This window comes from Colletotrichum navitas (assembly GCF_030913465.1).
Source record: "Colletotrichum navitas strain CBS 125086 chromosome Unknown LY79scaffold_40, whole genome shotgun sequence".
NCBI classification, from domain to species: domain Eukaryota; kingdom Fungi; phylum Ascomycota; class Sordariomycetes; order Glomerellales; family Glomerellaceae; genus Colletotrichum; species Colletotrichum navitas.
Genome location: NW_026850586.1, coordinates 1 through 259,009, shown reverse-complemented (window position 1 = coordinate 259,009; position 259,009 = coordinate 1). Strand labels below are relative to the sequence as shown.

Genomic DNA, 259,009 nt, shown 5'->3' with positions numbered 1-259,009 from the left:
GTGATGAGTGTCTGCCGATTCAGTCGATTACCGGTATCCCTTTGTGAGTCCGAGTACCTTATGCAAGCTAAGGTTGTGCGGCTCCTGCTTGAGTTTTCCATCATCCCGCATAAGCTTCCAACATGGCTTGATCGTGAGTCAAGTGTCAGTGGCTTTGTCTCACTGCTCCTCCTCCCCCTCGTCCTCGTCCGCAGCAGCCACGACGCAGGGAGAAGGCCTCACCGCTAGCAGGAGCCAGAACACAATGAGACGGCGATATGCCGCTAAGTCCAAGCTCGACGGTGGCGGCTGGCGACGAACCCAGCCTGCAACAAATAGTCGGTGTATGTATTTCTGCGCTGTGATGATGCATCCTCCCGACCCTTAACGAGCGTTGAGCTCCCTTTTCGTGAAATCTACCCTCCCAAAATCGCCAAATACTTGTTGACCCAGTGTTGAAAACATGGTCTTTCCAGTGTGTGCCCGTGCAAACCAAACGCCGTGTATAGAAGATTAAATGGAACATAATACCGCCACAGCCACGCCTCGCCTACTTCTTCAATCCCACCAAGCTGAGGAATTCGTTGCGAGTCTTCTCCTTCTTTTCGAAAGCACCCAGCACGCAGCTGGTGATTGTGCTCGCCGTCGTCTTTTGCACACCGCGCATGACCATGCATAGATGGCTGGACTCCATGACGACAGCCACACCCTGCGGCTTGAGGATCTCCATGATGGCGTAGGCCACCTCCTTGGTCAGCCGCTCCTGGATCTGGAATCGTCTGCTAAACATCTCAGCGATACGCGGCAGCTTGGAGAGGCCAATGACCTGATTCTTCGGGATATAGGCAATGTGCATCTGTACATATCTGTTAGTCGTCGCTTGGGCACAGTGATAACGGTGCAATCAACGCACCTTGCCGGTGAAGGGCACGAGGTGGTGCTCGCACATGCTGTAAATCTCAATGTCCTTGACAACAACCATCTCGTTGTGGCCCTCCTGGAAGATGGCGTTGTTGACAATGTCCTTCACATTCTGCTGGTAGCCGCGGGTCAGGAAGAGCATGGCCTTGGCATAGCGTCTCGGGGTGTCAAGAACGCCCGGGCGGTCGGGGTCTTCGCCGACGCATTCAAGAATCGTGCGGACAGCGCCTTGGAGTTTTTCGAGACGAATGGCGGCTTGCTCGGGGGATTCTTCGAGTCGCTCGCGGGTTCCGAGACCTTTAAGAAGGTGCGCAAGTTAGTCAATTGGCTGCGCGAGGTTGGGAATGGCGTCGAGTCCAACTAACTTGGGCGGCTCAGGCCATCAAAGTCAATCACAGGGCTCGGCGATCTGGTCACTGTCCCTTCATTCTTGGTCTTGGACTTCTTCTTAGACGGTTTGGCGGTGGTTGTGTCGCGAGGGTCGCGCGCCGGCTGGCTCAGACTCGCACGGCGCATCTTCTTGGAGACATGGCCGTTGACTTTGGCATCATCGTCGCCGCCTCTGCGCTTCTTGGAATCCCGCTTACTGGACTGGCTTCCAGTGTCGGCATCGCTTAGGTCACTTGAATTGCTGTAACCATTGTGATGGTGTCTGCGGTGTTTGTGGCCCTTTCGTTCTGCAACCTCGGATCGAGTCATTTTGTCGTCGTCGTCGGTTTCTGTGATGCCGGTGACCAAGATCGGTTGTGTATGAGGGAGGAAGGGAGGGAGGGGGATCACTCCGCGAGAACGAGCCCGAGTCCCAAATTCCCCCAAAGATGACCCGCCGAACTCAATATTTCGGGAGGGACATCGGAGCAAAAAATTCGGTTACGGCCGGCCTTATCTTATCGCACTGTCTCCCCAGTACTCCGTACCGTACCTAGGTAGGTAGGTACCTCCCTAGGTGTGTAGGTGCGTAGGACAGCTAAGGTACCCACTTTCCTGGGGTGTTTCGACTCAAGGGTCCAAGGCTTACGGCGCCCTCTCAAACGCTCTCTCATTGTGTACCTGTGCTTAGATACGTACCTCAGTACTCCGTATCCGTTCTTGCCTCCATTTGAGAAGCATTGGTCAGGTGATCCTGTCAGTGGTACTCCGTACTCAAGGCAGCTTAGTCATTCACACTTTCTCCGGCAGCCCGTCGATCGCGGCGCGACTTCACCACTTTCCCCGTTGCTTCTTGCGCTACTGGCCAACGTGAATATCCATTTCCATTGACCACCTCCACGTCCACCGCTGGACTAGCGCCTGCTTCGACGAGCTCCCCTTTTCGAATTCCGAAACAAACTCCCGATCGTCTTTCTCATTCACCCGACGAATCCGACGAACTCGGTCGCCCGCTCAGCGACTTTTGTTGCTCTGCGACCTGGTTGGCTGCCAGCTATTACCATTGCCAGTCCACCACCATGGCTTCTCCTCCGTACTCGTACTCTCCGACGGCGCTCTCACCGCCATATCCTTCATCCGCGCAGCTTCCCTTGTCGAACAAGAAACGCGCTTCAGATGGCGCCCCCCCGGGATCTGCTAAGCGTCGGAAAGCCTCGACGCTTTCCGTCACATCAGCCTCCGCGCACCCACTTCGCCAGACCTCCTTCCCTCCGGAAGCCGGTTCGCCTTTTCCACGTTCACCCTCGGCAGATAATGCGAGCGTCGTCAGTGGCAGCCAAGCCAGTGCACCTCCTAAGAAGAAGCGCGGAAGGAAGCCCAAGAACCAGACAAATGTGGAGACGAGAGAGCAGACGCCCTCGCTTGTCGGCGGGCGGGCGCCTACAACGGTCAGCGGCACGGGCGCCGGAGCTGAGGGTCAGGAGGACGGTGCCAACGACGATGATGACGACAACGACATGCGCATGGCGCTGGTGGATTCTACGGTCCGGACGCAGGAGCAGAAGCAAGAGGAGATAAGACTCCGTGCTATGCTCGTTGAGTCCTTCGACCCCGAACAATACGATCGCTATGAACTCTGGCGTGCAGCCAAATTGACAGAGTCCGTTGTCAAGAGGGTAAGTCCCGTCCCGCAGGCCGATGTCCCGCAGTCGCATCGCGCATTATGCTGACGAGCCCACAGGTTGTCAATGCGACCGTCTCGCAGTCAGTGCCTCCAAACGTTGCTCTCGCCGTCAAGTCGGTATCCAAGCTCTTCATTGGAGAGCTTATCGAAAGAGCTCGAGACGTGCAGGGCGAGTGGATCAAGGCTACAGGCGAAAAGCAGTCCGAGGCACCCACGCCTCCGCCGAAGGACGAGGCCAGCCAGACCCAAGCTGCCAAGGAGGACAGGAGAGGCCCTTTGCGGCCGGACCATCTACGTGAGGCGTGGCGACGGTACAAGATGTCGGGAGACGGAGGCTGGGTGGGCATTCAGGGCCTGTGGCACGAACAGCAGCAGAGCGGAGTGGAGAGATTTCCCGTCCGGACCGGTGGGCGGCGGGTTTTTCGGTGATACCAGTGTGGCATGAATCATTGGCTTATTACCAGATGGAGGCCAGCGGAAATTGCGAGGTGGCTTGGAGGCATTTATGATACCCATCCTAACCTAGGAGTTAGGTTTACAGCGGACTGCGTTGGCCGTCAAATCGAACTGTCCGTCTACAAGCTCCCGACATAGGCTCGGAAGCCTAATTGATTTTAACATGATGCAGGTGACAAACCTAGCCCGAGGCTATGAGAATTGCAAAGCAATGCTTCAAAGGGGTCTGCGTATCGAAACCCTTGAACCCTTTAGGGCACTTGTCCACTCCAATGCCGGGCTTCATCGATATTCTCCTCCACAATCGCCCATCGCTTCAAACATGTCCAGTCTCCTGCTCTTTTTCAACACCTCCTCAATCGCCTGTCGGTCTTCTTCTTGCAGCGTCCATCCTAGACTAGCCAAGTTCTCGTCTGTATGCTCGCTGATGCCCATGCGAGCCCCGACGATGACCGCTCCGACGTACGGGAAGTCCAAGACCCAACGCGTCGCCACATTGGAGACGCTGACGCCGTGTTTTGCCGCCACATCCTTCAGCACCCGCAACAGATCCTGGAACAGTTCCCAGCCTCCCCAGCTCCGTATCATGGCATAGTATTTACGCTGACTTGGCGTGATTGCTGCGTCGTAAAGATCAGGTTGCCCCTTTCCGAGCCACTTTTCGGCAAGAAATCCACCGCACTGTAAAAATTCCGATCAGCAGGCCAACATCAACCAGGGGGGGGTCTCGCTTCGGCGTACCAGTGTTCCATAGGTCAGGAGTTTGATATCATGCTTCTCGCATGTCTTGCCCATCTTTACCATTGGCCGAGAATCGATCAGGGAAAACTAGAACGTGGTTAATGAGCAACCCGGTCACCGTTCATGTCTAAGACGCTCTGTCATACCTGCACCTGGTTTGTGCGAACTTTGATACCATGAGCAATAGCCGCTTCAAGGTGCTCGGTATCAAAGTTGCAGAGCCCCAGGTTGGTGACCCTTGGGTCTTCTTCCAAGAAGCGCAACGCTTCGAGATACTGAGGATCATTATACTTTGCAATGTGAGCTTCTGAACTATTTACTGACAAGAAGCTCTTGGCGGGGGCTACTCACGAACTGCCAGTGAAACTGCAGCAAATCAATCTTGTCACTTTGCAGCCTCCGGCATCGTTCTGTGATATTAGCTTCCACAGCGGCTCGTGTCACTTTCATCGGATTGAAGACACAATATTTGGTCGCCGCAAATGTCGCATTCTTGAAAGGGTATGACGATCGAAATCGGCCCTATGTAGTCTAGTCAGCGGAGGTGAGTATTTAGCAGGCGACAAGACGTACAAAAATGACTTCTGCGTCTCCGTAATGATCTGCCATGTCGAATGCCGACATGCCTACTTCAAGATATTTGGAAAACTGAGCGATGATCTTGGATGACGGCGCGGAGCCCCAAGAAGGACTGGACATTTGCCAAAGCCCTGTGAATACTCTTGGAAGCCTACGTCCATTCATCTCGAAAGTCTCCCTGGCTTCAACAGGACCTGCTCCAGGACCATCGGGACACAGAGGTCCGAGACCTGCTGTAACATCGAACGTTGGGAGAGGAAGTCCCAGTAGCATCGACGTTGAGAAGAGCGCTCGTCCATACGGGTATTCCAGAGATTTCTCATCGGTGATGGTCCTGCAGTCCACAAGGTTTTCGTGTAGACTAGTAACAAGAGTGCGCTCATCATCCAAGAGATACGTCCTCGAAGACGCCAGTAACGTCTTCTCGAACGCCGTCATGATTTGCACAATGTCACCATCGATTGCAGCCAATGCGTTGAGCATATCCTCTTTAGTTATTTCCGGATCAAGCAAAAGTTTGACTCCTTGAGTGACCACTTCATTCATCAACTGAATGCTCTGAGAACACAGCCCACAGCCCAGCATGCATCGGATCGTCGCTTGCGTCTTTTGCAGCCATGTAATGTCGGTGTTCGCAGGCCGCTGCGCGTTGGCCGCTGGAACGGCCACATCTTGAATGTAATTTCTCGTCTCTGCCTCGAAGGTGGAGGTGATATCCGGGTGAGCGGCTAAGAGCGATCGCATTATCACCCGCAAGTTTTCGGCGGGGAGATTCGTGATGATGGTGTCCGTCATCATGTTGACGTGTGCCGTCTTGGCGCTCTGAGCTTCTGAGCGTGCTGACATTTTGGCGAAAATGATATGCGATCTGAAACCAGGCCGAATAGCCAGCGGAAATATCGTGAAATACAATAACTGAGTTAACGACTTGCTGTACTGCATGTTTCGTTGGCCTATTAATCATCTACTGCTAGAATGCAAGATCAGTTCATGAGTGATGACACCCTGTCGCTGACCCTTGGCGGGCATCGGCATTCATCGGTTGAACCGGCGTTCAAAGCTTTGATTTACCAAGTCTACCCCAGTTGTCTTTGACCCTGTTCCCCCACCAATAATGATAACAGATGAAAAACGAAAAGGTGGAACGAGATAGGCAATTCCGCAAAGGATACGACCCCTGAAGCCCTGTCGTTTTTCTGGACATGTCACTTTGAAGGCCGGGCTTCTCACTAGCTATCCGATTTCCCGACAGCACTATGGAGCGACACAGTAGTAAACCATCTCCGAATCGTAAACCTGCGTAAGTTCTTGTAGGCTTTAACACAAGAGATATGGCGCAAGCTAATAGATTGACTATGGCGTCCCAGTGCCAAGGCTTGCCTTCAGTGTAGGAGTGTCAAGCTGAAGTGTGTTACTTCTGGAAGTGAAACGGTCTGTGAGCGCTGCGCTCGCAAATCGCTGAATTGCATATTTCAAGATCATCGCAGAGGGAGAAGACCTGGAACGCAGTGCGTGGGAGATCGAAAGAATTCCCTTGCGACCCGAAGAACGTGGAGACTGACAAGCATTAAAGTTTCCCACGGCGCAGCAAAGCATCTTCATCAACCCCGATTAGTTTGCCTCCGGTGGTCCAGCCAAGGCAAAATGAAGAAAGACAAAGCAGAGAGACTCAAGCACCAGCAATACAACGTAGTCCTGACTGGAGTAGCGGAAGCCTACAGCCGGCCGGGTTGTTCAATCGTGAAGCAACTCTTGGAAGCTTTTCTCTCGGAAGGATATTGAATGCGTCAGACTCGAGTCGTCCAGAGGTTCCATCCAATGAATCTCGTACTTCTCATGATGATCCTATTCGGCTCGGTTTCGTTAACCTCTCGATCGCTATGTCTTTGTTTGAGAAGTAAACATCCTCTGACTCCTCACCGCCATCTGGCCCCCTCTTCGATCTTCTCTTGACTGACTCTCACGATAGCTTCATGACGAGCCTCAACCCTTACATAAGTCAACTGGACCCGCAGCTACATACCTTTGACCGAGTCCGGCAACAGTCTTCATTCTTGCTTACAGCAATTCTAGCTGCAGCCGCCAAAGCTTTCAACCCAGCCCTCCACCAGAAGCTTCGTGACCACGCGGAAGATATCCTGAGCGACAGCTTTCGTACGGGTATCAAGTCAGTCGAAACTGCCCAAGCGGTTATGATTATGACATATTGGAAAGAGTCCGAGGACACACGCGCCTGGATGTTCCTGGGTTACGTGATAAGGATGGGCATGGAGCTGGGTTGGGATCGACTAACGTCTTATTCCCCTCAACGTTCAGGCTCCGGGACGGATCTTCAAAACCGTCAAACAAGAAATATTGAAAGAACGTGGTTCGTTCTATTCGTTTACGATCGAAGGTAAGATGAACCAGAATGATCTCGAAAAAAAAAAGCTTGCAGTTTCTGACATGTTTCAGTATGAGTTTACAAACAGGAAAACCCTGGATGATCGAGCGAAGCGAGCTCATCGAGTCTATCGGGGCGTGGTGCAGAGACGCCATGGCCACGCCTGGTGATCGACTGCTTGGTGCATTGGTTACATTGCGTCTTTTGAGCTCTGAGGTCTTCAAGCTGTTGGGCCCAAGGTCGAGTAGATTACGTGCAAGACAACTGCATAGCCTCGAATCCCTACTTGCTATCATCAAAGGCAGGGTCGAAGAATGGGAGTCGAGGTGGCTTCAATTAGCAGATAAAGGTACACAGCACCGACTTTGGTCTATAACTAGCCAGCTGATCTCCTCTCACAAAACAGACACTTGCCATCCCTTCCTGATTCAGTTTTATGGCACTCACCTGCGGCTCCAACTGTTCTCGTTGCCCCTACAAGATATGTTAGCACAATCGGAGCATGATGTGTCTTATCATATGGAATCCTTCTGGGTTAGCTATTCTAGTGCCTTGGAGATGCTTCATTTGATATGCCGTCATTCATCGTGGTTGTATTTTGCTCAGGACTCTATCCACGTGATGACTGCCTATGGTGCTGCATTTCTGACCAAGGTGAGATATATGCCTTGGTCTCGGTCGAATGGTGCAACTTCTTTGCTAACAAGCGATAAACAGCTCTTGCTGTCTACTTCAGACCCAATATCTCGCCAAATTGAAGTCGACGTTCACAGCGCAATCTCAGGCGCAGCGCTAGTGTTCTCCCAGCAGGCTGCGCCGTCAGGCTCAAGCTGCGCGCTGCAGTCCAGGTTTCTCAACAACATGCTGGCTAGAATATCCAAGCACATCGACAAGGAGGCGGTGAACAAAGAAAGCAATCCTTCCGAACCTCAGAGCCGGCCTGGAGCAAACAGGCATGAGTTCTTGACGGGCGATGCCGCAGCAGCTCCAGGCCACATTTACAGCTATATGGAAGGAGGGCAGACTTTGGGTTTTGCAGAGGATGAGACATGGGCTGGTATCATGGCTGAAGCCGGCTTCAATGCCCAAGACGGAGTGTTCTTCGCTTGAGTATCATCAGGAGTTATATACAAGATTTTGGGGCCATTCTGCACTACTATCTATGTATTGGCAGAGCTCAGAGGTACTGCTGTTGTCTCTGAATGGCGAAAAGTCCTAATCCCCTCTCGGATTATCTTCAGTTGAGAAGGGCAACAAGGATCCGGACAAGCGATCAACGCATCGGTCGACATCCAGTCATTTCTGGAAGTGACCCGTTGCTTTGCGGGCAGAAGTGGCAACACAGATGCTACCCAGATCATCAGTGTATTATCACAAATGAAGCTCAAAATGTTGAATTACACAAACTGTAAATACTGATACCTTGGCCTGGCGGTAGGTAGAGCATCTCGCCCTGAAGGGTAAAATAGTCACCTTCTTTGGCCCCGCACATGATCCTTTGTCCAGGCGGGCAAACAACTTCAACCCGAAGGCCGTACAGCTGGAAAGCGTCATCCAGAGTTGAATCGGATGTCATGACTGATTGTATCGAAGGACTTGATATATCGGTGGGCAGTCGTTCTCGAGACAGAGAAGGCACCATTGACGTGCAATGACACTTTGTGTCGGTTAACAAACTGTTTTATCCCCGCATGGGTGGGCGTAGCCAAGCTTATCGGTCGGGGTTCAAAGCCGGAGCTTGACCCCGGTACCGGCGTTCTAACTGCCGATCATGGCACCTTCGATGCACGCCGATTGGCTGCGGAGTTGCGCAGATTTGCACTCATATCTGAAGACCCTGAATGGCAGCTCCGGACGCGTTATCAAAACAACTCCAGTGGCTATCACTAAGAGCCCTCATTAACATCTGTCACCCACATTTGTTAGCTATGGGGCGTCACCAGGCAATGCATTCGACATCTTGAGCGAACAACGTGCACATCCAGCTCCGTACAGTATCTTAGGCACTTGCATCCACGTTGAGCCATCAAAATGGAGGGGAAGGAGAAAGACGAGACCATACTTGGAGCGTCCCCGGAGATGGATTCAGGATCCGCCCAAGACACTCCTGGTCACGGCGAGAATGGGGGTATTAAACGCGACTTGGAATCTCGGCACATCAACATGATTGCAATCGCAGGAATGATTGTAAGTTCTCGTTCCCCACAAGGAGGAGGCTTTGTGTACACAAACCGAGAATCGTTCTGACACCTACTTAAGGGAACTGGCCTGTTCCTGAGCTCGGGCTCGACTATTGTCACTGCCGGCCCTGGTGGTGCTTTGTTGGCTTACATCGTGATGGGACTCGTCACTGCTGGTGTATCTTACACCACGGGCGAGATCACCTCTTTCATGCCATCGACAGGCGGATTTATACGTCATGCAACCAAGTTCGTTGAGCCAGCGCTCGGCGCTGCCACTGGATGGAACTTTTGTCAGTTACCAGGTGCGAATCCGCTATGAGGAAACTGTTAACATTGAGCCAGGGTACACAATGTCCATTTCCGTTCCTGCTGAAATCAGCGCAGCTGCAACGCTGATCCAGTTTTGGAACACGTCCGTCAACCCAGGCGTTTGGATCACTGTGTTCTTGGTGTTTATCATTACGATTAACTTCTGTGGCGTTCGACTCTACGGTGAGGTACGAGCTATCTACTTATCCCGATTCCCCTCCCCAGCCGTTGGTGGCACAGTTGCGGCATTGATGGCATGACTGGAAAGCTTACAACCCGAGCAGAGCGAGGTCGTGTTTGCGTCCCTCAAAATTATGACGATCATTGGCCTTATCATTGGCGGCCTTGTCATCGACCTGGGCGGAGGACCAAACGGCGAGCGCATAGGATTCCGCTACTGGCAGGACCCCGGCGCTTTTAACAGCTACCTCGTTCCAGGCTCAGCTGGCAATTTTTTGGCTTTCTGGAAGGTCCTGCTCTCGGCCGCGTTCAGCTACGGCAATATACAAGTTGTTGCCATCTCCGGATCCGAGACGCAAGAGCCTAGGAAGATTATTCCTGCGGCAACCAGGAAAACGTTCTTCCGGGTGTTCTTCTTTTACGTTCTCAGCATTCTCATCGTTGGAATGATTGTGTAAGTCTTGCTTCATTCTCGTGCTTCGCAAGGTCATAACTGAGGTGGTTGCATCCAGGCCATCAAACGACCCCTCCCTGAGCATCTCAACGGGCACAGCACAGCAGTCGCCATTTGTCATTGCCTTCACACGTTCCGGGGTTTCGGTTCTACCTTCAATTATCAACGCAGTTGTATGCACTTCTGCCATCAGCAGTGGATCGGCTTGCGTTTTCATTGCTTCTCGGACTCTCTATGGTCTGAGCTGCGATGGTCACGCTTCCAAGATCTTCCAGCGCTGCAACAGGTTTGGAACGCCTCATTACGCCGTGGGGCTGACTTGTCTCTTGATGCCGCTTGTCTACCTCAATGTGGCCAACAACACTTCCGTGGTTTTTGGCTGGTTCCTCAATATCACGACTGTTGCTGGCCTCATTGGTTGGATCGTCATTGAGGTGACATATCTTCGGTTCTATGCTGGACTTAAATCACAGGGGTATTCTCGAAATGGTAAGCTTTTCATTGCGCTGAACTTTTTGTGAGAAAATCGCAGTTAGCCTAACTGTAGTATTTGCAGATCTCCCCTACCGCAGCCCGGGGCAACCCTATGTATCGTGGATCACCCTAGTCATGGTGTGCCTTATTGTGTTTTTCTCAGGTGAGTCCACTGCCATCGACTTCGAGGCGTTCTGTCGTTATGGGAACTAACACTATGAATAAGGGTTCGACGTATTTACCGCAGGAAATTTCACTGCATCCGGGTTTCTTACCTGCTATCTCAATATTTTCATCTTTGCCGGTGCGTATATTAGTCCACAGCCCAAAGACTATGAGCTGATATGGAGTTCAATACTCAGCTCTCTATGTTTTCTTCAAGCTACGCCTGAAATCACGCATCGTCGCCGTGAATGAAATGGACTTTGAAACAGAATTCACATCCATCAGGCAAGAGAAAGCACAGAAGGAAGTGTACGGGCCTCCGAAGAAGGGCTTGAAGCAGTTGCTTCACAAGATCATCCACACTGTATAATCTTTTAATTGGAGCATAGACGCATTCCTGGAGTCAGAAAAGGTTGACAAAGGGCATATTCCATCCAAGGGGGCATAGGCCCGCCACCTAAGTCTCATATATTCGGCAACAGTCGTTGTTCGTGATGCGAATCAAGTGTTAGTCCCTGAAGTTGTTACCTGGATAATATTTTCTGTCATGTCAAAATGTTTGCTGGAATGACGCCGGGAATCGAAATCTTCTTGGTACTAATTCACCTAATACAGAATTGGTGATTGAAACGTACTGGTTGATGAGGACAGCGACACATCATGAGTTTCACCTCCGCCCGGTCACACGGCTAGGTCCCTTCAATTCAGATTATTTTTGAAATTGAATTCTCTTTATCTTGCGTATACGATTAAAGGTGTCGTACTGGAGTTGGAGTCCCCTGGTCCCACGGCTAGTTGCTGCGGCTCAATCATGTCTTAGGAGGTTGGTTCCTAAGATACGTTTAGAAGGCGGTCTCTCTCGAGGTAGCATAGCGCTGCATAGGTACACAACTATAATCTAACACAGTTTAACAACATAGAGAGACTAAGCGCAGTGGACACTCGGTTTCGAGAAAACTCTCTATGCAGCTCTCGGTATAGGCCAATCGGCGTCCATTGTTAGCGGCGCCGACAGGTTCCCGTTCGGTAATCAACACACCCTCGGCATCTAAAAGGTGGTTCTGCTGAAGGCAAGACACCGGGCAACTTTCCGAACCAATCATACATACACTTGCGTTCGGCAACGGCCAACCTCTAAAGATGGTATAACAGACCAGAAAACTACCACTGGTGTAACGATAAGCGTCTAGAGTATTGGTACAGACAGCATGGCGTTTGGATCAATTTGACCATGTTGGTCCACCGGTTTGGCTTCTCTGACATGGATGAAGCTCGCAATGTTCTTCTATGAGACCCTGAGACGAAATCCAGTTGTAATTTGATATAGCAGAAACAGACATGATGCTCAAGGAGTGGAAGACGAGGGACACATTTCCATTTTTGGCTTTTTTCCGATGCGAAAGGGTGGACTAAGCGTGAGCCCCCTTGGCTGGCACGATTCACACGAACACTTTGACAAGCCGTGCGTCCGGCGCTGCACATCCGATTCAATTACTTTCGTCTGGCGTTCATGTCCGGTAGAATCGGCCGAAGGTCGCATCAGAAGAATCCTATCCTTTCACGTTTCCGACGTGCTTGCGGGTCTGGACGTACCTTGTTTCACCTGTATTCTGAGACTCGCTCAAGATGTGTTTCCCCCTCCTCGCTGATCAGAGCTTCAGATTTCGAGGACCTCCAGTGCTGGATGGCATTTGCTCACATGCTGATACATGCTGGCGGTTTCGGCTACATTCGACATTCAAATCGTGCCTTCACACCCACTGGGCTGCGGGAGAGTATGAAGAACAGTTCATACCAGATTGCACACCACCAAGCAACCAGGCAGTGACTGCGTTTCTTGGCTTCTCCCCCCCCTCCTTAAACTATCGGAGCAAGAACTATCGAATATAACCTTTGGCTTGCAGGGACAGACCTTCAGACTCACTTGGTGGCTTGGAGGTAATTTGTGTCCTTCGCATCAACTCGACAAGCTGCACAGGACGATTGGCGTGCAAGGCGAGCTTTCAATGTCTTGCACACCAAACTCTCGTCGGTGCTGCACGGAAAAGTAGCCATTAAAATGCCACCAAGGTTGTCTATTCATGTACTTAACCATTCGACGGGACACAATTCAATTCACGTACGCGCTGTATTTTCTCGAAGACCTGCCAAATCGTTCGATGGAACCCTTGAGGACCCTTCGTACATGCGGAAGACAGACGGCCGAGGGCGCTCAAGCTCGCACCCAAAGGTGGTTTTGCGCCTAGAGACCCACGTTCATACGGGGTGCTTTGTTCATTCCGAGAAACAATCCAGGATGCCCATGATTATCGTTTATCAGAAGCATGGGAAAAGATCCTTGGCGAAGGAAACGAAGCTCACTAACCGAGGGGCGGCTTTGTCGGCTGTGAGCGCCGTGGGGGATCGCCAGATCCGCCAGCGTGGGAGGAGAGTTGAGCAGGGATCCGTCCGCGCGTTTCACGTTTCACTTCGGCGAGCGACGTCGTGTCATGGTGTGCTGGGCGTGCTGGGGTAGCCGATTTGGGCTCGAGAGCGTTTAACTAGCTGAAGTGGCGGTTCCATTTCTTTTTAAGAAACTCTCCGGTTGGTCGCGGTTTTGATTGTCGCCCAGGTTGTTGGAGGTGGCTTTGCTGCCGAGAAGAGCGTTTCCGACACCCGACCTAACCTCTAAACAGCGAATCTCGAGGCATACTCCAACATGTTGATACTGCTGCCCGGGCCCGCGTACCTTCCTGAGTAATATATGGGCTTCATGTAGGCCTGGTGTTACGCGCGACCTTGAACAGGGTGTACCATTTCTACCTTGAGATCAACAAAGGTTCATCAAGTGGAATATGGGCCACGCTCATTCGTGCGATGCGAGTGGCCCAACAAACTTGCCTCACATCCCCTTTTGCATCAGATCTAGTGGCCTATCGGGCAAGGAACTCTCCCTGATCCATGCATTGACGTCAAGTACGAAGACAGCAGTCAATGCGACTGCGGACGGGAGGCTTAGTCCGAAGGGGAGCAGGGAACAACGCGTCGAGTCGAGTCTTCTTCCCCGGGCCTCTCACCCCTCCTCTATCTCGACTTGCGCAGAGGAAAGAGGGGTGGGCTGGATCGGCTACGAGGGTGAACCATGGGCAATATGTGAGCTCAGTTACGCTTTTGGGAAGGTCATGGGCTGAGGCTCTGTCTGTCTGAGCAAAGGTTGTTTGCCCCTCCTGGCATCGAGTGACTGCCCTTTGCTCAAACCCCACATGAGAATAAGGTTTTAAAGGCGGCGCAGTACTGCAGGTGTCTGAACATGTCTGTGTGAGTCTATAAGCCTCAGAGATCCCTCCTCCCCTTTCCTCCCGATCTTGCTGGACATACACGAGACAATATACACCGTACGACTGTTTCCTCCCATCGATTTGACAAAAACAACACACACATATACATTCTACGACGGTCGACAAGATGAAGTTCACCACCGAGCTCACAGTCCTCGCCCTGGCCATGGGCGTCTTCGCCGAGCCCCCCACCAAGGTCGTCGCCGAGCGTGACCTGGCCACCATCCAAAACGTCATCACGCAAGTCGGCAACTCCCTCAAGGAACTCAACACGGCCGTCGAAGGCTTCAACGGCGACCTCACCGGTCTCGCCACTGCCGCGGGAGGCTTCACCAACGTCCTCAGCCAGGGCACACAGCAGGTCCAGGGCACGAGCGAGATCACGCTCAACGAGGCGCTCCAGCTTCAGCAGTTCGTCTCGGGCCTCCAGAGCGACGGCAACGCCCTCACCAAGAACCTCGAGAAGAAGAAGCCCGAGTTCGAGAAGGCCAACCTCTGCGGCATCATCTCCTCGCAAGTCGGCACTGTCGGCGACAACGCGAAGAAGCTCATCGATGCGGTTGTTTCCAAGGTTCCCCAAAGCGTTCAGTCCGTCGCCAGTCAGCTTGCCGGTGGCTTCTCCTCGACACTGTCCTCAACCCAGCAGAGCTTCGGCGAAGGGAACTGCACCAACGCCAACATGGCCGGCAACAGCACGGGACCCGGCGGCGCAAAGCCTTCCAAGCCCGCCACTGCGGGCTCTGGTGCCGTCTACGCCAGCCTTGGCTCCATCGCCGCCGCAGCGTTCGCTGTCATGCTGTTGTAAAACGTTTTAAGGAAGAATTGGGTCGAGGAGTTTTGTGGTTCAAGCAGAGATGAGAGCTTTTGGGTAGTGGGTGCGCTCGGGAGATATTAAAAAAACACTTTTTTCACTTTATCTATGATGGTCTATTCACCCCCTTCTATGTTAGCACGCCAGGTGGATAAGAATACGCTGTATCATACGGGCTTACGTAGAGAATGCGAAAGATGCTTTATTAGCCATTGAGGGTATGAAGTGATTGCAGGCCGCCATAACAACGAGTCTAGCCTTCCGCTGGCAACGCTTCGAGCTCCGTTTAAGCGCTCTTCACTTCAACTCTGGAAGACAAAAGGTCCTGGGCCGAAGCCCCGACTCGTCTCTTGACGCGGTACGGAAGACGGAGGTGGAAGAGGGCAAGTCGTGCATGGCGACGCCGTGGCGTGCTGCTGCAGCACCACCGCCCTGGCTCGGTGCGTTCCCTTGGACAGACGTGGTCCCGCCAGTATTACCGTCCTTCTTTACAAGCCACCTCATCCTCGCCCAAGGCAAGAAATTGTAATATCCGCCGCACGCAAAGACGCCGCACCAGAGGATAAACTCGGTGGCGTATATGACGATGCCCAAGATGTCCGTCTTGGCCTGGAAGAAAATGGACGCAAGGGAGAAGACGTCACCGGCGGCATCGATGGCGACGAAGACGAAAGAGATGCCGCGCACGGTACGGTGAAGGTAGATGTCCCAGTAATGCCGCAGCACACCAGCGGCCAGCAGCGCGGCTGAGAGCACAGCCATGAGGATCATGGGCCACTCGACGCCGCGGTCCTTGATGATGCGCAGGCCGATGACGAGGGCAACCTGTATGCCGGCCATGACGGCTGCAATCGGCGCCACGACAGCGAGGGAGCGGAGGACGGACCAGGCCTGGAGGGAGGTTAATCGCTTTGCATAGGGGCGGAACGTTTGAAGCCGGCATGACACACCCGCTGATAGTAATAGCATTGAATCCAGGTCGCGAGACTGAGGAACGTCAGGATCTGGGGCTGGACCCGCAGCGCAACGTTAAATCCCTCAACGATGTTGTAGACACCGAGCGGCACGCCGGCCCAGGCCCAAAGCATCATCATGGAAGGCTGCAGCCCGGTCGCGTTGTGGCGACGGTAGTTGACGATGATTTGAGGAATGAGCTGCCGACACCGGTCAGTGACCTGAGCAGTCCTGTCTGAACCGATGACCCAACTTGAATTGACCAGCAGACCTGCGATGCATAAGTTTGGCTTCAAACGGTGCGAATGGCCGGGTTCACGTACTGCACCGAGAGTGCCCAGGGCGTTTGCGGCGGCCGGCACGTCCATGCTGGGGCGATCAGCGCGTTGATGCAGCCCTAGCAAAGTAGTCGTGCACTTTATGTGTCTTATTTGCGCCGCAAAAAAGATTAAAATAAAAAAAAAGCAAGGTAGATAGATAGACCTTCTGATGAGAGTTGGATGATGAAATTTCTACACGCAACAGCTTTGTCCGTGAGACGCCAGAAAGATGAATACAAATGAAATCAAAGACAAAAAAGACTTCTCCCCTTCCAGAATCGAACTAGAGACCTTTCGATGACAATGTAACCATTACAGTCGAACGTGATGAACCAACTACACCAAGGGGAGGATCGGGGCTAAGCCCCGCTTGGTATGTCAAATCGTCCGTGATCAGTATCTAAGACTGATGGATCATGCGGCCCTCCCTCATTCACTTGCAAGTATCTTCATCTGCGGTTGCTTCTTCTTCACATTGACAGTATTTCGGAGAAATAATAAAACACTAAAGCTGCTTCTCAAAGTTTGTTGTTTTCCGAAATATTATGTCGCTATTTATCAAATGCATTTTTTCTTGAGACTGACAGACGAGTAAGATCAACACGAGAGAAATTGAAATCCTGCAAGGCTGTCATCCTGGTAATACATCGCCATTTTCATACACGCCAACTGATAGCAACGACCTCTTACTCGTCCCACTCGACCTTCATTGTCGTCGGAACGGGCCAGAACGAGCTCTGGTCGGCCGTCATGAACGCCCTCAGACCAAGCCAAGGCTCGTGGCTCTTGCCGACACCGTTCTGTGAGCCGACGGGAAGGCCAACCTGGCCCTTCCAGGCGCCAGCAGGCATGTTCTTGAGATTCCCCCGCTCGCCCTCGGCTCTCCTCAAGTTCTTCAGACCGACAATCTGCTTGAACAGGCTCGTCTGCGCGACACGGCTAATCTCCTTGCCAGCGCACCAGTGCGGCCCGAGGCCAAAGTGTACGTACGACTCGAGGGGCCGGTCGAGGCGCACCTCGCTGGGAGATTCGAAGATGGTCGGGTCGCGGCCTGCGGTCATGAAGTTGCAGATCACGCGCTGGCCCTTGGGGATCTTGACCTCGTACTTGGTGCCCTCGATGTCGTCGTTGACGACGGGCTTGCGCGAAGTAGGGTCGTTGGGGTCAAGCAGGCAGGGGGCATAGTCGGTGATGACCTGGTCGGTGACGGCCTCACGGTACACGGCGACGGCGGCGCGAAGTCTGCATCCCTCGAGCATGCTTGTGGCCTGTTAGTAAAATGCGTGCATGAGCCGGGTGAACGGGGCAAGGACTTACTACTTCATCAACTTCTCGTCTGCCTCAGGCGTGTTCTGGTGAGCCAGGTGGTACAAGTCGCCCAGGTACTGCTTGCCCTCGCCGAGGTAATAGTCGATGCACATGGCCGTAACCTGCGACTGGTTCGTGACGTTGGCGGTGATGACGGGCATGATGGTGCCCCAGATGACCTCGTCAATATCCTTGCCGTCGGCGATGAGCCGCTCAATGAGGTGGTTTCCAAACGTGGGAAGCGACGCCTCCCCCTCCCTGATCTTTGCGACAATGTCTGTGATTAAACCGGCCTTTGCGATGGTTTGCACAACGAGCGTCATGATCTTTCCGAGACCCTGCCCGAGCTCGCGCGCAATCGTGCGAAGCTTAAAGCTGTTGGCAATGTCTGCGTCGAGGAACACCGACTGGAAGAGGGTGGCCACGACCATGTACAGCTCTTGGTCGGTGTAGACGCCCCACGGTGAGTCCTCGTTCTTGATGGGCAAGCAGAAAAGGGCAGCGTTGAAGCGGGTGTTGGTCAGGTTGATCACGTCGCGGACGATGTCGACCTCATTGACACCCTTGCGTATAGCAAAGCTATGCTGCTCCAACAGCCTGGGTGTCATGTGGGTGTACCAATTCCAAACCTCCTGCTCCCACGGACCAGAGATCAGGGCTTTCCTGACCTGCGTACGGTTCAGTAAGTTAGCCTTGCCGTCTCCGGACAAACAGAAGTTCTTTGAATAGTCCTTTCCGGGCTGGGCGACCAGATGGCGGATGGCCTCTCCCCAAATGACCTTAAAGTCCGCTTGGTTGTAGAGGACATCGCTGATAGCCTTGTGGGACAAGATGGGGATTACGCTGGCCTTGGTTTCGGGCTCATCCCAGGAGTACAGATAGGCTCGGTCGATGCTCTCGAGGATCTTCCTGTTTTCCGAAGGTACTGTGAAAGGGTAGTGCGCGTAGATGCTGTTCGCCTTGAACGAGTTGGGGAAAGCGCGATAGACCAGCTTGTAGAAGACATGGCTCTGGTCGACGTTAGGGTCGTGGCTGGCCTGGTTGAATCTAATCATGTGTCAGTGTTTCCTTGGGGTAGCAGTGATTGCAAGGTTTTGAACCCACCCCCAATTAGTGAGATTCTTTGGAGTGTAGTCAATCGTGTAGAAGCGATCGCCACGGACTAGGGCAACGGCATCTGAGAGGATAGCCCGGGTCATGGTAAAGTTGCCACACAAACCACTACCCGGGGCCATGGCCGGCTTGGCCTTCTCGGAAACCAATCCCGGGTACAGCTCAACCTGGTCGGGAGTGCCGTAAAGGTATCTGAGCTTCTCGGCGACCTCAGGGTCCGGGTTGATGTCCTCGAACGTTGGGTGCGGAGTGAGGCCGGAGTGCTTCCGGAACTCATTGAGCGTGGCAACATTCCACTTCCGGGCGTTGATGATGCCTAGCAGTTCGATGGGCTTCATGATCTCCGGGATCCTATTGGCGCCGTAGGAGCCGGCCACATCCTCTACACTCTCCTTGAATATCCGGGCCAGGTCTTCTTCGCGGAAAGAGCCATCCTTGCCCCGGCTGAGATCGGCAAAACCACGCTCGACTGGGTCGTTGGGGATGCGCAAATCCCAATCCCGGATGGCGTGGCCAAATTCCTTCAGAGTGAAGTCTTCAACCTTCTTCTTAGGGTCTTCTGAATCTTTTAGTACCTTGGCGAACGTCTCCTGTGTCCACTTGTCGTCTCTGGGGGAGATGGAACAGTGCCATCTGTAGATGAGGTTGAATTCCACCGACACTTGATTGCCGGTACCCTCTGGAGTCTCTGCTTCGAGAAGACTCTTGCCCTCATTGGTGCGGGGGTCCAGAGCCCAGCTGGAGGCCGTTCGGTTCATGTTCAAGATGGTACGGACATAGTCGCGGAGGACGATACTGACATAGAGACCGCAGGTGATGAGACGGGCCGTTTGGAAGAGGTCATTGTCGTACTTGATCCAAGCCATCCGATGATCAAAGGGTCGCTTCTCGGCCAAATAGGTCTTGTACTCATCCGAGTTCTTGTCGACGTCGTCGTCCGGCTTCTTCGGCTCTGATGGGATGGCGTCGGATGGAGCGGGAACAGGGCCTTTCGGCCTGGTGAAGCGGTTGTTCTCGTTGATGCTATGCACGATTAGCCTGTTTCTCGCTAGCTGACCAAGCGCAAACGGTGGAATGTCCTACCTGGCTAACTGTGTCACGACATAGTTGTGGAAGCGGTTGAACATGATCAGAAGCACGCCAACACCAGGAGGAAAGCCGAGGACTCTCTTGGAGGAGAACGAGTCAGGCTTCAGTCTCCCGTCTAGTTTTGTCCTCATATCATCTTGTTCTTTCTGGTTGCGACCATAGAGGGGAGCAAGGTCCAGATACGATGAGGTCTGGTTGATGTTGCTTGACTGGCCATCCTAACCGCGTTCGGTAAGCAATTGACAGATTGAAACTACATGGAAGGACAGGAACACTCCTCACAGTCTGAAAGATGTCGTGGGTAATGATGGTGGCGAAGTAGAAGAGGACACTTGAGAGCTTGTTGGGGTGGGGCTTGAACTCATCGCCTCTGGCGAAGAGCATATCGAAGATGAGGCTGGGCTCCGGCTGGTTGGGAGTCTGGTAGGTGATGGCCGGCGTTGACCGGGCATACGCCGTACCTGCGGCGCCCATCTGCGGGCTGTGGATGTTGTTGTTGGAGCCATCCGCGGCACGGTACTTGTACTCATCGGCCAGCGTCGTCATAGGCGGGTGATCGATGCCGTTCCACAGTTGATTGATCAGGCCATACTCCAGCTTCTTACCCTTGACTGTGCCAGCGGGCAACTTGGCAAAGAGCTCGATTAGACGCTCCAAGAGCAAGTCGTTGTCGTTGATCTGTCCTTTGACAGCGGAGCCGAGGAATTCGGCTAGTGTGTCGAAATCCTCAAATCCGAGTTTCTTGACGTCTTGGAGAAGATTGGTCGGCTCAGGCTCCTGGGCAGCGCCGCCAGGAGTTGGTCCAGGGTAGGGAGGGATTGGGGAGATGGACTTTTGGAGAACATCACGGACTGCGGCCAGCTTCTCGGACAAGGCCGGCTGGTGCTTGGGGTACTGCTCCGGGGCTTGAGACATTCTGGTAAGTGTTCCAGTCGACTTCAAGCTATAAGAGAGAACGAAAGGCGGCGGGCGTTGCAGAGAAGGAAAAGGGCAGACCAGAGACTCGCAAATGATGGATGGGCAGCTTGTCCCCTTCATATATGCGAGTCCAGTCTCGGCCCGGCAGACCTAGCTGCAGGCAAGATTGTCCAAGACAGCTGGAACATGGAGATACTGTTGTTCCCTATGCCCCCAGCGATGACGAGACGCAGACGACGTAGTCACCATGCCAGTTGATGTTGAAGACCATTTGTGTGGGATAGTTCCATTTCCCACCCCCCCCCCCCCCTTACTGGCGCTGAGGTCAGCTACCCAGACCCCACAGCAGTAGCATGGGTAGTACTAAATAGGCAATAGCGCTAGCCGATGAACCAAGTGTATGCGGTCTTTCCAGTGGCGTTCTAGGCTTCCCGCTGCTACATAGTAGCCTTGTCATCCTTCCTGTAAGGCTCCGTTGCCGAGGTATCCCAATCGCGGGGCCGGCTTCCCCAAACGGAGAAGTCGACAGACTGAGATGATGAGGCGATGCGGTCGGTGACAAACCGGAGGACACGATTGGGCGAGATGCGAAGTGAGGAAGTAACCGCCATGCGTCGCCGAACCAATAATGGATGGCATGGCAGACTGATTCCCGGCATCGTGGGGGCCGCGAGGGCGGAGCTGAATGTACCATGCATGACTGCCTGCCTGCCTATCCGGATAAATAAAAGAAAAAAGGTCGCGGACACAGTCGAGTGGGTGAGAGGACGAGAGAGGTACGAATCGACTCGGGTCTGGCATGTCGTCCTTGTCTTACTCCCTCCCTTCGTCATGGAGAGAAAAGCATGGCCATGCGAGACGCTGAGCTGATTGGGAAGAATAAGAACGGCTGAACACTGCTAGTATTCAACGATGCTAGCGAGATGAGACGGGGGCCAATCATTGGAGACATGTTCCTTTCCGTACGGATTCCGCTCGCCCTTTGATCCGGTGCTAGGCACCCCCTGAACGGAGCGATGACTCTGGCTCTGTCTTGGTCCGGGATTTCGGTGAATGTTTGGCAGCCCCGAGGGGGCCAGCTAAGTCAAATTTTGCCGGAAGCCGAGTCAACATATGATTGGGTTCACCCCGAAGAAGGGTCATGACCAATGCCAATTCCATACGGCATAGCCTATCTCTTACCTTCCTTAGTCGGACTGAAGTATCACAAGGTGCACGTTTCGGCAGGAGCTGCCTCTCATACATTATCCCTGTTCTAAACATACGCCAGTCCCAGGCTCCTCGAATTTTCCACCGATATATCGGTAGCGGGGTCGTTTACAGGGGCACCGCCCGGAACTACTGGGCCGACTTCGACTGAGAGGTGTGTGTGTGTGTGTGTGCGTGAAAAGGCTGAGTGAGTTACCAGGTATTGCTGCCCGCCGTGCACCAAGAACGCTTCGGTGGGTTCTGATGCACGTGAGGAAGCAATGTCCGTAGCACTGCGCCTCTCTGGTGCGGTGCGTTGCAGTAGCTCTGCGCCAACATGTGGACAGCCCCTAGGCAGCAGATGAAGCTGCAGACGGCTATGTCCGTGATGATGCGATGGAGGCCAGCCAGCACAGTATCAAAAAGCTGGCTGGTCATCGTTAAGCAATTCTGCTTCGAGATGGACTCGGTGCCGCTCCCTTGGATTGCGGGGCTTCAGGCACGAGGACTTGTAGCGGCCCGGGCCACTGAGTTCTCGATTTCCGCCTGAGGCTTGGCGGCCGAACTTTGGATCAACTAGTATTAACAGCTGTCCCTTTGGAGCAACCTCTCCGCGCCCGCGCGGGTGGTGTTTTGCGTGCCACACGATATCCCTGTCAAGCATAGCGGCCGTCTCTGAGGCTTGGTCGAGTACGCAGCGAGAGTATGAACTCAACTGTGGTTGCAGTTGGAAGGCATTTCCGCTGCACTGCTTCGATAAGGTCTCTTCACCGGAACATCATTCAACCAGTTATTTCAGGGTTCTGCAAGCTATAGAGACGAGAATTATCGGTATCCCGCATGCTAGCTACGTCGTTTCCAAGACATGCGAGTACCTAGCGGCGGGCGTGGTCGCTAGTGTGTGGTGTGTAAGCTGGCCAGAGACCTGGGCCGTCCACTTGTGAAAACCGATGAGGGGCGTAGGGCTGAGAAGGCATCTCCACAGACAGAAGCTGCAGATAGGCAGGCAGCTGACCAAAGAGGAGGCGATGTCTGATCTCGCGCGATGCAGTCAGCGGGACTTGGCCGTGCGGGAGTAGTTCGGCGGAGCCCAGACGCAAAGAAAGATGACAGGAGAAGAGAGACAGAGAGAGAGAGAGGGCGAGAGAGAGCGGCAGCTACTACCTAATATAGCGCCTTTAGTGCTGATGAGGGCGGGTGGTGGGCTAGTTCGACTAGGTATTGTATGTTTCGTTGAACAGGTATTCGTTGGGCGTAGCGCCCAGCAGCGGTCGTCCCGGCGGCAGATGTCATCATATTCCACAAAGTCTGGACGAGATTCAGTTTCATTCCGAGCCTTTGGCCTCGTTGAGGACAGTGCTTCGCGCCGGCGTGGTAGTGTAATCATGCTGTCGTACCTCCATAGCGATGGTATATACACCTACTATGTATATGTATGGCCTATCAGAAATGTGGTCTGGCGAGTGAAGACGCGCCGTACCAAATCATTCTAAAGCACAAAAGAGGTAGGTCCTCTCTACTGAACTTGGGGGCTCAGGTGCCGTTTCGTATTTCGGGCAGCGTTGCCAAGGCGCTTGTCAGGGGCGAGGCATTGAAAGAGATTGTCACTGAGGCCGCAGGAACGAGATGAGACGCGTTGGTACGAAGGGATTTTTAGGTTTTTTCTCCCCCCCATTTCAAAAAGATCGCCCGAGAGAACTCACAGACGGAGAAGGCAGCCATTTTCTTCAATGCGTGAGACATTGGCGTTTTGGAGGGGGGAGGGGAGGGGAGGGGAAGGTGGCAGACCCGCTAGGCACCTTTTGGGCTTAGAACAGGGGTCCTCAGGGACCTGTCTAGGTAAAGGCAAAGGTAGGTAGACAGGTTCCTACCTAGACAGGTTCCTACCTAGACAGGTTTCTACCTAAACAGGTTCCTTCCTACCTGGGAGAAAATGAGCAGGTGGATAAAGTGTAAGCTGCACGAGGGGGAAGGAGGGAAGCAGAGGTGGTATGCCGGAGGAGGGGGCGAAGGAAAGAGGGAAAGAGGGAAGGAGGGAAAGAGGGAAAGAGACCAACATGGCACCTACCCTACCGACCTCAATGAAAGGGTCATCGAGGTAAGAGAAGAGAAGGCAAGGACGGAGATGCTTGCTTGCTTGCTTGCTTGCTTGCTTGCTTGCTTGCCTGCCTGCCTAGGTAGGTAGGGGTGTAGATACTTGGTTGGGTAGGTGCTTGATTGACCATGCACGTTCATTCCATCATTGCGCCCCTTTCATGCTGCTTTTCGCCTTTAAACCCGTGCACTTTCTTACTGACTGAATCGCAAACTGTAAACCTGTCGTCATTCTTCGTCTCATGTCAACTTGGGTCGACTTGAGTCGGTAACGGTGTCTGTCGAAACAAAGGCGAGCGCAGCGTATTCGTCTTCTTGAACTCGCAATTCCAAACACAAGCTGCGCCGCATCGTGTTATCGCTCTTCCATCCCTACCTGCTGTTCAGATATACATTACGTACCTACGCCAAGACGCCTACTACACACAGTGCTCCGTAGGCTCCTTCTCGCTTCACCTCCTCCGGGGAAGGGGGCCTTCCAAATTACCTACCCTCGTCCTTGTCCATCCACTTCAGGCCACACATCCTCTTCCTCGTATCTCCCACCCTTTACCTTTTCCTTGGAGCAACTGTTGTCACTTTCAGGGCTTAGCGCCCGTCTGTCGAATCCCACACACGCCCATAGTCGCCAATCCCAAACAGCTCTCGACTTGTCCTTCTGCCGTCTTGCTCCCGTTTGACCTTTTTATCTTCCCATCAATCCAGCCGCTTCCTATATTTCGTGTCATCCGTATCTCCCCACCCTTTTGTCGACCCTTCGCGGCGCGTTCCGTTGTTGGACATCGTTGCCTCCGACCTGTGTCTCTCCGGGTAGCCCCCGAACTTTGTCGCAACCTCCGCAAGTCGTGACACGACATCGGCCGACCTCACACGACGGCTCACTTCTCTTCCATAAGTCGCAGTATTAATCGACATAACCGCCGCTTCCTACGAACCTCGATCGACCCCCGCTACACTTTCAGGAAAGGAACCCCCACAACCCCCCTCTCCAGGACATGCCGACCTCGTCCTTGTCGCCCTCATGATCTCCCTCGCCGTCCGCTCCATTCGCGGAGCCGTCGCCCGTCTCTCCCCAGCCTCATACCACTACTCCTCGCTGTCCGATTCAAACGCCCATTCCGAGCCCGCCTCGCCTGGCGGATCCAGTCCCGTCGCGGCATCAAAGCCCTTCCTCGCGAGACTGACGGCTATCCTCTTCTTCCTGCTGCCATCCTTCGTCCAGCGCCGACTTCGACCCCACGACTTCAAGCACCGCCGTCTGTACCCAACATCCTGGCTGGATGGCCTGCGCGGTATCGCCTCTTTCATTGTTTTCTTCTGTCACTTTACAGAAGGTCATTTTGGCTGGTATACCGCGAGGTCATATGGCGACCCCGATGAAAACGACCACGTCGCTTCCTCCCCTCTGCAACTCCCTTTCCTACGCGTCATCTACAGCGGCCGCCCCATGGTGCATATCTTCTTCGTCATCTCGGGCTTCGTCCTTTCTCTCAAGTCGTTAAAGCTGGCAAGGAAGCATGACTACGATGGACTGCACCGTACCCTCTCGAGCAGTATCTTCCGCCGTGGCTTTCGCTTGTTCCTGCCTACTGCTGCTTCGACTTTTATCGTCTTGGTCACAATCCGCCTGGGATGGGTCGGAGAGCCACTCCCAACATTGTGGGACCAGTTGGTGGATTGGAAGAACGCTGTGTGGAGGATTACCTTCAGTTGGGAGTGGGATATGACCCAGTTTCTCCCCTATGACACCCATCTCTGGACCATCCCTATCGAGTTCTCTCACTCGCTGTTGCTTTTTGTTGTACTGACGGGTGTAAGCCGCATGAAGACGTACTTGCGCCTCGCGTCCGTTTTCGCCATCATGATTTACTGCCTCAAGTGTGGCCACTGGGCCGGTTTTGAGTTCTTGGGTGGCATGGCTCTCGCGGAAATTGGCCTTATCCAAGAAGCTCGCCGCGAGCGAGCCACGGCTGCTGCCGTTTACAACAAGGAGGCATCTGACATGGAGGAGGCCTCCGTCGCGTCGGACCCGCCCTCGAGCTCTATGGCGACACGCTTGTTCAAGACATTCCTCATCGGCAACCTCATCTTCGCCCTCTTCGTCGCTGGATGGCCAAACCAAAAGGCCGACACCACCCCGGGATTGGCACCTCTTTGGCGCAACACCATGGAACCCTTCTTCACCATGGGCGGCGACCTCGTCTCATTCCCCTGGTACGCCCTTGGCGCTGTACAAATTGTCGCCACGCTGCAGCAGATCAAGACGTTACAGGACATCTTTGTAACGCCACTTGCGCAGTACCTCGCCGATATTAGCTACGCTCTCTATCTCGTACACGGCCCCATGTTGAGCCTCTTATCGAATCGTTGGATGCCGATTGTGTGGGCTTTCGTCGGCGGCAGAGACGAGGCCGGCGTGCTGGGACGACTGATAGCCTGGATCATCGGAGCCTTATTGATGACGGTTCCAGTCGTTTGGGGCAGCGACGTATTCTGGCGAACGGTTGATGTCAAGAGCGTGGAGTTGGCGCGATGGATTGAGGATCGTTGTACGCGAGACGAGTAGGCGACCGTGGCATGACGGGTAATTTTATATGTGCCGCACGCTGCGGACTGGCGTTTGGGTGGGTCATTGGATAGCGGAATAGACAGGCATTGCCTCAATCGATTGGCACAAGTGTAGAGCCGTTCTTGTCATCCATCTTTACAAGGTGATGCGACTTGCGTCACCTCGATACGCTCCGTCATGGTGAATTTTGTTTCGTGACCAAGGGAATGTGCGCAAAGGTTGAGATGAAGTCTCGTCTGATGCGGCGTATCCGGAAGGCAGGTTGTACAGGCTCAGCGCCATCACGAGTGGGAGGGCGTAACGCTAAAAGGACGCGGTGGCGGGCCGAGTATAACAAGCCGGCCTCCGGTTTATTGGCTTGAAGACGGGACACGCTTGATGGGCGGGAAGCCAATGAAGGACGGACACACATGCCGGATTAATGTGAGAGACTGAGAGAGGGACGAAGATGCTGCTGTGTCACGCCCGCTGTCGTCATCACTCTACCAGCTAGCAACAAATACTCAAGAGTGCGGGAACTACGGATACCAACGGGAGCCAGAGCATTGACGTTCGGGGTCTGTGGGTCCCGGAGTATGGTGGGGACGGCCGGGGCAATCCATCGCATCCCGTCGAGGCATCACGGCGGCTGCGCCGAAAGCGTCGAGCAGCCATCACTGATTGGGAAGCAGGTCTTTGCGGTCAAACTGTATCCCACACAGCCTTGATTTGCAGCCCCCAAGAAGAGCGGCAGGGTACCACGCCGCAACTCCCCCAGATTTTGAGAGCTCGCTATCTCCAAACTCCGGAACGGAGCCTTGGGCACCCCGCTTGATGGTCTCGGCGCTAGTTATAAATCCCTCCCTCGCATGTCCGAAAACTCGACCGGATGGTATCGGCGATTAATTACTTTGCAAGACAACACACCAACCAATCGGTCCGGGCTCGAGCCCGATACGTGAGGACATGGCCTAACGCCAAGGGAAGTTCTCGCCTGAGAACATGGGCCTGTGCCTTGGATGTATACGGAAGCGGTTCGGAAATGACATGTAGGATTGTATACCGGTATTCTTCGCTTCACTTCTGGCTCAACCCTCAATATAACCAATTGTAAGCAGATGTAATATGGGCACAATCGCTGGCTCAAGATCTATTAGGAAATTGGCAAACGAACTCCTCTTGGATTTGACGCGTATATAGACCGGCGAACGTCTCTTCTCCAGATATGCAAAGAGTGACCACATATAATCATAACATTTGTGGCCTCGCCGCCCTCCAATCGTCCCTATAACGATTTATCATCGGGGACAGATCTTATTACAACCAATCATGGCGCCACAGCTAGGCTTCAAGACAACGGGCACGGAGCTCGTTGCCGAATATGCCGAACATATAAAGGGCAAGACCATTCTCATCACCGTTGTCTCCCCTGGCGGCCTCGGCGCCGTCTTTGCGGAGAAAACCGCTGCCGGCGCGCCCACCTTCCTCATTCTTGCCGGCCGTAACGGGGAAAAGGTCCAGCAGACGGTGGACACCATCAGGTCCAAGCACCCCGATGTCAAGGCCAAGACTCTCGAGCTCGATCTTTCGTCGTTCAGAAGCGTGCGTAAGGCTGCGGAGACGGTAAATGGGTGGGGGGACGTTCCCAGAATCGACGTCCTGGTGAACAACGCCGGAATCATGGCGACGCCATGGGGGAAGACGGAGGATGGGTTCGAGATGCAGTTCGGGACAAACCACCTAGGCCCGTTTCTGTTCGCTAATCTTCTCATCGGGAAGGTCATGGCTGCCGAGGCGCCAAGGATCGTCACGGTCAGTAGTGATGGGCATCGGCTGGGGCACATCCGGTGGACGGATTACAACTTGAACGTGGGGTCCCTGCGGTTCTTTCTTTGCCCTGCCTCCCGGCTGACATATCGGGGATGATTTTCAGGATGGTAAGCACTACAACGAGTGGCACGCATACGGACAGTCCAAGACGGCCAACTGCCTGATGGCGATGTCGCTCGCCGAGAAGCTAGGTCGCAAGGGCCTCTTGAGCTTCAGTCTTCACCCGGGCGTCATCTACACGAATCTGGCGAGCCATTTGGAAAGCTTTGACTCTCTGCGTAAGTGGATTCTTATCTTGCTTCTCGTTGTGGGGTCCCCGCATGTTACTGAAACCCGGCGAAGGCGCCCAGGACATCAGCATGGGAACCAAGTTCATGTGGTCCGACTACAACCCCAAAACGGAAGACCAAGGTGTCGCGACGCACGTCTTCACGGCCTTCGACCCGGACCTCAACGGTGATTTTCCAACGAAATATACATTGTTGATACGCACGAATGCTAATGGACCTATAGAATTCAACGGCCAATTCTTCAACGACTGCCGTGTTGCAGACCAGAGTAACGAGGAAATTTACCCTTGGGCGAACAACAGTACTGAAGCCGATCGGCTGTGAAAGCTGAGCGAGAAGCTTGTTGGGGAAGAGTTCAGCTATTAACAGGGCCTCTTTTTAACTCAATGGTTCGTTTCGCAATAGCCCGGTAAGACTATGGCCATGTTTAGCCGCCTTGCATAAGGTCCGAGGTCATCCGACCTACTTATCCTGCTCAACATCATATTTTATTGTATTATACCTCGGAAACAAATCCATATAGAATCCATATCAGTCATAACATTCTTTACGGTATCTGTGGAACAACATCCCCAGGTCCTGGAGGAACGGTGTAGTCAGCCGGGAGGCCATCAACCGGAGGCGCCTGAGAGAAACATGTTAGCACAGCTCTCCTTTGACACAAGTGATACCGAGCACACATTCTTACCTGAATCTTCTCAGCGAACTTTTGGATTGCCTCGTAGTTCTTGCACATGTGTCTTGTGTTGAAGTCGGGGAAGGGGCTAGGAGGGTCATTGGCCCAGACTTGGCCCATCACGCCTGTGTCGACGTTGCAGACCAGGACTTGACGGATCGTATCCAGACAGTGAGCTATTCAACGTCAGCCTCAGAATGCGTCTTTATACTGTAGACGACACTACTCACTGACGTGGAGACGGAGGATATGTTCTTCGTTCTTGAATGCATGTGTGCCCATCTCCTTATAGTAGTCGTAGTTGTAGTACAGAGATTTTCGCAACAGGTTCTTAATACATCATCAGTTGCAATCCTCCAAAAGTTAATAGGCCAAGACCTACAAGACAGTGTAGGTGGTGCATGCCCTCAACGTTGACGAAGAAGCCCGCGCCGTACTTCTCCGATCGCCTCACAAAGGACATATCGAGGCCGCTCTTCAGGCCGTCTTCGATGGAGATCACACCGGCACGGTCTGCAGCATCATCAATAAACTGTACACGGCCTCGTCCTTTACGCCAACTCACAATCGACACCCATCGACTCCCACGCGGCGTCAACCTCGGGCGAGGCTTCTTTGCGGAAGATTTCCTCTTGCAAGAAGGAGCCGTTGAAATGCTTCCAGTCATACTTGATGTCTACTTCCCTGAGCACCGGTGACCATTGCGCGGTGTGGGCGGCACAGGCGCTGTCCAGGTTCTCCGCACCAGGGGCAAAGTGAGCGCCGACGCGTGCTGAGATGATGTTGGAGACTGTCAACACTGCGGCGGCGGCGGCATATGTCCAAACTCGCCTGCGACGTTTGCTGTGCTCCCTCGCATGAGGAGCCGAGGGGAGCGACTCGAGGTCCTCCTCGGACTCGTCGACTCGCTCGGCCAGTGGTTTCGAGTAGGATTCTTCTTCTTTGGGGTGCATCATGATGTTGAAGGGTTGATGCTGTGTCTGTCAATGAGAACCGGAGAGGGAAACAGACGGGACGTTCAAAGCATCACCGACAGTGGCTTCTCTGGAGTGGAAACGCCGGCCGGGGAGGCTGGGCAGAACGATCGATGATCCAAGGGAACCTCGGCCGAGGGAGCAACGGGATACCCAACGACTGATGTCTGACCTGAGGAATGCCCACTAGTCAAGCCATCTGCAACTTGGGAACGATCAGTACACATGGAACCATGGCGTCCAGAAAGGCGAGCGGTGATATCGCCAGTTCGCCGTCGAAGTTGTCGGGCGCGGTTCCGCAAGCAACGGGAATGTACGCACGCCCAGTCGCATGCTTAGTTTTTTGGCATCCGAGTACGACATTTGCGACAGGATTGCCGCCCCTTGACCGATTGTCTGTCTTCTGTCGATCCCCACCGGCGCATGCGGCTGATGTGCAACGAAACACAACTTCGGAGCTTTGACGAGAAGAGCTCAATCGTGTGCACCATCTCACATGCCGCCAAGACTAGGGAAAAAACACGATAATACGAACAACCCGTCTTCGCTCAAAGAACCCACCAAAGAGATACATAGAGGGATCGACGTTGCTAGCGTGGCAGTTTGTCTTTCACTGTCTAGCCTGCGGATCTGGCGTCTGCGGGCACCAATCGTAAATGGTTCCCCAGGCTTTCCGCAAACCGAGGGAGGGTTCTGATGCGATGCCTAATGGTGGGTGGTAGATGGATAGTCTGGGGTAGCGAGATCTCGTATCTGTAGAACGCTGACAGGTCTCGTTGTTAGCACGCAAACCGGTGGCATTCTTTCGCCTTGTATTGAGTAAAATTATGGCGTAGATGGCTGCCGGGAAATGGCACCTCACATCGTGAGTCTGTGTTATCCCTCTGTTATAACGCAGATGAAGCTTTAGGTCAGTGGCATCCAATCCCAGACTGATCTCAACCCATATTAGAGAATTTACAACGGAAAACCCTACCCGATTCCACCTCGTCTATGTTCGGTTCCTTCTCACAAACAGCAAACTTCGTTGGACGCGCAAATTGTTCGGCCTTCAAGCCACAGCAACGGACGCGGCATGCCCTGAAATATCCACACAATTACTAGCCAAGGCACCACCGCCGCCGCCGCCTCCGTGACATCAGTTCAGAGCAGCCGGAAAGCCTTGCGGCCGGGATGAGCGGGAGACTTTTGGAGAAAGCCAAGCTTTCCTTTAGCGAAGACTCCCGCGTGGGAAAAAGGGCGGGCGATGTAGACTCGTCGATCCGCGTGAGCTGATTGGGGGAATGTGAAGAAACCAGAGACGCACCCAGGCTCTCACCACCACTGTCAGCCCCAGGATCCAACATCATCCGCTGGATCAGCAGGGATTCTTGGGACTGATGGTAACACTAGTGCAGCTCCCTCGCCCTGCAACCAATTCCGTGCCAGTAGGGCTGACCTCCGTCAACGGGGATTGGCTCGGTGGCATCTCCTGCGAGAGGGACTTCATATCGAGGCATTCTAAACCTGATCTCATGTTATTCCGTATTATTGGGCTCTCAGCGAGCGTTGACACCTTCCGAAATCTCCCCATGTCTGACATTTTTCTCAGACATTACTATGTACGGTCTCATCCCAGCGGCCAAAAGGCTGGGGGCCGTGTATCCTACCTTGTACAGCGGGGGCGTCAGTCACTCGCGTCTTGGGGGCTCGATCCGCATCGTACTTCCTGGGTATGTTCGTAGCACATGACCTGTCTCTGTGAATTAGTGGCAAGACACTTGTTGCACTTCAAACTTGGAAGAGAAGTCTCTAGTCCACTTCAAACCCCTCATGCTCAGAGATGGCCGTGGAAGCAACCGATGATAGCGCTCAGGCAAACGACCTGCTGCAACCTTTCGGGCCTCCCTTGCCCACGATGACACCCACATCTCTACATTATCTACACCATCAATCATGCATGCAAGAATACGAGGAAGGTGTACCAGCTGGACAAGTTAGTCAGTTGAAAACATGTGCGGCCTCTTTAGCGTACCATTGTCGAACGACTCCAAGACAGTGTAAAGCCATCCTTCTCATCCCGCGCTCGCCCAAAGACGGATTGGGATAGACATGTAGAGTCTTGCTGTCTCTATGGGAATTCCTCATCCCGTCATTTTGAAACTCTCCGGCTACGAGGCGACCCCGCTCGCAGAGTTCCCGTTTATGTCTCAAGGGCCCCCTTGCAACCGTTCCGCCTTAGTTCCAAGAGCTTTCATCGCCGAGGACAACAGCCATCTCAAAGATCACCAAGCCATCAGCATGATTCCACATGCAGCATCCAATCCCACACCGTTTGGCTTCAATGGTCTCTGGATGATGGGATGGGACCCTACTCTATCCGAAGATTCGGCCATCTCCGTCTGGCCCTTTTTCTCAACTTTTCCATAAGTAGACCTTGGATCCCCTTGCTTTCCTTCTTTCTTATCCCCATCATCCACATAAGAAACACGCAACGTCAACAATCACATCACACATCTCTTCTTAACAACCCAACTACTCTTTGACATCCTACCCCCACCAATCACGAAAATGAAGGTTTCTGCCATTCTCATGATCACCGCCGCCTCGGCCACTCTCGCTGCCCCCGTCGCCTCGGCCGCTCCCGTCGCCTCGGCCGCCCCCGGCACGGCATACAGCAGCTACAAAGACTACCCAACAACCTACGCAAGCTACGGCACCTACGACGCTACCAATCCCCCACCTTCGGCTTACGGCTCATACAGCCCCTACGGCAGCTACGGCGCATACCAGCGCGCCGCCGAGTGGTTCAAGAGCCTCTTTCAGTAATCCTTCTCGCTTGAAAGCGAAACAGGAAGACAATGCCAACGAACGCGATCACGAAGAGATTTTTTACTGGCCCCCGTGTACTCTCCTATCATCTTGCATAGGAGACTGTCCTGGGCGGAACAGATATGATGACGGCTGTCATGATAACAACCTACATAATATAATCCGATGTCTATACCAGACTTAATCAGATAATTGCTATTTCTGTACACATACATGCACGCGCGCGCTTCCTTTTGTTCCCGCAGTGAGGCAGTAGTCCGGCTGAATATGACAATCCATTTGTGTTTGTGTGCTCTGACAGCAATATGTCTGCTTTCTTTTAGTACAGCACTTCATGAATGCGGTAAGTGAATCCTTTCGAGGTAGTGAAACATGAGTAATACAATGACCCTTATCAACTCTTCCCTGGTGTTGAAGACAAGGAGCAAGAGCATCCGTTGCTGGAAAGAAGGCTGAAGATTTGTTGTTGTATTTAATGTCGGGCTGTTCCAGCACAGGACGAAGGGCGTCGAGGGTAGCTGATTCCATTACCTACACAGTCTCTCAGCCTCTTACACCTTCCGTCGCGGATACAGATCCGCCAACCGTATCCAGAATTTCAACTACAATCGGCCCATACTGTGAAGACCCGAGAGTTCCTCAGCGTACAGAATCCATAAGGAATGATTTTGAAGAGACGGTAGAAGTGGCATATGGCGCTGGAACTAGCAAATGGTTGTGATCAGACATCGATCATCCCTCGTCCATACCCTTCAGTGGGCGGGCGAGAGAAAATGGAGAAAAGGAATAGGATTAAGGCACGCCATTCTCTATAATCTGTATCAATTGCATTTATACGAAGTAGAAAGAAACACTGATCATGAAGTGAAAGAGCAAATCATATGCAATAAACCACTGAATGTTGATACACGTGGCTGATTTTCAAGGTCCTTCGGTTGCCCGGCTCGGAAATTTGAGTTCTGTCCAAATTGTCATATCAAATGTTAAGAGAAAGAAACAGTAGGCCCGTCTACTGTGGATGTTATTCTCCTATCGAGGAGGCCGAAGCGAAACTGGTGATTACGACTGGGGTAAGCGCTCGTCAAGTGCCGTATTCGATGCTTTGAAGCTCGAGAAAAGGCGATTCGGCCTCAAACTCGAGAGATATCACGGAAACTTTCAGATTCATTACTTCCGTCGAGATTCAAGCCTCTGCTATTCAAGCAATCCTCTCAGAGACGCCTATCCCTTACTATTCGAAAGTAAAAAGGACATCATTAATCGTAGGCCATACAACTAGGATGAGCACTGTACGAAGATTTCATTTAATACTAGCAATACGCGTTGAATATCGGTGTCCGTATGTAATGCTAAAAAGAAAATGAAATACAAAACTGAAAAAAAAAAAAAAAACCATAATTGGGTAGCAATATAGGCATGAGAAGAACGTGTCGTAACAAGCCTGGCACATAAGGGCTAAAGCTATAAGATGAGCGAGGGAAATGAATCGAATTAATGGATAGAGCCAGAGAGTGTTTATACTTTCAGTGAACTCAACCTTGAGTTCTATTTAGATATAAGCTTAAAAAGCCATATGACGCAAGGCAGAGACTAGTTCAGTATATATCAACCTCGAATACTGTCATCCGCCCAGAAAGAAACACTCATCTAATCACCGAGTGTCAGAACGACCGTGATTCGCCCTCAAGTGCTCGATTCACAAAATCAAGCATGGCTGCCTCGACCAAGCTTAGTGCCATAGGAAAAGTTGAATCTTAGTACAGACCCTGTATCCGCTACCTCATTCTCTGATACGATTGATGCGATGGCTAGCTGATCCACCCATCTTTCCCGAGCACTGATTCATGACCGATCCATGTTTTTCTGTTTAGTTTTGTTTGATGCTTTCTCCTTGCGAGTATAATCATGATTTCGAGCAAGGCCCAAGTTTTGATTATTTTGATGAGCGAGTGAAGTTCCCAAACATGCAACGGCATCACATTCACAAGCCACAAGATACCAAGCACCTCTGAACGGTCGACATGTTACAAGGTCGCAGATGAACTACGGTGTCACCTATAAGGTATGATGTGCTTATGTAGGAAGGGCATTGTGCCCATTGTTTCTCTCAAAAATGCAAAGACGACAGAGCTAGGCATGGACGTCGAGTCTCGGTGCACGCTAGCCATGTGTCCCGCACCCGGCAAACAGCCGAAGCCACAAACTCGCGAAAGGACAAAATAACCCCGAGAGGGCTAAACAATGCCTTGGTGCTTCTAAAGCTGGCTGCATAGAAAGCCGGCTTGCCGCCATCGGTGAGCATGTAATGCCATGCAAGGGGGCAGCAGGACGTGCGTGCACCTAGCTCGCCGCACGATAAAACACTAATATTCAGGTCCCACTTTATCCTGAATTGGTTATATAGGAATGTAAGCGTCTCCCAAGATGTTGGACAAAATAAAGAGGCTGGGGGATCCTCATCGCTGATCTGCAGGTTCTTCCCCAGCCTCCTCAATTTTCTTTGATGTGCTGTAGTGCTCATGGCCTATCGGCCGAAGCGTTCCGTCTGAAACGCCACGACGTCCATGCAGCTCGCGAGGTGCCCCACCTTCTGCCGGAGAATCTGGCGAGAGGGTTGTTGGACCGCGGCGGGCAGTGGTGACGACGCAGAGAGAAAGACGAAAGAAAAGAGCAAATGCAAAACAGCGGTCTCAATCGGGCTCGTACGGCTTGACACCAAGCATTGTACTGGTACTTATCTGGCCATGGGAATGTTTCTGGCTTAGGCCAGGTAAAGTCGCGATCTCAGATTGCTTGCGATTGTCATGGTGCCACGAATCTTCCATAAGCCACTGGATGACATGACAATGAACGCATGGTGTCCGGCAAATACACTCCCATGGTACAGGACGAGGTGTGTTTGCACCACTGATTCAGGTGATATCCGATGAGCCAATATTCTCGTCTGGTGCCTGAACACTCTGGACTGGTAGAAGTTCAAGACGATAACTGCGCCATCCCCAAACGCGGCACGCAAGTCTCATGGGCACATGTTGCTTTTGGTGATCCGCTTGCCTGCCCTTACGGATGGTACGTTGACCTGCAGAAGTCGAAACACGTCTTGGAAGACGGTAAAAAAAAAAAAGGAAGTATCGACAGGTGATGGGCGGTGGTGATTCGAAGACCAACCTCCTCTTCCCATCGAGGGCCAGTGTCTCTAGTTGCACCGCCTGGAACGCAGAGAAGTCAGAGGCTGGACCTGGAACAAGACCATACTACTCTGTACATATCTGCAGATTGGGGAAGCGCTCGAAGGCTTGCCTACTGCAGTTTACCAACAGAAAAGGGGGTTGGTGATTGCGAATTAGGGTCGAAGACGTGGCGTACCCGAGCATGTCTCCCTATTGTGCATGCATGAACGACGTTAGCGAGGAGTATAGCCGCCAAAGCATCCAATGGGCACTGGGAGGGAGGGTCTTGGTTGGCGACAGAGCCGGTGAATGGCCATGCTCAGCGTGCTGTGGTCTACCGGTAATGCAACAGACTCAGGCTGACGCTGGTTGATGTTTCGCAATAGAACATGTAAGGCAGCTGTGGTCAGCGGGCCTTGCATACCTACCAGCCACAGCACTGGGCAATAGGGAAGAGTCAGGAGAGACCGATTCGCCTCGAAGCATTCCAGTGGCGGCCGCATATCAGCGTTGACGTGGGCCCAAAGCAGTGATGCTCTATCGTCATGCATATCACGGCCGTGGTAGACGAGTGGCGATGAAGGCCGCGAGAAGCGGCCAAGAGAAGAAGAGAGCCCCAGGACCAAGCAAAAAATAGCGCCACATTGGTGGTGGTGAGGGGGACTGGGTGTCGGAAAAGGTATGATGTACCGGGCAAAGCGAGAAATGTAGCTGAAGGCTGGCGTCACGTCGACGATCCAGAGCCAATGAGCATTGTTGGTACTCAGCGGGTTGAAGTGCATTGGTGAGATACACACCCAACGTTGTTGTTGTTGGAGCCAGAAGACTGCCGGAGCAGACAACACGGAGGCCCGCAAGATGAGAGACCCGGGCCGCTTGGGGGGGAGGGGCGACAGGTCATGGACCATCCGGCCACCCGTGATGTTGATGGCGGTAATGAGCGACCAGGCGTGCCATTGTCGGGGAAGTGCGGGCAGCAGCCAGCAAGATGGAGAAGACATGGGACGAAGAGGGTGTAAACGGAGCTAAGTGCTGTGAGGTCACTTCTCAAGAGAAAAGCTGACGGGCGGGGGGGGGGGGGGGGGGGCGAGGTCACAATACGAACTTTCGTTGGTAGAGATAGGAATCTTAGGATAGGCGATAGCCTAGCCACCCCTGCATCAGATGGGCCGCAGGTGAGTTGATGGCGGTTAAGCTGCGATAGTGGGAGACAAATTATATGGGACAACCAATGATACCACTACCTATCGGAATGAGGAGCGTTTGGTGCATTGAGGCACAATGGGATTATATTATCCGTAAGCTTGCGGAAATGGTGCGCTGCGTGCGAGCGGGCGTTTGCCAGCCGGTATCTGATGAGTGAGAAGGGGTACCGTACAGTTAGTTGCAAGGCGATCTCTCGAAGTTCATGGCACCGATGCAGCAGGTGTCATTTCGGGTCGCAATTGGCCATCTGTACGCTACTACCTAGGTAGGTAGGCATCGAAGGGAAGCGGCATGGAAGGGAAGGTGAGCGGACTTTGTTCCTTCTGTCCAGGTTTTAATTGATGTCGCGCTTCGAGCAAGGAAGGTAGCTTGCTTCCCTTGGCCGAAACGGGAACACGACGTGACCTGCACGGATCCCGAAAGACCCACATAGATTCGACGCGTCTCATTGGTGATCTGTGTCGCGGTGGAAAGAAGGAAGGTGCAGTGACACCGCCTTCGCGCCGACGAATCAGATGCGGCAGGCGGCCCTGCGCATGAATGCGCTGTTCCACTCTTTTCCGACTGCTCTCTTGCCCACCCAGTCTACGGATACCTACCGACTAATACTGGCAGGTACTCTAGAAGAGGGAAGGAACGTAGAAGGTAAGCTGCATCTGAGTGGTGTGGTGTGGCGTGGTGTGGTGTGGTGTGTGTCTCTCCCATTTGCATTGGCCCATCTCATTCTTGACACAGCATGCATCCATCTATCTATTGGCGCTGTCACGGAACTGGCGCGTCTGTTTTACCGCGTCTTTCCTGCAGTTGCAGTCACAATCCGACCACTCCCCGCTGGCGAGCCCGCCTCTCTCTCTCTCTCTCCCCTCGTCCGAAGTCTGTGCGAGTCTTTCCCACTCGATTCAACACTATCCTTTATCCTTGCGACTGATTGCTCTCAAGGCACACAGCACAAGTGCCATCATCCAAGTTTAACTCATGCTGCCAGATCAATTTGAGCCCCCCCTGTCATCCCGTCCTCTGCCTTGCCTGGACTCCCTCCCTTCCTCCCCCTCTCCACCCTTGGCCCTGCCCCTGGCCCCTGGCAGAACATGTCTGGCTGAGTGGTGCATCTCCATACTAAGTACATGGTAGTGTACAGTCCTACAGGTACCACTATGCAGTAGTATCACCATCTCCACTCAAACCTCACCGTGTTTGCGTGGGTTCCGCGCCTCTTTTGCTTTCTTTTAGCTACAAATGTTCCGTATGGAGTACCCGTTCTCCCTTGGCTGCACTGCCGGTATCCCTCCCTTGCCCTCGCACCAATCCTTTTCGCGTTTTGTGCCTCTCTTCGTCCTACGTAGCTACCTACTGAACAGGCGCCTTGGAATACCGACTGCTTGCTTGCTTTTGCTTCTCTTCTCAGCCTGTATCCGTACCTTGACTAGGTAGTGTGCCTTGCTCCTCCAACTTAGTAGCGACTACTATGTAGGTAGCGAGCGTACTACCTAATTATTACTTCCCATCCTAGCTTCACGGCCCTCGCTCGCGTCAAACGGCCGGGCCAGCACCGCCAGCCCAAACCGAGACCACCACCCACTATTACTGGCCGCCCAGACCTGGCCCTACCTACCTACCTACCCTACCTTCCTTACCCTACACGCCCTTCTCACCCCCCCGTCGCCATCTCGTCCCCTCTCAATCCCCTCCTGGCTCCGTGCACACGCGTGCCCTCTCTTCGATCGCATCTCAGCGTCTCTACTTCGCGGCGCGGCGGCTGATCCCTGCTCCCTACCAATTCCCACCTCTCTCACCCTCTTTTCTTCCTCTATCCCCCCCACACGCCAGCTTTCCTCGACTCCGTTTCTGTCACTCTCTTCCTCTTGCATTCATCCCGGCGTCGCTGGATTCCTCTGCCTGGGCGAGAATAACAAACAAACAACAAATACGCTCTCTACTCCAACTTGGCCCACGTCTGGCTGGTATCCATTTGCTTTCGCTGCTTGCTGCGTCAGAACGGGACACTGCAAAGACTCGAACCCCCAGTCATCAACTTCCCCATTCTCCACGAATCGAGTCTGTCTGTCATCGATCAAAGAGGACCCTGGACTCTGGGCCGTAGCCCCTTCAACTCGCCTTCTCTGCCTGCCTGCGCTGCATCTATTCCCGACGACGCAACGCAACGCACCGCACCGCGCGACGCCGCGACATTCCACACCGACACCCACATCCACTCGGTTCGTCGCTCGCGCTCGCGCGCAAAACCGCATCCATCCGCACCATGGCCACCATTTCTCGTCAACCGTTTGCGCCTCTCGACGGAGCGAGACTGCAGAACCTGACGAGTATTAAGAATAGACAGAATGGTATGTTCCATCAGCTTACGACCAAGCACGTCCATTCCCTCTACGCTACCCAGACCTCCAACATTTCTCTTGTCGTGCCACCGCAAGTCTTGGTACTGCATGTGGACCTCTACCCACCATCAGTCGTCCTCTAAATCGAATGCGCCTTGGCCTCCAGCCCAAGCATCACCTGCAAATATCGCCCAAAAACACGGCCAGAACCTTGACTGACAACAATAATAGCCATATCTCCTGCGTCGGGTGGAAAGCGCAAAGCCACGGACATTGTAGACTCGGACGACTTCGAAAATGTTGACCCCGGCGTCTTCTCCAAGCGATCGAAAGGCTCCGACAGCTCTTACTCCCCTAAAGAGGCTCACAAGCCTTCCTCCTTCGTACTGACCAAGGCTACGCCCCTCGTCGAAAGCCCTGCCTCGACATCAACCCGACCTGCCCTGCCCCGCCCTCGTAGCTTGCTCCAGCCCAAGTCGCCCGCAGCTAGGATTAACACGGCTGTTGCCAGGTCGTCTCCGCTCTCGGCTCCCGCTGGCCGTTCGCCCACCCGTGGCAAGCGCTCCGGTATTCTCTCAAACCGTCGCCGAACCGCCGGTCCCTACACCCGTATCGACCCACCCATGTTCAATCTGTCATCCACCGCCTCTGCCCCGTTCAGCCTCGATGCGGCCCTCAAGGGCACAATTCCCAGCTATGCTGCCCGCTCATCCGTCGCCCCGGCCCCGCGGGCCGCTGCCAAGGATTTGCTGGAGCCCGACCTGAAGGCATCTTGGTTCTTTGACATACACGAGGACACGCCTGAGCAGGAGATGACCAATATGCTGCAGCATGGCACTTGCGTTCTCGACATCAGTTCTGATGAGGAGAGTGAACGCAAAGCCAGTCGAGATCGCGCGGAAGGCCGCGACAAGGAGAACGTGCCACCTGTCGATGATGTTAGCCAGACATCCGCGCGTCACTCTGTTCGTCGTGCCGACGAGGATGACATGATGTTTGAAAAGGAGAGGACAGCGCTGGGCGAGATGGATGCAAGCGCATTTTACGCCACCGGCTGCGACGAGTCGTCGGTCATCATCATCCCCGCCGATGAAGACGAGGACGAGGAGACGCCCTCTCAACCCGCGTTGCCTGTTAAAATCAACGTAGCTTCGGAGATGAAGGCGGGCCCGTCAGTAGTGCCTCTCGAAGAAAAGATCGTTGACGAGCTAATGGGCAAGTCGGCCGCTCCTGCACCCAAAGCGGCGCTGCTGGAGCCTATAGAAGGGACAGGCGAAACCTTTGAGCTGTGGGAAAGTGGAAGCGCAAAAGACGAAACGGAAGTTATCGTTACCGAGTGCTGATCTGATTTTCTGCTTTGCTTGGCCCGCTTAGCTTGAATTTTCTTCTTCGTTTCCAACTATTCACCATCTCTTAATTACGGGCTCACGATTCATGCGGCGTTGGAACTGTTACTCGGATTCTTCGGACGGACGGACAAAGGCGAAGCGATGGGAAACCTTGGGGACACCTTTTCGTGCAGGAATAACGGATTAAGGGTGCTGGTTTTTGTATAAACCGGGGTTTGGAGTATTGCTGTTGCTGTTTCAATTGTTGATATCCTCATCAATAGAGTCATTAGTGTCTCAATCGATTCTGTGGGCTATACTGTGAACTGTGCACTGCTTTAATCTGATATAATGGCGTCTACCGGCATGAGAGGTAGTTGAACACTGGCCAAGCCCGAACCCACATTCAACAATCCTTATCAACACGTATAGTTCTATCCTCAGCTGATTGCATGGCGTGGCCGAAAGGTACAATATGGCGTTGGCAGCTCAAGCTGGGCGACTCCCACGTGACTGTCGCCCACGCGGTCCTGCCCGTAGGAATTCCGGGCCCCACACGGCCCGCTCATACCACTGACCTTCCTTCCCCTTCACCACTCCAAGACCGCTCTCTACTCGACGACAGGTGCACCTTGCCAGCATCACACTTGCAATTCATTCAACTCGTTGGCCGGGCCGTAACACGACGCTGCACGCCCGTTGGAAAGGCATCACCACACTCGGCCTCGATGGCATCCATAAACGACCTCGCCACGGCGGCCATGGCCACCTCGGCCGCGACTGGCGGCGGACCGGCCGGAGAAGACGGGTCCTCCGCCGCGACGCCGCCCACCGGCGTCGTGCGTGGCGCATTAGTTGTGTTTGAGGGCTTGGACCGGAGCGGGAAGACGACACAGGTGAAGCTCCTCGAGCAGCGCTTCGTCGAGCTGGGGAAGAAGGTCAAGGTGATGCGTTTTCCCGGTGAGTTTTGTTCGCCATTCTTTGGCTTTTGCCGGGCCTGCTTCCGCGGGGATGAGGGATTGAGGTGGTTTGAGTTTATGTGTAATTAGGAAAGAGGGCCGCTCGGGCGTATTAGCTACCTACCCATGTGTTCGTCCCACGGGCATTATTACATCATGGTCCATTGCTCTGGATCTTTCTCAAACGCATTCTACTCTTAACCATGGCTAATCACCGATCCAGACAGAACAACAACCATTGGCCAGATGATTGACGCCTATCTCAAGAGCTCGGTCGAGATGGAAGATCACGTCATCCACCTGCTCTTCAGCGCCAATAGATGGGAAGCAGTGTAAGTCCAACCTTTGTCTCATCCACGGCACGCCGCAGCCCGCGTAAACGCCCGTCTCACACACCTACGCAGCAAGAATATCCAGGCCCTCTTGGCCTCCGGTACGACCGTCATCTGTGACAGGTACTACCACTCGGGCATCGTCTACTCGGCCGCCAAGCAGAACCCGCACCTGAGCCTGCACTGGGCGCGCCAGCCTGAGCTCGGTCTGCCGCGGCCCGACCTCGTGCTTTTCCTCGATCTCGAGGAGGCTGTCGCGAGGGAGCGCGGTGGCTGGGGTGGCGAGGTGTACGAGAAGGCTGAGTTTCAGCGCCGCGTGCGCGAGTTGTTTTGGGGCCTGAGCCTGGGACGGGTCGGGCCGGACGGCGGGCTCGGCGAGAAGGGGAGGGTCGACCGGGAATTCCGGCAGGAGGAGGAGGATTTGGTCGTCGTCGATGCGGGTGCAAGCGTAGAGGAGGTTGCGGAGGAGATCTGGAGAAAGGTTGGACCGAGGGTGGACAGGGTCGAGAAGGGAGAGGTTGGGGATACCGTTAGGGTTGTGTCGTGATCAGGCGATAAAGTCCGATTTCAAAAAGCATCAAGGGCTAGTCGAGTGGTGATGGTTGAGGCTTGGAGCGGCGGCCGGTGGACGCCGACGACCCCGCGTGTTCTCAAACTCATGAGCTGTTGGGCCACGAGGGAAAAGGCTGGCCAGCTGATGGAGCAGCCGTACGGATACGTTTGTTTCGCAGGTCTATGATTGACGACACAAAAGCATCTCTGAAATTTTCAGCCCTCCGAAGATAAAAGACTATTTACTGCTGCTGTTTCTATCATAGTCACGCCAGCGAACACTGAAGGGTGGCAGAAGTAACAAAAAGTCCATTGGGAATTCGTCGCCCCATACCATTGCTCAATAAGCCACGGAGACACAGCCTTGAGTAACAGCCAAACCTTCGCATATGGCTTGCGCCGCCCACCCAGAACGGACGCAGTGGACATCGTGCATGCAAGGTCGGCACCATGCTGTCAAGAACAGCGGGAGAAAAAGGCGGATGTTGGCGCGTACCATGGATACCAAAGTTCTGGAGACGTGCAGGACCAAACTCCGTTGCGTTGAGTGTATCGTCCCATGGCGCCGGTGGTTTTGGGGAAAGACAACCGGCGAGACGGTATGGTGTGGGGGATTCCTGGAGACATGTTGGCTCTTGATGCTGCGGTCAGAAGGGCTGTGGAGACTCCTCGAGTCCATCTTGAGGATGTCGTGGCCCTTGTATACCTGCAGCGGATGCGGCCATCAAGAATAGGAGGAGGCTCCGGGCCTTCAATTCTTCTTATACCTGCGAAGGCTCCATCTTCTGCCAGAAGTTTGCTTGCTTCACTGGGACATAAGGGCTGATATATTTGAACATGGATAGGTAACCGGTAATATAGTTGGGACTACCAACAACGATAATACTCAAGCAGCTGGTTGAATAAGAGGCGCAACCTTCTATCAACAACGTCTCATATAACTGGTGTTATGCTGAGCATACAAACCCTGGTCTGCAGGCCGACAAGACTGCAGCTCTTCAGTGCCACAAACAGTAGCTGACATTGGACGGCGGAGAAGTTCCCTACCGATGTCATGCACGCCTCACAAAGTAAGCCTGCATGACTGCTTAAGGCACATTCAAATAGGGACACCAAATTTCCAGCGAATACGGAAGAAAAAAAATTGACACCTAAGATATAGCGTGCAGGGAAGGAGCCGAGTATTCTAAAGCCATGAGACCCGGCCTACGTGACATACGGCGCCAAGATGGCAGGCAAGATCAACAGGCGACTTATAGTTGATAGGTCGAATGGTATGGAAGGGTGACTCCTGGCTTGCGTACAGCAACGTTGGTCGCATTGCTGGCACGGGATCGCAGCTTGGAGGGCCGATGAAGGTATAGTAATTGAGATTCATGACAAAAGAAATGATCCGGTGAGGTGACATGTGCAGCAAGTACAACAAAAGAGAAAGGAAAGACGCAGCCCGTCGCTTCCGTTTGCGGCCCATAACCTCGCAGTTCCCATAATCCGTCCTAACGCCCCAGATTCTCAATCCACAAACATAACTCCCACTGACCTATCAAACCGACTCCGGGCTATGAGTGACAATGATTGAAGGCAAAGAAGGCTTCAATGCTGTCCTGCGGGCCTCCGACCTCCCATCAAGGGTACCCGTTCCCACAGTCGATTGCGACCCATTCCGGCTCACGCCGGCGTCCACGGCGAGCTGTTCCCAGTCCTTGGCCCACGCCGTCCCGGGCGGTGGCGGACACGGCTTATTCTTGTTCGGCGCCGGCGCCATGGACTTCCCGTTCCCCGGGCACAGGCAGGCCGGTGCCGTCGCTGGCGTGACCTTGATGGCCGGCATCCGGACCGGCGTCGTCGCGAGTTCTGGCAGCGGCGGTAGCGGCTCGGGGATGGGTAACATGATACCGAGGCAGTCCGGGTGTGGGTAAGGAATGGCAGGGACGGGCGGGATGTCTTCGCGGCGGCGGGGGTAGCTGGCTTTACGGACGAGTTTGGCGCGCGCCGGTGCCGGGACGGTGTGCCTGTGGTTGGCGGGGAAGTAGTAGTAGGCCGGAGGGGTTGCCGGGCGGCTGTTGGGATGACTTGGGGGCTTGGATTCCTCTTCCTTGAGGTCTTTCTCAAAGGCGCTGACAAGGCACGTTATGGTGTTTCGGCGACGGAAGCAGGGTAGCTCGAACGGATGGGATCCGAGCTCCAGAATGAGGATGATTGCAAAAGTGGCGGAACTAAGAGGGGTCAGCCCGGGTTGCGGTAGTCTCAACACGGGAGATCAAACTTACATCCCGACAGCAGAGACCGTCACGTTCAACTCAGTGACCGGGCTCTGAGTCACGAAGCCGGGATAACGCGCCATCGCTATCGAAGAGAGGATCGCAGCTGGAATCCATAGAAGTAACCCGAGTCGTGCCACGATGACGGCCCAAGACACCAAAGGCGATTGAAGCGACTGCCTCTTGGCGACCTGATAGTTGCGGAACGAGACGAGAATGTGCAGTACCACATACAGAGGCGAGATCATGGACTGCAGAGAAACATTAGCGCGCATTCCAGTAAGCCATAACTGCCCCATGGGGATTGAATGCATACAGCAAACAAGATGAAACTTTGACTCAAACAATCCCGCTCGCCCCTCTTTGAAGGCCGAAATTGAAGAGCTGACAAACAAAGGCCTCCCCCGGATGCAAGGATCATGAGAAACATGGCCACAATGGCAAGGATAGAGAGAGGTTTCGGGGGGGACCTCGTGGAGACGTCGCTTCCCGACATTGACGACTCGGTCACCAGCGACTCGACGACACTGACAGTGTCATCACATTTGGATGGGGGAGCCATGGCGGAGAGGTGTGTTGAGTGTGTGTATTGAGAACATACACATTGATCGCTTGCCTTTTCGCCTCCTGGTTAAAATGCTCTCGACAGAGAAGCCTCATATAGCACTTTGGCCGAGACGGCAGGTAAAGTCACGATGGCTGTGAGCGCTTGTTCGTGTGGCGGGTGGGCTTGCAACATTCCAGTCCGACACACGTCTGGACGTAGAAGATTGGAGGCCGAGGCGCATTTTGGGGTGGTTGACGGGTGAACTTGGAACTCAGACAGTCGATCGGACCGCTGCATTCCTGACCATGGCTACCGAGATAGGACGTGAGCTGGCGGGGAGAGCAGTTGGTGGTTGGCAACAGTTCAGTGCAGTGAACCAATGACCCCGATAAAGAATTCCCATCAATGCGCTGCTCTACCTCAAGACGCTTGTCAATAACGGCATGCGGCTGGTGAGCCATTGCTTGAATGAAGGAATGGCCAAGTTCCTTGGTCCATTGGAACAGGGCGTGGTACCCGGGAGTAATTCTTTGGAGTTCTGTCTCAACACGCAGTCCGGATCTCAAGTTTAGAGAATGCAGTAGCCATCAAAAGAACAGGGAGTATTCGAAAACATGATATGATAGAATATGATAGATTGATAACTCTAAATCACTGTATATTGATGCCAATTTCTGGTAATGAAAGCCAGATTGCCTCGCTGACGGAAACGTCCTGGCCCAAGAAAACACCCACGCATCGCGGAAGGAAATGGTACAATTTGGTCCAGAATGAAATCATGTACCTCGAACTCGGAGTCAGACTACATCACTTCCCCCAGGCGAGCCTCACGGTCACCCGACCAGTCGTCCCTCTCGTAGAAGCGGAACACAAGGTCGTAATCCTCAAAGTCGTGGACAATACGGTCAATGCGACGGTATCCACGAACAGGATCAACTAGACGTTGAGTGGGACTCGCCGGAGAAATGTGGCCGCCCATGCCATAGGGGTTGGCGCTCTTGCCCCTAGCCTCGAAGAGAGTGACGCTAAAGCGGCCGGGCTTGAAGATGTCGACGACGTGCTCAATGATCTCAGCAGTGGTGCGACCACTTTGGCCCCCAGGAACATTGGTCTCGAAAGAGGCGAACGAGCAGTTGGGCTCGGGGGTCACGTGGACGGTGAAGTAGTGAGCGGTGTTTCTGCCATTCTCGCTGTTGGGGACATCCTCGTCATCCGCGATGGCGGGAATTACGCCGTTAGCGGAGAATCCGCATGGACTGAAGAGGTATGCGTCGACACGAGCACCAGGGTACTTGCTGGTAGGGTAGACACTCGATAGGCCACATGTCTCGGAGACGACAGTACCAATGGCATGGCCTTCTGTGGTCAGAGCCTCGGTCGTGGCACGGTCGTCTTCATTGAGACCCGAGCCGCAGGTGTTGTCGAAGACGTCGACATGCTCACCGCCCGACTTCTCGGGGACCTGTGACATGTCGCCCAAGCTCTGGTGGGCGTTGTCTCGAGCCGCCTGGGCTTGCGGCAAATGGGACTTGTCGGTTGCAACCGCACTCGCATGCGACAAGTAGAACTGCTTCGCATTCTCAGGGTCGAGATCGGTCATGAGAATCTCAAGAGTCTCGTCGCAGTGCTCCTCGATGCCGCTGCTGAAGCTGGCCACGCTACCCGTAGGGATCTTGCTGGCGGACCCCAGGACCGACTCCTTCTCATCGGGAGTTCGAGGGGGCGTCAACGTCTTGTTTGGCGTAGTGATGTAGAGGTACCAATGGTCACCGTTCATCTTGCCAACCATGTAGGCGCTGCCGCCCTCAAACAGATCATCCAAGTACTGGACCTCGGACCGCCAGCTGCGATGAGGGCCCTGCTGCCGATCTGGAAACAAGAAGTTCTTGCGACTGTAGAAGACGCGGTAAGGGGTCGCTGCAGCCTTTATATCGGTCGCGTCCTCGGCGTTGTGAAACGGAAACCCGGCGTGTTCGGCAGCAATGTGAAGCAGTCGTTGCAAACCCAGGAGCAGGGTGGTAGTTCCGCAAGTCTTGAGGATAAGCTTGTGAGGGAAGACAAACAAGCTGGACTCGGACAAGAGGTAGGCGTCGACAGATTCGGACTCGAGAACGGAGAGAATCTTGCAGTTGACCAGGTCGAGCATGGTGACCCAGGTATCGGCGGAAACGGTCTTCAGGCCGTTGGGCTGAGCGCCGGCGGGGAGCGAGTCCGGGCCAGGGGCGAACCAAACTTCGAGGAGCTTCTCGGGGCCTAAGGGCATGCTTATTAGCAGCTAAAGAAAGGGCGGGCGAGCTTGCAAAGCTGGTTTAACGAACCTTCAAAGGCATTCGTCGAGTCCAAGTCGGCGGCCACATCGTGATTGATGGTCAGCTGGGGAGTGGCCTCAGCCGGGGAGAGGGGATAGTCGTTGAGGATCAAGGGGGCGACCATGATTGACAGGATAGGCTTTCTGGGCGCGACCAGGGGGCTCAAAGGTAGCAGAGGTGGACGAAGATGGCTTGGATGGGTATTCGGGCTAGAAGTCCGCGGGACACTAGCTACCGCTCAAACGAACCTTGCGGTGTTCGTTTGAGAGAGTAGGCCCACAGGAAGGTGGACGTTCGTGGAGGCTGGCGGAGCCAGCAGCAAACGGGATTATGAGGGGTCTTTTAACGTCTCTCGAAAGGACGTTACGGAGGTCGGGCTTGGAGGGGAATGAAGATAACCCTGGGAACCGGAATTGTGTCTAGACTACTGGGCCTCGCTCTGGCAGACACCGATACCTGTGGTGGAGTATCGGACCTAGCAGACGAGGTTATCTGCGCGATCGAGAAGTGGGAGTTGGTGGGTGGCGTGAGGGAGGTAGACTCGAGGTCAGTATATCGAAGTGATTCTTGCTTAGCGTATAAGCAGGTGTTATCTGGGCCTGAAAAAGAAGACGGGTTAGCTGGGTGCGCCGACATCGTGAGGCAAATTCGCCTTGCCGTTGCTGCGGCGGTGGTTGAATAGAAGTGACGAAATGCGCGCGCGCAAGTCAAGGTGCTCGTCAAAGACAAAGCAAAAGCAAGAGAGGAGGGAGTGGATTCCTACTTTGCGGGCTTGGAGAGGAAGCGGAGGAGGTCGATTTGGTTCATAGACGGCCAGGAATGGACAGTGTTCGTGAAGTGAGAGGGTAGTAAGCTGGGCCACCAAGTAGTGGGAAGATCACCGTTGAAGAGTGGTGTAGGCTGGTGTTTTGATCACGAACATGAATCAGACTCAAGGTTTGAAAGGGAAGCCTGCGTGTCGCACAGCGGAGGATGAAACCAGGCTGAAAAGGGAGGGTGGAAAGATTCCAATTTTTGAAGCTCGAGGCAAGATTCTGTCGTTGTGGTTGTGGCTGTGGTTACGGTTGGTGAGGTTTGGTTTGGTTTGGTTTGGTTTGGACTGGACGGGGGGGAACGATGCTTGGTGGGTACCTATGGAGAAAAAAGAAAGAAAAAAAAAAAGTTGATTCTTTCTGTTAATCGAGCGATTGCCAGTAGCGGCGGTTATGGGATGACCAGCCCCCTCCCCGGCTCTCCACACCAAATTTCAGCCCAAACGATCTGGAGTCGCAAAGAAGGAAGGGCACATCATCCCAGATAGGGCGTCCGTCCGCCCGGTCCCCCTTCCAAGAGAAGGAAAATAGAAGCATGTTGTTTCCGCCCCATCTTTGCTGGGTTCTCGCCGAGTCTCTCTCTGGCACACAAGCGACTACCCGATACCAGCTTTGGGCCAAAAGCTTCATTTGTCTTTTCGGCCAAGAATACCATCTTTTCCCTTAGCCTTGCTGCCCGAAATCTGCTTGTGCGCAACTTCTCCCCGGCACAGTTGGGTTAGTATCCAGCCATTGCTCGGGAGCTAGGTTTCCGTACAGGCTGATTGGGCGCGGCCCGCCGCAGGGGGTATGTATGCGTCGCTGAAGAATGAAAACGAAACGTCATTTTTTCCACCGTGCCATGCCTGGAACCTACTGGAAAGGGAAAACACCTTGGTGTAAAACGAGGGGTAAACTGCGGTGCCATGTACTCTGTCAGCCAAACTCTGTAAGCGGTACTGTACTCTGTCAGCCGTCCGAATATAGACGTTCCGTCTGCAACTGTGAAATACAGGGGGGGTATGCTATGCTATGCCAACCACACTCGAGGAGCCACTGGGTCTTGATTGAAAACGCATATAGTGTGTACATCGTACAGTATACGTATGAGCTGTTTCTTGTTATTGCCAACTATTCATGGTGCCTGGTTGCATTCCCTGCTTGTAATGCGTCTCCGGCACGTCCTGCCTATACAGAGTACACGTGTAAAAAGCCGTACATGCGGTGAGAGGCAATGCGCTACTACATGTCAATCATGTGCCGTCGTGACAATGATTTGCGGGGCAGTTTGTGTCGACGAAGCCAGGGATTCCGCCCAATCTCGAGTCGCACTCACATGCCTCCTTTGCATCGAGCACTGGGCTGCACATCGGACGCTGTCGAGGACAGCAGAAAACCGGGGGGGGGTTGCCTACTAGTAGTGTCCTGAAGCAACATCTGATGCCGGCTACACTGGTTGTTTGCTGAACTGCTGCAACTACCCCGCACTTCATGACCTATTGACGCGGTTTCGTCTTTACTGTGTCGCTGATGGACTCCTCCCCTGGCGTTGATCGTTGATGCCTCGGGACCGAGCTCAGATGTAGCTGCATTTGGCGCGCCTGCTTAGCCATCGAGAAGGTCATGTTGGCGTACCGTCAACCGCACTCTTGAGCCGAGTCCCTTGCTGCCAAGTTTTTAGGGGTTTTTTTTTCTTTCTTTTTTTTTCCTATTCCCTTTTTTCTACTCTGCTCATGACTGGGCTGCGGTTTCAATAGTGGCCGTCAAGTTTGTCGTGATGTCGCTGAAAATGCGAGACAGCGAGCAGTCCTGGTATTTCTCGACCAACGTGTCGCCCCTGGCCTCACCCTCGGTTTTGGCCTGACCGATGTCATGCCCATGAACCTGTGTTCCCTGAGGGTACACCGGTCTCCTGCCGGACTCGACTAGCTCGCCAAACTGAGGGTCGATGGGAACGGTGCCGAGGAAAGGCACCCCAAACTCTTGAGCCATGACAGCGCCTCCGCCGGAGCTAAAGATGTTGGTGCATTCGGAACAGTGCGGACAGACGAAGCCGCTCATATTTTCGACAACCCCAAGCACCTTGAGCCCAGTCTTGACGCAAAAGTTGAGCTCCTTCTTAACATCGGCCGTCGCCACCGCCTGAGGTGTCGTAACAACTACCGCGCCGGCCACCTGGCCAGGGCGAGCATCGCGGAGAAGCGTCTCGGCCAGGGAGATGTGCTCGTCGCTTGTGCCCGGTGGCGTGTCGATGAGCAGGTAGTCAGTCTCGTCCCACAAGACGTCGGAGAGGAATTGCCTAACCATGGCCGTCTTCTTGGGTCCACGCCAGACAACGGCGTCGCCTCGCCTGGGTAGCAGGAAACCGAGACTCATTGCATGGAATGAGCCGATACCCTTTTCCTCGACGACATCGTGGACTGGCACAGGGAGCCAGCCTCCAGGGGCCTGTTTCACTTTCTCGGCCTCAATGGACAGCATGCGGGGAATGGAAGGGCCCGTCAAATCGACATCGAGAACGCCGACCGAATAACCGGCCAGTGATAGGGACAATGCAAGTTGAGTCGTCACTGACGACTTGCCAACGCCACCTTTGCCTGACAACACCTATACATGCAGTCGGTCAGCTCGGTGTCTCATGGCCATAGAAATGGGAAAGGGCGGGGTCATACCAGCACTATGTGCTTGACTTTGGAGAGCGACATGGCAAATGTGCTTCTTGCTACCCAGGAAGCTAAACCCTAGTCACTGATGCAAGCTTCTAGGCGAGAGCTGAAATGCTGGGACTGACACGTGCCCAGAACTGAGGGATCTTGAGGTTGAGATTGAAGAGCAAGTCGGGTCCGACTCATTTGAAATCGGCGCGGCGATGTGCTCCACTCAGTGCCAGCGCCTCCGGCGTCTTGAACCTTCGTGGTTGGTAAGCAGTGCAAGGCAAGAAAGAGAATGGAAGAGGTGGCCAGGTCGGGTTTGCTGTTGCTTGCTTTGCTTTGTGTATGGCGTAATAAGATGTGATTAACGATTTCGGAGATATTCTAGAAACATTCCAACCGCCATTTCGTTTACTCTTGCCTGGCTTTACCTTTGTACCCCTACATTTCTTTTTCTTCTTCCCCCCCTTCTCTTCTTCCTTTTTTATTTAATTTTTTTTATTTTGGCCCTCCCCAACTTGCCCCTCCATCGCATGCCGTCATCGGCGCTCGAGCTACCGGCCAGACCACCAGTTTCCTTATCACAAGCCTTATCGGGAAGCAAGCCCGGTCAAACCTCGGCTCTGAGCGCTATCTGGGAAAGTTTGGTCTGCAGCGCAAACTGTGACCGCCGAGGCGAATGTCAGACACGCATTGAGTTGAAGCTCACCGCAAACGAGCACCTCCTGGCGGTGCACGGACGCTCTCCGACTCGCCGCCCCGGAATCTGATGCTGATTCTGGCTGCCCCTACGACTTGAGACTCGCTTTGGACTGGGCGGAACAGTCTGATGTCTCATTTGCATTCCCCTGCCTGCTTTTGCTTTTCCATCGTATCTTTTACCCGCGAAGCTTGTTCGACTCTCGAATTCATTGCCCAATTTATCGTGTCCACCCGTCGAGACAACGCCAATCCTTTCGACATTGTCACCCTCTCCGTCGGATTGCCAGTCCCTAATCTTCAACTCTCGGGAACGTCTCTGCACCCAACCGCGAGCCGCGCATCGACAACCTGAGACGACAACATGGCCTTCTAGACCCTCCGTCCCAACGACCGACGCTTTTCTCGACTTGCGGAAATCCGCGGGCTCACTCGATTGGACCACATCAACAACATGGTTCTTAGTTTTCCACAATGGACGATCCATGGGGCTCTCCTTGGGCAACCACCGACACTACAACCGCGCCCTCTACCAGTCCCTCCAAAAACAGACTTGAACCTCCGCCTCCCGCTTTCCTTTCCACTCCCAACAGCTTGACCATACCGTCCAGCCAGTCAGCATGGCTTGAGGACGATCACTATGGCGACTGGGCCTCTCCCGATCCAGGACAAGCTACCAGCACATCACCATGGATTTGGGGGAACGAGGCTGCGCCGATCGAGGGGCTGACGCCGAGCTACGAATCCAAACGAAAAAGCAGTACCCCCAGATGGCCCCGGAGCCAGTCACCTTCGCCAGGACTTGGGCCTCGGATCACTCCCAACATCGTCTCTTCAGGCCAGCCTTCGCCTGATCCATGGGCCAACCATGTGTCAACGTACACAAGAGACGACCCTGAGCCTTTAGCACAACTGCCCCAGATCCCCGATGTGTTGCCGCCCGTGCTCGAATCATCGCAGGTGGGCTTGGGGTTGAACGACTCTGCCAACCCCTTCGAACAAGACTTTGTCACGCATGAACCAATCGCCACCCAGTTCGCTGATCCGATGCCCAACTCCACACACGAACATCTCAAGTTTAGCGACACTCCCCTCTCCGACTGTTTCCCTCCCACCACCAAGCATGGCGACGAAGCTGCCCCATCCTCTGCGTCGGCCTTATCTGAGGATGGCGCCGACAACGATGAAGCTTCAGATACCAGTCACGCGGACTCGCCCATGACATCTATCGAGGACAATGCCGCACCCAAAGCATCACAACGAAAAGCCTCTGGCAAGGTGCTGGAGCTCGTTGAAATGTACGATGGGATAGCAAAGCGGAGAGCAACCACCCCCGAGCGGATCATACCACGCCGCAGTGCTAGCCGAGAGCCCAAAACAGCCGCTAGCGACATTCCGGATCACGGTAGCGAAGCGGACAAGCAACCCGAGGCCGACAGGGAGGTACAACATCCCGGCTCAATATATGTGGATTCAAGAAACTTGCCTGAAGACAGAGACGAATCGATAGGACACATTGATGAGGTGCCCAAGTCGATACGGCCAGATCACGATCCTTTCGACATTGATTTGGGTAAACTTGATTTGCTCCTACCAGGCACACCGGAGGAAGTTTCTGGACCAAGTCAGGATGTATCAGATCGTATTGTTCGCGACAGCTTCACAACCATACCTGAGCGGAAGATGTGGTACCGGCTATCTCGCAATGAATCACTTCGCAAGCACAATGCGGGCGACGACGATAATTACGTGCGGATCAATTGGACCAACTCTACTTTGCGCCAAGAGACCTTGAAGACTGTCCGCCGGTGGATTGAGGAAGACTCGTTTGGAGGGCGAGCTTTCCGCGGCGGATCGGCGGGGAATACGGGCAGCAAAAACTTTGGCTGGGATGCCACAACGGCGGCATCCCCTGTTGATCTCGACAGAGTTTTTGGCCGCAAGCAAAAGCGGCAGCCCGCAGTTCCTCGGTCGACCTCAACGGGTGGTCTCCCCCCTTTATCAACTTTCCCCATGGTTCCTGGATCCACGGGAAACACCCCAATCTCAGCACAAGCAAATGGCAATTGGGAAGGTCTTGCAGCGTTTGGGTGGAGCTCGGGGGCCGGCGACACGAAACAAGCAACGGAGGCAAATGCACCAAGGCCTTCTGCTCCTAGCATACCGATTTCCCTCGCCTTCACTGGGTTTGATAACAAGCCCAAGTCTCACGCGTCGTTGCCGGCGTTTATCAAGCCGATCGCGCCGACACCTCCGACTTTGAAGGCGACGAGTCCTGCGGCCGAGGAAGCCGAGGAGGGCGAGGACGAATGGGGAGACATGGTGTCGCCAACCACGGCTGAAGCGACTGACTCCGCATCCCTCCCAAAGACTAGCTGGGATTCGTTCTCGACCAATCCGCTGCCCGAAGTCGCGAGCTTTACGACCAGTAACCCTGATTCTGGTGTACTCCGCACCGGGCTTTACGACGATGGTAATTTCCGGGACAAATCAGGAAGGGGGATTATTGGGAGTGCCATCAGCCCCACCCCCGCCCCCACACAGGCACAGCCACAGGCTGGGGTAGCAGATATACCCCGAAGCCACGACGGCTTTTCAGACTTGTCCAGGTCGGCGTCGACGGTGAAGCGACTGGCGAGCAAGAACCTGAGCGACCCGCGGATCGCTTCGAGTTTTGGTGAAACCGGTTTTTCTGCGGAAGGGTTGGTTGAGACCAGTCCCACGACGGGCCTCCATACGGGGTCGACTACTCAGCCACGGAATGCACACAGCACCGAGGGCTTTGATATTGTGCACCAGTTTGTGCGTAATTTGCCAGACCTGTCGTACATGCTGAGATGATGGTGGTAGTCGGTATAATGTCATGTTTGCATTTGCATTGGACGTATTTGGACATCGGAAGAGCGCTTTCTTTGATATCATCATTATCAGCCATGCATATAGGGCATTGATATTCCGGCGTTTAGAGAGAAATTAGAATCCCCAGGGTGCCACGGCAGGCGATGTTGCAAAGAGAACCTATGTAGCTGGTTCATGTACCGCTAATGTAAAAATAAGCACGTTGGATGTCATCATGTTCTCGTGACGACCGAGCTCCGTGTGTAACCCGTCGACGTGCAAAATGCGGAGGTTCCATGCCCCCTTTGTGGGCGGTGCCTACGTAGGACGGACGGCCTGGCTTGCATCGTGCCCATAGCCCGATTCGTGATGCCGACATCGATTGCCGCCTCAACCGCCATTGCCGACCTTAGTGCCGGGTGCGGGGGGGCCCGCTGGGTGAGAGGTTTTAGGACAGCGTGGTCCTGATTCTGGTGTCGAAACGAGCATCCACCGTCCTAGCATTGCGTGCGTTACACGACGAAGGGCCACGAGAGGTCCACTGCCAGGGTTCCGGAGAAAGCTTGATAGTGCATGATTCGCACAGCATTGCGGGCGTCTCGGTTTGCCATCACGTCTCGCGAGTCTTTTGTTTTTGTTTTATCGGATAACAATACGGGCTTGCACGAACGAGAAACGGGCCTGGAAGTACAAAAAGGCCCCGCCGCCCCGGTCATGACATGCCCTGGGTTGTTCGCTTGTTTCCGTTCAACGCCCCAAGTTTGGAGAACCTCCCACCTGTAACCCGTTCTTCGCACGAGCTCAACCTAATTTTTACCCCGCCGGCCTTGCTCGGGAGTAAACCTTGACCATGGCCGTTGTTGGGCTTCTGCTCTCGCCCTGGGCACCGGCCCTCTTGGTGGTGGGCGTCGTCGCATATTATCTCTACCCATACTTTGTCACACTCGGTCACCTCCGCGATATACCAGCTCCGTTCCCGGCACAGTTCACCAACCTGTGGCTGTTGTCCGTCGTCAGGCGCGGCAAAAGATACAAGACAGTTGATCAAGTCCACGAGAAGCTGGGCCCAGTCGTCCGGATCCAGCCCAACCACGTGAGCATCGCCGATGATGAAGCCATCCAGACCATATACGGTCATGGAAACGGCTTTTTGAAAGCGTGAGTCCACCCACGCCCGCTGATTGCCAACACGGCTAGCTTCCCACGGAATCCATTGGCCTTGCGTTTGGGTCAAGCGTATGACCAGCACCCGGACTGATCTCCTACACTAGCGACTTTTACGATGCCTTTGTCTCCATCCGCCGGGGCCTCTTCAACACTCGAGACCGCCACGAGCACACACGCAAGCGCAAGTTGGTCTCGCACACCTTCTCCGTCAAGTCGATCAGCCAATTCGAGCCGTACATGCACGGGAACCTGGCTCTCTTTGTCCAGAAATGGGACGAGCTCGTCAAGAACAACCCCGCCGGCGCCACCATCGATTGTCTGAAATGGTTCAACTACCTGGCATTCGACATCATTGGCGACCTCGCCTTCGGCGCACCCTTCGGCATGCTCAAGGTCGGCGCTGACATAGCCGAGGTCCGCGAGTCGCCAACAAGCCCGCCCATCTACGCGTCCGCCATCGAGATTCTGAACCGCAGAGGCGAGGTCTCGGCGACGTTGGGGATCCTGCCAGAACTGAAGCCCTGGGCAAAGTACCTCCCGGATCCCTTCTTCAGCCAGGGTTTGGAGGCTGTGCAGAACCTTGCCGGCATGGCTATCGCTCGCGTCAAGTCCAGGCTGGACAACCCTCCCGACATTGACCGTCTGGATCTGCTCGCGCGCCTGATGGAGGGACGCGACGACAAGGGAGAGCCACTCGGCAGAGAGGAACTGACGGCGGAGGCGTTGACCCAGTTGATCGCCGGCAGTGACACGACGTCCAACTCGTCGTGCGCGCTGCTGTACCACGTCGCGCGAACCCCCGGCGTGCTCGAGAAGCTGCAAAAGGAGCTCGACGGAGCCATCCCTGCCACCTGCGACGTCCCGACCTATGACATGGTCAAGGACCTGCCCTATCTCGCCATGACCATTAACGAGGCCCTCCGCTACCACTCCACCTCCGGCATCGGTCTCCCACGTGAGATCCCGCCCGAATCGCCCGGAGTGACGATCCGCGGACACTACTTCCCCCCGGCACGGTCCTCAGCGTTCCGTCGTACACAATGCACCACTCCAAGGAGATCTGGGGCCCCGATGCGCACGAGTTCCGTCCAGAGCGATGGGAGTCGGTGACGGCGAGGCAGAAGAACGCCTTTATTCCGTTCAGCACGGGGCCTAGGGCCTGCGTGGGCAGGAACGTGGCGGAGATGGAGATGAAGTTAATTGTGTCGACGTGGGCGAGAAGATACCGCGTCGAGCTGAGACAGGATTACATGGAAACGAGTGAGGGGTTCTTGAGGAAGCCCCTGGGGTTGAACATTAATATTAAGAGACGGTAAAATGAGCCACCTATGATATGATACGTGGCTACAGGACGATGCCTCGCGGCCTGTTGTGTATATATTACGGGAACTGGTCTCAAACCCCCCAGAAGGCTCCAGCGAAGCTCCTACTTTCAAGACTCTTTATCCCAATGTCCCATTTGTGTGAAGAATGTCCGAATGACGGAATACACCGCTGCCGTCCTTTCAGGCTTTCTACTTGATCGACGTGCATAGTCAGACTTTGAATCAATCTCCGAAGCTGGACCTCCACTTCTTGTATCCTTTCATCAATGAGCGGCGAGGAAAGCTCAGAATTTCCGAGCGCTGAACCCGAAATCCTTGGGTAGGTTGTGGGCACAGGTATTTTTCCTTGCCAGCAGCCCAGAGATGTCGACGTCTTTGCGTTGCAGTCGCTACCAAGCCTATGCCCTGGCCGATCATCACCCAAAGGCCTTATGCTACCCAGTAGGCTGCACTGTGGTCAATGGGCCGGAGCTAACGGTTTCAACTCTCGCAGTGCTGGTCGAGATAGACCTTGCAAATGCTCGCAGAACGGCAAGAGCAAGCGTCCGGATGAATAACGGGGGTATGCCTCCGTAGCGACAACCAGATACACGGTCATTGAAGGCGGCGCACGGATATCAGAACTCCCCCTGAAAGTCTCCATGTGCCCACTCGTTGGAGAACCAGGCCAGCGAATCCAACCCCATGGGTTCCATATTGAAATCGAGGCTGTCAAGGGCACCCTCAAACGCATTATTGACCTCGAGCGAGCCGATCGATGTAGGTTGTGGAGGCACAGGAGCCTGTTCAACCGGCTTCTCAGTCTCGGGAACCTGTATGTCTTCCCAGGCGCCGATGCCGAAGGGTCGGTTCGTGAGCTCATCCGCAGCAGGTGCACCGCTATCGGGATCTTCGACCAACTGCACTTGTTTTGCGCGGCTGAGGCGGACGCGTTTGGCCCCGTTGCCGTTCCTTTCGTCGTCGGGGGGCTCTTCGCTGAGCAGCCGGCTCGGCGTGGCCTGTATCGAGAGTCCGTGATCCATGAGCCTTTGTAGATCGGCTTGCTATTGAGTAGTTAGTAACCGGACAGCGCTGGCTACAGCTTGCGCCACTCACGATCGAGACTGCTGCCGTGCCAGAACAGCACCCCTTGGTCACATCAAGGCAAACAGAAGCCTTCTTGCGGAGTGTATCCGGCGTGAGTCCGTACTCGTCCGCGTTGAGATGGTAGATATAATACAGCATCCGGATGCACTGGTAAGCACAGACGGGCATGTCCAGATCTGCGACGGGATAGTGGTCCAGTTGCTTGATGGAGGCGAACATGTTGGACATCTCCATTGCGTGCTCAAAGCATTGTCGTTGGCATCTGGCGATGAAACCAGGCCCCAGCCGCTCCGAGGTGGACCGAGATAGCGAATCGCGGAGCCCAACCAGTCCTATCCTGAAGAGATCGCAATTGCACTGCCGCCACCAGACATGAATCATGATGAAGACACAAAGACGGGGCGAGTATGCCCTCAACCGTAGGCTGTTGTCTGACCAGCGAAAAGACACTGGCAATCGCTCGGCAAAGTCTGCAAGTTCCTTGGCGAACGCTTCTAGTTGTTCCTGGAGTCGCCCAAGGTCTTCGTGAGAGCAGTTGGAGGCTCTCCTGGCGAACTTGAGGATTCTGCCACGCAGCCAGAGGATGCGCACGTGCAGTGCCAAACTGCCAATGTCATCGTTCTCAGACTCATCCGGGCTAGGGATCAGTGGCCGTAAGGAAGGCGGGGCAAGGTCGAACTCGAAGTCTCTCTCGTTACAAGGGAGCGAAATGTGAATTGTCTCGGGGGTCCACAAGGTGAGGTCCCGGTAGCCCCCGGCCATGCCTTGGTCTATCATGAAAAGCGCCCACATAAGTCGACGCCTTGATTCCTGAGCCAAAAAGCAGAGGTCCGGGTTTTCGTAGTTGAGCCGGAGAGCCGTGGCGAATCGCGCCGCAGTAGCGGCCAGCATGAAGGCACTTGAGAAGCGACGGGTCAAAATACGGTATTTGATGATGAGTGCGAGAGTCTGGACTTTGATGGTTGAAGCGTTCTCTAGACTTTTGAGGATTAAAGATTCGGACTCTTGGACACATTTTTCTCCATAATCTCTTGTCCCTGGACCCAGGTCGGTGAGCACGCTAGTGATGCCGATAAGAGCAAGTAGTAGCGGACGGTCTAGGCCCCCCGCATGATGCCTTTGCATAAGGGAGGCTCGGTGGAGAAACGACAGCATTGGAATGTGATGGACATGGCGGAAGAAGTTGTCCAAAGCCCGGCTTATGAGAGACTCAAACTGGGGATCAGGGACAGGCCTAGGGAAGGTTAGTGAATGTCATGGTGGCGAGAGTGAGGATGTAAGTCAGCGTACAAGTCATGATTGAAGGTACTCGGTGTATTGGACGTAACGACGTCGGGCCCAGCGGCGTCGGAATCATGAACCGCTTCTTCCCGCGACAACGACCGACGGTTCGGTTGGTCACGGTGGGTGGCCGTAACCGAAGTCGATGAAGTTGGCGATCTTATGATCTGGTCGCCGTGGTCGCCGCGGCCGGGAGGGTTGATGCCCAGTCGCGTCCGCTTAGACGCCCGATAGACGCACTCGATCCCTTGGGCCCGACATCGATCGCAGGCCGGGGTGTGCCCGCTACAGCGAGCTTTCCGGGAATGGCAGCTCTGACATGCCTGGCGAACACGGCGTCTCGGCAGGGGAAATGTAGGGGCGGCAGCGAGGCCATTGGCATCAGAAGTAGAATCCTCATACGTGCATGAGAAGCCGAGGCGTTCGCAATTGCTGCAGACATCCCGTCGTCCATCGCAGCGAACCTTACGGGCTCGACAGGTGACACATGTTGTCGCCGAGGACCGCTTGGTCGGTTTCGGGGACACGGACAATGAGGCTCCCACGGCTGCGGCCGAGGCTGAGGCTGTCACAGTGGTAGCTATGGTGGCAGCGACGGCCAGGTCTGCGTTTATGTTTGTGTCTGAGGAAGAAGTGGTGGTGACGGCGGTGGCGGCGGCGGCTGTCGGCGGTCTGTCGGGTCGGAGATGGCGTCCAAGGTTGTCGTTGTTATTGTTGCCGACATTGCTGTTGCCGAACAAATTTGCCATTCTCCCAGATAGCTCAATAGGTGGGCGCCCTCGTTAAGTTATGCTCACCGGGACTCGGCGCGCGCACAATAGACCTAGAAACAGAGGGACGAGGCTCGGAGTCTAGGGCTCATGGATTGCCCATTCCGGAGAGGAATCGGCGTGGGCCTTTGTATGTGTGTTGGGAGGCAAGGCAACCACGTAATACTTGGTGGACTGGGAAGATTAGGTACCGGTATGCAGGACAAATCTGGGGAACAGTTGCACTGTGCAGCAGTTTACTTGGCGCAGAGAGACAGAGCGGCAGCAGAGGACGTGGGATACGTCGGGATGGATGTGCGGGAGGAGATGGGGAAGGGGGTGGAAGAGATTGGCTGTGGATGTTGCGCAGTGTCTGAACTGTGCTTGTGCGCTCGCATTTCTCGGCCGTCTTTTGCAGTTGACTACTTAGCCCCGCAACCTTTACTTACAAGCACGGTGCATCTTTACTGTGGCCAAGACTGCGTTGAATCAGTCATTCTCACAAGCTCCTACCTACCCAGCAGAGGGGCTTTGGGCCACCTTGAGAGGACAGCGGTCTTGCTTACAGGCGAGTTCAGCCCGACGTCCGCTGAGCATTAGTGGGGTGGAAGCCCCTGTTCGCGCTCAATGCAGGCAGTCCCGAGAAATGGAGAGGGTCCGTCCGTAGGAGAAGTACGATAATTACACTTTGGTATGTTCTGCACCATTAAATCCCGGTTGGCAATGGAGCAGACCTTATCCGTATAGAGATAGGATTCACTATTGACGACGGCAGACATCCATCGGCGACTATGTCAATAAGGACAGAACCCAAAAAGACCCGCGACGGAGGGGGATCTATTTATTTGAGACTTCTCCTCAAGGACACTTAGGATGACTTACATGCTGGGAAAACAGATAAAGGTATGTTTGCTGCCCAAGTGATGAAATCGTAATTCGCCAACCCAGAATATCTCACGAAGTTTGATGATAGAGAGAGACACACAACAACTTTATTCATGGAGGGAGATGGATTCCAATACGTTCGTTGTTTACCTCGGGATTTCATCCCCCGCCAGCATATTGCACGACGGCTATCGGTAGAGTCACCGAGCACCGGTACCGATAGCCGTCTTGGGGCTAATTTGCACATGTACCGGTAATTCCAACCATTCATCAACAACCCGTCGAAGCCGTAATCCCATTTCCACCAGTTGTTTGGACTTTTTGAGAAAGGAAGGTTGTAGGGACAAAGTGCGGTGTTGTATTGAGAGCCTTGGGATCTTCGTTTGCGTGATGATGATTTCTTTTCTTTTTCTTCTTTTTTTATAAATATATATATATATATATATATATATATATATATTCTAAGGAGAGCATACCCTGACAGCCGACATTCCATGGCAGACCCGGAGACTTCACCCTTGCATCTCAGTTAGGATGGATCTGGGAATTCACGAGACTTTCGATGGCGCTTTCAGATCCGGACTCTTGAGGTCGGCAGAACTCAACAGCTCCATGGCCATATCCATAAGGGCATCAAAATACACTGGATCCGACGTCGCCTTGATTGAGTCGTGATAAAATAATGGTGTCCGTGGTCTCGGGAGAAAAGATGGATTGGTTACAGGCTCCCAGATCTCTCGGTATACGTGACCAATCCAGGCGACTGCCAGACCGCAACAGTACCCAAACGCCGGCAGTATCTAAGGTGGGGAAAATGATGATGTTAGGATCCGGCTCCCCCACACCGACAAAACGGTGAACAAAGGCGGTCAAGGTGCATTTGACGGCAATACCTTACTGACCGAGCTTATGGACGCTCTTATCGGGAGTGAGGTACCCCACCACAACCCCGCGATAGAGAAATTTCCCATTGCGTTCAAAATCATTCGCCGCATCGCCTCCCCATTTGCCTCAAGCATTCGGTCAGAACCACGACAGGACTGCTCGTATAGTTCCCCTTCCTTCTTTCTTTCTTTGCGACGTGGGTTTTTATACGCGGAAATTCAAACAACATCTGCCACCATGTCAAATGATTCGGTGGCCGCCGCCCCTGCGGTCACAAGCCCAACGGCACCTGAAGAGCGCAAGCCCATCCACGCCCTCGTCCTCGATACCGGCCCATTGATCAAGAACGACCCTCCCGTCAGCACGCTTCTCGCTCAAGCCGACGAGCTTTATATGCTGCCATCCATCATCGAAGAAATCCGCGACGTCAACACCCGCACCCGAGTAGAGACGACCCTGATGCCTTTCGTCAAGATCCGCAGCCCCCGCCCTGACAGTATCAAGTTTGTTTCCAACTTTGCGCGCCGCTCCGGTGATCTCGAGGTTCTCAGCAGACCCGATATACACTTGCTTGCTCTGACCTACGAGCTCGAGCTCGAGAAAAATGAAGGCGACCAGAGGTTGAGGAAGGAGCCCGGCCAGCGTGTCGCCAACGCCAAGCCACTCGGCGGCGAGGCCTTGGAATCGAAACACGGGGTCAACGCCGAAGTCGAGGTTCAGAAAATGTCTTCTGTCGATAATACAACGGCTGCAGAGTCGGCCCAGCCATCAGCGGCCGTCTCTTCGGAACCGGGTGCGGAAACGATACAAACCGAAACCTTGGAGAATGAGACAGCGGAACCGTCATCCTCGGATGCAGAGGCGTCGGCGATCACCCAAGACATGAGCCAGCTTGAGGTGGACGACAAGACTGTCTCCGTGCCTGCGCTTTCGGATGTTGCCGATGCCAACGAGGCGCAGGGCGAAGGATCGGACTCCGAGGACGGCTGGATCACGCCGTCCAACGTCAAGAAGCACAAGGAGAAGGACAGCAAGCTGCTCCAACCGACAGCACCTGCGATCGACATCAAGGTTGGCATTCTTACTTCAGACTATGCTATGCAGAATGTCGCCCTGAGAATCGGGCTGAATCTTCTGTCGCCGTCCATGTCTCGCATCACTCAGCTCAAGACTTGGGTATTGCGATGCCACGGGTGCTTTCAGGTCTGCAAGAAGATGGACAAGCAGTTCTGCCCGAGCTGCGGACAGGCGACCCTGATTCGTACTTCATGCACGACGGAAGAAGACGGCACCTTCAAGATCCACCTGAAGCGTAACTTCCAGTGGAACAAAAGAGGCAACGTCTATAGTATCCCCAAGCCTGTGGCTGGCACGGCCAGCGGCAAGCTGGACAAGCATGCCGGGGGCAAGAACAATTGGGGTACGAATCTCATTTTTGCAGAGGACCAAAAGGAATATGAGAAGGCTGTGGGCGAAAAACAACGCGCCCGGCGGAGAGACCTCATGGACGAGGATTACCTCCCCAGCATTCTGACAGGCGATCGACAAAGCGCCAACGGGAGGGTCAAGCTAGGACCCGGTAGAAACATCAACGGGCGCAAGAGGAGATGAAGAGGCACAGCAGTGAGGTTGAAGCTGATGTTCATATGTTCTGCATGATACCACGATAGACCCGTTATAGAAGAAAAGGGTAAGCCCTCAGAGGACCAGGTGGACGGGAAAAGGGATGGTGGGAAGAAGTAAAAAATAAGGATGATTTATAGATGCGTCGCTCTGGTTTCAAAGTCACAGAGCATCTACCGCATCAAGGATCGAGTAATGAGACTCCAATTCCCCCCCATTGAATGCAAGCCTTCCCCCCAACGCCATTTTTGTGAACCTGACTTTTGTTTGTATCTACGAGTCTCGAGGAGCAATCCGCCATGACTTTGTTGTCCCCCCCCCCCCCGCGACTTTGTACCGCGCCAGACCCTAGCCGTTGGCTCGTCCCGCATAAGTCGTCGTGTTATCGGAGCATGGTTGTTGTGCTGGAGCGAAGGTATCTTGGCCGGGTATCTGGACTTTCTTTTGGGTTGAGTGCGTGCGCGGCCTACCAGTTTACTCAGACTCTGGAGTTTGAATCAGCATTACTCCATCCCACAAACAATCCGCGGAAACTCACTTTGCTGGGTAAGCAGAAGGTTGAAGCGACGCTTCAGCGTAACACGCTGGCGCGACCATTTGTCGTCGGGAGAGAAACGCGCAGGGTGAGCGGATTTGGTGACCTTGCCGTCGGCCACCTTCTTAAGGGTGTAGACACGGTTGCCCGCCTCGTCGAGAGTGTACATCAAATGCATCTTGAGAATCGGGGATTGATATCACGTAGGGGGCGTAGATTGTCGGCGGAAAAAAAAGGGTAGTCTACGTGATCTTTTCCTTGTAGTAAGTGCACCGCAAGAACTTTTTTTTTTTCTTGTTTGCAATCCAGCCAATCGAGGTGCACGTGACCTTCGGTGTGGAGCCAATAAGACGAAGGCTTCGGGTCTTCTTCGGTGTGAAGCACCACATCTGCGAACAGGGTATCTTACCTTAATAATCAGTGGCTTCAAGCTTGAAACAAGTTTGGCTTCTCTATGATATCTGAGTGGTTGCAGTACAATCGATCCGTTTTCTCTGGTTACTTATTCTTATTTGGTTTATCTTCTACATATGAATGAAATACGGCATATCTTTCTTCGCAGCCGCAAATGATACCAGCATTTTCTCACGCCTAAATGTTGCTCCAGGTTCCCTTCCCAAGGGCGACATGTATTGCGACTTGACGACTGCTGACATAGGCTAGGTAATTCCATGTCTCTGCTGACCAGAGACCTTGGCCCAGATTACACGACTGACGCTTGCTCGCCCACCCTCTCTCCAATTTGTTGTCACAACATGCTGAATCACTTAACCTTGGTGAACAACCGTGGGTTAATCTTGGTAATATTGACAGTAAAGCAAATTTAACCTTGATAACAAAACATTTCGCGATTTCCTAGGTTCCTTTCCAGTGAAATCCAAGACGCTGTGGGCTTACTACTGATGATGTCCCATTCTGTGTTCCTGAAAGGGCTTGATGCTATTTCCCTGGGGAAATGATGGTCCTATCTTCAGTTAACCAATGGCCAGTCTGACCCTCAACTATACATACCAAATTTAGGGTGAACAATGTAGTTCTCTTGGTACACGTCGACTGTGTTCATCCGAGAGTACTCCATGACCTTGTCAAAGTCAATGCACTGATGCGGCGCTGTTTGGTTGACAATGGGTCGAGCGTCAATATCAGTCCACATATGAGTGATGATGGAAATGTCGCCACGGCAGGTCGCACCCATTCGAAGGACCTCAAGACAATGTTCTACCGCACGGTAAATTATTCAGCGCGTATCCTCCGTTGTACAATATTCACTCCCGGAACTGGTGCTAGACTCACGGTTATGCTCTCGGTTAATCGCAAGTTCTTGTTCGGTCGCATTCGGGAAATAATACTCTGGAGACAGGGTCTGATAGAGTCGTTTCTGTGTTATGTCTGGTCAGCTATCCCAGACAGCATCCTCGGGTAAACGCCGCACTCACAATGCAGTGAAGCTCATGAAAGGTGCTCAGCATTCCAAGATAGCCGCCGTCAGGTAGCTTAACAGCTTCATGATCCCTACCCCAACGGCGCACCCAATCTTCCGAGACTCTGATATTATTATCTAAAATATGGTTTATGTCAGCTCTAACCAATTGAATCGCACCTCATAACTTACACTGCAACAAGTCTTTCCATGCTTGGTCTACTTCAGGTCTTGGTTCTCCGGTATATATGCCATGGGGTGGCCCTTGGATCGGGAAAACTTCGAGGTGTGTTTCTTCACCAATGGTGCTCGGCGGCGCTGCGTGCTTCAGTCAACCCAGGGAAATCCGAGGAAGAAAAAAGGAGTACAAATTCACTTACAGTCAATCAGGCTGAAAACACCAGTCGCTTGTTTGCTCCAGAACATAGAAACGAAAAAGATCATCGTGTAGACGGTTATCAGCGCAGTGTGGAGAGCCCAATACCCGAGCTTGCGCAATTGCAATGCGCGTTGCGCCTGCGCTGTTGCTAATCCAATCTCCACATTGTCAAGGCTGGAAGTGAAATTCTCATCAGAATAAACTGGCGAGTATTCTTTGGTATTCCTGTCCATTTGGATATCTCTTGAAAGCGGTCCTCTCGAAGGTAGGGAGTTGATGGAGCTGGGCTGGGGCGTCAAATGGGCACAATAATGTTCGAAAGTCTAAATGTTGAGGCATGGCAGTAATCTCTAGGTAGCTTTGTGTATCTAGACAAGATTCAGAAGATTTTGCCGGGACACAACATGGAAAATTTGTCACATATCACCTCTGAACGCTGATTTGGTTTTAGAACAGCCCAGACACGAAGGATTTGAGAGCTTATCGTAAACTGTCGGAACCCGCCACAAGATCAACAGTAGAAGTCATCTGGGCGATGGCTAGCGCAATAAATGACCACGAAGCCAAATCCTTCTCGCTGGAAAAGGAAGGTCTTGTGCATGCCTTGTTCTTATCTAGGTCGGCGTTCTGCGCCTACTTACATCTATCTAGCTGACGTGATCCAGGCTTCTACCAATAGCATTAAAAACCATGCATAACGATGTTTCTGATTCTCCGATAAAGATTTTGTATACCCAAAGTATGATTCTCCGCCAAAGAAGACCAGATATAGCCCTCGCTCTCCAAGTCAGGATGACCCATTCCTAGCACACCACAATGCGTGATACCCTGTCAACTCTGACGAATGTTCTGCTAGAATTGTTTGATCGAATCAAGTATTTCACGCCCTTCCCACCTATGACAAGGTTCAGCGGCCATTAGTGCTGTGGTAAGACTTGTCCAACGCTCGGCTTCCTGAATATCGTGATGTTATCACACCCAATGTTATCACACCCACTCATATCAACGGCAAGTATAACTGAGGTTATTTTCGTTTAGGTTGAAACTTTAGATCTTTTCTTTTTCTTTTTTTCTTATGTTCTCTTAGTGTCTCCTAGAGAACCAGAACGTGGACTATCAGCACAAACCCCGTCGGAACTAGATGAACTGTGCTTCCAGTTTTGAATCGTCACAGGCTTCTTGTCGCTTAACCTTGATATGCATCTTGAATCCTCCTAGATGCGGGGGCATCAAACTAAGGCCGAAGTGGAAGGTCAGTTTAGGATAATGTTGGGTCATCTTACCTACCCTACCATCCACATGTACTAATGAACACCAAATGATTCCTTCACGCCCCAAGTCACTCATTTGCTACCCCAAGAAATCTGCAAGTACAGGTTCAACTTCGAGTCAAATCTATTACATATCTTGAATTGCGTGGCAATCACGAATCGCCAAACCGCGGAGAGTATCTCAATATCACCTGCCTCATTGATTAGACCCTTAGATGTAGCAGCAAGCAGGGTTCGCGCTCCTTCAGATACTTTTCTAACCCTGAGATTCTTTAGCTACAGCGACAAAGTGGTGGCATATCCGCGTGGCTATACATTAGAAAAAGTCTTAAAAAGGACATCATAATCTTTCATAACTTTCGAGTTCAAACTTGTTAAATTTCAAATCAAATTATTTCCCTCCCACAGAAATCTCAACTTGACCCAACTTCGAAGCTGACCCAACTTCCTCCAACATGAAGATTACCATAATCGTCGCCGTCTTGACTGCCTGTGTCGTGTCGCTGCCCACCCTTCCTGGCCCAGGGCATGGTAAGACGTGCAGTCCAAGCTTTGAAAAATGATCATACTGATTTTCAATAGCCCAGACCAACGCCGACGAATCCTACCTGCCTATGAAGTCTCGCGCGGAGACAAGTGCCGATGAATCCTACGATCCGATGAAGAGAGCCGAGACAAGCGCCGACGAGTCATACCTCCCTATGAAAGCTCGCACCGACACGAGCGCAGGCCACATATGATACACGGGCCGTTGGAATACCCCTGTTATGTCTTCGGTTCATCCGAAGCATACCAGGCACTTCATAGTCAATGATCTACAATGCCTTGTATAGCTTAAGCCTATAACACTAAATGCAGCCCCACGTTAAGCCACTCAGTTGGGAGCCGGCAGCCCGAATGGATACCTTCTGAAACGAGTTTACACATCTTAAGCTGACAATGACTCGACAATGACTCCCTAACTGGCCTGCACGTACCTGACACCGGGTATCACCCGGAAGGATACAATATTCCCAGCCCAGACCAATCCCACAATTGAATTCTAACCCGCTATATTCCTTGATGGTACTTCAGGCTCATGCAGGGACTATTGTAAGCCTGTCCGATGACTCCTGTGAAACTACTCATACATGCAACGTTGATCATACACTGAACATAACCAGGTCCCTTTCAGCCCAGTTAATAACGTTTCCTTATCAGTTCTTAGTACAGATTTCATGCGTAGTTCTCTCTAGAGCCTCATCAAAACCAGTTTAAATAGTCTGTCTTCTGACTCTCTTACTGATTACACAGTATCAACAATTATCAGTCCTTACTATAACAACAACATTGCTTTTTGATCACGGCTTACATAACAATCATTGAATCCATAACAGCCCAGTCTTTCATCACTTTGATTCATCGCCATTATCTCCTTAATCAGCCAGAACAAGAAAAAAACAAAAAAAAACAAAATGCGCTGCGCTCTTCTGTTCTTCTTCTTGGCTCCGATTACCGTTCTTGCGCTCAGCATCAAGCCTCTTCTTGGCGGCGCGAGTAAACTCGGCGGCGCGAGCAAACTCGGCAGCGCGAGTAGACTCGGCAGGAGGCCTGCCACGCCTGCTGTTGCCAGGCCTCTGACTGGTCCGTTGTGCTGCGGCCAAGGTGTTGCAGACCCCACTGGAACCTGTAGTGGTCAGGGGTTGAACTCGTTTTGTGTAAGTTTCTATCCTACTAAGAAAAAGACAAAAGGAAGAAAGAAGAGCGGAAAACGAAACAGAATTCTAATAAATGTCTTTACAGTGCTCTGACCAGCGGAACGATCTTGGGACCGGGTGTGACAACGTGGCAAGATTTCCGATCGGACGCCAGGTCGTCTCCTTTGCGTCTAGCGATATTACTTGTGATGGGACTGGATTCATTGGGTGCGCATAATGATCACGACGGCCCAGGAGAACTGGGCAGGTGCGATACCGTTTGAATCTCTGCCATTGGACGCCAGGTCACAGGTCTCGTTGCCGGTAGCTCCTATAAGAGGATTGGTGGCCCTAGCGATGCTTTGATGGGACCGTTCGGAGCCGCGTAACTGTGTCGAACGCTGGCGTTAGGTGGTGTGTTAAGATTTATGTTATGATACCCGCTATTAGTCGAGGCGCTGTGCGTCACTAAAATATTGTATCTTACCTGCGTACGGCTGCATCTTGAGTGGCTTGACTCATAAGCTATTGTAGTAACTGTCACAATGCTCTCAAATTCGGTTTTGCTCATGCCGGAAGAATCATTACAGTATGTTGTATAGGTAAGTAGGATATTTTAAAAGAATGGAAGTAATTTTATAACTTAATATCTTATTTCCAAAACCTTACCTTCCATAAGGAATAGGATAGAAGTTCGTCGCTATAGTATGTAACACCGATTTCTTTATCTTATAACTAAGCCTAATGCCTTATGTTACGCAGCTCTCCTGTACCCTTATTTTATAAGTATTGACTAAAGCACCACGCAAGTCATTACAGCTTACCTATTTAAGGGCCTGAGTAGCGATTAGACCTGTTAAATCCGTACTGATGAAAGCAACCTTGGGGCTGTGGTCCTGGTGCTAGTTCGGTGTCACAGACAGTACCTCTAGGGCCTAGGGTCAGGCTCTATGCCTTATAAGGCAGTGTTGACATCAGTGCTGGCAAGAGTGTCAGCATTGGCGGATCTTTTGACCTAGCGGGTTTAGGCGGGAAGGTCTATCGGCAGGAGCGTCACTGTCAGAGTCCTGTTAAATTCGGGCTTATGTTGTTGCTTTGGGTAGCTATGTGTATAACGGAACTGTCTGCACATAAGAGTTTATTTGAAATCTGCTACTAAACTCTACGAATTAGCTGCTATGAAATTTGCCTAAGGAAACAATATATATATGCCTACAGGAATAGCTAACTCGTATACCTACTGATTGACTTGGGAACTTTTTTGAAGTAGTAAAACATTCTGATGTCCTTGTACCTATAGAATCTTCCAAAATATACACACTACAAGTATCAAACGTACCACTAAACCTAAATCAACTTTCACAGATAGGTACGATAATTTTACGTATTATTTAATTGTTATCACTCCATGATTATAAGGAACGTATAAAAGTCGCCGATTACAGTTGTTTTTCTGCCGTGCTAGGGACCCTCTATCTAGTTTCACTGTATGATTACTGTATGATTTTAACTTTACCAACCTTAACTTTATGTCTGTTACAGCCTGACTACAGGTAGATGCGAGCCAGCCGGCGTAACTATAATATAATGCAGAACAGGGGGTAAAGTTTTTGTGATTCAGTTGGTTGCCCTGACTTGCTACCCTATGCCTGAGTCAACGCGTCAATAAGCTGCGGCAATGACTTTATCAATTAATCCGCGACTCAACATCTGGATAGATCTTGTGCTAAGATTTTCAGGCAGCCACCTGTACAGCAATCCGCACCAGCCAGCTAGGGTAAGTAGGATACTGAAGTAAACCACATCCTCACAACGACAGCCATGGCCCAGAAGTAGACTGAATCTGGCAAGGCGCTACTGACACCTGTTCCACCATGCCCGGCCTAGGCATGGGATTTGCGCAGCGTCAGCTGAGCGGGCATCACCATGCAAATGTGATCAGGAACTATGTCCTTTCCCAATGAGCATTACTCGGGGGTGCTAGGTTCTGGTAAAGTTAAACACCACCTCCGCAGGGGAGGTTTTTTTTAGCGCAGCCAGCTTGACTAATACCCCCGGGTAGTAACGTCCGTCGGTCCGAGACCGGTAAGCTTTTAGAACTGTATAGTGTGACCGCCTTCGCCGTGACGAGATTATCAACAGGCACTATATTTGAAGTAATGGGCCCCTCCCGAACTCCCTACGCTGCCTGCGCTCTGTCAAAAGATTTTGGAACATCAAACTCGTCTATACCACGCGATATTTTTCCGAATAACAGTTACAACATGTCACTACAAGATAAGGTAATCCTTATTACAGGGGGGTCGAAGGGCATCGGCCGCTCCATTGCCATCAGCGTTGCAGCCCAAGGGGCAAAGGTCGTGATTAACTACAACAGCGATGTATCCGCCGCCAACGAAGTTGTCGAGATCATTGGCCACGACCGTGCAATTGCTGTGCGCGCTGATAACTCCAAGTTATCCGAACTGCAGAGACTTGTCGATCTTACAGTCGAGAAGTTTGGTCGGATTGACGTACTTATTCCTAATGCTGGCATTATGCGTATGCGCACTGTTGAGACCACAACGGAAGCCGACTTTGACGACTTGTTCAATACCAATGTTAAAGGTCCTTACTTTTTGATTCAGGTAGCACTACCCCTCTGTGATGGTGACCAAGTGCCAACTTATGACTTACAAATCTTTATAGAAAGCCCTTGCTCACATCCCTGAAGGCGGTCGGATTATCCTCCTCTCTTCGTCAGTCCTAATGACGAGTTACCTTCCCCCACCATATCTTCTGTATGCAACGACAAAGGGCAGCATCGATCAGATGGCTAAGTTTATAGCCAAGGATGTCGCTAGGAAAGGCATTACCGTGAACGCTGTTGCCCCTGGGCCTACTGGCACTGCTCTCTTTTACGAGGGTAGATCAGAAGAAATGGTTAAGGTTGCAAGTGAAAGTAGTCCTTTTAAAAGACTCGGAACACCGGAGGACATTGCATCTGTCATTGTATTCCTTGCAGGCAAGGACTCTAGCTGGATCACAGGCCAGACCATCCGCGTCAATGGTGGAACAGCCTGAAATTTAAATAGAGACTTTAAAGGTTGATATAGAATATAAAAGAGATGGTACTTCAAATAAGGCTACTACGTTCAATATTTTGTCTTTTACCATTTTTAGTTCACAAACCTGTAGATAGCTTAATACATTAAGAAACTAGGGTTTAAGAGGCATAAATTCTCTAAGTCTAGCTTGCTAGTTGTAGCTAGAAGTAGTAGTTCTTATACTTCTTCAAGGCTGCTAACTTATACGCACAAATTAGTAGAACTGCTGTCCCAACAGTCTCCTCTTTATATAATATTATATTCTAGTAGAGTAGTTAGATGTTACGTTTTGTAATTTAGCTATTGTATTGTTGTTAGGGCGTTGTCTAAGATATATTGTACTAAGATGTAGGTTTTTAGACGTTTCATTTCATGTTAGATATAAGCGCGTTAAGCGCTAGAACTAAATCGCTTTCGTTTAAATGTTATACCATATTGTCGTGAAGCTGGAATAGCTTCGTGTAGCTAGTATCAGTGGCGACCGCTACAGATGTGGCGTACCATCCGCACGGATCTCCCTGAATTAGTGTTTCTGCCAATTCTCCGGATCGTCCATAGATTCTTAATAAGATAATCAATTTATTCTCGAATGACTAGACGCTGCGGTCCATCACACATGTTTATTTATCCCTTTGAACACCAGGAGGCCTATTTTAGCGTCGCACGGGCCAGAAAAAAAAAACCGGCTACTCAGGATGCAAGTTATGTCAGTAGTGTGCTTATGTTATTGGCCGTCAGCCCTTGCTATTGTGGCCGCTAAGGCATAATAGGTAGCGCTCGTGTTCAAAGGGATAGGTAGAGGAAAATACCGGTAGAGCGAATGATAGGTTATGCGAAATTCTAGAAAAGTAACCCGTTCACTTATGTGACCGGTGCACAGGTGGACTACGTTACGTCGTCGTAAGTTATATAATTTAACTCGGTATTACAGACCGGCTAGGGTTGTTAGAGATTAGGTACAAGAGATTGTCAGCAATCAAAATTGGGTTTGTATTGGTTTCACCTGGGTCTTGGTGATCCGGTTAACCGTACGTATCGGTGGCAGTAAGTATGGTTTATCTTGAAAAGCTTCTTCAAGACCTTAAAGCTTATCTAGCTATGAAACGTCAAGGAACATGGCTCGACTCGTTAATTCAGAGATCCCGGACATGTGACATCAGTCGGTAGGGTATATAAAAGCCCAGAGTACGAATGCAATGATGGAGGCCACCATACCGTATTCCTCCATATCTTATGGTTGCATCTTTTGGGAAAAAGAAATCAGTTAAACTGCGTTAGTTGCCATGAGCTTCTCAGAGCACTTCTCTATCGCCAACATTCCATTTGGGATCGCAAGTACTTCCACTCGCCCAAAGAGTGTAGTCACAAGAGTTGAAGACTCAATAGTCTTTCTGTCGGATCTAGGCCTAGAAGCATCTGAAAATGTCAAGTCCGCATTGTGTCAGGTATCAGTATTACTTCTGACCACTAGTAACGCAGGGCTGTTATTAATATTGAGCCTCGCCTAGGCCACTCTCAATGACTTGGCAGCCATCGACAAGGCTGAGCTTCAGCAATTGCGCAAAAAAATACAGCAGCTCTTGTCTGACAACTCCACACTATCCCGGTACAGTGTATCTGTCGACGATGTCCAATTACACTTACCCATAAGCGTTCAGGAGTTTAGCTCTTTCGCGTGCTTTTTAGACCATATCAAAAACGTAAAGCCATCTATATTACCACTGGCAGAAAAATTTCCGATCTCTTACGTTGGCCGGTCATCATCCATTGTTTCTGGCGGGAGATTTGCCCGGCCATACGGGCTATATCATGACGGGGAAGAAATTATTTTTGGCCCCTCACGTGCAATGGATTATGAACTAGAAGTGGCTTGTATTATTGGCAAGCCGACACAACTCGGAACACACGTATCTGTATCCGACGCTACCGACCATATATTTGGCCTTGTTCTTATGATTGATTGGAGCGGTTTGTTTTATCTACGTCCTGGGAGGGATCTAGTACTAATAGAAATAAGCTCGCGATATTCAGAGCATAGAGATGGGGCTTCTAGGTCCAATGAACGGCAAGTCTTTCGGAACATCAATTAGTCCCTGGGGTGAGTCAGTCCTAAGATGGTAAGGCCTTGTTCATTGTATTATTGTTACTAATTACGAGGCTTGTATTAGTGGTCACGCTTGAAGCGCTTGAAGCATTTGCGACCCCGCTTTTACCAAAGACAAAACCGTCTCCGCCATATTTAAGCAAGGAAAAGTCTAGTTATGATGTCACGCTACAGGCCGAGGTATTGACAGAAGACGGACATACATTGGTTTGCAAATCGCAGCTTAGCTGGATGCACTGGACGTTCGGAGATATAATCTCCCAGCACACAGTTAACGGTTGTAATCTTAGGACTGGCGACGTCTTGTCAGCAGGGACGGTGTCGGGGACAGGGGATAACGAACATGGATGCTTGCTTGAGTTAACTAATGGCGGTAAAGTTGCGTGGGAAACGTCTACGGGTCAGAAGCGGATATATCTACAGGACAGTGACGGTGTGCGTATTAGTGGATACGCTGGGAATGGCGTTGGATTTGGTGATTGCTTGGGTTTTATTGATGCCCCTAAGCCGCTTTACCAAGACAAGGAAATTGTTGTCGTACAGTAATATAAGGCGTTAGTTGCTGCCATACAATTAACGGCGTCGTTTTTGTGTGCGACAATTGTTTAGGAAGCCAAAATCGAAGTGTATTGAAAACGCTTATGTACTTTACTCAAATACACATCTAACAGGTTTGTAATGGTTATAAGACTTTATTGGCTAATTAAAAGGCTGTCGTGAAGCTGGGACAGCTTCGTGTGGCTGGTTCCAGTCAGAGACGCCGCGAAGTGGCGCCTCCAACCGATAAGACTAACATTAGGAAGAGTATTTCTAGGCAATGTTTCTCTCGTACTTAGACTTAGCAAAATCAACTACTTCTCTTCATAAATATAAAGACGCTGCGGTTTGTTACAAAGGCAGGTATCAGTAACTTATTATATATATAATGTAGTTTATGAGTAAGCTATACAAGCAAGCAAGTAAATAGACAACGTGTTTCTAGGCGGTACGCCTGTAGATCAAGAGATAGATATTAGAAGTGCGCTAGCATTGACCAAGGTGGTATGCCAGAACTTAAGGCAGCAAAGTGTAGACTATGTCTTTTTGACTGCTTTAGATCATTTTGAATCTGACATTCGATGGTATTATACTTATTATTGATAGAAAAGCAAAGTACATTGGAATGCCACAGGCGATAAACAAATATATGATTACATCATTCTAAATTCTGATATATGACCACTTAAAAATCATCTTGCGTCATATCCCATGTAAATATTTTATCACTACAACAGGACCCGACTATTCATTAGCATTCATATTTTTGTTATAGTCCTTAATGCTTGTCTTGACCATATCCTCGGGGTCAAAGTGCCATAACTTGTGCGACCTATCTTTCACTTCCTCAAAACACGTCTCAGCTTTGACTCTTTTCTCGGGGATAGCCCAATCCTCCTGGTGGAAGAGGTCAACAACCCTGCGGCTACTATTGACCAACCACTGTGTTCTAGTACGTCTCTTCTCGTCAAAAACCTTGAATGCTGTTTCCAGTGCCTTGTGTTTGGTCGAGGCACCATTACTATTGACCGTTTTGACCACTTGTTCAAGGAGAGTACTCAGACACAGGGCGTCCTCGATGCCGCAGCTTGCCCCAGTACCGTGGTGGGGAGTGCTTGCGTGTGCAGCATCGCCAGCCAAAACAATTCTACCCTTGTTGTAATAAGGTGCAGGATAGTCCCAGGAATCGAACAGCGCCCACTTCATCATGTCGTCAGGCAGCAGAGCCACAAGGTCTTGGACGGTCTGGTTCCAGCCATCTAAAGCCTTTTCGACATCCTTGCGTGAGCCTGTACTCACCATGTGTTGCCAATCAGACCATTCGCTATCATCACTAAGAAAGGCCACAAAATTCATCTGTGTCTTGTTGGCGATAGGGTAATGAAGAATGTGGGCCTTAGGACCGATATGCATATGAAAATTACGCCCTTTCCAGTCGCCAAGAACTTTGTGACAGGCTTCGTAAGGTAAGAGACAGCGGTACGCAACTTTGTGCGCGAAATGCGGGTAGGAGGCAGGGTTTCCTTCTCCCAAGATCAACTCGCGGACGCGGGATTTAATCCCATCACAACCGACAACTGCACATTACACGAGGTCAGAGGATTACCACAAAGGGATGCAAACAAACATTACGTACCCGCATCAGCGTAAGCCTCTTCCCCATCGGTAAATTTGAGTACCAGCTTCGTTTCTGGTCCTGGTTCTTCAATATTGACAAGTCGTTTTCTCCAGGAGACCACATCAGGTGGCAGAAGCTTGACCAGAGACTCAAGCAGTACGTCTCTTCTAACACCCTCAAAGCCCCTCGGCCCAGCATCAAGTACACAGAGAGGTGTCTCATAGTAAGGATCGTCTGGCTTAGGCTGTTCATATCCGTCGACCCAACGCAGAAAATCATGACCGCCACAGTCACTGAGTGGCACAGAGCCACTGCTATAAAGGGCTTTGAGAACGGCCGGGTCGATCATACGCATACACCTTTGGCCAGCACCTGTGAAAGCCACACCAGCCCCAATCTCACGTGGGCCACCCGACTGCTCATATACGTGGACTTTGATGTTGCGCTTGTGAAGCCCAGCTGCAAGAATGAAGCCTACAATGCCTCCGCCAACGATAGCGACAGAAAAGGGGGACTGTTGGTCGTTAGGTCTCATTGTGACAGAGAATCCGGGTATAGTGTTGAATTAAAGACCAATAATGCAGTTTCCAACTTATAGCGTGAAGGAAGGATTCTTGACGTCAAATAGGACTTCAGAGGATTTTTATCTGTTGCTGTATTTGCGACCCTGCCATCGAATCGAAGCATTGGCAAATATCTGATTCGTAGTTTGTCATCGCAAAGATAGGAACCAGGGATTTACTAACAAAGATAGCACTGACCGGACACATTCATTACGCAATAGGTGCCTTGGGTGTGTCAGAAGTAACCTGACAAACATAAACACCGCTCATCCATGTCCGGCCACTGACAGGTGTAATCGATAAATGTAGTTGAAGATCGGGCAATACTTGTCCTTATACAAAACATGCCGGCGGTGATAGAACCACAAACTAACCGTAAGGCTTATCAATGCCCCTGCTAGTCGAAACTCTTTTGTGGATCTGCTTGACTAGCAGTAAGTCTCAGCCAGTCGTCGTTTTTGAAATACTCTCTAATCTTCAGTCTCAAGAACCTTAGCGGCCTTCCTGAGTCATGTGGATCCGGACACCTTCAACTCGCCCCAAAAATACCGAGGCCGACAAACCTTATCGGCATCTAACAAAACTCGCCTAAGAGAGACTTCAGCCTAATTGTTCCCCTTTTGGAGAAGCATGCTTGTCCCGAGCTCAAAGAAAATGTACCCTCAGTCTCAGACAATCTCGTTCAAGATCAAAACGCATTATCTACGGATGAATCCGTACAGCTATTTAATTACTATCCCTACTAGACCCTTATATGTGTAGAAAGCCTATCCTTTTATTATAGTTAGTAATCTAATAGTAAGGCTTCTAGTCATGGTATAGCTAAGGTTAATACTTAGTAACAGTAGTACAGGGTTACTATATCATAACTTATTAACAATCTAACTAGCTACTAATAATCAAGACTAGTTAAGTCAATACTATTATTACTGAGTATTAAGCTTAGCTATACTGTTAGTAGAAAACCTATTATCAAATTACTGACTTACCATATATTTCTTATAACTATATTAGCAGTTTAGAAAACCGTTTTTATAGCTACTAGCCACTATACTTATTATATAGGGACTACACAAGAATAGAGCATAGACATTTATTTTACCTTATAGTATAGGAATACAGCTCTACTGGAGCACCTCGCCAGCCTTTCCCATCGTATCAACCAATCTTTGCCGGATATGCTCCCCAACAATCGTTTCTCCTCCAGACCCATCCAGTGGCTTACACTCTAATTTCAAATTGCCGTTTAAGAAAAAGGCTACACTATGTCTCTCCTTGTCTGTATTTGTAAGCACTCGGTGGCGTGCACTGCGGTAATAACCCGCGGTATAGATTTGCATCATGTCACCCATATTAATGACAAACGCGCCCTCTTTGACCGGAACCGGCACCCATTCCTCGGTAGGCGGATACCAAACTTCAAGCCCCTTAGTTCCTGGTTCCTGCAGTAGCACCGAAACGCAGCCAAAATCAGTGTGGTCAGCTACGCCAAACTGATTCTCGGGGCGCTGTGGTTGAGCTGCATAATGAAGAAATCGCATAGGGATGGAAGGATCGACGGTAAGATTGTCAAAGACATCTTCTGGACAGTTCCATTCCTTAGGCAGTCCCTGTGCCAGGATCTTCAGTAAGATGCCGACAAGGTCAAGCATCTTGGCTTGGTATTCTAAGATGGGGATGCGGAACTGGTCATCTGGCAGAGATGTCGGCCAGAGATTCGGGCCTGTGGAGAATGTACCACAATCAGGATCATCTAGTGCCACCTCTCTGCCAACCATAAAAGTCTATTGCAGCATACATCATTAGCAAAGCCTCTAGATGTGTCTGTAGTTGATGCTCTCACCTCTTTGGTGTCTGGAAGGAGACCTTCATGGTGTGTCTGCATACCAGCGGGCTCATATCCTCTGAATGATTTGCCCAGAGACTTGCCAATCCACACCTCCATACGCTTTTCTTTGGGCAAGGAGAAGAACAGACGATCGACTTCAAGTGCCTTGGCTTGCATTTCAGGGGTGATACCGTGACCGACAAGATAGAAGAAGCCATATGTGCTACAAGCTTTGCTCATGTCGTCTACCACCCTCTGTTTCTCCGACGCCGAGGCGCTGTCCGAGAGCCATGCACTGATGTCGACCGTTGGGATCGTGCGAGTGGAGCTTGTGCCATCGGTTACCGCCATATTGAAAATACTCAACACCAATACAGTCTCGAGTCTTGAAAAAAAAAAAAAGTTGCCTGTTATGTAAAGTGAAAATCTTATTCTTCAATCGAATTACTCTTAAGTTTGACCTGGTCAAGCAGGGAATAATCTGTCTAGCCACAGGATGGAATGCACCTTTAAATATAGTTCTTTCAACCGGCCTGGCAACCAACTTTGGGCGCACACATTTTCAGTTACAAGCCAGCCTTGTGGCGAACTGAAAATTAGTGGCCGGTTCTATTCAAGGACTTGGCATAGAAAGAAATCGCCGGCTGCAGCAATCCACAAATCTCATCCTTCCTGATGGTTTTGTAAAAGGTTTTTCTTGAGACAGCGTAAAAGTAAAAACGGTAATCTCTAACCTCCATAGTTACTACCTTGCTTGGTGACAGGCCTGCTAATTCTGTGAATATACGGTGTAATACTAACAGTCCTGCGGATATTTTCTACAATAGGGCAAACACTCCACCACTTCCGTTTTGACAATCAATAAAGGCATGCCAGGCAGTCCGCCGGGCAGTTTTCCAAGTCATGTCATGTTCGAACTGATGAGATTGGCTAGCGTAGTATTTTAGTGGAAGACCATGCCAGCAACACATTCATGATCTTCCTGGGCATAGGGCAATCGCCCCACTGCTGGCGTTTTGACGATCAATACAAGGTATGGCAGGCAGTGCGCCGGGCAGTTTCCTAAGTCATGTCATGTTCGAAGCAATAAGGTTGGCTAACATACCATTAGAAGCCCAGGCCAGCCACACTCTATATCTGACTCAAGATCTTCCTATGGCCTAAGCACAGACCCTGTTAAACTTAATATTTAGTTGTGACCCGTGCTTAACAGTTTACGGCCTAGGGTTGTAGCGTTTAGGATGATTAGTAATAAAGGTTAACAAGAGAAATCAATTGCGTATCTGATCTAACAGAATCACATGTATCAAAGGTCGTATGTTCTAGGTCTAGTTGCGAATTCTAGGATGTATACTATTACAGAAACAAATAACCACGTTTCAGTTCAAGCCTACATGACGGCTAGAATTTGACACAAAATGCTCTCCGTAAGGCCTGGAGATACATCTCTCAGCGCTCGTCAGCTCAGATATCAGGTATGTATATTACCCCTGTAATTTAGTTAGATGCTTAAGTTTAGTCAAAGCGTACTACTATCAGCATTTTGCAGACTCAGGCACTCGACATACAGCATCAAGGTTGAAGATTACACCGAAGCGACCAAAGATGCAGTAGAGAGTTCCAAAGTGAATCTGGAATAGTCTAAAGATAGCCCTAAGCTAAATGCATTTAGATTACCGCTAACACATCAATCTTTCATGCCTTGATGCGAAGTTCCACCCAGTGCTAAAAATGCAGATGGCAGCATAAATTGACCCTGAGGCAAACGAAGCCATTCTGCAGTACATTTATAGTCTAGTTTGTTCCAGCGCCGAAACAGTGTCTAATGAATCTTTATGCATTTCTTAGTTTACTTGGGTAAAGAGGAAAAAAAAAAAAACCTAGTATTGTATTAGCCTAGTCTGCATAACACTGAGAGAATGTTATAAAATTATAGTAATGAAGGTCCCTTTCAAGAAGAACCTGTAGATAATAGGAAGTAAATAAAAGTGTTTTTTTTTTCCTATTCCCAAGGTCAATATGAATACAGTATAATGTAACACTGTTGAAACCCGTTGCCTCATGAATAAGCGGACGCTATCGGACAGTATAGGAAATAATGTTTGAGCTTTTCCACTCACTAAAAGTGTAATAGATCGCTGAAAGAAAACAAGCAGGGGACGGTTGTCGCCTATGATCGACCCGCGACTCGTGTTGTCCGTCTTATGGTGGACGAGGACATCGAGCAAGGTAGTCTTTCCGGAGCCGGAGGAGCCCATCATGACGCCTAGCAGGTCCGGCTTGCTAAAAGTCGCCGAATAAATTGACAAAAATGGAATGTCGTATGGGGAAAAGTGTTTGAATCGTTTTGGTGGACCCATAGAACTTTGATGACGATGGTTATGGTGCTAGAATTACCAATACATCGATGGTTCATTAACCGTGCACTCGAGACAGCACAGAGTTTGTGCCTTCCGCAAGTCCGGCTACGAATCAAGCATTTGGAGATCAACCGCCCAAGTACTGGGATTGACTAGTGGCTAGACTTCAGTTCATTGGTTCGTAGACTGAGATCTACCATGTCTTGTTACTGTACACAGAATTGACAGCCGGCAATGCAGGGTTGAGTGTGGTGTCAATCATGGATTCATGGTTGTCTTCTTGGCACATCTCTTAGTTGTTACATGTGGGCCAATAGCTTTCGTGTGTGGCATAGAATGCACACTGGGGAATCGAAGGTTAAATACCCTTTGGTATCACATAAATTGTTAATTGATTTCCTTTTCAACTCACCTCAACGCGCTGCCCTGCCCTCCTCTTACCACTTCCTCTCAACACTAGCCCAACTCTATGTGATTTCACCATCATGTTGACTTTCAACCAGCTTCTTGAAAATTCGCAAGGGCCCAGCATCTTGCTTTTTGGCCCCCTCGCCCTTGACTTTGACCGTACTGGTTTAGAGAGGCTCTCTAAGGTAGTTGTAGGGAACACGGAGTTCGACTGGGTGCTTGAGACTCTGGGGAGCCTTCCTGAGTACTGGGAAACTGTTACTGCTTCGGTTCCGAGTTTAAAAGACTCCGACCCGAAACGGAAAAAGCAGCTACATGATTTACTCGAAGCCTTCCAGGGTTCCCAAAGATGGCCCGATATGAGTTGTCCTTTACCGAACACTCTTGTTGTGCCTGAGTTGAGTTATCCTTTACCGAACACTCTTCTCATTCCGCTTGTCGTCGCTTATCAGATCACACAATACACGGCATTCATCAACCATAAGAACGATAGGACGGGAGGCGATGTTGCCAACACGGAGACGCTCGGCTTGTGTACGGGACTTCTGGGCGCTTTCGCCGCCTCCAGTGCCGGTGACAACAAAGATCTTTTGACTAAGTATGGCGCTGCTGCTATGCGTCTCGGTCTACTTGTCGGCATGGTGGTCGATGCTCAGAACTCATTGGAGCCGACTAGATCTCTCAGCGTGGCATGGAACTCGGCCGAGGGTGGTGAAGAGGCGAGGCGAATTCTGGCGTTGGATGAGTTCCAGGGTGTAAGTTGCAACATTGCCGGATGCCAATTCCATCAACCTATTGAATCGATAGCACAAATTTGGAAACCCTATCATTCGGAAATTTCTCTATTCAATACTTTGTTTGCTAATGAGCTAACTAATCCTTTCAGAACTACGTCTCAGTCCACTTTGATGAGACACGCGCTACCGTAACAACCCCGGCAACGAGTATTCGGGCACTGCAGCAGCGGCTGCGTGAGTCGTCGCTCATTGCATCTGAAATCGGCCTTCTTGGACCATTTCATTCCAATCGCAACCTCGACTATCTGGACGCTCTATTGGAATTCACCGATAGGCACCCGGAGTTTCACTTCGCCGATGCAAGGGACCTTGTCTTTCCCACCCGGTCAGATAAAGACGGGTCTGTCTTGACCAACAACAGCTTGCATAAACAAGCCCTCGAGTCCATTCTTATTCACCCACCACAATGGTGGAAATCATTTAGAGCTGCCCAGGCTGCCAGTCTACAGAATAATGTCAACTACGACAACCCCATCGTCGTTGAGTTTGGATTGGAGCGTTGTGTCCCACCCTCTCTTATGCGTTCGCTTCGTCCGCATGTCATCCACCTGGCCGATCACGATTCTATAATGTTCGAGAGAGCTCCTCGGGGTGTTTCCCACTCAGACATTGCCGTTGTTGGCATGGCATGCAAGGTGGCTGGTGCCGATGGTCTCGAAGAGTTCTGGGACCTCCTCTGCACCGGTGAACCACAGCATCAGGAGCTCACGGGTCAGCGCTTCAGCTTCCAGACACCGTTCCGCCCAGCCGACCCCAAGCGCAAATGGTTTGCGAATCTGATCTCCGGCGCAGATCAGTTTGACCACAAATTTTTCAAGAGAAGCCCCCGCGAGAGCGCAACCATGGACCCTCAGCAGCGCTGGATGTTGCAGATTGCCTACCAGGCCGTAGAGCAATCTGGCTACTTCAACGCCAACAACCCCGAGAGGTCAGTCGGCTGCTATATTGGTCTGCGAGGGAACGATTATTACGATAACGTTGCGTGTCATCCGCCGAACGCATTCGCAGCGACGGGAAATCTCCAGGCATTCGTGGCCGGTAAGATTAGCCATCAATTCGACTGGACAGGACCAGCCATGACGATTGATACGGCCTGTTCTTCTTCCCTTGTCGCTGTTCACCAGGCGTGCCGGGCCATTCTTAGCGGAGACTGCAACGCTGCCCTCGCGGGAGGGGCTCACGTCATGACGAGCCCTGTGTGGTTTCAGAACCTGGCCGGGGCTTCGTTCTTGAGCCCTACTGGTCAATGTAAGCCGTTCGATGCTGCGGCTGATGGCTATTGTAGAGGTGACGGTGTGGGCGCTCTCTTTTTGAAGCGACACTCTCAGGCTATTGCGGACGGTGACCAGATATTGGGTGTCATTCCTGCGACCGCGGTGCAACAAAACCTGAACTGCACGCCGATATTCGTCCCTAACGCGCCATCTCTTTCTGATTTATTCAGTACTGTCACGTCTCGGGCAGGAATCGCTCCAGCCCAGATATCAGTTGTCGAGGCTCATGGGACCGGAACGGCTGTAGGGGACCCCGCAGAATACGGTGGTATCCGGAAGGTTTTGGCCGGACCCAATCGCAGCGGCCCTCTGGTTCTCGGCTCCGTCAAAGGCTTGGTAGGGCATACCGAATGTGCTTCAGGTATTGTGTCAGCGATCAAAATTCTGCTTATGATCCAAAAGGGCATGATCCCCCCGCAAGCGAGCTTCAAGACCATTAATCCTGCCATTGGAGCGTCGCCACAAGATAATATCCGCATCGCAACGAGCTTGGAGCCATGGCAAGAGGATTTCCGGGCAGCCTTGATCAACAATTACGGCGCTTCGGGTTCCAATGCTTCCATGATCGTCACTCAGCCGACCGGGAAGAGAGCAATGAACCCACCTGCTGTTGCTGGCAGATATCCCTTCTGGCTTAGTGCTTCTGACGACGATGCTCTCGCTCGGTATGCGAAAGTTCTGAAAAATTTCTTGGACGGCAAAGCGGGCAAGACTGCAGCCTTGGCAAACATCTCCTTCAATGTCGCCCGTCAAAGCAACCGTCAGCTCCAGAGAGCACTTGTTTTCACCGCGAAATCAGTGGATGATATAAGGCACATCTTGACATCAGTTGCGTCAGGGACTGGTTCTGGAGTCTTGCCGGTGGATCGACCAGTTCCAAAGCCGGTTGTTCTCTGTTTTGGGGGGCAGATCTCATCCTATATCGGCCTCGACAAGAACGTGTATGACCGTGTAGCAGTGCTCCGGAAGCATATCAACGAGGTTGATGCCAAAGCGAGATCAATTGGTGCTGGATCCATCTTTCCGGCCATCTTCGCACGAACAGCCATCACGGATACAGTAACATTGCAGACGGCTCTATTCGCGTTCCAGTATGCCTGTGCAAAGAGCTGGATTGAGTCCGGTGTCAAACCCGTGGCAGTTGTAGGCCATAGCTTCGGAGAACTCACTGCGCTTTGTGTTTCGGGAGCGCTTTCTCTCGATGACACTGTCAAGATGATTGTCGGTCGTGCCACACTTATCAGAGATGCTTGGGGGCCCGAAAAGGGTGCCATGATGGCAATAGAGGCCGATTTGAGCGAAGTTCAATCACTCCTTGACCAATCGGCTCAGGCGTGCCCTGATGCAGGGCCAGCTACTATTGCCTGCTATAACGGACCAAGAAGCTTCACGGTCGCTGGATCTGCTACCGCAATCGACGCCGTCGCAGATACGGTCTCGAAGCGCGGCTCGTCATCGTGCCGGGTCAAGAGGCTTAACGTGACCAATGCATTCCACAGTGCATTGGTCGATCCTCTCATGAAACGGCTTGAGGAATTGGCTCAAGAATTGAAATTCCGCGAGCCTGTGTTGCCTCTTGAGAGAACCTCGACTCTTACACCCGCGACGAGGATGCAGCCCAGCTATGTTGCCGAGCATATGCGCTCGCCAGTATACTTCTGTCAGGCCATTGAGCGTATCCATAGGAAACACCCTTCGAGCATTTTCCTTGAAGTAGGATCCAACTCGACAATCACCTCTATGGCTAGCCGTGCGCTTGGAAACCCAGATGGATCCCATTTCCAGGGAATCAACATCACCAACTGCGACGACGGCTGGGACAAGCTCACTGATGCGACAGTAAATCTATGGAAGGCGGGCCTCGCTGCCCACCACTGGGGGCATCATGCCTTGAATACTTCGGAACACACACCGCTTCTGCTTCCTCCCTACCAGTTCGAGAAGTCATCACACTGGATGGAACTCAAATCGAGTGCGCCGGCAGTCGATGTAGTCCCCCAGGCTGCACCCGTACAAGCCCCGCAGCCTCAGCGTCTGATAACCTTTGCTGGCTACAAGGAAGAAGGCAGCGATCATCATGTTCGATTCCAGATCAATACTGCAATGGCAGAATACCAAAAATCTCTTGAAGGTCATCTGATCGCGCAGGCAGCTCCTATATGTCCGGCTACGATCCAGACAGGCTTCGTCCTTAACGCCTTGTCTGAGCTGAGGCCCGAGTTGTCGAGTCTAGTGCCGCAGACGCACGATGTGAAATTCCTATCGCCCATCTGTCGCGACCCAGGAAGGTCCCTGTGGATTGATGCTATCGAGACGAAAGCCATGATATGGGATTGGACGATCTATAGTACGGGAGCGAACGAATACGATAAGTTGTCCCATACTTCGGGACAGCTGGAATTCCGCTCTAGTCATGATCATTCCCTCATGGCGGAACTTTCGCGGTATGAACGCCTCTTTAGTCATCAGCGGTGCGTCGATATGTTGAACAGCAACAATGTCGACGACGTCCTAGGGACACGAACAATCTACATGCTATTCTCGGATATAGTCGAGTACGGCGAGGAGTACAGAGGAGTCACGAAGCTCGTTGGAAAGGGCACCGAGTCAGCGGCGCAAGTGGTGCGCAAGAATACGCAAAACGAGTCCTGGTACGATGCTCACCTCGCCGACACCTTCTGCCAGCTCGGCGGTATTTGGGCCAACTGCATGGCTGCCGACCGTACACCGGGAGAAGTCTTCATCGCAAACGGTATTGAGCAATGGATTCGCTCGCCAAAAGTTCTGAAAAAACCCCCGCCACAAGCTTTCAATGTCTTCGCCGCCAATGCCCGGACATCCGACAAGGCGACACTCACCGACGTCTTTATTTTTGATGCTGCAGACGGATCGTTGTGTGAGGTCATTCTCGGTATTGGGTACAGCAAGTGCCAAAAAACATCGTTGCAGAGGCTACTGTTGCGTCTAACCGCTGGAAAACCCGAAGATGAGCTTCATGCCAGCGCTCCAAGTTCGAGCGCCATTCCGTTGCCGAGCACGGATCGACAGCCATTCCAGCAGCAAGAGGCTGTCGCCCAGCGCCCAGAGGCTGTTGCCCAGCGCCCAGAGGCTGTTGCCCAGCGCCCAGAGGCTTTCACAAAGCAGCCCGAGCCAATAAATACCACGAAGCCAAAGCAACAGCCCAAGAACGATGTGGTACCCCGAGTCAAGGCTATTCTGGCTGAATTGTCCGGCATTGAAGTAGCTGACATCAAAGACGACAGCCAGCTTGCGGACCTCGGGATAGACTCACTCGTAGGCATGGAGATGGCACACGAGATTGAAGCTGCTTACAAAATTACTCTTCCTGAGAGTGAGCTCATCGACATTGTCGACCTACCTGGACTTATCGCATTGGTCCAAAGGACTCTAGGGGGCGACAGCAATTCAGTCGACACACCTACGTCTCTTGATTCAAGTCTGGATGGTAGTTGGGAAATTGGCGAATGGGAGGCGAAGAGCAGATCAGATGCTGATGTATCATCGCGACCAACCTCGCCTGACACAATTACAGCCGAAAGCAAGGGAACCAGTAGATTGAGTACTGATTCCAGCACAAACTCGCTTCTTTCATTCGACGACGTTATGCATGCTTTCCAAGAGACAAAAACTCTGACAGATGGCAGAATCGCCGAACAAGGTCAGAAGGCCTATGTTGACGAGGCGCTTCCCTTGCAGACGAAGTTGACGATTGCCCTCACCCTTGATACTTTTGAAAAGTTGAACCAACCACTCCGAAGTGTTCCGTCCGGTACAACGTTGGCATTTGTGCCGCACAAAGAAGGGCAAGGGCATTTGGTCAGGTATCTGTATCGCATGCTGGAGACCGAGACGCAGACAATCATTGTCAACAGCAATGACACTATCACCAGAACAGCAGTGCCTTTTGCACAATCCAGCTCCAGCGAGTCAATCTATCGAGAGCTTACGACACGTTTTCCAGATCAGAGCACCGCCAACAAGCTTACCAAATACGCCGGCGACCACCTCGCCGAGGTGTTGAGCGGTAAAACGGATGGCGTAAAGCTCATCTTTGGCTCTGCTGAGGGGCGCGAGCTCGTCTCAAGCTTTTATGCCGACTGGCCACTGAATCAAGCTCTATACAAACTCATGGACGACTTCTTCATTCAACTAGGCAAAAAGCTCGGAAGAAACCCAAGCAGCGGCCCGCTCAAGATCCTTGAAATGGGCGCTGGGACGGGGGGAACAACCAAGCGACTGGTGCCCCTGTTGGCCAGTCTAGGCGTGCCTATCGAGTACACCTTTACGGATCTCGCACCATCTTTTGTGGCCGCCGCGCGAAAGAAGTGGGGCAAAGAGTATCCGTTCATGAAGTTCCGGACACACGATATCGAAAAAGTTCCTGACCAAGACCTGCTTGGGACACAGCACATTGTAGTATCCAGTAACGCCGTACATGCTACACATGACTTGGTCGTATCTACCGGTAACATACGCAAGATCCTCCGCCCTGAAGGTCTTCTCCTAATGCTTGAAATGACGCGCACGCCGTATTGGGTTGACCTTGTATTTGGGCTATTTGAAGGGTGGTGGCTCTTCGAAGACGGCCGGTCACATGCACTCACGCATGAGACCAGGTGGCGCAAAGACTTGCAGTCAGCTGGGTATGGTCTTGTTGACTGGACTGAAGGTTCAACAAAGGAGAGTGAGATTGAGAAACTGGTGATTGCTATGGCAGATCCATCTTCGTTGAGGTACGAGACAAGCGCCCGCACGAGCTTTTTGCCGCCCATGAGAAGCGAGTCCACTGACTGTGCTGCTCGACAGGCTGTAGTGGACCGATTCATTACCAATCTAGTCGAGGGCTATGATCTGGCAGCGGCAGAGGATTCTGCGTTTCTGGAAAATTCGTCATCATCAACTCCAGGCACGACAGTTTTGATCACTGGCGCTACAGGAAGCCTTGGGTCACATCTTGTGGACATCTGTGCTTCGATCCCATCTACAACTCGGGTATTCTGCCTCAACAGGCGATCCAAGGATGAGAGCGACCCAGAAAAGCGTCAGAAACAAGTCATGGCCGAGAGGGGTATACCAATCAACGGACAAGCTGCAGCCAAGTTGGTGGTTCTCGAGGCAGACCTTTCCAAGCCGCTCCTTGGGCTGACAGGAAAAGACTATGCGCAACTTGTCAGCAGTACTACACACATTATCCACAACGCTTGGCCCATGTCTTTCAAGTGGCCCGTTCAACGCTTTGAGCCAAGTCTAAAGGGCCTGCTGAACTTGTTGATACTTTCACGACGTGCAACAAATTACCGTCGCCACCATCACGACCCTGCCTTCAAGATGACGTTCCAGTTCATTTCAAGTATTGCCGTAGTGGGCCATTACCCTCTCCGTACCGGAAAAGCGGCAATTCCAGAGGAGCGCATGTCATTGTCATCTGTACTACCCACCGGCTACGGCGATGCCAAGTACATCTGTGAGTGCTTGCTGGACGGAACGTTGCACAAAGACTCAGGTCGATTTCACGCTATGAGCGTGAGGCTGGGGCAGATTGCTGGAGCTAGCAAGAATGGTGTCTGGAGTCCGTCAGAGCATGTGCCTTTCTTGATCAAGTCGAGCCAGACACTTAAGGCACTGCCGGACTTTGGCGAGGGAAGTGTTATGAGCTGGACGCCGGTGGATATCGTGGCAAAATCGTGCGTCGACTTGCTTTTCCAACCCACGTCAGGGGAGAAAAAGAATGGGCAGACCTGCTATCCATTTTACAATATCGATAACCCGATTCGGCAGCCATGGAGAGAGGTGATGAGAGTCTTGGCTGAGGAACTTGTGCCGGGAGACATCTTGAGTGTTGTGCCGTTCGAAGACTGGATACGACGTGTCAGAGACTTCAGGCCACCGCCAAGCTGCGGTCGAGAAAAGCCTGGGCCTGATATGATGAACCCAGCGAGTTTGCTAGCTGATTTCTTCGAGAATGACTTTAGGCGTATGTCCTGTGGTGGCGTATTGCTTGGTACTACGCAGACAAGAGAGCATTCGAGAACGTTGGCCGGGTATGGCGCTGTGGATAAGGAGTATTTGAAATTGGTGTTAAGGAGTTGGCGTGAAAGGGGATTCCTTAAATAGTTTGTCTCTGTTATAGAGCAGGGCTGCTAAGAAGTTCCGAAACTGGCTGGTAAATCATTAGCTATAGTTAGTTATGTTGCTGTTGTATTGCATTGAGGGCTTGGAAATCTGGAAAATCAACGATTCAGTTAGATTGACAAATTTGGAGCGTGAGCTTGCGAATCCTATATTGTTAAAAAACTGGAAATGAAACTAGAGATCTTTTCTGTCTATTGATTTTCTACTATCAGCATTCGTAATTGGTGCATGTGACTTGAATAACTTTGTTCAAGCTTCGCGCTGACTTCTCATGAGTGTTTATATCAAAGAAAGCCCCTCTAGAGCCTCAGAGGGATTCTGCTAATACGTATATATAATGTTTTGAGTAATGGTGGCCCTTAGTCAGAATACGCTATCCTAGGAACAACTTTGTAGGCGTTCTCTGAGGTCAACTAACAGCCTTGAAGTTTGAGAAACCTATCGCTTCGCAATATACCTTCAAGATTAACTTTTTTGGCGTCGAACTATTACGAATTTTCTAGAAATGCAACCATACTTCTTTTCTCGGTATCAGTCATCTAAGCCACAGCATCACAGACCTAAAGTTCATCGTGGTTTAAGCTTACCGTTTTACCATTCCCAATGCCGCCAAAGTTTGACAACACTAACCCAAAGCCCACTCTGTTCTGATGGCGCTTTCCAAAGTCAACTCTAGCGTGACTCTCTGTGCAGTCAAAGGACTCCGTGTTTTGATTGCACACAATGGCCAATAAAGGGCCAAGCTTCGCATTAGTGAAGAATATATGGCTGTAATACTTTTCAGCTTCTCTGACTCTTGGCCCCTCAGTGTTTTTTTACCGTGTTATACAGTCCTGTGCACAGCCCAGGGGTGTTGGTCACGCAGAGGCTGTAATGAGTTAATGTTGTCGCAATTCTTTTACCGTTGGATATTAGATCAACCAAAATCGTGTTATTTTAGGCCCTTCTCGAAGTGTCCCAACACCAACGCATTAGGTTGATTGATATTCCCTAAGGAGCTCTTTGGTTATAGCCCCGGCTAATTCCTAAGGTGGAATCATCTCGATCAAGAAGCCGCTAGCAAGCTGAGACGCAGCATCCACGGACGTTTGGTTGAGACCTTGACGAACCAATGGGGAACTCGCTGGGGTCTTTTGTGCTGAGATCAGCTCTCGGAAGCACCGAGCCAGCCCCTTGTCGCGCCGCGTTAACCGCTACCATTTCAGGTAACTAACTTGGGCAAAGGTGCATCCACCCTCAAGACCTTAACATTCAGCCTTGATGATGACTGTTAGCTTTAAAGCGGCCAACAGGTAAAATCCCTTTCCCTATTGCCTCACAACTTCGCCCAATGTGGGCCTTTCAACAAACGTTAATGTTAAGATTATCATTACAGCCATGGCTGCAACTCAAGCATCCCATCCATGCAAGCGTGTTCTTAACCGGAAACAGCCCTTTGGATCCAAAGTTCGCAAGAAGGGTTGATCTAAAAAAAACCGACAATGCTCTCGTCGCTCCCAGTGTTGTTGCATTATAATGAATTCAATGTCAAGGAGCCAAATGCTAGGTCACAAGAGGTCCAGTGGAGTGCCGCATCACAGATCAACCAAACGACTAGGGATCGCTAAGTGGTAGTATTAGCCTCGTAAGTGCGTCTTACTGATATTGCAGTCTTGAGGAGGGCTTGCGACTTTACAGGTGTGCTTGTAAAAGGCACGCTAAGTCCTAAAATGGACACAGTGCATGTAGTCAATTTGATGCCTTCAAAACTTATCTTATCCGTAAGAGGACGGTCATTGTAGGAACCAAGTTAGCTAGGCTGTATCTAGGTCGTTGTGTTACAGTGGTTTCATTGTTCATTATGAATCATATCTTGTCAACGACTAGGAAGAGGATATCGTTGGTGGATTTCTACAATAGGGTTACTCTATGGTCTTGAAAAGCTAAGGACTATCGGTGATAGGCTATGACTCATGAGGGCCGCAGCTGCACAGCCATCAAGCCACTGCAATCAGTGAAGGATCTAATTTATAAGTATTGCAGGAGCATATTTTGACATAGCAGCTATAAAATAAGAAGAGAATCTGGCTAGCCATTGTTAGATAATTCTACATCTAAGCATAACAACATCGTCATATTTTAACGCAGACTCCAACCAAAGCAACTTATTATTCCGTTACTTAGCAACACCTACCACTTCAACTAGAACTACACCAGTCCGAAACCCCCCAAATGAGTTTCTTACCGAGCTCGGGAACCGTTTCTATGGAAACTGCTTCCCGTGGATTGACTGACACTCCCGAACCGGTTATGCCACCGTTCACGTCTGGACAATGTCTATTCTGTCCTAAATTCTCGCCAGATTTCACCAACAGTGTAATACACATGCAAAAGTCACATGGCCTGTTTGTTCCATCTCAGCAACATCTGGTAGTCGACCCTGAGACACTTTTCAAATATCTGCATCTGATTGTTTTTGGTTATCGAGAATGTTTGCAATGCGGAAGACAAAGAGCTACGGTGCAAGCTATACAACAGCATATGACTAGCAAGGGCCATTGCAAATTCGACATTTCAGAGCAGGACTCGGAGTTTACCGAGTTTTATGACTTCTCTGGGCCGAAAAACGACATAGAGAATGGGGGCAAGGGCAATGGCCAGGAGGAAATTCAAAAGGAGTCATCAGCAGGCTTAAATCGAAAGTCACTGCTGGTCGATGAAGACTCATTGCTTTTACCGTCAGGGAGAATTGCGTCAAAGAAATTCTCAGTAAAACCGGCCCCTCCCTTTTCTCGATTCCTTCGTCAATCTCGGGAACTGTCTTCACAACCTAGACATGCTCTGGTGAAACCTGACACCGACAAGGGGTCTAGCAAAGTGCAACTCAACCCTGGCATGCGCAACATACAACCTCTATTGAAGAGAGAAGAACGGAACCGGGCAGATGCGTCGTATCACAAGGCGAATATGCAAGCAAAGGACCGAAGGACGTTGATGCACTTGTCGCCTTCTCAACAGCGCTCAATGATAACGACACAACATAGGTGCGAGGAGAAAACGCAAATAAAAGAGGGAAGAAAGCAGACCAGACTTGATCAAAAGGGTAATAAGAATTTGTATGCATATTGGGCCACTGAAACGCCCGTTTACCAGTGTGGCTAGTCATAGCGATAAATTGCATTACAAAACTTGTATTATTGGTCTTTTCCTAAAGACTTTTCTGTATCTTTCCGATTAGAAAGGATGGGTGAACTTTACTAAGATTGTTTTCGTCAACTTATGTTTTTTGTTATTTAGCTTGGCAAGAGGTTTGAAGAGGACCAGGACACTACCTCTACACCACACTAACTTCAAGCAAACCCTACTGCTTATCTTGCCCAGTTTATCTTGCCCAGCCCAGACATTGGAGCAAAAAATATTACGAAGGGCATTATTTATTTTCCTCTATTAGATAACACGAAGTCTGGAGTGTTGGCCTCCGTGGATCTAGTGAAGCGGACAAGTACTTGCCTCCATGAACGCCTGTTCGCGACAGGGGGTTATAAAACCCACCAGTGAGGCCCCTAGGCAACATTCAGCTAATGTCAATTCTGGAATGTGAACGGCTCATACAGGAACACTACAGAGATTAGCTACTGAACCCCGCGTACAAAATGTATTACCTGTCAATTCAAGCAGGAGTTATGACTAAATTCCTAGGTCATGGAGAGGAGTAGCGGTTATTAATCTAAAAGGCACGTCTACTCTAATACACTTCACACCACCCTGCGTGTCTTGGATTTAACGAACAAATTATATGATAGGCCGGGAGTGGTGGAATTACTGCGCAAAAATTACCCATGGTTATATTATCAAAGCTGTGTTGCAATATGGTTTCTGACTGGTGGGAAAACTTTGTACAAACTAGCTCTAAAATGCAACTATCCCTATAGCCTAATAGCTAAGTCGAGATGCAGACTTACTTCTCCCGACAATGCAAAATATCCAGATACGTATTATATTGTTCCTACTTATAACTTTATAAAGAAACATATCCTATGGGTTCAGTCTCTGTCTCTTATATCATTCATCTTTTTGCAAAGGTTATGGTCAGTGAACCCCTCAAATCAAAACATTCTATCTTAGTTCGAGATGCGGGCTTCCAGCATTCTACTTGGTTTGGGCTTGGTGATAAGCGCTGTTGCGCAAAGTCGGATCAAAATCTGTTAGTCCATGTGCCACTTTCTATGAAATGTCCCACCTCTGACAACTTATCTCCTTAGTGCCTCTTGGCGACTCTATCACCGAGATCACATGCTGGCGAGCATTGGTTTGGGACATGTTAGTCAAGGAGAACCTTGCTAGCCAGGTAGATTTCGTTGGCACCATGAGTAATAACCCAGCCAATTGTCGGGCTCAGTCAGGGTCATTCGATCTCAACCACGAAGGCCACTCAGGATGGTTGTCTATCAATATTGCCAATCAGTATATCCAAGGATGGCTCAACACATTTAAACCGGACATCGTTCAGTTCATGCTTGGCACAAATGACGTTTCCAATGGTCGGGCAACGGGCGACATTATCGCATCTTACACAAAGATCGTCGGACTGATGAGACAGTCTAACCCCCGGATGAAAATTGTGGTCGATCAACTGATACCGCTGTCTTACAACATGAACGGAGTCAATGCTGTGAACGCGCAAATCCCTAATTGGGCCCGATCTCAAAACTCCACCAGCTCGCCCATTCTGCTCGCCGACTGCTCCACGGCTGCTGGCTATACACTTGCAATGAACAAACAGGATGGCGTGCACCCCAACCAGCAAGGGGATCAATTCATTGCGAATAAGGTTGGACCATTGCTGATCAAACACATCAAGGATCTCATTAAAGAACGAGGACTTTAGTATGGGTCCAAAGTTTGTCGAAAGTTTGAGGAGACCAATCAGCGCATGGATTCTAGTTTTCAAGTCTTGCAACCCATGCAATTCATTAACAAAACGTCTAAATTGTTCATCTAAGCTCAACATACAATGTAAGCTTTGATTTTCAAGTAGTTAGAGTAACTGCCTAGTAAGGCGTCAAGTTTGCAGTACCCCTGCGCATACCGTTTGGATGCCAGTATTTGTGCTCTTTATTTTTCAAGTACAGAGTCTCGCTTTAATAGACATGTCTGCATACGGAGTGTGGGTGATGAGAATGTGATAATTTGGGAATTTATCAAGCAAGCCACCTGCGCATCCACCACTGAGTATTAACTTATCTAGAATTACAAGACAACACAATGTCTGTTCCTATGACCAACTGCTACATCAAGAGAACTATGGCTACTTGCGCGGCACTTCGCAGAAGACTCTAAGTCCTAGATTAGGCATTGAAGAACGCTCTATGAGACACTGACTCAAGGGCAGTAAGCAGAATTGTCCGCTTTGCTAACTGCACCCTTGGCTTGTTCAATGCGCTACATATTTGGTGCATGGCCGCACGGGTCGCCCTCGCTCTCGCTCTCGCTCTCTCTTTCTCTCTTGCGCATTTCCAGCTCGGAGCCTGCCATTGTCTCCTGCACTACAGCTTCTATTAATACTCGAAACACAGGTTTTTTTTTGTTTTTTTTTATGACTGTCACGGACCACTTTTTCGGGTACGAAAAGTCATAGGGAAACGGCTTAGATGTCTACGTGTAAGACTTCCTGGCCCGAAAAGTAGACATACGTATCTTTGGGGTGGATTGGGGTACTTGGTGCCGAATTATCAGATATTCCGGCGGTGAAATCTCGCAAAGCTGCGCGGTGGCATGAGGGCATCGCGACATTAATCTCTCTGAGCCCTATGAGTTGGGCCAACCCAATTTAACCAGTAATATATCTGTTGGAACAAATGGCATCATTAATATCCTGCAGGGATATCTGGAACCAGAACAACTGGGACGCCGGTTACAGCCCCTATATATATCGCCCATCCGGCCAGAACCCCTCTTCTAGATTCCTTCTACTCTTCGGGCAATAGTAGATAATCAATCAAAGATCTATTGCTCCAACCAGCCGAAAGGCTTTGCCGTTATTGGCACCCACCTGTTATACCAACAATATCAAAGCCCCAATACACTTAGCCCTATGTTTAAAACCTCTGGCCTGCACTGTGTCTCAACGCGAAGGAAAGTTACTACAAGTAGAAATGCAAGAAGAGTCCACAGAGAGCACGGGTTACATTAGTCGCAGGGCAATCATTCTCTACTAAACATAGTATTGTAGATAGGATGTTTTTTTGTTTTTGTTTTTTTTTTGCGCATTGACACCTGGAGTTATGCTCGGGGACAGTCCAAAAAGGGAATTAGCCCGACATATGACTAGGGGAATATCGATAATGACCTTCAGAAGTTTGGTTACTGTGGGTCATTCACGCATCGGCGAGGTCGTACTACATATTGCTGACAAGCTTCTGACTGCTAATATCCTACCTAATTAGGAGTATTTCCCGTCAACCACTCCCCATCAAATCCACCCAGGGGTGAATAGCAATTTCGCGTTCCGCACATATAACTGGATTTGGCATGCTAGACAGCATGAGGCGCAAAAAAGGGATGACGCGAGCCAATGCAGGCAGTAGATGATTCACATCTGATGCCTTCAAGTAGAACTTAAACAGGCCCGCTCCTTCACTTTCAAGACATCCGTAAGCTCCCTTCTTCGGTTGTACAAACTTCGTTACTGTTCTATTGAGGAACCTTCCAATCTTTTGTTTGCATCGTGTCCATTCGCCCATCATGAATATCGGGTCTATGCTGTTCCTATGTTTTGCATTCACAGCAGATGCATTTGCTGTGCGGCGTAGTGCAAATGATTGGTCTGCGCCGAATGTCGCTGATCGTAAGGCTTGAATCCAATAATTACGAAGTCCGTGTCTAACAAGCACCAGGCCGCAGCCCGTGCCCCATGGTTAACGCTCTGGCCAACCATGGGTATCTCCCTCGCAATGGGTTGAATGTCTCTCTTGCAGACCTCATTACTGGTTTTACAGCTGCCGTGAATTTGGATCCCGCTGCAACCACCCTGGTTGGACAAAAAGCCCTTCTCACTTCTACTACTGGAAATAACGCGACATTCAACTTGGACGATCTCAACACCCACGGGAGTGAGTTTTCGTTTTTTCCATTACCAGCTCGAAACTGACGGCCGTATCACACTAGTTATCGAGCATGACGGGAGTTTAAGTCGCAACGACATCTATTTTGGCGACAACCACTCGTTCAACCTGACTATTTGGGAGTCTGTGGCGTCTGACTTTACTGATTCAACTATCTCGATTCCAACAGCCGCGAAAGCCAGAGTAGCACGTCTTCAAGCCGCTGCCGCTGCCAACCCGAAATTCAATCTTACAGCCGATGGTACTCAATTCAGCTTCATCGAGACTGCTCTCTATCTGTCTGTATTTGGCAACTTGGACGACGGCAATGCCAGGACAGAATGGGTTAGAGTGCTTTTTGGTATGTGTCCACGATCCCTGGTTAATCTATTAAGCTCACAACGTGTAGAGAAAGAACGTCTTCCCTTCGAAGAAGGTTTTTCTAGGTCGGCTTCACCAATTACTGCGGCGGGCATTCTTGGCTTGGTAAACAAGGTTGCGGCCGCAAGTATTTAGCATGTTTGGTCTATGGAGTTTATTCTTGTTTCTTCAAATAAAGGCAGTGTTAACGGACTTACATCAGTCTGGCTCTCGTATAAAGCACACCTTGAAATTATTAGAATGAAGCCTGCTGGACAAGACTTGACAGGATCTATACCCAAGTACAAGGATAATTTGTTTCTATAAGGGAAGTGTCTACCTAATATTGTTCAAGTCTGCAACTTTAACAAATCTTTATCTGCCATGAGTTTAGGGAGATCTTATGCAAGCTACTTCAGACAAATACAGAATCAAAGTTTACATCTAGAGTACAGCACATTGCTGGACAATGATTACGGGCGTAAATCATAGTATTGTAACATACTGTAGACTTATTTCAGAGCAATGCAGTCAAAACTATACACACAAAGCTAGTATTTATAAATTTTATTAATTTAATTTTTAACTTATTGTATTGGAGACAATTCTCAATTTTGTATAAAAAGACCTTCGGTAGCACATAAGTAAGGCATTTTTATAGCTTTCTTAGCTATGTGTAAATACTTTGCTAAAGAGGTTGTTTAAATTGCTTTCTATGCTCTACTTGCTTATGAAGTCACAAAGGAAACTTATGTGTCGTTCAAACGCATCTACAGGCAAGTTACGCGCCAGGAATAATACAGCTTTTGTACACACTCGCTGTAGGTAATTAGTTAAAGTTATGTCGTCCGAGAAAAGGTTTCATACAGGATATTGCCTAAGAAAGGCATGAGAGTAACCTAGAATGCACGGTCAGTCTAGAACGTTCACCCTCCATCCCCACGTCGCCCCACCATTTCTATTGTCAACATAGTAAGTCCCCAAAACGGTCTTAACCTTTCGCACGTGAGTATATGACCTCACGATTTCAAAAGATCATGTGCCCGTGCTGCACGAATAGTAATATCTGCAATTGCCTGGAATTTTGAGATCATCTACCGAAAGTACCTGTGGAATACCTCTAGTGTTTCCGCAACTGACGAGCCCGAGATCAACTCAAGCTTGCGAGGACTACGAAACACGTCAGGCTGACAACCTCGGCTGTATTTTGCGTTGCGGGCAGCTGGGTGCAGGCGATCGACATGAGCCTCAGAAGAAGTGAAACATTGTCACAGTCGAGACCGGAGCTCTGCATCCTGACCAAAGCGTAATGCTGTCGGCTGCGTCAACAATAGGAGGTGGCAAAGTTTGCCAATGCTTCTGAAATGTGTGACTTGCTGTCCGAGCTTATCTGACAGCGGGTTGAAACACGTGAAGGCGAGACTGCCGAGGGACATAATCAGATGAAACTATATATGAGGCGTGGAAATCTGTCGTTTCTGTTGATAAAGTGTTGTCCGACTGGCGACGTACGCATTGTTAAAAAGAAGAAGGAAAAAAAAAAGAAAACTTGCGCTTTTACCTAAAAATGTCTTTGACTATCACTGCGACTTCCGCCCCCTCACCTGTGAGGGTCGAAAGGCAAGATCCTATGAAATCGACCTGGAGACGAGGCGACAGACGTGACTGGAAATTTGGCAACTTCCTCATCGAGAAGCTCGGTCTATACCACGATGAGCTAGATCGGCCGGCACCCGTCCACGCCAAAGGAGATCCCGTTCCATATATGCCACATTGGCAACTTCATCGGTGGATTCTCCTGCACGCCACGATTCCTCTCCTCATTCACCAGGCAACAGTCTCCCTGACTGGGTACAAACTCCATCCGGTTGCTGCCTTTATATTCTACAGTACTGCCATCAAGTTAATCGCCATTCATCAAATCAACACCCTGAGAGCAGTCGGTCAGCGTTATGGCTACCTCGATGGCGACAAACACGAGCGTGATGGCGTACCAGACAATAGTGTCCAAACCGTCCTGCGTTCTCTTATCTCTACGGCGACATTCAGGGCGATGATGGCAGTTATCTTGGCATATCGAAGCAATGATGCCCCAAGCACAATCAACTGGAAGCTGCTACCGTTGGAGATTGGTTTATATGGGATCGTGCTGGACTTTTGGTTCTACTGGTACCATCGGCTGATGCACGAGGTTGATTTCCTGTGGAAATATCATCGGACTCATCATCTGACTAAGCACCCAAACCCTTTATTGACAATTTTTGCCGACAGCGAACAGGAGTTTTGGGATATTGCTGGGATACCATTCCTGACGTGGGCTACACTGAGACTTGTTGGGTTTCCAATGGGATTTTACGAGTGGTGGTTCTGTCAGGAATATATCATTTTTACAGAACTGACAGGACATAGCGGCCTTCGCATCTGGGCTACCACTCCTAGTCCATTCGCATTGCCCCTCAAGTGGTTCAAGAGCGAGCTTGTCCTGGAGGACCACGATCTACACCATCGAAAGGGGTGGAAAAGCAGCGGGAACTACGGGAAGCATACGAGGCTATGGGATCGTGTTTTCGGGACTTGTATGGACCGAATAGAATGCGCGGAAGGTGCGGCGGACTACAAAAATACCGCAGTGATGCCGCTACTTTGAGGTTATTCGCGTGGTGTTCTCAGCTACCATAATGTTTACAGCGAAATGCATTTTGGAATCACAGCTAGGTAGCAGAATCGGCTATCTACTGCCGATTTTTTGTGGATTTGAGCAGACCTGGATGTATTGATAAATGGATGTTCTATAAAATGAGATTCGTCCTACATATCGTTATCATCAGATCGTCGACAGTCGTGCCTCTTGATGTGTACATGAGTTAGTCGCCTCATAATGGTGACATAGATCTATCAAGCATGTAGTTGACCCTCATACTTGCAATAGAAAATAGTCAATGAGCAGCTAATAGTATTCACACTAGACACATTTTTCTGGTATATAATAAAATATCGCGTTATCTATAATTTATCCAGTATTATATTCCTCATCTCAGTCGTATCCCCCGGCCCTCGTAGAGAATCTGAAATCTTGAGAATTAGAGACTATACTGCAAAATTGGCTTGCTGAAGAGCTACTGAAGTAAATCTTTAGGGGGTTGATGTCTAATCCGTATGCGAAACTGTCCACCAAGAATTTAATGTAAAAACAAGCGATGACGGGAATAGTGAGTTTCAGTATGTTCTCGTCAGCATAAGTTCTAAACATTCTTTCTCACCAGTTTCATAAATCCTTAGATGTAGCGTCGATGTCGCCGGACGACGAGTGAGAGGTTATATTTGTTGGGATTTGAGGAACTCAAGACTCTAATTATATCTAGACAAACCATCACCTTGCCGATATATTCCTAGAATCAACTACATTCATACGCCCTGTGGCTCATCACACATGCGAAAGGTCAAAGCGAGAAGTGTCCACTACGTTAGGCGAAGACAGGCATCGCCGTGGATCATCTAGACATACACTGTTAGCAGGCTAAAAAATGCTTCATTGAACCATTAACCCTTTTGAATTTTGGAAGATGACTTTGAACTGAGGTGAGAGTCAGGGTTGACTTTCTATCAATAACCCTACGATTTGGGACTCGCCGCATCCTCGCAGGCTTTGTATTCTGGCGCCTGTCCACTGTCGCATGCAGCACCTAGTGCCCGTACCATGTTTCTTTCCAGTTTTCAACAATAGTTAATTTGGTTTCCAGTATATGGCAGTTGGATGGCACCAAATTGTACTGCGGCACTTGGAGACAAACTTTAGGGGCGAATGTCTACTCCGGTTTGTGATTGCTGTCCCTCCCTGAAACACTGGCCACTTGGGAATTGACCCAGACAAAGTTTGGCATGCCTACGAATTGAGGACTCGGATTGAGGACTCGGATTGAGGACTCGGATTGAGGACTCAAGCTGTCGCCATTAGTAACGATCAAGGACTTAATTACTGCTTCCAGAATTCATCCCTGTGTTCCTCGAAAACAAAATTTTACTCGTCGCCTGCGGGCCACTTAATTGGCCTCAAACACGTGATTTCCACCACCCTTGTATTAGCTTGTAGGCATTCTATTTTCGCTCTCTAGCCGACATTATCTCCGTAGGGTTCAACTACGCCCATCGTAAATCCGAGCCCGCAATCCACGCATGCTCAAACCGCCGAGCTTTCGACATATATATCTGGCGGTCACCTTTCCATGTCGCCGTCACTTAACATCTAACCACTTAGAAGGATTAATATAGCCAACAATCATGTCGTCCGAACCGGTCTCATGGTTGTCGCGGCTTGGGGAAGAGAGTGGCTTCGCCTCTATCATTGAGTCCTGTCGCGACACCAAAGTACTTTGTTTACAGCGTTTCGTCCGACTTTTTGCCTACGGGGCCTCTTTTCTCATTCTCGTTCACTTTCTCTCCAGTCTCAACTTCTCTGACGAGCGAATCGGCCTGTTCATGACACTCACGCTTCTCGGGGATGTCTTCATCAGCTTCTTGCTGACAGCAATCACCGACCAAGTCGGTAGGAGAAAGGTCCTTGGAGCTGGTGCGGTTTTGATGATGATGAGCGGTCTGGTCTTTTCATGGGCTGACAACTACTGGATTCTGGTTGCCGCTAGTATCTTTGGTGTCATAAGTCCAAGCGGCAACGAGATTGGCCCTTTTCGCGCAGTCGAAGAGTCGATCCTCGCGCAGCTCACGGTACGCGACAAGCGAAGTGACATCTTCGCTTGGTATACTCTATTTGGCTCCGCCGGCGCTGCCTTTGGTACACTTACATGCGGTTGGGCTGTACAATTCCTGGAGCACAACGAAGCCTGGACTCCTCGCGAAGCATACAGAGTCGTGTTCCTCATCTACGCCGGCCTTGGTGCGCTGAAGTTGATACTCATTCTCGGCCTCACATCTGGTGTCGAGGCAGCACCACTCAAGTCCGACAGTGCACTTGCACGAGCCAGCGGAGAGCACCAACCGTTGGTCGCTGATTCGGGCAGGAGAGAAAATCATCCTCGACAGTCGACAGAAGAAAGTCGTCCTTTCCCAAGCTTATCGGAGCGTATGCGGGCTTTGGTACCCTATATATCTCCGCTCTCTCGGTCTATTCTATTCCGATTACTCCTCCTGTTCTGCATCGACTCCTTCGCCTCTGGAATGGCCTCGCCCTCTTGGTTGACCTACTTCTTCACCACGGTCCATTCACTTCACCCAGGATCACTGGGCACACTATTCCTGGTAACAAATCTCCTCGCCACGATCTCCAATATCGCCGCTCTTCCCCTTGCCCGTCGTCTTGGTCCGCTCAAAACCATGGTGTTTACACATTTACCCTCGGCTATCTTCCTTATGATGATACCGTTGCCCTCGGCTAGCCCTCTAGGAACTTGGGTTGCCATGGCTTTTTTGGCTCTCCGAGCTTGTACACAGAGTATGGACCAGGCACCAAGACAAGCATTCCTCGCCGCTGCCGTCCTTCCAAGCGAGAGAACGGCCGTTTTGGGCGTAGTAAATACTGTTAAGACATTGGCACAGGCAGGCGGCATTGGGTCTGCAGGATTTCTCTCGGGAAGACATCTTTGGATTGTCATCCTTTCGGGAGCTGGAGTTATGAAGGCTGTCTACGATCTTTTGATGCTGGCAATGTTCTTAGGTCTTAGAGATAGGGAGGCAAGCACCACAAAGTCGCGTTCAAGGGACGAGGAAGATCTGTAAGGGACCGAGAAAAACGTTTCCAAAACTAAAGGAGGGCTTGATAGCTTTTGAAACCATGATTACTCGTGTCGGAGACGTGCTGTGACTAGTCCAGCCGTTTCACGCCATCTTTTCGCACAATAGCCTCTAGTCTAGGCAATTCAAACTTCCTGTAAGCAAGTTCATCCAATAGCCACTCCCCAAAGAGCAGTCTTGCCAGCCAGACCGATCCAGCCATACCTCCAGCCCAGAACCAATTTGTCGCACCACCAAGCCAGCCGCCCAGCCAACCCTCTCCTTTCAATGCCTCTGCAACAAGCTGCTGCGCAAAGTCTTCCGTTGAAACAGTGGCGTTGTTCTGAGAGAAAGTCAGGCGCTTGGAGTAAATATCTTTAGCCTGTGCGTAAAGGGAGTTTGACGGCAATTCGCGGTTCAGCTTCGCGATTTGGCTCTTGACGGTTCCGGTCATAGAGATCATGACGCGAACACCAAAGGGACGCAACTCTTGACGAAGGGTGCGGCTGTAGGAGTTCAGGGCTCCTTTGCTGGCCGTATACACCGAACCGAAGACATAAGGCGAGATTGCAGAAAGGCTACTAATCATGATGATAAGACCCCGAGTTGGGATCAACATGGGCACGAAGGCCTGGACCATGGCCATGACGCCAAAAACGTTTGTTTCAAACGTCTGTCGTACCTCGTCCATGTTGATGTCGGTAGCCGGAATTGTGTGGGTAACGCCACTATCGAATTGTCAGAGTTGTGCGTTCTACGTATCCGGTTTACCCGGTATACAGTGTGCGCTTCAGCATGATTGCACCTCTAGTCTAGGGTAGGCTTACGCATTGTTAACAAGGAAGTCAAGACGGCCTCCTGTTAGTTCCGCAACACTCTTCTTGCAGGTGGCTATGCTCTCGGAATTGGCCACATCTAGCGGTAGGGTCGACAACCCCAAGTCGCTCAAGTCTTGGAGGACTTCGGGTCGACGGGCCGTTGCGATGACATGAAGGCCTATGAGCGAGTTCTTGTGAGTATAATAGTGCTTCAACTTCAATGCTAATCGTCGAAGCAAGGGCGCTAAATGGAAGGTTGAAACGCTGACACCACCCACCTTTGGCGTGAAATTCCTTGGCCAGGGCATGGCCAATCCCTCCTGGGGTGCAGCTATGGAATCGCGTCAGCACTAGAGCCTCGGGGCGGCCAATGTTGTTGTGGGGGTCAGGGATGAGATTGAATGAGACAAGATTTTGCTTACCCAGTGATTAAAACTGTCTTGGCATTTGCTGGGATACCCATTTTGCCTATGATGCGACCGGTCGTTAATGTTAAAGATGAGGAAGAAACTTGCGAGTGAAGGGAGCGCGTTCTAGGTAAATAGACGTACAAGACCCTCGGACTGTTGTTTAGCAAGCATTCCCCGGCATTACGTCATCCTGATTGGTCTGGCATCACATGTAGACCGTGCATGCCTACAGATAGTTGCGGACTTCCACTAAATTGACATCCCCTAGACCTCGGTTAAGTCCTTAGTAATGCCACAAAGAAATTACAGGGAATAACTACCAAAGGGGCCTTGCTTTCACTGTAGCTTAGACTGATAAGAAGCTTAGAATGAATAGGTACTTCACTAGAAAGGAAAAGTGTGGTGGGACAAGTTAGATTGGCAGCTAACGATCCAATTAAGGGACGCTCTATCTAGACTCAAGAAAAGGGGATACTACTGTTATTACAGTAAAGGACGAATCCATATATTATATAATACAAGCAATCCTGACTGCAATATTATTACTTTATCCTTTTGGGGCTCTTTAAAATTGCTTAATCTTTTTTCTTTTCTTCATTTTGTCTTCAGGCTAAATCTAAGAATCGCTAGATCTGTCTGTTTGTGTGTGTTTTATTAGGATTTGAAGAGCTTAGTTAGAGGCTGGGGTAGTTGTTACCCCTACTTCTTCCTCCTTCAGACAAGTGGCCTACGCACTTCCTTAAGAGCTATTTCGGGGTTATTCCTAGGCAAATAGGAGATATATAAATCATTTCTTGGCCTTGTCAAGATTGACTGCTACGACTCCCTGGCAGTGAAGGTCAGGTCTGCTTTGCCTTTTACCGTGAGGAAGTCGCTGGTTTAGTCGACTTTGAGAGACCCTTGATCTATTGTTGGGTGCCTGGAACGACACCAAACCTTGATTCAAACTTGAGAGTAGGCAGTTAAAGCAAACTACAATCATCAAGAACCTGCAATAAAATCATGCGTTAAGGATCCTTTCACCGTGCGCAGCAAAGCCAAGGTCAAATGACCTGCTGTTGACAAGACAGTTGTCAACAGAAACCTAAAACAGAGGAGTAATCCAGTCTTCTTTGATCGGGTATGCGTCCTCGTTGATGTCCATCTCCTGCGAACTGGTGAACATTTCACGCCAGTCAGCCGTTGTCAAGGCATGAAATCTCTTGTGGCTACTGACCTGTAAACCTAGGGAGTCGGCGGAGTAATTCCAGCATCCTCTGATAACGAAGCAAGCCATCCTGGCTCTGGTGTTGCTTGCGTCCCTACGGGTATTTCTTAGGTTCAAATCGGAAGCAAGAATACAAATATCGGACGTAGGATTTCTAGTTGAAAATTTAAATAGTTCTTCGACTCCGCGTTCCATGAGTTAGTTGGAAACAGCCCTTAATGTCGCTACTAAAATATGCAATTCTTACTTGCTGCGGCTTATCATAGGGCTGATATTGCTTAGAGCCGGGCAGTCAGGCAACACAAGAGGCTCCAGTCTATCGTCGCGCTTCTCCAACGAAGAGACTGCGTCATAGTCACCCTTGACAAGCATTAAGTCGAATCCTGTCTTTGCAGGATTAGTCTCTTCCGCATTTACGTTAAATCGAAGTTCACCCGACCGTCGCTAGTCGTATCACCGTCAGACGGTAGAAGGTTAGCAGGGAATGGCCTATCCAAGTGTCTAGACCATCGCAAATTTGGTGTTAGTTCCACCTGTTTTGATCGAACCAGATATATGTAGGAGGGCATTGAGCCTTTCTGTATCTAAGGCGATAGCCTAGGCCATGGCACCTGCCAGTCCCATACTATTTGTATAGTCAATTTTGGCTTGTAATGTGGTCATATTTTGGTCTAGTTGGTCTAGTTGGCTGAATAGCTACAGTTGGTTCCCAAGATCCTTCACTTTCCTTAGCACGGACCACTCCACACCAGATGCCCGGCCCTCTATACCCTGGGTATCCTGGGGCCCATGGGTATCTCTGGCAGCCTTATTGGGTGGTGTTGATGGTGTTGTTGCCGCCGATGTTGCCTTTTAAACCAGCAGCCCGTTTATAAGGGGCTTTGCAAGGCCATAACCTATTTTCAGCCACTCCTGATATTGCTTGCAATCAACCCAGCTAGGCGAGCCTTTTGATAGTAGGAAATAAAGTTCCTCTTGCCTACGACAATAGAGTCGATCTACTGACCAAGATACCCCAGCTCTTTCCTATATTATACTACCTCAATAGGGCTAAAGATTGACAGGTCAAGTGGCTGGAGGACATGGGAGGTACGTGGAGGCAAGGATAATATATGGGCGTTGTTGGTATAAGTAGAACAGCCACATAAAATCTGTCGTCGTATAGCTCCTGAGGCCACCTAGGATAAGGAGTCTAGCCTGGCCAGGCTTAGAGGGCTTGATGTGGGGGATGAAGACCCTTTCTAACCATTCAACAGCAGTAGCATTAGTAGTCCATCCATTCTCTGTTGTAAAGAGCTCCAGAATACGCTTCCATCAGAGCTGCCCCTCCTTCTGTTCTCCGATCCGCTGCACAGATAGTTACCCGACCTCATTCCACGATTCTCCACTTAGAGGTAACGATCAGATCAGTTGCCGTCGTCAAGTTCGCTTCGCCTTTTGAACCGGCACCTGCAACGTAGCGTCGTTGGCCACAGCAGACCATCATTTTTGAAGACTGCAAAAGAACTTGAAGCACATGCACCTAGGGGAGTATTCCCTGACGAGAACTTCCTTGAGCTGTGACGGTATCGCCTGACCAACCCGTTGCGACGATCATCCCGAAGTGATCCCGACACGCCGAATTCAAAGACCGCGGGGAACTGTGGGGTTAGCGCCGGCTTACCGGTCGGAGAGGGTGAGGGAAAGCCGCCAGGTGCCGGCCTAGTGACCGGGGGCTGCTGACTGGCAGCGTCACGATGAGATGAACCACTCTGCGCGAGTCATGGGATTCCCGCATGACGCGCCTTGAACTTCTCCATCTGTCTCTGTCTTCCTTGTCATCCTTTTTTCCTTCATTGCGACGCAGAATGCCGTGCACGCTGCACGCGTCCAGCCCAGCCTACGGCACATCCACACGCACAAAATCTTCCCCTTGAGGATCACGGCTCCCCCCTTGCACTTTTACTTGCGGCCAATCAGACCTTGATACAAGACCAACCTAGGGAGTTGCCCGCGTTAGCCTAGCCTCTCAACCCCCACTAGGGCCCATGTTGGCAAGGTGGCATCGAGTTCTTGCACCTGCCCTTTTCCCATCCGACGTGGACGAATAGAGCCGGTTACAGAACAGTTCCCGGGTTGCTTGTTCATGGGGTCCCTAGAACGCGTTTTTCTTGGACAGAACCAAGATCATCTGCCAAATGGTTTACCCTCCCAGAAGAGCCCCCTTGCCCACGAATGCTAGCTAATACCTAATTGTGCAGGCCGCAGTATGTGGCAATGTGCCATCCGTTCTTTAGCCGCCACTCTTCGTTGCCTAAAGCCAAGGTGAGACAAGAAGACAACCAAGATGCCTGGCGCGGGTGTATAATTGTGTAGCCAGCTGCTGGGCTCCATTACACAACTGCCGCTAGCGTGGTGACGTTCAATGTAGTTAGTTACCAGCTTCCCGGTCGCTCTGCGGCGCGCTCTCGCACAAAGTCACTAATATATCTCGTTCGGTGTCTCTCGGGACAAAAAAGTATTGAAGAGGCGTCGAAACTCATTGGACGTCGCGAAGACCACCATCGTCCCTTAGCGAAATGGTGTAAGCCAGAACCAGGCGGGATCCGTACCTATCTCGACTCACGCGAAAGAGTCTAGACCTCGAGACCATCTGTGGTTCTCTTGCGGTTCTACCAAGGATCAAAGGGGGCTGTCAAGTGTCACTTCCCGCGTGGCGATCCAAGGGTCGAAAGACGTGACGAGAAGAGAATCCAACCTCCACCAACCAGAGCCGCGGACGGCACACTCGGCTCGCGCCACCGGTACCGAGAGCCCACCAGCACCGGCCCCCATGCCTGCTTTGCATGCTCGAGGCACCCTTGTTGTTCAAGAAGCCTGCCATCTCCTGCCGCGATTGGCAGATGCCCGAGATGAATCGAAGCCTCTCCCGATACATCCCCCAGAAGGCGTAGACGCCCCCAAGCCTCTAGATGCCTCCCTGGACAGGGTCGGACCGGACGCCTGGCGATGCCGGCAATCGATTGGCCACGCTTGCTGAGCCTTAATCTTTCCTATTCTACGCACCATGCGCTTTTTTGTTCTTCCTTCCTTTTTCTTACTATTCTTCGCGTCAGCCATGATTTCCTCCGCTGTGCTTTTGCGGCCGCCTCGCTTGCCATATTGGGCGTGCCGACTTCGACGTCTAGATTTGCCGGGCCACGAACACAGCGCAAGGGGTCCCGGAATATTGCGCCTCACCTCGCGTGGCCCCCAGCTGGCCCCCTCGCGACGGGGGCTGTAGGTTTTTTTTTTTCTTTCTTTTTTCCTCTTCTGATCTCATGAGAGCACGCCGCAGCTCGCCAGCCGCGTGCCGCGGTATTCTCGTGGGCTCGGACGGCGTCTTCCCTCCTCCAGAAGCGTTGCCATCTGACGTTTCGGACACCAGCTCCAGGTCTTGTGCGGCGCTAAGATGACAGGAGACGTTCAAGTAAGGGCAGGGGTTGTATGATTGAACCCAGGCTGCTATCCATCCCTCCACGAATGGTCGTCTTCTCTGCTGAAGATTGGACGCGGCTCCAAGACCTCGGCTGTCTCGACAATTTCGAGAAGGAGGTAAGGGAAGGAAAAACCTATTCCATATTCCCTTGCTCCCCTCCCCCCCCGGCCGGCGCCGGCGCATCTGCCTTTGGGCAAACATGCAGGCTTCGGACTCGACAAAGCAGGCCCTCTTGGCGATAACGCTAATGTGACCACCGCAAGCAAAGCCCCCTTGCTCAGCTGCGACCCCCGTTGTTTGCATCTGCAGTCCCTTCTCCTTTCACTCTCTTTCTGTATATATATGTGTGCGGTGTAGGTCCCGTGATGGATGATGGATCCTTCTTCTGCTCTCATGGCCTCTTCACCGCATCCTCGTGCGACCATCTCGACAGCCGCCAACATCGTGATCTTGTTGCACCAAGACATGCCATTCTTTCAACATTAGCAGCAAACATCCGTCATTCTTTATAAAGCCTCTGCATCACGTTCCTTTAGTGTCGTTTGGGATAACTCCTCACATCAAACTTTATTCACTCCTTGTGTCTCTTCGAACAGGCAGAACGACCGCAAAAACCACATTCCTTTGCTCTTAAAGCGTAGTATCATACCCCACGATCAGCAACCATGCATCCCAAGTCCCTCCTTTCCACCCTCCTCGTCCTTCTCCCGGCCGCCTCGGCCTGGGACTCCCCCAACTACTCGGGCTTCACCCGGCTCTGGCAGGACACCTTTGCCGGGGCCGCCGCCTCGGGCGTCAACGAGGCCAACTGGCAGATCGTTACCAACATCAACGTCAACAACGAGATTCAGCAATACACGACGTCGCGCAACAACCTGCAGATCTCGGGCGGCGAAACCGTCCAGATCATCCCCCAGAAGGACGCCAGCGGGCGCTGGACCTCGGGCCGCATCGAGTCCAAGTACACCTTCACCCCGGCCGCCGGCCGCGTCACCATCGCCGAGGGCCTGATCCGCTTCGGCGACACCCCCATCGCCAACAAGAAGGGCATCTGGCCCGCCTTCTGGATCCTGGGCGACGCCCTCCGCAATGGAGTTAGCTGGCCCCGCTGCGGCGAGCTTGACATCCTCGAGACCGTCAACGGCCAGCTGACAGGCTACGGCACCGTCCACTGCGACACCTACCCCAACGGAGCCTGCAACGAGCCCAACGGCATCGGCGGCACGACAGCCATCCCGGACCAGGGATGGCACACCTGGCGCATGCAATGGGACCGCCGCTCCAACAACTGGCAGACCGAGACCATCACCTGGTTCCGCGACGGGCAGCAGTTCCACCAGATCAGCGGCGCGAGGATCGGCAGCGAGGGTATCTGGAACTCGCTGGCCCACGCCCCCCTGTACTTTATCCTGAATGTCGCCGTTGGCGGTAACTGGGTAAGTTCTTTTAGGGGTTTTTTGTCCTCCCCTCTTTTCCTGCTTTTTGCGTGAAATCAGCTCTTTTTGCCGGAACGTATGCTGACGACCCGGATGTAGCCCGGCAACCCAGACGGCTCTACCGTCGGCGGATGGGGCAGCTTGATGGAGACCGCCTACGTCGCCGTCTACCAGTCTCAGTAGGCACCAGAGCCCTCCAGGTCTCTTTTTTCTTTTTTCAACCACCCCCGCTGGACCTCTGGATATTGTGTATACTTCTTCGGGATATTGTATGTTGCTGCTCATGCAGCCATGCCATTCGTTGTATATATATGTCTTGTGCATACTTAGATACAGACCCCCTCTGTCGATCGCGTAGTATATAAACAATTACACTCATTGAACTACCACAGAGCCTTGATCAATCTTGGCCGCATGAGTACTACACGTGCTTCGACGGGCACAGTGAATGAAAGCAATGAATGATGAATATATATATATATATATATATATATATATATATATTCGTTCGTCTTAAGTCATGACGCTCATCGTAAATGATATACATGGTAGATGGTGACATGCTACATGGCGACAGGCTCCCGACTTCCCTCGGGCGCTAGGCACCTAGTCGTAGAACACCAAGCATCTGACCTCGATGCTCTGCCGCCCCTTGGCGTCCGCGGGGGTGTTCGGGTCGACGAAGGCAGTGTGCGGCGTGTAGTCCGCGACCCCCGGCTTTCCTCCGGGGCGACCTTGACTCCGCGAGTCGAAGCACTTGATGAACATGGCCTCGTCGGGTGTCATGTCCTTGGCATAGTAGAACTTGTGCTTGTCGCTCGGCGCAACAGAAAAGGTTTCGCCTGGGAACATTGTCAGCAAGGGGGCCCTCGCACCCAGAACGCCCCATGTCGTACGGGTTGGGTTTCGAAACTCACCCTTTACTTGATAGCCCTCGGTGGACTGCGCCCGGCTCGGGTCGGGGAGAACCTCCTTGCCGCGGTCGTCCTCGTCCTCGTCCGCCCTCGTGGGGTACAGCAAATCGACGGCAATGAGATCCTTTGGCTCCGTTGTCCGCCAGTCAATCACGGCCAGCGGGAAGTCGCTCGCCGGGTGCCCGATGGGTCTCCACACGTTGATGATTTGGTAGCGCCCCTTCAAGAGCTCCTCGGCCTCGTCACCGGGGACGTGCCTCCGCACGCGCGCCTCGGCGGCGGCGGGTGTCTGGTCGACGTGCACCTGCTGAACCGGCTGCCTCGGGCTGTCCTTGACCCTCCGGCGGATGGTATGGTCGAAGATGACGACCTTCTTCACGCCGGGCAGCTTCGCGCGCAGCAGCGCTTCGACCTCGGGGTAGTACCCGTTCCGGACGGCGGCGTCGTCGGTGAATTCCTTCTCCTTGGCGGGGGCGTTGTGCACGACGAAGCCGGAGACGTCGGTACCAAAGTTCTCGCCGGCCTCGCGGATGTTGGCGACGGAGCGCCGGCGCTCCGTGCGGGTGAAGGAGGTGACGTCCGCGTCGACCTTGGCCCAGGGTTTGCTGCCCGCGCCTCCCAGTGTCGCAGGGTCCAGGTAGCGGAAGCTTCCGGTCGTCATTGTTGCGAGGAGTCTGCTGTGGGTGGTGGGGGAAACGCTGCTGTTTCCGATGCTGGGCTTGAGTGTTGATGCAAGGATTGGGATCCGTCGTAGGGTTGTGCTCATACTAGAGCGGATTCGCGTCTAATGCAAGGTTTGCGGTGGGATTTTCAGACTACAGGCGGGATGCGGAGGTGATATATCTAGGACGAGGAGGGGAAGCTTTAAGTCGAACTTGGTAGAACACGAATGGGAGCCGCCGGATGGCGATTTCATCATCACCAACGAGTTCGGATTAGTCAGTCATTATTTCTAAGCGTCCGAGACCCACTTCCGGGTCGGCAGCGATTGCGGGGCATGATTTCCAATCACCGATACTCCGCCCGGGGTATGAGTGAACACATTCCGATCCATCGCCGACTGTCCGTACGTATGTGGGTGGATATACCTTCTGTAGACCAAAACTGCATGGCTCTTTTCATCGCGTGGCTCGTCACTGTATATATGCCGTGGACCTTTCATCATCAAGCTAGTCACTGCCATACGCGACTCGCCTGGGTAGGGCGTGACCGTATTCACTTTAAAACCTAGGCGATTCCTGAAGCGTGAGCAGCGCAAATCTGACTTATCTTCGCTTGCCCGTTAATCTCCCGTTTATTTCAATATGTGCCATACCTGTTACCCACCCACGTAGTGAATTTAGGGATGAAAGAATGCAAAATAGTACCAAATACTGGTGGTTCGACAAGCATTTTGTGGTTAGCGATGAACCAAAAGAAAAAAGAAACCAGTCGGGGGAGGCTCTATGTTCCGAAACCGAGAATCGAACTCGGGGCTATGCCTAACCTCTCACAGGATGAGAGGGCATCATGTTGGCCACTACACCATATCGGAGTTTTAGCTGTGAATTTTCTACCCGTAAAGAAAATTCTGAATCCCGGAGTGGGGGCGGGAACCCCGGCTACATGCTTGCAAACAGCGACAACAGTGCATGTTCAGCGCCCCACTGCGTACAGATCGAAGAAGATTCCATGGTCAGAGGTCAATATTGTTGCTTCAAGGTCAAAGTGTCTCAAACGTGTGGTGTCACCTCTCAAAACTCAGTAAATGTTACCGCCAACGAAAACCGTCAGGCAGGAAATACAGGACCAGCAGCCAGATGTAGAAAGACTCAATGTGCGTAACGAATGCTCAGTCTCGTCTTCATTTGCACCCACCATACGAGTCTTTTCCAATCGATCCAACCCGCCGTCTCTAGATGTGGACGACTGCTTCGCCTACACCGACAATAATGTGATGGGATGTAGGGGCGACAGCTGTTAGCAGATATGTTATGATTGGTACTTGCGTGAATGCAGGCGATCTTGTCTTCAGCGCCGATGACGCGCCGATTAAGGAGTGCGTGCCTCTTGTGAGCCGTGAAATACGAAGAAAGCATCAACAGCCCATGAAAATATCATCAAACTCCTCGTGTGTAGCCAACTGGACGCTGTGTTTCGAACCGTGTCTTGGGTTGGCAATAGCATCATGGTCGGCATCTTTCAGGATCTAATATTGCCACCTAGAAAGCCAATTGTCAATAGGAAAGGGGAGTGTGCGAGCAGATAAGGGCGTGCTCGAGGTTGCTGAAACAATAGGAGACGGCTCATCTCAGCTTTAGTGACATTGTTCGCATCGCTGTATATAGAGAGCTTTCTCCTGATGGACATCAAAAGCTATACATATATATATATATCCATAACGAAATGGCGGATGCATTTTTCCTTCGGTTACCATTGATGTTGAAGTAGAAAGGTCTCCAGAATGAAGTTATAAAATGGTTGATCGAGTTTGGTATAAAGTCCGCCACCCAGAGGCGCGCTTAACGTGAGACTCCTAGTAATATGTGGCTCTGGTCCGTCGGAAAAAAGTCTCGAGCTTCCAGAGACAAGTGCAGACGCACCGCGGCTAACTATAGACCAAGCTAGATGTCTAGGTGAGTGGAGTCTAGACAGTCGTAACTTTGTCCCAGAAGAAAGCATACAGTAATTACTACAAGAGTTGCTAATCACCCCACCCTACTTATGAATAGGCCCCACATACTAACACCCATTACAACTGTCAGGTGCCTAGAACAGGGCCCTAGGGTGGCACCAGCAGTAGGGCTATAGACAGATAAACTACTATCTAAAGCATATAAAAGGGAAAAGTCCTACAAGGACTAAGGGTTTAGAGGAGGTAGATTAGAATAATTATTATAATTAACCTCTAACTACACTATTTATAGACTCTTTTACTTGGTGTAATCCAAGCCTCTAATATATTTCAATTTTTACTTAACCACCCTTAGGTATACCAAATATTAGAGCTATACTAAATAAGAAAGGTTAGGTAGATAGGTAGATAGGTAGATAATTAGTATACTTAAGTATTTAAATACTAAGCTAGCCTAGTATTAGTATAGACTAGAAGATACTATTAGTATTAGTGTAGGCCAATACTAGACTTAAGTATACCAATTTACAACCCTGTGTTACAACCCAACAAGTTATAGGCAATGTTGCCCCACTTGGCAAAGCGGCCAGTGGGCAGCAATAGCATTTATACAGAACTAACAGATAGGCGTAGACAAGATAACTCCCACAGACACAGAAGAACTATAGTACAAGTCACATAACAATAAGATTAGATAAGATCTATACATTAGAAATACAGAAGCTATATACTTAGTATATAGGCGCTATACAGAAAATATATAGGTGCTATAGTTTAGATATATAGCCTTATACGCTAATAGAAAGAATAAACTTATATATAAAATAAACTTAGATATACTTAAGAATAAACTCTTATAGCTCTTTAGTAATTAACTTCTTATAATATAATTTATTTAAATAACTTTTAGTATTTAACCTTAGTAATTTAATTAATAAAAGCTATATAAGCTACCTTTATAACTATTAACTACCTAACTAATTACTAAGTAATTAATAACTAGTAAGCCTATACTACTATTAACTAAGTATTAACCTTAGCTTATTCCTAGTAGAAACCTTACTATTAGATTACTAACTATAACACTTTAATTACTCTTATTAAGTAAGTTAACCTTAATATTACCTAATAGTAAAGACACTATATTAACCTCTAAGAATACACCCTTAGTAAGTACCCCTAAGTCCTAGTGTTCCTTAGACAAGAACTTAAGGACATTATAAAGATTAATAATAAATTTATTCTACCTAATCTAAGATTTAATAAAGATAGTAAGGCTATCCTTACTATAGATTAATACTTTATAATTTAAGAGATAATTAAAAGAAACACTAGATATAACTAATAACTTATTAAAGTTATTAATAGTAATATAGCTAAACTAGAGTGCTTAGAGAAAGCTATCCCTAAGGAACCCTAACTAAGATATAAGAACTTAAGGAGACTATTAAAACCCTCTAAGGCGCTACTAACATTATATAGACCCTAGTTAATAGTCAAGATAAGCTTAGACTTAATAATCTATAGCTATTTAATAGAACCCTAGGACACTTAAAGGGATTCCTTACTTAAGTCTAAGTGTACTACTAGTTCTATAACATTAGCTTTAGGGATAAACCTAAGAAAGTTATCTATACTACCTTATTCCTTAAAAAAAAGCATTAGCCTAGTTTAAACTTTACCTAATAAACTATATAATAAACAACTAGGTAGGCTTAAAGATAAAAACCTAAGAGATCTTCTATAAATACTCTAGGTTTAAGAAAGCACTACTATTACTCTTCTAAGACCCTAATAAGAAGCAATAAGCTAAACAAGAACTATTTAACTTAAGATAGACTAAGGCTACTTTACACTATATAGCTAAATTCTAAAGACTTACTACTAGACTTAATATTACTTAAGAATCCTTAATTTTTATGTTTTACTAAGGACTTAAGGAAGATATTAAAAATAAACTAGTTAAAATTATAAACCTCTCTAAAGATTTCCTATTATATATTAAGCTTACTATTAAAATTAACACTTAACTATATAAGTAATAACAGAAGAAAAAGAAACTAGATAACCTAATATAAATATAGTAAAAAGTATACCTAAGGCTAAAGCTACTAGGCTAATAAAATAAAACTCTAATAGATAATAAAGACCTTATAATAACTAGACAAGCACCTCTTAGGGACACTATACTAGACTAATAGATATAAGTATAGTATATAAGTAAGATTAATAACTACTATATAACCCTAAGACTATTAAATACTTTAACTATAAAAAGACTAGTTACTATACGTAAGACTATAAGTAACCTAAATAACTCTAATATAAAACCTACTAAAGTACACTAAGAAAGCTAATGTAGTTACTAAGGAAGTCCCTATTAATAATTAACCTAGACTACTTACTATAATAACACCTACACTATATATTAGGATAATAAAGAATAAGTAGAATAGTATCCTAAGGAGCTAAAATAAAAAATATATCTATAAGAAGAAGAAAACCTAATAAAGAAGAAAAAAACTAGAATATTATTATAGCCCTTATAATAGCATAAGATATAACTCTTAAGAAGCTATAAGACACACTTAATATACTTAAACTTAATATAATTAAAGAATACCTTAAGAAAAGAACAGTAGTAATAAAGAACACTTATTAATAAGTAGTACTTAATAAAACCTTACTAAAGAGGAACCTTAGGATTATTACTATAGCTAAGAAGTAATAACACTAAATAGTAACAAAAGTCTAAGAAACTATTAATAAAAGAACTAGAAATAGAACTATTATAGTAAGTATAAAGTATAGTAGTAAAAACACTTACTAAGTACTAAGTAAGTATAATAAACAAGTACTATAAAGCTTAAATAGTACCTTATAAAACCTATAATAACAAGAGAAGAATATTTAATAATAAGTTAAAGTAAAAAAAAGGAACTAAGGAAACTTCCTTTTACTAACTAGGGTATACCCTAACTCTATATAACCCTTTAGAGTTATAAAGTAGTAGAACCTTAACCCCTAGATCTAGAAGAAGTATAGAACTTACTAAGACTATATAAATAAAAGGATTCTAGAAATCTCTACTAGAACTATTACTATTACTAGAAAGCAACAAGCATCTAAGAATAAGCTTTAGAATAATATAACTATAACTTATCTTAAAACTAATCTAAGCCTAAGATATAGTACAAGAGAAACTTAAGTAACTATATATATAAGATATATTAAACTTTATTAAGAATAACTATATATATAAATCTAAGCCTAAGGGAACTACTAAAAGTAACTACTACTAGAACAAGATGTCCTAGGGACTATAAATAAAATAACTAAGCTAGTATATAATCTATTAAAGTTATAGCAGTAGAGAAAAAGAAGAAGACCTAGTTTTTACCCTTATAACTTACTATTTAAGAACTAACCCCTTAAGACACTATTAAAGTATAAAGAACTAGTTTTAATAAAGAAGAACCTACTAATAAACTCTCTTTAGACAAGTTTATATCCCTTAGTAAAATAAAGTAAAAAGCTACTAAGTAATAGTAGAAATTAGCTATAATAATCTTATAAATCCTAATCCCCTAAGATTAAGGACTAAAGATTAAGAATAGATGTATAGCTTACTATTATCTTATCCCTAATTAAAAGTACACTAGGCTATAATTTAGATAAACCCTTACTCTATAAACTTATAATAACCTTATAGCATAAGGAATAATAGCTTTAGCCTTATATTCTATAAAGTACTAAAGGATATAAATAAACAAGAACTCCTATTCTATAGACCTAAGATATAGATATTAAAGAGAACCTATTATCTATACAATAAAGAACCTATATTTAGAGACTATAAGCACTTAGACCTAAAATATCTACTATACTATAAGGTGTTCTAGGCTAACTATATTTATAATAAATATATAAGATATAGAGAAAAGAAAGAAGTGTATACCTTTTACCCTCGTAGGCCTTATAATAAACTAGTCACTAGATACTAACTTAATAAAGACCTCTACACTTAGAGGGTTAAGAAGTATAGATAATAAACTATTTACTTTAAGCTAAGCCTAAAGTACCCTATACTATATATATATAGTAAGACCTAACACTAGTTAGAATACCTATATAATAAATATAGACACTACTACATAAGAAAAGCTAAGGTATAGAGAACCTAGAAGGAAAAGGCTAGACTTTTCTAAGAATAGTTAAAAAACAAGATATATTACCTATAAAAAGACTATAGATAACAAAGGACAAGAAGTCCTTATACTTAACGCTAACGTTTAGTAATAATAACTATTTTATATTAGATATTAAAATTAAAGGGTAGATTATTTACGCTATAGTAGATAGTAAAGTATAAGTAAACCTAATATTACTAAGAATAGTAAATTAACTAGAAATTATATAGTAATCTAAGAATAAGCTATATAGCCTATAGACTATAAAAGGAGAGACAGTTATATATAATAGTAAAATAGTTAGTAAAGAAACTAAAGTTCTCTCTATAAACATTAAAAGCTACTATAAATAACTAACCTTTAATATTATAGCTATTAGCTAACTAGGCGTTATCCTTAGGATCCTATAGCTATAAAAGTATAACCTTAACATAGATTAGAGAACAGGCTAACTCTAGTAAAAAGACTTAGCTACAAGGCAGTATTATATACTATAACCCCTAAGTAAGTACAAGAAATAATAATACTATATATATATTAAAAGGATTAAGCCTATATAAGACTAGTAACTTATATCTACAGCAACTATTAGAAATATAATATAGAATAAAGAAGATTTAAAGAAAAACTATCTTAATATAGTACCTTATAAATATTAATAATACACTAAGCTATTTACTAAAGAACTAAAAACAGGCTTACCTAAGCATAGACTATAAGACTATAAGATCTAACTACTAAAAAAAAAACACCTAAGTTTAAGCTAATCTATATACTTAACTTTATAGAAAAAGAAGTACTTAATAAATAGCTAAATAAGAACTTAGTAAAAGGTTATATTAGACTATCTAAGTTACTAGTAGGATACCTAATCCTATTTATACTAAAGAAAAATAAAGAACTAAGACTCTATATTAACTACTATAGACTTAATAACATTACTAAGAAAAACAGCTACCTATTACTACTAATTAGTAAACTATAGAACCTCTTATATAGAGCTAACTAGTTTATAGTGCTAGACTTAAAAGGAGTATATAACCTTATTTATATAAAGAAAAAAGATAAATAAAAAATAGTATTCTATATAAGGCAAAGGCTATTTAAAACACTTATTATACTATTTAGACTTACTAATGTACCTACTATATTTTAAACTATAATTAACTATATTCTATAAGAAAAGCTAGATATTTTTATTATCTACTACTTAGATAACATCCTAATCTTCTTAAAGAACCTTAAAGAACATAAGGAATATATACACTAAGTACTTAATAAACTCTAGGAAGTAAAACTCCTAGTAAAACTAAAGAAAAGTAAATTCTACACCTAGAAGGTAGACTACCTTAGGTACACTATTACCCTAGGAGAAATACAAATATAAGATAAAAAAGTAGATATAGTTAAGAACTAGCCTACTCCTAAGAATATTAAAGATATCTAATCCTTTATAGGATTTATTAACTTCTACTAGAAGTTTATTAGAAACTTTAGAGACATCTTATAACTAATATAATAACTTACTAGAAAAAACACTAAGTTCTTATAGACTAAAGAATACTAATAATCTTTTAAGAAACTTAAGGAGCTTATTAGATCTAAACTAGTCCTTATAATACTTAACCTAGATAAGCTATTTAAAGTTAAGACTAACGCCTTAGACTTTACTATAAGTAGACAACTAGGACAATAAGATAAAAAAAAAAACTTTACCTATATATATTCTACTTAAAAATATTCTATAGACCTAAGCTAAACTACTAGATCTATAATAAGGAACTTATAGCTATTATTAAAGTATTCTAGAAATAGAGACTACACCTATTAAGAACTAAGCACTAAGTGTTAGTTTATATAGACTATAAGAACCTCTCTTACTTTACTACCTTAAAGGTTCTTAATAAATAATAAATATAATAGTTAAAATTCCTCTTAGAATATAACTTTAAAATTATCTACTATAAAAGAATAGAAAATAAAAGAGTAGACACTCTAAGCTATAGACTAGACTACAAAGTACTAGTACTAGAGAAAACACAAGTTATCCTTAAACATAATAACAACAGTAATATTATACTAGCCTAAAAACTTATTATAATTAGTAAATACACTAATACTAGTATAACTAGTAGAATAATAGCTAACTAGATCTATAAGATATATAGTACTAAGGTATATAGACACTAAGAAGTTATAAAGACATTTAAAAGGATTTAATAACACTATAATAAACAAGTTATATATAAAGAAGTAGCTTTAGTAATTAAGGACTATAAGATATATAAGAAAAGCAAGAATAGTCTTTATAAGCTATATAAGTAAATATAACTACTATTAATACTACTAGAGGTATAGTACTCTATCTCTTTAGACTTTATTATTAAACTCCTAAAGTTAAAAGAACTACTTATAAAAACCTACTACAATAGTATATTAGTTATTATTAATAGACTTATAAAGTACACCTACTTTATTCTATACCTAAAGTTAAGTACTATAGAGGACCTAGCGTATACCTTTTTAAAATACATTATTAGTAACTATAGATTACTAAAGGAAATTATATTAGACAAAGATAAGTTATTTATATCTAAGTTCTAGAAATCCCTAATTTTATAACTAAAAGCTAATTATAAGCTATTAACCTTATTTTATCTATAAACTAATAGCTAAACAGAAAGAATTAACTAGATACTTAAATAGTATCTATAATATTATATTAACTATAACTAAGATAATTAGGTACTACTACTACCTATAGCCTAATTTACCTATAATAGTACTATTAGAAAAAGCACTTTAAACTTACTATTCTACCTAAACTATAGATTTTAACTAACAGTATATAGAGAACTACAACAAGGACTATAGGCACTAAAGGCTATAGCTAACTTTAATAAGATTTAAGAACTCTAAGAATTAGCCTTAAGAGACCTAGAATTTATTAGACAACAAATAACAAAGTATACTAACTAGAAAAAGATTAAGGGACTAACCTTTAAAGAGGGAGATAGCGTGTATCTTATTTACTAAAACATTAAAACTAAGTAACTAAGTAATAAACTTAATTATAAAAAACTTAGACTTTTTAAAATCCTTAAGAAAATCTTACTAGTTAACTATAAACTTAACTTACTAGAAATAATAAAAATATACCTAGTCTTCTATATTACACTACTTAAACTAGTACTATAAGGATTAAACACTAATAACTATATTATTATAGAACTAAATAAACTAGAATATAAAGTTAAATATATTATTAATAAACACTATAAAGATAATAAAGAATAATACCTAGTAAAATAAAAAGGCTATAGATATAAAGATAACTTATAAGAACTAGTTAAAAACCTCTAGTACTCTTAATAGCTACTCTAGGACTTTTATAAGTACTAAAAGAATTAAGTACTAATAGACCTATACTAGTAAACTTATTACTAAGCCTATACAAGGACTAGTCTATATTATTCTTAATACCCTTAGCCTAAAGATTACTTACTACCTAACGCTTATAAGCATTAAGCGCTATTAAAGTATTTACCTCCTCTAACTCTTATATCCCCTATATAAATATCTTTATATAATATTCTTTTACTTTTTTATAAATAGTATAAATCCTTAATAAACAACTAGCTGCCTTAGCTACCTTAGATTAGATCTAAGTAAGCTACTAATAAAGCTTAAGGAGGGTATTACTTACTTTTTTCTTCTTTTTCTCTTATTCTTAACGCTAATTACTTAGCCTTTATACTATATATTATTAGCAGTAAACTAATAGGACAAAAAAGAACTTTACTTATAACTTAATACTACTACTATTCTATTATAAGGATACTTTAAGTTTTTATAACCTTAATAAACTTTAGCCCCTTTAGCTATTTAATAAATATAACTAGCATAAAAGCACTAAGTGTAAAGTATAATATTAAAAGAACTAAACTATTAGAAAACATAATTATACACTAAACAAAGTACTAATTTTAATCCTAATTTTTCTATATAACCTAATATAGTATTAGTATTATAAGTAAATTAGGAAGCAGAATTAATAACTCCTTAACCTAGGAGACATAACCTACTTATATAGGTCTTAAGAGTAAGACCTTTAAGAGAGAAGACCTAATATTACAACCTAATAAGTTATAAGTAATATTACCTTACTTAGTAGAGTAGCTAGTAAGTAGTAACAGCATTTATATAGAACTAACAGATAGGCATAGATAAAATAACTTCTATAAATATAAAAGAACTATAGTATAAGTTATATAATAATAAGATTAGATAAGATCTATATATTAAAAATACAGAAGCTATATACTTAGTATATAGGCACTATATAAAAAATATATAGGTACTATAGTTTAAATATACAGCCCTATACACTAACAGAAGAAATAAACTTATATATAGGATAAACTTAGATATACTTAAGAATAGACTCTTATAGCTCTTTAGTAATTAACTTCTTATAATATAATTTATTTAAATAACTTTTAGTATTTAACCTTAGTAATTTAATTAACAAGAGCTATATAAGCTACCTTTATAACTATTAACTACCTAACTAATCACTAAGTAATCAATAGACCAGCAAGCCTACACTACTATTAACCAAGTATTAACCCCAGCTTATTCCTAGCAGAAACCCTACTGTCAGATTACTGACTGTAACACCCTGTTTATAGCCAAGGCTAGGAATGAACCGGTGCCAGAGGAACCATTTAATTATGATACGCCCAAGTACAGCGTAACCAAGACTCCGCTGCAAAATTGCTGTTTGTCCCAGCTTGTCGACTACTTGATTGGTTTGTTGCAGCTGTGAAGTTCTGACCAACAGTCATATGGATATAAATGTTAGGCGCTGTGGAGACAAGAGACGACCGCATTGTTACACACTAAACCGGAATGTGGACTTGGCAGATGATATTACACTTCACGTTCGTTCATGGACCTTCTATCATAATGTTAGCCACCTAGAACGACCGGAAACCATGAAAGTCCACGAGTGATTTGCCCATGCCAACCATCCTGGATTTGTTTAGACCGGCAGCGTCCTCCCCTGGTTCATGTACGTATGACACAACCAAGAGCGTAAGCGCTTCGGCTAGTGGATAGATCAAATGGTCAAATGCGACGTGACCAACAAACGAGAGTGGGTGCGACCCGCCTCAGCCACCGACTTCTAATTGGATGATCTGCAAGCGCTCCTCGTGTGGTGAAAGAGGGGTAGTAGGCCTTGTCAGAAAAGGCGCCTTGCCGTTCCTTGACCAACCAGGGTATCGGCCTTGAATGGGTCATTTCGGTAGCCATCCTTGAGCCAGAGTGCGAGGCCCACGAGCGCCATGCGAAGAGCAGTTCAGCGGCTGCAATGAACGGCTCTATGCTATGATTTGGACCGATCTTCTATCCCAGCGTTGTGAGTAGCAGGCCACTGGCGCTTCCAGAGTTCCACGACGAATGAGATGACACGAGAAACGAGGTAGGAGCCACTTGAGTTTCTCGGCAGAACCAGGTCTGTTTCATTCGCACGTGGGAAAAACGCCGGCAGCCCACACCACATAGCTAAAACGCAGCCTCCAAGCGCTACGCTTAACGCGGTTGGGGCGGGATAGCAACCTGATGCACTGGATAGTAGGGGCAACCAAGTCCGCTGGGAAAAGTTGTTCAGTGTGTCATGGCATAGTTAGGCTGCGTCCTAGGTCCAGACCTGCTCACTACGCCTCTTGGCGAGTATTGTAATGAACGTATCGGACTGGTTGTGCTTAAGCGAGGGCATTTCATGTTCTGTCAGTTCTCCCTGCATGATTTGCAATATGGGTCCAGTAGAATGGCGGCGGTGTTCATCAGAACGGGCTCCCACTGCGCTTCGCACATTGTTGTGATGAACTGCGAGGGGCTGGGCTGCAAGTCACCAACTCAGTGCCTTGTGCTTTATCTGCCAAGCTTGGTTATGCATAACTTCAAGCCCCGTCGCGCGCCGGGTTTGTGTCGTCGTTAAGACGTACCGGATGACGGCCAAACCAACATCCGACTGTTGTTATTTTATCAACAAGCTGCACAGGTAGATCCAATTTCTCCCACAGCTCCTGCCAACATGCACATACCGAACCAACCAGCCGACGCAGAGTCATCCGACGACAGTGGGGAAATAGCGAAACTAGAGGCAAAACTTAATCGACTGAAGAAAAAGGGGCAACAGAAGAAGAAGGCCCGAGGCATATACGACTCACTCTTGAGGAGATACAGCAAACAAGAGAATCTACCATCACGTCCATGCGGGGATTTACGACCCCAGCGCTATTCCTCGTCACCTAACACCAGCCTCAAATCAATTCCCATCGCGGATTTCATTCGCCTCACCAAGTACCTTACTAAAACAGAGATTGAAGACATATCGGCCTCCGAGAAACAACTAAATGCAGCTGTCGAGTTTCTCAGCCGAGAGAAAGACTTCCCTAGTCACTGGTATAGTTGCTACACATCATGGAGGAATTCCAGCTCTAAGTATGCCGATGACTTCTTCCTCGGTATGTCCCTCGCCCTCTTGAGACATCTTTATTCTCACTCGCTTTGCTATAGAGGCCACTGAGGCCATCAAAGCTGCGCACAACATACAAGAACCCCCAAATGTTATCGAGTCTCGATCAAGGAAAAGACGGCGCATCGAACAAATGGAAACGAATCGACCGGTTGTACCAAGTTGCTCTCCAAGCCATGCCAACCGGGGCTCAGACACCTGGGAAGCCTCGTCGGACGACGATAATGGCACTAGACCAGCAAACTCAGGATCGATCGACACTTCTTTGCGACATAGTCCTAAACAGAACTGTCAGTCTCAGGCAGCTGCTAGCAATACTGCACCAACGTTTTCAACTGTACCGGCCACAACTCCTTCGCCCGTGAAGTACACCCTTGCCTATGTGTACAAGGCTGAGATGGCGAACTTTTTTACTTCACTATTTATCGAACGGTTGCAAGGCACACCGGCATGGGGTATTGATAGAACCACCAGTTGCATACGAGTACATGCATTGGAAGACGCTGTTGAGTTTGAAATTGATTGGGGACACCCTACGGCACCTTCAGCAAGGGACGTGTTTCAGCAAGAGGCCTGGGGAGAAGTGGCCATGAAGGAGGTTACCCAACTAACGATACGGGTACCGTTCAACAAGGGACAAGACGTCATCCAGAGGCTTTGTTATCCATCCATTGTTACTCAGTAGTAAACTTCACATCCATCTCGTACACCTCAACAACGGTTGTTGCGGGTACCGATGCGTGGCTATTTTCTTCGAGTTCCGCATCATATGTTTTGTCGCCAATTACGATCTTGCTCCGCCCTGGCATCCTTCGAGATTTCCAATATAATGTAACGTCTTTGTCGAAACTGACTTTGGCAATTACGATAAAGACGAAAACTCCTGTTTTGGCAACGTCCAACTTTTTAACGTCAGCTAGAAATCGAAGACGATTTTAAAGTTGATCTGTACGAACCGATGAAGCCATGGCAGCTGTTACGTGAGGGTTCACAAGCTTCTGTTCGTGCAAGAAAATAAATCGTAGTGTTATTCTGATTGGCGAAATATTGTGCTTTAGGTGTTCGTGCGGGGTTTTGGCCTAGGCTATTTAGTTGTCATTCTGAAAATCCATGTGAGAATGAAAATGACATCTGGTCTCCTCGGGCATCGCTAATGCTCGACTGTGACATGAAGAGGCTCATAAGTTGGGCATCAAATGTATCGCTTGGAAATGTTGTGCTTGGGTCAGACTGCACATTCGTGAGGTCAGGCATCAGAAGCAGAGGGTCTGGCGGGGTCGGCTCTAGCTACGGCAAAGGAAATAGTTTGTTCCGGTCCATCTGCCACTGGCAACAATCACTGCAAATTCGAGCCGTGTCGATGCTTAGGTATCTAGGAACATTGTGTTCCAAAGGATCCTATACGTAGTAACAGAATTCATCTCATGTTAGACTATTGAAAACGCTTCCATCTCGTCCTTTCTCACCTATCGAGCTAAGAAGGGCCTAGCTAGCAGAACGAAGCAGAACAGCAATCCCTTTGATTCCAAAATCAGACCAAAGTGTTGCCTCAGGTGATTTTTTAGGAAACCCCGCAGAATAAAATAAATTGGGCAAGGCATTAGGATCTTGCAACAACCCCTTTCTCAGAAGACTGGAGCTGACTTCGGATTACGCACTCGAGAATCCCGCATAGCCAATCAAAAACATATAGCTTCCAATAAGACATGGCACTCCACACCCACACTCAGAAGCCCCGCATGGTTGGCTTTATATTCTGCAATTGCCTCGCTCACTATTCGTGCATAGCCAATAGAAAGTGTTTCTGCTCCACGCTAGAAGTCTTAGCTTGGTCCGATATGCACCTGGGAGTCCTGTACATCAAATCAAATATCTCGCGCTCTCAAATCACAAACCATTGTATTCGATAAATATACAGCGTAGACACTCAGAAAACCAGCATGGCCAATCAGACGTATATAAGTCGTTGTGAACCTGCGTGGCTAATCAAATGGCTCTGATTCCACCCTCAGTAATCTTGCATAGCCAATAAAAAGTTCTCCTACTCTGTGCTGAGAAGAAGTTTAGGTCATCAGGAGCTCAGGAAAGAAGCAAGGCCGATTACGTAAGACGTGCTGGACGCTCGGGAAACGTACTCATCAAACTACCCAGCTTTCTAACAGACCACTCTTTTGTGGCTCCCAGCTCTCTGGGTCTTACACCAGAGCTATAGTTACACTTTAGGCTCGTGACAGCGGATTTACTACCCAAGGTCACCATCAATATCACAGCTAAACACACTGTAATCACAGACAGGAGTTTACTACTAGAGAGCAGGTCCTCGGTAAATCCGCATAGCCAATTAGTAAGCTTAGGCTTCCGACAAGGATTTAGGGCATATAAGCTAATACCTCAAGAAATCTGCATAGCCTATCAGATAGCACCGGCTTTCTGAGGTTTTCGTACACGGCACACGGCTCCACAGTATGTAATTCGGCTAAAAAGATAGCAGAGACGTAAGCCGGATAAGTTCTGTCGCTCGTCGGCCACCCAAATACATGGTGATAGAGCTGTGCCTTTGGAACTTTAATGACATGGGGGACGCTCAGCCACTAAGTTCGCCAAACCGAACCGGCCCGTTCTGGAGCCAGTATTGGTGGGGAATCGTTAGAACCCACCTTGGTGTATCTCCTGCACTGCGCAACTGGTTGTCAGATGCGGCCAAGGACCAACGAACAAGACGCATGGACAACGTGAACAGGGGCATCATGAATTGTATATCGATATGTCTGTGAAACAATCAAGTACCAGTTAAGGCTTGCGAAACCAAAGTCTCTATTGATACTTGCATTTACGGATTGCCCTTCTCAAGCTCAAGGTCATGACCAACAAAAGATATGCAGGTTCGACACGTCAGCTACGGGCGGCCAGAAGATCCCCAACCTGCTTCGTAGCAACGATACACTATTGCGAGAGGTTAGATTTAGATAAGAGAGCCGTATCCATTTATGTATAAAAGAACTGTTGGTTACAGTCAATAATCTCGGTCCTTGTTCTTCACGTGTGTCATTATTAGCTCCCATTCAGGAACTAATCGCAATCTTCATCATGAGCTCTTTCGTTTCACAGTACCCAGTCATTCGAGCCTTGTTGAAGAGGTACCGAGAGCACAACATCGAGTATGCAGCCGTTGCACCATTTCAGACGACATTCAGCGTCCTGTTCCCAGCTATTCAAGGCTATGCTGTCAACATGGAGCAATCTGTGGACCGAGACAGGTATAGAGTTGACCTTTTCGTACAAGGCCTTGACTTTAACAACGATACCCTCTATCCAATTTTGGTTGGAGAAGGGAAAGGTGGAGGCAAGTCTGCCAACGAAGTTGAAACTCAGGTCCTGCGGAGGGCCCGAGAAGCCATAGTTGGACACGGCCTACAGGGAATTTTCGCGTTCACTTGGTTGGGAGAAGATTTCCGAGTTTGGAACGTGTCCGCGGAAGACAGAGAACTTGAGCCCCTGGACAGCGATTATCCTCGCGGCAGTCGCCAAGCCTACATTCCGCTAGATTCCCCAGAGGGAGACTGCATAGTGTCTCTCACAGGTTTCATGAAAGAGAACCGGCCTCTACGCGCCGCAACCGTTGTCCCGAGCCAAAGCATCCCAGCGGACTTCTACTACCAGGCCAATCAACCTCCAGAGTCATCAACCCAAGACAACACGACTGTAGTCAATCCTTCGTTTTCAGAGTACTCACATATATCCAACGCCAATCCAGGGGATTCTCAAGGCCGAGCAATGGAAACGGATACTTCCTTTAGCGGTGTTCCTGAACCTGAGCCTGAGGCTGGTCCTTCTCAAAGGGCGCCGAGAAGTGAAAGGCGAACCAAGGAAGTAAAGATCCAGAAAAGGATGCGCGGTGGGTATAAGTTTGCTTGGAAGAATGGTGAAGTCGTGACCGAAAAGGATGAGTGGAAGGCAGAGGGTGACGTTTTGAAGTTAAAGGAGAAGTTTGACGGCTACTACATATGGGGAAAGAAGCCTTGAGCCAGCGACTTTGTGAATTTCTTAGCCCACCGGCTCAACTCCGGCAAAATTGGTCCTTTCAGGAGGCTGTTCAACACTCCTCTGTCATCAATCAGATATCTCTCTTTACTGCCAGCTTACTTTTATAAAACCGCCCGCCATTAACCTCTTTGAGTTTTATGCAAGTAGTAGATAAGAAGCAATACAAACATTATCTGTAGTTCTTATGTAATAAAATAGAAGAATTTTCCTTGTTAGTTATATTTCAAAATAATAGAATGAAGTGTGTAGACTATAGACTGTCAGTGCGCTAAATAGCACTGGCCACCACCCTTTATGGAGTGATCAGACAAGCTGATAGTGTCCCCCCCCTGTCCACCCGAGAGTCCTGTACACAATAACTGTGATAAACCTTAGCAGACAGTGGATTTAGTGATAATACAACTACCTATCTTAGAGGCAAAAGGGATAGTCTTGGCCTATCCTGACCTAGAGCGCAGCGTAGGAATTAGGGTAGGTTAATACTATTCCAACCCTCCCCAGCGGAGCCATTTTAGAACTAAAAAAGCTAAGAAAACTGGATTTGAACCTGCAGCCTTTAGGATATGAGGTTTATCGCTGTTATTGTGCACAGTACTCTTGGGTTGACAGGGGGGGGACACTATCAGCTTGTCTGTAGACTCCCCTTTATGCAAGGAGATGACTGCCTGGTGATAAGCGAGACTGGATTAGTCCTTTATCTTTAATACCGGATAACTATATATCCTAGCAACTGCTAGCTTCTAACTACGGACAACAGGGGAAGATCATCTGAGACAAAATTCCCTGCCTTAGCTCCGTGCATTTAAATGCAGGATCTCATCTCGCATTTTTCATTCAGTCCCTTTGCTCATTCAGTCATACATGCCCACAATGGCCACCCCTTGTGTTTCGCAACGGTGTGGCCTATGCGGCTTCAAGCTTCAAGACAATGATGATATTGTTGCCAGTAAGCTGTTCCGCCTTTTCTACAATCGATCAGCCCACTAATAACCGTTGTAGTAATGCACGATGGACAGCAGTCGAAGACGATGACTAACAAACCATCGATACTTGAAGAATTTGAATTCATCGAGTGCGTTGGGGCCTGCCCTCACCTTGGTGGACAGGCAACGGGCTGCCATATCGCATGCGCCAATCACGTACCCTCAGCATTACGCGTATCACTCCTCAGGGCGTTGGCGTACCAATACGAACCTTCACCGAGTGAACTGGCCGCGCGCATCAGATGGCTCCGTCTACAGTTTGCTACGTCACCGATCCTAAGGCGAGCGGAACCACACTTACCCCAAGAACTTCGTTATCATATTGCGAAGTACCTCCTGCAGGGCCCCTCTCTGCACCGCTACGCCATGGCATATGCTCAAACCCTGCCGAAGATGGAGAGCGGCAGCTCCCTCATTCGCGTCTCGGCCAGGATTTGGGCGCGTTTCATCGACTTTGAAGGCGTTCGATATTTTTCGTCCATGAGCAATTCGTGCGATAACCATCATACGGAGTTAGTTTTTACGCCTGACCCTTCCCGGCGCGTGGAATCTGTCTATGTCGCCGAGAATTATCTTGGTGTGGTGCAGGTGATTTTTTGCTGCTCTGATCAACCTCCAGTCGTGGAGCGATGCCAGGGCATTTGGTGGAGAGTCATTCGGCTTCACGATGACCTGATGCTTATCACTCAGACTGACGTAAGTAATTCTACTTTCTCACTAGGTGCATACTGACAAGTCACAGGGTGTTAAGCTACGTAGCCTTGCCTTAAGAAACGAGGAGTCGAATTTGCATTTAAATCACTTGTGGTGCATTCCTCCATCAGAGCCTGTCAGATTGGTTCAACTGGATCAAGGTCCACCAGCAGCTCAGATATCAATGCTGGAATGCAACAAACCACGTGTAACCGCGTATTCGGTATATTGGTACTGTCGTATCATGTTGATTCATGCACACGTGGCGGGAGAAAAGCTCGCATTCTACCAGGGCCATGATAAAGGAGTTTGGGTGTATTTTGCTCTTGAACAGGGGGAGAAGATATCACAAATCTGGATGTATAGCCAATTCAAACGAGGCTCAGTTTTGATCGTAAGTAACTGAAATAATGATCTAGGCTAACAGGAGAGGTTCATTAACCGCTTGACAGTTCAGAACGACACATAGCCGTGTTGCTTGTTTCGGTCCTCAACCCAAGTTACAACCACTACCCATACCGACCCTAATCGATGTTCCACGTCAAGATAGGGGAAGCCGCCTTTTTTGGGAGCACTCTCCATTAGGGGTACGCAACCTATTTTTTGAAACCTCTGTACCAGCACCTGCTTCGGAATCCCTAGCTCTCCCCAGACCCTCCTCTCAACATCCAAGGTCAACCTTCTTCGAGTCTTACTTCTACTCTACTGCAACTTTAGATGGTGTTAGAAGGATTGTGCCATGCCAGCGATATATACACGGCAAACTACGTATCATTGGGCTGCTTCTTCAGTTTCCTGGGGGCCGTCAGTCTTGCGTTGGCCAGGTTCGCCTTGACAGCTTGGGAAATCATCTCCAAGCGGATGGTAATCAAAGCATCTGGCTCGGCTTCTCCAAAGATGATCACAGGCCGTTCGTATCTGCCTTGGAACTTTCGGAACCAAAACAAAGTGAAGGCCTCTCTTGGCTCGAGGTACAACTTTGCGGCACGTTGGAATGGTGGTTTTCCTCGAGACAATGCCAAGTGTGTTATATGGGAAAGTCGAGTCCACCAACTAGACTTTGATTCAGGGAGTCGCGTTGATAGGGAGCTCGTTCATTAAACCAGAACCAAGATCTGAGAAACACAGTAGTGTGACTCTCAATAGCTGGGCGCCTTCCCCTATGTGCAATAACGTGCTGTGATCAAGCGGGAGGAGATGAACTGGGTGTGTGGCGCCCTACGCCGAGCGAACAAGAACGGCGCAAAAGCATAGAAGCTTAGTAACAAAGTGAAAGCCCGAATGACTATCAATCTGGACCTAAGTAACATGCGTTTGATGTCAGTCTCAAAAGACTTCTATCGTATTGAGAGTGGCAGTGGATGCAGTCCTGACGATTTCCAGTTCAACTGGCTCCTTTTTCCAGGTTGTGACCAGCATTTGGAATTAATACTCGCTGTAAGCTACTTCTGCCGAGCCCCTTGTATGACTTGTTTGTGGCAGCAGTGTTCCCAAGGAAAGCCGCACCATAATCCCTCCAGTAGTCCCCAGGTGCTCCCTTGGCTCCCGATTCCGAGCCCATGACATCCATCCGTCTCTATAGCCCGGGCTTCCGTGCCGTTCTCATAACACATCTTCGAAGACACAAAGTGGCTTTGATTTAGCTTTAAAAAACAATGGACTGCATACCTTATTGCAGTTTGACGATTTGTCTGCAGTGTTAGGGTTACAGTTTGTACTATTCATTGCCTTCATTTAGATATACGTTTAATGCTAGTAACTCAAATACCCCGCATATGCACCACCCCCGCTTTTGCACCACCTAGAAATCATGCATTTCTCCTCCTTTATCAACACTACTACCTTTTTTAAACTATTATAATAATTACTATATATAACTAAATAACGCTATTTTTTTAGGATATATTATTTATTATATTATAAAGTTATATACTAAAGAAGAGCTCTAATAGGCACTTTAGGATATAGATTCTACTTATTTTATTTACTAAGTAGCTTATAGATAAAGAATACTATACTATACTTTTTAATATTAGCTTTATAGTACCTTATTAAAAGATACTACCTATACTTATATATAGTAACTATCCTAAGCCTAGGAGAATTAGCTAGCTAGATAAGTGTAAACCTAGTATACCTTAGGTAATAAACCTACTTATTAATAACTAAAAGGCCTAGTAAAGTATATACTAGGTAATACTTATAATACTTATTAACTTTTAAGTAAAAAATAAATATAGTAATTTCTATAGTAAAACTTATTAATTAAGACTTATTAATTTAGAGTAATTAATACTTAGTAATAAAAGGCCTATTTTTCTAAGGTTATCTAGAGGTTTTTTTAGCTTTTAACTAGTATTTTTATTATTTAAGGAATCTATTTATTTAACTAATAAAATATAAATAAGACTAGTATTATAAAAAGTAAAAGATCTAATAGGCTAATACTAGGCTTTATAGTATTATAGTATATTTAAAAAAAGTAACTAGAATCCTAAGTATAAATATTTATTATTAAGTATATAGTTACTAATAAAAGGTCTTTATACTTACTAGTTATATATAAGGGTAAGTTAGTCTAGGCCTAGTAGTTCTTATTTAACTTATCTAGATATAAAGAATAAAACTTTATATATATAAATAATAGCTAAATAACTAAGAAGATTACTCTTAAGTAGCTAAAAAAGGTCTTTATTTTAAGTACTATACTTAGTAAGCTAAAAATAACTAGACTACTAGTTTTAAATAAGTATTATAGTTATATATTAATAAACTTTATATAAAAATACTTCTAAAACTAAATATATTTACTATATTTACTACTATACTTTTTTATTATTCTTTAGCTACTAAATATATTAGTCTTTAGCTTATTAAAGTATATTTATTAAAAAAAAATTAAATATCTAAATAACTAGGTTAATAATTTAATTATTACTAGTAAAAAAGTATTTTTAGCCTATTATATAAGGACTAAAGATATAGTTATAATAGTCTAAAATATTAAAAGTAACTAAAAGTTAACTAGACTATAGCTAATATATATATAGTAGCCTTTATTTAACTCTATAGTAACTAAGGCCTAGTAGACTAGCTAGACTAGTTAGCCTAGTAGCTAATAATAAAATAAAGCTATATTTATTATCTTATAGTTAACCCCTTATTAGTCTACTAAATTATAGTATTAACTATACTAGTTAAACTAGCTAGTAAAGAATAAGTTAAATATTTATACTATTTATTACTTATCTAAAAAAGTATAAAAGAGGTATAATAAGTAAGTATTTAGAAAGGTACTTCTAAAGTAAAAGGTCTACTAGCTAAAGGGCTAATTAAATAACCTATAGTAATATAAAAGGAAAAAGGTTACCTTATTACCTAATAGTACCTTTACTACTATATATAATATCTAGTAGGCGTAAAGTCTAGATATTGGCGATATAGATAGTCTAGATGAATCTAGTGCATCTGAATTACCTAGTGAGGCCAAAAGTTGCATATAGGTGGGCGGCAGAGGTGGTGAAATAAGTGGTGATAGTGGTGGTGATGGTGGTGGTGATGGTGGTGCAGATGTGGGGGTGGTGCATATACAGGGTATTTGAGTTATTATAGATAGTCTCAAAAATGATTCGCAACCTGGTCGTGAGTATGCCTGAGTCACTTTGCCGTCTCTTAGGCAGGGGTTTGATTATCTCCTACAGTCTTAATTAGTCAGTCACAGTGTTGCTTATAGTCTTATACGGTTGCATCTAGGGCATGCATGATGTTCAGAATAGTGCTACTGGAGGCGTTGTAGATGGGGGACTGTTAGCGGTAGGGGATACATCACCCATGTAGGGTCCACCTATTTAGTAATAATGGCGCATTGCACTCGTACCAATTGCGGAGTCTTCAGAAGCTTGTCCATGAGTTTCCCGAGCGCGAGCTTGGTTTCCTCCCCAGAGTCATGATCCTCGGCCACGAATGTTCATTTGTGGCGCGTGTCCCTGGCCCTGCCAAGCAATCCATTCTTTACACCAGGCAACAGAAGAGAACGACCGAGATCGAGATCGATCGGAGTACAAAGGTATTGGGAGCGCTGTAGCTCCTGCATGACTGGGCGGCCACGGAGTACTGGCCGGCAGTCAAGACGGAGAGATATTGGGGCTCCCATAGACACAGTCATGAGATGGGGTTAACCGCTGCTCTTGAGATGATCAAGCCCAACGTTCCAGATCTTGAAATAAAATGCATAACAATGTCTCATCAGCTAAGAAAATCTCCCTATACATACAATCGTCATTTACTGGTCGTTAAACCCCCTTCATCAGCTCATGGCACCACCGTGTCAAAAATACAAAAGAATGACCAACGTGGGGCTCGAACCCACAACCTCCAGATAACCACATCTCGGGAACGAGAAGGTAGAAGTCTGAAGCGCTACCATTGCGCCAGCCGGCCAGATTGGTGAGGGATCGAGGAGATCTCTCAGGTGGGGATGCCAGCGAGGGGCAGAAATGCACCTATGTTCGCCTGGCTGGGTACTGCGCCGGAAATGCACTTTATTCGGCTCACGAGGTGCCAATGCTGCAACCAGGAAAAACTCAAGTTGACAAGTGGGTGTTGGCTGGCGGGGTTTCCTGACGCAACGATTCGTTGCCGGGATCATCTTGTTTGTGCCGTTGAATGGCTGCAACCCATCCGATGATGATGTTTCCCCCCCCCTCATTGTTGGTCTTCATGCTGCTGCAGCAGATGCTGCAGATGCTGCAGTTCTGGCCAAGGCAGCCCCCAAACCCGGTGATCCATCTGACTTGGAACAAACAAGGAATAGACCATTCATTGGAGCCCGGACGATGGGGCTGAGCGGGTTCCGTTGTGGATGTCATGCAAGGAACCAAGAGGAAAAGGAATAGAAAAATTGCTCAGGAAAAATTCTCCTCTATGGAGCCCCCAGAAGGTTCCAAAAAGCAAGGCAAGGGGGAAGAGATACATCCGTGGGTACAAGCACGCCCCGGGGATCCATGCGGCGGACCCTCCGCCTTTCCGTCTTACACGGGAATAGCGACGTTGCAAACCGTTGTCGGCCAACGAGACTTGTTGCTCGCAGTGTATATCGTATACATAATCGGTATGCACTGTCTCGGGGGCTTGCCGGCATCGGCCAATGGCCTCCGAAGTTGGCGCGCCGAAGGTTGCACGCGTGGCTGGTCCAGCACGCCTCTTGGTCCTTTGCGTCTGTGAGGCTCTTCGAGGAAAACCATGCCCGCCTCCCGGGAGAACCTTCGGCAGAAACGCCCCATAGAATCACGTAACGGAAACCGTCTTCCCGTCCGTCCTCGAGTGCGCTCAGCGCCCCCCTCGTGAAGCGAGACGCTCAACACGCCGCCACACATCACACGCCCCCCCCCCCCGTCTCCCAGAACCGGAGGACTCCGATGCCGAGCCCAGAGTTCTCGACTTGCGCTTGCGAATCGTCATAATCTCCGACAGCTTGCGAGAACCATCCAAAACGGCTGGCTTCGGTTCAGAACAGAACTGGGACGACCGGCCCTCCCGACCACCCCCCGGTCCAAGTGGTTCGGCCGGGGCAATGACGTGCCAGATCCCTAACACGGCATCGGGTATGGCTTCGGCCAAACGTGACTCATGGGGATTGTTCTTACCTAAGTGATGTCCCCCGGGGTGTCATCCAAAGGCATACTGCGGCGGCTGGGCCGCGACGTAGGCCGGACCGAAGCGCCCAGCCATACACACACTAACGCAGTCCTGCAACCGTGACACTTTACCGTGCATCAATGGTGACAAGATTTCGGCGTCATCAGTTTCGAGAACGATGGCGCCATCTCCTAGAACATGGACCGTTGGCGATAACACTCGCCCCAACGAGGCGGTAAATACAGTTTTTCTCAATGGGCGCTTGCCATGGGTGACAATGCCCCCATTACGTATCACCATTCCTCTAGGTAGCATAATCGAGCCCGTCAAGCTAAGCTTCAATCTCGCCGAAGTCAGATCTTTCCCTGGACCCAAACCAATCTGTCTCACCTCCAAGATCTCGTCGCGGGCTCGTACGATTTACCTCGAGGATGCCCCGCCGCCGTCGATGCGGACGTTCTAGACTTTCCAACTCTCTCTCTCTCTCTCTCTCTCTCTCTCTCTCTCTCTCTCTCTCTCTCTCTCTCTCTCTCTCCTCCCCGCGTCGTTTGATCCCGCAGGCAGAGTCTCCAACTTGTCCAAGCATCACCCCTCTCGGTCCGGGGTTCTCGTCACGTAACAGTTAGCTAAGATGAACGAAATAGCCTCATCAGATCTCGGGAACCACCACAACTGCCCTGCCTAAACCCTTCGGGAAAATTCCCGTCCCAATAAGATCAAAATTAAGAAGCTAAAAAAAATCAAAAGAATCCTACGGCATGCTTGCTTACCGCCGAGCCGCAAGGTACGCCGGAGACGGCCCAAAAGTACCTGCCGCCACTTATTGCCGGCCATGGAGGCTCTTGACTCGGGATTTCACATGTCATCGTTCTGCGACGTTTCGGTTCGGGCGTTGTCGTCGTCTCCATCGCCAACCTCAGCTCAAGGCCCCATTTTGCAGCCGATGCGCCTCGATGCAGAAGGGAGAAGGGGACGTTCCGGCCATGCATGCAGCCCGACTTGCATGTTGCAGCGAGTTGTATGAGATGAGGTTCAAAGTCATGACAAAAAGCGGAGGTAATAGGACAAATAGATTCTTATTATTTTTTCTTTTATTTTTTGCATGTAATTGTGTCTGTCGTCCTTTGACAAGCTAGCTACTGCGAACGTAATGCGATGGGAAGTGACTGATATAGTCATCATCCGTTGAAACTCTTTTCCAGAGTCTCCCAGCGCCTCGCAATACAAATCACAACTCTCTCCCTCCCTTTGTTCTCACTCACGGCCGTTTCACTGAGGGATACCATGTTCCTCTCTTCACCATTCAAAAAGCACCCAGGAGAATACCAAACACAGTGTGTTGAGACGACTACGTCTCTCCCGCCACCTACGTAGAAACATATCCAACAAAACAGAATATAAAACAAGCGCCCGGTCCGTGGACCAGGGGGGTATAATGCGCGTGATTCCCAAAGAAAAATGCCTGTTCCCCGGCGTTGTAAAAAAAGAAAAGAAAAAAAAGCAAATCTAACTTTTGTTGGTTCCCTGTATTCGTACCGTTTCTCCTTTTCTTGCCAAATTACTGCAATTGTTCTGAATTACTAAGTCTTGCTGGGGACTTTTCGCTCTCCCCCTCTTGCTCTTTTTGTGGAAAATCAAATCACGGCGACGTGATGGACCCCTCTCTGCTGTGGGCGGTGCCGTTGTGCGTCTGACCGTCGAGGTGCTCGAGGCTGACATATTCGACGACGGGCGCGGAGGCGGCGACAGCGGCGGTAGCAGCGGGGTAGGCGGGCGGCGAGGGGGGCACGTCCTGGTAGACGGGGGGCGCCTCGTTGTCCCAACTGACGCCGAGGCCGGGGCACTCGGTGAGCATGACGTGGTAGTGCATGCGGAGGATGCGGCCGGTGCCGGTCTGGGTGGCGAGCTGGGGCTTGCCGACGGGCGCCCACTCCTTGGAGACGACCATCTCGATCATGAGGGCGTGGGAGACCTCCGTGCCGTCGAGGGACCTCATGTCGCAGGCGTAGCGGGAGGCGTGGCTGCTGCTGTGCTTGCTGGGGACGACGCCGTAGTCGAACTCGAAGTCGACGTGGCCGTCGCTGCTGTTGTAGTCGGACTTCCAGCCGTCGTGCATGTACTTCTCGCCGAGCACGCGGGTCTCGGTGCGGGGGACGCCCTTTTGCTGGTTCGTCTGGGTGCCGGCGGGCGCGTGCCTGTCGCAGGCGGGGGCGACGGTCTTGATGGTCTCCTCGAGCTTCCACGTCACCTTCTTGAGCTTCCAGAACTCCATCGTCTTGTTGGCGGCGTTGGCGGTCGTCAGGCCGTCGAGGCGGAACGAGACGTTGTGCGTGCCGGCCGGGTGGATGACCTGGCTGTAGTGGGCGCTGGCCTTGATGTTGGTCGGCGGGAAGACGCGCACCGAGTGGTGGGGGAACTCGGGCTGCGGCAGCGAGCGCTTGACGTCCAGGTTGTGCTCGAACCGCACGGGCGCCTGCGAGCCGGGCGTGCCCTTGACGAGCGTCGCCTCGGCCTTGAACTCGTAGGCGATGGAGGTGATGGGGGTGTCGATGGAGGCCGGGAGGTGGCCCTCGAGCAGGATGGAGAAGGGGAACTGGTGCACGCCCTTCCTCAGCGTCGTCGGGTGGGTGAGGAAGGTCCAGCGCTTCAGCTCGGTGTACTGGTTGGCGCACTCGGCGCAGTGGTTGGCAAAGGGGCGCTTGTGGTGAACGTGGATGTTGAGCTTGGCCTCCAAGGTCTCGACATGGAGCAGCTCGTCCTTGACGTCGAGCAGCATCTGGCCCGACACCAGGGCGCCGGAGGAACTCTCCGCGTCGCCGAAGAAGACGATGGGCGGGCTCTCGATCTTCCAGTCGAGCACGGCGTGGGGGTTCTCCTGCGCATCCTTGCTGGAGCGGCCGAAGGGCAGAGAGAGGCGGTGGTGGTGGTGGTGCTTCTTCTCCTTGACGTGCTCGACGGGCTCTGCTGCGAACATGCTGTGGTAGGGCACGTGCTCGCCGTCATCGGACGAGTAAGACGAGTGGCGGTCCAGGGGCAGTCTGCGCAACAGGCCCTGGTCTTGCACGTTGCCGTTGTTGCCGTGCTTGTTTTGGTGCTGGTTGTGTTTCTTCAGGTTCGCAATGGCAGAAACGCTAAAGTTCTCGGTCGAGCTGCGCAGGAAGTTTGCTACGCGGTGGGGCATGATTGGATGATGTGTGTGCTACGCTTCTTCTTCCCCGGATTTCGAGGGGGTTGCTGGATCGGTATTCTCGGCGGTGTGCTTGATCTCTTATTTCTGAGCCTTGGCTAAGATGGGTGACACCTTAGACAGGGGGGGGGGGAGACGGGGGGACAGAGAATTAGGGGCGGATGAACCGCAGACTATATGTCGGGCGGTATGACGTTCTTCTTCTCTAGGGCACAGGGGGGAGGGGCTCAGGGAGAAAAGGACAAAATTAGTCGGTTTGCCGGATCCCGAAGGATGGGCGAGTTTGCTGCGGGCACGCGCAGGGCCTGCCTGGACCGTACACAAAGGGCAATGCCGGCTGACAGGGCAAGGGGACGGGTATGTGCGGTGTGGGATGTGTAAGTGCAAGTGACGGGCTAACGTGTTGATGTCTTTCTTCCTCGGCTGATGACTGAAGGACTGGTTGGTGACGGGAGGATAGTGGATGCGTCTGATGGCAAGAGAGATAGACGACGATGCCTCGGGGGGCCTCTCTTCTCTTTGTACTTTTGACTGACGACACACGAACGGGAAGAGTGTGGGTAAGGGAAGAAGAGGAGGAGGGGGTGGCCCTGTGTGCGCGAGTGAGCTATTCTCGAACCCTTGCAAGGCGTCCGGTCCAGGTGATGTGGTGGTAGGGGCTACAAGGTCCAGTCCAGTCCAGCGTTACGTCCTTGTGCCTCGCCCGTTCGAGTTTCTTTGGCGTCGAGCGGCCAAGAACGAAGCTTGTTTTGAGGCTGGGTCGTGTTCGGATTGGTGGGCGGGATCCGTCTCCGCCGTGGGCGCTCGAGGGAGAAGAGAAGAGAAGAGATGCAGATGCAGAGACAGACAGGGTCAAAGCGACTGGAGCAAAAGATGCGGGGTGACAGACACTAGGCGCAACTTTTTGGGGGTTTCTTTGCGGGTGATGGTATTTTTCTTGTTGGCACCGGTAGCGTTCAGCCAAGGCCAGATGCGGTTTGGGCTTGGTGTGGTGTGAGCGTGAGCGTGAGAGAGTGTGTGTGTGTGCGTGTGTGTGGCGCGAGAGGATGGGGGCTTGAGCAAACGATGTTGTTATGAGCTCGACGGTTTCCGTTTGTCCTTTGTATAAGTCGTTCGTCAGACTAGACGGCAAGACGGCAGCCGTGCGCTTGACGGCGGGCTGTCGTACGTAGTGGGATATGCGGTGTATGAGTGGTGTATGTATGAGATGAGATGCGGCTTGGCTGTGGATGCGACTAGGGTTCTCCAGATATGGGAGAAAGCCCTTCTTCTTCTTGGGTATTGAGAATGACGAGTTTTCCGTGGGAGAGAAGACGATTAATGTAAGAGGCTCGTGAGAGTCTACACTAGGTGATGGGATCGTCAGGACAGGGAGGGAAATAACAAGTTCGGAGGATCTAGAGGGGATGAGAACGGTATGTGGTCACAGCTCGGTTTTGTATGAACGGCTTTCTGTTTCCCCCTTTCGAGCCAAAGACCATCGCGTTATTATGTCTTGCCAGCTCGTGATGCTCAAGCTTTTCATGGGGTAATTATGTGTCATGAGTTTCGAGGGTACCTGGCGACACAAGCTCCGCTCCGGTGTGTTTTTTCTGCTTTTTTGACACGGTCCAGCCAGACCAGGCCGCCAGCAGCCGTCGAAGCCCGTCCAGCCACTTCATCTCTCCCTACCATGGTCTGTCTCCATGCCACTGTGACTGTGACTGGCACGGCAGAGTGGAAGACCACCGGATGGCAGAGTACTGTGTACTTAGACGGCGTGTGTAGCGTGTATCCCGTACATTGTACGCACGTACGGATACTCCGTCCAGAGTGTACGCCCAGTACCACATACCGCCCCGCGGGACCCAGCAAAAGACCGGGAGGTGTATGTAAGGGAACGAACCACGAACCACACAAGCCGGAGGGACTTGGAACAAGACGCAAATGATGAAAGAATAGAAGAGAAAGAAAAGAAACGAAGAAAAAAAAATTGAAAAAGGAGCCTGGACCCTCTCCACCCGCGATGGGTCCCGCGTAAAGCCGAGCCACCATGCAAAGCTCCCCTGCCCAGTCCTACTCATCACCAGGCGTGGTTGTAAAGTACATATCCGTACCTGGGTACGAATGAACAGCTTACACTACCTCTGTGGTGTACCTACTGACAAGACTAGGTATTGTGCTTCGCGCGCCAGCGTCTGACGCTCCCCCCCTCGACTGGCCGAGAAGCACGGGTGCTGAGCCGATCTGGCCCTTTTGCTGGTGTATGTTGCAACTTTTGCCTATAGCATAGCACAGCGTGCAAGTTGCAGCTACAACGCTATGCGATTCGCCCCCCTTTCCCCCCCTTTGCCTTGGTCGGGTGCTCTCAACTCTCGCCTGAGCCATGAATGAATGACACCGCCTCGACGTCCTGGCCCTCTGGCAAGCCCACGTGTTACGTACTCTGGCCCCCCCGAAGGGGAAGAACACTGGTTTGAGGGGGCATGTTCGCGGCGGCGGTCAGGTAAAGCCCGATACGTATCTCATGGTACCGCTGGATCACTGCCTTGTAGGGTATACTATACCCACGGAGGAGCAAACGCTCGTTCCCGCTTCCGGAAAAGACAAACGCCCAGGTGCTTGTGGGAGCCATAGTGTGTGTGTGTGTGTGTGTACTTATTACTGTGCCTGACGGGGCTCCAGGGAACAACCAGCCTCTCTCTCCTCTCACTCACTCTGCCTCGCCGTTACGCCGCCATCGCGATGGAGGGGATATGCTTCGCGCACCCCAACATTAGTGCCCGGTTTTCCACAATTGCGCAACGCCAAGGAGGGGAGGGAACACACCGTCGCAATGGACGATGGGACAAAGGAAAAAAAAAAAAAAAAACCCTTCCTTCCCCCTTGCAAAACGGACGGGGACGCTGCCCAAAAGTCTGCGACTCTACTACGACGTGTAGCCGTCCTCGAGCCGCTGGAAACGCAAGACGCAAGCCACGTGTGACAGACGACTGGAAGGAAGCGCACGATACAACAATAGCGGGCGGGGGCTGGAAAGCTTCGCGCACACGCAATGTGCAGTCACAGCACTGTGGGCGGCGTGCGTTGCGCAACAAGGTGTCTGCGAGGTCCGCTTCCCCGGCAAGGAACGAACCCGTTCGACGTGTGTTCCGTCCGGGTTGTTTCTGGTACTATCCCAAGCAACAACACTTTAATTCATGAGCTGTAGCTACTGGCACGTGGTTTACACTACGGTGGCGAGATCCAGGGTCGAGGCAGATCCCAGCAACCTACCTCCCTAGGTTTACAATGGCCTTCCATCACTTTCTCAGACCAGCCGTCCCCTGCCCCCCATGACCCCAAAACTAATTGTAGACATGTACAGGTATAACGCGGCGGCGGCGGCTGGCTGTTGCTGTTGCTGTTAGGCGTCGTTGTGGATGACACCATTTCCCTCCCGGGAATAACGTAGGTCGGTATGCAAATCCCTCCCTCCAAAACCGCATTCTGGCACGCACAATGCCATGTGGTACGATGGTACGATTCTGCTGCCAACCGCACAGGGTGCCCGCGGGACATCGGCGCGGCGCGAGAGACTCCCCCTCCCCCTCCCAAAGCTTGTCCGAGCGGCAGCAGGACAAAGTCATCAGACTGCGAGACATGTATCCCAGCCTCCCCTATGCCCAGCAATATGATACTCGACGATGATGATGATGACGACGACAACGGACTCATGCGACGAACACGCGGAACGGCGCCAACACCAAGGGAAGAGAAGATGGGCCGAGTTTCGAGACTTGGCTTATGCGCTGGCGAACCGCCCTTCAGGCAGTGGTTCCTCCGGTCTCTCTCTCTCTCTCCCCTCTTCCTCGTCTCTATGAATGACTTGCGCGAACATGCTTGCGCCGGCCGCCCTGCCCCGGTGTCAGTCGCCGGCTCTCCTTCTCTCCCTCCCTCTGGCAAGCCAGCCAAGCGGGACTCCGACGCCAAGGCGCAGACAAGAGACGCCGAGGGCCACCGCCGACTCGTCGCATCTTCTCTTCGCGTCTCCGGCGATCAAGGGTTCCAGCATAGTGTGCATCCCGGGTCGTTGGGTAAAAAATAAAAAAATAAAAATAAAAACCTAAAAAACCTTGGTGTTGCAAACAAACCTTCCGAGAGGGAGGGGGGGGTTAGACGACAGATCCGAGGTCCCCAAATCTTGCCCCATCGTACCATACATAACATCTGCTCTGATCCGGGCCATACGGAAAACCGCCGCCAACTCCCCTCCCCTCGTCACCGCCAACGGCAACAGACAGACGCAGAACGCTGCTCAAGTCGCGCGTTTTCCCGCCCCGCCCCCTTTCGCACAGAGTTGCCGGCTTCCATGGTTTAATCTAATCTAGCGCTCGCTTGACCGACGGAGTGACTGACGCGCCGTTCTGCTCTGGTCTCTGTGCCGGCCCGGTTCTCAGCGAACTTGGGACGTGCCGTGTAGACCGAGCGAGACTGCAACGAACCCGCCGCCGCCATTCCCATCCCTCACCGTCAGAAATGTGCATTCTCACCCTCCGGGCCCCCGTACCGGGTTGCAAATCCCGGTCATCGGGGGGGGGGGGGGGGGCTTCTCTTCTGGCTGACGGTCCGCCGAGACGAAAAGCCATCGTCGTCTTGCACGACGGGCCCCGTCTGAAAAGACGGAAAGAAAGGGAAAAAAACTCCCAAACCCTCACCCCTGTCCCTGACACCTCTCCTCTCATCACCTCTTCCATCGATGGCGTGCGAACGTCGTCCTCCGCTGAAGCAACGTGCCCCCCCCCCCATCGGCCCACGAACAGCATCGTGAAAAGAAGAAAGAGAAGAGAAAAAAGAAAGAAAAAAAAAAAAACACAGAAAACGGGGGAAACCCCGGCTGCAGGACGGGAAACAAGGCGACGGGGGTTTCATGCGTTTCCGTCTCCGCTTCCAAGGCCCTACGGCCACTCGCAGCGTTCCTCTTACGTATGAAGAGGGTCACCGGCTTACTGAGTAATGGATTTTTTTTTCTCTCTTCTTCACTTTTCTATTTGACTTTTTTCTTTTCTTTCTCGATCCGACGACTTGCATCATTGAACGATCCTCCCGGCCACGATGTCTTCACTTTCAACCCTGTCCAGGACCCTACCCCTGGCCCCTCGGCCCCTCTGCCCCTCTCCATATTGGAAAGGGACGAACGACGGACTGAACGCCGTCCTAGGGAGGGGTTCCCAGAAGAGCTCCCGGGCGGATCTCCGTTAAGAGTCATATCTCGAAGCTGCAATGCCACCGCGCATATCCAAAGGGAGGACAGCTCATCTGCTGCTTTGCCATGAACCACGTACGAGCACGAAAAAAAGGGCTGGAAAATTTCCACTCTCCCCTCCAAAAACAAATCCCCGTGGGAGAGAGGATCGCCACCCCCTGGTTCATTGCTCTTTGGAGCCATCCACTGATGTCCATCACATGTCACTGCCACGGCTGTAGACTGGGGGGGCACAGAGATGCAGCAGGAGCTGGAGCTGGAGCCGGAGCCGGAGCTGGGCGATCGAGCTGGAAGGATTTTTCTGGCCCCCCCTGTCCTTTACTACTATGTACAAACTGACAGGATGCAAATTCGTTCTACTACTAAGGGCCCAAAAGAAGGAGATCCAACCGTTCCGTCACGATCCAGAGCCTCTGCCCAGGGACCACCCCCGATCCCGGCTCCGTTCCATATTCGGGCAACGAACCACAGTTCCTGCAGCCTTGCTACATTACGTAGCAAGGGGTGGGGTGGGGTTGGCATATACCTGGACCAAACGTGTTGCCTACTGACTTTTTGCACGGGATACCTGCGGCGCGCATCGCAGCCAACGTGGAGTCGGCATTGGATTCTTGCTCAAACCCCGCGTCCACTCTTTCTGGTGGGTTCTTGTTCATGGATATTCTGCTCCTGGTGCGTGTGTTTTGTGTGTGTGTGTGTGTGTGTGTTCCCTGGTCCAGCCCTCTCTCCGTGAGCGTGTTCGCGAGTGATCATCCTTCTCCACTAATTAATGTTTCCCCCTCTCATTTCCGCGATCCCCTCTGTCGATGGTCAGAGACATGACTCCTCGGAGGAGAAAAGAAGACCCCCGCTCCAAATAGCTGTAAGAAACCCTGAGGGAACATGTCGTCACCGTTGGGTTATGGCCGATACCGGCCCGGCGATACTCAATCGGGGCGGCGGGCGCTCGCCCATCACACCTCGACCGGGACACCGAGCCGGGTCAGGGTTCCCTACTCGGTGGTCCGGGAGGCATGCCGGAGCTTACCGACGGCCTTGCCGGTCCCGTATTTGGAGATTTTCGGGACCCTCCCCCCCCCCCCCCCCCCTCTTAGTTGTAATTATGTTACCCGCTTTCTTCCCACCTGCAACATAAGAAGCAATATCCAAACTATACAACAGGCGGACGGACCGTTTGAGACGCTCAGCAGGACAAGCCAAAGCTCACACGGTAGCTAGGGAAAGAATGCAATGAAATATGTCCGAAATGAACGAACTGACTTCGGCGTCCACCCAAAGCCCGCCTGGTCAAACACCGCCAATGGCCTTGGCCTAACGTTTGATACCCGCTTGAGGCGGCGGCCTTCGACGGGGAGGTCTTGGCCCGCCATCTTAAACCGCCACGAGCTTCACGAATACGCCGGCCCCCCCCCCCCGGTTCGTCGGATCCCAGACTGACCCCTAATGATGGCATATCCCGCTCTCGAAATCTTCTTCTTCTTCTTCTTCTTCTTCTTCTTCCCCGAGCAGAGGCAACAGAAACACGGGTTCATTGCAAACCTGATGTCCAAAGTTGGAAGAAAAGACACAAACGCACATGCTAGCCTTCCCCTTCCCAAGTCAAAATCCAGTCTCTCTCACATCCCCATTCCACGACGGTAGGATCGTCCTCGGCCGTCCCCCTCGCCACCCTATCTCACACTTAAAAGACGCAAAAGAGAAAAAAAGAAAAAAAAAAAAAAAAGCACCACAGTCAGAGTGAAACCGCACGCGCACAAAGACCCAAGACAACCCTCAACTCGAGACCTTCCTCTTCTACGTCGCCCTCTTTTCCCAATTGCGATACGAGACACATCTCCCCCTCCCCAGATTTTCGGGTCCCATCGTTCCCCCCGCATTTTGCGACCCCCTTCCCCTCCCCTCCTAACAGCATCGTGAGGCGGCCGGCGGGATGGTCAAAGCTAGGCCAGTTGCAGCAAAAGGAAAAAGGAATACAAGAAAAATCTCGTGGTGACGCGCATGACGGTCGCCTGCAGATCGACACACCGCTCACGGCCACTGCAAGTCGTGCGAGTTCTCTGCACCTCCGCGGGACGCATCGGACGTCGCGCCATGTGTGAGCGAGCCACTACAGTCGGGCAACTCCAGTCCCCCCGGCCGCATGGAACGGGAGAGGATCCAGTACAATCGTTTTAATTAGGGGAGGGCAAGTCATCATGACCAAGCCCGGCTTAGGCCGCTGGGACTCTCCGGCTCGAGGTTTGACTTTCGAAAGAGGAATTTTGCCAATAGGACAAAACCATCTCCGGGGCCTCCTTTTGGAGGACAAAGAAAAAAAGACAAAATTGCCCATGTCAGTGACCTGTTCCCCCGGTTTCCCAGCTCGCTTTCATTCATTCATTGATTTGCTCATTCTTTCATTGCTACTTTCGTACTTGTTCCGGCTGCGGCATCGCCTGGCGGCCAACTTGTGGGAGCGTTCTTGCCCCCCCCTACCCCATCTTCCCCCTCGGAGATGTCCAAGACAATGTCATTGAAGAATGTAGAACAACATGTGCCTTCAATGCTGACATTCGTAGCGCCCCACACCCTCCGAAGCTCCTCGGGCCTGGAATTGGGGCTGTTTACACGACAACGGAGCCCCCCCTCCACCCCCCCTCGATCCATTTTCCGCAACCAACCCTCTTGGCGGGTCGAAAGTGAGTCTAGACGCGGTCTCGTCGTTGTCCAGACTTCGCAAAGACCCCTCCTTCGTTTTGACAGAGCTTCGAAAGAGGGTCTAGAAGGCCGGTGCCAAACCTTGGGACGCATCAAACAACCGTGTTGCTGTTACATAATGGCGTCGGGCCATGACAAGGGTGTTGGCGCCCTGGGAGCCATTGTTCGAGCCAGTTTACAAACACCTGTGGCTCTGCGCGGGAGTAGTGGCAAAAAGTCTTGGTCTTCGAGTCCAGCGCGACGACGTTTCATCGAATCACCAATGAGGATATCACCCGCAATGGATAATTGTCGTTCTAATTTTCGAACAAGGCAAAGCGCTCGTCCCCCCCACCTCCTTATCCTGCTTCTCGTTATTCCCATGATTGCTTCCCCGCCATGTAGGTACGTTGCATGCCCATCTGATGTCGGGTCAAGGTCAGTGGGAAAGCATTTCCCCTTCAGTTTAGACACTGCGACGCGGTTTGAGAGCCGGAGTGTCTTTGTTGTTCGTTTTGAGGGGGTTTAGGCAAGAGATTGCGTCTGAGTCTGTGTCGTTATAAGGAGAGCATTGCCATATGATTACCCTATGTTCCGGCGACTACTGGGAATTCTTTGAGATTTCCAGCTTCCAGGCTCTCGGGATCATCGGGGTGGTACGGCGATGGGTGGGTCATTTGCAAGGCGCGGAAACGGCGTATGTCGGTCCGCTAGCCCACTCGAGTTGTAAAGATCGGATCCGTGTCCCTCCGCATACGGCCCCGCAGTTCTGTTATCCGATCGAATGTGTCCGAAGCCATAATCCACATTTACCGCGAGGGAAATTTGAGTTGGCGGCGATGATGGGCCTGACCCCCTGGTTGTTGCATTCCGGTGCCAAAACTCTTGAGTCGGATAATTGGGTTCTCCAGACATTGTCCTCCAAGACTTCAATTGAGACGGCACAAGCAACACAGCATGCCGTCCGAGCCGTGCCTGCCCGCCCATATAGGGCAGCCTCCGTGCGGCGAATCTTCATAGGACAAAGGGAATTGCGGAGGGTCCCGGATGGCTTTCGGCAATTCGGCACTGGGCGGCGGCATTCGAAAAAGAATCCATGAGAGACAACTCCAGGGGTGGTGGTCTATTGTTAGCACACCTTCGGCGGTCATGGCCTGCCCGGTCAGTGCGTCTTCGTTGGGTTTGAGAGGTAACGCTGGCACACAGGCCCCTGTAGGCGAAATGAAAGGCGCAGCCGGTTGGTTGGCTTCCTGTTGGCCCTATGCCTCGTGGGGGAGGGGGGCGAACTGTGACAGTCATGCGGTGAAGCATGTCGCAGGATTGGGCTGTCAATGAGTCGGTTTGCTTCGGTGAGCAGGAGAAGGGGGAGAGATGCTGGAACTGTCGTGTGGTGGTGGAAGAGTTGCTGCGGGAAGACAGAGGCGTCGGCTCGGCAATGGGCATTGCTTCAGTGTCCGTTTCGGAGATGAGGTTGGCGTCGGTCGGTATGAACTCTGAATGCATGGATGCCGTGTGGATGTACATGTAAGATGGCGGCGGGATGAACACCTTGTCAAACTCGGAGCCACGGGTCGGAGGGCCAATTTTTGTGTAGCTGCAAGCGCCTAGTAGGAAGTACAAGCAGATCAGTAAATACTACACTATGTATCCGTAGGTAGGCAAGCAGTATGAGGGTCTCTCTCGAGGGGAAGGCTTGCTTTGCATTCGTGGGTGGCTCTGCACCAGGCGCTGGGAGAGAAATGTGTTGGTAAGGTGAAACATGAGACAAGCATTTCCCCCGCAAGCGCTGTTTCTTTAGCAGGCCATTTTTGAATTCGATCGGATACATCATACATACCAGTCGCTCTCTCACCTTGCCAATTGGATGATGGACACGATAGAGCTTCGGGAGAGTTGGGGAGATTGGGCCGGGGCGGGCATTGATCGTTGATTGGCGGGGCGAATGACCATCCCGTCGCCAATCCCCTTTTTCTGGGGGTGCGTTCAGGTACTTCAGGCTAAGGACCGTTAAAAGGAAACCAGGGACTGACCAATCGTGTCAGCCAATCCCGGCTCTGTCGGCGTCGTGATTGAGAACGAAGCGGAGTGAAACACAGCCACATTCCCCCTGTTGTCTCTAGTATTTCCTTGTAATGTAGGTAATCAAGTGCTCTGGGAATATGTGCGAGAGAGCAAGAGAAGAGACTGGGTAGGCTGGTTACTGCGTAGTGAGATGGATGGAGGAAGGATACGGTACCTATGCACGCACGCACGCACGCACGCACGCACGCACGCACGCAGATTCGTTCCTGCCGCTGCCGTCCGGTCCGTCCTTGCATTTTGCATATGTCGTATTCATCGTGCCTGCCCTGCCTCGCCCCCTTCCCCCCCTGGACCCTGAGACGGACGCCCGCGCGCCTTCTCTCCTGAATAGACAGAGTGGCAGATTGCATCGCCTTCCTTCCCATGCTTCCCTACCAAGGCACGCACCTTCCCCATGTTTTCGGTTTTCGAAGGTGCCGGGCCCCTTCCCGGCTTACCTCTCGTCTCGCCTTCCTCCTTACTGACAGTACCTACCTACCTACCTACCTACCTAGTTAGGTAAAGAAGGTAGGTGCCTTACATTACTCTTTCCATATTCCCTCCCCCCCAATTCATTCGTTTCGTTCTTTCATTCATTATTTCACTCATTCATTCCTTCATAGATCATCCCTCCATCCCCTTCCTTCCTTCCCTCCCACACCCCTCCCAACCTCATCTGACCATCGTTCTTTCCTGCTTCTCAGACCAACTCAAAACGTCCATTCATTCTTTTGCATTTTTTTTTTCGAGGCCCGTCTCTCTCTCTCTCTCTCTCTCTCTCTCTCTCCCCCCGTCTCGTTCAGACTCGGCGCTCGCCAACTGCCTACTACTTATTCGGCCAGTTCCCCCCTTTCCGACGTCACTCCTTTGCATAAGAGATACGGTTGGACACGGGAGTATGCGATAGCAGGGGCACTGAATCCGGTTTCAGCAGCAAAGCGACACAGGGGGAATCCACTCTTTGCAGACGAGCCTGCCATCACCCACCCACCCGTCGTGCCCGGACCGAGGACTTTCGAAGAAGAGGGAGAAGACGAAGGGGAATATTGGAAGCACTCACCAACTCGACACGACGCGCAGCCGCAACGTGCAAACGAATTACCGAAGGAAGCCAACAATTGCTCCCGACGCGACGTGACGGAAATTATTTGCTTTTGAGTCGGAACCGACAAAGGCGACGCCAGCCGAACAACGTCAAACCGAGTCGTATTACATCATATTACAACAAAACAGAACTTTTGCACAATGACTTCTTCGTCCACCACCACGAGCCTTTTGGCCCCCGTCGCCCGCGCACTTAACCACATTGTCGCCCGCGATTGCGACTCCGGTGACGACTCCGCTCGCTGCGAGAAGCCCTTCAACTCGCCCAAGATCATAGGCATTACTTGCGGCATCACAGCGTACGTTCACCGTGTTATCTTCACTCTGTCACCAGCCCCTTTCCTCGATCGTGCTTTTGCCCCCCACCCCCCAAAACTTCCTCACCGCAACAACCACCACATCTCTGGCCAATCTCTGGTTGGTTGGATATACATGCTAATAATCGTTTCCAGTGCTGTACTCATTCTTGGATCTCTCGCTCTCCTCACCTTCCTCCACCTGAGGAGGCAGCGCTTCGAGCGCAAGGAGGACGATATCGACTTGGAAATTGACGGAGACGTAGACGACCACCCGACCATGGGCAAGCCGCCGCGCGCCTGGCAGCCGCACGGCAAGCGACAAGATAACCCGTTCGAAGAAGCCGAGCGCCAACCACACCAGCGCGAGAACCCTTTTGAGCCCGAACGCCGGTAGTCGGCAGCGACCGCCCCGTAAAAAGGGCACCGTCGGACTCGGAAAAAAAAATACTACACTCTACCTGCATTTGTACGCGTGGATGGGATTATTCGATGGCTGTTGTTGTTGTTTCGTTGAATTATGTCGGATTGGAAACTCTCTTTCGCCCGTTCGAAGAGGCGGCCGTATCTCTCGACGACTTGGGGTTTCTCCGAGCACATATGCGAGCATGGCGTTGCGTCCTTGGCACTTTTTTTTTCTTCTCCTTTTTCACTGGACTGTTGACCCAGAGAGGTCAGGGACATACGAGCTCATGGTATACGATGTCCTTTTCCACTTGGATCACGATCTCGCCTTTGAGGGAACGAAGGTTGATTATGGGAAACGGATGGTTAGCAAAGCGACGCCATCTCAGCATGGCCGTCTCCTGCTGCATATGCATGCAGCTGTGCTGTCCGAGCTAGCTCAAGAAGCGCGCGCCGGCCGTGGGGAGGCCGGGCACTTGTATAACGGGCCCGGTGAGGCGCAAGCTCGCCGGGCCATGGGCGGATTCTTGTCTTTCGAGTGATGGCCGCAAGGCATCTGTGATGCTGCCCATCCCACACAATACAAGCATGATCACAATCCTCACGCGGCAGGACGCCCCAACGGGCCTCTGCCCGACTGACTTTCTCCGTGACCAGCCTCTGATGACATGCACAGCACCTAGTCCAGGAACAAGCCCTGCCTGCATGCAGGCTTTTCTCCCCAACTACTGGAAAGCTCGAGGGCGAGGCATGCAGCCATGGCCTGTCGTTGGTTCTTGTTGGGCCAGCCATCCGACGTATGCAAAAGTCTGGCAGCTGCACGCACAGCACAGTTGCATCTGCTCGACTTAGCCATCCGATGTGTATCGTATCTGCGTCGGGGTGAAGTGCAGTCGAAGCTGCCTACCCAGAGTCACGTGGGAAGAAGGGAAGGGGGGAGAGGTCCGTTCGCCGGGCGTCCGAGAGGATGTCCGGCCCTCGCGTTTCCTTTTCGCTCTAGCTGCTGCGTCGCGTCCCAAAACATGGACAGTAGTGAGCTCTAGAGGAGTCGGTAACTCTGCGCTGCGCTCGCCTCGGGGGGGGGGTCATGGAGCGAAGATGTGCGGCTGAGATGGTCGAACCGATCCGGGTCTTCCCCCGACACCCCCGGCGGTGCTGGTTGACAATAGACTCGTCGGGAGATAGTGGGAAAAGGGGTGAAAGCCTCTCCAATCCCGATAGCTTCGCCCGCTTGTGTATTGGTTGCGGGATACTGAGCGTCGCGCTAACCTGGGATCATGCCTGGTGGGCGTGCGGATTCATTGTCGCAGGCTTAGTGGTCTAAACTGGAAGATTGAGGAGTTGCTGGGGGGGGGTGGGGGAGGGTTGAGGTTAAGGGCTTCACTGGTGTCCATCCCATTATAGTGCATAAAAGGAAGCAAAATCTTCATCACATCCGATATGGTGTAGTGGCCAACATGATGCCCTCTCACCGTGTGAGAGGTTAGGCATAGCCCCGAGTTCGATTCTCGGTTTCGGAACATTTTATCTTTTGCATCCAATCTTTTTATGCAGCCACGTATGGTCTATGTATGCCGTTCCCTTTCATCCTCTCTGTCCTCTCTGTCAGTCGCTGCGTCGGCAGTTTTGCAAGGCAAACAAGCCCGCCCCCCTTACCATTTCCACCGAACGAGACACCTGGGCGGTTTCTGCTCGAGCAGACCTCGGTGAACATTGCTCGTTCTGGCAGGCTTGACGCGCTGCACCCGTCGCCTCCGTCGCCTGACGAGCACTTGCCGGGGGCCAAACTGCCTTTTACCGCCTTCTACTTAACCGCGTCATTCGGGCGTCATCATATCCACGTTGGGGGGCCCATGTTGGTTCGCCGACAGAAACCTGATGACAAAGCTCTTGCTGTCATGTCACGCGAAGCTGTTGTTGAGGAGATATGGACCGCATGTCTATCAGCCATCAGGAGCAACTTCCTCTCACTTTCTTTTTCCCATCACCCAGTCCGATTCCTTACACCCGAGTTCAAGACTCTGGATAAGGAGAAGGTCATAAAAAAAAAAAAACAATGAGGGCTCTTTGTTCCTCCTCTTCAAGAGCGATTGGACCCCGTATAACCATGTCTTCATTGCTCGGCTTTTGGTTATAATTCTCAATAGTAAAGTGCTATGGTCTAAGAACCCGAATGTCTCTTTTGAATCTAACTGTTGGGTTTGGCGATCAAGTACACTGATGTTGGGATATAGTTGCTCAACCGTTCACAACCACAACAATGGCATTATAGTAGCCCTCGAAGATGATCTCGCCAGAGTTCGTCAGCTTATTTGTGCTCCTCGCTCACTAACTGGTCAAAGGGCCTGGCCTCTCTCGCCCCAGGAATCGAGAAAGAATTGATTATCCATATGCCGCTCAGAGTGATGATTGAACGTACGCCGGTCCTTCGGCTGTGTTTCTCAAGTGCATACTGCTTTGATCAGATATAGACGACTTCCTTTCTACACAGCTGCCTGTATCTTATAGCTTAATTTAATCATTCTATCGGTACCATGCATACACATTCCACAAGCATTCGACTTTGATAGTCAGTCTGGTGATGCGATGAGCACCAACCGAACAGCAACGACCTACCCGCAGCAAAAGATCTCCTCCGAGAGCTGTCGAACTTAAAACAGCATAATTATTTCCCAAAGTTGGCGACCTTGCTGTCAAGTTGTATTTGTCAAGTCAGCTCAACCGAGTCGACTGCGTCGAGCGTTCGGTGTAGTGACAGGGATCGGGAACGCTGTCGGGTTGAACGGCATGCATGTAAGATTGAAGAAGCTCGACCAAACTTGAGCGTCACGCCACGGGCCCTGCTCGTTACTCAGCGGGCGCCCGGGGCCCGGATGAGCAACCCAGTTGACAGAAGCAACAAGGCCCAGCCAGAATCATCATGCATCATGGCGTCGGAGGGAAAACCAGTCTCGAATCTCTCGGCCGTATGAGTCAGTTATACAAACGAAACAATATTGAGATGGCTCACGGCCGGCCGTTGGGAACGTGCTTTTCGCAGTGCGGGTGGATCTCGACCCCGCTTGGCGTGATGGCACCATCAAATGAGCAAATCTCACCTTGCCGGATCGAGGTCGCGATAAGACGGCGACATTTTTCCTTGCGTTGTCTACCTCCCCTCCACCCACCCCCCGGTCTCTCGCTCTCACTCATTGTGCGATTGCGGAACCGGCGAGAGATAGCGGAGATTACATAATCCTTGTCTCGTCACGAGTCCTTCGGACTGGTCTTTATCGCGGTCGGCTTTCTTTTTGTCCCGCTCTCATCTCATCCTCGCACCGTCAGCTTGACCTCGGTGAAGGACGCAGCTGAGAAAAGGACAGAGAGGTGCGCTCGCGAGAAAGAGAGAGAGAGAGAGAGAGAGAGAGAGAGAGAGAGAGAGAGAGAGCGCGTGTGTGTGAGTGAGATAGAGAGACAGAGGGAAAGCCGCGACAACGATGAGCACCGAGACCATTGCGTTCCCCGGCGCCAAGTCGCCGGGCATCGCCGATGTCACCCGCCACGCTTGGATCACGTCCGAGGATCTCGAGGCCGCCTCGGCCGCCTCGGCCGCCTCGGTCGCCGACACCCCTCGGGGCGGCCCGTTCGAGCCCCACGACGACCACGACGGCGACTTCGTCACGGCCACCGAGGACCGCGACCTGAAGCGCGGCCTCGAGCAGCGCCACCTGTCCATGCTGGGCATCGCCGGCGCCATCGGCACCGGCCTGTTCCTCGGCCTCGGCGGCGCCATCCAGACCGGCGGCCCCCTCGGCGCCCTGCTCGGCTACGCCACCGTCGGCCTCATCGTCTGCGCCGTGCAGTTCGCCCTCGGCGAGGTCTCGGCCCTGCTGCCCGTCACCGGCTCCTTCGTCCGCCACGCCGAGTTCCTCGTCGACCCGGCCTGGGGCTTCGCCATCGGCTGGAACCTCGTCTACGGCAACGTCCTCTCCATCCCCTCCGAGATCACCGCCATCTGCGTGCTCTTCGAGTTCTGGACCGACACCAACCCCGCCGTCTTCATCGTCGTCTTCATCCTCCTGACCTTTGTCGTCGGCATCGCCTTCGTCCGCGTCTTCGGCGAGGTCGAGTTCGTCTTCGCCCTGCTCAAGGTCCTGCTCGTCGTCTTCCTCATCGTCCTCGGCCTCGTCATCGACCTCGGCGGCGCCCCCGGCACCCCGCGCATCGGCTTTCGCTACTGGCAGAGCCCCGGCCCCTTTGTCGAGCACATCGCCACCGGCGACTGGGGCAAGTTCCTCGGCTACTGGGGCGTCATGACGAGCGCCGTCTTTTCCTTCGCCGGCGTCGAGTCCCTCGCCATGGCCGCCGCCGAGACCCGGAACCCCCGCCGCGCCATCCCCCGCGCCTGCAAGCGCGTCTTCGCCCGCATCGTGCTCTTCTACATGCTCGCCGTCCTCGTCGTCGGCATGCTGGTCGCCAGCGACGACCCCCGCCTCGACGACGCCTCCGGCACCGCCGCCCAGAGCCCCTTCGTCATCGCCGCCTCGGCCGCCGGCATCCCCGCCATCCCCAGCGTCGTCAACGCCGTCGTCGTCACCTCGGCCTGGTCCGCCTCCAACCAGAGCCTGCTCGCCGGCACGCGCGTGCTGTTCGCTCTCGCGCTCAAGGGACAGGCCCCCAAGGTCTTCCTCCGCACCACCTCGTGGGGCACGCCCTACGTCTGCGTCCTGCTCTTCACGGCCTTCATGTTCCTCAGCTTCATGAGCCTGTCCAACGGCGCCCTGACCGTCTTCTGGTGGCTCGTCGACCTGACCTCCGCCGGCGTCTTGGTGTCGTGGGCCGCCATTCTGCTCAACCACATCCGCCTCAAGAAAGCGTTGAGGATCCAGGGCATCGAGTTCAAGAGACTGCCGTGGAACAACTCGTGGACCTGTAAGTATTCGCGGATTCCGCCGCCAAGGATTTCTTTTTTTTCTTTCTTCTTTTTTTGTTTATATTTTTGCTGACGAAGAGAAACTCTAGTCTACAGTTCGCACGTTGCGCTGTTCATGTGCATCTTGATCCTGTTCACCAGCGGATTCGAGGTCTTCACCAAGGGCAACTGGAGCGCCACCGGCTTCGTCTCTTCATACTTGTAAGTTGCGGCAATCCCGCCCCGTCGAGGCGCTGGTTAGCGGTTCTTACTGATCAATGCGCAGGGACATCCCGCTTGTCACGCTGGCTTTCCTGATCTACAAGTTCGTCAAGAAGACCAAAGCCATCTCATTGGAGAACATCCCGCTCCATGATGCCATTGAACAGGCTGATGCATACCCCGAGGAACCCGAAGTCAAGAAGACCGGTCCTCTTCGCTTCGTCAGCTGGATCTGGAACTAGCCTTTCAGCATATGGATACACTTTATACCTAATAATGACCCGGCGTTGATGTCGGAAACCTTTGACGATGATGTATAGACATAATTCAATGCATACACTGTAATTACGTATAATATTTAGAAGCCGCCTGAGCGGATTAGACTCGCAGCAAAGAAGTTTCAACAACGGTTCATGTCTCGTACACAGCGATCCCTCGATGTTGGGATCTACGTTTGGTCTCGTGCTCCTGATTGACATTCATACAGGGCCAAACAACACTTCATGCACCTTGCTTCTCCAGCTGTCCAAAGAACACTTGCAATGACATTTGACACTTCCAGGTGTGTGTGCCAGGTGGAGGGGACTGGACCTTGTTTCCTCTCCTTATAGACAGGGCGTGGGAAGCAACCTCGACCTTGCGAGGAACCAAATGCAACCCCGGAACGTGGCCGCTCGAAAGTCTAATGACACGAATGGGCAAGAGAAAGCCTCGAATAACCAGACATGGTACCGAGACCTACGTCATCTCTCGATACTCGTTTTCCCTAGCCCCAATGTCCTGATTCACGCAAAGGCGATATCCCGATCCAACCCTTCAGGGTTGGAAAACTTGCCGAACCGATGCAAGCGACTGCGGAAACCCGCCGCCCCTCGGATGAATCTTGATTGGCTTTGGCGTTCTTTGCATCGTGTGATGTCAAACTGCCCGTTCGCGAGATCACCTTGATGTGCCACGCACTTGGGTCCGCAAACCTGGTTCTATACCCAGATTCACCACCCACCTCATTCCCGCCCACGTGTGGTGTGGAGTCGCATTCCACCAACTTTGCGTCGGCTCGCATGTCGGCTCGCATGTCGGAAGCCATAGTGGGGGGGGGGGGGGGCAGAGCAGCCGATCCTGATCGGGCGTTGGAGACCATGACCTCGTCTTTCGTGGAAACCTCCATATTGCTGCGTAGCGGCTGATGAGGAACTGGCATGAGTCGAGCGGGGGAGGCCACTGACAGACGATGCCATTCGCTGCCACCGTGACGAAGACTCTGATGTGGCTTGCTAGCGTGGAGCAACCGATCCACTCGCTCATGTGCGAAAGACGGTTCGTGATATCGTCCACGGACGACTTCCGAGGAGCGCAGCCCGGGTCAAGTTGGTCGAAACCCTGGCAGCACGAGTCAAACTAGCAGGCATTCCCCCCCTCTTTCGGAGAGATGGGCTGCGCGAGCGAGCCAAACTCCAAAGCCCTCCATGTTTTCTCCACACCTGTACCCCATGGGGATGCGCCCATCCGACGAGGTGGTAAAGGGAGGGCAGGATAAATACTCTTTGGCAGCCGGAGCTCCTTGCAGAATGTGACTGTGAACCCCCCCCCCGTGTGTGTGTGTGTATGTGTGTGTGCGTGTGCGCGTGCCATTCAAATCCGCAAACTCCGTCGATAACTCACTCCCCGTTCCCGCCAAACCAGTTGACAAGCCGCCTTAAGCACGGCATCGTAAGCCATGGGTGGCTTCAAGGCCGTCGAGGATCGCCCGACGCCGAAGGAGGTGTACAACTGGAAGCTCTACATTGAGGCCGCCATCATCGCGACCGGCTCTTTTCTGTAAGTAATAAGATCGCGGCTCGCCTTCGCCCGTACCGTGGACGACGGGCTCACTCTTTGTCCGCCATTGCAGCTTCGGGTACGACTCGGCTTTCATCGGGACCACGATTGCCCGCAACAGTTTCAAGAGGGACTTTGGCATCAACGCCGGCAACTCCAACAACATCTCCAGCAACATCACCTCGGCTTTCCAGGCCGGGGCCCTGGGTGGCGCGGTCCTCTGCTTCTTCAGTGAGTACGGACCTCCCAACCTGTCGTGGGAATCCGGGAAGGCTAACTCGCCACCAGTCACCGAGCGTCTGGGCAGAAAATGGACCCTGCAGGCTAACGTCGTCATGTTTATTGTCGGCGCCATTCTGATGACCGTTGCGACGGACCAACTGTCATTCATCTGTAAAGAAGCCAGCCCCTCCCCTCCCCCGGCGCCCAAAGACCGTTGCAGACAGTGGCTGACCTGGTCCACGCAGATGCCGGGCGCGTCCTGACGGGACTTGGATGCGGTGGGATCACGGCCACAGTGCCTTCGTACATCGGCGAACTCTCGATCCCCTCGATCCGCGGCATCCTCACCGGTCTGTTCGAAGTGGCATACCAGATCGGCTCCGTGATAGGCTTCTGGATCAACTACGGCATCACGAAGACCCTCGACCCAAACCTGCCTATCAGTTGGAGGATTCCGATGGCTTTCCAGCTGGTCCCTGCTGGAATCCTCTTTGCGGGCTGTTTCTTCATCCACGAGAGCCCCCTCTGGCTCCTGCGGCAGAACAAGACAGAGAAGGCGCACAAGGTTCTCGAGGGGCTCAGGGACCTGCCGATCGACCACAAATGTGAGCATCATACGGAGGAAACGAGCTGTTGATCATGCTTGGAGTTTTTTTTTCTCTTTTTCTTCCAGAGGATACTAATCTCGGTATACGCAGACATGCAAGAGGAGCTCGACATGTTCCAGAAGAAGATTGACGAGGAGCGCGCCGTGGCCGCGCAGTACGGCACCGGACAATGGGCATACCTGCGTGGTGTTGCCAACATGTTGGCCCGCAAGGGCATGTGGAACCGCCTGGTGCTTGTCTTTTGTGCCTTCGCGCTCAACAACCTCTCCGGTGCTGCTGGTATGTCGAATGCCGAAATAACCCAGCATCTGGTGCATCTCAGCGACTGATCTTCCTACCTAGCCATCAACTATTACTCGCCGACCCTCTTCAAATCTATCGGCATCACCGATGTTTCCCTCTACACTGGAATCTACGGCCTGGTCAAGGGTGAGCATCACTGAGTCAAAAACGCTTGTGAGAGGGGGGGAGCATGTTTAATAACTAACGGGAGCCTCCAGCCATCGCCTCCATCATATATTTCGTGTTCCTGATCGACGTCCTCGGAAGACGCTGGCCCGCCATCGTTTCGTCGTTCGTCTGCTCGCTTTGCCTTTGGGTTGTCGGCACGTACGTCAAGGTTGGCCATCCTGCCGACATCATCGCAGCTGGCAAGGAGCTGTCCGCCTCGACTGCCGCGGGTGGTAAAGCGGCGACCGGGATGATCATGATCTACTCCATCTGGTATGTCACCCCCTCCACAATCACCGTCCCCGATCCGGACTAACCCGACGACCATTGCAGCTGGTCTTTTGGCCTGAACGGCATCCCGTGGATCGTCAGTGCCGAGATCTTCCCCGGCGCTCTCCGCAACTTCACCGGGACCTACGCCGCCCTCGTCGTCTGGTAAGTGAAGCCCCTGCCGCGGTGCCTCGATTATGCTGACAGTCTCCCAGGGCCACACAGTTCGCCATCACCAAAGCGTTGCCGTACATCTTCAGCTCCTTCGGCTACGGGACCTGGTTCTTCTTCGCCTCCTGGATGATCGTTGCCACTGTGTGGGCCTACCTCTTCTTGCCGGAGACCAAGGGCCTTACCATGGACCAGATGGACGTTATCTTGTATGTGATTTTGTGTCTGATCCCATCCTCCACTGTGCAGATACTGACTATTTTCCTCTCAGCGGCTACGCCTACGATGCCCGCCCAGAGCCCTCCACCAAGATCGTCGATGAGCCTTTGGATGATAACAAGGCGAATTCAAGTGAGCATACCGAGGTTGCATAAGAGCTTGTGCTAGGAGTTGGGGAGGAGAGGGGGAACAATGGCCTTTGGCGGTTGTAGGTCGGATCTTTCGAGGGAAGCAGTTGTGTACTATACCCCAGACATGAGAGCTTGCATAGCCGATGTCCATTCGTTCAGAGCCAGGAAGATAAGACAGAACTGTTTTACATGCACTTTAGGGATGTGTAAACAGGCAGCCAGGAGCGATTCATTCAACATTTGATAATGACAGTATTTTCAGCTATGCCTCCCCCCAATCAACGGTGGTTTTCTTTTGTTGCATCGCTGACGATACCGGCCAACATTACAAGGTAACCGTTTTATTTTATACATGCATATATATATATATATATTTCGAACCGAAACGGTCCAAGCAAGACCAGTGACTGAATGTGCCGTGCGTGCGGGTTGTCTGAAACATAACAGACAGTTTAATATCTAAAGGATGGTATTAGAGTAAGCATGCTGCTCTCACTTGACCAAGATTCCTGGACCTCTTCATTACAATGGTAATTCATTCTGCTCATTTATGATGCCTTTGCTATTTTTTTCAAAATGCCCCCAAACGCCAATGTCCACCATCTTATGCTTTCGATTCTTCGTTCCAAGTAGCTACTATCCATTCACAATCAAGCGCGCTGGTTCAGCTTGGCCTCCTCCTCGACCAGAGGTGCCACCAAGGCGGAGATCCAAGCCTGCTTCTTCTCGTCGGTGTACTGGGGGTAAGGGCGTCTGCAGTGGCAGCTGGTCAGGGGGTAGCCGTGCGACTTGGCGACAACCCACTTGGTGCCGTTGATGCCGCCCTTGCCAAAGGCCCACTCCATCTGCGCCAGCTTGAGCTGGGCGGCGGACGCCTCCTGCAGCTTTCCGGCGCTGTAGAGGTCGAAGATCTCGATGCAGTACTTGGGGAACAGGTTGGCGACGCCGGTGATGGTGCCGTTGCTGCCGACGGCGAGGGCGGGCACGAGCCAGTCGCTCTGGCCGGCGAGGGCGAAGAACTCGGCGGGGTCGAACTCGGCGCGGACGCGGGCGACCTTGGCGATGCCGCCGCAGGTCAGCTTGACGCCGACGATGTTGGGGTGCCGGCCGAGGCGGGAGAGCATGTCCGAGTTGACGTCGAGGCCGGCGACGACGCCGGGGAAGTTGTAGATGATGACGGGGACGGGGCTGGCGTCGGCGAGCTCCTCGAAGAAGCCGACGATGGCCTCCTCGTTCATGGCGAAGTGGAAGTAGCTGGGGACGAGGACGAGGGCGTAGTCGGCGCCGGCGGCCGCCGCGAGCCGGGTCTCCTCGATGACGGCGTGGGTGGACTGGCCGCCGCAGCCCATGGTGATGGTCAGGTCGGGGCGGCCGGCCTTGACGGCGACCTCCCTCGTGGTCTTGACGAGTCGGGTCTTCTCCTCGTTGGTCAGGGTGACGGCCTCGCCGTTGGTGCCGGCAAGAACAACTGTGATAAAGCTCCGTTAGAACTAGAAGACTCGGAAAGAAGGAGAAGGAGGGGGGGAGGAGAGGGGCACTCCCGAACCAGAAACTTACTGCCGTGAAGCCCCGACCTGACGAGGAACTCAATGTGCTTTGTCTGGACGTCCCAGTCAATCTCCTGGCTGGCGTCGTCACCGAACCAAGTCAGACTGGGGACATGGATGCCGGCGGGAAAGGACTTGGTGGGAGCCATCGCGACGACGCTTAAGCGGGAGTGAGTGATGGAAAAGAGAAGGATTGACTTGGAAAACGAGAGCGAGGAGGGGGCGCACTTTGGACACAAGAGGAACACAGGACTCGTGGCATCAATGGGTCTGGGCCAGGAAATCGTGTGAGCAGGAGTGATGGAAGAGGTCAATAGAAGTAGCTCCTGAGCTCCGTGGCTCGGAGCTTTCGACCCCGCGCTGGACGTCGAAGCGCGGGGGCATCATGAGGGGACCATCGTTCCGACAAGCCGACCTTCCCCACGGGCATGAGGTCAACCATATGCGACGAGTCAGTCAACGCCGTGGGGGGGGGGCGTGTCTCGAGGGAGGAGGGGAGGCAACGCGGTCAAACGACTTGTGCAGTGCTCGCTTTGCATTCCGCATGACCCTCATTTCCCTGGTGACTTGTTCCTACAGAAACAACAGGCACTTGGGGTGTTCCGTCAGACAGAGATGGATATTTCCCTGAAGCCTGCGTCTGGCAAGTTCCCGATCGGACTGGAAGCCGGAAAGCGGGTCTCCCGATCGGGACCCACCGGCGTCGGGTGCGCTAGCGTCGGGCCTGTCGGTTCGGCCGATGATCTCAGTCGCGTGGGTGTACTGGGAAACAAGGGGCCTTTGGGGCGATGTGCCGACACGTTTGTTCGTCACTTAGCCTCGGGTATGCGGTAGGTTCCATGACGGAAGGTCGGTTGATAGAATTGTAACTCTAAGCAAATCGGATATCTTGGTGATCGCTCTATCGATGCGAGATGATGATGACTCCCGCCCCCGGAGCTACCTGATAAGTCCTGACGTCACGAAACAACACTTTCCCAGCCTCTATCTATTTATGCTGTTCCTTTCCCTGAGCGATAACATACTTGTGACTGTACTTGTGACTGTACTTGTGACTCTTGCTGTTCTGTTATATTATTGCCACTGCATGAGCCCAGCTAGATAGATGTGTCAGTTAGCGTATCCATCCCGTCTCGTCAATGCTCCATCCTGCCTTGAGCATCAGACTATGGCGAAGCACGAGTTGAAGATGGCGTGCATGACGGACCGAATGTCGACCCGGACCTTGTTAGCGTCCTGCCTCGCCTGGACCTCCTCCAGCACCTGAGCCGTGATCTTGGCGTTGCCAGCGACCCTCTCCATCCGGAGGATCTGCGTCTTGATCCAGACCCTCTCTTGGGGGTCCCGCTCCTCGGAGCCCAGCATCAGCAGGGGCCAGAGCATGTTGACGGGCAGCGAGTTGTCCGCGTCGAGGGAGTCGACGAGGAGCCTCGCCAGACGCCGGATTTGGCCCAGCGCGTCATCCGCCTCCTTGGTCAGCGGGAAGGACTTGTAGGCCACCCTGTGCAGGTGGACCTTGCTCGCGTGGTAGTTGGCGAGGTAGGTGCGAAAGGCACGCGTGATGACGAAGGCGAGATGGGGCGAAACGTGAGGCTCCGTCAGCTTGCCCGCCACGGCGTAGTCCATGAGCGGCGGCCGCTGCTCGTACAGGGCCCGTAGGTCGGCCGTGATGGCCGCCCCGATGTTCATGACCTCCGTCTCGTCCTCGACCGTGCCGCGCGATCGGTGCCACGGGTCGATCTTGGATATCCGCCCCATGAAGCTCTGCACTTTCTGGAAGAAGACGATGCCGGGCTGGTACAGGACCTGGAACAGGACATCTTCAATGTCGCCGTCGGCGAGGTCTTCTCTCCCCGAGTCGGCGACGCCGCCGTCGAAGCTCGCCGGCGACGCCTCGACGAGCAGCAGCTCGTCGTCCTTGGACAAGAGCAGGCCCTGGCCGCCGGCAGAGACGGCGCGGGCGTCGAGAAGACGCATCCACTGCAGGAACTGCTTCTCGACGACCGTGAAGCTGCTCTTCTCACCCTGCTGGAACAGCCCGTACGCCCGCTTTAGGAACGAATCCGCCGCCTTGATCCGGCCCCTGAGGATGTCGACGTAGCTCAGGAAGAACAGCGTCGCGAGCAGGTGCTCTCGGCGGGAGCCGGGGTTGTCGATGGCGGGAGACGACCCGTCGCCGCACGCTGCCACTTCCGACGCGGCTTTCTGGTAGTGGTCCGCCGGGCCGGTGAGCCAGGCCCCCTCGCGACGGGACAGAATCAGGTTGGAGAAGGCGAGGGCCGACCACTTGACCATCTGGGACGCGCCGGCCATGTCCACGACGACCTGGCGGACCGCCAGCCATTTCTTCTGCGTCTCAACCTCGGCGAGGATGGGCGGGACGACGACGCGGCTGAAATAGTCCATTAGTCGGTCGTCTTCTGTCGGGTCCTGCATATCCATGGCCTGCTCTGATTGACTGCTCGCATCGGGTACCGATGACAGTCCCGACAGGCTGTCCATGGCGGTCCGATCTGTGAAGCCGATGTTTGGCGGGCTGGACATGGGTTGTGGTTGCCGGCCTCCGAGAGGCTGACTACTGTATTGACTTCGCTGTGTGATGTTAGCTGGAGAGCTCAATAACCACATCGAGACAACGTACTAGAGCCTGGCCCCCGAGGCTCATCTGTTGACCCGACTCGGGGTCGGCCTGCTGCCAGGCATCGCCGGCATCCCACATGAAGCTGGCATAGTCGAAGATCTCATCGACGGCTTGCACGGGCTGGAAGATGGACGCCGCCGGAGACACGGATGCATCGGTGACATGGGACGGCGTGGCCGGGCTACGACCTGACCCAGAGGGGCCGGCGGCTGCCAGCATGGAGTGGGCGGCGGCACTGCTCTGCGGCCGCCACTTGCATTCCAGGTTCAGCCGTTCACAATGGCTGCACCTGGGCCTGGACTCATCGCATTTGACTTTCCGGCGTCTGTGGGGGGTCGTTCGTTGTCAGCGCGACGGTCATCCTCGTTCATACCCAGGTCGGTTGCGGGCTTTGCTAGCCGGGCCGGTCGGGAGCACTGCAACCCCCCGCCCTCCCCCCTCGGGAGGTTGCCCTTAGTCTTACTGGCCTTCTTTCGGCGGCACGAAGGGACGGGCATGAATCGGCAGGCGGGCGTGGTGACTACTCACTTGCAGGTCAGACACCCTTCCCTGGACCTCACCGATCTCCTCAGTGGCCGGTAAGAACTTGGCAGAGCCGACATCCCACTGTTATTCTCCTGCATGCTTACGGTGACAATCGCGTGCGGCCTCGTTGGCAGTGGCGGACATCCTCTTCCCTTTCCCACCCTTTCCAAAGGTAATCTCTCGCTATCTTTCTGGCTGCCCGCATGGGTCTGGGACGGTGGCTGCGGCGTTTGCTGGTCAGGATGTGGAGGAGCGCCTTTGTTTGTCTAGAGCCGGGGAAAGGCGCGCGGGTGAGTGGAGAGAAGGGGAGGGTTCCGATAACTACGCTACCTCTTTCTTCCATTCCTCCCCCCTTGCCACTCCACGATGTGGGGGAGCTTGAGAGGGGGTTGAAGGAACCCCTCCCTCCTCAGACTTTTCTGCGCTGCGTGTGCACTGACTCCTGACTCACCCGGTTGCATGGGCTACTTGCCTGGGCCCCGGTTGCTGGCCGTTGTTTTGGTAATGCCAACTTTTACCCAGCTGTGGAGAGTAAATCGGCGGGTGTTTTTGAAAGTCGGGGGTTAGTTTTGAAAGCCAGTAAGCATTTTGAACCGGGTTTTATTTAGTTTTGTGTGTTCGAGCATGAATCAACCCCATATCCCCCAACTCAACTTCGATATCAACATCGACATCATCAATAACCACAGCATGATTGGAAGTGAAGCGAGGGGCACACAAAATTGTAGTGGGCAATCATTCTAGAGTTTCCTGCTTAGCTGAAGGTTTATAAACGATTGGCTTGTCCATCGACAAAGTGGGATAGCGGGGGCCACATTGATAACATTTTAGCGTCTTCGAGACTCTTAGCCGATGATTAAGCTACAAGTATTACTTGTAGGCTGAATTCTTATTCTGGACTCAGTCTCCAGGTAGGTACTCGGAGAGCGGATCTGCACTTCCTCAGCGGATAGCCTACAAGCGTCAGCATTCGGCACCTGTCGTCTTTCAACCCACTTCGGCTGTGCATCTGCTGCCTTACTAATTGGTTAGGTGTTTTGAATGACCCGTTGGCCGAGGTCCGCAGAGGCGTGGCAAACGACTAGCATAAGCGAGTGACGGATAGCCGGGTCACGATTATGCCAACCCAAATCACGCGAACCCGCATTGTGCGCTGTCATGGAGTTGGCAAGTAATATCAGACAACGCACTTAAGTCGATTGTTTTTCACCTGCCGGACCATCGCTTGCGTGAACCTTACGGAAGTTGCCCGAAGTGGTTGTGAACGCCAGAGGTGGCCTCTGGCTTCATTGGGCAATTTGTAGCGGTACATCATGTCGGGTCCCAGCGTGGGTGCCATCCATCAGGATGCACTAGTGGCCGGCTGCATCGCAAGCCCAGACGAGGCTTGGGAGCCGCAACGGTTAGTCTGAACAGTTGAGCAGCGTGTCAGTTCTGTGGCTAGTTGTTTGTTTGGTGAATGCTATGAAAGACGAAGCCTAACCACGCCATAGTGTGCGAGAGGACAAGTAGATTGTAACATGATATGTTGTGGAAATCCTCTCATATGAAAAAGGCTCCTTCTCAGCCCTCCAAGAGGTATCAAATAAGTTTCTTCCATCACTTCTCGTACGGGCAGATATGCTCATCCCGTAATCTTTTATGCCTGATTCGCCCCCGCTTGAATAAATGCTACCATAAGCCAGGTCCCGTGACCCAACGATAGTCCGACTGCTGCATAGTACCGACTTGGCACAACGTATCGAAAGAAGCCAGAACCCACATATCCAGCACCTCGGGGAAACGGAGAGCCAGAGACACGGAACTCTGACGGGAAAAAACGCCCCGCACAATCCCAGCTGAACTCTGTGCCAAGCCACCAGGTTCCCCGTATGTAGTTTAAATCTTGAACGAACCCTAGACTGGGGGTGGCTTAGCACAGCTAATAATGTGGAAATGTGTAATGTCCAGTGGCCCACGACACGCTAGAAATTATAGCCGATGCAACATGCTCGTTGCAAGTCTAGTTCGAGCTACGGATCGAGTGAGGTGGGGGGGGGGGGGGCCCTCCTCGGCGATAGAAGAAGAGAGAGAAGCACGCATAGGCCCGTACCAGCATCACCGGGCTACCGGCGGCTGGCATAACGGGCGCGCAGACCCAACGGAGCTCTACAACTGGACCGTAGTAGGCAGTCCGCCACGGTGGAATGGGAGCCCTGCATGTCGAACAACGTTGGGGCAATACGGGCGCATAAGAGGTGGACAGGAGCCAAGAAATGCCAAAACGCCTTTTGGACTTTTGGGAGGGTGTCGCCGAGTGCGTCGGGGGGTTACGAGTGGCTCGCGATGGAGCCGCCTCTTGACAGCGCAGCGGCTCCCGTGGTCTCGGAACTCAAACTTGACTACCGATGAGGAGGTTGGGGGGGGCAGATCCAGGCCCGTCCCCGGGGCAGATGAACTACCTACCAGCAGATGGAAATCCTCCCCTCACCCGGTCCCGTCATGGCTTGCCACTCACGCCTCGATCCAATCTCTTAGGACGGGACCGCGCCTTTCCACAGGCCCGGGCCCGTGGTATCTCGGTTACTTTCGTGAGAGCTACCCAGAGGTTCGAAGCCGGCTATATCACATCCAATGCGTGCTGAACCCCCTGCGTCCGATTCTCCCCGCTTGTTTTCGTCTTGGCAAAACCCCTACCGAAAATAGCAACGTTTTCTTCAGGTTGTGATATCCTCATGTGTGGTCTCACAGCTGTGGTTTTGCATCTATAGACCTTTCAACAAACAGAATCAAGTCTCCCCCTCTGCGGAGGTAGGTCTTCGAAAGCAAACCATCCCCCCCCCCCTCCCCCAGTGCAAAAGAGCGGAAGAACGTAAGCAAACCCCGTTCTCCTACGGCATCAGGAGAAGAGAAAGAGAAAGATTACTGGCTTCCTCCCCCTCCCCTCCTCAGCGTAGGTATGTCTTGGCTGATCCACACATCTGCTGACGCCAAGTCTTCCCTGCCCAGCCCATCCAACTGTACAGGGGTGGTGGGGGTGGAACTTGATGTTGTCATCTCCGGACGTTGAATGGCTGGACCGTCCGAGCAAGCGTGTGTGACTGTTCTTATTTTTGCTGCGACTCTGACTCTATTCTTCTGGACCCGAGGCAACTTCTGACGACCCCGGGGGCCACATCTAATTCCCTTCTTAATTTTCTTTCCCCACGGGGGTTTATCGCGGGGTAAACACCGCCGATCCTCGAACCACCCGCCTTTCCTCCCGCAGCCCTATGTACTATGTAGGAGCAGCAAAGTGAGGCAATACCGTTGTATTGGCGATAACTGTGATGTGAAGCTAACTAGGAGTGGGCTGCCCGCAGTGGGCAGAGGCTGGCCGAGAAGGAGGTGGAGGTGGGTCACGTGACCCATGGGCTCCTCCACTAACACTCCCCCTTAGGCTCTGCTAGCCCACTCCCGTATATTGTAACAATAGTAGTAAATAACTGCCTAACCTTAAATCCTCTAAATCTAAGGAGTTTTTAAAGTATATAATAACTTTAGCAAAAGGCTAGTAATTTACCTATTAGTCTAGTAATAATTTATTTATATACTAATAAGCCTATATAATCTATATAACCTATTATCTATATAGTCTATCTATATACCTATATAACCTATTAATCTAATCTATTTACTATACCTAGTAGTCTAATAAAATCCTTGTATTTATTTAGGGCTAGTGCCTTTATAAGGCTATTAGTAGCTATCTTAGTGCTATAAATAAGTTAGAGGGTAATATTTTTATAGGTGTAAACCTCTTAGATTATCTATTTATATTAAATATTAATACTTTAAGTTTATACTTTATTAAGGAGATTTATAATATTAACTATTATATTAGCACTATTAGTAAAGAGGATAGTTAAAGTATCTAGTAGTTAGCTAAGGAGTTATTTAGTATAGTAATAAATCTACTTTATAGTAATTACTACTAGTATAAGGTTAATAAACTCTGCCTTAGTAAAGCTTAAAGTAATAAAAGTCTATTACTTAGACTTCTAGGCTACTAGTAAGCTAGTAAAGTAGATAATATAACTACCTATAGATACTTATAATAAGTAATTATTAGTAAAAGAAGTATCTACTATAGTATAAAAGCTAATATTAGTAGAAAGGTTAAGTCTACTAAATAAGATATTATAATAAGTAGTGCCTTTAAGGTAGTAAAAAAAGTACTTAATAGCTGCCTAATAAGTAGGTAATAGGCTAGTATTAGCCTAAGAGAGCTTACTAACTATAAAAGTAATATCTAGGCGTATACTAGTAGCTAACTAGTTAAGGCAGCTAGTTTATTTAATATAGAGCTATTAGTTAGCTTTAGTATAGTTATCTTTACTCTAAGTAACAAGAAGGTCCTAGTTAGTAAGTAATAAGGTCTTAACTAGCTAGAGGTTAATATAACTAAAGTAATAAAGTATACCTTTAGTATACTTATGTTAATTAATATAAATCTTATTAGCAGTAGAACACTAGATCTAAAAGCTAAGAAACTAAGAGACCTTACTAAGGTCCTTTAGTAGGTAGACCTTAGTAAGTATATTATATACCTTCCTAGTTATCTTAGTAGTAGGTATAGCTACTATATTATTATTAATATATATTAAGGCATAGGTATTAAGGTCCTTGTTATAGAAGAGGTAGATTTCCCCTTTAACTAGCTAAAAGCTAATTTTCTTTATTTTACCTTTAATAAGTATAAACTACTATAGTAGTAACTTATATAGACTATAAAGGGCCTTTTAAAGTAACTAGACCTTATTATTAATAGTAGTATAACTAGTAGGTTATTTAATATAGACATTAGTACTAGCAAGAATAAAGGTAGTAAGAAAAGTAGTATTAAAGTTATATATCTTGTACTTTAATCTATAAAGAGTAATAATAGTAAAAAAGAGGTAAATAGTAATAGTAGTAGCTATAGCTATATATACCTCTTATAATAACTAATTACCTTACTTAAAGTTACTATAGACTACTTATTAGGCCTTAAAGTGTATAATTTTATTATTTACGTTAGTTTTAATATTAAATACCTATTTACCTAGTAGCACTTTAGCTCTAGTTAAAGGGTTAACAAGGGTATACACCTCTTTATTATTAAACTACTAGATCTTAGTATTATAGGCCTATTTCTAATAGTGCTAGTGTAGGCCTTCCTTTACCTTCTTAAAGGTAGTAAGTATATTATAACTAGTAGATAGTACCTTTAATAATATAGCTACTATAAGGGTACTAATAAAGTAACCTTAACTATCTTAGTATACCTAAATATTAGCTAAGAAATATACCTTTTTCTTATAGTTTTAGATGCCTACTATTTTATAATAGTAACTAAGCAGCTTTACTACACTAATATAACATAGGCAACTAGTAGTAATATACTTAGTAGTAAATATAGTAGTAAAGGCCTTAATAATAAGGTCTAGCTTATCCTCCTTTACAACAAGAAGAAGGTAGTTAGCCTTTTATTAAATAACCTTATAAAACTTATTATTAGTAAAAGTATTATCTTATTTATCTAGTTATTTATTTATAGGCTATTTATTAGTAAATAATAAAGTAAGTATAGTAGTGTCCTCTAGGGGTAAAGTTATATAGGTAGTATTATTAATACACTTACTATTAATAGTACTACTATTAGTTTAGTTAGCCTACTAGTTTTATAAGGTCTTAGCAACTAGTAGGTAAGAATTAGGGACTTAGCTAGAAAACTAAATCTAGAGGTTAGGCTTATTAAAGAGTATATTATAGTTAGTATCTACTAGGATATTTATATTAGTAATAAGGTAAAGAATAGTCTTTTTTTTCCCTTTATAAAAATAAATATTATAGTAATAAATAACTTACTTCTAATTAGGGATATAGATATAGTAGATATAACTATATAAAGAGCTATAGCTAATAAGGTAACCTTTTATTATATAAGGTTCTATTTTTATAGAACAAGAAAGGCACTTACTACCCTTCTTATATATATATATAATATAACTAAAGGTATAAAAGTATTTAATTTAAGGAGGTTCTTAGTTAGTAGTAAGGTTAAGCTTATAGGTAATAATCTTATAAAGGCTTATTTTACCCTTAGTTAACTATAGTAGAAGGTTAAGGATCTACACTATAGTGTTAAGTGTATAGTCCTAGAGATCCTTTAGTAAGCTATTGTTAATAAGTAGAGTATAAGTAGCCTCTATAAGGGTATAGCTAGTATATTTAATTACGCTATTTATTAATAAAGTATAGGCAGTAGTTAGGTAAAGTTAAGTGCCTTTAAAGAAAAAGTTATAAAGCACTTTCTTAAGCTTAGGTATATTATTATATATTTAACCTTTAATTAAGAGACCTATTATATTAGTAAATATAGTACTAAACTTCTTAATAGTATTAAGAATAACCTTATAGTAATAGGTTTTTAATAAAGTAAGCTAATAATAACTACTATAATAGTTAAGAAAGTAAAAGGTATATTATATACTAAGTTTAGAAAAAGGTTTAACCTTAATAAGGTCTAGATAGATTTCTTTACTTATAAAAGTAAAAGGTAATAAAGTATTATAGCTAATAAGCTCTATAGATTTAGCTAAGTAGTAGGCCTTATAGTAAAAGTTATTAATCTCTGCCTATATTAATTATATACCTACTTAACAGTAGGCCTTAATAACCTATAATAGATAAGCGTAAATAAGTTAGTAATATATTATCTTAAAGGTTAATTAGCACTTACCTTTAACTATAGCTAATCTAAGAGTAGTTACTATAGGTATAGTTAGGCTATTAGTTATATAAAGGATATAGATGTCTAAGATCTATTTAACAGTAGCTAAATAGGCCTTAGATTTAGTATTAATAATACAAGTAGTAGTATAGTTATATTTAATATCTGCCTTATATAACTTACCTAGGCTAAGAAGGTTAGCTAGGCTAAGAGGGCTATACTTAATATCTTTAATAGTCTAGTTAATAGTCTAAGTTAGGTTAACTAGATCCTTTATTTAAAAGAAAACAGTACTACTACTCTCTAGATATACCTAATTACTATTTACTATAGTAAAAGGTTAAAGGTTACTATAGACTATATAGGATATAAAGTAGGTTAATAAGTTAAACACAAGGTTAAAGTAGCCTAAATCTAGTATAATATTAAAGGTAGTAATAACCTTGTTATTAATAACTATATATACTATATAGCTAGGCTTTATAGCTAGGCTAATAATAAAGAAGCTACTAAGAGTACCTAAGGCTTCTTTAATAAAAATAGAAGTTAATAATAAGTTAAATAATCCTTCTTTATAATCCTTATTATAGATATACTTAGTTATATAGGCAAAAAAGGCATTATAATAAAGATAATTAGTAAGAACTAGCTCTAGGTAAGTAGTCTAGCACTTTATAGTAAGGTAGTTTTTTTTATAATAAAGGCAAAAACTACTATAGGTAATATTCTTAGTAAAAGTAGTGCCTTAGTTAGCACTAAAAAAGGTTACTATTAGATTAGTAGTGTTCTTATAGTATATAATAAGTCTTATTTTCTATTCCTTATCCTAGGTAAAAGTGTAAATAGTCTTAATAACCTTTGCCTAGGTAGGTATCTTATTATTATTAGTATAGTACTTATAGGTATCTAGTAGTTACACCTTAAAGTAGTTAAGTATAAGAATAGCCTAATAGTAGTTAGAGTTTTTACTATAGAGGCTAGTAATATAGCTTTAGAGGTATTAAACCCTTGTAAAGGTATTATAAAGGGTTTTATAGTCTTAGGTACTACCCTTACTAAACTTATTAATAAGGGCAGTAACAGTATCTTTAGATACCTTAGAGATAAACTTCTTAAGTGTTTTTATAAAAGTATATAGGTTACTATTATTAACTTATTCTATATTAAGAAGCTTAATAATTATAAGGTTATAAGTACTAATAATAATACTATAGGCAGTGTTATATTTATTCTCTTAATTCTTATACTTATTAGTATTAATTACTAGTTAAGGGACTTTATAGTTAATATATTTCTTAACTTTAGTAGTATAAAGTAATATATTAACTAGGACTTACTATTATAACTAGTTTAACTTCCCTTTTAGCTTAAAGATAAACTATATAACTATTTAGTAGTTAACTTTGTTAGCTATAATAGTAGTTAATTACTTATATAAAGAAGGATAATATAATATAGATAAGAGTCTCCTCTAGACTATAGGTAGCCTAATAATATATTAAACTTTATATATTTCCCTTATAGGATAAGGGGTATATCTAAATTATTATATAAATTACTGCTTATTATTAGACGTCTAAGTAAAAGGGGATATAGGTAGAGGTAAAAGTAAAGTAAGAGTAATATTTTAAGTTTATTACTTATTATTATTATAAGGCAATATAACTATAGTAGACAGGCAGTTAATAGCAATATAGGCAGTAACTATAACGTTTTATAGATATTACTATAGACTATTAAAAAAGCAAAAAAGAAGAGGCAAAGGCAGCTAATTAATTAATTATAAAGAAAATTAATTAGTATTAACCTAGGCCTTATAACCTATAGGAGCAGCAAAGTAAGGCAATACTGTTGTATTGGCGATAACTGTGATATGAAGCTAACTAGGAGTGGGCTGCCCGCAGTGGGCAGAGGCTGGCCGAGAAGGAGGTGGAGGTGGGTCACGTGACCCATGGGCTCCTCCACCAACATACTATGCTTCCAAGCACTCTAGCTCTCCATTCGACGCGAGCGAGTGCATTTCAAGCTCATCATTTAGTCGGGAGGGGGGGTGGACGTCATGGACCGGCCTAGATAAAGCCTGCCTCCCCTGCCGGATATTCTCCATCGGCTGCTCGGTTTCCCTCGCTCACGTACGCAACCTTTGGGTCTTGTTGGTTCCTCGGCCGTCGTCTCGCGTGTTACACGTAAACACACACACACTCTTGACCACCCTCCCTCTCGCGACTGTTGCTGCGCCATTTTCCCGCCATTTGCAAAATCTTCCCCGCTTGCTTTGCCCGGCATGGGCTTCTTCAGCACCCACGCGTCCGGGACGCAGGATCCCCCCGAGGTGCGGAACTGGCGCATTCACTTGATTGCGCTTGTTGCCAGCATGTCCGCCTTGGCCAGTACGTGGTTTCCTAAAGTCTCTGTGCTGATGTGCGGCCTGCGTTGTATTCCCCATCGTCCCAGATATACCGGTGTTGTACCGGGCGGTGATCGGGTGACCGTACCGCCCGTCTTCCGGCGCTGCGTACATGTCCGGTGGAAAGCGGAGCGCGGCCCCCTCCCCCCACCTCACAGAAGCTCCCGTCCGATCTGCAGAATACCAACTGACTTGGCCTGCCAGTGGGTTATGATACCGCCGTCATCGGAGGCACAATGGCGTTGGACTCGTTCCGGCGGGACTTCCACCTCGACGAGGTCAGCTCCTCGACCCGCGACACGATCCAGGGCAACATTGTCTCGACATTCCAGGTACGCACAACCCCTCGTATGACCCCCCTTCGCTCTTCTTAACCTGACTTTGGGACGAAACGCAGGCCGGTTGCTTCTTCGGCGCCCTGTTCACCTTCCCCATCGCCGAGAAGCTCGGCCGCCGAAAGACGGTCATGCTGGCCGGCACGGTATTCCTCATCGGCGGCACCCTCATGACGGCGTCGAGCGGCAACCTGAACCTCATCTACGTCGGCCGCGCCATCGCCGGCCTCGGCATCGGCGCGTCATCCCTCACCGTCCCCGTCTACATCGCCGAGACGGCCCCGCCCTCGATCCGCGGCCGCCTCGTCGGCATCTTCGAGATCGCCTCTCAGGGCGGCGGCATGCTCGGCTTCTGGATCAACTACGCCACCGACCGCACCATCGACGTCGGCGCCCGGTCCCAGTGGATCGTGCCCCTCGGCCTGCAGCTCGTTCCCGGTCTGGGGCTCGCCCTCGGCATGATCTGGTGCCCCGAGTCGCCGCGCTGGCTCGCCCGCGGCGACCATTTCGACGCCGCCGAGCGCATCCTCGTCCGGATCCGCGGCCTGCCCGCCGACCACGAGTACATCCGCCGCGAGATGCGCGATATCCGCACTCAGGTGGAGGAGCGCACCTCCAACAAGATGACAAAGAAGCAGATGTTCCGGAAGCTTTTCCAGAAGGGCATCCGCAACCGTATGGGCCTGGGCATGACCCTCATGTTCCTCCAGAGTTTCACCGGTAAGACTTGCCCCCCCTTTTCCCTCTCTCTCCAGATCTAACATGCGTAACAGGCGTCAACATCATCACCTACTACGCTCCAAGAATCTTTGAAACTCTCGGCATCAGGGGCACGTCCACTAAGCTCTTCTCCACCGGGTTCTACGGTATCGCCAAAACGTTCGGCATGTTCCTCTTCACCTTCTGGGTCGCCGAGAGGGTCGGTCGCAGGAAGGGTCTGCTATGGGGATCTGCCCTCGGCTGCATCCCGATGCTATATATTGGAGGGTTTGTGTTAAAAAACGACCCGGCCAAAGCTGCTGCGGCGGGCATTATCAACCGGGATGGTTGGGGCTACCTTGCCATGGCCTGCGTGTACATCAATGGAGTGAGTGGGCACCGAACCAGCCGAAAGCGGTCCTCATGCTAACGTGCCTGTGAAAGATCATCATCTGCGCCACATGGCAGGGAATTACATGGCTCTACGCGTCCGAAGTGCAGACGCTCGAAATCAGGATGTTGGCCGTCTCTATTACGACCGCCACCACCTGGCTGGGTAGTTTCATCATCGCGCGGTCGACGCCGTACATGATATCGGACCTAGGCTACGGGGCCTACTTCTTCTTTGGCGCCATTCTCATACTCATGGGCATCTGGGCCTTCTTCTTCGTCCCCGAGACCAAGGGTGCGTTTCCTTCAGACTCTTCCCTAACCCTAACCCTAACCCCAACACCAATTTCACGATCGTCCATCCGCTAACCCTGAACCAGGCTTAACCCTTGAAGACATGGACGCCCTTTTCCTGAACCCCACGCACAAGACGGTGTGGGCGCAGATGAGAGGCAGATCCATTGCGGCGCCTGAGCGCGCTAGGTCCCCATCCATCAGCGACGAGAAGTTCGAGGCCAACATTGAGGCCCAAGTCGAGCGAGCTAGGTCAAAGGACTAGTAGAAGGCCCCCATGCGGCCCTGTAAAAGCTAGAAACGAGGCATCCCATCACGGTGTCTCAAATTCTTGGTCATAACCCGCCTTTTTCACTGAAAAAAAGGTGTAACATACCTAGCTTAAGACGTGTTTCGGCCCCAGTGACGTCTCTCTGGGTTCGAGCCGTCTGAAACGGTTGGACTGGGCTGGTCCAGTGGCGCGCACACATTGGTCGGGCTCTGCCATTGACGGATCAAGGAACAAACAAAATATCCGCTTCTCTCTATAGCTCTCTCATCCACACAGTGACAATGGCCCCTTATATGAACATATAAGACCGACTTCGAGTTGCTTCAACAACCGTACTGCACATGCAGATTGTTTCCGCCCCAACTTCCGCTTGACCATGTGGCGGTAGTAATACCATCTATGCTCTCTTGGCCATCAAATAATACCACATATTTTCCCAGTCTTTCTTTCTTTCTTTTTTTATTTTTTATTTTGAACGAAACACTACCTTGCTCAGTTGTGCTGTCTGATGTGCATACATTTGTCGGAGAGCTTGCTATTGTGCAGAGTGGGTAGAGGGTCAGTGTTGCAGCTTTGCAGCATACCAGCTTTCTTTCCATAGCTTGTCTTCTACTCTGTATCCGTACATAAACACGATAAGCTAGCCCCCGCCCGTCCAGACATATAGGATCCGCAGCGTCGGTCACCCTCTACGAAGCCCTTGTTGCGGACTGCTGGACTGAAGACTCGGCTCGCACTCCTGCACTGCGACTCTGATCTGTTGCTCTGCCAGGGAGCGGACAAGGGGGTGCAGCATCCAGGTCTGGCAGATGAGTGACTGGGATGAGCTCCAGGGGCCAAGGCCCCCAAAGCCCCAAAGCCTGACCGCCCCCCCTTGGTGGATAACTAACTGGAAGGCTCATTCGGATTGGGGGGGAGGGAGATTATCAAGATTGCTGGAATTGGACCGGCCAGATTGTGGTTCTTGTGCCATGGCATTTTCACCAACCGGAATCAACAGACCGAGAAGACCCCTGTCCGTGGTTACGTACACCTCTCTGTACGGATAAACTCTTCCATTTCTGCACCGTTTCATCTCCTTCGTATCGACTCAGGGCACAGCGGTTCCGAAAGTGTCCTGTCAGATGCTAGCTTTCACGCACCCGCCAAAGGGTCCCGAGCTAGCGGTGTTCTAGAACCCAATAGTCGGCATCTCTGATGCAGGCATGGAAGGGTAGCTCAGGGGTACGAAAGTATGGGCAGAGAGATTGCCGTTCAAGTACGAGGAGCCATTGACAGGAACCAGATGAGCTAGCTGAGCGGTCTGGCCCAATTACGCTTTGGTTGGCAGGATTGCGACAGAGCATGTGAGAAAGGGTTCCTCCCGCCCTCGCAAGTCTTTCGGCAACCGGAGCCGGTGAGCCGGGGCGCGTAGCGCTCTTACTTGCGTGGCATTAATCCCCCTTTAGGATCCGCGAGGACCCTGAAAATGGTCTCGTCGACCGGGAACCCCTTCGCCGTTGAAAACAAGCCCGCTTGACAAGACACCGACTCGTACGATTCAAACGTCACACATGGCTTGATGGTGATCCTTGGCTTGGTAGTGCGGATGAAGAAGAGCTTTCCCTGCCGGCAGGCGAAAAGTTTGTCACGGAGCGGCTGCCGGGCCAATCAGCGGCTTCGAGCCGCATCCCGTATCGCTGCCTTTGGTAAGTACTGTAGTCTTTTTTTTCCCCAGGGGACAAGTGAAAAAGGGATTGGTTATTGGGTTCGCCGCCTCGCGTCTTTAGACCGCCAACTATAGCCGCAACCATAGCTTGAGTATATACGAATACAATGACATATCGTGCGGACACAACTCCTACGTGGCCCGTCGAGACGGGCAACCAAGTCGTCTCTGCTCCCTAGCCCATGACCTTGACAGTGCCGGTTCTCTTGAGGCGAAACAGAGACGCGACATGGGGGTAACGAGATTGAGTACCCGTAATAAAGCACTGGTCACCTCCTTTTCCCATATGATAACGCTGTCATGTCTTTTTACCATCCCACTTTTTAATCCCGGGCGACCCCTAAAACACCTCGTTTACCCGCAATGGAGAAAAAAAGGCCTTTTCAAATGTGTGGCCCGAATCGCAACCGATTGGGCAATGGCCCCGTATGCGTGTGTGTGTGTGTGTGTGTGTGTGTGTCTGGGTGTGTCACTGTGTTTGTCCCTCTCTCCAACATCCTGAACTTTTCCCCTCGTGTAATCTGTAGCTTGGCATATGCATTGGGAAACGGGTAACTTGCATGCAATGAGTGGTCTCGCCATCAGCCCCGACCTAACGGTTCAAGACACCATCGTCCTCCAGAACCTTATCGACGACATCAAGCGCTACGACGACAAGCAGTTGGCCCCCGCCGACGGCGACGAGGGGTATGCCAGCCAGGAGTCGCTGGACGACAAGTCCAACAAAGATGACGAGCGTGAGTCTATCTTGCCCCCCCAACGGTCTAAGTTTCGGCTGCCCAAAGCAAGCAAGCAAGCAAGCAAGCAAGCAGCCCAACGCAAAAAGAGCCTCTCGGCTGACCGCAACAAAACAGCCTGCCGCGGAGTGTCGTCCCAGAGGGACGCCAAGGACATCCGGAAGCTAAAGGGGCTCAACGACGCCACCAGCCCGGACTTTGAGCCGAGCGTGCTGTCGTCCGTGGACCTCCGGGACCTGCCGGCCAAGATCCCGGCCGCACTGCACCGCCGCGTCGTCCTGCCGTACATCGCGTGGGCGCGCAAGGTCGTCCGCCATGAGACGGACGTCATCATGCTGACGCACCTCGGCCTCTATCTGACCACCTCGGTGCCGAGCGCCGTGATGCTGTTCCGCAGCTTCGGCTACCTCCACGCCGTCCTGCACACGGCGCTGCAGTTCCACTATATGGGCACCTACACGCTCATGATGCACCAGCACATCCACATGAACGGCATCCTCTCCAAGGACAGCGCCGTCCTGCGCGCCGTCGACGCCGTCTTCCCCTACGTCACCGACCCCCTCATGGGCCACACGTGGAACACCTACTTCTACCACCACGTCAAGCACCACCACGTCGAGGGCAACGGCCCCCACGACCTGTCGTCCACCATCCGCTACCAGCGCGACGACCCCCTCCACTTCCTCCACTACGTCGCCCGCTTCTTCTTCCTCGTCTGGTTCGACCTGCCCCGGTACTTCTTCCGCAAGCGCCAGCTCAAGAACGCCCTCAAGACGGGCTTCTGGGAGCTCGGCAACTACGCCGTCCTCTACGCCCTCTACCGCATCAACCCCAGGGCCACCGCCTTCGTCCTCCTCGCCCCGCTGCTGCTGCTCCGCCTCGGCCTCATGGTCGGCAACTGGGGTCAGCACGCCTTCGTCGACGCCGACGAGCCCGACTCGGACTTTCGCTCCAGCATCACCCTCATTGACGTGCCGGTAAGCATCTCTCCCAAGACATCCATCCCGCTACAGCCTCCCCCTCCCCCTCCTCCCCATCTTCCCCCCTTCGATGGGGGTTCACTCAGCACAAGAGAACCGTAACAGAGTAAAGCTAACACACGCCCCCCCCCCAAGAGCAACCGCTACTGCTACAACGACGGCTACCACACCTCGCACCACCTGAACCCCCGTCGCCACTGGCGCGACCACCCGACGTCCTTCCTCCAGCAGAAGAAGACGTACATCCGGGAGAAGGCCCTCGTCTTCCACGACATCGACTACCTCATGATCACCGTCCGCCTGCTCCGCAAGGACTACCTGCACCTCGCCAGACGCCTCGTCCCGGTCGGCGACCAGATCGCCATGACGCTCGAGGAGCGCGCCGCCATGCTGCGCCGCCACACGAAGAAGTTCAGCGAGGACGAGATCCGGGAGAAGTTCCGCGGCTACAAGACCAACTAGGGGGGAGGGGGGAAAAACCAGGCCGTAAACTGTCGTGCGTCTCTCCAACCTTTTTTTGTTCCGCAATCCAGTGTTGCTTTTTGCATTACCTGCAAGGCGTGGATCGTCGGCTATTTTCATGGATTTTTTTCTTTTCATTATATACGTGGCGAGAGAGCGATCTTTTCTTTTCTGTCCCTTTGGAACCAACAGTAGCGGAGCATTTTAGACAAAAGAATAGCAAGTAGCCCTCCGGGGGGCTCGGAATCAAAGCGGCAGAAGCCCGTTTGGGCATCTCTGATAGAATAAAAAGGGGTTAGAATCCGGTGACTGGTTACCTTGGTAAGCGATCTCTCGTCCAGAATGGCGGACATCTTCTGCGATAACTGCTCCTCCAATTGCGGACCCGGGGTGTGAATCTACGAGGAAGCCGACGTGGCCATGGCTCTGCGGCATGGAGCTTTCTTGGTGAAACAAGAAATTCCAAGACATAACGGTCGACGGTTCGATACTAGGGCGCACCCGTGATACACGGCAATAAAGAGCTTATCAAGTGGTATTTAACATTATCGTCCTACGACGTGGGGGGGTATACATGGTATCTCGTATGGTATCAACATTCCCTCTCTTCAACCTCCAAAACCTCATCAACGCTAGCCCAGCACCAGACAGGTCCAGAGCAGGGACCCCGCCATAAACAGCGCCATCGCCACGCGCCCCGGTCCGCCGTTCCGGGTCTGCGCGGCCGGGCTCGTGCTGTGGCCGGGCGATGACACCTTCTCGCCGGTGGAAGCGACGACGACGTCGCCGCTAGGGTACTGCACGTTGTATACGGGGTCGTCCTTGAGCTCGACCGGCATGCCGAGCGAGTGCTTGCAGGTGGGCTGGTTCGCGGCCGGCCAGTCGAGCTTGCACACCTCGTCGTAGCCCCAGGAGCAGATGGAGTCGAGCATATTATAGAGCGCGTAGTTCTTGGCGACCCAGCTGTCGGGCTGAGCGAGGCAGCTGGCGAGGAAGTTCATGCTGTTGGAGGCGCTGAGGGCCAGCTTCTTGTCTTTGGTCCGGAGCAGCGATCGGCACTCGTCAGCGGGCAGCTCGGCGTATTCCATGGCGAGCGGGCCGCCGGCGACGGGCAACTCCTTGGCCGAGTTGCCGGTGTAGAGGTAGTTCCAGGCGTCGTAGCTGATGTCGTGGGCGCCCTGGGACTGGTCGATGCGCAGGAGCTTCACGGTGCGCTTGTTGGTTTTGCCGTCGTCGTAGCTGAGGGAGATGCAGAGGTTGTTGCAGTCGACGGAGCCGGGCCAGTAGGCGACGCGGTCGGTATTGATCTTGCAGCCGAGCACGCCCACGGACGACGAGTAGCTGTCATGGGGGGTGGCCCACACGGTGCCGTCGGCGACGACGGCGGGCGTCGAGAATGCGAGGAGGACGAGGACGAGGGGCAGAAGCAGCGTCTGCGACGTCGACGAGAGAGCGGCGCCGCGCATTGCGGAAAAGAGCGACAGGGGGGGCCGAGCGGAGCCCCGGTGGGCAGTAGTGTATCTGAATGAGTGACTTTGGTGACAGTGATGCGATTAGGACTATGCCAGCCGCAGTTGCGGCCGACAGTCGACTCAAAGGAGTGAGATCATCGGCGATGTGCAGCTGTCGCCGGTGGTGTCGAAGGAATAGTGTGCGGGTGGCAGAGGAGAAGCAAGAGGAGATTAGGTAGGAAATCAGATCGCAAAGACAACAGCGCGCGACTCGGTTCCGCGCCTTCCTCCCCCAGAATTTCCACGATGCGCACTTGCCATCTAAAACTACCACCACCACCACCTCATTTCGCTTAATTGACGTCTGTGATTCGTCAATTGCCCAAATAAGACCCACTCGTCATATCTGTGGGTAAGTACTCCAAGGAAACACCGGTACGTACTGATTACTCATTCTAGGTACTTTGCATGGCCTTATATCAGCATCGCCATGATTTTCCCTAGAGACATTGATAAGTGTGACAACCTGCGCGTTCGACTTTAACAAAGACGATGTGTAGTAGCCTTTTGGAGAGATTTCAAGCATTCCAGGAGATCCTAGAGTCCGCATGCTGCTGATTTGTAGGAGCATGAGGAAAAGAGCGGGTTTTGGTCAACTAGGTGGTTATGCTGCAGGAGGTCAGTCATCTTGATCGAATCGCACAACACCCGGGTTGATGGCTTGGCATGCTGACCTCACTATAATGCAAGTGTCTGCCAGATCAGAACAGACTGTGCGGCACGGATTAACAGGTCGACTTGTCAAAATGTATTTTCTTATTATGGTACGGCTGTTAACGCAGGATTAACGCAGTCATCAATCAGGCTCTAAGCAAAACATGGCCTCGTCAAACTGATGGATGGCTGCCTGCCTGCCTGCCTGCAGTAATTAGGCAGCAAAGTGCCGAAAGCCCCTGTCTGTGATCGGCTTGTTCAGACTTCGTCAGCCTCTGTTCAATCCCATCTCATCCGCTTTTTTTACTTCATAAATCCTTCGTCTTTGATGGTTTCTCTTCATTCCAACAAGCTGCTTAAACATCAAAGATGGAACATCTCCCTCTGCCACGCGACCCTATCAACGAGCACCCGGTGATCAAGCTCGCGACAGCTCAGTTCCACAACCCCGGACCATTCCTCGACTACCCAAACCGGTACGGCGCTCTTCTTAGCGGCCAGTATCCACACGTACCCACCCAAGCCGATGCGCTCCAGGGCCGTTTCTCAGCCGGGGTGTCGAGCTACAACGTCCTCGATTACTACCAAGGATGGCTGTTCTTTGCTCTCATCAAGGAATTTCTCGGAGATGAGGGCGAATATGATGCACGGAGGAAAATCATGTCTTTTACCTTTGACGACGACGGACAGCTGAGCAGCGCTGCGCTTTCGACCAAGTCGTTGCACGAGGACTTGACAGTATGGAGGGAAACCGGACGTCTATCCAGCATTCGGCGTGGCGACGAATATCACAAACACCTCGACGAATGCCTCGAGACGGCGTTCCACGCCCTTGACAGTATCGATTCCACATTCCCCGGCTTCCTTCGCGTCTTCAGAGACGAAATGATCTGTTTGGCCAGCGTGGCTGAGACATTGGACGCGGCTGTGCAGACGGCTCTAGAGCATGGGCCAGTGGCGGGTAAGACTCTGGTGACAATCCGCCCTGCGCCGACACGATGGCTGGGCACCGTCTCGTTCCAGCTGAACAATAAGCTGATAAGACTGCCGCTTAGAGATGAATCATGACGAACAGCACTTCCCAGCCCGACCCAGATATGAGTGGTTCTCAACCATTGCACCCCTCCTGGATCCGCTGAGCCCCGAAACCAAGAAAGCCATGATCAAGGCGGGCTGGTGTCCCGGCGACGTTGGCAAGATTCGGGACACCTTCACGAGCATTGAGGCGTTTTACTACCTGCAAAACTTCAAGGCCGACTCCACGGCGGCTGATTTGCACAGGGACTGCCGAGAGTACGGGTGCAATCTCAGAATCCCAGCGGTGCCCAAACACGAGAGTCCTGGGTGCGAATGCCCCGGCATGATGACTTTTGAAGAGGGGCACCTCATCGAGATCTATCAAAAGGGGGACATCCCCTGCTTCGCCATCGGCAGGCTCGAGGACGGCGGTCTCGGGGTGGCATTGACCTCAATCAGCATCGACCAAGAGTCTCAGAAGGATCCCGAAAACCACTACATCGCACTCTCCCACGTTTGGTCTGAGGGAATGGGAAACGTGCAAGCGAACACGTTGCCGTTCTGCCAACTCGCGTATGTGATGCACTGGTCGATGATGGCCTGTCAGGCCATCCAAGATAAGCTCCAGGAGAAGGAAACGACGGGAACGGGAATCAGCGTGCAGACGAAACCGAAAATACGGCAGATCAACCTATGGATCGACACAATGTGCTGCCCCGCGACTCCGGGGTACGGTAAGAATTTGTGCCTGTCGAGGATGCGGGACATTTATGCAAACGCCTATGGCGTGCTCGTCAAGAGCGCGGTCCTCCAGGCGACGAGTGTTAGGGATATTTTCGCAGACACCTCCAAGGGTCTCATCGATGTCGCCGCGCATATTTACACATCGCCGTGGATGCGTCGCATGTGGACCCTTCAGGAAGGCGTCCTCGCCGGCGCGTCACGAGCGCGAGGGGTTGGCGACCGGCTCTGCTTCGCGTTCCGTGACGGCCTCCTCTCCCTTGAATCGGTCGTCAACCTGTTGAAGCAGGCTCCCAAGCACGAAGCCTCACTGGCCTTCCGCTTCATCGCAGAGTTCCGCGACCTCAGCGTCAGCATGTGGCAGCGCCCTGATGAGACCAACACCCCCGGGCAACCGCTGAATCTCTTCCTGCAAATGCTGGTCAACGCGCTCAAGTACCGGAGCCTGACGGTTGCGTCCGATGAGGTGATATGCCTAGCTACGCTGTTGGATCTGCGCATCAAGACGACGCGCGGGGAGGTTGAGCCTCTTATCGGTGACGGGGAGACGCCCGAGGACGGCATGTGTCAATTGTGGCTCAGGGTCGAGACGCTGCAGGGCGCCTCTGGACTGCCGGGTGACGTCATCTTCTCGCGCGTCCCGCGTATTCAGGTGCCCGGTTTTCGCTGGGCGCCGCGGACGTTGGTGCAGTATGCCAAATACGGGAACATGTCTGTCTGGCCCTCGAGCCCCTACCCGGCCTGGATCGAAGATGAGGGTCTGAGAGTGAGGTTTCCCGGCGCGAAGCTCAACTGCTTCGGCGGCCTCGGGATGGTGGGAAGACTGCTCCCCACGGGACCGCGATCGGCTGATGAGAAGGGTGATGGGAACGGCAGAGATGCAGAAGCAGGAGGCGAAACGGTCGTCCCACGCGTCCTGATGATCAAGGTCCCGACGGGCGGTGATCAGTGGTATGCAGCTCGAGTATACGAGGAACCAAAAGACGGAAAGGGGGATGGGAGTATTAATCTACGGTCATCTGGAGAAGATGAGGAATCAAGGCCAAAGGCAATCGCAGATCGGCACGACGATCTGGTGCAGCTCATCAGGAACGGCGCCGTCGCCCTGGTTTTCCAGCCCGGTGAGGTGATCACTGGGCCCGGTCTACTGGTGTCCATGCCGAAAGCGCCGTCTTCGGCAGGACCAGAGGTCGGGTTAGCGATGCCAAGTCCGAACCCAGAGCCGCTTAGGGTGCACAGCGAGTTTCCCGTGCAGATCAGACCCCTTGCCCGACGGTCCTGCGTCATTGCCGACGCGACGGTACGGTGTGTCGAAGGGCTGCAGAAAGCAGTTGTGGCTGAGACGAGACAGCGCGGGGAGGACGTTGCCGTTAGCGATGTTTGGGATGATCAGGAGATTGTGACCCGACTGCTTCGCGAAACGGCCGAAGGCCTGATGGGATCATCAGAGGAGTTGAAGAAGGCGCTCTATTTCGAGGTGCTGGCTGGGAGAGGTTCTTCGACCGACGAAACTGCGCTTAGCATATACTTGAAATATGTCCGTCATATGGCATACTTCGGTGGAGGCATGGAGGGAGAGCACTATTTTGAGGATCAAGAATGGTGGGTGGACTGAGCTTAGAAGTGACACAGGTAGCTTGAATGCAAAAGCGCCCGCCCCAACGTGTAAGACTAGGCTAGTGTCCAGATCAAAAAGGGGGTAAGTTGGCAGTAAAACATTGTAGGACCATCTCATGCTGTATCTGGAAAGTGGAAAGACCGAGTATACTGACAGCAAATTGGAAAGGGCACGGTTAATATAGTGACTTGGAAATGGCAAACTGATAACGAGTTTTTCAGCAGACAGCATCTGTGAGCTTTCAAGAAGGGCAATGCTACATTAACAAGGCTGGGCCGATGCCGATGATGGGAGTTGGGGAGCGAGTTTGACATTAGAAAACAGTGATGAGCAAAACGTGAAAAGTCGTACTGAGAGACCAAATGACGCCAATTCCACCCATCGCGCGCCATATCAAACGTCTTTTGCATTATTGGTCGTGGCGCTGGTGAGGCTGAAGCTATCGTGAATCTATGTTCTGAACAGTCAGAGTCGCACTCAGCGTCGTCAGGTCAATATGGACCGAAAACCGCACCATATTCGCCATCTCGTGCTATCTGTTGTATCCTGGTGCCGCATACAGCGTCATTGTGATTTTGAGCTATCGACGATCTAAGTGGCACGAAACCGACTGCTCTCTGCTCAAGAGTCTTCAGTTTTGTTTCCCGGATGGGATTCTAGCGCCAGAAACTGACGCGTAGAACAGTGTATAAATATACCCCGTACAAGGGGGACTAGTGGCTGGTAGACTGGACTGATGTTGTACTGAACATGGAATGCAGTGACGAGTTCCATCACTCTTCTCGTCAATATGCTCTGCCATTCGCAATCTTCGTGTACTGCAGACATCCAAAGCCCGCATAATTTCATAGACCGTTTCTGCACTCATACGATGTTGTGATTGCTTCAACCCATGAAATGAAGATGGGCTATTCCGAGCTACTCCATCTCCAGAGCCAAGGAAGCACATATTATCTGTTATGGCTATGAGCCTGAGACATGCATGTTGCATTCAAAATCTTGGAAGGAGAAGCGTTGGCATAGTTCGAGTCCAACAAGTCCGTTATAGAGTTGCATTAGCTTTATGCAGACCGCTAATGAACATAGTGGTATTGCCTCTCAAACCTACTTCGCCTTAGGAGCGGCCAAAACTCTGCCTAAAATTGTTGGGCAGAGCTGAACTGAACTGGAAAACGTATCGTTATCTGGAAGGGATATCAACATGGTGTCTAGAAGCGGTCAGTATGTTGAGCATCCTTTTTCTCATTTGTGAACCCTGCAAGCGGGCCTTGGCCGAGTGGAGTAATGGGTAAACCTCCTAGGCTTTATTACCCTCAGCTGAAAGGTCTCACATTTTCCTACTAACACCACTTGTTCTGGATTTTCCCCCACATCCGGCCTTCGGTGCCAACGGCGAAGTACCTGTACTATGTAGGGCACGGAGTACTAGAACGGGTGGGCCACTCCAGTTAGCGTGTCTACGGTCTATACGAGTGGGTTGTAGTCGGGCCGTAGACTCAGCTAAAGTCCGCAACCCTTGCTGCGGTTGGCAGTGTTTGCAAACACCGAGATTATCACTACCTATCAAAGCGCATGTCCCGCACGCTTGTACATCGCAATTTGGTTAATGGCCATCCTAGGTGCAAGCCTGCGCGGATTTCTTGCCATGCCGTTGGCATTGGGTAAACCCGGTTCGTATGGACTTCATCGCAATGTCAGCGGAGAATACAACACACTGGCATATATCAACCAGATGACCACTGTCATCAATGCCGCTCTTCCAGATTTGTCGAGTCAGATACTCCTCGGACTGCAGGAGTACATCGTTCAATATCACTGTCACTCCCCGTAATGAGGCTTGCTGTGCTGGGCGTCCATCGTTCTCATTCTGACAGTCTTAATCTTAATCAATTGGTAGAGTAACTAACATCAAGTAAACGTGTAACATGGGAAACAGGCCCGCACTGGGTCTTTTTGCGGGGAGGCAGTGTTTTCCTGAGTCATTGTATGTGACCAACTGCTGGGACGGCCAGCCAACCAATTGCATCATTTCACATCATGTGAGGATCAACGAAATGTTTCCCCCGAGGAACTGCCAAAGGAATGTAATCTAGCCCCCCCTCCATCGGCCGGGGGATGTCGAGGTCAATTCTCCAATTAAGATTCACGGTGGCAGTCGCTTCATTGTGCTCAGACTCCCGAATATCTGAACACAGTCCGAATGTCTAAACGTAGCAGCCGGATCTAGTCTGGGAGCGCATGGACGGCCACCGCATGTAGCTTTTGTCTAACCGTTGGATTCACCTATCAATCAGGCCAATGCCCTTTCTGTTAATCAAGGCGATCTCTCCTTGACTATACGGCCTTGGCCGACAGTCCGGTGCCACCTCTCGTACTCGAATGTTTCCTAGCTCGGCCTGAGACCGAAGAGAAATGAGAAGATCAGAAAGGTCCCAGGGCCGCCATGGGAGGCTCGGTTTGTGGGGGAAAGTAGCTCCAGCCAGCGGAGAGTACATTTCTGTATAGGGAGTCCGCGATAGATCTTGCAAGCATGTCGACCCACATGCAGGGGAGGCCGGCACTTGGAGGTCCCCGCAATCGTATTCGACACATGGCATGCTTGATGTGTTACTAATGCGTAGGTAACACGGTGTTGGGCGGTGAATGGCCAAGAACGGGAGTGCGTCTTTCCCGGAGGAATTCCCACTTTACTAGCTTGCACACATGACGGGTTGGAGGGGTCTACTGTATGCACAACAGAACTCTGTCAACTTCGATCATCAGAGACATCCATGTGCATCCCGAATGTAGCTCTAAGGCTTTGGCGAAATATGCGTGCACCCTGAGCCGTTGACATCGCGGGCGAAGGGAAACAGCTTGGTTGTGATACCCGAGGCATCCGTTCAAGTTCAACGTCCAGCGCGAGCTGCAAGCCTAATACGGCCCGAAGCACTACGGAAGCTGACTCTGCCTGAGACATGGCATGCGCCTAGTTTGGTCAAGCCTGAAGTCGACCGAAGCCTTGGCTAGCGCCCGTTGCTAGCTTCTGTGTGTCTATATCTGTGCTTTTTGATCTTAAAAGCCATTCCTTCTTCTCAAAAACTTCACGTCTATTCGCCGTGTTCCTCTAGCTTTGGGGGTGTTCTCCTTTGCGGGCAGGTGTGCAACCGGATTCGTACTAAAGACACTCCGCCAAGGTGCTAGTGTCATGTTTGTGCCACCCTATCATGTGTGCACGAGGCGGGAAAACCGTTCCCTTCGAGCCAAGGTACTGGTGGAATATGCCCCTCATCATCCGCGGATGCCCGGCATCAACGGAGTTTGCTGAGCTTCTTTTGTTTTTTCGTATGCCGGTCGAATGCGAGAGGTCTGCGGCGCTATCGAAAATGGTTGCAATGCTTTCGTAGTTACATGTATCTCGATCCAGAGCCCCACGCATCTCGGAGCCATTGCCGTGGTAGGACAGGACATCCGAAAGAACGGTGTCTCGTGGATGGCTGTTGTCAGTGCCGCTGCAGGGATCTGGGGCCATGATCTACGTCAGACGACCTTCTTTTGCATGAGAATACCCTTTTCCACACGTGTACATGTACTGCAAGTGCTTCCCCAACCGTCGCCGCGAGAGAGAGAGAGAGAGAGAGAGAAAGAGAGATGATTGAAGGTTGCATCTTTTGATTAATCCACACACCCCAGAGTTGGCCACGAAAGCCCGCCCACACTATTGAAGGCGCGTAGCTTGGCCTGCCGTCCTGTCATCGTTTGTCGCGCAGCAGTCTGGAGCGCTTATGCCAGCCGGACAAACTAGATGACCGGACAGACTGCAGCACTGACACCCTCAGGTCCAAGATCAGAGGAATATTGATACCTCATTGGGACGAAGTTCCTGGTTCCTGATGATTAATTAGTCTAGGTGTCACCTGCGTTATCAAATCAAGATCTTACGCCGTCCCTCCACTAGATCTCTCTATCCCTCCCCTCGTTCCCCATGCGCTTCCGTGCCTCTGCGTGGCTGGCAATGCGACATCTTTTCTTTTCTGTCGCCAGACATACCGAGGCGAAGCTCCAAGGGATGACCAGCTGACTCTGCATATTTCCATGTGAATGTTGATCTAGACTTACGCCAATAAGGCTGTCTCTTTTACTTGGCGTACCACAACGGCGAACCAGACACATCTTTTCACTCCCGGCAGTAAACCCCGCTACCCCACGGGGAATGTTGCATTCCCGGCTCGCTCAAGTCAGTTCATACGACCTCGATACGCACTGGACTAATGACGAGCACGACTCAGGCGGCGGGGTCGAGCTACCTACTACTGCACTGGTTTCCCAGGGCCAAGCCGCGCCTATTCGGATTCAGACCCAGGTCCGGGCCACCCATGCAACAGGAGCACCGGCAAGGGTGCACAAACTAGCGGCGGGTCGCTGATTGCCCACCAGTCCATCCTCTCTAGGCAAACATTCCCAACTGTTGGATGTAGAGGTGTACGCCAACAACTCGACCCTCATTGCAAGCTCGTGGTTAAATAGATCATGGAAGTCCTCTTCTGCATGGTCCTCGCTCCAGTCGAGGTATCCGACGCAGTTTGTCTGGATCGTCTTCAGCCAAGCTCATCAACAGGGTGCATGCCACGGCTCACGTCCAACCACTTTCTTCCTTCAGTCCTACAACCCGCAAAAGGTTGGAAATTGTCAACCACTCTGGATTCTTGAAGGCTGTTGTTCGTCGCCATCATGCAGCTGCTCACGCTTCTCTCGTCCATCTCCCTTCTCGGGACCGCCTTGGCGGTTCCGGAGAACTCCCAGCCCTTGGAAGACAGGGCTGTGAGCACAGCAACGGTTGTTCTTGACACGGCCACAGTTATCGGCAACGTGATGAACAATGTCGAGTCCTTCGGCGGCATTCCTTTCGCCAAGCCGCCCACCGGCCCGCTCCGCTTGAAGCCCCCCGTGCGCCTGACCGAGAACATCGGCACCTTTGACGCCACGGGCCCCGCAGCCGCTTGCCCGCAGATGGTCGTCTCTTCCGATGCCAAGAGCAATCTCATCGGACTTCTGGGAGACATTGCGAACCTTCCTTTCGTCCAGACGGTGACAGGCCAGACCGAGGACTGTCTCACGATTACGGTGGCTCGTCCGCAGGGTACCAAGGCAGATGCGAAGCTGCCCGTTCTCTACTGGATCTTTGGAGGTGGCTTTGAGGTAGGTTTCTTCCACTCGAGTTCCCCGTCCGTATCGGTTACTGACATCGTCTGATAGCTCGGATGGTCCTCCATGTACGATGGTACCAGCCTTGTTCAGAACGGCGTCGATATTGGCAAGCCGTTCGTCTTTGTCGCAGTGAACTACCGTGTCGCCGGCTTCGGCTTTATGCCCGGCAAGGAGATCCTCGCAGACGGCTCCGGCAACGTGGGCCTTCTAGACCAGCGCATGGGCCTCGAGTGGGTTGCCGACAACATCGCCGCTTTTGGCGGTGACCCGACCAAGGTTACCATTTGGGGCGAGTCTGCCGGTGCAATCTCGGTCCTTGACCAGATGGCTCTGTACAACGGCAATAACACGTACAAGGGACAGGCTCTCTTCCGTGGCGCCATCATGAACTCTGGCAGCATCGTCCCTTCAGACCCTCTCGACTGCCCCAAGGGTCAGGCCGTGTACGACAAGGTTGTGGCGACTGCAGGATGCAGCGGCCAGGCAGACACGCTCAACTGCTTGCGCGGAGTCGACTACAACACGTTCCTTAACGCCGTGACATCGGTACCTGGCATCCTCTCCTACAACTCTCTCTCTCTGTCATACTTGCCCCGTCCGGACGGCAAGACTCTTACGGCGAGTCCTGACGTTCTAATCCAGAACGGCCAGTATGCGGCAGTCCCGATGATCATCGGCGACCAGGAAGACGAAGGCACGCTTTTTGGCATATTCCAACCCAACCTGTTATCTCCCGAGCAGCTTGTGACGTACCTCAACGATTACTACTTCAACTCAGCCACCGAGGCCCAGCTCACCGAGTACGTAGACACCTACGACCGAGGCCTGGACGCCCTCGTCAGCGGCAGCCCGTTCCGCACCGGGCTCCTCAACGAGATCTTTCCCGGCTTCAAGAAACGCTCTGCCATCCTTGGCGACCTGGTCTTCACACTGACTCGTCGCATCTTTCTCAACCTCGCCAACACTGTGCACCCCGAGGTGCCTTCGTGGTCCTACCTCGCCTCTTACGACTACGGGACCCCGATCCTCGGCACTTTCCACGGATCTGACCTAGTTCAGGTGTTTTACGGAATTAAAGACAACTATGCCGCCCGAAGCATCCGGACCTACTACACTAACTTTTTGTATGACTTGGACCCCAATGTCGGTAACAACGGGAAGTACCCCAATTGGCCGATGTGGTCTCAAGGTCAGAACTTGATTCAGTTCTTCGCGGACAAGGCCGGCAGTTTGAAGGACGACTTCAGGAAGACCAGCTCAGACTGGATCTCGAATAATTTTAAGTCCTTGTACTTCTAGTTATTTGTTCCCGTTGCTTGGGGTCCGGGTTGGGGTCAAGGTGTTATTGGAATTTTGGGACAGGGCGGCGCCATTGATGATTGATGAAATGGACTGTTCTGCGGGCTGCGACATTCGAGTCTACAATCTAGTAATCTTAAAGATTAACCGCGATTAAAGCCTGTGTTGTTGATATAGAAGGGACTACAATCTAATAACTAGGTCTCCTGCTCCTGTGGTGACAACCTACATCTAGATACGTGCTTGTTGAGTAGCATCTCTACACGCTATACTTAGTTTATTGTGATCTACTAGCTAGGTAATACCGTAGGGGTTCTTAACAGTATAAGAAGGCATTATAAGAGCAAATAAGGTGTGCGCCTGTATGTGTGTGTGTGTTTGTAATGTTGTATTATTCTGTAATGGATGAGATAGAAAGATAGAAGAGACTAAACCTAGCTTCAACTGCGCATGGAATGGTTTAGGTACTGGCTACATTACCATTCTTTGTGTATCTCTAGGTCTAATGAACCTAAGCCCTTCCGACCTCTTAAAGTGTCGACAAACCCATCGTCCATATCCACAAAGCTGACCGATAATCTTGGCGAAATTACTCGGGGTAGCGCCTATATATACCTCTAGAGACTCGCGGTAGTCGCTGGGCCAATGCTGAACATCGAGACGTTGCTATATGTAATGATTGCATTGGGAAATTTGACTAACTTATCGAGCTTGACGTACAAATAACAATGTGAAAACATCTGTCATCTGGACACATGAATGAAAGTAAAACCTCACCTTGAAGTATTCCAAATCCCATGAAAGTGTCATTTGTCCCCCCAGACGCTTTTCACGTACTCCTCTATGCCGATAGGCTTGAAGTCAGGGAGCAGCTGATTCCACTCGTCAGATACAGCCCATGCCCCCTTTGTCATTGATACAGTAGCTCCAATTACAACCATCTTTGTGAAGTTTGCAAGTTCTTCCGGTAACATGCCAGGTAGATCTAGCGGTGTGACAAAGTTTGTCCTGATAATTCCGGCTTCAAGGTCCTCGAGTTTCAATCTGTCCACCTCGAAGGGTTTGTCTTTGGTATTTAGTTAGCAGACTGAATCTTTCTGGATAATCTGGAATCTAACTTGCCTCGAATCTTCTCTCCCAACTGCAAGATCTCACCGATAGTGATTGTTTGGCCGGTGATACCCCCAACTATGGGCCATTCCCCGTCGAACTCAACCGCTCGGGCGGTCACTTCCGCAATGTCTTCAATGGTGGTAAGGGTAATTTTTGAGGTTTCAGAGCCTTCCAGAATGTACCCACAGCCTCTGGAGAAGTCGAAAAGTGCCGGGTAGTCGACTCGGTAATGTTTGGCGGTCTGATGAGGGTACGCTAGGAAGTTCATAAATGCGCCAGGCTGGAACAAAGTGTACTCGATGACCTATCACCACGTCAGAAATAAGAATCTCTCCTGAATTTTCTCAGTTACCTTTTTGTCCTTGTTGACTTCCTCTAGATAGCGCTTGACCTCCAACTTGTTGGCATACCAGGGTGTATAGTCGACCACCTCGTCCAACTTGGTGCCCCTACAGTCAACTTAGCAGCCGTTTACAAAGGTATGGCAGAAGAATGCCTGGCATTGATGCTCACATTGCCCATTCGCTCGGAGCGAACCGCTTGACTCCTGCCTCAATCGATGCGGCAATCAAGCGCTTTGACGTCGCCGCGCCAGGGTCCGCATGGGCAACAATGAAAGAGATCACTGTTTGAGTACCAGTGAGAATTCTTGTCAATGCTGTCTTATCTTCATAAGAAGTATGGATCCATGTTACTCCTGGGAATGTAGGCAATGAAGAAGGGTCCTAGAGGGCCGTCAGATAACACGGCCTCAACCATCTACAGTTGATTCCAGGATCTCATATCCGTAGATTGGTATTGGACTGTTCCTTACCCTTCGCACTAAGCCAAGAATTTCATGCTTCTCAGTTTTCGACAACCTGTCGATAACCTCGAGAGCAAGCTCTACGCGGGGCTCATGGTCAGTAAGGCATTCGACAAATACGAATAAGTGAAAAGACATAACCCACTGCCAGAAGCTCCTGCAATGGCGACCTTAACCATTTTGATAAGCTTAAAAGATCGAGTTTAGTGATAAACGGATGAAAGCGTTGGAATTTGTCCGATGCGTAAGGCTTAAGATTGTCTGAGAATGGTGGTTTGAAAGGTATGTTTCATGGAAACGCCGTGGGCTCGAGTAGGCTTTATATCTCGAACAAAATACTATGCGTATATCAAGAACAGCAGATACCTTGTGCTCGCTTCACACTCCTCGCAGACATGAGTGGCTGGCGCTGGCGGAAATTCTCGGTATGCGGGCCAAGAGTTGCCGGAATACCGCCCGCTAGGCTGAGCGTTGGATTCCGCTAAGATTCTGTGCGGAAATACCGCTATGCAGACTAACGCGCAAAGTGCCAGACTCCGCGACTCCCATCTTCTGCCTTCTGATGCAATAAGGATTTGACCTTGCGTCATGGCTTTTCTTTTGTTTTTTTTTGTTTTTGCAGCGCTGAACCTCGCGGAACGCAATAATAACTCCGCAAGATTGCCTCAGCAAAACTCATAGAGGACTATTAAAGGACCATTCATTGATTGCTCATCAAAATAAGATCCCTCTCCAAAGCGAGTCGCGAAGCCACCAATGTTGTTGCAGCCAAATACGCCGAAATGTGCTTCATGTAAGTTATTCTACTACAACGACAAATCCACGGTTTAGTATCACCGAAACCTGCTAAAATTGCTGTAAGAGTGACTGAAGTGAAATGTAATGTCATCAACTGCGACACAAAGACATGCAATAGATAAGCCTCTGGGTTTGAGCACGACTATATCTGTGAGACACAAAATTGGCTGCTTGCCATGTTCAAGAACTCTTTAGAATATCCGAGGCCTTCTCTGCAACAGCGTATACAGTTGATTGTAAATGACACGCCGGAATCAATGGAATGATACTGGAGTCAACAATTCTCAGGCCGTCGACCCCGTAGACGCGAAGGCTGGGATCGACGACACCGCCATGCTCCAGCGGCTGCATGCTCGCCGTCCCGCTAGGGTGTGCAAAGCTAGCATATAGAGAGTTTCGTATGGCTTCTGCAATAGCCTCATCCGAAGTAATATTGGCCCCAGGTACAACTTCAACGACCTTGCGTACGGCAAGGGTAGGACTATTCCAAAACTTGCGGAACGCCTTAACGCTGAGTATGGCGACGTCCAGGTCGATGGGGTTTTGAAGCACACCAAAGTTGATGACTGGAGGCACAGCCGGGTCAGGGTTGGTGGTGTTGATTGTAACAGTCCCACGGGATAGCGACTTTTGGAAGGAAATGGCGCCGGACGAAAAGCCTCCGAACGGAATCTCCAGAACGCCCGCCTCGGGATTACGGTAGAGCTTAGCAAGAGTTTTGCGCTGGGCGAGAAATCCATCAAGTAGTTCAGAGTGCTCAGAGTAGACCCCAGGTAAGAATTCCTTTGCGTCCTGGGCCTCTGCAGCAGCCGTCAAGCTCTCGTGCTCAGGCGTGATGTCTTGGAGTGACATGAAGACAATGTTGTTACCACGAGCATGGGTGAACGGACCGGTTCGGTTGGCAAAGTACTCGGCCTCTGATGCGTTAAAGAAGGCGGGATCGTTCATGGCCTGATCGCCGAGTTCAGGGGGGTTGCCGACTTGAAGAGGTCAGTGGCAGGCCTTCCAAAGAATGGAAAACAATGTTGGAAATGGACCTACATGTATAAGAAAACGTCATCCAAGGGTGATCCTGATAATTGGCGCCAACTCCGGGGAGATCTGCCACTACGTCGATGTCGAGAGACTCGAGAAGCGATGCCGGCCCGACACCACTTTGGAGGAGAATCCTTGGCGTTTGTACGCCTCCAGCGGCGAGGACAACCTCCTTGTTTGCCTTGAGCAGGGTCGTGGCATTGGTATCACGAGAAATGATGTTGACACCGACGGCTTTCTTGTTCTCGAACTCAACCTTCGAGGCGTAGTGCTTGATGAGCAAATTGAGATTTTGACGAGTAACTGCAACGGGATCGTAGTATGCGGTTCTCGATGTAGAACGGGTAACATTCTCAGGGTCATGGTTCTGGGGCAACAGCGCCAAGCCAACGTTGTTACCGCCAGCACCATGATCATCGAGCACAGAGACCCCAAGGTCTTTAATCCATGCCTCCCTCTGCATATCTGGAATTGGTCAGCTCCGACTTTTCCTCCAAACTACGCGTAGACCACACTTTGGAACTTTTACCTCTGTCAGGCCATTGCCATGAAGGGAAGCCGACTTGAACGGGTCCGTTGCCATATGTGCTCTCATCGTAGCTGTAATTATATTTCTGGACGTATTCCGGAGCAGGGAGGGTAAATGTAGTGGACTATGGTCATGTCATCAGCTATTGAAGGTGCGTATTGTGAAATAGAAGCCAGAGACCACAATACCTTCTTGAAGTAGTGGAACAGGCTTTCCCAATTCCAACCTGGGCTCCCCAGCTCCTCCCACGCATCATAGTCGGCCTTGGATCCACGATCAAAAGCCATGCCGTTGACGGTAGATCCACCTCCCACAACCGTACCGGTCGCGACGCTGGAAGTTCTGTTGTTGAGACCAGGTTGCGGGATAGACGTGAAGCGAATCATGTCATTGGGGTGGGCATTGGCGGAGTAGTAAGGAATGGCCACATCCCACGAATCATCAAAATCCCCATATTCCACAACCAAGACGGTGGCTGTAGAGAGTTAGCATGGGGCATGTGACGGGGAAATAGGCGCTGTTGTATTTTCGGGATCTTCAGTCAGACGGTTTGCCACGACTAAGCCACTCAAACCTCCGCCGACAATGATATAATCATAGGAGCTCTGGAGATCCGTCGCATTGCGTGCCGCAAATCTGGCAGTTGCAGGAGCAGCAACAGACAGTCGGCATTGGCTTGAGATGAGTGTCAACACAGCCGCAACTTTGAAGTTTGGAAGAAAGTTCATAACTCTGTCGTCGGCAGGAACGAAACTGCGTGGAGAGAAGCAGAGCAAACTTGAATATACGACTTAAGAGAGTATGGTGGCTTTTAAAATTCGGGCGTAGAGCTTTGCGATAAGTAGCCATCCGTCCGTAGCCACCAAACTAATGCACGAGCGGTTCACCGTACATGTGTCTTATAGGGTAAATGGTAATAACAACCTTACGGCCCCTGTCAGCAACCCTAGACAGTGCAGTAGCTTGGCCGTAGGCCACTTGAACAACCACGGGTTAATCTGCCACAAGTTTTGGGACACGGTCAATAGGTGCGTGCCAGTCGGTCAGTCGCCGACATGTGGTAGGAAGAATGTCTCCATCTGTCTTACCTTGGTGATCAAATGGGAATATCATGACTAAAATGTGGTAAGGAATATTGAAATGTATAAGGTGGCAAATCTTGAAGCCCGCTCAATTTCCGTTTCCATATACCCTTACATGAACGTGAGCACTAATCATATTATCTTGCGTGGGTCACTTGGGACTTGCCTTTTACTGTCTGTAGCGTTGTAGCGGTGGCGGATTACGCGCAAGGAGTTCGGGCTGCTTTTATGAACCTGTCATGACATGACCCTATCATTGTAGCTGTCCGCTGAGAACATTTCACGACGCCCGGGTTTCCTCGTGAATTTCCTTTTTCTTTTACAAATACAAAAAAACGGTTGGGTAAACCTCCTGATCCTAGTATCTTTGAAGTCCCTGTGGGGCCGAGGTGTAGCTCCTCAAGATACTCTTCTTCCACGAAGATCTCGCCACTGTCTTTGAAACCCTGGGCCATCTAGTATAGCTCTCTCGATGAGGCCACCATCTTGCAGATAAACCGGCATTTCACGGCCATGCTCCAGACTTGGGTTAAAGGGATCACGCGAGCTCGGCATTTGACGCCGAATTGGAGGCCCCAGGTTTGGTGAAACCCAGGACATCCGCCATTGGTTCATTAACGTTGCGATCAAAAGTTGATAATGATATGTAAATATTATAGTGGTATAACGAACACTTGCTAGCGAAGGAGATCAACCAGACCTACCCCGACCCAGATTGTCCTGATTAGGGACTGTGTTAGTTTAAGCATCCTGTCACAGGCTGCCTCAATTGTCACTTGCCAACACGGGGCTTACTAAAATCTTTTTTTTTTTTTCAAAAACGCTGAACACTTTAGCAAGTAGGTAGAATAAATACCCCAATAGCTTGAAGAGACAGTTGTGTGACCGGCAGCTGGGTAGGTTAATATTGGATCCGACCAAGAAACCGTGCCAATAATACAAGTTGTATTGCAAAAGGCTACGAGAATTAAGCAGACCTGAAAAATGTTGGCTAGGTTTATATTGGGAAATCCTCATTATGTTAGAGCAATCTCCCGTACCGGTGCATCGCCTGGAACACGTGTATCTCTAGTATCAAGGTATTTATTGATTTGACTTGTCTCTGCGCACATATTCTAAACCAGTAAAGAAAGGCACCAACAGGCACACGACACAGCACGCTCCTCGTCCGGGAAAGCTTTTCGCGGCGCGGGATTCAACAGGCTACTGATCGTCTTTGACATACTGATCAAACACCTCGGGATAAAACTTCCTCCCCACGTCCCTGTGGCTCCTGATCTTCGTCCTGAGCTGGCTCTCGCCCCAGGTGTCATACTTCCCCTGGAGAAAGGCCGAGTCCACGCCCCTCCCCTCGGCCGACTCCGCCGCCGCCGCGGCCAGCCCCCAGATCTCGGGCCGGCTGAAGTGCCCCCCCAGCGAGCCCGTCGCTTCGTCTTTTGTCAGGTCCCGCCTCACGCCCTGGAAGAACGGGACGCTGAACCGCTCCAGCGGGCCGGAGAGCACGCGGTGCGTCGTGGCCCTGCACACCCCGCCCGTCACCACCTCTAACGCCTGCCCGATGTTGACGACGAACGAGCCCGGCAGCGCGGGCACGTCGACCCACGCGCCGTCCCCGTTGAGGGCCTGCAGCCCCCCGACGTGCGGGGGGGAGGCCTGCAGCAGGAACGTCCACCAGCCCGACGAGTCCTTGTGCGGGCCGACGCCCTGGCCGCCGCCGCCGCCCGCCGTATCGCGATGAGGGGGTAGCGCGGGGTAGCGCACGAGCTTGAGGCGGTGCTGGTCCGAGAGGAAAGGGAGGAAGGCCTCGGGCGGGAGCGAGAGCGCCTTCGCCACCAGGCGGAGAAAGCGCTCGCCCAGAAGCGTCATCTCCGAGATATATGCCTCGACGATCGGGCGGAGACTCGGGTACGCTGATGGCCACTACGATGAATGAGATGGTTGTTGTCGGACGTCAAAGGGGGGAAGGAAGGGGGCGTGATGGCAAATCTGACCTGGTTCGGGCCCCTCAGGCGCTCCCGCAACGGCAGCCCCTGCCGCCACCCGTCCGCGAGCTCCGTCGCGAACTCGACCTGCTCCCTGCGGTCGACCGCCCCCGCCGTCGTCTCCGCGCCGTCTCCGCTGTATCCCAGGAAGTGCGGGGAGTTCTCTAGCGCGATCTCTTGTTTCGCCGCCATCGGCAGCGCGAACAGCCTCGGCAGGGCCCCGACGACGGCCGAGACGGTCTCCTCGCGGACGCCGTGCTTCACGACGTAGAGGAAGCCGATGTGGACGAGCGCGTGGCGGAGCCGCTCGAGAAGCCCGGCCTCCGACGCGGGGTCGTCAGCGAGGGAGAGGTCGATGGTGGGGATCGCGGTGAAGCTTACGCCGCTTGGTGCCATTGTGGTGGTCCTCATGTATGACCGTTTTGCCAGAGAATCGGCCAAGGCCGGTTGGTGCTTTGGAGCGTGAGAGAGCGTTCTAGGGCGGGGTGGTGGCAGTTGATTCCCGGAGGATCGCATGCGAGACCCCCCGTTACCGGCGCCGGGATGCGGCCGGGCGCAAATGACGCGACCTGGAGGACGAGCACGTCATGCGTGGCCGACGCAACACCAACAATCGGCTTCTCAATGGTCAGTTTGGGCTCACGGGGAATTGCTGCCGGTCGTCGGCGGTCGATGAGATCATTAAAGAGAGATCAAGATTCAAGGACCTAGTCGGCTGGTGCCCAGTCGCCAATCAATCACCATTTACCGGTGAACTCTAATACTCATTATGTAAGTAAATTCGGCAAGTTGAGTACAGACTGTAAATCAGAAAAATAAAACGAGAGCAGCAGTCTTGGAAGTACATCACCGGAGACATGCTCGATCAATAATAAATAGGATTAAAAAGAAGGACCTCATACAACCACGACAAAAGACTCAATGCCCAGAGGCGGATTCGAACCGCCGTCAACACGGATCGCTGTATAGAAGAACCACAACGTATCATCCTAACCAACTAGACGATCTGGGCGATTTGGTCGTGATTGATTGTTGGTAGCGGCGACGTGGGATGGATCCATTAACCCTAAGAGCCCCGCTGCGGGACTGCAATATCACGGCAGCCACCGCACCGAACCGTGCATGCTCGCGGTACATGCAGTAAGCAGGGACAGATGAAGTGATCGATAAAGGACGGCGGGAGAAATTATAGACCATGTCCAGTGCATCAGATGGCGAACTATGTATGTATGCATTTCTATCACTGCAGAGAATATGTTTGTTTCATTGAGAAAGGAGCCTGATAAGTCATCATGACTTGGTCACTTGGCACTGAGCAGAAGCAACTACAGATGGATCGGACTCGGACGTCGCCTTTAACGTCACCACGGCCGAGTCCACAGCGTCTGATGCAGCCCCGACGGAAACCCTGGCCGTTCTGATCTCGCCAAACTTGGCCGCGACGAGGGCGTTGGGCAGCTCCACGCGCCAGCCGGCGCCCTCGACCTCGGCGCTCAGCCTGTAGACGTCTGAGTCCAAGAAGGCCGTCACATCCTCGGGGTGCTGAGCCACGTCCGGGTCGACGATGACGTTGGAGCCGCTGTTGGTGAGCTGAAAAGAGCACGTCACTCCTTGGCCGGTGGGCGCGTTGGTCTTGAGGTCAGTCACAGCCCCGTCTCCCATAGACACGTCATGGATGCTTGCGCCGCCCTCGCCCTCGAGTGATCTGACAGCGACTGTGTACGAAAGGACCCCTTCGTCATCGCGGTGGCGGTCAATGATGTAGAAGTGCAGGCTGTTGGGCTTGTCGACGAACTCGAACTCGCTGCCCGAGTTTGGCCCCGCGTGAAAGAGGGCATCGGCAAGCTGGCGGTAGTCGCCCAGGGTGACCATGGCGACAGAACCGTTGGGGCGGTAGAAGTCGACAAGCTCAATGTCCTGGGGGTTGGCGTCAATGACCCACTGGAAGGGCTGATTATCGACGTTCTTAGATTTGCTGATCAAGACGCCAGAGTCGGGCTGGAACGAGTCGGAACCCATGCGGTCGACGACTTCGATGTCGTAGTTGTTCCAGCCGCCGCCGTCACACATGACCTCTGTCGTGGCGTTGCACGTCGGGGATCGGTCGGCATCCATGATGACGCGGACACCCATCAAGCCGTCGCCTGGGTCGACGGAGCGGGCCACGAGATTGGCCACGGCGATTCCGGAAGTAGCCAAAGCCTCACGAGACAGCCAGAGTATGTCTGTCTTATTGATCAATCCAAGCTGAAACTTGTCGCGCAGGGTGTGTAGCGATCCCATCGAGGAGCCCTGCAGCGCCGGGACCTGCCAGCGTGAATGCGGGCCGCCGGGTCCGTTGAAGGAGCCGCGCGACATCATAGACCAAGGGCCGGTGTAGGACCTGCGCAACGGGAGGCCGTAAGGGTTATTGTAGTTGTCGCCAATGTCCAGCAAGTGGCTCAGCTCGTGAGCGTAGACGGCCATGCCCGAGCTTTCGCCCTGTGTGGAGGAGCCGCCACCAGCGTTGGGCCAAAGGGTGGAAGCGGCCGCCCACGAAGTCCAAGGCACATAGCGCGTGCGCGCGTAGTTGGGTAGCGAGCTGTTCCGGGATTTCGGAGGGCCAAACTCGTCCGGAACATCGTCAGGACCGTCAAACTTAATCTCGCCAAACTCTTGCCACGTAGAGGACTCGTCCTGGCCAGCGGAGAGGATGAAGACTAGCTCGAAGGCATCGGCCGTCGCGTTACCCACGTCAGCGCGCCATGCCGCAAGGGCATCGGTGCGGATGTTCAGACCGCACCTCTCCCCCTCCGGGCATGCACCAGGGTTGAAGCCGTTGTCGATGCCATATTGGTATCCGTTGCCGGACAGGCGATAAGCGCCGAAAGCCGTCAGATCGACGCCGAAGCGACCGACCGAGTCCTCCATCCAGTACTCGTGAAGAGTGTGGCCCCGGTTCAGGTCGTTGGGCGTATTGAGAAGATCGCGGTAGAAAATGGGCACATCTTCCCGGGCGACATCGGCACCAGCAGGCTGGGGATTACTGAAGATGGTCGAGTGCGCTGGCTGGGTGACGATGAAGGGTCTGTCTGGATAGTCGACAACAACAAGGGCGATGTTGAAGTTGCGGACAGAACCCTTGCGGGTTGGATCCGACCAATTGGTGCCTGGTGGCTTCACCCATTCATCCCAGGTCATGTTGTCGGGGTTGGTCCAGCTCTGGGGATCAATCGGCACGAAGGGCGTGAAGGGATTGCACGAGTCGGCGGCTGCTGGACCGACTGCGAGGGCCGTGAAGGCGGCGGCCAGGAAGGCCAGGAAAGCATTGTTCCCCTCTCGAAGCTGCATATCGGCAACGAGGATGTGGTAGCTGGTCGCTGATATCCAAACACGCCACAGACAGCAGCTGGCGAGTATCACCAAGAGGACAAGAGAGAGGGAAGGGCGGCGACGGCGCAGGCTGGGGATGGATAAGTATGCGTGCAGCAGAGCAGACGTGACGCGAGCACGAGGATGCTACGGACCTGCTTTCTTGCGCTTCATGACGGATTATTCCCTTTATCTCCCTCCGTGCTGCTGCTGGACGTCTCGATGGTTGCCAGGACTGCGCAATCTGGTCCTGGGCGAGTTTGTGCGATGACACCTGCTCCTTCAGGAAATCGGCCATGCCCGCTTGGACGCGTCGATCAGCAAACATATGCAGGCGCGGTAGGGTCCTCGTCAAACCCGGTTCAATTGGTATAACCTTCCTTCCCTTCCCGTAGCCAATACACTTGGTTAGTTGGTCAGAAAGACCGACAGACAGACAGACAGACGGACACAGGACGACGACGCCGACTCTGCTGTCCCGAGCGATGATTATAGATAGATAGGCGTGCCAATTAGGTAGGTAGTTGAGTGAAATGAGAAGGGAAACAATCGACCGATAACTACCTACCACCAGTACTTACCTAAACTAAGTAGGTAGGGAAGGTAGGTTCACCAAGGCGGGGGAAGCGCATGGGAGATAGGGACGGGTGGGTCTTTCGGCTGTCGTGGGGAGCAATGGTACCTGCACTAGCATGCTAAGGTACATAGATACCTACCTACCTAGGTAAGGGTAGTCAAAGGTAGATACCTACCCCTACCTCCTTCCCCCGCCAGGTAACGAGAATGGTTACGTGGTATAATTACACACACCGTACAATCACATATCTGCTTGATATATTTTCAAAACGTCGATATGTAGCTAAGGGGACCGTGGAGCACGGAGCCTCAAGTCCGCATGGACGGTCTAGACTCCCAAACTACCTACCTAAAATGTGGCGATAGGCAGGAGTGCACTCCGGCAAGGACCCTCCTTCCCCACCGGCAAGTGCACACAATACATAAATCAGCTACTCAAGCCAAACCGACGACCCAACAACACATCATCCTCGTCTTCGAATGCCGCTAGACAGTCAACGAAATCGACCGCTTCTTCCCCGGCTTGCCCAGCCGTCCCCTCGCGAACTAGAGGCCACGAATGGCGATGAGGGTAGCTCCAAGAGGCGTAAAAGACGACGACCCTACACACCTAAAGCATGCAACTTTTGCAGGGAAAAAAAGAATGCCGTAAGCAAGCCCGAAGCACCCCCTCTTCCCTCGCACTCAAACAGCTGCAACCCCTCCAACACCCATGTACAGTGGTGCGCAACCGTAGTGAGCACAGATCACACCCCACTGACGATGAGCTCCCCGAAGTGTGACGGCCAGCCCCAATGTTCACAATGCCTGCGCCGCGGGCTCAAGTGCGAATACAGAGTCATCACCGATACCGTCCTGAAAGCCATCCCCCCCGGAAGCCAACTCGTCGACAAGGAGGAGGCCCTGGGCAATTCCGATGCCGCAGACCTGCTCGAAATCCTGAAGCGCATGCCTGATGACGTGGCATTGGAGGCCCTAAGATTTCCGAGAACTGGCGACGAACCAGCCGAGGCCGTCTCTGCCTTGCGGAGTTACGACGTCGGCCTGTCGCAAGTTGCCCTGAACAGAGCCATCCTACCACCCACCCAGTCATCCTTGGAATTCGAGTTGATGATGAGACACCCCCTTGCCTATCCCGCTTGGGCACCTGTCCAGCCGACCAAACTCGATCTGGAGTTCCTGCTGCGTCCGAGTAGGGTTCGTTGGGAAGGAACCGGCCCGGCCCTGTGAGTTGGGTTTTGTAGATGTCGAAGCTCAGATGGGCTTGGACTGCCTTGACCCTGCTGAGAAACCCCGTTTTGTGCCCATCACTACCGTTGCCTCCTAACAAGATCCCTAACTGACCGTTCAACCCCTGATCTAGCGTTATAGGCTCATCCGATCAGCAATCTAATTTACCGCCCTACGGCCATCGACGCCGAGAGCCAAGCCTGGACGGGGCAAGTCCAATTGTGCCACCCGAGCCGTCGGCACTGTACGACAACAGGTTGCTGAGTATCGACATTAGCCGATGGACTGATGTGCCCATCACCAACAATTTCTTTATTGCAGTCCTGCAGCTCCACCTCGAGACCGACTACCCGTTGATGCCCTTGATTGACACAGACCTACTCTTGGACGGGCTGCTCGGCGAGAATGAATTTTGCTCCCGCATCCTCGTCAATGCCCTATTCGCCTGGGCTTGCGTAAGTGCTCGCCAAACGAACAATGCTGCCCAGAGAGCAGCCGGATTTTATGTCTAGTCTCACCGCTACGCAGCAGGGATACGCGGTTGTCGAGCCGAACGCCCCACTCACAGGCCAGACTTTTTACAAAGAAGCAAAGGGATTGTGGAAAGGAACAAAGGACGCGCGAGCTACAGACCACGTCTGTACTGTGGCTGCGGTGTATTACTTGTTCATCACCGCAGTCTCTTTCGGCGCTGGGGCGGAATACCTCGAGTTCCTCGGCGATCTGCTCGAGATGTCCCAGAGGCTTGGCCTTTTCAACATCGACCCTTCTCGGATGGAGGAGTCCAATGCTAACGACAGTGTAAACCATCAGCGAGCAAAGGCCCAGATAGCCTGGGTGCTTTTCACTTGTCTCACGTACGTCAACCTTGAACTGGCCGACCCAGGACATCACTCCGTTTCTCCCTTTTCATTTTGCACCATTCCTTGATGTTTTCTCTTTTCCCTTCTTCTTCTTCTTCCTCTTCCCCCCCATGATGATGGGAATAGTGACGTCAATGCACCCCTCCCCCCTTCTTCCTTCTTCCTTTTCTTTATGACGCCGAGGTGTGTAAGCTAACGGTTTCCTCAAAAGCTTCTTCTCACTGCACCTTCACCAGCGCTTGATCGAACACCCACCACGCGCCCCCCTTCCAGAACGTAGGCCACATATCACACAAGACACAGGCCTGACAAAAGAACGCAACATAGGGATGCAAAATGCCAACTTACTGAGAGAGCAATGTCGCCTCTTCTTGATAGTTCATGATATGGTCCAAGTCATGTATGGGTCAGAAGAGACGCCTTGTGCTGAAGCCGCAACATTAGCCTTTGCCGGGGAAACGTACCAGCGGCTTTTGGTGTGGGCAGATGAATTACCACTGGAGATGGCTCAGGGTGACCAATGTTCACATCATGTCATGATTTCGCAGTACGTTCTAGAGCTCAGTGACAGTTAAAAAGGGACCTCGGAATGCACAACTAACGAGATATCTAGTATCTACTATCACGTGGTCATCATCGATCTATACCGGCCTCTCCTCCAGCAAAATGGCGCCCCTCGACAGAGGCTCCCTGCCTTCCGATCTGCAGAAGCTACCCCGGATGCCGTCTACGCGGCGTCTGTGAACCAGCTGAAGAGAATAGTGCTGCTCTATCGGCAGAAGTACCCAGAGTCTTCGTACTGCTTCTGTTGGCACTCGGCGCTCCTCTATCTCGCCAACGCGATGCTCTCCGAGGCCAAGGTTTCTGTGCACGGGCCGGAATGGCGCTTCTACTTCCTCCTCTGCATGGCTTGCTTCCAGACGCTCTACACCAGCTTCCGGCTGGCCAAAGGTATCACGCTGAGCCTGCTGTCCATGGCCCTGGAGAGGGGCGTCATGGAAATCTCTCGGGCGAGAGACATCAGGAGGGATCTCGAGCTCCGTGGCAGGTATCACGAGGTCTCCGACCGGGTGGCCGTCTCCTGGGTTGTGGATTTGGACTTGGCCATGACGGATCCCTCCGCAGCGCAGGCGGAGAACCTGCTCCAAAGGCTCCAGCAGCTCCAGATCCATGAAGCTAACGAAAATGCCGAGTCGCCGGATATTCAATGATGATTCATACGGGTTGGCGCTTATATACACGAATGCCATTTGCTTCACACCCAGATACCGAGCTCAGCTTGTGTGTGCAAAATGCCGTGACGGTGCAACTTTCTTGCTGGATTTTAGCCGGGGCGGTTGGTCTCTACGAACATGATGGCTAGTCTCAAGACAGCTCACATCCAAAGGGGCATTTCCCGATGCCAGCTTCAGTTGCACCTGGCACCAGTACTCATCTGCGACGCCGTGCGTTGTAGCTCCTTCCTCCGACACGCATCATCTCGTCCAGCACCATCCAGAACAGCCAGCCCTTGATGTTCTCATAGGCCCAGCGCCTCGTAGATTCCGGCGTCGCGTGGTACCCGACGAGCCACAGCCCACCGAGGACGCCGCAGACGATGCACCGCCTCAGCAGCTCATTGCCGCCGAACTCGGCGATGCACAGGAGCGCCGTCTCGCAGATCGCGTACGGCCAGTAGTGGTCGGGTTGCCAGACGAACCCGGGGCCCGGTGCCTGCTCGAGCCGCCCGTTCCTGACCGTCGAGCTGCCGCCGTCCACCCCCGGGAGGAAGACGGCGAGGGGTGCCGTGAGTCCCGCGACGCGCCACTGGAAGTAGCACGCCGCGAGTACGACGATCCCCGCGAAGAGGCGGTCGAAGAGGGAGCTCCCACCGACGTGCAGGAGCCAGGCAGCCGGCGTGAAGGGAACGGCGGCGGTGTAGAGGAGCGCAATGAGGGGCAGCGCGGCAAGCTGGCGCGCGAGGATGTCGGCCTTGCCCGGCGGGCCGGAACGGGCGGCCGTGTTGTACGACGCCGGTTGTGGGGCGGACGACGGCGGGGGTGGCGCCGTGTAGAAGCCTTTCGGCGTGCCGCGGGCGCGCGTTTCGTCGTTGAAGCAGGATACCATTTCTTTTCTTTTTTTGTTTATTTTTTGAGGCGAGGGGGCTAGTAGGTTCAACAAAATGTCCGTTGTGAGGACAATGCGAGTTCCGAGACTTGGAATCGTGCGAGGATTCCTTGGTGTTTTTGAGCGTCCCGAGTTCCGATATGGTGTGGAGAGAAAACCCCTAGTGGTTCTAAAAGCAACTCAAACTCTTGATATCTTCCTGGAATACCTCATCAAGAACTCCCTTAACCGCAGCCAGCCAGCACGATATTTATATTTGTCTCGTCTCATCCGTACCAAAGCCTCCCCCCGGGTGTGGGTGGCTGCTGCTGCCTTGCCACCCTTGAAGCCATTCGGACATTGGAGATTGGCTCTCAGGCTCGGTGGTTTCTAGACCCTTCGACAGGGATCTCCAGCCGCCCACCCGCCAGGCAGCAGACGGGGGCCCGTGGCCTTTATGATGGAAAAACACACAAGTTCCCCCCACCCCCCTGCTCATGCTATGGAATCAAGCAAACCCCATCTCGACTATCGATCGCAGGTTATCACACGGCCACTGCGGTGGAAAAGCGCGCGGGCTTAGACGAAATTGCACTTGACGCACCTCCGACTGCGGCGAGCTCACATGGGCCGCTAGCGTTCGGCTGAAAACTGCACATACGAGTGTCCGCGCCACAGCCGCGCATACAGTCTGTTGCGTTGGCAGCGTCCAAAACCTACTTTTTAGTCTATGCGTTAGCAACACTATTACAATAACCACCCTAGTTAGGGTCACGCAGGGGGGTTACCCTGCCAAGTGGCTATATACCTTTGAATTATTTTACGTTACGTAGATACTATAGTATAAATAGCTTTAATTAATAAGCTTATTACTATTACTGTTTAATAATAGTACTAAAGAAGAAGGGAGATACTACCCCTAGTAGCACAGAGGTATTACTAGTGCTACTAGCTAATAGCACTTAAGCCTATAAGGCTACCTATAAAGGATTATTATTATATATAGTTATTAAGTGCCTTATAGTAGTAGTAATAAGGTTAATAATAGTTATTAAGATACTATAAAAGCTAGTAGTTACTATAGTAGTAGTAAAGAAATTAATAATAACCTTTAAGACACTAAAGAAGTTAGTAAAAGTAACTATTAATAAAGAAAAGGTTAGTAATAATAATAATAATAATAATAATAATAGTAATAGTAGTAAGCTTACTAATAATAATAAAGAGCTTATATAATAAGTACTTTTTACTTTTAACCCCTTTAAAACACTATTATAAACTTTATTACTATTATAGTAGTAATAAAAAGTAACTATAGTAGTAGCTACCCTTCTACTACTACTACTACTAACTAAGGTAATAATCTATTTTACCCTTAACCTCTAGTTTAATAGTGTTACTATACTATAAGTCTAGCCCTTTTAAACAGTATAGTAGTTAATAAGTTAAGTATTAGTAGGTATAATAATTAGGTTAAAGTAAGAGAAGTAGATCTTAAAGGAGATAAAAGAGTGCCTTTAAAAGTAACTTAGTAAGTAATACTTACTATTAAAGTTATAGATAACTATTAAGTTTAGTAAGAAGAGGAAAACTATAAAGGTAAAGAATAACACCTACTATAGTAATAACTTTAGTAAAGTAGGTAGTAAGTAGCTAGCCCTACTATAGGCTAAACTTAGCTTTTAACTAAGCAACCTAGGCTACTAGACTTAAGATATCTTCTTTAGTATAAAGCTTATATACTTTACTAGTTTATCTATATTAGTATTTAGTATACTATAATTAGTTATAAAGTTAATAAGTAGATAACTTAACTATAGTAAGCACTTTAACTATAGTAAGTACTTTAACTATAGTAAGTATTCTAACTATAGTAAGTAACCTAACTATAGTAAGTAACCTAACTATAGTAAGTAACCTAACTATAGTAGCTAGCTATTATATATAAAATTATTAAGAAAAACAGTAATAAGTTTAATAAAAGATAAAATTAACTAAGAAAAAGATATAAAGAAAGACCTATAGTAGGACTTAATAAAGTATTATTAGTATATAGATTAAGTAAGTTACTATAATAGTAATAAGGTAAATAATAATACTAACTAGTGTTTAGTTATTAATAAAGTCTACTATAAGTTACTTACTAGTAACTTTAAAGGTTAATAAAATATAATACTTTACTATAAGGTAACTTTAAAAAGCCTACTACTAGGCCTAGTAGTTATAGTTACTTAGTAGTAATTAAAAAACAAGATGCCTATATAAAGTAAAATTATAGGTAATTTACCCTCTATAGTAGTAGTTAAAAGAAGTAAAAATCCTACTAGTAGACCTATGCTACCTACTATAAATAACTTTACTAGTAATATAGTAGTTAATTTATCCTTTAGTAATAAAAAAGTTAACTTATATACCTAGTAGTAGTATTAACTACCTTTTTACTAGTAGCTATCTTTAATTTAACCTTATTATTATTTACCTATTACTTTATTAATTACTTTATTACTAGTACTATAAACTCCTTATATAGCAAGAGAGGTTAAAGTGCTATTATTATTACCCTTATAACCTAGAGAGTAGTTACCTATAGTATAGTTACTAGAGTTAAGAGATTTTACTAGCTAGTTTCTTAAAGTTAAAGGGCAACAATAGGGCTATAAAGGTAATACTAATGTAGCCCTTTAGTAATTATAAAGCTTGTTATTAAGTCTAGTAGTTATTTAGCGTATACTAAAAAAGTAGTATAAAGAGAAAGGTATACCTATATCTTTTATTAACACTATACAGAGGTTAATTAAGACTTTTTTATTTACCTAATAGTATTATAAGTGTAGTAAATATAACTTTACTAGCTTTAACTAAAGGCATAAATTACTATATATTACTAATAAAGTTAATAAAGTTAATAATATTAATAAGCTTCTTTTTATAAATACTATAACTAATAAGGTAATAGGTAACCTTAAGAAAAGAAGATTTAGTTAGTTAAATTAAATCTAGTAATTATAACTATACTAACCTCTATATAGTAAATACTCTCTTTATATCTTTACCTCTATAATTAGACTATTTATTATTGCTTATTATCTATATAAGTTAACGCCTTTTTAACTTTATAATATATAATAAGCTTAATAATAATAACTTTAGTCTTAATAAGTTATATAGTAATAGAGCTAGTAACCTAATACAAGTAGTTAATAATAGGTTATTAATAGATTTATATAAAAGTAGTAAAAGGTAATATAATAAGGCTAGTAGTAAAAGTAAATAAGTAATTACTATAGTTAGATTTCTTTACTATCTATTAATAGTTATTTTTTTCTTTTATTACTACTTTAATAATAGTACTTTCTCTACTAGTTATAGTAGTAACTTTAACCTTACTACTATTATTAAATTCTTCTTTATTAATTAATATATTATTAAATAACCCTTGTATACTATTAAAGTTAATAAATAAGTAATAAAAATACCTTTTTATCTACTTTATTCTCTAACTAACCTCTACTATATAGTTATAAAGTAGCTCTTTAAATTTTTATAAATCCCCCTTATCTCTGTTCTATACTAGGTACTACTTATAAAAAAGCTTTTTAAGGTTACTAAATACCTCCTTAATAAGGTTAAAGTTAGGTAAGTATAGTAGTAGATATAATAGTTATATACTAGCTAAATTATATACCTCTTAAATATCTTATTAGTAATAGAAGCTAGTATTATCTATAATAATAACTAACTTTACTATAGAAAAGGCACTACACTTAGGTAAAACCCTCTCTTTTATTTATACTATAAACCTATTACTATTTATTAAGCCTAGGTATATTAATATATTAAATATACTATCTATAGTAAAAGTAAAAAGTATTTAGTATTACTGCCTATATTTAAGCTTATCCTTTTAATAAAGTACTAGACCTTTTAGCGCTTAGCCTATCCTCTATACGCCTATACGTTTATTAACACCTAACTTATTAATAAATACTAATTACTCTAGGTAGTACCTATAAATAGTATATATTTAGCTACACTATAATACTTTATCCCTCTAGGTAGTAATAATATAAATAGACTTTAAAGTCTAACTAGCCTTATAAAGTTACTAACTAATCCTTAACTTATATACCTCTATATTAAATTACTTATAAAGGAAATCCTATATTTCTTTAAAGGTAAGGTTATTATAGTAAGCAAAGAGCTTTAATAACTTATATAGTTACTATACTTTTAACTTTATATAGCTTTACTAACTAGGAGAATAAACTACTATATAGCTAGTTATTTTATAATAATAACACTATTACTAGACTATATAAGTACTATAACCTATCTATATAGTAATTTCTTTATTAGTTTTCTTAAAGGACTTTAGTATTTACACTATCTTCCTCTACTTATCCTTATTTAACCTTAGCACTATTTTATTTATTTAAAGGTATATTTATTTAATAGTAATAGTAAAAGACAGTAGAGGGGAGGTTATTATAGACTTTATAGACTTTATAGACTTTACTCCTTTAAATAAACATATAATTAGTATCTAAGACTACTCCTATAGCTTTAGTAACTTAGTTACCTAGTAAGCTAGCCGTTATATATAAAGAAGAAGTTATTACTAACAAGTAGCCTTTATATAGGTCTAAATGCCCTTATTATTGTTGTTATTACACGTCTTTAAATTATAACTATTAAATATTACTAAAATATAGATTTTGCATTTTGCTGCCTAAAAAACCTAAATTCGCATAGGTGTTGCATTTGTGTAGCGCAAGCGCACAGACTAAAAAATGGGTTTTGGACGCTGCCAACGCAACAGACTGTAGTACAGGGGTCGCGAGGGCTTTTCTGGTATGCGGCGTCGTGTCGTCCCCTGATGGACTTTGGTGGTTCTGCTGCCGCCGACCGTGTCAGGGCCAAGATGGACACCAGGACAGCAAACCCCACCTTCTTCTTCCAAAGAAAGGAATAAGAGAAACGAAATATAAGAAGAATACAATTGTGTGAGCGACGTGCTGTACCTATTAGCACGGGAACCGGAAGGACACGGGCGCATGCCGCTGGCCAATGAATCCTACGGAGCAACTTTCGGATAACCAGAGAGCCACCGGAAGACGCGGCGCTGCTGCACAACACGCCACTTATTATGGGCGGGGGCACGTCTGTATCGTCATTTGGTCCATCATGAGAGTTGGATGGTGACAAGAAATGACAAATAGCTGCTGCTCCGGTTGTTAGTTCTCAACAGCCCCTGTTGGCAGGCCTCTGGATCCAGACTCAAAACCACACAAGAAGAGAGACGTAATGTTTTCTAACGGTGACCTTGGCTGTGTCCGGGAAGATGCAGTCCCTGCCCAGGGTGCCGTGCTTGTTCAGGCGAGATGTTTTTCTTCTCTCCCTGTTTATTCTATCTTTTTCTTGTGGGATAATTCATGGAATACAACTCGATTCCTCCGCGTGGATCACCCCGCACATCAATTATCTAATTTTTTCCCTTCTGCTGTCGATGACAACTTAGATGCACCTGCAAGGCGAATATCTCTCAAGGTCGCACAAATACACAATGACAGTAACACAGATAGAGAGCTGTTGATGATAACGTACTTTGGCAGCACCCTTGCTAATGTCTTTTCTATCTCTAATGAAGCGATTCGCACAGACCTTGGATTATTGGACTCAACTATCGAGTTTTTTTTATTTTATTTCTTCCCTCACGTCTCTTGTGTATTATTACATGACAAACGCCAACGCCATCGCGAACATCAGGAAGGATAATAGGCTCCCACCAGCGCGGAGCGAGCCGGCAACGTTCTCGTCTCCACCGCCGCCGCCGCCCCCGCTGCCGCCCCCGCTACCATTACCTTCGCTGCCGCCGCCGTTATTCGACCTGCCTGCCTCGACCACGTCACCGGGGCCGGCAGGCCACTTGAAGTTTGACACGACTTTGTCCGAGTACCCAGGCCTAGACGTGCCCATGGTGCCGTCCTTGTTCGTGGTAGAGCCCGGCACGCACTTGCCCCCGTTCCACTTGACGTCCGCCACCGCGGACCACAGGCTGGTCATGTTGGTCAGGGTGTCCCAGGTGTAGTACAGCTTGCAGTTCGCCGCCTCGTACCGGAACTGCACGGGCGTGCCGTCGAGGTCGTCGTCCAGGTAGATGTTGGCCGAGTTGACGGTCCACGCGTTCGTGGACGTGCCGGCCAGCGGCGGGTACGGCTGGGCAAAGGGCGTCAGGTCGACGTCGGAGGGCGGCTCGACAAAGGCCTCGAGCGTCGAGTACAGCCTCTGGTACGGCTGCAGTGCGATGACGGGACCGCCCTTGGTGCCGCCTATGCCCTGCATGGGCGCGTCGAGGGGGCGCCCGCCCACGGCGAGGACCTGGACGCCGAGCTCACGCATCATCATGCCCACGACGTAGGAGCAGGCCGAGGCGCAGTGGCCGTCGGTGACGATGACCGTGTCCTCAGGCTTGAACCACGGCTCCGGGATCTCCAAGATGCCGGGGATACCGGTGCGGCCCAGCTCCACCGACTCCGGCTGCACGATGTTGGAGAACTCGTCGTCGCCGAGCTTGTCCGGGCCGTAAAAGTCCCTCCAGTCGGTGAAGTTGCGGTATTTCCCGTCGACGAAGCCGGCGAAGCCGACCGGGTAGGGCAGCTCCTGCAGATCTATGCCCAGTTCCTCCGCCGTCGTCCCGGCCCAGTTGAGGGCGGCGTGCGCGCGGACACGCATGTTCATGTGCGCTTCCCTACCAGCCTCGGGGAACAAGATGGCGTAGAGCGCGACAGCGCTGGCCACCAGGCCCCCGCCGTTGCTCTGCAGATCGATGATAAGCTTAGACTTCCGCTGCCTCCTGCTGGTTTCGACAAAGTCGCTGGCGACCCTGATGAAGTCGAGCGGGTCATCCAAGGCCGTGCTAGATTCAGCTCTGCTGATGTTCCGTGTGACAAACGTATTGACGGCGAGGACGGCCGTGTCCTCCAGCGGGGACCCGTCGAAGAGGTAGCCGCTGATGTACCGGTCCTCGTGCAGCACAAAGGGCGTCGGGTAACCCTCTAACGCGGGGGAAAAGTCCCGCGAAGACGTGTTCAGTCTCACTTCCGCCCTGCCGTCGTCCCCGGGGACCTCGAACCGGTCGTGCACGTCGCTGCCGGAGCCGATGCCAGAGAAATCCTCAACTATACGTGCGGTGTTGGCGACGGTCACTTTGGTGCCGTTGGTGAACTCGATGACGCTCTCGTCGTCGAGGGTCGTGTGGAAATACCTCCTGGCGCCGGCGGTCTCGAGGACGTTGGCCATGGCCGCGCTGTAGAGCTGCTCGTTGTACGCCGCATCGGGGTCCTGGTCCCGCGAGTTGTCGGCCGATCGCTGCTGCAGGTAGTCGACGACGGGCGAGTTGTCAAAGGACTTGACGTCCGACGCACTGTAGCCTTGCCGCAAGCTTCGCTCGTAGTCGGCTGGACTCGCGTCAGCATGCGTGCATCACGTTGCAGAGTTTCGGCCAATCTCACAGTAGACGTAGACCTTGGGTGTCTCGACGCCGTCTTCTGAAATCGACACAAACAGGGCCGGGGTTGAGAAGTTGATCAAGACATTCAGGGCGGATAACCAAGACAGGTGCCCATCGCGAGGCTTGACGTTGATCAGTCTGTATAGGTCCACCGCGAAGTCCAGCTGCGATTCGTACCCATCATTCTCAAGAGAATTGGTGATGTTGTCAAACCCGCCAAAGATGTCGACTCCCGGGTACATGTACCCTTCCGGCGGGTTGGGCAGAATCCCGATCGTGCTTTGGAACTCGAGCCACGGCCGGAGGTATCTGACAAGCGCAACGTCCCTCTCAACGTCTACCGGGATCGATTTCAGACACCGGTATGCCACCGAGGGCTTCACCACCACGTTATCTGCGTACGCTGTCAGCAAATATCTCGCGCGATCCCGGTCCTTGGCGCAGATTCTTCGGATTTCGGGGAAACAAAAACATGGCTTACCTGTTGAATCTGTCAATGCAGCCTTGTCGTACGCTCGGCCGATCTCCGCGCACGCCGCGTCGCCGGAGGTTTGCCTCCGGAGCGGGGTGGAGCCGGCCGGGGCGGCGACGGCAATCGCGGCGAGAGCTAGAGCCCGCGCGACTGCTGAGGCAAAGGGGCTGCCCATTGAGGCGAAGCACAACGCGAGGTTTGGAATGGTTCCAAAAAAAGACGGTAAAAAAAAAGTTGAGCGGTCTCCCGGCGGCCTGTTGCGACTGAATGGGCCAGCCGCCTTTATGTTTACGACGCGCCTAGTGACAAAAGACAATCCGTGACACGATTTGGTTAGCGGCTCGTCCTTCTATGGTACCGACAGGCATAATGAAATTCCCTGGGCTGATCCGGCCCGCAGGAAAGCTACAAAGCTAGGCAGCATTGGCGCTTCTCGGCAAGTACAGGGACTTGGCATCCATCCCGATCTTGTCGCCGACCTGTCATGTAGACTCCGCCTGTTTGCCTTGCCCTTCTCTTCTATCCTGCTCGCGTCCTCTCTTGCGAATGCGATGACTGAAGTACCGAAATGACTCTGTCAACGGTATAGTTGCTTATCTCGCAGGAGGAGTTTGGTTCCTTGGGGACCGTGAAAGGGGCTGGCCAGAGGGAGAGAGTCCCGCAATGGTTGCCGTCAGGCAACAGCAGATCAATTTACCTTGGCCGTTGCGGGGGCGGACACTATCTATTTTCCTGTCCCACTCCAGTGGATCAGCTGGGCTTTGCGCCGAGGAACTGTAGGCTGATTTGCGGCGGTTACCTAGGCGGATTCGCATCGTTGGCCAGCGCCTCAAGCGTGGCAAAGTCATGGCAGGGGGCTGACACTTGGGGCTGAGTTGACGGGAGATGTTCAAGTAATCCGGTTGCGTCGTTAGTCTTCCACTAGCTGAGAATGCGCAATCCAAGTTGTCTTGGGTTGGGGGTGACGCATAGGATGTTGGAATGTTGTTCCGTCATAAGAGTTTCCCCCAACAATGCTGGCTTCCCACACACAAAAGTGCAATGCTTTTTTATCAATCATATTACTACCCATGGGCAGAGCTTCGAGCCGCCTCGCACACAACCCAGCCCAGCTCAAGACCATCGGATCATGCTGCAGAATACAGATATCGCACCCGCTGTATTCAACGCTAACGGGCGTAGTGGGAACACGGCCCAGATCAGTTTCCGAAGTCGAAAATTCAGATAAGATTGTTAAGAAGTCAATCATGGACCTAATAATAAACCTTATACGGTGGTGCCTATAAGATACAATTGCTGCACCACAATTGTTTTTGCGCTACCATCACAGCTTCTAGTCTCAACCATCATGGATCCTTCGCCTGCGAAAAAAGTGATAAAAAATATCCGACATCTCTCCTGATCGAGCAAACCTCCCGGTGGCTTCCTTATCTATTCCACATTTCAAACATCGCTTTTGGAGCGGTGGATTTGCAGTTGCAGCGCCAGCTCACTCACTCACAAATGGGGGAGGTTTTCAGCCCTCATGACTATTCTGCTGCCATTCGCCGCGCCGGCGCCATGCTCCCCGGGCATCTGACTTACCACAACCTCGGCCACCGAGTGCAGTACAGATTCACGTCTGACTATCAACGGAAGTCGCTCTTCATCATCATGAATCACAGGCTCATATGTTCGCACAGATTAAGCACTACCAGACAAATAAGCTGACATGGTCTTGTCACGGAAGTTCCCTGTCGGCACCCAGGGGTCGCCCCGATACGCCGGCTGCCGGGTGATTACGCGGTACACAAACTCGACCCGCGGCTTCTTGGCGGGCGGGCCCATGCTTGCGTGCGTTTCTTCCTTGGCCGCGTCACCTTTTCCCTGTCCATCACTCGGGGTGGAGAGAAGTGCAAGAGCGGGCGATGGACGTGAGAAGGGGGCGTCCCCCTCGGTAGGGGATACGAGCGAGGGGGGTGCGAAAGTTGTCTTGTCCGGGAGCATCTGCGCGAGTGGCGCGGTGTTGATGCCCGTTAACTGAAAGGCCGCTTCGGTGTTATATAATTCCGACTCATCGTTCAGCCTATTGGCCATGTCACTAATGTAGTTGTCCAAGCTCTCTTCGTCGAAAACATCTTCGAACGTTGGTCGAAGGGGGCGCTAGATAGATGTGTATTTTAAGGTTGACCTCCTTAAGGGTAAGTCCTTATAAAGGCTGACTATAGATATAGTCCCTACTCTTCTACCCCTGTGCTAATAACTTAGGCTTGTGATATCTAAGTAGAAGCGAATAAACTGTAGTAGTGTTGATATTTCAGAGCATACAGAGGGAAGAGCACTGTTACAGTCAGTAATCCTACAGTACAGTTTCTACTAATAGTATAGCTAAGGTTAAAACTCAGTAACAGTAATATAGGTTTACTAGCTAGTTAATTACTTAGTAATTAGTTAGGTAGTTAATAGTTATAGCTTGTTGTTAATGGATCTCTAAGGCTAGATACTGAAAGGTATTTGGAGAATGTAGTATAAAGTTAATTGCTGAAGAGCTACGGAAGTCTGTCCTTGAGTGCGTCCAAGTCGATCCTATATACAGGTCTATGATTCTGTTGGTGTGTTATGGAGCGACGGCTGTCGGTCAGTCCTCCACTGCGGAACGTTGTTAACCAGTTGGACCTTCACCTGGAGCGTTCATTGTTCGTTAGTCCTTCTTATCATCACGTAACCTGTACCATAGTTCTTCCTTCCGAGGAGTCATCTGTGTCACGACCCTGGTCGTCCTGTTGTACAAAGTCTTGCCGCCCGCGCGATCAGCTTGGTGGGGCTTGGCATCGCCTGTAACTTGTTGGGTCGTAACCAGTACATAGGCAAAAGGAATAGGTCTCACTAGTCCTAGAAGTTTGTTAATACTTGTTATTCTCTATACATGATTAAAGCTTACCTAAGTGCAGTTACAAGTTTCTCCTGTGTGACTACATTGGCAGCTGCCAAGGGTGCCTGCGGAAGTTGTACAGAGGTCACCCTGTCCAGAGCACTCCGCTTGCTTTTTGACAAGATTGTTCGGAGCCGTTGGCGAAGAGGCAGCCAGTCCAGCAGTGAGGACAACAGCTACAAGCGCCTTGAAGAAATACATTGTTACGGGTGTGAAAAGTAATGGATGCTGACTCCAGCGAGGTTGGTAATCTGGACGTTTATGAGGTGATGCGTAGTAGAAAGAAGAGAAAGACAGTAAGTCAGATCTGTCTTATGCAATTTACACCTATATATAACAAGTAATTAACAAGGATGTTAGAGCTTATTGCTCATACTTCATATACCCAGTCTATCTGGAACACTTAGTTAGACTTTTCATGTTTGAACTTTATACTGTTTGAGTTCATATCAACAAGTCAGAATATTATTTGATTGCGTTAATGCATATTACACTATAGCTAATAGACTAAAGCTATTAACCCCTACTAGGTGAATATGGCCGTGCTTCTTTTACTTTCTTTGTTATCTCATTACGTGCAACTTGACCCCATATCCTCTGGTGTGGATCCCCCACTCACTTTTACCACGATGTCCAACTCAGATACCTCTACGGAGTACTCATACCACTATCCATGTAGAGGTCTTGCCAGAGGACCCTGCCGTTGCCTGCCCGGATAACTGTAACCCGGAGCAGTGTGATATATCACGCAACAGTCCGGCCTGACGAGCCTCAGGAGGACCCGGGCCCTCCAGGCTACTTACTTCATCCCATTCGAAGTGCCTGGCCCAGCAGGGCTGCTCAGACTGCGAGGTACCTCTGTGTAAAGACGGAGATTGATAGTACCTTTGGCATAGGCAAGATGCCATATAACTAGAAGTACTGTAAAGCCATTGGATATTCGGACTTAATGCGACGAATGCATTGGCTATACCCCGGTCTTGGCAGGAATGGGGTCATGTCGCACTTACTACGTAATGGGATAGATAGTACTATGGTACCAGGCCGAAGTTAATCACCCCTGCCAGGTAACTAACGTTCACCCCCCTACTACAGAACCTCACTTTTGATAAATATTCCCCCTTTATTATGATATCAGCTGTGGGGGGTAATATCATAGGGGTGATTAACTTAGCCCTGCTACCCTGTACTTTGAGGTTCTTATGCACTGTACATCTAGCATAATTCGAGCCAGTAGGAGTACAGCACGTCTGCCGTAATATGGGGCTGAAATAGGAGCTTGGCCTTCCGATAGTAGAAGTGTCATGCTTCCAAATGAGGTTCCCATAACTAAGACTTCATGAGGGTCGGATTAGTAGCTGGGTCGGTGACGACCAGCGAATATCTGGTGTTGTATGTTTTTGATTGGTTAGTTTTTTATATTAATCCGCATATACTGTATATTTATAGTACATGCAAGTAGTACGATGGTACCAGGCCGAAGATGATTACCCCTGTTAGGTAACTAATGCTGACCCCCCTACTACGGGACTTCGCTTTTGGTGAATATTCCCCCTTTAATCTGATGTCAGCTATGGCAGGTAACATCATAGGGGTAATTAAGTTACCCCTGCCACCCTGTACTAGCCACACAAAGCTATCTCAGCTTCACACTAGTGTAACTTATCCATACACCAAGAATCGCTTCCGGTAGCACCCACTTCGGTGCAGGCTACACGCATATCGCAGTTGTCGACACCAAGGTATATTGGGTTATCATTTACTAATTGATAACACCATGTTGCGTCGTCTTTGTTTTGAGTTACATAAAGAGATAGGTCGAAATGTTTTTTTGCAGAATACGTATACAAGTACTTGCACGCGTCGTCTGTAACAGTGCTGTTGAGTGATCCATCGGCCATGGTGCAACGGCAGTAGTTGTAGCGGTCGCACGCCATAGTTACGGCAGCGAAGGTAGAGATAGTAAGAAATTGAATGATATAGGTCTTCATGTTGAAAGAGCTCGTGTGCAGTATGGGAATCCAAGAGCGAATTGAGTGAGAGGCTTGAGGCAAGACTTGCATTGCTTTCTATCTTATAGTAATCTGCAAGGCGTTTGCATGTATATTGCGCGGACTCGCCGAATCCTTTATCTTAAAGTTTAGGCGATAGATTCTCCTTTCTCCACACCTGCCCCAATCTTGGGCTTGATTTCACATACCTGAATGTAGTTTAGCAGCTCGGCGCCAGCTTGCATACACCAGGTCGTAGGCGCCAGGTGGTATCTGTCCTGAACCAAGCAAAGATAATCTATGGTTCGGAGGCCGCGCCCACCTCTAGATTATCGCGGTAATGGCACGCTCCCATTCACAAGAGCCAAGGCGACGAGGTCGTTGCTAAAGGCAACGGGACAGAGACGGACATGCGTTTCACGGTTCCGGGCGAGCTCATCGAAGCTGCGCGCCTTCCTTCCAAGAAGTGGAATCCCTCCGAAGAAACTCTGGGCGGCTATGATGCTGCTGCCGCCGTCCCAGACCTCCAGACCAGGTGCAAATACAAGGTCAACGGCAGGTCAACGGCAGGATGCCTCCTATGCTTCGGTACGGTTCGGGTTTGGATGCTCGAGTGGAAGAACCCCCATCGGAGTTCCGCTATTCCGACAACACATTCAATCTAGCAGAGCCCTCGCTAGAGAACCATAGTGAGGAAGGTCTACAGAAGAGAGGCGCAAGTGACTGGTGGACGGTGTCAATTGTCCAGAGGGGCTCCAGCCCCTTCGCGCCGTCCAGCAGCGTCGGACATGGTGCAAACACTCACGATAACGGGAGGGCCTGTCGCCGAAGCTGCATGATGTAGACGTTCTGGCGTCTACGTCCTCCTGCCGGCGCATATCCGGCCGCTTATCTCTTTCTTCGCGCCCCCCCACAGCCTGCGCCCGCCTTCACCGCCGATCGGCAAGCTTCCATTCAAAAGACTACCAACCCTACATCTCGCCCGGCAATTGCCATAATTGCGGTGCTACCTGTCAAGGAAGGACCCGCAAGAGGACATAACGGACGTAGGAGACCCCTCGTAAACCCCCCCTTCGGCCTTCGCTTTTACATGCTTAGCCGCCTACGCCGCGGTTGGCCCCGCCAGAAGCCGCCGACCGTCCCCGAGGAAGCACGTGTCGTATTCTCTGTCGCCTTTCCCTCTGTAGTCAGGCTCCGTTCCAGCTGTCCGGCAAAAGGCAGATCTCAGCCTTTGTGGTCGACGCTGTCAACGCTCCTACATTGAAACTGTGTTCTGTAGCGGGAGATAATCGAACTTGAACGTCTGCGGGAGTGGCTGAGTGATACTTTGGCAGGATTGAACGCACTGAGGGCTCGAACACCCTGAATCCACGCACCACCAAGCAGCTGCCAATCACAGTTCTATGGATTGATTGACACTATTCGACCTGGCGTCTCATATTCAAATTGCTCGTCAGACACATCCCTTACGTCGCGATACCCTCATGACTATCGCGCCGCCCCGTGAGATCCCCACCCGGCCTGAACAATAGCTATTCCGGCCCTCCGGACCGGCCCCACTTCGCGGGGTCCGCATTTGTGCGCATTGGTCCAGGCCATCTTACTGGTGGATGTTCAAGCTGTTTCCCCCATCCCACCCATAGGTGGCTCTGCGACTCATTCGCTGTTCAATATCTCATTAAATATGTCGTCATATGGCATCCGTCAATAAGTGTATTGTTTTTATTATTGTTCCCTCTTGTGGTAGAGAGAAAGTGATTACTTACAGTCTCAAGTGTCTATCTGAGCTATAATTTGTGGTTTTATCGGCCGTTCATGGCGGGAAATTGCTACGCATCTTCTTTGCCCATGTAAGGATAGGTACTAAGGGCTTTTCGATGTATTATCTTTAGTATTTTTATCAGTAAACAGAGTAACAAAATATATAAATTCAGTTTCTCAAAGTTACACGCTAGGAATATCGCCCTAAAGATATTCAGACATACTTAACTAAGGCGCGGCAGTAACAAAGGATCGTTTAAAAACCGTGCCATAGCGTCAGTGTCAATGTGAACCGAAATATCGACGCCGCTATCAGTCCAAGACGGCTGAGTTCCCGACAAGAATTCTCCAGGAGATGGGGGCGCTTCTTTGATGACAATGCTACTGTCCAGATTCGGCACAACGCTGTCGGCAAAGCGTATACGTGAGCCAAGCCCAAAATCGACATCGTACATGCCAGCGCGCGCCCAGGTCGTTACCACGATATGACGCCGTCCTAGAAATCCTTGCCATATCCGTTGAGGTGACTTCTCGTACGCAACGCTATGAAGATGATCCGCGAGATTAGAAGGATTGTTTAGCCTGGATATTGTGCCACGAATCTTCCGAGCGATGTGAGCCATGGATCCCGTGGCGTTGCCTGATTCTACACAGCTAACCTCGGAGTAGGGCAGCTCCACATTCATCATGACGATTGGGGAACCCATAAAGTCCTCCCCCAGCTTGAAAGCGGATCGGACGCCGAGCGCAAGGTCGCAATGGACCGGGCCATCATCTTTTCCCGTCCCGAGTTGGCGTGCACGCATGATGCAGGACCAAATATGAGCTAAGACGGCATCATGCTTGCTGATTCTCGGGCTATGGGCCTCGGCACCATTCGCGGCCTGCTTCCAGAGGAAATCAACTTGGTCTTTGCTGAGATGAACAGTGTAATTAGAGATAGGCGCGTTGAGATCCCACTCATCCCAGGGTATAGGCTTGCCTGCCAGAGGCACTGGCTTGGCCGTGTCGAGGAATACTGTGGGAGTCTTCCCAGGTGCAGCCCACCAATCATACCGGTGAAACGGCAGACTGTGGGCACGCCTGATGGTAGCCGAGTCCGGCTCCTTGGCGTTGATGTCTCCCGCGGCAAGATTGTCCAACCGCGCTGGCTCAAAGACGGGGTTTAGGACCAGAGATGTCGAGCCCTCGACTACGGCGCGGCTCACACTCGCCCAGTCCTTGACGAAGCGGACAAGGCTTGTGATGTCTGCTAGTGGATGTGCCGTTTTGACAGCCAGGACCAAGCCACCATCTGACAAGGTGGTGCATTGGATAGCCATGACGGGCTTTCGTAATCCGGTCTCTGTATCGGGCTCGTTGGGGAAGAGAGCATGCGCTATGTCGGAAGGAGGCACAAATACGTCGAAACTGTCGTCTTTGCGGTCCCACAGCGGTTGCGCCTCAGGGCGCTCGGTTCGGTAGAGCGAGTTCGTGGTAGTAGAGCTGGTTGCCGTGATGAACTCGACACCCACGTCCGCGGCAGTGCCGAAGTGCGCGTATACGCGACCGAAGCGACGGGCGTGAACAGGGAAGTCCTTGGCTTCAGATTGAACCAGTGCATCGTCCAAGACGGCGATGGACTTCAACTGGCCGGCCCATTGAGGGTAGGAACTCAACACCGTGCCGAGGGCTTGGCGGAGGTGCTCGTCCACGTCTGGCACCTCCTTACCAGCAGGGGGCTCAAAGAGCCATACAGCGTTTGTGTGAGCAAAGTTGGTGAGGGTGGCATCCAGCAGCGACAAGGGGATCGCTTGTTCATGTCGCGGCGGCGTTTGGGGAAATACTCGTTCCGTTTTCGTTACTTTGATTTCCACAGGCGGTTTGGTCGTGGACGGCATGTTGGGCACGGAAAGCAGATCCTGCTCATAAGACGTGATACGGTATTCTTCGTTCGGTCGTGGGTGCTAATTGCAGAAGATGGTGAGGAACTCATCTCAGCTACTTAACATCCTTCAGAGACACAGCAAAACTGTCGCCGGCGGATCGTTCAAGAGAACGCCTGCATGGCTCTGGACTTCTCCGAACTTTCATGATGCGGCGAATCCGAGCGGACCAAACTGAGTTGAAACAAGTAGGATTGTAGTAGCTTGGGCCCTGGGCTAAGATACCCTACTTCGGATGTTCGCAAGATGGAGAGGAAGGAGATTCCGACTTGCTCCTGGATTTCCCTTTTGCATTTCCCTTCTTGATACTGGTTGGAGTGCTCGCAAGTTATAGTACGGAGGTGATGTCGAGTAATGGTGAGTGCTGGCGATACGGGCAGGCGCTGGGTTGATGCTGGTGGCCGGGCTCTGGCATTAGTGGGCAGGTATTATTTGGCAGGCGCTAGCAAGCTGCTACCAAGCATGGGCAGATACAAGCTGGCAGCTCCTCGACCTGTAACATTAGCAGGATCTGTTGCTTGTGTTGCGCTTAGTGATCCTTGCAGCGCCGAAACGAAGTCCTTTCACCGGCTGCACGTCGTTTGAGACGTCTTCAGCTGCGCGCCAGGGCCTTTCTGACCCTGCAACTGAGCTGGGAAACGTACCTGCGAGTTTGACAAATATGCAAGGAGGAGAATTGAGAGGCTGCCCATGAGAAACTAACACGGACTGCAGGGCTTTTTGAAAGCATGCAGCTTCTGCGGGGCCCAGCGGTACAGTTTAAGAAGCGCGCCAGACGCTTCCCCTTCTACGCTTCCCAACGCCACCCCCCTCTCTGTGCGCGTCTCTCAAAAACGCACTACCGGCAACCATGTACTCTCCTCCCGAGGATGGCGCTGCTGAGAGGGTTAAGACTCCTGACTGGCTTACTGAACATGTGGACGGCGGGTGGGACTGCGCCGCTGGATGGGATGCAGGGAGTGGTTTCCATCGCGCGTCTTCCATGACGGGATATGATGTCTTGATGGGAAACGTCTTCTAAACTAAGCTTTTTTCCATGATGTCGTTCCCCGTGGTGCAAAGATTCAGTCCAGCTAGTTTATATAGACTTCAGGCTTAGAATTTTCTAGTCTTTAGAGAACATTCCGAATAAAGAAAGAAAACACAACTAACACAAGTGCAGTACTCTTATCTATTAATATCTGTTTTGTCAAGAGTTAGACCACACCGCAGGGCATATAAGAATAGCACGTCGTTCGCCCCATGAGGCATCTTTAGCTGCGCGCTAGGGTCTTTCTGACCCTACAGCTGAGCTAGGAAGCCCACCTGCTGGTTTTACAAGTATGCAAGTAGGGGAATTGAAAGTCTGTCCTGCCGTCCTGCGTTTGGACGTGAAACCATACGAAGCGCCACGTGCGGCTAACTGTGCAATTGACTAAGGATTACCAGCTTGTCCGGCACATGTTTATATCAACCTATTATAGTAGTCTATCATTATGTCCAAGTCACTCCTTGTAATTCACACCACCAATCCGACTTATTGTCGTACTCTGTGTAATCGGTAGGCCCATACATGTCGTCGTCTGCTGCATCCATGTTGCAAACGTTGACATTGAAATTGCATGGCGCCAATGGGTCCAAAAGGACGCCACTCGCTAATGGCGTCTCCCAGGGGTTGTATAGCTGCTCGTAGTTGTGCGTGTCGAAGCACTTGGTGGGCCCGAGGAAAATGTCCTCTTTGGTAAGATTGTAGGTTTCCTGAAGTGTACTCGCGATTCTGTGTTCAGGTACAGGATCCAGAGAGCCCCTCTTCTGCAACCGGTACCTGGTCCACAAGTTGTTGGGCTGCTGCTGACAGAAGAAAGCGCTGGTGTAGTACTTTCCAAGACTGCAACTCGACAGGTTGAAGGTGCGGATAATGTAGACGTTTTGCGCCTGCAGTAGTAGGCCCATTGCGTTGACACTGACAGTCCCGTACATCCACTTCTCGATGTCATCCTGCGTGAAGTTTCTGCCACGCGTAAGGTACTTGCCGCCATGGAGAACCGAGTTGACACCAAACCTCGTGTCATTGATGGGCGCGTCAATGATGGTTTTCGCGTACTGGCCGATGGCTCCCTTGTAGTCGTTCAACTGGGTGCTCAGCTGGTCAGCTATAGCACTCCATTTCAGGTATTGCTGGTCTGGCGCCGGCGGCTGCAGCATGCTGCTGGTGATGATGTTGTTTCCTTGTATCGCCGCACCGATACTACCCGTGACGGCTCCGAACGTTGCGGTGACCGGAAAGGCGTTGATGATACCGTTTATCCACGCCAGAGCAATCTTAGCTTTGGTGGCGGTATCTTTTGGCTTCGGCCAGAGTGTATTGACCAGGGTGGGTAGCTTCATGCTCAAGATGGCTACTGTGTATGTCACAGCGAGATGGAGGTTATTGACGTAGGCGTTCCACTGCTGGATGGCCATGAGCGCATACCTGGGTCTTGTCAGCTGAAGCTCGGTAGATGGTCGGGCAAAGGGTGTAATGTACCAGCCAGGAAGCTGAGCAGGCGCACATGGTTGTCCGGCATTGCAATATTGGTTGACGCCGCAATAGAAGTTGGGGGAACCAAGGTAGGCGGCTAAGGCCTGAATGTTGTTATTAGGGTACTGAATGTAATTTTGTGAGGCTACGGCTAGGAAGTCGTCAACGTTTTCCTCTATCCAGGTTTCGCTGGAAAGCTCCTTGATTGGACAGGAAAACGACGTAGGTTGAAGTGCGGTGATGCCGTCACTGTTGGGTCTTGAGACGGTGATGCCGTCACTGTTGGGTATTGATGCGGTGGTGTCGTCACTGTTGGGTATTGAGAGGGGCGTGGCAACGGCGTGTATCATGAATAACATCTGACACGTCGTGGCTATAGACTGGTAACGCATCGTGGATGCGCAGCACAAAAAAAAAAAAGAAAAGAAAAGAAAAGAAAAAGCGTAAAAGGAACGGCAAGAGCGCGACCAAAAAAAAAATGCGGACTGGGTATATTACGGAACGCCAAAGGATCAATTGCATCTGGACATGTATTTGGCAGAATTGTCCAATTTTCCCCCAAGAATGATATATTTATTAATCATTCCGGCTCGAAGGCCAAGGGATCATCTATCTCAACCACCGGTAGAATTGCAGTTGAGTTAATCAAGGGCGATTGCGCAATCGACCAGACTGGTGCCGTCACATCTAAAATTATTATATACAGTCACATGCAGAAAGTCTGGGCCCACCCCGCAATTGCGCTATCAACCGTCTTATAGAGTCAATACCGCGGCGCTTACGAGCTGTACAGCGGGCCCGGGGACGGTATACACGATACGGATACCGATAGGCAAATAATTAGCTTTTAATGAACTCTACTCTTGCCATATATATTATTAATTTTGCGGTTTCATTCGTAGTAAAAGTGATGGGGTAGATTTGTGGGCTGGAGGAAGATAAGGGGGGTGGGCGCAGACTTTTTGCCCGGCACTGTACGCATATTAAGCATGTGTTAAATGGAGTTATTATGCGCCCTGTGTCGCATTGGCGCCTGTTTAGTCAAGGTTATCAATGATAAGCCTTGCGTGCTTTATGAAGAGGAAAGCTATTAAAAGGGGTGGATGCCAATAGGATCCCGCCCGAACGTGATTCGAAGCTTACTACGTAAGCACGCGATTGTAGCGTTACATCAGGGATATTCACACTGCCCATAATCCTAGTAATCCAGCCAAAGTTCGCCTAACCTTGGACGGACCTGCCGTAGGATCTCTCGGCAATACCGAGATCTGATGCCATATTTGTGGGTAATGCTTTTTATTCGCAGCAGAAACTAGTCTGTAATTCGATTGTGTAAGATCACGGCCCCTAAATACTTGATAATAACAGGTGAAAGCCTCGACGATGGCCATAGGCAGACAAGCATCGCATTCGGCTTTCTAGGAGTCTACCATGTTTTTCAGCCACTTGATTATTGTTTTGTGCGCATTTGCACTAGGCGCCGTGGCCAATCGACATCACTTCTGCTGGTGTGAGAGCGACCAAGTGGCGGACCACGACCTTTGCCTGACACAAGCCGCCTGCGCGAAATATCCGCAAGACAAGTTCTTTGGCGTACACTACGACTATGGCGACCCGAGTGCTAAAGCGATTTCCAAGATGAACTTCAAGAGACAAGAGTGCTACGGCACCCGCGAATGGCCCGTCATCGCGAAACCTTACCTTGGAGGCAACGAGTTTGAAGATTCGTGCAACGCTGCGGCGAGCGATGCCGCCGTCATCAATGCTTGTGGCACCTCACCAGGAGTTCGAACCGGAGTAAAGTCTAAATGTTCGCTGGGATTCCAGTAACAGTAAGCCACTTTTTCTTAGCAATGAATTATGTTACCTGTAGTCGTGTTAACTTTTAGCTAAGACTTCCTACCTAGGTACCTTAATAGTAATCATAAACAGCCCCCTTACTAAAAACATCAGAGGCCGACGAACTGCTTAAAACGCCCAATCAAACTGATTCGCTATGCCGAACCACTCCTCACTAAGAAACACCTCACTTGTAATTCCGTCCACGTTAACCTCACTGTCACCCTGCCGTCCAAGCCCTTCACCCCTTTCCCAAGTAAAAGACTCCAGCATGCTAGCCAACTTGCCAAATACTGCTGCCCTCCCATCTCTCTTTGCTCCAGGATACATCGACGCATTTCTAAGGCTGCGAATCACCTGCTGATACCAGTCGGCAAGCTTCTCTACGCGCTGCTTGTCGTACATCTGTGTCGTGAGCTGGGATGAGAGTTTCCGCAGCGAGAGGGCTGCATGCATGGCCTGGTACAGTTCTACTAGCGTAAGACCCAAGTACGCGCTTGATTGGAAGGAAAGGAAGGCGTTAAAGTAGTACTTGAGGGCCTCATATGTGGTGTAGAGATGCTGTGGTTCTGGAGAGGGGAGAGTGAGTGCGCATTCTGAGATCGCGAAAGAGGCGTAGGTGCGATAGCATGTGATAACTGCGCGCGTGTGTGAGCCATTGAGATCCGAACTTTCTCAACGGGCTGAGAAAACCATTACCGGAACTTTCCACGGGATCAGGGGCTGTGGCGAGTTTGTCCAGCTCGGTTTGCAACACCGCAGCGACGACGTCTGCTGGGGTTTCTGGCGCTGTCATCTGCGAGTTTGGAGGGGAGTAGAATGCCTTGTCAAGGATTCTGCGTATCTTAACCACATATACGAGTGCGGCATCGCCAGGTGTACCGCTGATTGTAAGGTCGTCAAGGCAGGTGCTCATGTACGGCGTCCACAGCAGTCTATCTGTTCGACGCAGGTACGACGATACGCTGGTTATCATATTATCAGCAAATTCCTTCGCCTTCGTCAACAGGGGAAAATGCGAATTTACTTGGAGCTGAGATAATAACATGCGACTACGGCCCTCTGCTCCTCGACCGTGCGGGTCGCAGATACCCACGGCCGATGGATGGTCAACCTCAGCATTGCCTCGGGGATAATCTGCGGCGGCTGGTTTAACCCCAGATCAAAGATGATTGTGTTTGCAAGCTGGCGATCCCTGAGAAGTTGCGATGCAGCGAGATTTGGTCCGTGAGCATTCCGAACAAGCTGTCCCGTACGGGGCATGTCGTTTGCGGGATTGCATGTGCTACCGTGCGGGGATTTTCTACAGGTCCGATGCCAGGGAATATGTCGTAAGTCAGTCAAGTTCCGGATATGTCAGTCGGAGACGGAGATGGCAACGGATCATGGGTGCAAGTTATGAGTCGATATCGACGGTAGGGTGGGACACAACCGGATAGATCGGCATTGAACGCCGGAACGCCGACCGGAGACGGCGTTCGATTCTCCGCACGCCGCCTCAGCATAGGTTCGCATGGTGAAGTCGCCTCAGACAAAAGTGTATATTTCAGCCTCCATTTCCCACTCGTTTCATGTTTTATTTTCTTGTCGCTCATATTATCAATGATTCTTAGTGACGTCTAGGAACTATTTCCCAAAATCGACACAGTAAACGCATCGCTGCGACCATGTCATCCTGGCAACCTTTCTCTCTCTCGGCGGCCGTCGTCGTCGCTAGCATCCTCACGGCCCTATGCTCCAGAGCCCCACGCGAAGCAAAACAAAAATGGGGGAAAGACCGGCTCGGCCTCTGGGCTACGCCCAAAGTCTCATCCGTCCGAAGACTTGTCACGGTGGCCATTGGCGTATGCCACGCCATCATAGCGTCCTCGTCTTCCGAGACCAACCTCATCTGTGGCCATCCGCAAAACATCAATCGCAAACTCTTCGAATGGAACAAATACACGACGCTCTGTTTGTTTCTCATCGTTGCCATCGGTGCCCCATTGCGGCTTTTGGCTTTCGCCCAGCTCGGTGGGAATTTCACGTTCCAACTTGCGAAGCCTAGGGGTCTTACCACGACGGGAGTTTACCGATACATCCAGCACCCGGGATACACAGGACAAGTCCTTGTGTTGTTGGCAAACCTGGCGTACTTGTTCCGATAGGATGGGGTTGCCGGATGTTGGATTCCTCAAGGGTTAGAGGCTCGGTTGAATGGATGGGGGTTGGTTTGCTACGGTGTTGTGGTACTGGTCATGGCGAGGAAAGTTTCGGTGAGAGTCACGGATGAAGAGGAGATGTTGAAGAAGACATTTGGAGACGAGTGGGTTCGGTGGCACACTCGAACTATGCGGTTTGTTCCAGGGGTCATGTAATTTTGACAGAAGAGCCTCACAATGCTCGGCGTTAATGTCTTTCTCGAGTGCCTATACTCAAGGATAATGCAACCTCTATCTATAATTGCAGAATGGTGGGTTGAGAGCCTGCCCTGCCGTCCTGCGTTTGGTTGTGAAACGATAACTTCCTGGGAAGTTATCGTGGCAGGGGTTATGTGGCAAACTCGGGTTTAGCAGACGTCTCTACAAAGCGCCAAACGCGGCTAATTGTGTAACTAGTGTCTTCACTCCTCCAGTCTTGAGGTAATACTATATCTCGCCTGAATTGCGATATATCGTGGGCGTGGGTGGAAAAGAAAAGAAGTATGGAAGATGGGAAGATAGGAACAGCGGCGGATCATCCATATTATATGTATCAAAAAAGCAGATATCCTGTTTTTGTACGGCATGAATTGTTGCAGGATCGTGACTCTCCTGGACAATTGGCAGGATTGGGTTGGACAGATAGGCGTCCAACGGCTGCGTGAAAATTTCTAGTGGCAGGATGGGTTTCTGACAAGCCAGCAAGCCACACACATACACAGATACCTTATTTTGGGTAGTATCACGCTGTGGCTGAGATGTGTAAGCAGCTAAAACGGGTTTTCTTTGAGGTCAAACAGGAACATAATTATTGAAAGAAAAAGAAAAACGGCGGGAGGAGAACAACATGAGAGAATCATTTCCAACATTAAACACAGTGTCCGACAATCTGACAAATGATGCATAAGAGCTCGCCAACTCACTTTTTCGGTCAAGAGAACTTTGCTCTGCAGACAGTTTATACGGTAAGACGTAACGCAACGGAAAAGGAAAAACAAATCCACAGAATCATACCGCAGGATCTTCATCACTTGCCGGACAATCAGTGCCCCCCATTGGCAACACAAAGCCTTTTCTATATACGTATATATAACCATATAATTCCAAGTATTAATTTTCGCTCATGTAAATCGCCATCAGTGCAAGGCGCATTAGACACTCCAATGGCACCGAGTCGCGTTTCCCTAACCCGCATAATATAAGAAGAGCCTTTGGCATTAGCTCTGGCCACCGCAACCAGTGCGTGACGCATGTGCTTAAGCACCATTCTTCCACTGAAAAACTATAGTCGACCGACCGACCGCTAGAGGGACTGCAGCGCATACACAGTCTATCCAGATCATGTTTTCAGTCACGTATCGGGAAGCGTGCTGCGAAGCTGCGCAACAACGGCACTGGTTGTTTTTGTAATAAGATTTGTAGCGAAGAAAGTAGCCTGGCTACGCCAGGGACATGCAATTATCCATACCACACGACCAACCTAACTAGTCCTGACGTCTCGAGACTTTCATCATGCAACTTTTCTGAGCGTAGGCTGCGCACAGCAACCGTAACATGAGCCCGGGCTCCTCGACATGAAGAGTGTAAAACAACTCGCAATACCAAAACTCTGGGCCAAACCATGCCCCTCTCTTAGCCAATATCATTTGTCTCAGCCAACACATCCGATTTGAAGGTTGGGCAACAACTTCGCCGCGCCTTGAGGTTGTAAAGAGCTTCTTTATCTCAGTAGCCGGCTAGAGTTGAGTAGACCGCCCAAGCGACCTGCGAGCGCAGACATTTCTTGTACCACGTCGTCAGTTGCCACCCCAGCGTACAAATTCAAAGTACCAGACTTACCTGCAGAATGCTGCGTAGCCTCGCTGGCTGAGACCGCCGAACGACGCCGTCTCACCTCGAGCTTCCGAGCCCGCCGATCCCGCTTATCCTCAGAAGCCGCAGACTGTCGCCGTCGAGAGCTGAGCGGGGTTGTGTCCTCCCAGAAGTGACTTCGAGAAGACGCTGACGTACGCCCGTATGTGGTTGCTGCCTGCCAAAATGGATCCTCAAAAACTGGGGTTGGTGGCATGGGTTTCTTGATGTTGTCGAACCTGCGAATGGACTCAGCAAAGCGTTGTTGGGCAGCTCTGCCTGAGATTTTGGGTGGCGGTTCCTCAAAACCGTCAAAGACGATGTTCGTCTGGGCTTCAGCCTCATCGAGAAACGCCTCAAGGTCATCATCCTCACTATCGTAGGCGCCAGGACTTTCTGCTCTGTCTTGAGGTCCGATCTTCTCCACTTCTCGGGGTGCGCATCTGGATGGGACTGATCCATCTAGGATCATGTTTTCCTCCCAGGAATGTATTGTGAAGTGAACCCCTGTAAGCTGGGCCAGTTTTCGAACGAAAGGCACACATCTGCCCGGTTTGTAAAATGTGCCACAAGGGGCACGGCTCAGATGTAATTCGAATTGGGGCTTGCTGCCCTTCTGTTGCAGGCACTGACGAAGTTGACGGAGGTCTTCCAGGGAGACCTTGCGCGTCTTGTCAACTAGTCGATGCTTGGCCAAGAAAGTCCACACGATATGTGTAGCTAGTTTCTTTTCAACATGGCCGGCTCGCCAGTTTCCGGTATTTTCTAGGTTCGCTTTCTGGTGGTGCCCGTCGTATATCGTCCGCAGATTAATCTTCATTCGCTTCGCCAAGTGTTTAACTCTCGTAGCCCACTTGGCGTGGAAGATGAAGTCGTTATTGTCTTCATCTCGACGCGGCTTGAAAGAGGTGCCACTGACAGCAAGCTTGAGCACCCGCAACTGACCATTAGAGTCGCGTGCACCAACAAACCCGCACGTCTTCTTAGCGAAGGCACGTTTGACATGAGACATTGGAGATGTAGGGTCCACGTACTCCACGTTCCCGATGGACTGCAACAACTTAATCTCCGGACTAGCTTTCCGGTAGATGTAGATGTCCTCGCACGTTTCCCAGATCGCGAATTCGGCCTTGTTTGTGCCCGGACGAAGGCAGCCTGTCCCTATCTCAATAAGGACGTCAAGACGGGGATGGCCGTCGAAAAATCTCTTAAGAAAAAATATCTTCTCGCGGGGCTTCTCGGAAGGCATGATATCGGACGTGAAAATGTCGCCTATAGGTGCGGCGTCAGGAGCTGGGCTCTCTTCCTTGATCTCAATGGCATGATCAACGAGGCCTTGGCGTTCAAGTTGACCACTCATTTTGTCTTTGTTGCGCTACTGTTGAGACTAGCAGTTGTTGATACAACAGGAAATTTGGAGGCTGCTGAGTAGTAGTGCTTTGATTGTATGATAGGAATGAGGGGCTCTCTGATAAGAATTGTGCCTGGTAGTTGACGATCTAAAAATACGATGTAAGTAAGAGTTCGTGAGCACAGCGAGGAGAAGACGAGATTCGGTAGCAAGTGGAATGGTACAAACCTGAAAACACGGTTCAGCGAGAAAAAGAGATTGACGTTCGAAAAGTGTAGAGCGGAATCAATCAGAGAGGGGGCGATTGAAGGTAGAAGAAAAGAAGGAGCGTGTTGTCCAATATGACTGAGTCGAGGTGGACTCGACAATCGAGCGATGAAGGGAACAACTGACACCAACGAGGATAGTCAAGCTGTAGGAAATGAGGGATACTGAAGGAAGAAGCCGAAATTCAACTTGACAGAGAAATCGTCCGTTCTCGCGCACCCAAGTTGCGTCGGCGGAGAGAGAAAGGATGTGTTGAAGATGGGGCTGGCGCAATATCGTCAGATATTGATACGACAGTGAAAGCGATGCGTTAACGGCGGTTGCGGGTTTGTGGCGAAATAGGGTCAGTGGGAAAGTCGGTAGGAAACAATGAATATGAAGGAAGTAAAGTGAAATAACTGGGCGGTTTGAAAACAAAAAGGCAGGAGCGACTTTATGGAAGGCAGGACCTAGTGAGAAATTTTGATGTTGTGAGTGAGGCCTTTTGGGGTGTGTCGATGATGATGACGGGTGTTGTGGGATTGGGAAGGATGAAAACAGATGGGAAGGGAGGGCCGTCAGTGAATCACAGACGCGTGTGGAAAGCAAGCAAGAAGGGTACGACGGCATCACTTCATGACCAATATGACAGCGAGGGATAGCCAAAGTCCAGGGCGTGGATTCTGACGGCACGCAGCACTACATGTCAGGATGGCAATGAGAATACGACAAAGCACCAGGTGAAGACGGAACTTGAATTTGGGTGCGGTTCCAAATGTGGTGGTCAATCATGAAACCCGTAATCCATTTTCAGACGCCTAACCCAATGCCCTTTTTTATGTTGCCGTAGCCATGACCCGGAAGAACCTCATTTTTTTACCACAAGCATTTCATTTTATGAATAATATGCGCGAGGGTTGGGAATAGTTTACTCGTCATCCTCCTCCTCCTCAGCCTCGGCAGTGGTCTGGGCGATACCTGGTGGGGGGTGTCAATACTCCAATTCGGAAACGCAAAAATATGGGCAGGGGGAGGAAACTTACGGTCCAAGTCACGCTGGCCGGACTGGGTGATGCGGCGGCCACCCTTCTCCTCGTCCTGCTCAAGGACACCAATCTTCTCGAGGGCCTGGACGATCTTGCGGTCGACGGAGCCGGAGGCGTCGACGTGGTGGGAGGGGCGGACACCGCGGTTCTTGGCGGAGCCGTGGACCTTGCGGAGACGGCCGACACCGACGGTCTTGCGGAGGTAGATGTGGCGGGCGACGGAGGCGGCACGGACGTAGAACCAGTCAATGTTCTGGGGAGGGAGCTCCTTGGCGGGGCCGGTCTTGACGATGTCAACCCAACCTGGATAGGGAGGTTAGCCATGCGCTCGCTCCCCAAGGCCAACGAGGGGTCGTATCGTGCGAGCGGGATTATACATACCGGGGATGGGCAGCTTGCCCTGACGCTTCAAGAAAGCGGCATACGCGTTGATGAACTTCTGCGCCTGCCCGGAGAAAAACGACCAATTAGCATGATTCCGTCATCAGAAGTCTTTCGACTCCCTCGCGCCTGCTCCGTTTCCTCAAATTGTATCTATGTGTTCTTCCTTCGTGCACCCCTCGCCGGGCTGCCGTTTGTCCCCGAAAGCCTGAGGCCTGTTACCCCTCGTACACTGCTCGCCACCTCTCTGCTTCCGCGCGTCATCATAGCGACAGCCGCAAGATACACCATGAGGGTATATTTCAACTCCTCATCGTAATCAAGATTCACGGATGCGGAAGCGAGGGCGATACGAGACCCGTGGTCACAGTGATGAAGCGCGACGTGTGTGCGTGTATGTGCGGGTGGCTCATGGGCTTTCGAGGCGGCTGCGCGGTGTCATCGGAGGTACGGAACGGTCGAAAGATTGCAATTCGAGGCTTCGAAATAGTTCTTTTGTTTTCGCTTCGAGAGAGGGTCTCTGGGCAAGTGTGGTGTTAACCTACATCGACATCGCGGACGTTGATTCCACCGGCCATTTTTGCGGTATTGATTGGGGTAGTGAGGGAGAAGGGCGGACTTGGGTGCGGGCGCTAGGCGATGGAATTGGGCGATGAGGTCGGTCGGTCGGTCGGGAAAATCGTCGCAAGAGCGGGCGTTTCGATGGAAATTTTTGGTGTTGATTGCGAGCTTTGGCGCAGGGTTTTCCTGCCCTGGTTAGGAGCGGGGCATCACGTGCTGTTTTCCTAGAAAAAAAAAAAATTGGTTGGAACAGTCCCCGAAGCCTTACCTGGATTACCTAAGCGTTTGCTCGCGCTTAACTCAAATGGTGTGTGGTGGGTCCGTCCGCCTCATGTGGGGTTCAACATCAAGTTGATGATGGGTTCAGATCTTCCGATTCTTTTGCCTCAAGACCCCAACAGATGATTTGATGTTCTCTTCTCTGAAGTCCAGCTATGAAGCGTTCGAGACGCCGTATAAGTATTCCCATTTGGATGCAATTCCGTGCGGAACCTTGACCCTTACGCCTATTTGCATGCAGTCCTATTCACCATTGGACTCATGACTAACACAAACACAACATCACCAGTGAAACCTCCGGCATTGGCGGTCGAATCGTAATCGATTCCTTCTATAGACATCATTACTGTGTAGGTTCTAACAGGCGCCATGTAACAGCTTCTCCTTGTGCGAAAATCCAAAAGCCTTTAAAGTGAAATTCCCCGCCGTGCAAACAAGGCAGGCTCACAGACCCAGGTATCATTACCTTCCCATTCTTTTTCCGTTACCCATAACACGCCGCTCAAAAGGGAATTCTAATTCATTCTAATCCGCACAACGGGCATTGCGGCCAACATGTTAAGCCTAAGCCCAGTTGGCCAAGATGGCCATGACGCAGGCGCCGAGAGCGACGCAGCCGAAAGCGAAGAGCTGCACCTTGAGCGGCGAGTTTCTCATTTGCGGGTTGAACATGAATTCGTGCGCTAGCAACTCGACCAAACCTGTGTACATCAGAATACCGGCACTGATAGAGTCGAAGATTCCGTTGACGAGAGTCTGCGTCTGGGCGCTGTTCGGCCTAGCGGCAATACCAACAGCAATGGCGAGTGGGGTCGAGAGGCCGTAGATGGTGGCAAGGATGTGAGGCCACCAGCGTCCGTGGGCGGGCCAGTTGGCAGTCGCCAGACGAGAACCCAAACCGAGACCCTCAAAGAACTGGTGGAAGGTCAGGACGATGAGAAGAACGACGAGCTCGTCGCTGGTGGCGAGGACAAGTCCTATGAAGATGGAGTGGAACACGACGCCAAACTCGAGGATGAAGATGGCGATTAGCTGGCCAGCGAGACCATTGTGGCTGTCTCCCTCCTCATGATCGCGAGCGTGGCCAAGGTGGTCTCTTCCGCCTGGAGGGTAGCTGACATCGTCAGGGAGTCCAGGCACCTTCTGGGGGTCAATGAAGCCGTTGCCCCTCTCAGCGTTACCGATCTCGTGCGGGCAAGCATCGCTTTCAGTCGTTTGGTCCTTGGACTTGACTGCAACAGGGCCGTGGCCCAGGTCGTGGTCATGGCCGTGAGAAAAGGCGGAGGTGGCAAGGTTAGATGCCACCATTTCGATCAAAAACATAACCATGACGGTCATCAGACCGATGGCAAAGGCCCAGTCGTAGTCACCGAGCATGGGTGCCAAGCACTCGTTGTGCAGGGCCTCGACGCCGGGAGACAGAAGATGCATCCAAGCGGTTGCGATGATGACGCCGGTACCAACATACTTGAAGATGAAAAAGGTCATCTTGGGAACGTGCATCCTGGAGGTCCGGGCCAGGCAGATGGGCAGGAAGCCACCGAAAAGCGACGCGATGAGGATGATGAAGATGGAGGCGATACGCAGGGGCATGTTGCTCACGTCAACGGCGGCAGCGCCGCATTCGTTGACGGCCTCCTCGGCTCCAGCACCCTCATCCTGACGAAGGGCGAGGAGCTTCACTGCGGAAATCTCTAAAGGATTCATGATTGCTGATATTCTTGCAGATTCCGTGCAGTGGGATACGCCAGAGGTTTGCTCCAAGACTCTGGTGTGCGCTGATCCCTAGAGAGCAGCAGTCGGAAATGGGTAACGACCCGGAGGGACGAGGCACCGCAAAAGGGTCACACACGTTGAGCTTTGTGGAACAGGGATGGTGACGGTATGACGACAAGAGGACGGGCTTTGGGACCTTTGCGTCCACGAGAAGATGCTTCGAATGTCGACCAGGTGTACCCGCGAGTGTCAGTTTAACATAAGTATGCCGAATTCATCGAAGAGGCGCCGCGATCGGGGGTAGCAGGTGCGGTCAGTCGCGGGTCATAGGATTGGGGGGAGGCTCTTGGAAATGGGTCCTCGCAGGTCTTGGCTCGCAGCTTGGCGTCTTGATAGATGGGATGGGATGTGAGTCTTTGGGGTAGGCGACGAACAGTATATAAGATGTGCCAAGAACAATGGGAGAGGGCATTTGCTGCAGCAAGAGAATAATGCAAGAAAAGTCTTTTGAGGGTGGAGGGGAGGTATGTTAGGAACCCGGATGGTCGATCGGTCGGTCGCGAACGGGGCTTAGGAGGACATACGAAGGACAGAGGGACCCCCCGCTTAAGCACAAGGGGACTCGACGACGAGGACGGAGGAACCACAAAAGGGTCGGGAACTCGGCAACCTGCCGATGGGAGACCGAGTGTATCTTGTTTGGTCGACTTTGCCGGTTTCCTATAGTGTTCCGAGCTCGTTGTATCAGTCAACTGCCTCTTTTCTTCCCCGGCTGACAAGAGCGCGAGGTAATGCAGTTTAGGTAAGTAATTAACGATTTAGGACGAGGTAGCATAGCTACTGGGGAAAGAAGAGCCGAACTCTGAGAGTCGGAAGGAGGAAGCCGTCGGAAGTCGATTCGATAGAGTTCCGGCGGCTGGTCCTGATTCTGTGGTCAGACCACGAGGGTTGGCACTTGGCAGTGGAGGAGCGACCGGGAGCAGGGACAGGCTACGAGCGGTTGCGCAAAATGGAAGAATGAGAACCTTGATGGCCCAACCGTAGGCTCGGGTCCACCCTCCCACACCTCGCTCCTTACCTCACCTCACGTTACCTTACCGTTCTTATCGCCGATAGAAGCAGCTGTCCTGTCGCAGCAGCTTCTGCTTTCGTCAAATGTCAAGGAGGGATATCGCGCCATCAGATCAGATCCGCAATCTTTACATGCCTCCTCTTGATGCCAGTACACATCCGGTGCGCCGCCAAATTAGAAAGAAATTAAACGCGGGAAACCCATAAAAATATCAATAACATAGATTGATTGGACTGTCGTGCGGCGTCCCTAAGAACAGCAACAGCATCCAAAGAAAAAAAAAACCCCCATTCAATCGTTCATCGGCGCACATTCCTTCCCAGTTCGCTGGCATCCCGAAACTGGCCCCATCCCTGCTCCGTCACGCTAATCCTCGGCTGACCGGTCAGCCTCAAATTCTGCCTCTACCATTGGCTGTGGTGTTGGCCATCAAGGTTCTCCATGCCACTACGTAGCTAGCTTAACCATCAAGGTCCTCATTCTGACGTCTGAGAGACAGCGCACAGCAAATCCAAGTTGGCCACAAATGCTATCATCGGCCATTTTGCATGCATAGATAGGCTGGCACGGATATGGCGGCCACACTCACTTATGCCATGCACTCCATCAGAGCGAGTTTGGACTTGAGGGTACCTTGTTTGAATTACCTAGGTTTCAAAGGAATCCGGTTTGTTTTCTATTGATTCTGGGAAGCAAGAGGCTCCGTCACCGGAGATGCTGCCTATGCACTTCTCCAAGGCTTGCGCAACCGTTTGATGGCATTTGCTCCACCCATCGAAAATGACACTATCCAAGATAGATGTAGAACTCATTATGCCTCTCATCGATGGCCACTCGATCACTCGACGTTGACAGCTGACATGCCGCCTCGTCGTCGCTTGCCTCATAGCTAAGAAAGCTTGGCTAAGCCGTGTCGCGCTAGCCAAGCCGGCCGGGCACGCCTCCATCGGCGGTCCTGTGATGGAGAACAGCCCAGAAGCTGTACCAGTCCTTTATTCACAAGCCATCGTGGCGCGGGACATCTATCCGACTCTTTTCCGCCTTGCCTCATTGATGTAATTTCAGCGTGGGTTCCCTGAAATAGCCAACGACCCGCGCGACGTTGCATTCTTCTCTCCCACTCTATGCAACAGTCAAGGTTCTCACGAGGCCGTCCTGCATCAATAGCCACGACGCCAATTTGGGTCGCGCCCACCAGACCCGTGACCGCGACACCGGTACCGGGTCACACTCGCTCATGCAAGCGGCGGTACTACTGCTACTCTATAGCAGATTGCCGAAGAGTTATGCTGTGTCCTAGCTGCACACGAGGTTATGATCGAGGCTCCGGGCCCAGCGTTGCATCGAGAGGATTGTCGGTGGGCTTCCGACGTCGCGGTCTGTTCATGACGAGAACTGGATCTCCACACCCAATGTGCGGAACGGCGAATCAAGCTTGCGCAAGTCGATAGCGCTCCCCAAGCTGAAGAGCAAAGATTTGAACCGGCCCTCCCACAGGACGCCGATCTTCATATTCTGGTCCAGCCGTGCCTTGATGACACTGCCGTATTCGCCCACGCCCGTCGCCTGCGGCGTGCCGGCATCTCCCGTTTCCGTCTCATCCAGTGCAGGGTCGTCCAATCTCCATTCCATCTTGGCCTGAAAGCTGCGCTCCTTCGGCTTCTCTTTCCGTTCCTGCTCGGAGACGGTGGGCGGCCTTGGCTGCAAAGCTTTTGGCAGGGCCTCCGGCTCATCCAGCCTCCACTCCAGCTTCGCCTGGAAGCTCCGCTCCTTTTGGACAAAATTCTCGGCCGAGAGCGCGGGCTCGATATTGCGGGTCAGGTTCTTGCGCCACAACTCCATGCCCACGGACCAGTCGCTCTCGTAGCTGTACACATTAAAGTCCATGCGCGTCGCGAGGCTGCAGTGTTGGCCCGCCACGACAGCGTAGCTGGCGCTGATATTGCCCATTAGGGGGTTGATCGTCAGCGTCGCCGTTAAAGGCGTCCCTCGATGCTCTGGCAACGTGGCAAAGCGGCCCCCGAAGCTGATTCCACCGGATTTGTTCAACGTGCCGTAGTATATCTCTCCGCCGGCGCTGAAACGCCCGTAAATGCGCTCCTTTGTCTCGTCGCTGAACCCGATCGGCTTCCCGTTCAGCCGGCCGGTCGACCGTGACTGAGACGGCTGGCTGTTTTCCGCATCCCCGCCAAAGTTGTACACACCTCGGAATCCCAGTAGCCCACCGTCTGACGACCCGAGACCCTCAATGGCATACCTGCCGACATCGTATTGGGCCAGTCCCAGAAGCGTACCGCCGTTGCGCAGGAACTTGCCTGACACAGCGCTGACCTGGAGCTGCAGCGCCGGAGAGATCCGCTTGACAACGAGCGCTTCGAGCATCGACTCCGGGAGGTAGAGACGGCCGTACAGCAGCGAGGCAGCAGCTGGGCTGAGCAGGGGATATGTTCTCTTATCGGGCCGGGGCGGAAGATCGGCGAGCGGGCGATAGGAGCGCAGCAGCGCCGGCAACGGAATGGCATTGGATTGCGGGGTAAGATGCGCACGGAGGGGGACAGACGAGTACAAGTAGGAGATGGAGCCGTCGACGACGCCTACGGAGCCAAGCTGATACGAAGTCGCGAAGTGAGGGGTCGCGAGGGAGGAGAGCGTGAGGCGTAGGCCTTGCGGCGTCGGGAAGTTGAGGAGTGCTGCCAGTGACTCGCGCGTTAGCCATTATTCATCTAGCAAAGAGCGTCCAATTGCGCCAACATCAATCGTACAATCTGCGGTTGCGTTGAGCGACGAGTACGAGTTGTCGCGGTTCCAGCCAGTCGCCTCATAGAACGCGCTCTGGACGTAGCTCATGAACTCGCGCATGGTGGGCGGATTTGCAGGGTTACATTACTGAGCAACGTGCTCAGCGTGTGCTATTGCGGCAGGGACATTTGGTTCGGATGTGCGCAAGGCCCGTTCGACGTGGAAAGCTGCAATTGACAATGTGTCGTCTCAAAGTTCAGGCAATCGACCATTCAAGGCGGGTCTGAATGTATCGTTTGCTTATGTAAGCAGATTGGTCTGCAAGAAACTGAATATCAGAAACGCATTGATTAAGATACTTTAGGTTACACTGATCCCGGCTTATGTCTTCTGACTCTTCTTGTTATATCAGGGGCATCTACTCTGTAGCTTAGATTATTGCACTCGCTACTGCGTTTGACGGGTTTTGCATTAGTGCTAATGTAAAGTTTATACAATATGCGATGCCCCTACTGCTAAATGACAACCTTGTGGCGTTAGGCAAAACGATTCGATATCACAGTCAAGTGGCTCTATGAGAACCATTTAGTTCCTGTTCCACTTTCGTATGCGTTGACTCAGAGCCATTCCCCACACTAATAATTCCGGTCATTTATTAGCTACAGCTGATTCATATTATCTATAGCGGCACATTGATGATGATGCAATCCACTCTCAGTAATCTCGAGGAGAGTTGAGCTGTTGCACCTACTATGCTATGGTGCGAGAATGGCAATTCGAATTATTATATTCTGGTTGATTCCCTCATACTGGTCTGTATAACACAGGGAAAAGACTTCAACACACGGCCTTGCCTTTCTCCTGAACAGCTCGGCCATTCTTCGATCCATCGACTGGATCTTGAGCCATCAGTCTCCTCTATAACGACTCAGAGCCCCATAGAGAACTAGTTATCTCGTACATAAAGTGTTTGTGAACTTGGTGCATGTAGGTTAGCGGGCTTACATAACTTTTGATTGAAAACCCAGGGGTGTTTGCCTAGGGTATCTTCGCCCTCTGTTGCTTGTTCCGGAAGCTAAAGTGGTTCATAAGAAGTCATAAGACGGTTAGCTAACTGTGGCGTTTAAATACTTCGGATGGCACTATGTATAAAGTAAATCTCGATCCCGATAATCTTGCTATGTAGAGACAGAGCTGCGCAGTCGTTTGGCGTTTGGCCTACGTGTTCCATTCCTGTCAGGACTGGGCCCAGCTCGTGATCGTGCGGAAAATAAGTTTCGCATCTTCTTCACTTGAGGACATCTCCGAGTAGTAGAGCTGCAGGTCCTCCTCGGTGGGCAAGGTAGCTCTGTAATATGGCACATCCGTCTCAAAAAGCTGCCTAGACAGCTCCCCATAGATCTCGGGGTGTCCTTGGAGAGACAAGACAAGCCCGGAGTTGGAAAAAAGGATTTCGTTGTCAGGCGCCATTGGTTTGAAGCCATCCGGAACCTGTTGAACAAACCGCTTGTGGAATTTGGTGATTTTCTATATAGCGGGTCGTTAGCATCAGGTGTAATGTTCCAGCAAATGTCTCTGACGTACTAGTGTATCCTTCCCAAACATCTCTTTTCCGTCATCGTTCAGTGCGAGGTGCTGTACGCCAACCTATGAAGCATTCCATTAGCCCCGGCTGCTGATAAGAGCGTAGATTGTATAGTACACACCCTGGGATGCTCAAAACTTCCAATACTTCCGGAAAGTGCGGTTGCGATTGCTTGGTGACCCCAGCAAATACCGAGCAGCTTTGTTTTGGTGATGTGCTGCTGCGACACTACCTGCCGAATCCTCTCGAGAGTCGTGTTGACCCATGGCTCGAACGTCGCCTGGCACAAGTTGCTCAGCCCGCCAGTTATAATGATGAGTTCGTAGTTCTCAGGGTTAGGCAGATGCCCATCTTGGTTCATCGGCCTGTATGCATTGATGATTGCATCGGGCACCTGCTGCAGGATGTTGTCGCGGAATGACTGCAGCATGCCTCTGTGCTTTGGCTCATCGATCTCATAGGCCTTCAAGATGGCGACCCTCAAGGGGTTGCTTTGCGGAAGTGATTCCATTGCTATAGTTAACTAGAATTCCTTCTAGCTTCTAGTGACTCCACGTAGCTATAGTAATTTACTATAATAATAATAAGCCTATATATATATAGATAAAGAACCTTAAGGTTATAGTTAGTATACTATTATATAAAGAAAAGGAGCTAGCTATAGCTAAATATAAAAAGGTTATAAGAAAAGTAATAGATTATAAGATTATAAATATAAGGGAGTTAAAGAAGTAAATAGCTAAATAAAAGGTTACTATAGAAAAAGGTATTTATATTAAGTAGTATTTAGTAAAAAGAACTAGTAAATAGTTCTTACTACTAATAAAGGCCTTAAGATATACTTTACTAGCTATATAAGTTAAATTATATAAAACTAGTAATTAGACTTTAGTAAACACTAATATACTACTATATTATAATATAACCTTTATAATTTAGGCTAATATTATAGTAAAGCTAAAGTAACTATAAGTAGAAGTAGTATATAGAGTATTTAGCCTAGTTACTATAGTATTTTATAATAATAATATAGACTAAGTAAAAAAAGAACTAGTATATAGGCCTTATAAAAGATATACCTTATATAAATCTATTAAGTACCCCTTATATAGGCTTATAGGCTATAAGCTTATAAAGTATTACTTTATAAGTAAAATATAACTAAGGTTTATATAAAGGCTATAATAAGAGGTAGTTAACTCTATATATAAATTATTAAGTAACTAAGATATAAAAGAGAAGCTTAAAAAGAAAAATATACTAGCTACTACTATATAAAAGAAATTAAAGGAAATAAATATAGTAAAGAAGGCTAAGAAATAGCCTAATAAAGAAGTAAAGTAATAACTATTAATAGTATAAATAAAAAAAAGGTATTATCTATATAGTTAGTAGTATTTATAGTAAGTATATATTTACTTAAAGACTATATTAATATATATATATAGTAAGTAAGTAAATATAGTAAGTAGACTAGTTTCTTTTTTTTTACCTCTTTAATCTTTATACTAATATTTCTTTATTTATAAATATATAATCCTCTTTAATTAAAAACTATATTATCTTTGCCCTCTAAGCTATTGAAAATACCTAAAAATATCTATATAAAAAGTAACTACTATCTTTAAGGTCCTTTATATAACACTCTATTACTAATATAGAAGATATATTATATAAGATAAAGGGAATTAATAGGGAGGTGTTATAAATTAATACAGGGGTATTACTTTTACAGGGGCATTACTATCTATTATATCTAATTAGTTAAAAAAATAATTATTAGTGTAGTTAAATTCTACTAGACCTATAGGAGGTAGCTTTCTCTTTCTTAACCCTCCTTATAGTAAGGTTAATTTATTTAACCTTAGTTTTATTTATACTATTTACTTACTATAGCTTTATAATATATACTATAGTATAAAATATAACCTATTTATTCTTCTACTATAGGTTATATCTTAAGAGATTAACTAGTAACTAATTATAACTTACTACTATTATCTAGCTACTTACTATTATCTTTTTCTTCTAAAAGTAGCTATTTTAGCGTTAGCTAGTTCTATAGAGCTAGTAATCCTAAGGGTAGTATAACCTTTTAGCTAAGCTCTTATTAAGCTTACTATAAAATATATAACCTCTTTTATATTATAAACTATATTACCCTAGTATAAAGCTAATACTTTACTTAACTTACTATTTCCTTAAGGGGATAATAAAAACTTAGTAGACTATTCTCTTTTAACTTTCTCTAAAGTATAGCCTTTTTTTTCTTTATAAGTAGTCTTAGTAACCTTTTTATTCTACTATATAGTAGTTTAATAGTACTTTTAACCTTATTTAATAAGTTATTAAGACTAATTAATAGCTAATAATAGTACTTCTCTAATAATAAAAGTATGTTTATTAATAATAAGAATAATAAGATTCTTAAGCTAATTTACTACCTTATTTACTACCTTATTTACTACCTTAATAATAATTCTCTCTTAAAGTAAAGCGTTTTTTTAAACTATAGCTTCTTACTATACCTTATATAACTAATTCTCTTCTTCTCTTATATTTATTATCTTAAACTTACTAATACCTAGTAATCTAGAATAAACCTCTAATACCTTCTTTAATTAAGTTAATACTTTTATAAAAGCTAATAGATTTAGTATTATAAAGAGAAACTAGTATAAAGCTTAAGGCTAAATTATATACTACACCTTCTAATATAACTAATTTAGAAGCCTTAGACTACTAAAAGGTAATAGTATTTAATAGTATATATCTTAGATATATAGTTATTAGTAGTAGATTATTATAGAGGCCTAAGAGAAAAGTAAGTAGCTATTATATTATTATCTAGTAACCTAGTATAGTTAGTATAACTATAGCCTTAGCCTTAAAGCCTTTATATATCTTTTTTATTATAGGCTTACTTAGCCTATAATAGACTTTATTAATATAATAAGCTAAAGAGTTAGTATTTAAGTATAAAATATATATACTATTATTTAATAGTAGTTTCTAAATACCTTATTTATATAATAAAATATTTATAATACTAAGGCTTATATAAACTAAAAAAGCTAAGTAAGTATTTACTAACTACTACTTTAATAAAGCTATTTAATAAGTAAGATATCTTATATATAGTAAAGTAAGTAAATAATAAGCTAAACTACCTTATTAGTCTTATCTAGACCTTTTTTTACTGTCTTTAAATATAAAAGTAATTCTCTAAAGTAATTAGTTTTAATAACACCTATAATACTAATTACTTTAAACTTTTACTCTTCTAGGCTACTAAATAAACCTACCTTAGATCTATTTATAATACTATATTTAGCCTTATTAATAATAAGAGGCTAAAGGGTTTTTAGTTTTTTTTAGTAAGTATTTACTAACTTATAGACTAATACTTAGTCTATTACCTTATTATTATTATTATAGACTATAATAAATAAATAAAGACTATACTAAATAAGTAGTTCTTTAGTATTTAGTAATAACTTTATATTTACTATATTAACTTTAATATTATACTTAAGGCTAAGTAGAAGTAGCTTAAAGACTATACCTATAGTAGTAATAATAGTAGGTCTAATAATAAGGCCTATTAGCTAATAACACTAGTAATAGCCTAGCTTAGTAATAAGGACTAGGCTTATATTAATATACTAGTAAATACTTTCTCTTATATATATTATAAGGTCCTTATAATATAGAAGTATATTATTTTTACTAAGACTAAGTATACCTTTAAGGAAGCTTAGACTAAGCTTTATAAAGAGTTTATTAACTAATACCTAATTCTCTAGTACCTTTATATAATATACTTACCTTTAAGAGTATAGTAGGCTTACTACTTTATTTAAAAATACTAGAACTTTAGTGTTTATATTACCTCTAGTATAAAGTTAAGTAATAATAATATTAAAAGCTATCTCTTAAATAGTCTTAGTTACTTATATTAACTTATTAATATTATATAAGATATAATTAGTAACTAGGTGCTATACTTTAGGTAAGTATATATAAAAAATAAAGTCTTTTAAGGCTAAGAGTATATAGGTCTTTATTTTAAGCTCTTTAGTAAACTTTATATATTACTTTTCTTAAAGTATTTAAGGTTAATTAAGAAATAATACTAGCTAATAAAAAAGGTAATACCTTTTAGTAAAAGACTATTCTTAGACTTTATTAAAGAATATAGTCTAGACTATACTATTTTAACTAAGCTTAGTATCTTATACTACTATAAGATCTTTACTAAGATACTTAATTTAGTAGCTTTTAGTAAGTAAGAGGTATACCCTTAGTAGTGTCTTTAGAAAATATCTTCTTCTAATCTATACTACTAGATCCTTAATCCTAAGATTATAATATTCTTTTATAGTAGGCTAAAGAATATAGTATAGCTTATTTTATTATAACTATTTTTACTAAGAGAAGACTACTTAACTAACTAAACCTATACCCTTAGTAAAAGCTAAAGTATAAAGAGTAAAAAGTAAAGTTACTTATATAAAAGTAAAAATAAGTTAATACTAGCTAAGTTTATATAAAAGAAAAGTTAACTAAGTTAAAGCTAGATTTTAACCTTATCTTAGTAATAAATAAAAAGCTAGTCTAGTGTTTTTAGTAAAGAAAAAATAATAAGGAATTATATAAGTAGATAACTACTTTAGCCTAGTATTTAAAGAATATAAAGTTAGTAAAAAATAGTTAGTAGTAATAATAAATCCTTATAGCTATATTATAAAAAGGTAGCTAGGTAGTAGGTATTTTAAATATAAAAATAGTTACTTTTCTTAAGGTAAATAAAAAATAGGCCTAGTAAAAGGGCTAACCTTTATAGCTATAAGAAGTAAGCTTAATAAAGAGGCTTTTTCTATAGCTATAAAAAGTAGGCCTAGTAAGAGAAGTAACCTTTATAGCTATAGGAAGTAGGCTTTATAAGGGAGTTATTTTTATAGCTATAAGAAATAGGCCTAGTAAAAGAGATAACCTTTATAGCTATAGAAAATAGGCTTTATAAAGAGGTTATTTTTATAGCTATAGAAAATAGGCCTAGTAAAAAAGGTAACCTTTATAGTTATAGAAAATAAGCTTTATAAGAAGGTTATTTTTATAGCTATAGGAAATAGGCCTAGTAAAAAGGGTAACCTTTATAGCTATAGGAAATAAGCTCTATAAGGAGGTTATTTTTATAGCTATAGGAAATAGGCCTAGCAAGAGGGGTAACCTTTATAGCTATAGGAAATAGGCCTAGCAAGAGGGGTAACCTTTATAGCTATAAGAAATAGGCTCTATAAGGGGGTTATTTTTATAGCTATAAAGAAGGCCCTTCTTATAGAGGCTATTTCCTATAGCTATAAAAAGAACCCCCTTATAAAGACTATTTCCTATAGCTATGTAGATTAATTAGTTAATAGTAGAATAGAATAGTAGAATAGTAGTGTTAGTGTAATTCCTCTTACTGCCTTTATAGGGAAGTACTTTTTTTTTTAACTAATTAGATATAATAGATAGTAATGCCCTTATAAAAGTAATATCTCTATATTAATTTATAATACCCCCCTATTAATTCCTAAGATAAAATATACTTAAAATTAAAGAAGATAATAAAAGTAAAAAAGAAGGTAATTCTTAAAAAGTTTTAAAAAAATATAAAATATAATATAATATAAAAATAAAATATAAATATAATATAATATAATAGAAATATAATATAATATAATAGAAATATAATATAATATAATAGAAATATAATATATATAATAGATATATATAGTAAGTAGTATATTATAGTAAATAGTATATATTTACTTATCTTTCTATTATTTTAATAAGTTTATTTAACTATATTATATAAAATTAATTAAAAATATATATTACCTTATTCTTTATTACTATCTTAAACTACTTTATAGGTTTATATATTATATCTAGTCTTTCTATAATTACTATATTATTATATAAGTAGTTTATTACTCTCTATATAATCTCTTTTTTAGGATATTTCTTTACCTTTAGCTTTAACTACTTTTTTTTCTTCTTATAGTACCTTTACTTTAGCTATATTAAGTAACCTTCTAAGATATAGTTAGGTCTTTTTAGCCCCCTAGTGCTTACTTAGTACCTTTATCCCTATATAAAGTTAATAGTTCTTAGCCTTAATAATAGTAAGTTAATATACTAACTTACTAATATATTTTAACTATAGGTTAATTACTTTATATATTAGTATTAGTAAACTACCTTAATAGTCCTTAATCTTTTTTTTTAATAAAGTAAAGCTTTATATACCTTTAATTACTATTATTAGTATCTTTAGGTCTTATAAGCCTAAGCTAGTTAGATATAAGTTTACTAGTGTTAGTGTCTTTAGCTTAAAATCTAAGTAAAAAATAATAACTTTAAGATTAAAAAGTATAAGACTAGTCTATCTAAAACCTACTTATATATTTATTTTACTTATTAAAGTAAAGAATACTACTTTAAAGGTAAAAAAAAGGTTATTCTTAGTAATATATATAATCTATATCTATATTATATTTTTAATTAGGAATTAATAGGGACACTCCTAGAATTAATATAGACGCTCTAGCCTTATAGATACTCTACTATTTACTGTTCTAATTAGTCTAAAAAAACAGTATATTCTTATAAAGGTAGTAAAAGTAGTTACACTAATATAGCTCTTTTACTATTTTATTCTACTATTAACTAATTAACCTATATAGTTATAGAAAACAGGCTCTATAAGGGGGTCTTTTTATAGCTATAAGAAATAGACTCTATAAAAAGGGCCCTCTTTATAGCTATAAAAAGAGCCCCCTTATTAAGCCTACTTTATAGCTATAAAAAGAGCCCCCCTATTAAGCCTACTTCCTATAGCTATAAAAGTTAGCCCTTTTACTAGGCCTACTTCCTATAGCTATAAAGGTTACCCCTTTTACTAGGCCTATTTCCTATAGCTATAAAAATAACCCCCTTATTAAGCCTACTTCTTATAGCTATAAAGGTTAGCCTTTTTACTAGGCCTATTTCCTATTTACCTTAAGAAAAGTAACCTTTTTTATATTTAAAATACTTATTACTTAGCTACTTTCTTATAATATAGCTATAAAGATTTATTATTACTACTAACTATTTTTTATTAACTTTATATTCTTTAAATACTAGGCTAAAGTAGCTATTTACTTATATAATTCCTTATTATTTTTCTACTACTAAGAACACTAGACTAGCTTCTTATTTATTACTAAAATAAGGTTAAAATCTAGCTTTAACTTAGTTAACTTCCTTTTTATATAAACCTAGCTACTATTAACTTATTTTTACTTTTAGATAAGTAACCTTACTTTTTATTACTTATACTTTAGCTTATACTAAAGGTATAGGTTTATTTAGTTAAGTAGTCTTCTTTAAGTAAAGCTTATTATAATAAGATAAGTTATACTATATTCTTTAGCTTACTATAAAAGGATACTATAATCTTTAGATTAAGAATTTAGTAGTATAAATTAAAAGAAAATATTTTTTAAAGATACTACTAGGGGTATACTTTTTATTTACTAAATATTATTAAATTAAGTATTTTTATAAAGATCTTATAGTAGTATAAAATACTAAGCTTAGTTAAAATAGTATAGTCTAGACTATATTCTCTAATAAAGGCTAAGAATAGTCTTTTACTAAAAGATATTACTTTTTTTACTAGCTAGTATTACTTTTAATTATACTAAATATTTTAAAGAAAGTATTATCTAAAGTTTACTAAAAAGCTTAAAGTAAGTACTTATATACCTTTAGCTTCTAAGGACTTTATCTTTAGTATAAGTTTACCTAAAGTATAACTCTTAGTTACTAATTATATCTTATATAATATTAATAAGTTAATATAAGTAACTAAGACTATTTAAGAAATAGCCTTTAATATTATTATTATTTAACTTTATACTAAAGGTAATATAAACACTAAATTTCTAGTATTTTTAAATAAAGTAGTAAGCCTACTATACTCTTAGAGGTAAATATATTATATAGATATACTAGAGGATAAGGTATTAGTTAATAAACTCTTTATTAAGCTTAGTCTAGGCTTTTTTAAAAGTATACTTAGTCTTAGTAAAAATAATAGCTTTATATTATAAGGACCTTATAGTATATATAAGGGAAGGTATTTACTAGTATATTAATATAAGCCTAGTCCTTATTACTAAGCTAGGCTATTACTTATATTATTAGCTAATAAGCCTTATTATTAGACCTACTACTATTACTACTATAAGTGTAGTCCTTAAGCTACTTTTACTTAGCCTTAAGTATAATATTAAAGTTAATATAGTAGATATAAAGCTATTACTAAATAATAAAGAACTACTTATTTAATATAGCCTTTATTTATTTATTATAGTCTATAGTATAATAGTAATAATAGATAAGTATTAGTCTATAAGTTAGTAAATACTTACTAAAGAAAACTAAAAACCCTTTAGCCTTTATTATTAATAAGGCTAAATATAGTTTATAAATAGACCTAAGGTAGTTTATCTAGTAGCCTAGAAGAGTAGAAGTTTAAAGTAATTAGTATTATAAGTGTTATTAAAACTAATTACTTTAAGGAATTACTTCTATATTTAAAGATAATAAAAAAAAGTTAAGATAAGGCTAATAAAGTAGTCTAGCTTTCTATTCATTTACTTTACTATATATAGAATATTTTACTTATTAAATAGCTTAATTTAAGCTATAGTTAGTAAATACTTATTTACCTTCTCTTAGTTTATATAAGCTTTAGTATTATAGATATCTTATTAAGTAAATAAGGAATCTAAGAACTACTCTTAAATAATAGTAAATATATTATATACCTATATACTAACTTATTAGCTTATTATATTAATTATATTTATTATAGGCTAAGTAAGCTTATAATAAAAAGAATATATAAAGACTTTAAGGCTAAAGCTATAGTTATACTAACTATACTAAGTGTTATAATATTAATATATTAGCTACTTACTCTCTTCTTAGGCCTCTATAATAATCTACTATTAATAACTATATTTCTAAGATATATACTATTAAATACTATTACTTTTTAGTAGTTTAAGGTTACTAAACTAATTATATTAGAGGTAGTATTACTTAAGATAACTATAGACTTTTCTTTAATTATACTTTATAATACTAAATCTATTAGCTTTTATAAAGGTATTAACTTAATTTAAGAAGGCCTTAAAGGTTTATTCTAGATTACTAAGTATTAGTAGGTTTAGGATATTAAGTATAAGAAAAAAAAAGAATTAGTTACTTAGGGTATAGTATAAGGCTATAGTTTAGAAAAATACTTTACTTTAAGGAAAAGATTATTATTATAATAGTAAATAAAGTAGTAGATTAGCCTAAGGACCTTATTATTCTTACTATTAATAAGTATACTTTTATTATTAAAAAAGTACTATTATTAGCTATTAATTAGCCTTAATAACCTATTAAATAAGGTTAAAAGTACTATTAAACTACTATATAGTAAAATAAAGAGGTTACTTAGACTATTTATTCTAAAAAAAGAGGCTATACTCTAGAGAAAACTAAAAGAGAATAGTCTACTAAATTTTTCTTATCCCCTTAAGGAAATAGTAAGTAAAGTAAAGTATTAGCTTTATACTAAGGTAATATAGTTTATAGTATAAAAAAGGTTATATATCTTAGAGTAAGCTAAATAAAAGCTTAGCTAAAAGGTTATACTGCCTCTTAGGATTACTAGCTCTATAGAACTAGCTAATACTAAGATAACTACTTTTAAAGAAGGAAGATAATAGTAAGTAGCTAGATAATAGTAGTAGGTTATAATTAGTTACTAGTTACCTTCTTAAGATATAACCTATAGTAAGAAGTAATCTATTAGATAACTAAGGCTCTAGATATATTACTAGTAGTACTATTAAGCTAGGTAATAAAGGTCTAAGTGTTTATTTTTAATAAGAAGTATTAGCTATATAAATAGTTATAGATATTTTTCAAGGCTTTAAGAACCCTATAAAGCTTCTTTTTACTAGTATTATAGGTTAGCTTTATACTAGCCTATATACTACTTTTAAACTTTATTATTACTTTATTATTACTTATAAATTAGCTAAGGACTTCTTTTTATCTCTTATTACTAGTGTTTACTATAAAGTATACTTATTTACCTTTTTTACTATAGTTAATTAAGATAAGAACTAAGGCTTTTATTAACTTTTTCTTAAAAGTGTTTTTTACTTACTATTAATTAAGTCCTTAGTTAAAGTATATATTCTTTTAAAGTATTATTATAAAAGGCTTTACTATTATTAAAAAGTTATAGACCTAAATCTAGTAAAAGGATATAATACCTAGGAAAGACCTAATATTAGTAATACTTAAATAAGTAAACTATTTATAGATCTTAATAATCTTCTTCTAGTCTAGGTAGTAACTAAAAGTACTATAAATATAACCTATAATTACTACTATAGTTTAAGCCTACTTAGACTTAACTACTATAACTATATAACCTATAAGCTTAAGGTTAACTAAGACCTTATTAATATTAACTAAATACTTAGAATTAAATCTATATATACCTAGGTATATTAAAAGCTTTTTACTATTATACCTAGAAGTTAGTCCTTAAATAGTAATATTATCTAGAAAGGCTTTATAATATATTAGGATAAGGTTATAAAGAGTCTATATTATAATATATATAAATTAAGTAACTAAGTTTATAGCTTTTATTAGTAAAGTATAATACCTTAAGAGGCTAAGAGAAGTAGTAAATATAGTAAAAGCTTTACTTTTAATAGCTAAAGGGACTTAGTTATATCTAGAGAAAATATTAATAAGTAAAAATAACTAGTATATAATAAAGTCTTTTGAAAAATAATCTATAGTTAAAATAAGTTCTTTATTATATAATATTATATTATTAACCTTAGTTACTAAATTAGTTAATTATATTCTTTTATTTTTTTATAAACTAGAAAAGAAAGCTAATAATATATTATATAGTTTTACTTAAGTGTTCTCTTCTTTAGGTAGTTCTTTAAAATCTTAATAACCTCTTTCTTTAGGACTTATAAAATAAGAATAATTCTTTTTACTAAGCCTTATAAGGTACTATCTTAATAACTTATAGAGAGGTAACTAAGGGATAAATAGATCTATAGTACTTAAATTCTTAAATAAAAGCTTTCTCTTTAGCTATTAGAATCTTAGCTAACAAGGTCTTCTTTTTAGGAAGTAAGTAGTTAACTATTACTAGTATTACTTTAAGTCTTTTCTTAGTTAACTAAGAACCTTTTTTAATATCTAAAAACTTTAGTATTATTAGGTCTATAAATAGGCTATTAAAGTTAGGCTAAAGGTTTATTTTTACTTTTTCCTAGGCTTTAAGTTTCTATTTAAGGTTACCTTTAGGTATTAATTTATTTAATAGTATATTATTTATTAAATTAATCTTCTTATCTTTTATCTTATATATTATTTTAACTTCTTTTAAGGGTCCTTAAGGTACTAAAGTTACTTTTAGCTATATATATAGTTAGTTCTATAAGCTAGGCGTTATATTATTAAAGGTAGTATATATTATAGTATATACCTCTAGACCTTTTTTATATAATATCTTTCTTAGTTTTTAATTAGTTTTTTTATTAATTTTTTATTAGGTCTATAAATATAAAATTAAGAATCTAAAAAGTAACTATTATATATTTCTATATACTTAAGTAGTTTTAAGATTATATATATTACTTAATATAGTTATAAGTAAAGTAGTACTTTAATTATTACTTCTAAAATACTATTAAAGATTAAACTATTTTCTTTTATTACTATAACAATTTCTTTATTATCCTTAAGCTATACGTCTTTATTACATAAGGTAGATATAGTAGTTTCTTTATATTTACTTTATATATCCTTAACCTATTATAGAAGCTTAATACTAGGTAGTAATATATTAATTCCTTTCTTTTATTATTCTCTTTTAACTAAGTAATTAGTTCTTATAAAAGTATTACTACTTATTATATTAAGAGGTTTAGTAATAGCTACTATTTTCTCTCCTCTATAGAAAGTAATCTTAAGCGTTAGATATCTAAGAAGTAATTTATATTTATAATAAAATCTAAAAACTAAGTAGTAAATCCTTTAGTATAAAATAACAGAGGAATATAAATGTTAGTATTCTTTAGAGTGTTAAGGAAATATAATATAAATATAATATAAATATAATATATATATTTATATTTCTTTCTAGTATAATATAATATATATATTTGTATTTATATTTTTTCTAAGCCACTATATAATATAAATATAAATACATGTATTATATTTTGTATATTATATAAAATACAAATAGAAAATACAGAATTTATTCTTTTAATATATATCTATATTATAGTCTAATAATATATAAGTAAAACTATATTAATAGTTATATATATATATTTATAGATAGTAATAAGTATTTTATTAATACTACTACTATTACTTCTTTATATATATATATAAAAGTAGTTATATTATTATTTACTCTTAGTTACTTAGTTACTAATACTAAGACTTCTTAAATTATTACTATAAAAAGTATTTAGAATAATATTAGTAATATAATATTTCTTTACTTCTTTAATATTATTATTTAAAACCTTATCTATATTACTTTCTTCTTAGTTATAGTATTTATAACTAATAGTATACTTTATAGTATTACTAATAGTATTCTATTATATATTATACTAGTATAAGTAATAGTTTAACTTTAATTAAATATAATATACTATATTAATACTAATACTATTATATATATATATATATATATATATATAGGAAGTAATTATATTATTATTTACTATTAGTTATATAGTTATTACTTTTAGGACTTTTAACTTTAATATTATAAAGTAGTTAAGATAATATAAGTAATACAATATTTCTTACTTCTTTAATATAATAAGTAAAGCTTTATTCTAATCTATATTACTTTTTTTTAGTTATAGTAATTATAACTTATACTATATTCTATAGTATTACTAATATTATTTTATTATATAATATATTAGTATAAGTTATAGACTAAGTTTAGGAAAATATAATAATAAAATCTATAAGATAAATTACTTTAAAGTCTTAATAAGTAGTATTCTCTTTACTATTAATGAATTATATTAAAGTATAATTAAGGGAATTAATATATAGGCACTATAAATTAATATATAGGCGCTACTCTTATCTAGGCGCTGCTTTCTATGCCTCCTATTAGCCTAAAAAACAGTATATCCCCTTAAAGGCAGTAAAGATAATTATACTAACACTACTATTTTACTATTCTATTCTACTATTAACTAATTAGCTTATATAGCTATAGAAAATAGACTTTATAAGTAGGCTCTTTTTATAGCTATAAAAAATAACCTCTATAAGAAGCACTATTTTTATAGCTATAAAAATAGCCTCCTTATTAAGCTAGCTTTCTATAGCTATAAAAATAGCCCCCTTATTAAGCTAGTTTCCTATAGCTATAAAGGTTAGCCTTCTTATTAAGCCTACTTCTTATAGCTATAAAGGTTAGCTTTCTTATTAAGCTTACTTTCTATAGCTATAAATATTAGCCTTCTTATTAAGCCTACTTCTTATAGCTATAAAAGTTAGCCTTTTTACTAGGCTAGTTTATTATTTACCTTTAGAAAAATAACCTTTTTTATATTTAAAAAGCTTATTACTTAGTTACTTTTTTATATTATAGTTATAAAGATTTATTATTACTATTAACTATTTTTTACTAACTTTATATTCTCTAAACACTAGGCTAAAGTAGCTATTTACTTATATAATTCTTTTTTACTCTTCTTTTACTAAGAACACTAGACTAGTTTTTTATTTATTACTAAAATAAAGTTAAAATCTAGCTTTAACTTAGTTAATTTACCTCTTATATAAACCTATTTTTACTTCTAGATAAATAGTCTTTTTTTTTATTACTTATACTTTAGCTATAACTTTTAGTAAAGGTTTAGCTAGCTAATTAGCCCTCTAGAGGTTAAGCTAGCTAATTAGCCCTCTAGAGGTAAAGCTAGCTATAATAAGACTAGCTATACTATATTTTTTAGCTTACTATAAAAAGATACTATAATCTTTAAATTAAAGATTTAGTAGTAAAAATTAAAAAAAGATATTTATTAAAGATATTACTAAAGATATAGCTTTTATTTACTAAAGGCTACTAAATTAAGTATTTTAGTAAAAATTATATAGTAGTATAAAATACTAAGCTTAGTTAAGATAGATAGTCTAGACTATATTCTTTAATAAAGTCTAAGAATAGTCTTTTACTAAAAGGTATTACTTTTTTTACTAGCTAGTATTACTTCTTAATTAATAATAAACACTTTAAAGAAAGTAGTATATAAAGTTTACTAAAAAGCTTAAAGTAAAGACCTATATACTCTTAGCTTTAAAAGACTTTATCTTTTATATATATTTACTTAAAGTATAGCTTCTAATTATTAATTATATCTTATATAATATTAATAAATTAATATAAGTAACTAAGACTATTTAAAAGATAGCCTTTAATATTAATATTATTTAACTTTATACTAGAGGTAATATAAATACTAAAGTTCTAGTATTTATAAATAAAGTAGTAAGCTTACTATACTCTTAAAGGTAAGTATATTATATAGAGGTACTAGAGGATTAAGTATTAGTTAATAAACTCTTTATAAAGCTTAGTGTAAGCTTTCTTAAAGGTATACTTAGTCTTAGTAAAAATAACTAGCTTTTATATTATAAAGACTTTATAATATATATAAGTAAGTAGTATATTTACTAGTATATTAATATAAGCCTAGTCTTTATTACTAAGCTAGGCTATTACTTATATTATTAGCTAATAGGCTTTATTATTAGACTTATTACTATTACTACTATAGGTATAGTCTTTAAGCTACTTTAACTTAGCCTTAAGTATAATATTAAAGTTAATATAGTAAATATAAAGTTATTACTAAATACTAAAGAACTACTTATTTAGTATAGCCTTTATTTAGTTATTATAGTTTATAATAATAATAGTATAGTAATAAACTAAGTATTAGTCTATAAGTTAGTAAATACTAGCTAAAAGAAACTAAAAACCTTTTAGTCTTTTATTATTAATAAGGCTAAATATAGTATTATAGATAAATCTAAGGTAGGTTTACTTAGTAGCCTAAAAAAGTAAAAGTTTAAAGTAATTAATATTATAGGTGTTATTAAAACTAATTACCTTAGGGAATTACTTCTATATTTAAAGGTAGTAATAAAAAGTCTAGATAAGGCTAATAAGGCGTTCTAGCTTATTATTTACCTATTTTATAATACATAAGATATATTAATTATTAAATAACTTAATTAAAGTTATAGTTAATAAATACCTACCTAGCTTCTTTTAGTTTATATAAGCTTTAGTGTTATAAATATTTTATTAAGTAAATAAGGAATCTAGAAACTACTTTTAAGTAATAGTATATATATTATATACTTAAATACTAACTTATAGGCTTATTATATTAATTATATTTACTATAGGCTAAGTAAGCCTATAATAAAATAAATATATAAATACCTTAAGGCTAAGGCTATAGTTATACTAACTATACTAAGTATAAGAGGTTAGTACTACCTTTTAATAAGTGTATAAT

General features: G+C 48.8%; 86 protein-coding genes and 5 non-coding genes across 91 annotated transcripts; 44 read left to right on the top strand and 47 right to left on the bottom strand.

Annotated features, from left to right (window-relative positions):
• Positions 1 to 378: 378 nt before the first annotated feature.
• On the bottom strand, positions 379 to 1,743 carry LY79DRAFT_259141 (GTP cyclohydrolase I). Its single transcript, XM_060551923.1, has 3 exons — positions 1,266 to 1,743; positions 893 to 1,197; positions 379 to 835 (listed from the first exon to the last, which is right to left on the bottom strand). Exons 1-3 carry the CDS (start codon positions 1,597 to 1,599, stop codon positions 530 to 532), a joined length of 945 nt encoding a protein of 314 aa, XP_060412917.1. The 5' UTR covers positions 1,600 to 1,743; the 3' UTR covers positions 379 to 529.
• A 605-nt stretch (positions 1,744 to 2,348) lies between these two features.
• On the top strand, positions 2,349 to 3,382 carry LY79DRAFT_591209 (uncharacterized protein; the record flags this gene model as incomplete). The annotated part of the gene is made up of 2 exons (XM_060561247.1): positions 2,349 to 2,945; positions 3,011 to 3,382. The coding sequence occupies 2 exons, from the start codon at positions 2,349 to 2,351 to the stop codon at positions 3,380 to 3,382; spliced, it is 969 nt and encodes a 322-aa protein (XP_060412916.1).
• Positions 3,383 to 3,691: 309 nt separating this feature from the next.
• LY79DRAFT_591208 (aldo/keto reductase) lies at positions 3,692 to 5,575 on the bottom strand (the record flags this gene model as incomplete). The annotated part of the gene is made up of 5 exons (XM_060561246.1): positions 3,692 to 4,090; positions 4,151 to 4,237; positions 4,297 to 4,440; positions 4,502 to 4,672; positions 4,724 to 5,575. 5 exons carry the CDS (start codon positions 5,573 to 5,575, stop codon positions 3,692 to 3,694), a joined length of 1,653 nt encoding a protein of 550 aa, XP_060412915.1.
• Positions 5,576 to 5,985: 410 nt separating this feature from the next.
• On the top strand, positions 5,986 to 8,359 carry LY79DRAFT_689546 (fungal-specific transcription factor domain-containing protein; the record flags this gene model as incomplete). Its single annotated transcript, XM_060564716.1, has 6 exons — positions 5,986 to 6,029; positions 6,303 to 6,626; positions 6,699 to 7,124; positions 7,184 to 7,461; positions 7,519 to 7,766; positions 7,830 to 8,359. 6 exons carry the CDS (start codon positions 5,986 to 5,988, stop codon positions 8,220 to 8,222), a joined length of 1,713 nt encoding a protein of 570 aa, XP_060412914.1. The 3' UTR covers positions 8,223 to 8,359.
• LY79DRAFT_557604 (uncharacterized protein) lies at positions 7,843 to 8,793 on the bottom strand. Its single transcript, XM_060558106.1, has 2 exons — positions 8,514 to 8,793; positions 7,843 to 8,460 (listed from the first exon to the last, which is right to left on the bottom strand). Exons 1-2 carry the CDS (start codon positions 8,752 to 8,754, stop codon positions 8,273 to 8,275), a joined length of 429 nt encoding a protein of 142 aa, XP_060412913.1. The 5' UTR covers positions 8,755 to 8,793; the 3' UTR covers positions 7,843 to 8,272.
• Positions 8,794 to 8,972: 179 nt separating this feature from the next.
• On the top strand, positions 8,973 to 11,429 carry LY79DRAFT_634449 (amino acid permease). The gene is made up of 8 exons (XM_060562235.1): positions 8,973 to 9,299; positions 9,372 to 9,585; positions 9,638 to 9,792; positions 9,889 to 10,238; positions 10,297 to 10,727; positions 10,795 to 10,875; positions 10,939 to 11,016; positions 11,075 to 11,429. The coding sequence occupies exons 1-8, from the start codon at positions 9,144 to 9,146 to the stop codon at positions 11,245 to 11,247; spliced, it is 1,638 nt and encodes a 545-aa protein (XP_060412912.1). The 5' UTR covers positions 8,973 to 9,143; the 3' UTR covers positions 11,248 to 11,429.
• Positions 11,430 to 14,321: 2,892 nt separating this feature from the next.
• Positions 14,322 to 14,999, top strand: LY79DRAFT_580766 (hydrophobic surface binding protein A-domain-containing protein; the record flags this gene model as incomplete). The annotated part of the gene is made up of 1 exon (XM_060560140.1): positions 14,322 to 14,999. One exon carries the CDS (start codon positions 14,322 to 14,324, stop codon positions 14,997 to 14,999), a length of 678 nt encoding a protein of 225 aa, XP_060412911.1.
• A 164-nt stretch (positions 15,000 to 15,163) lies between these two features.
• On the bottom strand, positions 15,164 to 16,678 carry LY79DRAFT_258964 (PQ loop repeat-domain-containing protein). The gene is made up of 4 exons (XM_060551921.1): positions 16,283 to 16,678; positions 16,213 to 16,230; positions 15,956 to 16,159; positions 15,164 to 15,896 (listed from the first exon to the last, which is right to left on the bottom strand). Exons 1-4 carry the CDS (start codon positions 16,325 to 16,327, stop codon positions 15,303 to 15,305), a joined length of 861 nt encoding a protein of 286 aa, XP_060412910.1. The 5' UTR covers positions 16,328 to 16,678; the 3' UTR covers positions 15,164 to 15,302.
• Positions 16,542 to 20,996, bottom strand: LY79DRAFT_557593 (linoleate diol synthase). Its single transcript, XM_060558105.1, has 5 exons — positions 20,072 to 20,996; positions 19,784 to 20,007; positions 18,692 to 19,723; positions 17,597 to 18,634; positions 16,542 to 17,539 (listed from the first exon to the last, which is right to left on the bottom strand). Exons 1-5 carry the CDS (start codon positions 20,825 to 20,827, stop codon positions 16,966 to 16,968), a joined length of 3,624 nt encoding a protein of 1,207 aa, XP_060412909.1. The 5' UTR covers positions 20,828 to 20,996; the 3' UTR covers positions 16,542 to 16,965.
• On the bottom strand, positions 16,543 to 16,630 carry LY79DRAFT_t163. The gene has a single exon. It is a non-coding gene; the product is annotated as a tRNA-Tyr (tRNA).
• A 1,180-nt stretch (positions 20,997 to 22,176) lies between the features above and the next one.
• On the top strand, positions 22,177 to 23,775 carry LY79DRAFT_660252 (uncharacterized protein; the record flags this gene model as incomplete). Its single annotated transcript, XM_060562768.1, has 5 exons — positions 22,177 to 22,206; positions 22,250 to 22,334; positions 22,562 to 22,799; positions 23,137 to 23,269; positions 23,343 to 23,775. 5 exons carry the CDS (start codon positions 22,177 to 22,179, stop codon positions 23,523 to 23,525), a joined length of 669 nt encoding a protein of 222 aa, XP_060412908.1. The 3' UTR covers positions 23,526 to 23,775.
• Positions 23,776 to 24,545: 770 nt separating this feature from the next.
• LY79DRAFT_258865 (acyltransferase) lies at positions 24,546 to 26,644 on the top strand. Its single transcript, XM_060551920.1, has one exon. The coding sequence runs from the start codon at positions 25,011 to 25,013 to the stop codon at positions 26,553 to 26,555; it is 1,545 nt and encodes a 514-aa protein (XP_060412907.1). The 5' UTR covers positions 24,546 to 25,010; the 3' UTR covers positions 26,556 to 26,644.
• Positions 26,645 to 27,866: 1,222 nt separating this feature from the next.
• Positions 27,867 to 28,981, top strand: LY79DRAFT_670736 (short-chain dehydrogenase/ reductase; the record flags this gene model as incomplete). Its single annotated transcript, XM_060563820.1, has 4 exons — positions 27,867 to 28,406; positions 28,471 to 28,645; positions 28,710 to 28,823; positions 28,881 to 28,981. The coding sequence occupies 4 exons, from the start codon at positions 27,867 to 27,869 to the stop codon at positions 28,979 to 28,981; spliced, it is 930 nt and encodes a 309-aa protein (XP_060412906.1).
• Positions 28,982 to 29,204: 223 nt separating this feature from the next.
• Positions 29,205 to 30,473, bottom strand: LY79DRAFT_634437 (tat pathway signal sequence; the record flags this gene model as incomplete). Its single annotated transcript, XM_060562234.1, has 5 exons — positions 29,899 to 30,473; positions 29,716 to 29,846; positions 29,564 to 29,663; positions 29,346 to 29,509; positions 29,205 to 29,282 (listed from the first exon to the last, which is right to left on the bottom strand). Exons 1-5 carry the CDS (start codon positions 30,287 to 30,289, stop codon positions 29,205 to 29,207), a joined length of 864 nt encoding a protein of 287 aa, XP_060412905.1. The 5' UTR covers positions 30,290 to 30,473.
• Positions 30,474 to 32,760: 2,287 nt separating this feature from the next.
• LY79DRAFT_557582 (uncharacterized protein) lies at positions 32,761 to 33,296 on the top strand. Its single transcript, XM_060558104.1, has one exon. It carries the CDS (start codon positions 32,858 to 32,860, stop codon positions 33,113 to 33,115), a length of 258 nt encoding a protein of 85 aa, XP_060412904.1. The 5' UTR covers positions 32,761 to 32,857; the 3' UTR covers positions 33,116 to 33,296.
• Positions 33,297 to 36,030: 2,734 nt separating this feature from the next.
• On the bottom strand, positions 36,031 to 37,289 carry LY79DRAFT_580759 (uncharacterized protein; the record flags this gene model as incomplete). The annotated part of the gene is made up of 2 exons (XM_060560139.1): positions 36,031 to 36,197; positions 36,713 to 37,289. The coding sequence occupies 2 exons, from the start codon at positions 37,287 to 37,289 to the stop codon at positions 36,031 to 36,033; spliced, it is 744 nt and encodes a 247-aa protein (XP_060412903.1).
• A 2,465-nt stretch (positions 37,290 to 39,754) lies between these two features.
• LY79DRAFT_591198 (uncharacterized protein) lies at positions 39,755 to 41,173 on the top strand (the record flags this gene model as incomplete). Its single annotated transcript, XM_060561245.1, has 2 exons — positions 39,755 to 39,839; positions 40,062 to 41,173. The coding sequence occupies 2 exons, from the start codon at positions 39,755 to 39,757 to the stop codon at positions 41,171 to 41,173; spliced, it is 1,197 nt and encodes a 398-aa protein (XP_060412902.1).
• Positions 41,174 to 41,886: 713 nt separating this feature from the next.
• Positions 41,887 to 42,996, top strand: LY79DRAFT_670732 (thymidylate kinase; the record flags this gene model as incomplete). The annotated part of the gene is made up of 3 exons (XM_060563819.1): positions 41,887 to 42,118; positions 42,341 to 42,449; positions 42,522 to 42,996. The coding sequence occupies 3 exons, from the start codon at positions 41,887 to 41,889 to the stop codon at positions 42,994 to 42,996; spliced, it is 816 nt and encodes a 271-aa protein (XP_060412901.1).
• Positions 42,997 to 44,544: 1,548 nt separating this feature from the next.
• LY79DRAFT_517877 (uncharacterized protein) lies at positions 44,545 to 45,824 on the bottom strand (the record flags this gene model as incomplete). The annotated part of the gene is made up of 3 exons (XM_060554977.1): positions 44,545 to 45,217; positions 45,272 to 45,513; positions 45,579 to 45,824. 3 exons carry the CDS (start codon positions 45,822 to 45,824, stop codon positions 44,545 to 44,547), a joined length of 1,161 nt encoding a protein of 386 aa, XP_060412900.1.
• Positions 45,825 to 46,611: 787 nt separating this feature from the next.
• Positions 46,612 to 48,242, bottom strand: LY79DRAFT_517917 (adenosylmethionine decarboxylase; the record flags this gene model as incomplete). Its single annotated transcript, XM_060554982.1, has 2 exons — positions 46,612 to 48,062; positions 48,128 to 48,242. The coding sequence occupies 2 exons, from the start codon at positions 48,240 to 48,242 to the stop codon at positions 46,612 to 46,614; spliced, it is 1,566 nt and encodes a 521-aa protein (XP_060412899.1).
• Positions 48,243 to 50,640: 2,398 nt separating this feature from the next.
• On the bottom strand, positions 50,641 to 51,614 carry LY79DRAFT_518047 (P-loop containing nucleoside triphosphate hydrolase protein; the record flags this gene model as incomplete). Its single annotated transcript, XM_060554994.1, has 2 exons — positions 50,641 to 51,516; positions 51,582 to 51,614. 2 exons carry the CDS (start codon positions 51,612 to 51,614, stop codon positions 50,641 to 50,643), a joined length of 909 nt encoding a protein of 302 aa, XP_060412898.1.
• A 917-nt stretch (positions 51,615 to 52,531) lies between these two features.
• On the top strand, positions 52,532 to 55,366 carry LY79DRAFT_258637 (uncharacterized protein). Its single transcript, XM_060551919.1, has one exon. The coding sequence runs from the start codon at positions 52,734 to 52,736 to the stop codon at positions 55,098 to 55,100; it is 2,367 nt and encodes a 788-aa protein (XP_060412897.1). The 5' UTR covers positions 52,532 to 52,733; the 3' UTR covers positions 55,101 to 55,366.
• A 581-nt stretch (positions 55,367 to 55,947) lies between these two features.
• LY79DRAFT_670728 (cytochrome P450) lies at positions 55,948 to 57,580 on the top strand (the record flags this gene model as incomplete). Its single annotated transcript, XM_060563818.1, has 3 exons — positions 55,948 to 56,255; positions 56,369 to 57,245; positions 57,320 to 57,580. 3 exons carry the CDS (start codon positions 55,948 to 55,950, stop codon positions 57,578 to 57,580), a joined length of 1,446 nt encoding a protein of 481 aa, XP_060412896.1.
• Positions 57,581 to 58,206: 626 nt separating this feature from the next.
• LY79DRAFT_517975 (uncharacterized protein) lies at positions 58,207 to 60,705 on the bottom strand (the record flags this gene model as incomplete). The annotated part of the gene is made up of 3 exons (XM_060554987.1): positions 58,207 to 58,632; positions 58,685 to 59,909; positions 59,966 to 60,705. The coding sequence occupies 3 exons, from the start codon at positions 60,703 to 60,705 to the stop codon at positions 58,207 to 58,209; spliced, it is 2,391 nt and encodes a 796-aa protein (XP_060412895.1).
• Positions 60,706 to 61,472: 767 nt separating this feature from the next.
• LY79DRAFT_258593 (uncharacterized protein) lies at positions 61,473 to 62,179 on the bottom strand. The gene has a single exon (XM_060551918.1). The coding sequence runs from the start codon at positions 62,084 to 62,086 to the stop codon at positions 61,574 to 61,576; it is 513 nt and encodes a 170-aa protein (XP_060412894.1). The 5' UTR covers positions 62,087 to 62,179; the 3' UTR covers positions 61,473 to 61,573.
• Positions 62,180 to 62,712: 533 nt separating this feature from the next.
• On the top strand, positions 62,713 to 64,086 carry LY79DRAFT_517895 (Nin one binding Zn-ribbon like-domain-containing protein; the record flags this gene model as incomplete). The annotated part of the gene is made up of 1 exon (XM_060554979.1): positions 62,713 to 64,086. The coding sequence occupies one exon, from the start codon at positions 62,713 to 62,715 to the stop codon at positions 64,084 to 64,086; it is 1,374 nt and encodes a 457-aa protein (XP_060412893.1).
• Positions 64,087 to 64,572: 486 nt separating this feature from the next.
• On the bottom strand, positions 64,573 to 64,811 carry LY79DRAFT_670725 (Nop10p family nucleolar RNA-binding protein; the record flags this gene model as incomplete). Its single annotated transcript, XM_060563817.1, has 2 exons — positions 64,573 to 64,583; positions 64,637 to 64,811. The coding sequence occupies 2 exons, from the start codon at positions 64,809 to 64,811 to the stop codon at positions 64,573 to 64,575; spliced, it is 186 nt and encodes a 61-aa protein (XP_060412892.1).
• A 718-nt stretch (positions 64,812 to 65,529) lies between these two features.
• On the bottom strand, positions 65,530 to 66,665 carry LY79DRAFT_591188 (uncharacterized protein; the record flags this gene model as incomplete). The annotated part of the gene is made up of 6 exons (XM_060561244.1): positions 65,530 to 65,597; positions 65,645 to 65,851; positions 65,927 to 66,011; positions 66,070 to 66,191; positions 66,246 to 66,371; positions 66,434 to 66,665. 6 exons carry the CDS (start codon positions 66,663 to 66,665, stop codon positions 65,530 to 65,532), a joined length of 840 nt encoding a protein of 279 aa, XP_060412891.1.
• A 1,425-nt stretch (positions 66,666 to 68,090) lies between these two features.
• LY79DRAFT_557553 (uncharacterized protein) lies at positions 68,091 to 68,574 on the top strand. The gene is made up of 2 exons (XM_060558103.1): positions 68,091 to 68,234; positions 68,286 to 68,574. The coding sequence occupies exons 1-2, from the start codon at positions 68,159 to 68,161 to the stop codon at positions 68,441 to 68,443; spliced, it is 234 nt and encodes a 77-aa protein (XP_060412890.1). The 5' UTR covers positions 68,091 to 68,158; the 3' UTR covers positions 68,444 to 68,574.
• Positions 68,575 to 69,070: 496 nt separating this feature from the next.
• On the top strand, positions 69,071 to 69,880 carry LY79DRAFT_557552 (uncharacterized protein). Its single transcript, XM_060558102.1, has 2 exons — positions 69,071 to 69,400; positions 69,486 to 69,880. Exons 1-2 carry the CDS (start codon positions 69,158 to 69,160, stop codon positions 69,615 to 69,617), a joined length of 375 nt encoding a protein of 124 aa, XP_060412889.1. The 5' UTR covers positions 69,071 to 69,157; the 3' UTR covers positions 69,618 to 69,880.
• Positions 69,881 to 71,643: 1,763 nt separating this feature from the next.
• Positions 71,644 to 72,442, top strand: LY79DRAFT_517962 (short chain dehydrogenase; the record flags this gene model as incomplete). The annotated part of the gene is made up of 2 exons (XM_060554985.1): positions 71,644 to 72,006; positions 72,068 to 72,442. The coding sequence occupies 2 exons, from the start codon at positions 71,644 to 71,646 to the stop codon at positions 72,440 to 72,442; spliced, it is 738 nt and encodes a 245-aa protein (XP_060412888.1).
• Positions 72,443 to 73,748: 1,306 nt separating this feature from the next.
• Positions 73,749 to 75,136, top strand: LY79DRAFT_634405 (fumarylacetoacetase; the record flags this gene model as incomplete). Its single annotated transcript, XM_060562233.1, has 4 exons — positions 73,749 to 73,910; positions 73,974 to 74,433; positions 74,483 to 74,563; positions 74,634 to 75,136. 4 exons carry the CDS (start codon positions 73,749 to 73,751, stop codon positions 75,113 to 75,115), a joined length of 1,185 nt encoding a protein of 394 aa, XP_060412887.1. The 3' UTR covers positions 75,116 to 75,136.
• A 714-nt stretch (positions 75,137 to 75,850) lies between these two features.
• On the bottom strand, positions 75,851 to 77,259 carry LY79DRAFT_580745 (salicylate 1-monooxygenase sala; the record flags this gene model as incomplete). Its single annotated transcript, XM_060560138.1, has 2 exons — positions 75,851 to 76,683; positions 76,743 to 77,259. 2 exons carry the CDS (start codon positions 77,257 to 77,259, stop codon positions 75,851 to 75,853), a joined length of 1,350 nt encoding a protein of 449 aa, XP_060412886.1.
• Positions 77,260 to 78,411: 1,152 nt separating this feature from the next.
• LY79DRAFT_517874 (citrinin biosynthesis oxygenase CtnA) lies at positions 78,412 to 79,466 on the bottom strand (the record flags this gene model as incomplete). Its single annotated transcript, XM_060554976.1, has 2 exons — positions 78,412 to 79,071; positions 79,131 to 79,466. The coding sequence occupies 2 exons, from the start codon at positions 79,464 to 79,466 to the stop codon at positions 78,412 to 78,414; spliced, it is 996 nt and encodes a 331-aa protein (XP_060412885.1).
• A 2,312-nt stretch (positions 79,467 to 81,778) lies between these two features.
• On the top strand, positions 81,779 to 90,202 carry LY79DRAFT_689494 (uncharacterized protein; the record flags this gene model as incomplete). The annotated part of the gene is given in 18 exon segments (XM_060564715.1): positions 81,779 to 81,799; positions 81,979 to 82,638; positions 82,770 to 83,271; positions 83,287 to 83,331; positions 83,341 to 83,628; positions 83,638 to 83,664; positions 83,689 to 83,795; positions 83,805 to 83,876; positions 83,889 to 83,975; positions 83,997 to 84,123; positions 84,145 to 84,197; positions 84,234 to 84,306; positions 84,316 to 84,521; positions 84,531 to 84,827; positions 84,837 to 85,013; positions 85,026 to 86,881; positions 86,906 to 87,149; positions 87,165 to 90,202. Coding segments are annotated over 18 exon segments (7,767 nt in total). The 3' UTR covers positions 90,090 to 90,202.
• Positions 90,203 to 92,318: 2,116 nt separating this feature from the next.
• LY79DRAFT_518057 (C2H2 type zinc-finger-domain-containing protein) lies at positions 92,319 to 93,248 on the top strand (the record flags this gene model as incomplete). The annotated part of the gene is made up of 1 exon (XM_060554996.1): positions 92,319 to 93,248. One exon carries the CDS (start codon positions 92,319 to 92,321, stop codon positions 93,246 to 93,248), a length of 930 nt encoding a protein of 309 aa, XP_060412883.1.
• Positions 93,249 to 94,332: 1,084 nt separating this feature from the next.
• Positions 94,333 to 94,974, top strand: LY79DRAFT_689484 (SGNH hydrolase-type esterase domain-containing protein; the record flags this gene model as incomplete). Its single annotated transcript, XM_060564714.1, has 1 exon — positions 94,333 to 94,974. A coding segment is annotated over one exon (642 nt), but the record flags the coding sequence as incomplete, so codon positions are not given.
• Positions 94,975 to 96,554: 1,580 nt separating this feature from the next.
• On the top strand, positions 96,555 to 98,100 carry LY79DRAFT_660233 (Chloroperoxidase). Its single transcript, XM_060562767.1, has 4 exons — positions 96,555 to 96,933; positions 96,983 to 97,198; positions 97,254 to 97,550; positions 97,599 to 98,100. Exons 1-4 carry the CDS (start codon positions 96,831 to 96,833, stop codon positions 97,703 to 97,705), a joined length of 723 nt encoding a protein of 240 aa, XP_060412881.1. The 5' UTR covers positions 96,555 to 96,830; the 3' UTR covers positions 97,706 to 98,100.
• A 1,016-nt stretch (positions 98,101 to 99,116) lies between these two features.
• LY79DRAFT_591179 (fatty acid hydroxylase superfamily protein) lies at positions 99,117 to 100,196 on the top strand (the record flags this gene model as incomplete). Its single annotated transcript, XM_060561243.1, has 1 exon — positions 99,117 to 100,196. One exon carries the CDS (start codon positions 99,117 to 99,119, stop codon positions 100,194 to 100,196), a length of 1,080 nt encoding a protein of 359 aa, XP_060412880.1.
• Positions 100,197 to 101,827: 1,631 nt separating this feature from the next.
• Positions 101,828 to 103,279, top strand: LY79DRAFT_591178 (major facilitator superfamily transporter; the record flags this gene model as incomplete). Its single annotated transcript, XM_060561242.1, has 1 exon — positions 101,828 to 103,279. One exon carries the CDS (start codon positions 101,828 to 101,830, stop codon positions 103,277 to 103,279), a length of 1,452 nt encoding a protein of 483 aa, XP_060412879.1.
• An 85-nt stretch (positions 103,280 to 103,364) lies between these two features.
• LY79DRAFT_670720 (short chain dehydrogenase) lies at positions 103,365 to 104,554 on the bottom strand (the record flags this gene model as incomplete). The annotated part of the gene is made up of 4 exons (XM_060563816.1): positions 103,365 to 104,001; positions 104,101 to 104,269; positions 104,370 to 104,422; positions 104,514 to 104,554. 4 exons carry the CDS (start codon positions 104,552 to 104,554, stop codon positions 103,365 to 103,367), a joined length of 900 nt encoding a protein of 299 aa, XP_060412878.1.
• A 1,031-nt stretch (positions 104,555 to 105,585) lies between these two features.
• Positions 105,586 to 106,080, bottom strand: LY79DRAFT_580736 (uncharacterized protein; the record flags this gene model as incomplete). Its single annotated transcript, XM_060560137.1, has 2 exons — positions 105,586 to 105,862; positions 105,956 to 106,080. The coding sequence occupies 2 exons, from the start codon at positions 106,078 to 106,080 to the stop codon at positions 105,586 to 105,588; spliced, it is 402 nt and encodes a 133-aa protein (XP_060412877.1).
• Positions 106,081 to 108,758: 2,678 nt separating this feature from the next.
• LY79DRAFT_258452 (uncharacterized protein) lies at positions 108,759 to 109,644 on the bottom strand. Its single transcript, XM_060551917.1, has one exon. It carries the CDS (start codon positions 109,466 to 109,468, stop codon positions 108,872 to 108,874), a length of 597 nt encoding a protein of 198 aa, XP_060412876.1. The 5' UTR covers positions 109,469 to 109,644; the 3' UTR covers positions 108,759 to 108,871.
• A 186-nt stretch (positions 109,645 to 109,830) lies between these two features.
• LY79DRAFT_634390 (family 16 glycosyl hydrolase) lies at positions 109,831 to 111,105 on the top strand (the record flags this gene model as incomplete). The annotated part of the gene is made up of 2 exons (XM_060562232.1): positions 109,831 to 110,601; positions 110,701 to 111,105. 2 exons carry the CDS (start codon positions 109,831 to 109,833, stop codon positions 110,782 to 110,784), a joined length of 855 nt encoding a protein of 284 aa, XP_060412875.1. The 3' UTR covers positions 110,785 to 111,105.
• A 102-nt stretch (positions 111,106 to 111,207) lies between these two features.
• On the bottom strand, positions 111,208 to 112,176 carry LY79DRAFT_517941 (methyltransferase; the record flags this gene model as incomplete). Its single annotated transcript, XM_060554984.1, has 2 exons — positions 111,208 to 111,443; positions 111,519 to 112,176. 2 exons carry the CDS (start codon positions 112,174 to 112,176, stop codon positions 111,208 to 111,210), a joined length of 894 nt encoding a protein of 297 aa, XP_060412874.1.
• Positions 112,177 to 112,963: 787 nt separating this feature from the next.
• On the bottom strand, positions 112,964 to 113,049 carry LY79DRAFT_t162. The gene has a single exon. It is a non-coding gene; the product is annotated as a tRNA-Glu (tRNA).
• Positions 113,050 to 124,770: 11,721 nt separating this feature from the next.
• Positions 124,771 to 125,799, top strand: LY79DRAFT_258395 (uncharacterized protein). The gene has a single exon (XM_060551916.1). The coding sequence runs from the start codon at positions 124,997 to 124,999 to the stop codon at positions 125,546 to 125,548; it is 552 nt and encodes a 183-aa protein (XP_060412873.1). The 5' UTR covers positions 124,771 to 124,996; the 3' UTR covers positions 125,549 to 125,799.
• A 2,267-nt stretch (positions 125,800 to 128,066) lies between these two features.
• Positions 128,067 to 128,859, top strand: LY79DRAFT_557526 (uncharacterized protein; the record flags this gene model as incomplete). Its single annotated transcript, XM_060558101.1, has 2 exons — positions 128,067 to 128,516; positions 128,597 to 128,859. A coding segment is annotated over exon 1 (420 nt), but the record flags the coding sequence as incomplete, so codon positions are not given.
• A 909-nt stretch (positions 128,860 to 129,768) lies between these two features.
• On the top strand, positions 129,769 to 131,647 carry LY79DRAFT_518029 (uncharacterized protein; the record flags this gene model as incomplete). The annotated part of the gene is made up of 4 exons (XM_060554993.1): positions 129,769 to 129,853; positions 129,907 to 130,586; positions 130,627 to 130,977; positions 131,036 to 131,647. 4 exons carry the CDS (start codon positions 129,769 to 129,771, stop codon positions 131,645 to 131,647), a joined length of 1,728 nt encoding a protein of 575 aa, XP_060412871.1.
• A 2,560-nt stretch (positions 131,648 to 134,207) lies between these two features.
• LY79DRAFT_689477 (uncharacterized protein) lies at positions 134,208 to 134,829 on the top strand (the record flags this gene model as incomplete). Its single annotated transcript, XM_060564713.1, is given in 3 exon segments — positions 134,208 to 134,225; positions 134,337 to 134,416; positions 134,436 to 134,829. The coding sequence occupies 3 exon segments, from the start codon at positions 134,208 to 134,210 to the stop codon at positions 134,665 to 134,667; spliced, it is 330 nt and encodes a 109-aa protein (XP_060412870.1). The 3' UTR covers positions 134,668 to 134,829.
• Positions 134,830 to 134,927: 98 nt separating this feature from the next.
• Positions 134,928 to 135,023, bottom strand: LY79DRAFT_t161. The gene has a single exon. It is a non-coding gene; the product is annotated as a tRNA-Arg (tRNA).
• Positions 135,024 to 136,510: 1,487 nt separating this feature from the next.
• On the bottom strand, positions 136,511 to 137,534 carry LY79DRAFT_258341 (uncharacterized protein). The gene is made up of 2 exons (XM_060551915.1): positions 136,991 to 137,534; positions 136,511 to 136,827 (listed from the first exon to the last, which is right to left on the bottom strand). Exons 1-2 carry the CDS (start codon positions 137,207 to 137,209, stop codon positions 136,552 to 136,554), a joined length of 495 nt encoding a protein of 164 aa, XP_060412869.1. The 5' UTR covers positions 137,210 to 137,534; the 3' UTR covers positions 136,511 to 136,551.
• Positions 137,535 to 137,859: 325 nt separating this feature from the next.
• Positions 137,860 to 139,401, bottom strand: LY79DRAFT_517979 (LMBR1 domain-containing protein; the record flags this gene model as incomplete). Its single annotated transcript, XM_060554988.1, has 1 exon — positions 137,860 to 139,401. The coding sequence occupies one exon, from the start codon at positions 139,399 to 139,401 to the stop codon at positions 137,860 to 137,862; it is 1,542 nt and encodes a 513-aa protein (XP_060412868.1).
• A 3,317-nt stretch (positions 139,402 to 142,718) lies between these two features.
• Positions 142,719 to 143,689, top strand: LY79DRAFT_258294 (uncharacterized protein). Its single transcript, XM_060551911.1, has one exon. The coding sequence runs from the start codon at positions 142,847 to 142,849 to the stop codon at positions 143,471 to 143,473; it is 627 nt and encodes a 208-aa protein (XP_060412867.1). The 5' UTR covers positions 142,719 to 142,846; the 3' UTR covers positions 143,474 to 143,689.
• Positions 143,690 to 144,613: 924 nt separating this feature from the next.
• On the top strand, positions 144,614 to 145,489 carry LY79DRAFT_258296 (uncharacterized protein). Its single transcript, XM_060551912.1, has one exon. It carries the CDS (start codon positions 144,870 to 144,872, stop codon positions 145,362 to 145,364), a length of 495 nt encoding a protein of 164 aa, XP_060412866.1. The 5' UTR covers positions 144,614 to 144,869; the 3' UTR covers positions 145,365 to 145,489.
• A 1,494-nt stretch (positions 145,490 to 146,983) lies between these two features.
• Positions 146,984 to 148,078, top strand: LY79DRAFT_258301 (uncharacterized protein). The gene has a single exon (XM_060551913.1). It carries the CDS (start codon positions 147,126 to 147,128, stop codon positions 147,834 to 147,836), a length of 711 nt encoding a protein of 236 aa, XP_060412865.1. The 5' UTR covers positions 146,984 to 147,125; the 3' UTR covers positions 147,837 to 148,078.
• LY79DRAFT_258306 (uncharacterized protein) lies at positions 148,079 to 149,243 on the bottom strand. Its single transcript, XM_060551914.1, has 2 exons — positions 149,145 to 149,243; positions 148,079 to 148,911 (listed from the first exon to the last, which is right to left on the bottom strand). Exon 2 carries the CDS (start codon positions 148,829 to 148,831, stop codon positions 148,322 to 148,324), a length of 510 nt encoding a protein of 169 aa, XP_060412864.1. The 5' UTR covers positions 148,832 to 148,911; positions 149,145 to 149,243; the 3' UTR covers positions 148,079 to 148,321.
• A 1,370-nt stretch (positions 149,244 to 150,613) lies between these two features.
• LY79DRAFT_518048 (uncharacterized protein) lies at positions 150,614 to 151,165 on the top strand (the record flags this gene model as incomplete). The annotated part of the gene is made up of 2 exons (XM_060554995.1): positions 150,614 to 150,771; positions 150,925 to 151,165. 2 exons carry the CDS (start codon positions 150,614 to 150,616, stop codon positions 151,163 to 151,165), a joined length of 399 nt encoding a protein of 132 aa, XP_060412863.1.
• Positions 151,166 to 151,260: 95 nt separating this feature from the next.
• On the top strand, positions 151,261 to 151,611 carry LY79DRAFT_517932 (uncharacterized protein; the record flags this gene model as incomplete). The annotated part of the gene is made up of 1 exon (XM_060554983.1): positions 151,261 to 151,611. The coding sequence occupies one exon, from the start codon at positions 151,261 to 151,263 to the stop codon at positions 151,609 to 151,611; it is 351 nt and encodes a 116-aa protein (XP_060412862.1).
• Positions 151,612 to 152,607: 996 nt separating this feature from the next.
• Positions 152,608 to 152,693, top strand: LY79DRAFT_t167. Its single transcript has one exon. It is a non-coding gene; the product is annotated as a tRNA-Glu (tRNA).
• Positions 152,608 to 154,226, top strand: LY79DRAFT_557498 (uncharacterized protein). The gene is made up of 3 exons (XM_060558100.1): positions 152,608 to 153,352; positions 153,412 to 153,734; positions 153,790 to 154,226. Exon 1 carries the CDS (start codon positions 152,745 to 152,747, stop codon positions 153,231 to 153,233), a length of 489 nt encoding a protein of 162 aa, XP_060412861.1. The 5' UTR covers positions 152,608 to 152,744; the 3' UTR covers positions 153,234 to 153,352; positions 153,412 to 153,734; positions 153,790 to 154,226.
• A 323-nt stretch (positions 154,227 to 154,549) lies between these two features.
• Positions 154,550 to 156,708, top strand: LY79DRAFT_557496 (amino acid permease). Its single transcript, XM_060558099.1, has 3 exons — positions 154,550 to 156,084; positions 156,175 to 156,286; positions 156,351 to 156,708. The coding sequence occupies exons 1-3, from the start codon at positions 154,650 to 154,652 to the stop codon at positions 156,526 to 156,528; spliced, it is 1,725 nt and encodes a 574-aa protein (XP_060412860.1). The 5' UTR covers positions 154,550 to 154,649; the 3' UTR covers positions 156,529 to 156,708.
• A 1,295-nt stretch (positions 156,709 to 158,003) lies between these two features.
• Positions 158,004 to 160,199, top strand: LY79DRAFT_591171 (quinate transporter; the record flags this gene model as incomplete). The annotated part of the gene is made up of 11 exons (XM_060561241.1): positions 158,004 to 158,104; positions 158,178 to 158,335; positions 158,393 to 158,497; positions 158,572 to 158,931; positions 159,025 to 159,213; positions 159,277 to 159,363; positions 159,435 to 159,511; positions 159,554 to 159,657; positions 159,718 to 159,819; positions 159,870 to 160,048; positions 160,075 to 160,199. The coding sequence occupies 11 exons, from the start codon at positions 158,004 to 158,006 to the stop codon at positions 160,197 to 160,199; spliced, it is 1,587 nt and encodes a 528-aa protein (XP_060412859.1).
• Positions 160,200 to 160,681: 482 nt separating this feature from the next.
• On the bottom strand, positions 160,682 to 162,308 carry LY79DRAFT_557492 (dihydrodipicolinate synthetase). The gene is made up of 3 exons (XM_060558098.1): positions 161,951 to 162,308; positions 161,733 to 161,881; positions 160,682 to 161,643 (listed from the first exon to the last, which is right to left on the bottom strand). The coding sequence occupies exons 2-3, from the start codon at positions 161,869 to 161,871 to the stop codon at positions 160,826 to 160,828; spliced, it is 957 nt and encodes a 318-aa protein (XP_060412858.1). The 5' UTR covers positions 161,872 to 161,881; positions 161,951 to 162,308; the 3' UTR covers positions 160,682 to 160,825.
• A 575-nt stretch (positions 162,309 to 162,883) lies between these two features.
• On the bottom strand, positions 162,884 to 164,582 carry LY79DRAFT_580724 (fungal-specific transcription factor domain-containing protein; the record flags this gene model as incomplete). Its single annotated transcript, XM_060560136.1, has 2 exons — positions 162,884 to 164,314; positions 164,364 to 164,582. The coding sequence occupies 2 exons, from the start codon at positions 164,580 to 164,582 to the stop codon at positions 162,884 to 162,886; spliced, it is 1,650 nt and encodes a 549-aa protein (XP_060412857.1).
• Positions 164,583 to 173,633: 9,051 nt separating this feature from the next.
• On the top strand, positions 173,634 to 176,176 carry LY79DRAFT_258181 (general substrate transporter). Its single transcript, XM_060551910.1, has 6 exons — positions 173,634 to 174,011; positions 174,233 to 174,360; positions 174,426 to 175,083; positions 175,137 to 175,450; positions 175,507 to 175,747; positions 175,833 to 176,176. Exons 1-6 carry the CDS (start codon positions 173,906 to 173,908, stop codon positions 176,009 to 176,011), a joined length of 1,626 nt encoding a protein of 541 aa, XP_060412856.1. The 5' UTR covers positions 173,634 to 173,905; the 3' UTR covers positions 176,012 to 176,176.
• A 2,114-nt stretch (positions 176,177 to 178,290) lies between these two features.
• LY79DRAFT_591167 (fatty acid desaturase) lies at positions 178,291 to 179,904 on the top strand (the record flags this gene model as incomplete). Its single annotated transcript, XM_060561240.1, has 3 exons — positions 178,291 to 178,462; positions 178,580 to 179,439; positions 179,578 to 179,904. The coding sequence occupies 3 exons, from the start codon at positions 178,291 to 178,293 to the stop codon at positions 179,902 to 179,904; spliced, it is 1,359 nt and encodes a 452-aa protein (XP_060412855.1).
• A 511-nt stretch (positions 179,905 to 180,415) lies between these two features.
• LY79DRAFT_258120 (uncharacterized protein) lies at positions 180,416 to 181,563 on the bottom strand. The gene has a single exon (XM_060551909.1). The coding sequence runs from the start codon at positions 181,368 to 181,370 to the stop codon at positions 180,537 to 180,539; it is 834 nt and encodes a 277-aa protein (XP_060412854.1). The 5' UTR covers positions 181,371 to 181,563; the 3' UTR covers positions 180,416 to 180,536.
• Positions 181,564 to 182,438: 875 nt separating this feature from the next.
• Positions 182,439 to 185,442, top strand: LY79DRAFT_670705 (uncharacterized protein; the record flags this gene model as incomplete). The annotated part of the gene is made up of 2 exons (XM_060563815.1): positions 182,439 to 183,030; positions 183,125 to 185,442. The coding sequence occupies 2 exons, from the start codon at positions 182,439 to 182,441 to the stop codon at positions 185,440 to 185,442; spliced, it is 2,910 nt and encodes a 969-aa protein (XP_060412853.1).
• Positions 185,443 to 190,155: 4,713 nt separating this feature from the next.
• Positions 190,156 to 191,931, top strand: LY79DRAFT_591165 (carboxylesterase; the record flags this gene model as incomplete). Its single annotated transcript, XM_060561239.1, has 2 exons — positions 190,156 to 190,623; positions 190,681 to 191,931. 2 exons carry the CDS (start codon positions 190,156 to 190,158, stop codon positions 191,929 to 191,931), a joined length of 1,719 nt encoding a protein of 572 aa, XP_060412852.1.
• A 601-nt stretch (positions 191,932 to 192,532) lies between these two features.
• LY79DRAFT_557468 (uncharacterized protein) lies at positions 192,533 to 194,325 on the bottom strand. The gene is made up of 6 exons (XM_060558097.1): positions 193,995 to 194,325; positions 193,859 to 193,929; positions 193,558 to 193,769; positions 193,397 to 193,493; positions 193,054 to 193,348; positions 192,533 to 192,997 (listed from the first exon to the last, which is right to left on the bottom strand). Exons 1-6 carry the CDS (start codon positions 194,026 to 194,028, stop codon positions 192,738 to 192,740), a joined length of 969 nt encoding a protein of 322 aa, XP_060412851.1. The 5' UTR covers positions 194,029 to 194,325; the 3' UTR covers positions 192,533 to 192,737.
• A 169-nt stretch (positions 194,326 to 194,494) lies between these two features.
• Positions 194,495 to 196,939, bottom strand: LY79DRAFT_634352 (GMC oxidoreductase; the record flags this gene model as incomplete). Its single annotated transcript, XM_060562231.1, has 5 exons — positions 194,495 to 195,627; positions 195,689 to 196,147; positions 196,212 to 196,335; positions 196,400 to 196,686; positions 196,759 to 196,939. 5 exons carry the CDS (start codon positions 196,937 to 196,939, stop codon positions 194,828 to 194,830), a joined length of 1,851 nt encoding a protein of 616 aa, XP_060412850.1. The 3' UTR covers positions 194,495 to 194,827.
• Positions 196,940 to 198,358: 1,419 nt separating this feature from the next.
• LY79DRAFT_557462 (2OG-Fe(II) oxygenase) lies at positions 198,359 to 200,005 on the bottom strand. Its single transcript, XM_060558096.1, has 2 exons — positions 199,285 to 200,005; positions 198,359 to 199,213 (listed from the first exon to the last, which is right to left on the bottom strand). The coding sequence occupies exons 1-2, from the start codon at positions 199,789 to 199,791 to the stop codon at positions 198,497 to 198,499; spliced, it is 1,224 nt and encodes a 407-aa protein (XP_060412849.1). The 5' UTR covers positions 199,792 to 200,005; the 3' UTR covers positions 198,359 to 198,496.
• Positions 200,006 to 200,197: 192 nt separating this feature from the next.
• On the bottom strand, positions 200,198 to 200,287 carry LY79DRAFT_t160. Its single transcript has one exon. It is a non-coding gene; the product is annotated as a tRNA-His (tRNA).
• Positions 200,288 to 200,459: 172 nt separating this feature from the next.
• LY79DRAFT_557460 (M6 family metalloprotease domain-containing protein) lies at positions 200,460 to 203,208 on the bottom strand. Its single transcript, XM_060558095.1, has 2 exons — positions 202,782 to 203,208; positions 200,460 to 202,717 (listed from the first exon to the last, which is right to left on the bottom strand). The coding sequence occupies exons 1-2, from the start codon at positions 202,952 to 202,954 to the stop codon at positions 200,566 to 200,568; spliced, it is 2,325 nt and encodes a 774-aa protein (XP_060412848.1). The 5' UTR covers positions 202,955 to 203,208; the 3' UTR covers positions 200,460 to 200,565.
• Positions 203,209 to 203,682: 474 nt separating this feature from the next.
• On the top strand, positions 203,683 to 206,506 carry LY79DRAFT_517912 (uncharacterized protein; the record flags this gene model as incomplete). Its single annotated transcript, XM_060554981.1, has 5 exons — positions 203,683 to 204,428; positions 204,566 to 204,887; positions 204,961 to 205,289; positions 205,507 to 205,842; positions 205,909 to 206,506. 5 exons carry the CDS (start codon positions 203,683 to 203,685, stop codon positions 206,504 to 206,506), a joined length of 2,331 nt encoding a protein of 776 aa, XP_060412847.1.
• A 220-nt stretch (positions 206,507 to 206,726) lies between these two features.
• On the bottom strand, positions 206,727 to 207,401 carry LY79DRAFT_518004 (uncharacterized protein; the record flags this gene model as incomplete). The annotated part of the gene is made up of 1 exon (XM_060554990.1): positions 206,727 to 207,401. One exon carries the CDS (start codon positions 207,399 to 207,401, stop codon positions 206,727 to 206,729), a length of 675 nt encoding a protein of 224 aa, XP_060412846.1.
• A 5,709-nt stretch (positions 207,402 to 213,110) lies between these two features.
• LY79DRAFT_580712 (peptidase S41 family protein) lies at positions 213,111 to 215,537 on the bottom strand (the record flags this gene model as incomplete). Its single annotated transcript, XM_060560135.1, has 3 exons — positions 213,111 to 214,837; positions 214,892 to 215,284; positions 215,372 to 215,537. The coding sequence occupies 3 exons, from the start codon at positions 215,535 to 215,537 to the stop codon at positions 213,111 to 213,113; spliced, it is 2,286 nt and encodes a 761-aa protein (XP_060412845.1).
• A 1,291-nt stretch (positions 215,538 to 216,828) lies between these two features.
• On the bottom strand, positions 216,829 to 217,592 carry LY79DRAFT_257902 (uncharacterized protein). The gene has a single exon (XM_060551908.1). The coding sequence runs from the start codon at positions 217,436 to 217,438 to the stop codon at positions 217,046 to 217,048; it is 393 nt and encodes a 130-aa protein (XP_060412844.1). The 5' UTR covers positions 217,439 to 217,592; the 3' UTR covers positions 216,829 to 217,045.
• Positions 217,593 to 219,662: 2,070 nt separating this feature from the next.
• On the bottom strand, positions 219,663 to 220,299 carry LY79DRAFT_557444 (uncharacterized protein). Its single transcript, XM_060558094.1, has 2 exons — positions 219,881 to 220,299; positions 219,663 to 219,827 (listed from the first exon to the last, which is right to left on the bottom strand). The coding sequence occupies exon 1, from the start codon at positions 220,262 to 220,264 to the stop codon at positions 219,926 to 219,928; it is 339 nt and encodes a 112-aa protein (XP_060412843.1). The 5' UTR covers positions 220,265 to 220,299; the 3' UTR covers positions 219,663 to 219,827; positions 219,881 to 219,925.
• A 1,950-nt stretch (positions 220,300 to 222,249) lies between these two features.
• LY79DRAFT_517881 (transferase) lies at positions 222,250 to 223,905 on the bottom strand (the record flags this gene model as incomplete). The annotated part of the gene is made up of 1 exon (XM_060554978.1): positions 222,250 to 223,905. The coding sequence occupies one exon, from the start codon at positions 223,903 to 223,905 to the stop codon at positions 222,250 to 222,252; it is 1,656 nt and encodes a 551-aa protein (XP_060412842.1).
• Positions 223,906 to 225,423: 1,518 nt separating this feature from the next.
• On the bottom strand, positions 225,424 to 226,800 carry LY79DRAFT_518018 (uncharacterized protein; the record flags this gene model as incomplete). Its single annotated transcript, XM_060554991.1, has 2 exons — positions 225,424 to 226,402; positions 226,457 to 226,800. 2 exons carry the CDS (start codon positions 226,798 to 226,800, stop codon positions 225,424 to 225,426), a joined length of 1,323 nt encoding a protein of 440 aa, XP_060412841.1.
• Positions 226,801 to 227,791: 991 nt separating this feature from the next.
• LY79DRAFT_257857 (uncharacterized protein) lies at positions 227,792 to 228,349 on the top strand. The gene has a single exon (XM_060551906.1). The coding sequence runs from the start codon at positions 227,882 to 227,884 to the stop codon at positions 228,278 to 228,280; it is 399 nt and encodes a 132-aa protein (XP_060412840.1). The 5' UTR covers positions 227,792 to 227,881; the 3' UTR covers positions 228,281 to 228,349.
• LY79DRAFT_257856 (uncharacterized protein) lies at positions 228,350 to 229,754 on the bottom strand. The gene is made up of 3 exons (XM_060551905.1): positions 229,317 to 229,754; positions 228,989 to 229,254; positions 228,350 to 228,927 (listed from the first exon to the last, which is right to left on the bottom strand). Exons 1-3 carry the CDS (start codon positions 229,550 to 229,552, stop codon positions 228,419 to 228,421), a joined length of 1,011 nt encoding a protein of 336 aa, XP_060412839.1. The 5' UTR covers positions 229,553 to 229,754; the 3' UTR covers positions 228,350 to 228,418.
• Positions 229,755 to 229,956: 202 nt separating this feature from the next.
• Positions 229,957 to 231,092, top strand: LY79DRAFT_650591 (isoprenylcysteine carboxyl methyltransferase; the record flags this gene model as incomplete). Its single annotated transcript, XM_060562541.1, has 2 exons — positions 229,957 to 230,400; positions 230,437 to 231,092. The coding sequence occupies 2 exons, from the start codon at positions 229,957 to 229,959 to the stop codon at positions 230,644 to 230,646; spliced, it is 654 nt and encodes a 217-aa protein (XP_060412838.1). The 3' UTR covers positions 230,647 to 231,092.
• Positions 231,093 to 232,189: 1,097 nt separating this feature from the next.
• On the bottom strand, positions 232,190 to 233,680 carry LY79DRAFT_670692 (uncharacterized protein; the record flags this gene model as incomplete). Its single annotated transcript, XM_060563814.1, has 2 exons — positions 232,190 to 232,251; positions 232,309 to 233,680. 2 exons carry the CDS (start codon positions 233,678 to 233,680, stop codon positions 232,190 to 232,192), a joined length of 1,434 nt encoding a protein of 477 aa, XP_060412837.1.
• A 217-nt stretch (positions 233,681 to 233,897) lies between these two features.
• LY79DRAFT_257762 (uncharacterized protein) lies at positions 233,898 to 234,846 on the bottom strand. The gene has a single exon (XM_060551904.1). It carries the CDS (start codon positions 234,545 to 234,547, stop codon positions 233,957 to 233,959), a length of 591 nt encoding a protein of 196 aa, XP_060412836.1. The 5' UTR covers positions 234,548 to 234,846; the 3' UTR covers positions 233,898 to 233,956.
• On the bottom strand, positions 234,462 to 236,299 carry LY79DRAFT_557431 (40S ribosomal protein S19). The gene is made up of 5 exons (XM_060558093.1): positions 236,174 to 236,299; positions 235,890 to 236,073; positions 235,345 to 235,408; positions 234,961 to 235,266; positions 234,462 to 234,895 (listed from the first exon to the last, which is right to left on the bottom strand). Exons 2-5 carry the CDS (start codon positions 235,920 to 235,922, stop codon positions 234,846 to 234,848), a joined length of 453 nt encoding a protein of 150 aa, XP_060412835.1. The 5' UTR covers positions 235,923 to 236,073; positions 236,174 to 236,299; the 3' UTR covers positions 234,462 to 234,845.
• Positions 236,300 to 236,748: 449 nt separating this feature from the next.
• Positions 236,749 to 237,891, bottom strand: LY79DRAFT_580704 (ZIP zinc/iron transporter; the record flags this gene model as incomplete). The annotated part of the gene is made up of 1 exon (XM_060560134.1): positions 236,749 to 237,891. One exon carries the CDS (start codon positions 237,889 to 237,891, stop codon positions 236,749 to 236,751), a length of 1,143 nt encoding a protein of 380 aa, XP_060412834.1.
• A 2,464-nt stretch (positions 237,892 to 240,355) lies between these two features.
• On the bottom strand, positions 240,356 to 241,831 carry LY79DRAFT_518068 (uncharacterized protein; the record flags this gene model as incomplete). Its single annotated transcript, XM_060554997.1, has 2 exons — positions 240,356 to 241,662; positions 241,735 to 241,831. The coding sequence occupies 2 exons, from the start codon at positions 241,829 to 241,831 to the stop codon at positions 240,356 to 240,358; spliced, it is 1,404 nt and encodes a 467-aa protein (XP_060412833.1).
• A 930-nt stretch (positions 241,832 to 242,761) lies between these two features.
• Positions 242,762 to 243,807, bottom strand: LY79DRAFT_660198 (class I glutamine amidotransferase-like protein; the record flags this gene model as incomplete). The annotated part of the gene is made up of 3 exons (XM_060562766.1): positions 242,762 to 243,238; positions 243,296 to 243,358; positions 243,418 to 243,807. 3 exons carry the CDS (start codon positions 243,805 to 243,807, stop codon positions 242,948 to 242,950), a joined length of 744 nt encoding a protein of 247 aa, XP_060412832.1. The 3' UTR covers positions 242,762 to 242,947.
• Between the last annotated feature and the right edge of the window lie 15,202 nt (positions 243,808 to 259,009).

Coding starts and splice junctions, on each gene's coding strand:
- LY79DRAFT_259141 (XM_060551923.1), bottom strand. CDS start 1,599: ATGACTCGATCCGAGGTTGCAGAACGAAAGGGCCACAAACACCGCAGA. Junction 1,198..1,265: donor TGATGGCCTGAGCCGCCCAA/GTTAGTTGGACT, acceptor ACCTTCTTAAAG/GTCTCGGAACCCGCGAGCGA. Junction 836..892: donor TCGTGCCCTTCACCGGCAAG/GTGCGTTGATTG, acceptor AGATATGTACAG/ATGCACATTGCCTATATCCC.
- LY79DRAFT_557604 (XM_060558106.1), bottom strand. CDS start 8,754: ATGGTGCCTTCTCTGTCTCGAGAACGACTGCCCACCGATATATCAAGT. Junction 8,461..8,513: donor TATCAGTATTTACAGTTTGT/GTAATTCAACAT, acceptor TGATCTGGGTAG/CATCTGTGTTGCCACTTCTG.
- LY79DRAFT_634449 (XM_060562235.1), top strand. CDS start 9,144: ATGGAGGGGAAGGAGAAAGACGAGACCATACTTGGAGCGTCCCCGGAG. Junction 9,586..9,637: donor TGCCACTGGATGGAACTTTT/GTCAGTTACCAG, acceptor ACATTGAGCCAG/GGTACACAATGTCCATTTCC. Junction 10,728..10,794: donor ACAGGGGTATTCTCGAAATG/GTAAGCTTTTCA, acceptor TAGTATTTGCAG/ATCTCCCCTACCGCAGCCCG.
- LY79DRAFT_258964 (XM_060551921.1), bottom strand. CDS start 16,327: ATGGACGTGCCGGCCGCCGCAAACGCCCTGGGCACTCTCGGTGCA. Junction 15,897..15,955: donor AATGCTATTACTATCAGCGG/GTGTGTCATGCC, acceptor ACCTCCCTCCAG/GCCTGGTCCGTCCTCCGCTC.
- LY79DRAFT_557593 (XM_060558105.1), bottom strand. CDS start 20,827: ATGAAGGGGACAAGCTGCCCATCCATCATTTGCGAGTCTCTGGTCTGC. Junction 20,008..20,071: donor CCCACGACATCTTTCAGACT/GTGAGGAGTGTT, acceptor GAACGCGGTTAG/GATGGCCAGTCAAGCAACAT. Junction 17,540..17,596: donor GACGAGAAGTTGATGAAGTA/GTAAGTCCTTGC, acceptor ACAGGCCACAAG/CATGCTCGAGGGATGCAGAC.
- LY79DRAFT_258865 (XM_060551920.1), top strand. CDS start 25,011: ATGATCTCCCTCGCCGTCCGCTCCATTCGCGGAGCCGTCGCCCGTCTC.
- LY79DRAFT_557582 (XM_060558104.1), top strand. CDS start 32,858: ATGAAGGTTTCTGCCATTCTCATGATCACCGCCGCCTCGGCCACTCTC.
- LY79DRAFT_258637 (XM_060551919.1), top strand. CDS start 52,734: ATGGACGATCCATGGGGCTCTCCTTGGGCAACCACCGACACTACAACC.
- LY79DRAFT_258593 (XM_060551918.1), bottom strand. CDS start 62,086: ATGGAATGTCGGCTGTCAGGGTATGCTCTCCTTAGAATATATATATAT.
- LY79DRAFT_557553 (XM_060558103.1), top strand. CDS start 68,159: ATGAAGATTACCATAATCGTCGCCGTCTTGACTGCCTGTGTCGTGTCG. Junction 68,235..68,285: donor CCTTCCTGGCCCAGGGCATG/GTAAGACGTGCA, acceptor GATTTTCAATAG/CCCAGACCAACGCCGACGAA.
- LY79DRAFT_557552 (XM_060558102.1), top strand. CDS start 69,158: ATGCGCTGCGCTCTTCTGTTCTTCTTCTTGGCTCCGATTACCGTTCTT. Junction 69,401..69,485: donor AGGGGTTGAACTCGTTTTGT/GTAAGTTTCTAT, acceptor ATGTCTTTACAG/TGCTCTGACCAGCGGAACGA.
- LY79DRAFT_660233 (XM_060562767.1), top strand. CDS start 96,831: ATGAATATCGGGTCTATGCTGTTCCTATGTTTTGCATTCACAGCAGAT. Junction 96,934..96,982: donor TGCGCCGAATGTCGCTGATC/GTAAGGCTTGAA, acceptor AACAAGCACCAG/GCCGCAGCCCGTGCCCCATG. Junction 97,199..97,253: donor CGATCTCAACACCCACGGGA/GTGAGTTTTCGT, acceptor GTATCACACTAG/TTATCGAGCATGACGGGAGT.
- LY79DRAFT_258452 (XM_060551917.1), bottom strand. CDS start 109,468: ATGCAAACAACGGGGGTCGCAGCTGAGCAAGGGGGCTTTGCTTGCGGT.
- LY79DRAFT_258395 (XM_060551916.1), top strand. CDS start 124,997: ATGGAAACGAATCGACCGGTTGTACCAAGTTGCTCTCCAAGCCATGCC.
- LY79DRAFT_258341 (XM_060551915.1), bottom strand. CDS start 137,209: ATGCATGGCCGGAACGTCCCCTTCTCCCTTCTGCATCGAGGCGCATCG. Junction 136,828..136,990: donor GCGTACCTTGCGGCTCGGCG/GTAAGCAAGCAT, acceptor TTACGTGACGAG/AACCCCGGACCGAGAGGGGT.
- LY79DRAFT_258294 (XM_060551911.1), top strand. CDS start 142,847: ATGCAAATCCCTCCCTCCAAAACCGCATTCTGGCACGCACAATGCCAT.
- LY79DRAFT_258296 (XM_060551912.1), top strand. CDS start 144,870: ATGCAGCAGGAGCTGGAGCTGGAGCCGGAGCCGGAGCTGGGCGATCGA.
- LY79DRAFT_258301 (XM_060551913.1), top strand. CDS start 147,126: ATGTCCAAGACAATGTCATTGAAGAATGTAGAACAACATGTGCCTTCA.
- LY79DRAFT_258306 (XM_060551914.1), bottom strand. CDS start 148,831: ATGTACATCCACACGGCATCCATGCATTCAGAGTTCATACCGACCGAC.
- LY79DRAFT_557498 (XM_060558100.1), top strand. CDS start 152,745: ATGCCGTTCCCTTTCATCCTCTCTGTCCTCTCTGTCAGTCGCTGCGTC.
- LY79DRAFT_557496 (XM_060558099.1), top strand. CDS start 154,650: ATGAGCACCGAGACCATTGCGTTCCCCGGCGCCAAGTCGCCGGGCATC. Junction 156,085..156,174: donor GTGGAACAACTCGTGGACCT/GTAAGTATTCGC, acceptor GAGAAACTCTAG/TCTACAGTTCGCACGTTGCG. Junction 156,287..156,350: donor GGCTTCGTCTCTTCATACTT/GTAAGTTGCGGC, acceptor ATCAATGCGCAG/GGACATCCCGCTTGTCACGC.
- LY79DRAFT_557492 (XM_060558098.1), bottom strand. CDS start 161,871: ATGGCTCCCACCAAGTCCTTTCCCGCCGGCATCCATGTCCCCAGTCTG. Junction 161,644..161,732: donor CAGGTCGGGGCTTCACGGCA/GTAAGTTTCTGG, acceptor GCTTTATCACAG/TTGTTCTTGCCGGCACCAAC.
- LY79DRAFT_258181 (XM_060551910.1), top strand. CDS start 173,906: ATGGGCTTCTTCAGCACCCACGCGTCCGGGACGCAGGATCCCCCCGAG. Junction 174,361..174,425: donor ACATTGTCTCGACATTCCAG/GTACGCACAACC, acceptor GACGAAACGCAG/GCCGGTTGCTTCTTCGGCGC. Junction 175,084..175,136: donor GTTCCTCCAGAGTTTCACCG/GTAAGACTTGCC, acceptor CATGCGTAACAG/GCGTCAACATCATCACCTAC.
- LY79DRAFT_258120 (XM_060551909.1), bottom strand. CDS start 181,370: ATGCGCGGCGCCGCTCTCTCGTCGACGTCGCAGACGCTGCTTCTGCCC.
- LY79DRAFT_557468 (XM_060558097.1), bottom strand. CDS start 194,028: ATGGTTAAGGTCGCCATTGCAGGAGCTTCTGGCA. Junction 193,770..193,858: donor TTCTTGGCTTAGTGCGAAGG/GTAAGGAACAGT, acceptor ACGGCCCTCTAG/GACCCTTCTTCATTGCCTAC. Junction 193,349..193,396: donor AAGTCAACAAGGACAAAAAG/GTAACTGAGAAA, acceptor ACGTGGTGATAG/GTCATCGAGTACACTTTGTT.
- LY79DRAFT_557462 (XM_060558096.1), bottom strand. CDS start 199,791: ATGCGATCCTCCGGGAATCAACTGCCACCACCCCGCCCTAGAACGCTC. Junction 199,214..199,284: donor GCCTGAGGGGCCCGAACCAG/GTCAGATTTGCC, acceptor CATTCATCGTAG/TGGCCATCAGCGTACCCGAG.
- LY79DRAFT_557460 (XM_060558095.1), bottom strand. CDS start 202,954: ATGTTTGCTGATCGACGCGTCCAAGCGGGCATGGCCGATTTCCTGAAG. Junction 202,718..202,781: donor CATGAAGCGCAAGAAAGCAG/GTCCGTAGCATC, acceptor ATCCATCCCCAG/CCTGCGCCGTCGCCGCCCTT.
- LY79DRAFT_257902 (XM_060551908.1), bottom strand. CDS start 217,438: ATGGCCAATAGGCTGAACGATGAGTCGGAATTATATAACACCGAAGCG.
- LY79DRAFT_557444 (XM_060558094.1), bottom strand. CDS start 220,264: ATGAAGACCTATATCATTCAATTTCTTACTATCTCTACCTTCGCTGCC.
- LY79DRAFT_257857 (XM_060551906.1), top strand. CDS start 227,882: ATGTTTTTCAGCCACTTGATTATTGTTTTGTGCGCATTTGCACTAGGC.
- LY79DRAFT_257856 (XM_060551905.1), bottom strand. CDS start 229,552: ATGCCCCGTACGGGACAGCTTGTTCGGAATGCTCACGGACCAAATCTC. Junction 229,255..229,316: donor TGTTATTATCTCAGCTCCAA/GTAAATTCGCAT, acceptor TATGATAACCAG/CGTATCGTCGTACCTGCGTC. Junction 228,928..228,988: donor TGATCCCGTGGAAAGTTCCG/GTAATGGTTTTC, acceptor ACACGCGCGCAG/TTATCACATGCTATCGCACC.
- LY79DRAFT_257762 (XM_060551904.1), bottom strand. CDS start 234,547: ATGCCGTCGTACCCTTCTTGCTTGCTTTCCACACGCGTCTGTGATTCA.
- LY79DRAFT_557431 (XM_060558093.1), bottom strand. CDS start 235,922: ATGGCCGGTGGAATCAACGTCCGCGATGTCGAT. Junction 235,409..235,889: donor TCAACGTCCGCGATGTCGAT/GTAGGTTAACAC, acceptor TTCTCCGGGCAG/GCGCAGAAGTTCATCAACGC. Junction 234,896..234,960: donor CGGCCAGCGTGACTTGGACC/GTAAGTTTCCTC, acceptor ACCCCCCACCAG/GTATCGCCCAGACCACTGCC.